The sequence below is a fragment of the Halichoeres trimaculatus genome, unplaced genomic scaffold, assembly GCF_033239565.1.
Source record: "Halichoeres trimaculatus isolate MK-OKI-2021-1 unplaced genomic scaffold, fHalTri1.1 fHalTri1_scaffold_16, whole genome shotgun sequence".
NCBI classification, from domain to species: domain Eukaryota; kingdom Metazoa; phylum Chordata; class Actinopteri; order Labriformes; family Labridae; genus Halichoeres; species Halichoeres trimaculatus.
In genome coordinates, this window is record NW_027437194.1 from 8,545,793 (window position 1) to 8,786,557 (window position 240,765).

The 240,765-nt window shown below is 40.7% G+C and overlaps 6 protein-coding genes across 8 annotated transcripts; 2 read left to right on the forward strand and 4 right to left on the reverse strand.

Annotated features, from left to right (window-relative positions):
- Positions 1 to 13,637: 13,637 nt before the first annotated feature.
- ap3b1a (adaptor related protein complex 3 subunit beta 1a) lies at positions 13,638 to 91,896 on the reverse strand. The gene is made up of 27 exons (XM_074691021.1): positions 91,601 to 91,896; positions 84,131 to 84,206; positions 83,967 to 84,041; positions 77,723 to 77,818; positions 77,475 to 77,635; positions 75,503 to 75,569; positions 68,147 to 68,329; positions 67,897 to 68,052; positions 65,208 to 65,305; positions 65,064 to 65,118; positions 64,915 to 64,986; positions 64,610 to 64,672; positions 64,386 to 64,518; positions 64,195 to 64,304; positions 62,363 to 62,539; positions 61,602 to 61,788; positions 60,583 to 60,713; positions 58,779 to 58,932; positions 58,502 to 58,676; positions 54,318 to 54,474; positions 52,096 to 52,144; positions 50,319 to 50,422; positions 38,381 to 38,609; positions 34,051 to 34,135; positions 33,403 to 33,500; positions 31,182 to 31,320; positions 13,638 to 14,414 (listed from the first exon to the last, which is right to left on the reverse strand). The coding sequence occupies exons 1-27, from the start codon at positions 91,726 to 91,728 to the stop codon at positions 14,261 to 14,263; spliced, it is 3,312 nt and encodes a 1,103-aa protein (XP_074547122.1). The 5' UTR covers positions 91,729 to 91,896; the 3' UTR covers positions 13,638 to 14,260.
- An 806-nt stretch (positions 91,897 to 92,702) lies between these two features.
- Positions 92,703 to 107,301, forward strand: polq (polymerase (DNA directed), theta). The gene is made up of 35 exons (XM_074690655.1): positions 92,703 to 93,005; positions 93,104 to 93,203; positions 93,278 to 93,678; positions 93,764 to 93,981; positions 94,075 to 94,251; positions 94,337 to 94,467; positions 94,549 to 94,705; positions 94,786 to 94,897; positions 95,001 to 95,202; positions 95,294 to 95,435; positions 95,572 to 95,718; positions 95,813 to 96,025; positions 96,119 to 96,261; positions 96,353 to 96,542; positions 96,741 to 96,883; positions 97,011 to 97,204; positions 98,281 to 98,405; positions 98,647 to 98,890; positions 99,048 to 100,449; positions 100,533 to 102,060; positions 102,568 to 102,708; positions 102,797 to 102,999; positions 103,119 to 103,326; positions 103,495 to 103,688; positions 103,769 to 103,897; positions 103,972 to 104,146; positions 104,235 to 104,343; positions 104,996 to 105,093; positions 105,189 to 105,271; positions 105,354 to 105,455; positions 105,541 to 105,652; positions 105,739 to 105,863; positions 105,970 to 106,105; positions 106,430 to 106,527; positions 106,638 to 107,301. The coding sequence occupies exons 1-35, from the start codon at positions 92,938 to 92,940 to the stop codon at positions 106,749 to 106,751; spliced, it is 8,064 nt and encodes a 2,687-aa protein (XP_074546756.1). The 5' UTR covers positions 92,703 to 92,937; the 3' UTR covers positions 106,752 to 107,301.
- A 644-nt stretch (positions 107,302 to 107,945) lies between these two features.
- Positions 107,946 to 122,653, forward strand: LOC141805210 (secretory carrier-associated membrane protein 1-like). Of its 2 annotated transcripts, none has more exons than XM_074690087.1 (9): positions 107,946 to 108,208; positions 113,822 to 113,899; positions 116,232 to 116,339; positions 116,673 to 116,784; positions 117,088 to 117,216; positions 118,624 to 118,783; positions 118,880 to 118,981; positions 119,473 to 119,590; positions 119,728 to 122,653. In XM_074690087.1, exons 1-9 carry the CDS (start codon positions 108,152 to 108,154, stop codon positions 119,875 to 119,877), a joined length of 1,014 nt encoding a protein of 337 aa, XP_074546188.1. In that variant the 5' UTR covers positions 107,946 to 108,151; the 3' UTR covers positions 119,878 to 122,653. The 2 variants fall into 2 exon arrangements, with proteins under 2 accessions (XP_074546188.1, XP_074546189.1); XM_074690088.1 differs by lacking the exon at positions 107,946 to 108,208 and adding an exon at positions 112,996 to 113,130.
- Positions 122,654 to 125,853: 3,200 nt separating this feature from the next.
- On the reverse strand, positions 125,854 to 184,023 carry lhfpl2a (LHFPL tetraspan subfamily member 2a). 2 transcript variants are annotated; one of them, XM_074690089.1, is made up of 4 exons: positions 183,750 to 184,023; positions 159,375 to 159,451; positions 137,937 to 138,728; positions 125,854 to 126,811 (listed from the first exon to the last, which is right to left on the reverse strand). In XM_074690089.1, the coding sequence occupies exons 3-4, from the start codon at positions 138,355 to 138,357 to the stop codon at positions 126,555 to 126,557; spliced, it is 678 nt and encodes a 225-aa protein (XP_074546190.1). In that variant the 5' UTR covers positions 138,358 to 138,728; positions 159,375 to 159,451; positions 183,750 to 184,023; the 3' UTR covers positions 125,854 to 126,554. The 2 variants fall into 2 exon arrangements, with proteins under 2 accessions (XP_074546190.1, XP_074546192.1); XM_074690091.1 differs by lacking the exons at positions 159,375 to 159,451; positions 183,750 to 184,023 and adding an exon at positions 146,231 to 146,338.
- Positions 184,024 to 192,185: 8,162 nt separating this feature from the next.
- On the reverse strand, positions 192,186 to 218,406 carry arsb (arylsulfatase B). Its single transcript, XM_074690777.1, has 8 exons — positions 217,888 to 218,406; positions 210,812 to 210,998; positions 210,532 to 210,722; positions 210,253 to 210,460; positions 205,307 to 205,550; positions 202,573 to 202,643; positions 193,314 to 193,445; positions 192,186 to 193,162 (listed from the first exon to the last, which is right to left on the reverse strand). Exons 1-8 carry the CDS (start codon positions 218,146 to 218,148, stop codon positions 192,897 to 192,899), a joined length of 1,560 nt encoding a protein of 519 aa, XP_074546878.1. The 5' UTR covers positions 218,149 to 218,406; the 3' UTR covers positions 192,186 to 192,896.
- Positions 218,407 to 219,504: 1,098 nt separating this feature from the next.
- dmgdh (dimethylglycine dehydrogenase) lies at positions 219,505 to 239,445 on the reverse strand. Its single transcript, XM_074691117.1, has 16 exons — positions 239,173 to 239,445; positions 238,747 to 238,915; positions 236,559 to 236,657; positions 236,309 to 236,473; positions 234,385 to 234,589; positions 228,314 to 228,562; positions 227,511 to 227,709; positions 227,266 to 227,435; positions 227,018 to 227,171; positions 224,824 to 224,989; positions 224,582 to 224,712; positions 222,202 to 222,419; positions 221,957 to 222,114; positions 221,551 to 221,610; positions 219,965 to 220,099; positions 219,505 to 219,876 (listed from the first exon to the last, which is right to left on the reverse strand). The coding sequence occupies exons 1-16, from the start codon at positions 239,292 to 239,294 to the stop codon at positions 219,664 to 219,666; spliced, it is 2,613 nt and encodes an 870-aa protein (XP_074547218.1). The 5' UTR covers positions 239,295 to 239,445; the 3' UTR covers positions 219,505 to 219,663.
- Positions 239,446 to 240,765: the final 1,320 nt, after the last annotated feature.

Genomic DNA, 240,765 nt, shown 5'->3' on the forward strand with positions numbered 1-240,765 from the left:
AACAAAGTGTCTCAGACAGAGGCTTCAAATAAAAGTTTTCCTCAGCACCAGGGGAAGAAAAATTGTTGTTTTTTTGTTTGTTTGAACTGTAAATCATGTAAAGATAGTACAGGGGCACCAGAGGGACAGAATACAGACTAAAAAAAACAGGAAACCCCATCTTTGATACTTATAAATTTCTTATAAACATAAATTATATAAAAACAATATAATATGAGCTTTAATTATTAGAAACTTGGACTCTGTTTCATTGCTCCACTACGTTTTGCCACAGCACAGTGTACAGCCAGTCAGTGCAGTAAACAAGCACGTCCCAGTATGTCGCTTTGATGGTGCTATATGGCTCTGACAACTGCCTAAAACTGTCGTAAAATTGGTCGAGAAAATGTGTCATATTAACTTAAATCCTAAAGGCTATTAATATTGTCAAAAACTATAACCAAGGACATTTTTTTTAAATAATTTTAGTTAGTTTCAGTTAGTTTTGTGAACACAAGATACAGTTTTTGTTTACTTATCGTTTTTGTTTTCTTTTCTAGTTTTTATTAGTTTGAGTTAACTGCAATGTATTTTCAATTTTAGTTTTTGCTTTTAGTTTCGTTTTAGTTAACTATTTTAACCTTGGTCTGAGAGGCAGAAATCTAATGTCCACATATTTGGACCCCCGGTCTTAAAAGGTTAAACCTCCTGTGAGGAACTTTTGTTTGTGTTGATTTTGGCGCCCCCTGTGGACACATACCTCTTTGATGATTTGCGGTACGAAGTGTATTTATGTCTTATATTTAAATTTGATTGCTTAAAAATGATTTTCCCTTCCATAAACATCAGTTATCTGTAGAAACCTTATCTGAACTTCTACAGAGCTTTAATAGTATGTAGGACTTCAATCTTTAGTGTTTCAGGAAAATTTCAAAACTAATGATTTTATTTACTTTCCAGGTTCATAAACTCTGGGACTGAACAGTCTTGGTCTTTGTTGGGATTTAAGTAGTTTTATAGAAGCTTTGCTGTCAGTCTGCCACATTAATCCAGACACAATTATATGTCAGCGCTGCTGTTCTTACTTTGATGATAGCCTTGGGCCGAGCACGGCGGAGAGCGCCCTAATCAGGAGAGTAAACTCCGCTATATTTCAATTTGGGAGGGCGCTCTTCCGCTCCGAGGGGCTGTGGCACTGGTGATAAATAAAACGCCCATTTACTCCCCCCCTTTGCTCGCCTACCTCAGACATCCACACTGCACTCGCCACCGGGCTCATAATCATGGCCGCAGTTAGACGGAGAACATAAATCACACAATTGGAAACGCCATGATTAGGGATGCCAAACTCAAACAAATGCAGCGTGTAACCTTGTCAGGCTGCGAGCTGATCTGAAATCATCCTCAATGAGAGATGAAACTAAATGGAACCATTGACACCCATCCAGATATTCTCAAAGCTGCAGCATCAGGACCAGATCGTGGGTTGATCCAGATCAGCGCCTCGTTTGGTGAAAACCCAAAGGTGGGAAACACGAGTTGACCTGGGTTGGATCAATTCCACATGCACGCTTAGAGATTAAATTTTAGGGGGGGTTGCAGCACTTTTAGCTCACCTTTTTAATCTAAAAGCATCCATTTATACCACTCGAACCAAGTCAAATGATATCCTTCCGAGTAGTATGTCACTATAAAAAACAAATATTGGAGCATTTCCTAAGAATTAAAACAGTCATCCATGTTTTTTTGAATCTATGCTTCTAATGCTACATTCTTTTAGACGTGATCGAGTGTAAACAAACTGCTGCCTCCACATTAATGCGCAAATCCAAATCCTCTGACACTTGTCCAAATATCCTAAAAGCAACTCGAAAAAAGGCCTCAAACATCACGCCCAGATCACACAGTTGTAATCTTAACCTAACAAGATTAGCGCCTCCTCTGGTGTAATCCCTCAGTATTATGACACATCTGTTATTAACAAAGGTGACAAAGGTCTCGGCACAAGTGGGCCCGGCTCAAAACTCCTTTCAAATGTTAACCAGCATGTTCCCGAAGCCGCTTAGAGTGTTAATTGGCTGATTGAGTCCATTTATCTAATCCCTGAGTTTCAGTGCTGCCCTCAAACCCTCCAAACCGCCGGTGGATTTGGGTGAAGTGCTGCGCGCCGTCTCTATTCAAATATTTCCATATGACAACTGCTCACAGAGCGCCGCAATTAAAGGCCAGTCACTTTCTATTTAAGTCGCCTCAAAAGATCGCCGCCGTGTGCGTGGAGCAAACAAAAGGATCCTTCCAAAGCATTTAACTCCTCAAAAGTGACTCAGGGGGGCCGACCCGGATCCACCCCCTTTGGGGCCATCTCAGGGGATTAGATGTGGGATTTGGGAGGAGAATTGAGGTTGCAACACTCCTTTCTCTTTGCTAAAGAGGGGCCTGCATGTGCGTGTTCACCACCGTGGAAATGAGATGCGCATTTAAAATCTGAGAGCAGCGTCCGCCGCCTGTGGCCGCGCGCTGCCAGGAAGCCTCCCTGCACCCGCCCCGCCGGCCGGCCCGGAGGTTAATTAAGCAGCCTTCAGAGAAGAAGAGGCCAGGTTTGATGCTCTCTACATCTGTGATTTCTAGCAAATTCATCCAGCCCCCCCCCCATCAGAGCTGCAAGGGAGGATTTTTAAACAGTGAATTAGCATTCAGATGAGAGAGCAGAGCGATGTGGAGCCGACCTGCAGAGCGCGACCGAGCTAAAGATGAGACTGTTGGTACATTTTTAAATCTATAGAAGGAAACAGATCACAATCTGCATTGAGAGCCAAAGAAAATAAAGGACTGCAGTCACAACACCATCATTACTGTCTGTTCAGAGCTTCCCTTAAGACACTTTTTGAAATCAGGACAGAATGTAAAAGCTTTTCTCCGTGTGGAGGGGCCTGAATCAACCATTAGGCCATCCTCTGAGCTCAAGGGTTTCAAGTAATACCATCAATTCTTTGTTATTGCTTAAGTTAGACAAATATCACAAAAATCCAACGTTGGTGTGAAAACTGCTTGCAAGATTCCAGCTACCATAAAGAAATTTACCAAGGACTTTCTTCTAGGTGCCTCATTCTTATCAAGACATCCCCAAACCTCTGCAAAATAATCTGCCTGTAACTCCTCTACAATTAGCTACCTAACTGTGCAGTAAAGTAGGGAAACTTTGTAGCTTTTAAAACCTAGAAATGAAAATATAATTCTACAATCTGTCAGTCAATAATTGACAAAAAAATACAAACTTTGACAGCCCAAAAGATGGAGAAACCACTTAAATGAAAGGGTTAAGGTTAAGAAGGTCAAAGAAACAATGAATACCCAAGTTTGGTCCATTCTGTAAAAGTTCCAAAAATTGTCTTCAATGTTCACAAGCATAGTAAAAATTGTTGAATGTATGAATACCTGTTTGGTGCTGTAAATCTAGCTTCAACCGCCGTAAACAGCTAACTCTTTATATCTCTTGCGTCTGCTCAGAATGTGAGTGGTTGTTACTAACTGAGCTGTTTGAGCGCTTTTCTGCACAACACTTAATAGTCATTGAGTCTGAGCACCAGCAAATCAAATTCTTCCAGAAGATTAGAAAAAATCAAAAACCTGAAACTTGCTTCCAACATATTAAAAAAAAGACACTGGCCCTTTATTTATTAAACGTGCATATAACCAAAAAAATGGATAAACACTCATTTCTAGGCAAAGATCACTGTACAGCTGGTTCAGGCTTGAGTCTGACTGCTGCTAGACCTGAACAGGTATGAGAGTCATTTAATCAATTAGTCATACGATAAATGAAAAGAACTCGTTAATTTTTACAGACTTAATATATTGCCATGTGCATGAGAGTTTGTTTTCCTCATCTCTTGCCTCAAAACAGGCTGGATCTCAAGAGAGTAAAAAAAGTGAAGTTCACTGCATCACAAAAGAAATGCTGCCCTTTAGTACAGTTTATTTATTTAACTGCAATTTTTGACTGAGAGCCTATTTTAATTTTGTTGAAAGGGTTTACTGCATTGTTATGTATGTTATATTTATATTAATGGTTAATTTGGTCCCAAAATAATATTGTGAATAGTATCATTTATCCTCAGTATTTGTGGGACGATATATCGTCCAGCAAAATTTTTTTATCTGCCCAGGCCTAACTGCAGCATCTTTTCAGAGCTACACATTTTTAACAGCAACATTTTCACATTTCTGAACCTATATGTAAATAATGCATATTATAAGGGCTTCTAATAGTTCAATATTACAGAATAATTAAAGTAAAAAAAGAAATATTCAAAATTCTTCTGCAGTGTGGTTTGTCGCATCCACACTTCCGATCTCCTCACAGACTGACTCTGTTTAACGCCACTTTTCAGGCCGTCAACCAATGTCATATATTCCATGAGTCAGACCAGCTGAACCTTGAATATTTAGGGGTGTGTTATCTAAAGTACGATTGTTTTTATCATTTCCTTATCAGGCATACGCTGGGATTGGCCAGGCAACCACGTTTTCATAAATCACATGTGACCGTTGCCATAAGCTCGTTTCTACACCCAAATCTGCGCCAGCTCTCATGCAAGATTGATGGTGATTGTGGTGATCAAAGTTTCTCAGAGCCTTATTGCAGCAAAAAATGAGAGTTTGAAAAGTTGAAATAAGATTTCTTAAAATAAAGAAAAAGCTGTCAGAAGACGTGGAACAAGATGTATGAAAATACCTTAAATTTGCTTCACTGATCAAAGGAAACTAAAGACTTCAGACCCAGAGTTTCTTTAGCCCTTAATATGACTTCCCATTTTCAATTTTCAAAAGTTCACAGAACATTCAAGATACAGAAAAGCAGGAAACAACATAAAAAACGAAACCAGCTAGAGAAAGATGATGAAATACATCCCAGAGAGTTTTGTTTGATAATATGGAAGATAAAGGATAGCAAATTTGAAAATTCAAGGAGCTGAATCAGAATATATTCAGAATTGTTGTTTGAAGTTTGACCAAAACAAAGATGTCAATCAACTTGTTGCTCCTCTAGTTTTCAGAAAAAAGCAGCTGCAGCCTTCAAGCAGTTTCAAGTTTCTAAAAGCCAGAAACATTCAGTGAAACCAGAAACACACAAACACAGAAGCTCTCTTGTGATTTCAGAACGAGCTCTGGCTTTTATGATCAGCGAGGATGGAGGCTGACGGAGGCTGGAGGAGGCTGATGCAGAGCGGCTCCAGCACTCTGCTTTATTGTTTGCTCTCTGTCACATACAGGTCTTCATTAGGAGTGACTACAGACTCTCTGAGCGGCCTTTTGTGTGTGAATCACACTGCTTTATGTGTCTTTTACGCCGCTAATACGCCACTATGTCAGGCGGAGGCTGTTTTATGGGGGCAAATTGGCAGCGGATGGGAGAGCGGAGCACTTTAGCAGCACTCACCTCCTCCTCACCCCTTTTAACTTATTAACTTATATTAACTCGCTCTAAGCTGTCAACAGCTCTGCATGTGCAGCACAATAACTCACAGGAGGAGTGTGTGGAGTGTGTGGAGCGTGTTCACCTCGCTGTGCCTTTTACCTCCCGCCTGTCTCCGCCTCATCCTGACTCTGATCTCTCTTTAATGCAGCTGAGTGTTTTTAAAGTGCAATCAGACGCTAATTAAAGGCTGCTGCTCTGAGCGTACCGGCTCTTTTTCTGCGCCGTCCTCCGTGTGCGCTTTTTGCTATGAGCATGAGACGATTGTTAAATGCACCTGGAAGACAGCGCTCAGGGCAGAGCGAGTCTTTGTAAACAATGTCAGGGAAGCTTTTCAGGGGATCTGTGGTGATGAGTTTCTCCTTGATGTGTGAGTGACAGCACAGAGGAGATCAGTGTTTGAAGCCTCAGAGCTGCAGAGCACCTTTAATGCTTTAATATACAACAATATGAGTCATGTTTGGAGGTCGTTTGGTTAAAATATTTCTTATTATGATGTTTAAAGGAGAGGATTGGGAAGATAAAATTCAGAGATCTAAAAGTAACAATCAGAAGTTGAGTTGTACTTTTACCTGCCCTCAATTTCAATCTTATTCTGCTTCTCATATTTATTTTTCTACAAATTAAACCTGCTTATTTGTAGCCTTATAAAAAACACTCAAGTCCAGTCAGATACTGGCCACCAAATCTAAAAACAGACTAAAAAGGACTGAGACACTAACTTTATCTGATGTGTACATTAGACTACCTATGGTCACATATTGCTGTGTTTCCCAATTTAATCGGCCTCCACTCATACCATCATTATTCTGTTATCTACTTTGGGAACCTTTGCATTATCACATTTATTACCATTCATTCATTGGCGCTGCCTGTTGTGGCTGCCTTTTACAACAGCTCTCTCTTCCTAGTCCATTTCTTGTAATTTTTTCGTCTCTTTCTCATTATTTTTGCCTAGAAGTGGATCATTACTTTGTATGGTTCATTTGTTGGTCATGGACACCAAACTGGTTTTGTCTTTGGTGATATTTTAACTATTTTCGCTCCTATGTTTGTCTGGAGGTCCTACATGTAACCATGGCTGCATTGTTTACAAGTGAAATCAGCTGTTAGCAGCCTTCAGCATGTCAGTGCTAACTGGTGCAAGGCCTAGTGTTTCCCACAAGGTGAGGAGAAGGAGGTGAGGACGATGTGCTGGTTCTGAGATGTGAGCTAAGAAGTGATGACATCGACCTGTCTTTCCATCCATTGTCACTGGGAACGTGAGATCTTTCTACAAAAAGATGGACGAGCTAGCCATGCCAACTCAGCAACAGAGAGAATACCAGAAGGCGGAGTAGCATCATGCTAATCACAGACATGGCCGACAGAGCTAACACCAGACACCAACACCTCATTGGAAGAGCTTCACCTGCAGTGAGCAGAGACTGAACAGACTGCTGAAGAAGCTCAGTCCTGGACCCTGTGGAGGTGGAGGCTGGCTGAACTGGACAATGATTGACAAGCTGTCATCATCTATTTTGTTATGGACCTTTTTTGCACTTTCTTACTTTGGGTTTTCTTGATTGCTGCTGTGACTCCTCCTGAATTTTCCCTTGGGGATAAATAGAGTATTTTCCATTCTATTCTATTCTGTTATGTTCTATTCTACCAGTAGATATATAAAAAAGCTGACACAAAATGTTAATTTTTATGTGACCTTTGCAAAAACAAACACACTGATGGAAAACTGTTAAAGAACTTCTTAGAAAAGCATGCACCTAATCCAGGAGAAGTACTTTTGTTGGAATCAGCTCCTACTTTTCATTTCTGTCTAATTTCATCAGGGTTATATGTATCCTCACAGATGCTCACTCTGTTTAGAACTCATGGGGCTCTTTGCTGCTGCTCTCCCTGCTTTTAATGTATGAACATGAAAGAGAGGGAAAGGAGGTGTGCTCTCCCTACTGCATACTTTTTCATTCCACGTCAGCACATGGAAAGAGCAGGGAGCTCCTGGATCAGAGCCATACTACAAAATTTCATTTATTGTACGCAGATATTTAATTATTTGGGTTAAATTAGTTTTTGTCCTTTGTATTTTTTTTCCGACCAGTTACAGGAAATAAAGCTGAATCCTTGTTAAAACTGTTTTGTTTGACACTTCCCCCTCAATCAACCAGTAATAAAAAATTGAGTGCTCTCCTAATGAATGAAAAGTTTGAAAGAAACGTTTTACTGCTTCAGGTTTTGGCATTTCACGTGTGCAGGTGGAACGGCAGGAAGCTCCAATATGGCCCTAATTTGATCCTGACTGAACATGAGTTTCAAAATGGTCTATTTCCACAGCTTAAAATAAACAGTCCACTCACTTCAGTTTAAAAAAAAATCAAAATCAAAAGTAAGAAATTTCCCTTCATCAGAACAAATCTCCAACATTACACCCTCAAAACAATATGTCAGGTCTCCTCTAATATCAGATATAAAAATGTTCCTGTGCGTGCTCTCTTTAACCTGACAGGATCCTCTCCCTCCTCGTCTCCTCTGGACGACAGATTGATAAATGTAGGACACCAAAAAGGAAAGTGAAAAATCAAATCAGCAGAGCTGAATGTGTCTGTCCCCGTAATGAGGCGCTGATTGAACATTTCAGAGGGGAAACATGTAGTCATTAGTCTCCATGCTCCAAAGAAGCATTTAAAAGAAACTTCAGTCGAGGAAAAAAGTGAATCTAATTACAATACAGAGGAAATAGAAATAGCTGTGAAGCATCAATTTAAGCATAATCACCACAATTACTGATCCCATGGGTCTGCGGCAGCTCTGAGCTGATTGTTTTTGGGCCAGAAAATGTGTTTCTGAGCATGTGACACCTTTTTCCTCGGGTCGTCTTCTTTGTGTCATCAGTGAGGTTTCAGCAAGGAGTGGGTGAGACGATGGAGGATCTGCTGTTAGCTGAGGAAATGAATGTGTTTGTGATGAGAAATGATGAATCTGTTCCCCCTGCTCTGTTAAATACTTAATGCTGATTGGTTAAAAACCCCATCACAAGGATAATTACGTTTCATAGCAATGATGGGAGGACAGGATGGCACACAAACACACAGTTAGAGCACTTCTCAAGGACTGTTGAAAATTTTACCAAAGACTGTGCAGTAAAACAATGATATTTTTTAGTGTAAAAAAAGAGGAACTTTTTCAGCAATTTTTTTTTTTGTATAATACGTTGAACTTAGTGGTAAGGCTCTCTTCTGGGAGGTCCATGCCCTAACACGTGCTTATTTGTAATGCCAGAGCCTGAGGCAGGGATAGCCCACCTCCTTTTCCCTCTTTTTAATGTGCATGTTGGGAAAGAGAGGCAGGGAGAGCATCAGCAAAGATGGTTGCACCATGCTGAAATTAAATTAAATCAAATTTTGTACGTTCCCTTAAAAGAATAAACAAACACAGTTGCACAAATCTCAGCCTGTACCTCGGTAAAATAAGACACAGAAGAAGAATAAGGAGCTGGGATGGATGCTCTGTAAGCAGAGCTTGGTTTGAGGGCCTAAAGTTCAGCACTTACAGTGGTTAAGAAATTATCATTAAGCTGGATGTCATTTCTTAAGTTTTAGCTTCTGATTCTGCTTGTAGTGCTTCATTACCTCTTTGTTTGGTAAAGGTTAAATGAAATAAAAATTATCCTTTTCATTACTTCACAGTGGGATTTTAAAGCTCCTGTGAGAAACTTTAATGTTGAGTTGATTGTGGTCCCCCCTCTTAGATTTCTTAGCTGACTTTTTCTGAACATGTGAGTTTTAAGTGCAAGTATAAGTCATTAGTCGTTAGAACTAACAGCGTTACTTTTTCCAGTAACGGTTAATCTAATTAATTACTGTTTTAAACGTTATAATGCTGTTACCATTACCCGACAGTGAAATGAGGTGTGCTACTATTTATCCGACCTGGCTCACTCGGCAGTAAATAAAATGTGGGGAAAAGCGGCAGACACACAAGTAATGATGAGAACAATCATGTTGACAAGTCTTAAACAAAGAGCTGATGCTAAAGTTAACTTTTCAGCAACAAATATCACACAGCTACCTGTGTGCGTCTGTGTAACCTGCAGTCAGAGAGGACCTCATACAGTGTCTTTAGATCAAACCATCCCAAGGGAGAGGGGTGGATGCTCTTTGAGGTTTGAGTGTAAGACACAAGTAGCCGATCTGTTTTGACTTGAAAAAATATAAGAGATGACATGACCATACTTAAAAATAAGAAGTGAATCGGAAGAAATTACAAGTCAGTAGTTGAGCGAGAGACAGGTTTAAAAGCGGGAGAATCCCTCCTTTGCAGATCTATCTGACCTGGCTCGCTCAGCCAGACACAGGACAGGAGCTGCAGATTTAATATGCCCTAGTCTGGATCAGTCTGTGGGGTTAAAACTGGCGTTTTCAGGATGGGAGTTAACAGACACCACTTCAATGTCACAGATGTAAAAGGCAAAAACATACATGTAAACATAATGCCCCATAGCAAAACCTGCTCAAAAACGGAATTCTTTTTCAAAATTGAAGGCTTTGCAAAAAAGAAAGGCAACATTACTTTTCCTAATAACTAATTACATTTATGAAAGAGTAATTCAATTACTTTTTTGAGAAAGTAACAACTATAATTAATTACTTTTATCAAGTAATTTACCAAACACTGAGTATAAGTACTTTTAATACTCCAACACATCACGCATTAATAATCTTTAAAACTTAGACATAAGTTGGTTGTTTTGACTGATACCTACCCCCTGTAGCTGAGGATTCAGACGATAAAAACAGCCGTGTAAAGGCAGTTCCTCTTTCTGCTGATGGTCCTCTTTGCTTTTTAAGTCTTAAAGAAACCTTTGCCAAAGTTTCAGCCTGTTTCATCACTTCCTTAAAACTTGTCACAGGAACTTTAAGGAGTTGTTTTCTCGAGTTTGTGTTGATGTGTGGACGTCAGGACGTTCATAGAAGCTAATGACGATCCTACTGAAGAGTACAGAGTGACGTTCATTGAGAAGAATGTTTCCAGGAAACTTCTTCTTCCTCAACGTAATACATTTCTATTCTCTTTATTTTTATTACCCATTCTATTTTAGAATAACTGTACCATATGAACATTGTAAGTGTACGTACTGTACGCTAAGAGCTGTATTTATTCTTAAAGCATATTTTTGAGCTCCATTTCCCTTGACATGCTTTAGCTTCTTTTCATTTCTATTTTGGTTTCTTCTGCGATGATTCATTTTGAAACAATCCTCTGATTATCTTTTTTCTTGTGCTGCACTACACTTGAGTCTCTCCTATAGAGATCTGGCTGATGTTGCAGTTTTGTTAAAGGATATATCATGTGGCTGATTTGTTCACAATCAAGAGACACAGACTTAAAGAAACTTGAGTATAGATGGAAGCACTCTGTTCTTCAGAAATTAAAGGAGCAGAAATTTAAGGACAAGTCTGGCCATCAAAATTAAATTTGCAGAAGCTATGACGACACCATTTGCCGTCTCGTCTCTGGTTTTGTGTTTTATCTCCTCCTGAGCATCCAATACTCCCATCAGACGACGGACCGGCTGATCAGAGACACGCTGCTTAATGAGAAGTTGCTCTCAGCTGTAAGGTCAGACAGGCGTTTCCTCTGCAGAGATCCTCAGCCTCTCCCCCGTAACTTCCCCGCCATCTCCTCTCTGCTCTCCTCAAACACTCACACACACATGCACACACACACACAGAGCATGATAAGACCATCTGAGCAGCCCATCATGTCACTGTGCTGCAGCCCAGAGAGGACAGAAATCAAGCTGTCACTGTGGAGCTGTGCTGAGGGGAAAGAGAGGCAGCCCCCTGTTCCCTCATTCCCTCCCCAGAGTCCATTATAGCAGGTGCCAACACCAGGAGATGGATCACGCAAACACACACACACATGCTGACACACACACACACACACTGTGCATCTATCAGTATGAGCGCAGGCATTCCCTTTAAAAACTCTTCTCTGAGACCTGATTTGAAGTCTTACCTTAATCTAAACTTCACACGGACGTCAAAGTGAAAACTGCTCTCTAATATTTTCTGCTCAGGATGGAACAAAACTAGATGCAGCCCCAAATGCTAATACAACGCTAACATGCTCCAGATATGAGAGAAATTTGGATGCCTAAACATTTACGAACATACCTACCTAAATACCTTTAAGCTTTTCATGAAGCCTCTCAGATACTGTCTACTATTTCTAACATCCTGATAACACTTATACGCACTTCTTCATATCTATACCCAGAAAGCTATTGTATAACCTTTTGTTTGTCCTTCAAAGAGTCAGACATCATCCCCAGAAATCTTCCCTTTTCTCAGGAACTACTTAAATTTTTTTCTTGCCCAAATAGTTGAAGAATTACGGTAAAGAGAGCAGCTTGCATCATTTATTACCTGTGATTGAAATGTTGTTACAGTACTGTAATGTCCCTGGTATCACCGTAAAGCTAATACTTGAAGGGTTACGGTAATTCAAAGAGCACTTGTAAAATGGAAGCTTACCTGCTGCGGCAATTTCTAAAAAGTCAAAGGCTTCAGTCTGTTTTTTTTTAATCCTTTTATGAAGTTTGTAAATCTTTAAGTCATCTATTTATGCAGAAACAACAGGGTTTTAAGGTGTTTTTCTACTGGTGCTGTTCATGTGTAACAACTCCTGAAAATGTTCAGAATTTTCAAGATTCACCACAATATTTTCAACCTGACTATGTTTTTTTATCCAGACCATCAGCATGAGCATGCAAACATGACTGACATAACATAAGATCAATTTGCTTCTTTAATGTGAAAGTCTTTAACAGCAGAACTCGAACTTTGGATGCAGACCTGTGATTAAGTATCAGATGATTTTGAAGCTTCTGTAATGAGTTGTTCACTTGTTTTTAAAGATAGTGGATGGCAAAGCTGCACAGGGTCATGTGTTTGCCCAATGAGCCCACACTTTAACCTTAAATCAACCCTATTTATATCATTTCTACTGAAAGATGCTTGCAGCTAAATGCTTAACCCAAAGGGAGTGACATGTTTTATTTTCCAAGTTGTTATGGTTTCCTTTTTTTGCAAGTGATATGCTAACTGTTGATGTTTTTAACTTGTAAATAATAATTTATAGCTTGTTACAAAGTCTTTCAGCTCCATTTTATTGAATAATATCTAATTAAATTAGTTTTTTTTTGGTTAAGTTTTGCCTGGTTTCAAAAAAGTGTAACTCAAGCACTGACCAATCCTTGAAGAAACTGTAAAAACTCCCATCAGCTTCGTCTCGTTTGGAGCCAATCTCAGGAGGCTATCAGGCTAGCTTCGAATAATGCTAAGATATGCTGAAAGTGAGCTATTTAGCATACTTTTAACCTAACTAAAGTAGTTTGGTGTGCTTTTATGTCGGAAATGTCTGAAATGTTTGTTTACGAAGTGTTTATCTGTCAGTTTGTGAGTTTAACAGAAACACAAGTATCAGCGTCTTAAAAAGAATGAATGTGTGATATAATAATCCTTTAAGTGAGGGAGCTGTTTGACTCTCTTCCATGTGGCAGTGAATATGTATGATGTGTGTGAGTATCTGGCAGGCCTGACACAGCTCCTGTGTGTATGTGTGTGTGTGTGTGTGTGTGTGTGTGTGTGTAATGGGAACAGCTGGCTGAGGGAATGAGTACAGAGGGAGAGGTGATGGATGCGAGTGGAGCTCCTGTGACAGATGAGCTAACAGGTGTTCACCACAGCCCTCAGAGAGACACTATTTATGAGCCGGAAAAGACAGCCAGACGCAGAGCTCGCCACGCCACCGGCCTGCGCTGCGCTTTAACACATCACGTACATCTGCACGACTTCACTCCACACACACGAGGAGTCTGAAAGCTGTGGATGTAACACCTCTGGATTACTGAAAGCAGTTTTTAGACTTAAACCCTCAACTTCTTTTAACTTCCATTACTCTTATTCAACATTTTTCATCCAGTGAAATGTTTGAAATCATCCAAAAATATGTTCATCAAGTAGAAACATCAGAAAGAAAGTATTCGAGCAGCTTTCTTCATTCACAACACTGTGTTTGAGCCACGCTCGAGTAGAGGACCACAAACCGTCGGAGATGTTGGGATCACAGTCAGAGGAAAAGTAAAGAAGAAGGTTTTCACTTAAATTTACTTTATTATTCAGCACGAGGCGATACATTTAAAAAGACCTGTTTGATTTAAGTCTGGTGTGTGTTTGGGTTTCTAAAGAACATTATTTTCTCTTGGTGAAGGCACTTTGAGAGATTCAGGGAGGGGGTGGGAAGGCTGGAATGTAAAGCTACAACAGGGGCAGAAACTGGGTGGGGTAGACAAGTCAAAATAAAACAGAAATCCTGTTATTTTCTCTTTTCTTTTTCAACTTAAAAAGTTTTGGATTTTAAGGCTGATAAAATATACTTGAACACTGAAGCTTCAGGCAACTAAGTGTAGGTTGAAAGATTAACTGAACTCTCACAACGTGTGACCCATTCGTCATGTTTGGGTTCAGCCTCAAAGAAGTTAAATCTCTTATCACTTCCAAAAGTCTATCAGTGTGTTTGAAACAGAGGATCAACACTTTAATGAGCACTTTCACAGAATTATTCCTGCAGCTTAGGATGATCTCGCTCAGGCAGAAAATAAAAAGAAGTGCTGTGTTTTTCATTTCTTAGCTGCAGGAATAAAATCTGTAAAATCTCAAATGTAGTGCTGCTTCTTTTTACCTGAACTACAGGATGAAGGGATGAGGAGGAGGAGGAGGAAGGGAGGGAGAGAGGGTGGGAGTGGGTCTATGCCTGTGCGAGCGCCTGTTTGAGGTCTCGCAGCAACATGGACGCCATGACGCTCTTCTCTGTGTTGATGGTGAGCAGAGCGCTGGATGACTCCTTCAGCTCCAATGAGACCAAAACCAGAGCGCTGCTGCTGATGGTTCGTCCGGCAAATCTACAGAGGAGACAGAGAGAGAGGAGTTTGGGTCAGAGTCAGTTCTCCATTGGGATGCTGAGTGATGATGCACTGTGGAAGGAAGAAACTACATCCAAACTATGACTGTTCTGAGAGGAGCTGACATATTGAATATCAATAGCTTGTGCTCTATCTCTCTCCTGTTTATCTTTCTTCTGCTCTTCTGTCCTTTTTCTGTCTGACAGTTAGGCTCCAGTGTCCACCATCGCTACAAAATTAGTCATATAAATCGTTTTTTGGCAGAGAAAAACACAGATATCTGTGTTTTATCTCTTCTCACTTCTAAACTTGATCAGCCAGCTAAATTGGCGCTGATAATCTCATTTTAAAGTGTGGATTACAGTCTGGCAAATATCTAGAAGGGAGCTTTTTCAAGACCACTTTCAAACTTCTCACAGCCCCTTTAAGCAATAACTAGAGTTAGAATTGACTCTCAGATCAAAGCTGGAACTCTTTTTCACTTCAAAAAGTTCAGAAATTAAAATAAAAATTGAGACTTTTTCCTCCAGAGATCTGACTTTTATCAAATACATCCACAAATCAGCCCAGAATTCAGAGACAAAAGTTGGAATAATTCAGTTCAGAGAGGTAAACCAAACTTATCTTTACTTTTTATCGCTAACATGTTATAGTTTTAACAACTTTTTCCAAAAAAATGTTACCCTTCAAATAGATCACATTTACTTTAAACCTGTGGATTAAGTTGTATTTTTGACACTAATTACCAGCTCATGACTGTCTCGTGACCACAGGTCCTCACCCTAATCCCACATTTCTTCTGAGCTCATAAACGGTCGTGTTATAAAACACCTCACACCTTGTAATCACTCTTAATGAGAGGGAGAGACAAAGAGGGGAGAAGATGTGAGAGGAAACACAGTGAGCAGAGGAACAGACAGTCTATTATCCTGAGGTCTAAAGATCTATTAAGGCTGGGACACGCCCCCCGTGCCAGTCACACAGAGTTTGGCCTGTTTTTATGGACTCTGGGTGTCTATGAGGGTGTGGGAGCCTCTGGATGCCCTCTCCCACCAGCTCCCTCAGGACCACTGTCTCCTTGGATACCGTCCCTGCAGACCTGGGGCCAAACTTGGGCCCACATGGTCCCCTTTGAGAGTGCTAACAAGAGGCAGACAGGGGCTGTGACCCAGCGTGACCCTCTTTGAGGGGCGACGGAGCCTCCTCTGCAGCTCTCGTGGCTAACTCCCTGCCATCTGCCTCCATTTAGCACTACATCCCCGCAACAAAGACCCCCCATGGCAGCCTGCTTAGGCCTGACAAACAGCCCACAAAGAGCCCCACTTAGGCCTGACTGAAGCCGGTGAAGAGCCCCCGCAGGACGGCCTGTGGACAGGAGATGTCACAGAGCTGCAGCGGCAGCAAGTGTGGCTGGCACATCCACCAATTAGCATGCACACGTTAAAGACCAGGCAAAGGGGGGCACGTATACACAATGGAACAGCCCTGGCTCACAAACAGCAGAGTGTCTGGGGGAGTCTCCGGGGAGCTGCTAAATTATCATCAACAGAGGAGAGGGAGTTTATCAGGCAGCTCTCAGGGAGGACAGAGAGAGTCCTCCTCAGGCTTAATTAAAATATTAGCCTCTTCAGCAGGAAACACAAACCATTCATTCCCCCAGAAACAACAAGCTCTTTACTCCACACACACTTCTTTACATAATTCAGAGGATGCATAACTGATGTAGGAATCCAGAGATGTGCTCTCTCTGTCTCTATCTGCTCCACTTTGTTAAAGAAAAACACTTAATGTTACTTTAAATCTTTATTTATAGCAGCTTCTACAGAGCGGAAGTGTTTCAAAGTGCTACAAAATAAAGAAGAAACATCAAAAAACAACAAGAGAAGACAACAAGAAGAACATGCAGGAGGAGAAGAAACTAAATCAACAGCTTATTCATAAATAATGTGATTGTGTTAAGGCTGCTAAGTATCTCAGAGCATGAGTAAAAACAAAGTCTATGTAGTAAGGTCTCTTAACTCCATCTGGACTGTGCACAGACTGCTGGTATAAAGATAAAGCTCTGTACATTCTGCAGAAACTCACAACTCTTAAAGCTGATGCTTTTAGACAAATAGAATAGAATAGAAAAGAATAAATAAGATTTTTTTTTTTTTTTTAGAAAATGTGAGTTCAGAAAACACATCATAGGATATAAAACAAGGTATGGGTAGTGGTAAGATTGATTGATTTCACTTATCCATCTACTTTTATGATGATTCCATTATCAATTCCTCCCGTGAATTTTCTCTAAACAAAATTAGCCATTACAGGTTTTCGGTGTCAAAACATTTTTTTGAGTTTATAAGTAAGTAATTAGGAAATTAGTTAGTAGAGCTGAAAATCTCTGGACATAATTCGATAAAATAAGTAAAAATTGAGTGACTTTGGTGTACTGTTTTGTTGTTATTGACTGAAATAGGCCATTCAGTGTCTTGAAATGGTTATAGCAATGATTTATTTGTTTGAACACTGAGCTTGCCGTAGTTATTCTGAAGTCAGCCATGAAGTCAGTGTTTTTACATTCAGAGTTCTCAGTATCGTTTATATGAAAGTTAAAATTTTGTTTTAAAGCAAAAGTTATATGGATGTATGCTAACTGCTAGTATACAAAATCATAGACTGTATATAGAGTGGACAGTGTGGCTCCGCCATTTATCATTGTACGTTTTTGAAGCCAAATACCGCTGTCACAGGCACAGCCATTGAGCAGTTGTGCAGCCAGATTCTGCGCAGTAGAGACAATGAGGGATTCTGGGAGAATCTGAGTGGAGCTGGGTGACAAATATATATATATATATATATATATATATATATATATATATATATATATATATATATATATATATATATATATTATATATTATATAGTCTAATTACTTCTTGACTCTACCTCTTGACATATTTTACAATCCCCGAAAAAAACACATGAGTACGGCAGCTGTCAGTCATCATTAAATGTTATATACAGCCTCGTTTTTAACCTCGTATAACTACTGAAAACGAAACTTTTCAGAAAAAAAGAGGACTTGAGTACAAGGCAGCTAAATGAAAACTTCAAATCACCACAACAGTTGAACGTGACCACAGCCCATCTGGAATGGCTGGAAAGCTGGATTTTTTAACCTATACTGCAGCCAGCCACCAGGGGGAGCAGTTTTTGTGGAGACCTCACTTCGAGCCAAGCAAGTTGACGTCCATTTTTTTTACAGTCTATGATACCAATGCAATTCCCATATAAGTTAGCACCAAGCTAGTGCTAGGTTTTCCATATAGTTTTTGGTACATTAGGAGATGTATAACATGCTGAATTTATTGAAGAGAAATCTTGTACGATACAGAGATTTTATTTCTTTGCGTGTTCAGTTCTTCAGTAAAACTTTAAGTAGAAGATCTTGAATCTGTCATGGTTTGGGTTTTTGGTTTCTGTTTTTCTTGTGTTTTTGCCCTTGTGTTTCTTTGTATTCTGTTCTGGTTCTGTGTCACCTGTGTTAGTCTTGTGGAATGTCTGTGTCTCTTGTCTTTAGTTTGTGCTTCTTGTGGTTTTGATTTGCTTCTTGTCATGTGTTTGTCTTCTTGTGATCATTATTTCTAGTGTTCTGGTGTCTTATGTATTTAGTAGCTGTCTTGAGTTTCCCTGTGTTTGGTTTGGTTCTCCTAGTGTTTCCCTCCTTGTTGATTGCTCCTCATGTGTTTCACCTGTGTCTTGTTTCACACCTGTGCCAATCACTCCCTGTCTATATAGTCTCTGTGTTCAGTATGTTTCTTGTGGGTTCATTGTATGCTGTCCTTGTTTGCTGTTCCTGTCGCCGTGTCTTCGTGCCTCCTGTGTCTCCAGTGCTTTTTGTGAGTTCCTTAGTGTTTTTGGTTTTTGTTTCTTTTGTTGGAGTTTCATGTTTGGTTTAAGTTTTTGAGTTCAGTTTAAATAAAGTTTCATTTCCATCTGCATTTGGGTCCTCCACCTTTTTGGTTTTTTTCCCTCTGGACTTTTCCTGACAGAATGAACCCACCCAAAGAGGACCCAGCAGATTTTTTACTTTCTATGGACTTTTGTTCTAGAATTTCTTATTTTCAATCTTTTTTTCGTGGTCCTGAATGGATTAAGGAGGGCCAGAGTCAGTCTCCCTGGAGGGGAACCAGACTGGCCATTTTTCCTGGCACCCGGGGAGGCCGCCACAAGAGGCGTGGTGGTCCCCCACAGCCAGTCAGGACTACCAACCCTACCCTGCAACCAACAGGGCACCACCCACTCCCTGCTCCTGAGGACCTGCAGAGCAAAGCTCTTCTTTATGGGGTCCTTCCCAGCCCTGCTCCTTGCCCGGGGGTCCTGCCGAGCACCGTTCCTCGCCCGGAGGTCCTGCCGAGCACCGTTCCTCGCCCGGAGGTCCTGCCGAGCACCGTTCCTCGCCTGGAGGTCCTGCCGAGCACCAGTCCTCGCCCGGAGGTCCTGCCGAGCACCAGTCCTCGCCCGGAGGTCCTGCCGAGCACCAGTCCTCGCCCGGAGGTCCTGCCGAGCACCCTTCCACGCCCGGGGGTCCTGCCGAGCACCCTTCCTCGCCCGGAGGTCCTGCCAAGCACCAGTCCTCGCTCAGAGGTCCTGCCAAGCACCATTCCTCGCTTGGAGGTCCTGCCAAGCACCCTTCCTGGCTCGGAGGGCAAGACCCTGGTGGCTCTCGCAGCTCTCAGGTCGTCCCCAGTGACTCTCTCGGTTCAATGGCCGTCCCCAGTGACTCGCCCGGCCGTCCCAAGGCCGACTCCTGCTCCTCGCTCGGCCGTCCCCAGGCCGACACCTGTGCCTCGCTCGGCCGTCCCCAGGCCGACACCTGTGCCTCGCTCGGCCGTCCCCAGGCCGACACCTGTGCCTCGCTCGGCCGTCCCCAGGCCGACACCTGTGCCTCGCTCGGCCGTCCCCAGGCCGACACCTGTGCCTCGCTCGGCCGTCCCCAGGCCGACACCTCTTCCTCCCTCTCCTCCCAGGCCGACCCCAGTGCCTCGCTCGGCCGTCTCCAGGCCGACCCCTGCTCCTCGCCCGGCCGTTCCCAGGCCTACTCCTGCTCCTCGCCCGGCCGTCCCCAGGCCGACACCTGCGCCTCGCTCGGCCGTCCCCAGGCCGACACCTGCGCCTCGCTCGGCCGTCCCCAGGCCGACACCTGCGCCTCTCTCGGCCGTCCCCAGGCCGACACCTGCGCCTCGCTCGGTCGTCCCCAGGCCGACACCAGTGCCCCGCTCGGCTCCCAGGCCGACACCAGTGCCCCGCTCGGCTCCCAGGCCGACACCAGTGCCTTGCTCGGCTCCCAGGCCGACACCAGTGCCCCGCTCGGCTCCCAGGCCGACACCAGTGCCCCGCTCGGCTCCCAGGCCGACACCAGTGCCCCGCTCGGCTCCCAGGCCGACACCAGTGCCCCGCTCGGCTCCCAGGCCGACACCAGTGCCCCGCTCGGCTCCCAGGCCGACACCAGTGCCCCGCTCGGCTCCCAGGCCGATACCTGTGCCCCGCTCGGCTGCCCCCAGGCCGACACCTGTGCCTGGCTTAGCTCCCCGGCAGACACCTGCTCCTGGCTTGGCTTCCATGCTGACACCTTCTCCTGTTGCTTTTCGTTGCCAGCCAGCTGGCCTGCCCCCTGAACAGTCTCCTTCGTGTGGCCTGCCACCTGGCCGGCTCCCTGAACAGTCCCCTTCGTGTGGCCCGTCACCTGGCCGGCCTCCTGTACAGCCTCCTTCTTGTGGCCCGCCACCTGGCTGGCTCCCTGAACAGTCTCCTGCGTGTGGCCCGTCACCTGGCCGGCCTCCTGAACATTCTCCCTCGTTTGGCCGGCCTCCTGAACATTCTCCCTCGTGTGGCTGGCCACCTGGCCGGCCTCCTGAACATTCTCCTTTGCGTGGCTCGGCACCTGGCCGGCCTTTTGAACTTTGCCTTTTGTGCGGCCCACTACCTGGCCGGCCTCCGTGACTTTTTGTGTACTGTGTCCCTCCGGCCTTGCCCCCTCCACCCGCCCGAGTTGGGCCTTCAGAGATTTTTGTTTTTTCTTTTTTTGGACATCTGGTATCTGTCCTTTGAGGGGGGGTACTGTCATGGTTTGGGTTTTTGGTTTCTGTTTTTCTTGTGTTTTTGCCCTTGTGTTTCTTTGTATTCTGTTCTGGTTCTGTGTCACCTGTGTTAGTCTTGTGGAATGTCTGTGTCTCTTGTCTTTAGTTTGTGCTTCTTGTGGTTTTGATTTGCTTCTTGTCATGTGTTTGTCTTCTTGTGATCATTATTTCTAGTGTTCTGGTGTCTTATGTATTTAGTAGCTGTCTTGAGTTTCCCTGTGTTTGGTTTGGTTCTCCTAGTGTTTCCCTCCTTGTTGATTGCTCCTCATGTGTTTCACCTGTGTCTTGTTTCACACCTGTGCCAATCACTCCCTGTCTATATAGTCTCTGTGTTCAGTAGGTTTCTTGTGGGTTCATTGTATGCTGTCCTTGTTTGCTGTTCCTGTCGCCGTGTCTTCGTGCCTCCTGTGTCTCCAGTGCTTTTTGTGAGTTCCTTAGTGTTTTTGGTTTTTGTTTCTTTTGTTGGAGTTTCATGTTTGGTTTAAGTTTTTGAGTTCAGTTTAAATAAAGTTTCATTTCCATCTGCATTTGGGTCCTCCACCTTTTTGGTTTTTTTCCCTCTGGACTTTTCCTGACAGAATCAGACTTTTCTTGGAAAACTGTGATCCAACTGCTTTTTAAAAACCCCCATAAATTTTTGAGAATGTTGGAGGGTCTTTTATGTTACATATCATAAATCATGGGATATGAGACAGTGTTGTATTGAAAAAGTGTTGAAGGCTGCTTTGCTTTTGTCATTTTTTTTCTGTAAAAAGGCACTGTGTTGTGCTATGAATATGTGTTTAGAGTGATGTCTTTTTCAAACATAGATAAAAATGAATATTGGAAAAAAGATAGCTACAGGGAATAGTTAACGTAAGGTTCGGCTGCTCCGATGTAACGTAAAGAATAGACAAGGAGTCCTTAAGCATGAAGGCTAATGATGTAAATGGATTGAACTATTTCTTATCGATTCTTTACAGGAACCGGTTATTGATACCCATTCCGACACAAGACTAGATTTAAGTTATGAAATGGAGCAGAAAAGGCAAAAAAAATACTCTCTTTAATGGATAAAAATGTTGTTTTCAGGTCAGGATAGTCAGAATATAAAAAACAACCTTAATAAAATCCAAATCCTGATCCAAAAAAATCCTGTCATATATTCCACGTATCGCCCCCGAATGGAGAAGACACTGCAGAAAACTGGGCACTGATGGCACAAGGATGTTTGACCTGTGGCCTGATCTGTTGAAGCGTTAGGTTAAAAAAAAAAAAAAGGTCTGATTTGCAGTTGAAATTCACATGAAGAGACCGAAATGAGTTCATTTATGCTTAAACATGTCATCTCCTGTGTTGGATTAAAGTAAAAATATGAATACGAAACACTGTGAGCAGATCCTGTGTCCTCTTCTGCCCCCCTGTCAGCAGCCTGAGGTGTCTCTCTGCTCCCTGTGGCTTTGCTAATGGATTTAGGATATAAATCTATCATTTACTCGGCCAGTTAACACTACCCTCAGGCTGCTTCACGTCCCCTCAGGAGGAGCTGCTGCTGCAGCTTTTGTCCACATGTGGAAGAAAAAAACAACAGCATGTTAAATATCCTGCAGTCTGCCTCACATCCAGATCTAACTCAACATCAAGGCTTTTAGGGTCGTAGAAAAGGAAGACTAAAGGACAAGCAGGGCCTTAAATGGGTCATTGGTATTCTCCGTGCTCTCCACATAGCGGGCTAAACACTGGATTAATTGCAGTGTATGGAAAGAAAAGCAAAGCATAACCCCTGGACTTAGAGCGGGAGGATTGGCATCGATCGGCGGGGCTGCAGCTAAGCATCGCTCTCCAATTATCTGTGATTCTCCTCAGTGTGGAGAGCCTGTGTGCCATCTGCCTCCCCTCCACCCTGCCACTGTGAACACAAAGCGGGCTTCACCTTTACATTCAACCTCATGCAGAGAGGACAATGATTCTGAGACAGAGAGGCAGAGACTTAACCCTGAGCAGGAACAAGAAGCCTCAGCAGCCTGAGATGGTCCAGCGAGAGGAGATTCAGACAGGGCTGCAGAGATGAGAGCCTCTACATTAGAGCTTCGACAAAGATCTGGATGAGAAAAGCTTTAACAGAGCACAGCACAGGGGAAGAAGCACGCAAAGTTTGCTGATAAGCAGCACCGACTTGTTTCCAAAGCTATAAATGCAACACCAAAAAGTGGGTCCAGTGTTTGCTTGTTGCAGCTCTTGCAGAAATATCAACAGCCTGAACCAAGCTCCTGCAGTTAAAGGCAGACGACAAACAATCAGTATAGGAAGAGTGACAAATATGGATTGGTATGCTGTTAAAATCAAAAATAAGCTCTTAACCTGTTAAAATGTGTAGTTTGCAATTCTGTTGGTATCATAGTATTTTATCTGACATTTCCACCATTTTTAACAGATTAAAGATTCAGTACCATTGAATTGTTGAATGGTGTAACCACAAAAACATGACAAGTATAAATAATTATGAAGTTATGGAAGCAGACTGATGAAATAAGTTATTGTTATGAAATATAACCTCAAAGTTTATTTTAAATATTTCATTATTAAACTTTTTAATATGGGTTTTGTTGTACTGAGCAAGTTAGTATGCCATAGACATCAATGTTTTCTCTCTTCTGTCAGTGGGTTTAAATTTTCATTTTTTTACAGTGTAGCAGACTGATAAAATCATAGCTATTATTTTGCGCAATATCAGCTTTTTTATGAGAAACACGGGAAACATTGCACCAACTGACATTTGTTTTACCCCTAAATTGCTGAACCTCACTCATCCTGCAAAGGAAACTGACCCTATGTGTGAACAGCAGAAAAGCTGACCCTAAGTCCACAACCATGCCTCGATTTAACCCAACATCAAGAAAGTTTCAGGAATCATCAAGACAACATTTACAAAATGGGTAGCAAACGGATTCCTTTAAAATTTATTTCTTATTAAAATTTTATCTAAAACAAACTTTTTTTCTTTTTTTTTATATCAAAATCAAGACGTTTGATTAAATTTAAGTTCTTAGAAGCTTTAAAATGATTTTTGGTGTTCTTTCTATTTGTCTTATTGCTGGACATTGTATACACAGTAGTAAATATGGAAAATGTTCAATGTGAAATATTTGAGTCAATGAGAAATGCCTGATGGAACATTAAGCCTAACGTATGATATTGTACCATATCTGCCCAAATTGGATTCAGATTGATATCAGAATATTTTGTATTGTATATGAAATAAGGCACTGTATAGTATCAAGGTCAAAGGTTCAAGGTGACTTAATTTCAAGATGATCAGATAAGATGAAATGATGAGATAAGATGAGTCAGATATATACTTTTGGATAGATTTAGTTTGCAGTGAATGAGTTGCCTTCTATTAACAAAACCTAAGAACCTGCATGAGACAAGACATGATGACTACTAAACAATGAAAAGCCCATAAAAACAAAAAATAAGTCATTGATAATAACAAGATAAAAATAAAAAAGGTAAGGAATATATCAGATCTTTCGTTGGTCAATAAAAATGATTTTGATAAAACAATTTTAAGAACGCAGTCGGTAAAGACAAAATAAAATGATCCATTAACAGATAATACATAGAATATATGTATTGAGCCACATTTTTTCCACCTCTGACGTTTGTACCCTACTTTGTAGCCATTTACAACTTTTTTCTAATCCGACCCTGAATCTAAACTCGATGCAAAAATTCAACCAGAAATCTGGAGCTTTGAATTTTGAGGCTGTTTCTGGGTATCAAAGCTCCATCCTGTTTCTTCTTGGGCAGCTGGATGAGTGTCCTTCAACAGAGTGGTCAGCAAGCCAGGCCAGACTCTCTGAGCCGGCTCAGACCAGGCAGATGGCCACAGCTATTAGCCCCAATTAGAAGCAGGAAGCCTCCATGCATCTGCAGAGCTGGAGCATACGGCCGAGGCAGACGACAGAGGAAGAGTAGAAAATGTGAAGAACATGCAAATAGATCATACGCCACACTGCCTGCTAAAGCCATCCATAACACAAGGAGCAGACATTTAATTAGCAGGGATATAAATGATCGTCAATTAAGATTTTAATAGGAACAAGAATTCAACTTCACAGGATTCAGTGTAATCTAATGAAATCAAAGTGTAAGGTAAAGAGAAAGTAGAGCTTATAAATCACCCGCCTCACTTTCCCCTTCTCTTTTTTCTTTTTGGAAAATTAGTCTCTAAGCAGACAGATTGGCAATGCATGCAAAATTCGATCAAATTTGCTTTCAAACGGACTGAAAAATAGAGCACATTTATTCTATTCCGCCTGTTTAGACATAAACAAGAACAGCGTTTTCTACATTTGCTTTCCTGCTTGATTTATTGCCATCCTCCTTTCCAGCAATCAATTTCTTGTGTTTCAGTGGCGTCCACACACCACCCCCCCTCGGCTCCAGCTCAGCGCCTATTTGGAAAAAGCAGTGCTGCACCCTGCTGGTCGACCCAGGGAGCACAGGGTAGACAGTTGCTTTGTCAAACAGAGTGTGTGTGTGTGTTAGTTTCTGAGTGTTTCTGCTGTTTCATTCAGGGGCTTCATTTTTAAATCCTGTTTCCACACCAAACTCAAACTGTGGCTCCTCCAGGGGGCAGGTAGTCTGTGTGATCTTACCCAGATTAGAGACTCTTTCTCTGGGGAGCACAGAGGAGAAGAGAGGGCCCTACGTGGAGGTCACCTCACACATCACAGTTAATGCAGAGTGACCTCCACAATAAGCTCTCAGTGGATGTATCTGATCAGATCAATTAATCCGCTGCGTGTGTGTGATAGAAAGAGAGAGAGGATGTGTGTGTGTGTGTGTGTGTGTGTGTGTGTGTGTGTGTGTGTGTGTGTGTGTGTGTGTGTGTGTGTTACTCAAAGTATCGAGGGCACAAAAACGCCAAGAGTGGAACCATCACTTGAGAAAGGATGAGCTGAAATCTAATCAACGATTTTGATGTCTTGTTGATGTTTTCGAGCTTCAGTTCAGAAAAAAGCTTCAAAGTGCAAAAATATATTTTCTTTTCCCCCTTTTCTGTTAAAAATGTAATAATTCAGACTGTTTTTTCCCCATTTAATGGCCTTGTATTGGTTGGTTCAAGTAGGAGGAGGATGCAGCCTAAAGAAATACGCCAAATGTGTTTTACTGCATGTTGCTGTACCAAACACCGTTTTATTCTTGAACTCTCTTTAAAAAGCTCTCATAATGATGGTTGCTGCAAATGCTCTCGAGTAAAAAGTGAGAAAGAAATCATGACAGAGGCTGAAACTCCTGCACGATGTGTGATAACAGAGTCATGTCAGGGTAATCCTCTCAAAAAGAACTGTACTACTGTCTTCAACACCACCAAATTATGCTCATTCATATCCTTTTTAAGCCAGATTTATGTTGTAAGCTGCTCTTGTTGAAGTATTTCTATATTCAATGATAAAGTATAAGCATATTTATGCTGTTTATATTTCATCCTTTAGCTCAGGCTTGCATTGGCCAGTTAATCAATCAATGTACTCCAAGATGACTCTGAAACCCTCTAGAAACTTGATTCAAGAACTCCTGAAATGCTAAAAAATGTCTAATAGTTAATTTTTTTTACCCTCTACCATGTAGCTCAACCCTTTGGTAGAGCACTTTTTGAGTAGTTATATCCCATTGGAAATTTGTTGAACCGAGTAAAACCTGGTTGTCTCTACAAAAAAAAAATATGTTTTTCTTGGATGGAATGTTACAGGGTCAAAATCATACAGACTTCACATCCCTTGCATTTAAAAAGTGAAAGTTAAAAGGGTTAAAAACCAAGCTTACTGAGGCGCAGGTTTAGCAAGAAGCAGGTTGGAAGCTACGATTCCAACCTGCTTCCCCTTTCCTGTCTGTTCAATCCACAGTCCTACCTTCTCGGACTAAAGGCATAAAAGCCCAGAATGTAACTTGTAAAAGAATAAAATCATGGTTATGTTAAAATACAGTTGTGTTGTGGCCAAAATGATGAGAGCACCTGACAGACCTGAAACCTTTTTTGCCTCCAAATCCTGATCCTGAAACATGCAGATGGTTTTGCTGAACATTGTTTTTACCTACTTTGAACCCGAATATTTGGTTTGACCACTTTTTGCAGCAATTACAGCAGCACATGTCTCCGGCATACTGCCACTATGAGAGCTTGAATGCCAATGCTATCACATGACTTCTGCAGCTTGAAACAAAGGCTTCATTCAAAGGTTCAACTGATTCATCTGCTCTATTTTCTAACTTGCAAAAGTTTGCTTGATGAGGTTTAAGTCTGGACTTGAGGGAGCCAGTCCATCATATTCATGTTGTTTCTGTTAGTTGTTTGATAAGGAAAACGACCTAAATCTCCCCATGATGGCTCTATTTCATGGTAACTAAAGCATAAAGATGACTTTATAGATATTTTATTCATCTTATTTGTTTTCATTTGTATTTAACAGCCAATTAAACAAAACAACTGAAACAACTTCAGTAAGGATTGTGTACTATTAATTTTTTACTACCACTGTATAAAAATTGGTTGAGGCTTCTTCTGGTGGATAATTTTCTAGATTAAATGAGCCTTAAATATCTGAGCAAGTCAGGTCTTTGTGTTGCTCCTTGAACAAATAGTACCATTTTAAAGGAAGCTAACGCTAAAGCTAGCTATTCTGCAACCAAAGAGTCTTCAAGAGGACTTCTGGTGTTTTTGAACCTGGGTGAAGGTTCTACTGACATATTAGGGGGTCTTGGATGTTTTTAAGAATCAAAGGAGGAAATAAAGAGAAAGAAAAAAGCTCAATGTTCCTGTGTATACTCATTGCAAATAGAGTCAAATGGCGATCTCGATGTTAATGTTTAGGATGTTTTTGTATGACTGAAAGTCTTGAATCCAAAGAGGTTAAATTTTATCTGAGAGTTGAGTGCTAAAAACAAGAAATGATCACATATTTAGAGATTCAAGATGTCTATATAAATATAACATTTCATCAATTCAGTAGTTGGACAAAGATAAATTTCACCTTTCATCTTAAAAATGTTGATCAGTCCAAAATGATAAGAACATCAGAGATCAATTGATATCTTAATTTTAACACATAAAAGAGTTAAATTAGCATCAAAAGTTGTTAAAAAGACCAAAAAGTGAGCCAGAACAAGCATATCAAATGAAACCTTCAACAACAAGCAAACAGTAAATGTGGAAAAAGAAGGGAGATGGTGCTTGTTCATATTCTACTATTCAGAAACTATAAAACAAACAGGCATCCTGTGTCAGGACTTGATATTAAATTTGAGAGCCTGTGCAGTCTGTGGCACCAAATGCAAAACCTGAATGAACATATCTGGAGGAACAATATGCATAAATGAAACATAAATTTGTTTTTTAGGATGTCTTAGGACCCCATGACACAGAGCCAGTCCTCTTAGACTCCAGAGTGAACAGAGAGTCTTCGTTATGATAAGAGTGAGGGGGAACATCTTCCTCTGCAGCCGTCACACAGACACACACAGATTGATAGCATGGACTCATTTCAGCTATCAGTTATTCTGAATGAGGTGTGGGCTTATTGGATGCAGGCCTCGCATTGATTTCCTCTCACTCCCTCAGCTCGCCATGCCCTCGCGCTGCTCTAACTGTCCCGTACTCATCCTCTGTCTCCTCCATTTTTACACTGCCGGATCCTGGAACTACAAAGACCTACAGGAGCATCACGCAGAGACGAGGAGACGGGCAGGACGGGGTGCAGCGCGGAGGGACAAAGAGGAAGTGAAAGAGAGACAGATGGAGGCGCAGAGATGAAGGGAGAAAGAGACAGAGCAGGAAACAGAGGGAGAGAGGGAGGTGTAATTATCTATCAGGTGTTCGGGTGTGCGTGACAGAGGAGGAAGCTCATTAGCACACTCTGTGTACACCAATTACACAGCCAGGCTTCTCAGGGCATTCCCCTGGCGTGTGTGTGTGTGTGTTTGTGTGTGTGGCAGCACACCTTTATTCCACGATACTCCACATACAGTATCTCAACAGTCTTGAAGCATCTCAGATGGTGAGGTGTTGTTGTCAAAGATAATGTCCCACACCAGGTAATCTCAAACTATCAGAGTCTATCATGTCTTTCTGGGGCTCTTGCAGGAAAGAGAAATGTTTTGAGGCCTGGCGTTAATTCCTGTATGAAATCAACACTGTACATTAGGTTCTCCCAGATACAACACATAAGCGTAAACACACAGTCTGACATGCACCTGTTTTAAAATGTAACTTTATCTTGAAATGATGCAGAATGCAAGCTGCCCTGTGATTGGTCCACTGGGCAGCATGGTTATAACACTTCCTGAATCACCGTTTATTGGCTGCGCATTTAATCTCTGCTGACCTCTTCTATCAATTTCCTCTTCAAAGTAATTTTTACTGATCAAGGCAACATTTATCATCTCCAATTTAACAGAATACACCCACAGTCACCAAAGTTCCCTGTGGATAAAACAGGAAACATTGAAGGGATTTTACAAGCACAGAAATCACAGCGCCTACAAGTGTTTAGGAGTAGTATTGCAAAGCGATGTGGATACAATAGCATACAGTAATGCATTGCTCAAGACCAGCATTGGCTAGGGGTCATAAAATGCCTTTGAAAATCAAAACCTATTTACAAGTGCATATTTTCTCAATTATTCTAAAAACTATAAACAAAATATGCAGGTTAAATTTTATATAAAAGAATGCAAGTGAAATGTTTGATTTATTTTCCCCACATTTCTTTGTTAAAGACCCAGAGGTGACTAAACCAGGATAATGACAGTATCAGGAGGGGGATGAATTTAAGACTTTTTTATTGGTTTTTGTCTATTTTAGGATTAATTATTAGTGCAGGGAGTCACCAGTCTATGGCACAGATATTTTGGGGGCTGTAGGCTGGAAAGTTTTGGAGCCCCTGCTATAGTGTAGGGCCAATGCAGAAGTATAAACCACCGTTAAAGTCTCACGCTAATGTTTTGTTTATCATATAAAAAAAGAAAGGCAGTATTTCAGTCTGCAAGGACTTGTTCTGAAAACCAGAAGGTTGCTGGTTCATTTGTACACTAGGACTTGAGTATGCTTGAGAGGTGCTGGTTCACTTCCTGGATGCTGAAAGACCAGGAATTTTCAAAGTTGGAAACTTCCCATGGGAATTCATAATAAGTAAATATAGCAAGGGTTATTATAATGTAGCATAATTTTGGCTGAAATAACCAGATTTAATGCAAGTTTACTTGAATATCTACCTTCTGTTACTTCATATATGTCTACTGCTGCTACTTTTTCTCACTTGCCACCACAACTACACTACTGCCACTACTACCATGTTTTTCTTTTGATTGCACCTTACCATCACCTACTGCACCATTGGACCCCGTTACTTTTGTACCTTAATACTACTTTTTGCATTTTATCTCTATACTGAAAAACAGTGGCCACTACAAACGGAATTTTTTCCTGTACACGCCTGCTACACACAGAGTGATAATAAAGTCTGTCCAAGTCTTATCTTAAACCACATAGCAGCACTTTGCTGACTGCAGGGCTGTTGAGGCCATGCTCCCTTTATGCACTGTGCATGATGCTCTCAGCACAAGATCTTTAAAGGCACCACCTGATACAGTCACATGAGTTTTGACAAAAAAAAATAAAAAATAAAAAAAAAAACAATCCAGAACATTTACAAATTTCCCAAGCTTAACTTCGCATGGAAGTTTCTGGAAATTTTCCACTCCTTTGCAACCGTACTGAAGACCAACTCAGCAGCTGCTTGCACTACCATTGTTGAACCAAGACATGCAAACACTGAAAAAAATTAAATCAAAGCAAGTGTTTTTGTCTTATTTTTAGCAAAATTGTCTTATTAAGACTTAATATTAGCCACGTTTACATGACCCGCCCAGAAAAAAAATATTTTAAGAGACTGAGCAGATTTTTTGTCAGGTTTCTTGAAATAAGATTAATGTCCCAATACAAGAAACAACACACGTATAGCCTTTTCCCCAAATTGGCAGATCATTTTCACTCCCAACAAGAATTTAGGGGTCATTTTTGTCTTACAATATGTTGAAATAAGACATTGTAAGGTGAATGTGGCTCATATTAAATCTAATAAGACAATTTATACTAAAAATCGAACAAAGGCACTTGTTTGATTTCAGTTTTTGCAAAAAACAAGTGGTCTCACTGTACTGACCAACCAAAACATATTAAACTCTCAGGTGGAGGAAGAGATTCACATGTTAATTTGAAGCAAATATATGTGGCTCTGACTGTTTATGCTGGACTCTGCAGATACAGAATAGAACGCTGAAGGAGCCACGTTTCACAAATAAAAGGATAATATACACTTAGCTCTAAAGAGGTCAGAGGTCAGAGGAAAGATGTGGAAAGTTAAGCTTCAGTGTCAACAAGGTGAGACGGTAAAGTTTGTCTTTTCATTAAGTGTGACAGCATCTGTCAAAGACTTTGGTTGATTTGTGACAAAACAAGCGAGAAGAAAAACAGATGAAGAATAAAGAGCAAACGTGTGAGGCAGCCTCATGTTGTTTCTGTAAATAAGCTGGAGAGAGATTTTCTGCCTGTGTGGGAAGAAAAGGACACAGAAATATGAAATCTGGACTCTTTACCTGTGCATGTTGTTCTGACTGGATGAAACCACCCCAACGTTGGCCACGGACAGCACCTGCTTGTTGATGGCCTGGCTGGGGGTGTTTGCCGTTGCCATAGTGATGGTTGCAGAGGTCTCGTTCATGCCAAGGAGTTTACCTGAGGAGAGAGGAGACAACACGGTTACAAACAGCTGAGGAAACATGCATCTGATTCTGTTTAGACTGTAAATACAAGGGTCTGTCATCTTAAAGTGGCAAACATCACAAATGTACATCAATTGTCTTTAGAGTGAGCGTTTTTAAGAGCTGGTTTCAGTACAAAAGAAGAAAATAAAACAGATTTAAAGCTGACTTAAATGGAGGAAGCTTCACAAAAGAAGAGGAGTTTTATTTTTACTATTTAAAAAGACATTAAGGTTGAAAAAACCTCCAAACTTCAGGCAAAGAGCCAGTTCATGAACATTTAGTAATGAGCATAAAACAGAAAGAAACGCCGGAGATAAAAACTCTCGGGTTAGATTTGAAATAAAGAGGTCTTAAAGGCAAATCTAATGAAAAGACGTTAACTGAAAGGATGAATTAACTTCACTCGATTTGTGCAAAGCAGAAATTTGCAAAGAGAGAAAAGCAACCGGTGCGACTCTTTTCATCCTTTATCTCAGGCGGAGAGCGCGCTGCATTCAGAGGAGCTTCGAATGTGCTGCATGAAGATTAATTAAAGCAGAAGCAGCATTAAGGAGGCACTTAAGAGCACGCTGATGGCTGAGAGACGAGCACATACTCAGCTCCCTCAGTCTGCAGACCTACAGGTGTGTGTATGTGTGCAGGAAACAGCATTAAGTGCTCCATGAAAGGAGAGCATTTTACTTTAATGATGAGAGTTAGAGGATGTTTATGAGGGTTTAATTCTACTTTATACATCATTTAAAGACACAGCAAAAAACACTCTTTGCTTCACCTTCATCCATACGTCTTTAAATTAAACCCTTATAAGGTCTGTGAAATGAGTTTAAGATGTTCACAACTCAATCTGCGTTTTATTTATCATCTTTAAAGTGATTTTTCCAGACAGAAAATAACATTACATGATCAAATTAATGACTGTTATTAGTTTATCAAGAGCCAAACGTAACACAAATTGTTCATGTCCCGCATGGAGTAAAATGAAGTTTATACTTAGTTCAGTCAGGAAAGCTCTTGTAAAAGATTTGTACCATTTATTGCCAAAAGGAACTACAGTTACAGTTGGCATTATAGCTCTACTTTCAGAGCTCTCCCTGGGTTAGCCAAGCAGTAGGAGGAGGCTGAGGTGAAGGAGGTAATACTTCAAGACAGCAGCAAAGTGTGGTTAGCATTGGAGTAGCAGTAATAGGTGAAAGGGTGAAAATAAAGACTACACTCTGCGCTTTTTGATAAAGACAAAGTCAGGAGTTTTTATTTTTTATTATAGACCCAGCTGTCGTCATGAAGCATCAAAGTCTCAATATGCTAAGATGTGTGATAATACAAATTGAGCACAGATCTTAAATGTACTCTAAGCTTAATTATGACCATCTTCACCCATTAACTATCACCCTCACCATGTTTCAGTCTAAATATTCTGTAAAAAAAAAACAACAAAAAAAAAAAAAAGAGGAGGTTTTAAATCAGCTCTAAATGCTTCTTTGTTGTTTCTAAATCTAAATAAGCTCCTTCTAAGCCCACCCTGTTAAAGTCTGCATGATGTGTAAATATGTTGTGCTAATATAAGTTGGTTCAGAGGGTACAGGAACATTCAGTACCTGCTAACCCCTCCTGAAGTAACTAAACCAAGTCCATCACAGCTGGGGTCATCTTATTATGAATGGAAGGAGGGGGGTACAAAGACACAGTGGGTCCAATAAGAAAGGTTCAACTTGCAGGCCCTGCCTCCCAAAGTTCCTGATCCTTTGGAAATAGGTACTACCTCTAAGGGCAGGAACTTAGTTCTTGTTATCTAATGTACAAAAGGCTCCCAGTTTTTGGTGAAAGTTCCTGCAGTTGAAAAGCACCTTTAGTCAGCAGCTTGGGGCTGCATTACTTGTTTCATTATATTTCCTAAGACAACCAAAGGAAGAACTGAGCGAGCTTATTGCACATTTTGCACTTAATACACCAGAATTCCAAGTACATGAGCAAAAACCATAAGAGGTGTTTTTTTTCCTCTTGATACATCTCTGAGTAACAAGAGTGTTTTACACTTTGATAAAATCAAACTCACCTTGCTCTTTGCAGAAATCTTGCTCATTCAGACTGCTGGGCATCAACAGCTCTCCTACGGCAGGCTGGATGGACACACTGAACTGGTCCTCTTTTGTACTTTGAGGGGAAAAAACAAGAAGAAAAATAAAGAAGAGAGACTTTTAATCTTTCATTCAATGACCCAGACCTTTAAAACCACTCTGCTCTGTATTCTGTATTGCGTCTCCTCTTAAACAGATTAGACGATGACATTTGTGTTGCACTCTCTTTGTTTGTGTATTAAATGTTTCTCCTCTTGTTGCTTTGCAAACCAACGCTCTGTGAATGGCATTTTGGGCCCGATTGATTCCCCCGTCCTGAACAGATTTTCTGATCAGGGTATTGATCAGCTGAGAAGTGGTGCCACTGGCATTCAGGCAGGCTGATTTGGACCGGGGGCTGATTACTGGAAGAATAATTGTTATCCCAGTGAACTGGGGATCAATCCCGGCTGATGTCTCACCTGGGAGCGCCGGCACAGAGCAGGGTGAGAAAAAGAGAATTAACAATGAAGAAACGAGAGGAGGGGAAAGGTAAGATGAAGGAGAGAGATGAAGAGGAGGAAAAAGTATTGGAGTGATGAAAAAACACGCCTGACTTGATATGAGTGGGTGTCAGCTCGTCTTACCACAACTGGAAGTTGGCTGCTTGTGTCGAGTCGCTAAAGTCAATACCCATGGAAACCGTCACCGAGGCCTCCTGCTCCAGCCGCTCTGAGAGGGGGGAGGAAAGACGAGAGGAGAAAAGGAAGAGTGAGTGACAAGGGCACAGTGTGCAGCATGAGGAAGAATGGAGCAAAGGGAGAGACGAGGAGGAAGAGGAGGAGGAGGGGGCAGCAGCAGAGTGGAACAGACAGGCATCCACACCACTTGTGTTTTCTACTTGGCAAAGCAAGGCCACCGTGTGTGAGAAATCTATCCTTCAATCTCATCCCCCCAACACCTCCAGCCTCAGGGAGAAAGAGGGGAAAAAAACAGATGAAGGACTAGCATATTTCCAAAACAACAGGCTTGTCAAAAAGAGCATCAAGAGAGACGAGGCAGAGAGGTAAGTAAAGGCTGGAGAGGACGGCTGGATGAGAGGAGGAAGACAGAAACATCCTCCACGCTCCTGCGGTCAGTCAAGGATGCTTCACTATAAAAGTCTTTAAACAGACAGAGAGGAGGAGGAAGAAGACTCTGGAGGAAAACATCTCCAAACAGAGTGATCATGGACTCACAGAAAAACACAGAGGAACACGCACATCGAGGTTTTAATCCCTCTTTGGTTTTGCAAATACCAAACAAACTAAAGGTGCTGATTTCTGATCTTTTAAGCAGGGTTTAAGAATTGTTGTTGAATGGATTTATCTATGCTGATATTAAATGTTAAAAAGATAGTTTTAAGATCGTGACAGACCAGATATTAAGTCCAGCCAGACACTCACAGACCTAAAGACAGGTTTTAACCTGAAAATCCTTTGAACAAATACTTAACGACTCCATTAGACTGCTACCCCACACGCAACGATTCGGGCAGTGTTGCCCAACAACCAGTCGACCTGTTGGTCTCAGACTGATACCATGTCATTCACAACAAACTGGAAAAAAACTTTCCCCATCTACTAACGTGGCATCATTTGGTGTGTTAGCATCAACGTAGTTTTCGTTGTTGGCTGCCTGTTTCATTTGGGCGCCACTATTTGTAAGTAGCCTGGCGACTCAGAGTCAACCTGGTGTAGCACTAGTGTGATTGCAAGGAGACAAATGTCCATCATTCAGTTAGCCAGAGTCTTTTTCACAGCATGAACATGGCAGGGAGGGTTGTCTTGAACTCACAGTCCATCTGCCTCATCTGCAAAGCAAGCGTGGCCTCACCCAAGAAGGGGAACATGCAGCGCCCAGCCAAAACAGCTCTACATAGCCAGAAAGTGTGTGAGCTTAAGAGCCGGTTAGATGTAGTTAGATGGATCTACCTACTTTTGTTAGTCTGCCTTCTCTCATATGCACATCATTATGTCAAAGTATAGATCTACAATGACTGATGAGTGCCTTGTAGCTTGCCTACTGCCCTGCTTATGAAAAGTTAGCCTCTTTCTAGTGCCAGAGATCCCACTAAGGTAGACACACATATTTTGCCTTTCTAACTTATAAAATTACTCCATATTTGACCTTTATGTGGTTTACTTCAGTTTCTGTTGTGTTTATAACATTGAGAAAAGGATACTACAGTGGACCAGAACCTCTGTGTTTTTTTTTTTATATAACTGTTGTAGACCTCGGTGCACTGACAACTTAAAAAGTAGATCTTGGTTTAGAAAAGGCTGGACACCCGGGTTCAGGACAACAATTCTATGGGCATGAGATCTCACAGAATCTCACTTGATTGAGCAAAATATCAAGAGGCAAAAAAGAAAATACAACTTTTGTAAAAATGGTCTTATTAGTCCATACTCACCTGACAAATCCAGTCAAATGTCGTGTTTCAAGATATTTAAAAGACATATCTTTATTATCTACCTGTTTGGTTTCTTGAAATAACAATGTCTTAATCAAAACAAAAAAAAGTACTTTTATTTTTTTACTCCAGAGGCAGATTTTTTCTTCTTTGCAAGCAATTCAGCAGCAGTATCGACATCCAAAAGCAGCCTTTCATATTACACTAGTATAGCGGCACAATGGTTAATGCCAGTCCTTGTAGTTTATCCCAGTTCCTGTAACAGTGGCAGCTAGTCTTTGACAGCTGGTAGTGCTCCCTTGGTGGTTATGTTGAACTCTACAGTGAATATCTTTCCTGTCTTTACTATTAATGTGAGCACAACATGGCATCAATATCAAATATATTTGATATTTTATTTTAAGTCATCTCTACCTGCTTGACTGAGATAGCTCACTCACCACTAGGCCAATGGTGACTACAAACTACCCTTTTAGGCTAATATTATTTTCACCTTAAACTCTTTTCTGTAGTTTTGAGGAGATTCTGACATCTCCAAAGTTTTCTCACCTGGTCAAAGAAGCAACATGTATTATTTTCCTTCAAATACAAACCCTGTTGTGTATTATTACTGGAGGAACACACACTGAAACAGAAGTCCATAAAGCTTTGTCTGTTTTCATCCTCTCCAACTTCTCCAAACCCTCTGCAGCCGGCTGCTCAGTGGCCGAGCTGGATCGATCTGAATTACCCACTGTTTGGCTGCTTGAGTTCCTTCAATGCCCAATCAATCCCCTGCAATTGACAGTTTTAACATGCTCCAGTGCACACCACCTCCCTCTCTCCTTCTCTGTATGCATCTGTGTGCATGAAAAAAGAAAGTCTTGAGGGACCTCTGCTCTCACTCTCACATTATCTTGAGCGAAGCGATCATACAGGAAGAAATATGGAGATGGTGCATGTTTGTAGGTCTGATCGATACTAATGAACGGGGATTAGCTGGAGTCATATCGACTGTTTTCATGTTGGGGGGAATGGGACGGGGATATTTGCTGAGCTGGTAGCAAACAGGCTTAAAGGTTTCAGACATAATGATCATTTTATACCTGTTTGAAGTGACAATAATATTACAGGTGGTACTGCAGAAGCCATTGAGATTGACTGGAATAAAATCAATGTGGGGCTTGCATTAAGGAGACTCATATACCAAACTTTTTCCAAGGACATACATCAAAAACAGCAGACTTCTTTCTGGAGAAAAAAAAAACAGATAAAAATCATACAGAAGAGTATGTAAAATATATTATTATGTACTTTAAAAGGTACCAACCACATTCTATCAAAAGTACCGGGTACTGATTCTCGTAAACCATACCACCAACCAAAAAAGGTACCATGTTTAGATACCTAAACACATCCTTGTGACTGTGAGGGAGTGGAAGAGTGGGTGATTTTCCACGTTGGGAATGAACAAAGCATTGCAAGGTTATATTTTGAAGAAAAATATGTTAAATTGATTTTTTTTTTTATTCTATTATTAAACAAATTGATATTTTTTTGACCACAAACACAAAATTGGTACCGTTAAGTACCGAGACCGACTGCCAGATACCGGGCATCGGTACTGTATCGTTTCAAATGTGAAAGGTACCCATCCCTAGTCACACATCAACTTCAAACACAAGCATCAAGCTCAGGAGGTAGGAGCGATGAAGGAGGGTTCAGTTAGTTTTAGAGTAAGCATTATATTTAGGAGTGAAACTAAGTGTATATTTATATTTTGTATTTTTATTTAAGTAGCATTATGTATAGAAATATATATGTAAAAATATTCTACAGATTGGTAATATTATGTGTATATGTGTACATAAGTTGCTATATGTATGGAAATATATATGCAAAGAAATCAAGTTTTATAAAGTGGACATAGGTTTGTATTTGCATTTGTACACAGGTAACTATGTTTATGACACAGTTGTAATGTGCATAGAAGTGTATAGTTTTGTATATAAGCAGCTTAATATATTTCATATTTTATTTTTTGAGAGGAGCATTCATTGATACTGAAAGGGGTAGGGTTAAATAAGTCTCTACTTCACATCCTTCTCGAGAACGTAAACTTACAGCACATTCAGGATACGTTAGTTAGTTTGCCTTCTTTGTTTTGTCTTTGTAGAAGCATGTGATGTCTTTTATGCAATGACTTTTTATGGTTTTTTTTTTAATATTTCTTTTTATTGCATGTTCAAAGTAACATTTTCAATTCAAATTCAGAGTTATGGTGATAAAATGATTGGTTTATTTTGCAGGACGACAACTGAGCTACATTGTGGATCTGATGTAGTCCAAACACCTCTGAGGATCAATTCCCTTATCTTACTTTGTGGCATTAGAAAGTCATAAATGATGAAGAAATACTGGACATAACATCTTGTGAGTTCATCTTATGTAGAAGTTTCTACTGCAAACAAACACAGCCAGTGATTTGCTGAGACTTGTGTTCTCACTGTGCAGTGACATCTACAGTGGAGGGTTTTACTCACCGACTGTGTTAAAACAGTGGATGTTGAGGCCGGCTGGGCTTCGGTCTCCTATGTGGATCTCCTCCAGGCTGTGGTCTGAGCTGTTGGTCAGTGTGACCTGTACTGACACCATACTGGGCTCATACAAACAGGGCTGTCTGGGGAAATGGTACTTGGCTGACAGGCCTTTTCCTGTCATATGGTGGAGCAGGTCGTAGGATTTCACTGGGCCGAAGGATGGAGTGGTGACCTGGAAGGACCAAACAAACACTTGATTCAGTAAAATGGTTCAGTAAAGAGAAATAATCTGCAGTATGGACTGGACTGATTCACAAACAGCAAAGTGATCCTGAAAACAAAAGGCTGAAAGCAAATGCAGAGCAGGAGAAGAAAACAGTCCATGCAAGCATAAAGCTCCCACATCAACATAATATCCAGCAGCATCTCGTACATTACAGCACAAATGCACCCACACGAGAGGACAGATTAATACAAGAATCTCCGGTCTCCACATAAACCTATATTTATCCAATTCACCGCGTCCAATCAGCAGCTCCTCTGAGCGCAGAGGGACCAAAGGCCTGGCTGATAACTCCCCACCAAGCCTTCCTTCATTAACTCTGTAGGGTAAAGAGGAACCCATTTAAGAAATGTCCTCAATCAGCCCAGTTAGAGGGAAATGGGCTGGATGCTCGGTCAAACCCTGCTGAATAAAAACAACCTCTAATGAATGGAAACACAAGTGCCTGCAAGGGCCAAAGCTGCCGCTCACTGCTGCTCGCAGCCCCAATAAGTGAGGCTTTTACCTTTTCAAAGACAGGAAATTGTATTATCTGTTTGAGAGAGCCAGAAAAAGGGCTCTCCTTCCTATAATTAACATCTTTGTGCTTGGATACAGGTTGTTCACACTTGGTGGCTTTCAGTGGTTTTTAATGTGATGGTGGCAGCTTTGAATAGAGGGATAAGATGGGTCTGACGGCAAAGTCAAGAATGAAGTACATCCTGTCTCTGAAGGTGAAGACAGGACATTAAAGCATTTATTGGCCAGATTCCTGCATTTTTTTTGTAAGTTCAGAGTTACAAGTCACTAAAAAAGCCTCTTGAAAAACACAAACAACAACAACAACAACAACAACAACAAATCAATAATAACAATCTTGTCTTAAGGGCTCTTTAGGACTCCTTTTTTAAGAATCCTCTGTAAGGGTTAGATACCATCTCTACTTTAACAGCAAGCTTTAAACCTTCCACTTTTGACCTCAGACTTGTTTTGGACCAGCCTTTTTATCTGCTGTTAAATGCTTAAACCAGACAAGAGGACTTGAGTCTACAGCTCTCTCCTCTCGCTCTTTATTTGCATCTATTTCCAATCACAGCTTGCTATTACAAGTCTTAGTGCTTTCTCATCATGTGGGTTCTTTTTGTTATATTTATGTTATTGCTGAAACTGGTCATTGTCAATGTATTTTGTCAATGATTAATAATTTTTATGCTTTTATTTTGAAATTCTCATGGAAAACCAGAAAAGTTAGATTAAAGCCTGGTCTTTACTGCTTTATTGACACTACATCGTAAGCACGCCATTGTGTATACTACTTGTGCATCGTCCAACCAGTTTCATTCCAGACATGATCATGGGGGCAGCAGTCTAAGCTAGTCCACCCAGATGTCCCTCTTTCCGTGCAAAATTTTCAAGCTCCTACTGGAGGGTGATCACTCCACCAAGATCTGGGTCTGCCTAGGGGTCTCCTCCATGATAGAAGTGATCAACACACCACCAGAGGGAGGCATCCTTACCAGATGCCTAAAGCACCTCGACAGCTCATGACCAAAAGTGAGGGTTGGAATAGATTGACTGATAAACAGAGCTTTGCCAACTGCAATACTTCCGTGAAACACTAGATGGTGGTGCAAATCTATAGCTCCGTTTCCACCTACCAGTCTGGATGGATGGATCAGTACAGTTTGGAATGGGTCAGATTGGAAAAGCCTGATCCTGTTTGCGAACCCACAGCCAATCATGCCCCCTAGGTGGGTGGCATGTAAGCAGGATGCCGATAGCTGTGTCAGCTACATAATAGCATGACACAGTGTAATAGACCAACAAATCCAACAAAGAAGAAAAACACGACATATTTTACCTTTTTCAAACAAAAAGTGAGTTATCTCCACAAAGTCGACTGGTTGGCTTTAAACATTGCAGAGTTATATGTTGTTCTTTAACACCGCTGTCACACAGGGAGTGACAATTCTTTCGACCAATCAATGGACTAAAGTGTTTCTAGTTCCACCTTCTGGCGCCCCAACAGAAGGGAACCAAGAAGTGGGACGGTATGGCATTTCGGGACCTGTCCCAATAGAAACGCCATGAAATGCTTGACATATCGAGAAACCGGACCAAACCATTTGGTGAAAACGGTGGAAATGGTAAATGGACCAATACTCATATAGCGCTTTTCTAGTCCTTTGGACCACTCAAAGCACTTTACACTACTAGTCTTGTTCACCCATCCTCATACTGATGACGGGTTTTTCTATTACAAGAACCATCAGCTTTTCTATCACGTTTACATGAATACACCACTGACCAACAGTGGGAGCAATTCAGGGTTCAGTGTCTTGCTCAAGGACTGGAATCAAACCCCCAACCTTTCGACTGAAAAGCAACGACTATGCCCGCTGCTGCAGACATTTTTGGCATCAACTAAAAATGTAATCAGAGGGACTGTTTTTCTCAAATGAAACATTTCATCCATGTTTTCAGTCTCACTTTCAAGTACTTTTGATCTGCTTTTGCCTTCTTTGAGGGAGTTTTCTATTCATTGCTGTCGCCAAGTTTTCTCTAATTAACGGATCGATTAAGTCCCTGAATAGATAATGTAAGACATGTTGCTTTTATGTCAAGCATTATTACATTTGTTAGTTGTTATGTTGTTCTGAATAAATACTGGATTGATAGACATCAAAACACAAACAACTGCAGCTAATGTACATAAGCGCGCTAACTATGAGAAGTTTTGTCTTCAATGAAACTGTAACTCACTTGGTCTGTCTTGTGTGACAGCGCTAATTATTGATGGGGATGGATACAGAAGATTCACAGCTCTGAAAGAGTTAGCTTCTGAACACACGTGTGAAAAATAAACAAATCTGATTTTCAAACACGTTGAAGAGTGACAAGAAGGAGGGCAGAAATAGTGGGTGTGAGAATTTAGAGAAAAACAAGAGGCAATGGAAGAAAACAGATTCAGAGAGCTAAATGAGATAATTAGAGCTGACTGGAGGAGTGAGGGAGGGAGACAAGCGGCTCACAGCGTGGAGTCGTGTCAGTGCGCATTGTTTTATCCAAGCTGGAAGCTCTGCTGGCGTGAGGATGAAGAATCAGTTTGACGTACAACAGGAGAGCTGTTGAGAGGAGTTTTAATGTGTTCACTTTGCAGAGTGAAAACAGTTAATGTGGTGAAGCAGGAAGTAACAAAATAAGCAACAGGTTTGATCAGAAAAGGGACTCAAGGGTTAGGCATCTTGTTTCTCACATATCTATAAACTAAAATTGATGGAAATTTTCTCTTTAGAGGCATGTTCGTTTTCTTCTGCAATCATGTTGACAGATGAAATGTTTATTAACATTTCTTCGATAGAGCGGTGTTACATGTTTAAGAAACCTGACGATAAAACAAGTTTAAAAGACAGGTTCTAGTAAAGAAAACCACTGGGAAGAAGAAGAGTGATTTTAAATTGATGAAGTTTTAAGTCATATAAATGCTCTATAAAAAGTTCTAATAAATTAAATTTAATTTGAATTAACACTTGGAGGGAAACAAAGAGGATTCAAGTAAAAAAAGAAACTGCACCGGGAGCTGACAGACACACTCTCACACTTTCAGGCTCAAAGGAGACCATTGTAAAGGAGGTACTAAACCAAGTCCATCACAGCTTGGGGTCATCTAATTGTGAAAAGAGGGTGGTGGAAATAAAAACACTGTGGAAATGCCAAGCACTGTAGGCCCAGCTCCCAAAAGTTCTGGGGCCTTTTAAAAGTACTATCCCCAATGGCAGGCACTTTTAAGGAAGGAGATAAACTGCCCAGGAACCAAATCAAGCTCCTTGTTATTACTATCAAAATACAGTTCCAAAAAGGTCCCCAAGTTCTGGTGAAAGCTCCTGCAGTAGATAAACACCTTTAGCTGAGAAGCTCAGGGCTACATTACATCATTCACAGTTCTGATTGGTTGAGAGGTCAGCTGGTGCTTCAAAATGGCCATATTATTTACAGTTCTACAGTTTCATTTAGCAGATGCTTTTGTCCAAAGTGACATACAACACAAGTAAGAATTTAGACAGAGGGGAAAACCTAGTTAGTGCGACAAAAGTGCTACAAGTTATTTGGCTGCAGGTGCTGCCATCAAGTGCAAGATTTATTTTTAAATGATGTAGAATAATCTAGCCAACTAACCACAATTAATTGCTGCAACATTATACTTCAATAACAGTCAGTAATTGGTGCTGAAAATTCACTAAGAGCTGGGTCTTGGACCCTCTGACTCATTCTACCCTGGAGGACAAAGAGAAGGCTCAGATTACGAGCTTAGGTGTTCCCTGAACAGATGAGTCTTCAGACATCTCTTAAAAGTAGGAAGGGACTCTGTGGATTGTGTGGAGTTAGGTAAATCATTCCACTATTTTGGCACAATAGAGGAGAACCGTCTGGCTAGAGATTTAGAGCTGCGCTGGGCTGGGAGCACCAGGCGTCTTTCACAAACAGAGCATAGTGGGCGAGAAGGAGTGTAGACCTGGATAAGGGACCCCAGGGAGTCAGGAGCCGTTCTTGCCGCTGTTTTGTAAGCCAGAAAAAGAGCTTTGAATTTGATTTGAGCTGCCACTGGGAGCCAATGGCACATGCTGTTTTGGGCTGGTTGAAGACCAGATGTGCTGCTGCATTCTGGGTAATCTGCAGAGGTTTAAATGTACACACAGGGAGACCTGCTTGAAGAGAGTTGCAGCCGTTGATGTGTGAAATCACAAGGACTATTTAAGCTTTGCTGTTTAAAAATATCTTTTTGAAGCTTTTCCCTTGGTGTCCCTACATGTAAGTTAAAATAAGAGACCGTGTTCGGTTTACAAACATCCTATTCTTCCACAGAGGTAAATACACTCTGGCGGTGTCATAGTTCAGCTGTCACATTGGCACCGTTATAAAACACACAGAAACAATAACCTGCCAAATAAGACAGAGGATGAGCTGTCTGAACATAGCACCATCTCTCAGTCCCCTTGACAAAGCAGCTCTCGTGCCCAAAGCGCTAGAGCCCCTGCGAGGGAGGTCAAACAAACATTTGTCGCTGTGCCGAAACGCCGCTGCGCCCTCACAAGCGCCCGTCACGCCACCACCTCCTACAAATTTATTGGGCCACTTTTGGATGTGTCAGAGCAGTCGCTGTCGATAAAGCTGGGCCATAATGTTTGCCACCCCATCACAACAGAGATTTACCTCCCTGACAGACACATCCTGCTTCAAGGTCCTGTCTGTCGCCTCAGGAGGGAGGAACGCAGACAGGACACGGGCTTCAAAACGCTTATTATCACCAATTTGACACAGTGGACAGTTAAAGCCTGACACCAGCGCCCACACGAGCCTCTCCAATTGCACATCCATTGTTGTCTTGTTCCGCAGCACAAGCCCATAACACCTGAAGTGTAAATAAGAGAAGAAGAGGGATGTAACCTTGACTTCTCTGTCAGTCCGTCTTTTTTCTCTCTGGGCTTTGGCTCGCGTTCTCCTCTCTGGACGGAAAGGAGGGAGGTGACACTGAGGGAGGAAGTTGATTGAGAGGCTCTATTATGCATCAACTTAAAGGAAGCTCCCGTGATGGATGACACAGACAGCAGTCACCTTCAGAGCCCGGACGCCACGCTCCCAGCATCCTCTCTGGCAAATGACCTGAAAATCCCGCTGACATATTCAAAAAAGGCGAGCTAACCAGAGCCGGGCAGCCTTGTGCCGCGCAGAGAAGAAGAAGAAGGCCAATTTAAAGGAAAGTGGTGAGGGGAGAGCAGAGATGTATGGGCGTATATTGAAAATCCATTTGTGTTTTCAGACAGCAGGAACAGGATTTCATTATGCCCGACAGGAGTTGTGAGAATTAAGGTAAGGGACATGTGTTTGACTTTAGAGCCTAATTGTTCCCCTCAGTCAGAAGATGACAATTAATTGAGGGACGTCACAAAGACCTTGAGTGCAAATTGAATTAAACAAATGTTACTACAGCCATCTTAAACTACTTCCACGTAACAAGAAGTCTCTCCAGCGTACGCAGACAGAGGTTACTTCATTTATGCCAATTTGTCCCTAAATTAGATATTCTGAAATAATTGATTTTAAATTTTTCATTAAAGGACATTAGCATCAATACAGGAGTGTTTTTCAGAAACTGTAATGTCCTTCATTCAGCTTTGTGAGGATTGTTAATAAAGCACCAACAGTTTCTGTGTGAAAGCGTGAAATCTAATAAAACTAGAGCTGCAGCTCAAGATTATTTTCATTACTAGTTAATCTGCTAGTTAAATTCTCAATTAATCGGTTAATATCCTCGTTCAGTATTTCCCAGAAAGAGGCCTCAGTAGATGTATAGGGTACTCTAGAATAATGCAGGAGGCACTGCATTTTATTAGGTTAAAACCAGTTTGATATTATTCTTTTAACAGTTATTTTTTAAAAGGACATTCAATAAATTTACTCCAAGTTGAACCACCAAATAAAAGACTGTTTTTATTGAACTCAAAAGCCATTCTAAATACATTTTTACTGCAGAGAGCTGTCAACTGTGGCATCAATTCATTTCTTTATAAAATATGTTTTTTGCTCTGAGCACAAAGCATCATTACCTAATGTACTGCAGAGATAAGCATCCTATTATAATGTATCTTATCTTATTGTTTCATGTTGTAACATAAAAGAACGCAGAGAAACCCATCCCAATGTGATGTAACACATCTTATCAAATGATATCTTAATGTTTCAAATATTGTGTTGAATTTCTATAAATAACTGTTTTATATCTTATCACATCTGACGGTAAAGCAATCAATCATTATTTAAGGTACCACAGCATGACCCAACATATCGTAACATGCCTTAAAGGAACACATCACATGAACTAGACCCCTCTCAGTCAGCCTGACCCTAAAGGATATTTAGTAAAGGGTTACTTGGAAAAACCTTCTCCACTATGTGATGAACTAGCTAAAAAAATAGGAAAACAGTGACATCGCTGAGAGGATACAAGAGCAAGAAAAAGTTTTGTTTGCCTTTCTGTCCGACTGTCTAGGTTTGTCCATAGTTGTGTTGTGTGCTGTATCTTTTGATCAAATCCAGCAAGATAGCTGCAATTAATCTGGTCTCCTTGTCATTTATATATCTGTGTTTGCATCTGGGAAATCATTCCAGTTGTGCAACAAAACTTGGCGCAATGCAACATGACACAACAAAACACAACATGACCTACTCCAACATGATCTTTTTCAACACAATACAGCATAACACGACACACAGACATAAAGTAATGCAGCACAACGTAAGACAACACAACATAACGCAAGACAACGTAACGTAACACAACGTAACGTAACACAACGTAACGTAACACAACGTAACGTAACGGAACACAACGTAACGGAACACAACGTAACGGAACACAACGTAACGGAACACAACGTAACGGAACACAACGTAACGGAACACAACGTAACGGAACACAACGTAACGGAACACAACGTAACGGAACACAACGTAACGGAACACAACGTAACGGAACACAACGTAACGGAACACAAAATAATGGTACACAACCAACGGAAAACAACGTAACAGAACACAACGTAATAGAACACAATGTAACCGAACACAATGTAACCAAACACAACACGCATTGTAACAATGCCCATAACACAACACAATATAAATTGTAGGACCTAAAGCGTTGGGACACAGTAGTGTGATGTTAAGTGATCCAATATTAAGCAAAACGACTTAAAGCAACACAACATAGAGTAACAAACAAGTAATGCACTGCAAAGTACCGTATCACAAAGTAATGCTACTTCAAGACAAATGATGTGAAGTATGCAATGAAGAGTGAAGTGTTGAAAAATAATGTGTCAAAAAGTACAACCAATCATTGTTTCCAAATGTGACTTTATGTGACTTTAAACATAGTATTATATTGTGGTGTATTGTTTTTCTCCATTGTGTTGTCCTTTTGTATTACACTGTTATGTATTGTTTCACAGATGTTAAAAATACACATCACTCAAATTTTTAAGAACAGATCTGATCACCTCTGACATCACAGACATCCATCAGTAGAAAAAATCTGACACAAACTAGAAATGCTTTTACATGGAGACCAAAAAAAAACCCCAAACAGCTATAAAGGGGAAAAACGCTCTCACACCTGCATTAAAACATTTCCCGCTCTGTCCACTCCCTGTGCAGGCCACTGCTCTGACTGGCTGTTTCTGTGTGGGCATTTATTCCTATTTAAGAGGCAATCTCAGCAGTTTGAGTGGCAGCGGGAGGTTTGCAGGGCAGGGGCTGCTATATTCGTGGCTCTCAGGGTCCTTCTGCTGATTCATAATTAGACGTGAACCCAGAGCGCCCACTATGGGGAGGTCAGAGGGGTGAGGAGGGAGACAGGGGAGGACGAGGGGGAGAGCTGGCGCCCGCCTGATGGACACCAAATGAACAAATTATGATGGCCCCCTCTGGGCGTGATGGGGTCAAACGCCCTGCGCCCCGCCGCTGACAGTTCAATTTCCCCCCAACGCAGCCCCATTCGCCGGCTGCTAATTATGAATGAAAAGTTATCAGGCTCAGCCGGCCCGCCGCACACACGGACAGCGGTCGGAAGAGGTTTGGGGCGGGTTGGGGGGGATTTAAGAGGCATTTGTGAGAGATCCTAATGTCAAAATGTTATTAGAGAGAGCGGTAGCATGCAGAAAGTGAGGAGGGGAGGAGGAGACAGGAGAGGAGGTGGGTCAAAGACAGTGACCGGGGTTAATCTAAATGCCTTTGATAACCATGCAGTAATTCTCTAAAAGGGCCCGAGCGCTCAGCTGAGACAGACTCGCTGCCTCTGTGGGCAGATTGCTGAGAAATAGAAATGACACCAGGGCCAGTGTGTGTGTGTGTCTGTGAGTGTGTGTGCTCATATGTAAGTGTGTGCATGCACAGGGAGGGGCGTGTGTGAATAAAGGTGAGCTTATTTACCCTTGTCTATGAATCCCGATGCCCATCATGTATTTATGCATAGAATTGACTCTAAATCAGATGTTGATGTGCGAAAAGTTCCCTGTTCTAATCTGCATTTCTATTCTCTATTACTCCATGGCCTTCACCTGAGGAGGAGGGAGGAGGGAGACTAACAAGACTGCATAAACGCTGGCCTGAGAGCAGCTGTCAATCATCCTGACTGACAGGCGGGCAGACTCTGAATATAGAGTAACTCACCACAGAGATAGAGCAACAGTAAGTCTGTACAGTGTGGAGGCTGTTTCTGCTCCCAGAGGGTGAGTTAAACAAAACAAGTTAACAAAGAAAAGAGGAAGTCACTTCTAACAAAACTTTAACAGAAACTGGGCAAGCTTTGATTCATGACCCTGCTCATCTCTAAACTTTAGGTTATATGTTAAGCCTGTGCGGATGCATTTTGTCCACCCTTTGATGCAGGCACTGGCAAAATTATACAACATTCAATACATTTTTAAAGGTCAAAGTCATCTGCAGCAGAAAGTTACTCCAAGCAAACTCTGTAATATACCACGCTCCCTTTTTTCAGCCTTCAATTAACTGAATCTTGGGTCACTGCATGTTTTCAAAGAGTTTGTAAGTGACTGGGTGAAAACATGATAAACCTTAATACCCTGTGTTTCTGTAAATCTATCTTTCCATCTCTGTTTGTCGCCCTTGCCATTAAAAAAATAGGGGAATAAAGGGAGGTAGGGCAATCAGCCTCTGTTGACTCTGCCGTCTTTGTCCCATCTTAACATCTCTTTTCAAGCTCCTGTCTCTTTTTTGGTCTCCTATCAGACTCAAAAAAACAAAACAAAACTTAAGAGTGGGAGGAGGTAGAGCATACAGACAAACTTGCCAAGACTGATTCGTTTAGGCTCCAACTTTTCTAGCCTCTTTCAAACATCTCCCTTTTCAGTCGTCTCTCTTTTCTCATGTCTTCCCTTTAAAAATGTATTTGTAGGAGGTAGAGTATACAGCACAACCTGGCAAAGAAAAGCTCTACCACAAACCAGCTGCTCACTCTGACTCTACCTTCTTTGTCCCATGTTCAGTACATTATTGCAGGCTCTAGTGTTTTCGTTCTCTATTTCCCTTCAAAAAAGGCAAAGTAGGAGGAGGTAGAGCATCCAGACTGGCATACTAGGGTGAAACTAGAAAGAGCTCCAAACTGGCTCTGACCTTCTTGTCCTCTTTCTAACATCTCGCTGTAGAAACTTTCTTTTTCCATCCTTAACTTTAGAAAAAATATACGGGTAATAGGAGAGGTAGAGCATACAGCCTAACCTAGCAAATCTCTCTGGCTGTCCTTCCTGTCCTCATTCTAACACTTCTCTGTGGACTAATTTCTCCTTCTCTTCCTTCATAAAATTTTGGTAAAGTACTAGGAGGCAGAGCATACAGCCCAACTTGGAAGGGTTGCACTCTAGAGCTTGATTGAGCTCGAAACTGGCTCTGTGCTTCCTGTTCACTTTCAAACAACTTCCTGTATGACCTTTTTTTCTGTTTTTCTTCTCTCAATCTTTCAAAAAATGTAAGGAAAATTTAGAGGTAGAGCATACAGCTTAACCTGGCAGATTGAGCTTGGTGGCTTTTTTAATTCCTGTCCTCTGCCTGACACCTCCCTGTTAACTCTTTTACTCTGGTATCACCCTCTTTTGCTTTATCCAATTGGATGAGAAGGGGGTGGTTGAGCATACAGCCTAACCTGGTCAGGGAAGTGTTCACCAAAACAGGCTTTTTAACCTGGCTCTGCATCCTTTATCTTTTTCTTTCCGACAGCTGTCTTTTCTCTTTTTTCTTGCACTTTCTCCTACTTTGAAATAAAAAACATCTCTGGGTACTCTGTTTAAACCAAGTTTAATTCAGTAAGAAGACAAAAAAAGGTGATCAGGTTTTGCAAAATTGAGTTATTGCATCCTTGTGTTCGACATTTTCAGCCTTAAATTTTTACATTATAAATAATTAAATCTTAGTTGGATTCCATAAAAGATGTATTTACAACATAAATGTCAAACCCTGACATCTATGAACCCTGAACATATTAAAGACAAGGTTTCAGCGTGTATTAAATCTCCTCAAACAACAGATTTCAACACGTGGCTGTGAGACACAAAATAGACACAGCAGCAGCAGAAAGAATAGTCCGGACATTTCCTCCCCAGGGAGAAAGACAAGATACAAAACACACAGACATCCAGAGCGGCTCACACAGCCAGGAGAGAAAGGAGCCGTCACACCAGGAAAGGTCAACCATCAGACATACACAACGCCGAGACACGAGGGACACAACATCTGACTGAGAGAGATGGAAGGTGACAGAGAGGGGGAGAGGGATAAGAGAGAGACTTCTAGATGAGACAAAGAAATAGAGTTCAAGGGTGTGGAAGAGCAAAAGACAGCCAGGGAGGGAGAGACAGACTATAAGAGATACAGGAAACAGGCCGAGCAGTGCTGCCTTCCTGACTGGCTATAAATATAAGAAGGCAGAAAAGGTCAATAGTCAGCGTCTGAGGCAGAAATGTTCCACGAGGGAGAGAGGCTCATTTCACCACCTCATAGTCAGTGTCAGACTCACAGGAACGATCGGCTCCCAACACACGCTGATGGAGGAAATGTCACCCTGTGTGTGTTTTTAATACAAGCACACACACAAACGTATGTACTGACCTGCATGGTGGAGGAGACATTGGATAGAGAGAGGCCCTCAAGGTCGGACAGCAGGCTGGAGGAGATGACTGAAGACATTGGTGCATTTGTTGGAGCTGGAGAGACTGGAGAAGGACCAAGACAGTGTAAACAGGCTTGTTAGGGTTTGAGTTAGTTCTTTACATTTGCTTCACAGTAGCTTTAAAGAGGGGGTTTGCGCTTTTTACAAATATACCCTCCGTTTTAGCTGCTGTCTCTTTAAGAATTTCCCACCACCACCACCCATCCTCTGATTGGTCAGCCCTGTGGAGGCTTGCTGAGGTTAGAGCTATGTGCAGACTTTGGTGTTTAAGGCCCGCACCCTCAATGTGTCATGAAAGAGTGAAGAGAGTCTTATGTGATGAACTCGTCATTTAAAGTCTTGTGAAGACCTTGCATTTAATTTTTAGAATAGAGTGTTCGGATCAGTTTACAGACAGATTCAGGGAATTTCTGCAACATATAAAAATGTAAAGGTCTGAAAATCTAGCACGTGTTCTTTATGTCCATGGTTAAAATATGAGAAAGCACAGTATCCCCTCTTTTAAGATACACTTTTTGAAATGTTCTTTCAATACATAAGAGTATGAGGAAACTGATATTTTCCTCCGCCATGGAGGTTATGTTTTTGGGAGAGTTTGTCTGTTTGTTTGTCTGTAAACAACATAACTCAAAAAGTAACGAACAGACCTGGATGAAATTTTCAGGAAATGTCCAAAATGGGATAAAGAAGAAGTGATTAAATTTTTGAGGTGATCCAGATCACCGTCTGGATCCAGGACTTTTTTAGAGGATCCTTCATCATTGTGAGATAGTGTTGTTTTCACCATATGTGTATATAACTCCACGATAAATAATCGGATTGATTTGCAAAACAGTACAAGACAAGGTCACAATCATTTCTTTCAGATGTAAAAGTATGACCCAGATCCTGGCAAGATTCTGGATACTAAGATTTGGAATATGAAATATGTACTGGGCCATCATAATTTTCAACACTGTCAGATAACAAATTATCATACAACCTGCAACTAACACCAAATTGTAGCGTACAGTCTGTTGAAAGGGAGTATAACATTAAAGTAGGACTTAAGTGTTGTCTGACAATCACAATATGCTTGCGCTCTCTGAGTACTTTTCTAGTTTTTATTTTTTTTTAAGTAGGTAAGTTATAAATAGAGAAACTTAAATCAAAGAATTCTGAAATTTTTCTCCGTCCAAAAGTTGAAAAACTACCAGTCACGCATGCAAATACAGATACTTTTCACAGTTATGTTAAAAAATGTAAAAAAAAAAAAAAAAGAAAAGAAAGAAAAAAAGAAAAAACAAGTCAGAGACAGAGCACCAAAATCTTAGACAATTATTTTTCGTATGAAAATAATGACATGACTAGTCTTTCTGGACCTTAAACTGACATCTTAGATTTAGATTCAAATATTGAGGATGGATGTGCAAGAGATCAAAACAGCTGCAGAAAATGGGTTGTGCATGATTTTGGTGAGTTTCATTTGGGCTACAGGTTGCTCTTTACCTTTTCCTGCTTATAAAGTTAATGCTCAGAAAGAGGTGCACATCTAAACTAATAAACTCCATTCTGCTGTTATAATTCTTCTGTTTGCTTTCCAGGAGTTTGGCAGGTGGAATGAATTCGGTATCTGAGCTTTTGGAGACTAATGATCAAAAATTACGGGTTTACATGAGTAGAATTTGAACAAACACAAAAAGCTAAAACAGAGGAAAGCTTAAAGTGCAAACTTACAATCATCCAGATCCAGTAAGGAGACTTCTTTTTTCGTCTTCACTTCCACCTGAGAAAACACATAAACACTGATATGACGATACATTCAGGAGAAGGATAGGCAGGAAAAGAAAGTTCTGACTCTGCGGAATCGACACATCCATCACAAACACCGACACACTGCATCTTCAGTAACATTTGTCTGGGGAATATCCCGGTCATGCACACAACACATCACCCTCTGTAACTCAGGATTGTTTTCAGGTGTTGATTTGTGGGAATTACAACACGAGCCTCCTCCTCGCACCACAACAAACCCATAAAACGCCTCTCTCTACACATGCCACATAAAGAAGCATAAAATCCCACTCTGCATACTTCATACTGAGAAACATGAGAGGAGCCAGAGAGCGAACAAACAATAAAGTTAGAGTCCGTATCTTATCACACCTGCAGGTGTTTGTAATAGAGATGGAAACCTTGTTAGCAAATGGAGATCTGCAGCAGCAACAGCAAGAAGACAGAGATGCATAATTCATAGGCCATGTCCAGATGACAAAGTGTATGAAATGAGAATTTCATCGTGCAGAAAAGGAGAGCATGGAGGGAGGAATAATGGGATGAGGAGGACAGATGAAAGAGGTGAGAAGAAGAAATAAAGCTTGAAACAGAGGAGCAGAATTAGATCACAGGACGCAAACTGTGATTTTGAAGCATGGGAAGACAAATCCCTGGAGAGATACCAAGTTTATACTGAGAGGATTTCAATTCTCAGTTTGGATTTTTTATATTCTACACCAGTTTCACAGTTTCCATCACAAAAAGTATCACATTCTGGTTGTCTTCTTTCATGTGATTGTGTTTTCTGTGATGAGTGTTGTTACATATGGGGAGAAGAATATATAATTGGACAATCTACAACATTTTTAGTCTTCAATAAAAAGACCATTGAAAGAAGGACGTTTAATCTTGACACAGTCTCGAGAGCACTGTTTGTCCAAGAAAGAGTGTAAAAGAAAGGTGAAAAGCTCAAAAATATCACTATGAAAAGTGCACTGAGACTGTACTGAGAAAAAGAGAAATCAGGAAGCCACGCTTATCACCACAGAAGTCCCAAAAAGAAACAAGCTGATTGAATCTGTGCATCATAAGTGAAACTGAAATCAGGTACACTTGGTGTGCCGGGGCAATAATCCTTTCTGCAGCACCCACTCCTATGACTCCCGAATTCAACCATGAACTTTATACCTTGTTTTATACCCATAAGTACAAACCATCATGAAAAGGCTTAATTGCTGCATTTCATCCTTTACTTTCCGCTGTCCACTTTACCTCTCTTTCTCCGGTTGTCCTGTCCCATAAAGTCATAAAAACAAGTTGTCTGAAACAAATTCAGACTACATAATGTTGTTAACCAGACTGTATTAATACAGGAGAATCCTATCCTGGACATTTTATGAGGTGGAGAAAAGCTCATTTGTGTTAATCTTAAATCTACAAACTCTTTTGTTACCTGTGTTTTATGGATGAGTTGTTTTCATTGAACCCTTTAATAACAATTTAAAAAATCAAAAGTTCATGTGACTATTGATTTACCTTAAAATGTGTAAAGTAATTAAACCAACAGATGTTTTTTTTGGCATCTAAAGCTGCTTTTGCCATCAAATGACAAAAAAACTTTAACATCTCAAGATTATAAAAAGAATTTTTAACAACAAAAACTCACTCCACTTCTATATGTATAAAAACAAATGGGGAAGAGAAGGAGACCATTAGATAACACAAGAAGAATGATAATGTTGATGTGAATCCCAATAGAGAAGCACCAACTATTTGATGAGGTCACATCAAAACAGACCCGTTTTACAAGAGAAAAACCTAAACGCAGGAGAGACTAAGGAGGCCTGAAGGCGGGCCACTGGTATATACTTTGTGAATGTCCAAAAACAAGCAAATTTTTGGACAGAGGTTCATAAAACACTGGAAAAACAAATTTACAATGAAGATGCTTAAACAATTTAAAAAAGTTGTTTCCTGGGCAAAACAGAAATGTAAATAATAAATAAATATTTAAAATATTGACATCTGCAGTAAATAAAAAAAAAAAAAAAAACAGACAATTACTGCACTCTGATCCACCCACAGGAGAAGATACAGACAAACAAATCTACTAGAAGCTGATTAGAAATCTTTTTTCTTAGATTTGAATCCACTTTTTTTAAACAGGTGGACATTATCCTCACCTTAGGTTTGGGTTTGGCATCACTCTTCTTCTTCTGTGGTACGGCAGAGTCTGAGTCAGACTCATCCTCAATGTCGGACTCTGAGCCGGAGGACGAGCTTTCAGAAGACGAGCTGCTGGCCTGAGGTACGGGGCCGTTACCGTTTTCATCTGAGTCACTGAAAAACGCAAGAGAGGAGAGACGTGTTATATGAAACAGGAATGCTCAGAAGAGAGCTGAACATTGACTTTGACATCACAGGAGACACACAAAAAGTAAAAACTAATGCATGTAAACTTAAATCTGGAGGAGATAATCTATTGTGGAAACTTTTTTTGTGATATATTTCATGACAGTCCTTCACAGGACAGTAAGAAGTTGTCTGATTGGACGATGCCTCCGTCAAGCCTCTACCTGCTCAGACGCAAAGACTACAGTCTCTAAGGTCTCGTGCGTAGCTAGACGTCATTATTCAAACATCATTCTAACATCTAGACAAACCCTGCTCGTGCAAAGTGAAACAGGCAAACTTTTATCAGTATCCAAACGGAAAGCTTCAGGTCACAACAACACCAATCAGTCGGCTTTTCTTTGTAAAATTAATTCAATGTTGCTTTCAGTCAAAAGAAGATTTTCTCCATCTTTCTCGCCTCTCTTCCACTCTCTCCTCGTCCCTCTTCAATTTGTCCTGATAATGAGTGTTTACTCCGCCTGCCCGGGATTTTCAGCCGTTAAATTAATGAGGGGAATTGTGACGGTAACTGGCTTTTTAACTTGTGCGATGATGAAAAGCCAGTATTAATTTGGCCTACAGATTTCATTTGCTGCGAACAGGAAAAAGTGATATAAATCACTGTGGGCCTGATTAGGCCCTGCCTGAAATGACTGGGCCGTAATGAGGGCATTATGCTGTGTTTGTTGTGGAAGCACTGGGGTGAGCTGCTCTAATTACTGTGTGTATGTGTGTGTGTGCGTGTTTGTGCGTGTTTGAGCACTGGGGTGAGTTGCTCTAATTATTCTCTCTAATGGAGAGAACAGGGTCAGCCGGCGGCCTGTCACACACAGAAATCAGGTACGCTGTGTGTGTGAGTGTGTGTGTTTGAGCCAGTGAGGAAGAGTGCAGAAGAAAGTAAATGTGCCGGTGTGTTAGAGGCAGAGTGTGTGAGCATATTCTGTAGTAATGACTCAAATCTCATTCATTGGTAACACCAGGCTGCTAAATGACCAATCAAAAGTCATTATCCATTAGCCATGTAAATGTGGGTTACGCTACAGGAGGAAAATTCTCCTTGATTAGATTGTTAATGGAACTCACACTAACGATATTCCAGCAGCTCTGCTGGACGGATGTGTGTGAGTGTGTGTGCACGTCTGTGTGTGTGTGTGTGTGAGACAGAGAGTCAGGAGAGAAAGAGGTGTAGCTGTAGAAGAATCATCTGAGCTTTAACCAGGTTTCAAATCGGAGGGTTGACTTTTGTTTTATTTGTGCTTCTTGGAGAAAAAGTTCAGCTCTTTCAGCTTTTCTGCACAATTAATTAGAATCTAGCTGTAATTAGAAAATGAGTACTTGTTATTATCTTGTGACAGGCGCTACTGGTCACCCCAAACATCACAACCCCCCCTTGAGGGATTCATCCCATACTCTTGTTTTATCTTTATTTTGCAGGAATTTGTATCATGAGAGCTGCACTCCTGATTTGCAGAGCTTACTAACCATACTGGTTGATTAACTGGTTGGAATAGGGAGGTGAGATGAAATATCAAATAACTGACGGTTAAGAATGAGCTCAATCATGTAGTTCTAGTTTCATATTGCATCATGTAGATATGCAGTCTCATATTATGCCCCTCCCTGTCAACTTTCTCTGTAAAAGCAAAAACTAGCATTAATACCTCTGATTCTCTGAGCAGCTTTAAAATCAAACCGAAAGTCTACAATAAGAAACCCAAAACTGCAGACACCCTTTTTTGTGTGTTTGTGTGTTTAACAATGTGATGCTTTCATTTTGACCTGCTAAGGGACTGCAGACCCTGCTACAATGGTAACATTTATGTTCACTACTGTTTACAAATGAATAAAAACTTTACATTCAGTTTTGAAGGTGGATGTTATGAATTTAAAGCATGTTTTAATGCGAACTAAGCGGCCTAAGATTTTGCTCAGGGTGAAGATGCTAAGCCTGGAGCTGCAGAAAAGACTTTGTGAGCCCCCCTTTTTTTAAGGGGCAGGGATTTCATAACAGCAGAATCTACAGTCACATAGGGTGTGAACTTTTTGCAAGATGTTTCTCTGTCATCGGATATAGAGCTTGACACACTGGATTTCCCAAAGTTGTTTCGCTGATATGTCTGTAGACCTGCAACTTCAGCGCCCTCTGAGCATATTGTTTCTGCCAACCTGACCCAGTTTTGCTTAAACATGCTTATATTTTTAAATAAGAACAAGAATAGTTCTCTCTTCTGTTTTCTTTCTGCTCCTCTTAACAATCATTTTAAACAACAGTAGGGGTGTTAGAGGGCTGTGTCAGACCAAAACAACTTAACATAAGTCAAAAATCACAAAAATTTGCAGCAGTTCTCTCTCTGTCTCGTTGTGCTGACTCTGATGAGATCGCACATCGAAGCAGGCGCTTCACGATGACGTAGGCAGGCCATGCACTTGTGTGATACTTGCCAAAGTCTGGTTCATATTGGAGTGGTGTGACCACTGGCCATACTCCAGGGGGGAAAGGCTCTGCAGGGGCCAATTGTGCTCGAGTATGGTTGGGTTTGGATGGCCAGTATGACCACGCCCTTTGACATGTTGTATGCCTCTATATCAGGGGTCAGCAACCTGAGGCTCTGGAGCCTCATGCGGCCCTTTCACTCTTAATGTTTTGCCTAACTAATTATGCATTACTTCTTGCATAATGCTCTCAAATTATTTTCTTTAGTTTTTGCCATTTTTGGCCATTTTTTTAAATTGAGAAAAAAAAATACTGTTTTTTTTTTGAAGATTTTCCAACTTTTTGAAACTTTTGTAAATTTTAAAATTTTTGGAACTTCTGCAAATTTTTGCAATTAAGTTATAATTATTATTCTTTTTTTATTAAATTGCAAATATTTGATTTTTTTTACAATTTAAAAAATAGCAAGTTTTTAAAGTTAGTTTTTTTTATTTTTTGCCCATTTTTGAAACTAACAAAAAAACTGAAACTTTATGATGTTTTGCAAATATTTGATATATATAGAATAATTTTTTTTCTTTTAAAAAAGATTTGCAAATTTAAAAAAAAAAAAAATAAGACATCATATGTACAATTTTATGAACACAAAAAAACTTCTCGCTTTGCTAATTGCTCACTAGATTTTTACTATGTTTGGATTTTTATACACCTATTTTGTCTTATTTGTGAAGATAAAGTAGATTTTGAGGCTCAAGAACAAATTTTAATCCAGGTGAGCTGAGGGAAGATGGCTCTTATGAAAGTAAAGGTTGCAGACCCCTGCTCTATATGATCTGTAGTCATGTAATTCCAAAAGAAATAAACTTGAGGTTACTGGGGGCAAACTGTTTCAGAGAGAAAATGCATTTGGTTTCATTTTTGTCACAGGAAAAATAAACATTTTTCAAAGCATAATTGTTGTTAACATTTCCAAAGATTGTTGAAAGAGAGAACAGGAAATGAAATTTGCAGATAAATAATATATTTTGATAAAAGTGATGACAAAGCCTGGTGAAAAAAGTAAAAAGATAATCTGCATAAACTGCAGGCAGTCACGTCAGTGCTGCGGTTTTATTAAAAAACTAAAGCTTTAGAAAGCTGAAGAAACACAAACAAAAGAGAAAACCCCGCTGTTGAAGCCAAAAATGTAAAAGTTATCAGGTTTAGGAAAAAAATCATCATAAATTCAAGAATTTTCTGCATTAAGTGGAAACCACAGTGAGTTTCCAGGAGGAAGGTTTAAACTGAACAGAAGGAGGGACAGAGCCAGCAGGTGTGTTGTCATATAGATGATAAAAGTGTCTAAAGTAGTGAACAGATGGGACTTAGAGCCTATTCAAGCAGCACAGCTCTCATCGCATTTGTTGTTGATGACGACTCTGCAGCCTCTCACAAACACACACCTGCTCCATTAGCTAAATGAGGAATAGAAGAAGAGGAAGAAACAGGAAACATCTGGACAGAGAAACTTCTCAGAGTCTAATGATCTGAAGGGATTACCTCTCCTCTGCTGTGGGTTTACTCTTCTTCTGTGGTGCCTTCTTGGTCTTTTTCTTCTTCTTCTGCTCGGACTCAGACTCACTGGAGCTCTTTTCAGATCCACTCGAGCTCTGTCCAGAGTCACCAGAGGTCTTTCCAGATTCCGAGCTGCTTTCCTCACTCTCACTGGCCGACTCTGAACAGAGATGCTAAAGTTAGTGAAATATTTCAAACAGAATTTATAAATCATTTGAAGCAAAAACATGTTACCTACTCAAACACATGGACAAAAACGTACCTTCACTACTACTACCGCTGCTGCTGCTACTGCTGTCCTCGCTGCCGCTGCTCTCTGATCCTTCCTCTTCTTTCTCCTCTTCATCGTCTGAGTAAAACTTTTCATCAGATTTGGTTTTCTTGGCCTTCCCGACCGTCGGAGCCCACTCTTTAATCTGTGCAGAGAGATTAGAGGTAACATTAATCACAGTGTTTTAGAATTAAGATAAGACATTCAATGCCATTGGCACAGGAACGGGAGTGTAAAGGTACTTTGGAATTTTGCACAATTTTTGAGGATTGGCCTCATAGAAAATGTGATATTAAAATGAGCGCAGTACAAAAGATAAAAGAGCAGAATATAGATGCGTCTGTTTTTCAGAGATTTTTCACAGATGTTTTTTCCCCATTGCAGTTCTGAACTACTTTCCTGATTGTCATTGGTGCAAACTGTCTGTAGGAAAAAGAGCTGTCAGGCTCAGACTCAAAAATACTCAAACCTTTCAGTGCTGGCCTGAGAATAACTTGGGCAGAAAACAGTGATTACTGAATTGCATGTGCTAAAAAACTTGAAATCATTACATACTATTGTCGCACTATTGTTTTTATTCCACACTTTCATTGTTTCCTAAAGTAGCTGTTGCACATTGCTGCAAGTTGTTGTTGTTGAACTTTGTTCGGGGATGAATAAAGTATATTTTATCTTTATCTTTTTATCTTTATATTCTTTTTAAGATCTGTAATGCCACACTTTGTAATAACGCCCAAATATGTAATGATGTAATAAATGTTCACTTCATTTGTAATAATAATGATAATCTGCAGCATTTTGTAATACAATTCTTGAACACAATATGTTGTAAACTTTGCCATATTATGTAATAAGTTCTCACATATTGCATCCCTTACTCCAAAATGTGGGTTCCTGCATTTCATTTGTAATAACAGCGTTATTACAAATAAAGCGAAAATTTATTACACTATTACGTATTGGGACGTTATTACATAATGTGACGTTACAAGGTCCATATCCTGCCTATATTCTGATAAATACTGAGATGCTTGCTTTTGTGCTACACTGTGTAATTTTTGTCTTGTTGAACATGCACAGAAGTAAAAAAGAACTTTTAGAGTAGCTTACTTAAAGCATTTTTGAAGAACACATTTACATGACCCAATATATGGGTTGGTACAAGTATATGCCAGGGGTCTTATCCAGGTTTTTAATGATTGGAAAGTGAGCTTTTTTCAAGGTGCTAAACATGTGAAAAACAAATCAATTCACCAGTAAGTTCAGTCATTATAAGTCTGTAGAGAACACCTTTTTGTTTCTTAAATAAGATGCAGTTCAATAATTCAACAAACCAAAACAAAACTTAATCCAATCACCTCTGCTGACATTTGTTTTCTCCTCAGGTTCTAAATTTACTTTATATGTTTTCTGTTGGACTCTCAATATGATTAAACCTAGAAATTAAGTTTGATGATATAACTTCTGCTCTTTTCGTGCTTTGTTGTTTTTTTTGTTTGATTAGGTTTCTTTATTAGCTGAAGAGAAGTAACACTGATGAAGCTGTGAGTGGGTTTTAAGAGCCCTAAACTCAAAACTTAAGATCCTCATTATTTTGTTCTTTTACTTACAACAAGGTACAAAAGTTCACGTCTAACTGAGCCTCTGAGAGCAGAAGAATGAAGGTTTGTGAAACTAAACTGTGAGTGTTCTCGGTTTTATCAACAACACACAAACAGAAATCTGTGGGTTGATAATCTGGTAGTTTGAATTATGCGTATTAGAAGTGAAAATATGATAAAGAGTGTGTCCTTACTGGCTCAATGACCTCCACGTTCCTCACAGACTGATCTGGAGCAACCTCTGGCCAGTCTGAGAGCTCCTGGTATCCTGTGGCTTTAGTGTTCAGGCTGTGGGAGAGAGTGCCCAGCTGGAAACGGTCTCGATCTGAAATAAGAGAGAAGGCTGTGACTGTTTGGGTAGAAAAATACAGAAAAATGATAAAATGAATCAAAACTAAGAGCATTTGCTGAAAAACTACTCCAGCACAAATTGTGTTGGTTTATTTCTTGCACTACTTTACTTTCACTCCACTGCATTCATCTATTGTGAATATTCCTTCCATCCTTGCAGAGGTCAAAGGCAGAAACATTCAGGTAGCAGTGCAGAATAAGAGTGATATTTTACAGCAGGAGAATGTTTTTTGATGAGAGACCCAGGAGATAATCTCACCGTATATATTAAAACACTTTTAATTTAAGCACTCGACGTCCTGTTCCTCCTCTCGATGCTTTTAATAACACTTTTCATTTCCAGTTTTCCTCTCACACACAGAGATAATCAGTATGTGTGTGTCGGGGGAGGTGTGCTCCAAAAACTGCGCTATGCTAGCTGAAAAAAAGGTGAATATTAAGAATGACAGGGGTGGTTAACACTCTCCATAAACATCCAGTAAGTGCAAACTGCCTCTGAATTTTAATGCTGCTGGAGGCCGATTCTGTCGCTTCTGTCAGGGGGAGACAGAAAGGAGAGGCAGCTAAATGAGGGTGAGTTTTTCTCCCTCTGAGTGTCTGAAAAAGGTTAGCATTAGCTCAATTATTTACCCATCTCATTAGTCCAAGGTAAAGGGGTCTGACCTAACTGCCCTTCACAGAGACAGAGGCAGATGAATAATAAAACCTCTTTGCATACTTCTTCAAACGGAGCCACCAGATGAGAGAGAAATAGACGAATTACCTGAGAGGAATGGCTTCCAATCTCAGACGCTGAGTCGATTTAGAGGCGTTAACACTTTCAAACTAAAGACTAGAGGTGATTTCTGAATGTGTGAAGTACCTTTGAAGGCAGACTCCAGCACCGGGGCGGGTTTTGGGGCCAGCAGGATACGTCGAGCGTACTTGTTGAGGGCCCCGCTCTTCTCGTTGGGGACGATCAGCTGTCGTATGAAGCGAGTTCGGTCTCTGATGTCGTAGTTCTGGTCATATTTACCGAGGTTGAGGATGTACTGAGTAAGCAGCTTTGTCTGGGAGAGAAAGAGAGGAAGAAGATGTGGAGTAAAATACAGGAACTTTATAACTATCAAACCTTCAGAAATAAAACTATAGAAGATTGTCTTCCTTTGTAGCGTCATTTTCTTCAAGATAAAACAAATACAAAGCTACAGAAGCTACGCTAACTAGCGTCTGGGCTCATAAACTCAGCTCACTGAATGAGTCTGTATTCACCGAGCAGTGATCACAGAGGCCCCATTACATTAAAAACACTTCAGTCACGCCATCTTTGTTGAAACTGGACTCTTCATTATCTAAAAAAAAATTTAAAGCACAGAAAACAAGAAAAAAACGGGGTCCTACAGCTTAAGGCAAGTTACATTCAAGGCTTTTTACTTTTTGACGCCATTTAATATTAATTTGAGACCAACTTCACAATAAACACAAATGGAAAAAACAGCACATTAAGTACATAGGGTTAGGGACAAAAGAGTCCCAGCTGCAACCACATCAATGCTTGTTGGTTCCACTATCGTGTTACCACAAGAGTCACTCAGTAAATCTTTCCTGTAACTGAATGAATCTCAAGGTATTAAAATCTGGTACCTGTTTGGAGTTGGTGAGGTAAAGTTTGGCTGCCAGGTTGACCGTCTGCAGCTTCACGATGTCCTCCTCCGCTGTGAACGACTTCGCCATCTTACGAAGAACGTCGGGGGCGATTTTAGGAACCCTCTCACAGTACTCACCCATCAGCCACAGGATGCTGGCTCGGGCCATCGGGACCTGGAGGAAACAAGTTCATATAGATATTTACAGAAGTTATTAATTTATTCAACTGCAGGCAGTGGATGTAAACATTGGGTTTGCAAAGCGTAGCCAAGAAGCGAATAAAACTTGTACTGTCTCCAGTGGCCAGCAGGGGGCAACTTTGAGGGGTGTGTAGATATCCATGAGAAATAGACACTTCTTCTAATGGTAAAAGGGCGATTACAACAAACAATTTGGGGGTAAGACTAGTGAAGTGAAAAATAAGCCTGTCAAATAAAACAAGCCTGGATTTTACCCAGAATTCTTAAAATATATACACATATATATATATATATATATATATATATATATATATATATATATATATATATATATATATATATATATATATATATATATATAAACAAAGCTGAAAGTAAAAACAACAGAAAATATCAGAAATTAAATTTTATTCCTATTAGCATCACTCTGTCTAGACTGTGCCTAATTCAAATCAGATGTTTGTAAAGTCAATAGTCTGAACAAGCAAGTCTCAATCCTGAGAGAAAGAATTTTTACCTTTTTGAGAGTTTTCTGAGTATCATCAGAGATTTTAAATGTTTTTTTTCCCTGGAAGTTCTAACATTAAAGTTAAGATTTGATTGTTTTATTTTTATTTTTTTTTACTTTTTCCAGTCTGTCCTCCTAAAAAAAGTTATTGTGATCCTCTTTTCTTTCTAAACTGATAAGTTTATAGAGTAAACAAAAAGTTTAAAGCCTTCTCCAGTGGAGAAAGTTATTTATTCTGTAAATTCTACTTCAGTTTATAGTGAAATACACCAAGAGGTTACCCTTTGGGGCATGTTTACCTTAAAAAAGTCACAAATAAAACTAAATAATGAAACCAAATGACACAAATATATTGCCATGGTCTGTATGATACTTGCAGAAGTCAGTTTTTACACTTTGCAGGGAAAATACTGTTTGACAATAAATTTGGTTGGAGTTATTTTTCTATTTCTTCTTCTTCTTCTTCTTCTTCTTCTTCTTCTTCTTCTTATTATTATTATTATTATTATTATTAATTTTATTTTATTATTATTAATTTTATTTTATTATTACTATTTTAATTTATTTTATTATTAATATTTTAATTTATTTTATTTTATTTTATTTATTTAAATTTTTATTTATTGATTTTTTATTATCTTTTTGGGTTTTTTTTCTCTTTCTCTTTTCCCCTCTTCTTAGACTCTGATTTGGATATGTCATTTGCTGATGTATCGCAGTATTATTCTATCATGGGTTAAAGGGTTATATTCAGGGAGGTTTGAATTCATTCAAAGCTTGTAGAGTTGAAAGTGAAACTTGCCCCGTATCACTGTTCTGATTAATCTATACAGATCCCCTTTTGATATAATTCCTTTGCTTTGCTTCTTCATAAAATGGAAAGGGAAAGCACTGTTGTACTAATGTGTAATTATATTCCTGCCCTTTTCTAAAGAAAAATAAAATATAAAAAAAAAAAAATTGGTTGGAGTTGGATCCAGAACTGTTACATCACAGGATATAGCTTCTGCACTTTGTGTGTAGTCTAACTCCTAAAGTAAACTGGCGTCTAAGACTCTATGACTTTTATTGCGGGTAAATAAAATTAAACTCACAGAAACAGAGTCAATAAGGAATCCTACCGTGATGTTGTCGAAGAGTTTGGCCATGTGTTTGATGATCTCACAGTGCTGTGTGGGCTGAGTCTGAAGCAGCTTCTTGATCACCACCACACTCTCAGCCACAACTGTCTCTGCAGAGGAAAAGAGGGCGGAATCAAATAGAGGACAACTCAAACGCTGCAGGTATCAGGATCAATGTGAAGGTTTTTTACCGTCTCTGTTAGAAAGCAGGAGCACCAGCCCGTTCAGACACGTGTCGGTCACCTCTGAGATGTTTGTAGCACACCTGCCGATGGCCTGGATGGTGGCAGCTGCAAACGCTTTATCCTGGCTCTTTACATAGGTCTGATGACACCACACCAGGGTTATAACCAAAATCTTAAAGGTGATGCAAACCCTTGGAAGCTGCTTTGAGATTTTAAAGGAAAGAACAAACCTGGAATTCCCTCAGGATGGTGGAGATGTTCGCTTCATTGGCCAGATTGGTCAGGATCTCGAGCTGAAACAAGATAAGGGAGAGGTTGGTGTAAGTTTAAGCTCATTTAAGAGGAGAAAAGAAGGTCGAGCTGGCTTTGGTTGTACTTTGTTACACGCTTAATAAAAGTATGATACTGCTACAAGAATATGAAACTAGTTTCCTCACAGATTCCTGTTTTTTAAGCAGTTTGTGTAAAATGGGGCATGGATGTTCAACTATTCCTTGATGTAGAGTCACAAACTGAGATTTAAATGTGCAGTTACCTTGAGTGTTTTGATGTGTGTTGCGTCTGTTGATCTCACGTAGAAGCTCTTCATGAATGGCTCAAACATCCCCTGATTTCAGACAAGTTATGTTAGTAAAAATCTCGTACAAACTGTATATCGTTGAGCTGTGTGTGTGCAGACTTTACCTTCCTCTGGATGGACATGGTGGCAATATTCTGCAGGACTATGTACTGAACCTCTCTGTGCAAAAAGAGGAAAACATCAGGAAACAATACGAGCACAGGTGAAATGTTTATATGAAGAATGGAAAGTCTTCAGATTTGCTGTACCTGTGGCTCCTCAGCAGCCGAACCAGAGACTTTGTGACAACACTGACTTCATGTTTCGGCGCCAAGTGCCAGTAGAGCTGAGCGACTGACATCACCACCTAGAAAAGAAGAAAATCAAACATTCAATTGCTTCATTTTCTTTTTTCTTTGATTTGATGAGTTTCATTTTGAACACAAACATATGTTAATCATAAGACCCCCTGCTGTGTTTTTGCTTCTGATCTAAAAACATCCACCTGCATTTCTCTCCTCACGCCATAAAGGTAATTCTTCAGCAGAGCTTTAAATAGCAGGCGGACGTGTGTCCGTCGTTGCCAGCAGAACGCAGTTCTTCAGGCGTCTATGAAGATGGAGGATGTCACCGCCTTGTCGCGTGCAAAGGCACAGCATGTCACATTTTAATCAACACTTTCATTTAGGAGCATTTTTCCTCCTGTGGCGGCACAGCGACAGAGACCTTGAGGCTGCCGGTGATGGAGATCTGCTCTCACAAGGTCTTTTTTTTAAGTAGCAGGGAGGGTGCACTATGGCAGGTCTGTGAGCATGTTCTGATAGCCACTTTGTTTTATGTGTGTTAAGGTGTGAAGCTTTATTTGTGAGAGAAGGGAAGTGGGTTTTTGTGAACCTGTACTCCTGAGACAGTTGTGCATGAAACAAGCAGAGTCTGCGATTAAAAGCTTCAATCAATGATGTAGTTCAGTAACTTTTCAAGTTTTTCCGGGAGTTAAGGGTCCAAATGAAGTTCTTAGAACATAAATCTACCCCACATGAAAAGTCCTTAATCGGAGGGTGAATAGAAGTGTTTTTGTCTCTTCCTGTTATGGCGTCCACCTAAGCTGCAGCGAGATTTTGTGCTCCAATCGTTTGGACCCTAATTTGCATTTCCACTATTAGGGGCTGTTTACACAACAACAGTTTTAGAGTGACATGCAAGAGTATTGTTGCATTTCGGCCTTTTGTTTACACGCAAAAAGTGTTTCAGCTGACCTAAAATGCAAACTTTTGAAAACGGCCTCCAGAGTGAAATTTCTCTGAAACGCCGCCGCCACCACTGCCGTGTTAACAGTAAGCCTGTGTTTTCAGTGGACACTGACGTCACGCTTGGACTACCATGTTGTGCTTGTGCTGCTTAAGCTGCTGAATCTGCTGACTGTCTCTCAACAAAATGAGTATCTGTTGCTCCACTTCTGCTCTTAGTATTCCCCAATACTCCAGGTTATCAGCCTAACTCCACTTTGGTGGAGAGCTACCAAAAGCCGCTTCTGGACAAGACAGTTATAGTGCCAACTACAGGCCTGGCATGCCTCCTACAATGTTTTTAGTCTACGTAAACAGATTTTTTTCTGCGTTCTAACATTTTAGGATGAAACATTGTTTAAACAGGGCCTGAAATAGTGTCACCCAATGGATCACTCTAACCCAAGGGTAGCTATTGCTTCACCTTACTATCTAAAAATGCCTGGCGAGCCTAAATATAAACCGAAGAAGACTTGAGGAGATCAGGCCACCGACCCAAGCACGGACTTGTTGATCTCGCTAAGTTGGTGAGTTGGTGGGAGAAGCCAATGCTAGAGGCAAAGCTGGTGTAAAGGGTAACATCACTGCAGCCATACACTCACTGAGAGCCGACTTCTCATTTTAACTCTGTGAAGTTATGTACTCCAAGGACGACATGTCTTCTCTCGCTAACAAAGAAACTTCCCTTTTGGAAAAATCCTAGTGAGCTCACACTGAAACTGAACAGACACCAACGTTGGTTGGTTTTATTCAGTTGGTGGAGGGGAACTTTTTTTTATACTTTTAACAATATTAGTGCAGTGATTTGCCTTAGTTTCATTAAAAAATACACCACCCAGTGTTTGATCCAGACCTGATGATATCCGTGCAGCAGAAGCTACCATCTTGGTTTTTTACTTAGGGGAAGACGCTGTGTTCCTATGTCATCATCTAGCAAAGCACGACCCTGTTTCTAAACAACTGTCTCTGATTGGTCCATCAAGGGAGCTGCATATCGATGCGGTGGTTAGCACTCTTGCCCCATAGAAAGAAGGTTCCTGGGTTGGTGCTTGTTCCTGGTCAAACAGGAGCTTTTTCTCCTGCTTCCTTCTCCTCCTAAAACATGCTTATCAGGTCAATTTCTCACTCTTAAAGGCCCATAAGTGATGTTAGTGCTGTGAAAGACTGTGACCTGCCTTGTGCCCAAAGACAGCTAGGATAGGCCCCAGTCTCTTTTGTGAAAAAGGAAAAGTTGGAAAAATAATGACTGGGTAATCTGTTATGTCAGAGATTGGAGGAAAATACTTTGAACGAAGGCCGTTTCTGTCTCATCTGTCATTGAAAAATGAATATTAGCTTTCTGATGGATCTGCTGATGCCACGCTAGGTGTTCTTGGTTTTTGTTTACTGGACTTTGACTAATGAGTGGTGCATTATAAGACACTGTTTGATATGGATTGGTGATTGAGCTCAGGCCAATGTCTACGCCACATTTTCTCAATGAAAACTGGTAAATGATGAAGTAAAATAGTTCACCAAATAAACACTCTGGCAAACCTACAATTTGACATTGACAAGAGGTCATTTGGTCTCATAAGTATTTTCCTGTGATTTAGTCTTGAAAAGGAGGAGGCTGTCCTTTTTTAAAGTTAGTGCAGATACATGTGTGTGTTTCTGAGTCTTGATAACTCACAGCTGTGTTCCTGCTCTGTAGCAGAGGTTTGGTGTTCCTGAGCAGCAGTCTGTGATCTGGGTCCATGACGTACGGTTTGGCCTCCTGCTCGTCTTTCTTCTCCTCGGTGTCAGAGTCATAAAACGTCTTATCGTTGTTCTCATCAAATGTGGCGCCCTAAAGAGAAATAATCAAACAAATCACAGGTACAGATTAGAGGTGTTTTTCCATCTGATGTTAAAGATTCAAGAACGTTGGGGGAATTGTTCACCTCCTTCCAGGGACTTGTAAACTGCGTCCTGGCGTAGCGCGTCAGCATGGAGATGATGACCACCTGTCCCCACTCCTCCACATCCACCAGCAGGTTACACAGCTTCCTGAAGTTCTTATGGATCAGAACGATACGATCCGGGCACACTTCCTCAAAAGCCATCACCACGCTGCCGGCTACCAGCTGGAGGTAGAAACGAAAGAAAGAAAGAAAGAAAAAGAGGAGACTCATAAGAGAAATGCAAACATTAAAGTTAATTGAAGATTTAAAGATGTTATATAAATGAACTTTTTCTTGATAAAAACAGAATCTACACACTCAAGGGAAATAAAACACTTGTTAACTTTCAGAACATCCTGTAATTCCACTTAAACAAGCACAACACCAATTTACACTCTGATTATAAAACACAGCTCATTGTTTAAGTAGCAGTTTGACAATTAGAAGGAAAATGCTCTTGTTTTAACTTTTAACTCACTGATCTTACACAAGCCTGAGACTCAGATCAATCACTGAGAGTGTTCCTGTTGTAAATTATATTATTTCTCAGGTACAAAACTCATTTTAGGTTCAATTTACAGAGAAAAGAGGACAGGAAGGAGGCGGCCGCAGCTGAAGGAGCCGATAATCAAGCGCGTTTTATTGGTAGGAGGAAAAAACCCATTTGGCTGTTGCATGCTCCGTCCTCAACCCCCCCTCCCACAAACCGCACTGCCTGCTGTCTGACAGACGGATGGAGAGACTGAGTGAGTGACATGGTGGTGTATTAATATGCAAACAGCATTATCACGGGCAGGCGAGGGTGAAGAAGATGAAGAGGAGGGGAGCAGAATCTGGTCTTCTCAATTAAAGCCTTCTGGCCCCTGGTGGCCCTGTGGGAACCGGCTGCATTTACCCATCAGCATTGTCATGAGCCTGCATTGATTGTGAGTGAGAGCGTGTGTAGAGGTGTGTGCGTGTGTGTGTGCGTTTGAGTGTGTGTCTTTAGATTCTGACAGAAAAACTGGAGTTTAAAATCAAGCTTTCCTGACATTCGCAGACTAACACTGATGAGTAGATTACTGGAGGGTCATGTGAGTACATTTTATGGTATCAAACCAGCAAAATGAAGTCACATCAACTCAGTGCCTCAAACAGAAATTGTGTACACACATGAGAGCAGAAGCAAGGAAGCTGTTAAAGAAGGATGCAAAAGCTGTCAATTAAGAGAGTCGCTTTTTACACTGAAACACCAGTTGATCCCTTGACTGATATTCACCTATCAAAGCCATATGAAAAAGCCCTTTGACTGGCTTTGTCACTTGTGGTTTTCAGTTTCTGATCCTTCTTGTAGAAACTGTTTTTTAACATTACTGCCATTGTTAATACCTCAAACTTCATCCGTGGCTAGCAGTCTGGTTTGTTTGAATAAGGTAATGGCAACTGATTTCAACCCATGTAGTAGTAACAGCAAACATTCATAGTTACACAATGTAGCATTTGAAGCTCACATGCTGTTCGGGCGTGCTTACAATGCTCTGTCATTTTTCCCTGACCAACCAATCAAAACCACAAAGAGGCAAGAATTATACCAACTTTGTCAACAACAATGGTGCAGGATAGGCAGATCTTTTTCAAAACTATTTCAAATCAAAGTGTTAGCCATGAGTTAAACCTTTAGACACCAGTCACTCCTTCAGCCTTCTCCTTTCATGTACTTTAAGGAAAAGTATCCAGGCCCAGAGTTGCTGATACCAGACATGATAGTGATAGTCTACAGCATTTGTGGCATCTTTGTTTATTGTTATTCAATAAAAGAAACAATACATGATTTATTTTTGACACATGAAATCTCACGTTCACATCTCGACCTGTGATCTGCTATCTCGCAGGTCTGTGTATGGGACATTTATCTGTCTGCTCTGGCTGCAGCTGGGAGGGACTGCTACTCAAGTGAGGAGGACCTGTGAGTGGTTTGGAATGAGGGAGGGCCCCATGGCACTTTTCTGAGAAAGGGTCACTGAGGGGTCTGAAAAGTTGCTCAATCTAGCAACTAAAGCTCTGTTTTCACAAAGCGGTTCAGTTTCGTTTGTCTTGATGCAGCACGCATTTTATGGCGTTTCCTTTGACTAAAACCATGACAGGTCCCCAAATTACTGACCAGTACTGTCCCACTTCTTGGTACCCTTCTATCGGGGTGCCAGATACCAATACAGCCCTAGAAGCTAGAAACACTCTGACACACAAGCCACAAAGCCATTCATAAGCCTTTTGAAACATATGCTGCATGTGGACCCAGAAAGACAAACCAACCCATCCGAAGGACCAAGACACCATTTCATCACCATGAAACGCTTAGATGGAGACCTTGACATGAACAGTTTTGCGTTCATGAAAAATGTCAACCAGCAACTATCTGTTAAATGAGAAATATATTACACCTGGTAAAGGGGCTAATTTCACTTTAACTCCCATTTATTGCTTAGACAACAAAATTTTCAAATGTGGGGTTTTCTCTGAGTGTTAAAGTTTCTCCCAGATGCAGAAATTACATTGAAAGCTATGATGACAACACAAATAATCAGTTTAAGTGTTGTTACTTTCAAGGTAGCTGATCAGGAGAGCAACCAGTTTTCATAACATTTTTTTGCACAGCTATCAAGCAGAGACCTCCAAAAAAGTTGTCTAAAATCTCCCCGTAAGGCACAGCTGAAGAACTTTTTGATCTTTTTCAGTCGGTTCTTCCTCTTTCTCTGGAGCAGCTTCTCTAGGTAAACCAATTGAGCCCCACCTTGGTTTCCTCCTCAGCTTGAGCTTTTCTATCTGAGCCACAGCTCTAGCTCCATCAACAATATTTGCATTGTTGACAACTTTGTCTTCCGACATATCCCCACAGTCTGAGGTTTTAAGTGCTCTGGAGTACGTTTTCATCTAGGATGTCTCTGTAAATTGCTGCATTCATCTCTCTTTCAATCCTGACTACTAGTCTCCCAGTTCCTGCTAAAAAACTTCCCCACAGCGTGATGCTGCCACCACCATGCTTCACTGTAAGGATGGTATTGTCCAGGTGATTAGCGGTGCCTGGCTTTAGATCATCTCATCAGATCAGAGCATCTTCTTTCTCATGGTCTGAGAGTCCTTCAGGTGCTTTTTGGCAACCTCCAGGCAAGCTGCCATGTGCTTTTTACTAAGGAGTGGCTTCCATCTGGCCACATGTTCACATGGCCACATTATAACTGGCCAAACCAGGAAAACAACTGTGGAGGCAGCTTAACTGAAGTAACACAGAAATATGTGGCCATAGAAAGTCTAATTTTATACAGATCAGTTAAATGAAGTATCTTAGGCCTGATTTTGTCTGTTTTTGGACTGGCCTATAGGTGTTTCCCACAGCAGGGGATCACTGATTTCTGGAACTGATATTTTGGGGACCTTTTGGCTCATTTGCACAAGTTTTTCTTGGTGCAAAAGCTTGGCCCCCAGACTTTGATACACTTCAAAGATATTCCAATAAACACAGCACAAATAGACTTTTATAATCATACAGTCTGAGTTAAACAGCCTCATAGCAGGCCGCTCAGTAAACACCTCAGAAAACACATCACACCTGCTCAGAGAGGTCAATTAGACATATATCTGCAGCATTTATTGATGTGTATTTTTGCACCGCTCTCCCCTGGTGTTCTTCCTGTCGCTCTCCCCTGTCTCCAAGGCTATTACAGGCGGCACTGAGTCTGAGCGTGTGGATCCTTTCAGCAAGGCTTTGTGCATTCTCCACCAACTTCCCCCATTAGACACACGCTCCAAGGTAAACTACATGCACCATCAACAAAACTGACACCCCAATCTATGGAGTTCATCCCCCTCCTCCCCCTCCTCGACCATATTATCTACCCTGCGTGACAAGCCGGTAATGGAAAAATCACACTAAGCAAATGGTTCTTCTAATAACAATAAATTTCCTATAAAATTATGAAGGGCCCAAACCGTTTCCTTGCATCTATTTTGCTATGAATTCTAATTAGGGTGCCAGAGAGGCAGAGAGTGCTGGGTCATCACGCCAGAGACAACGTGCGCCTTTTTGATTGATGGCCCGATGTGGGGTCGGCCTATCCTCCCTTCTCCCGCTCCTCTTTCCTCCTCCCTTTTTCTTCTCTTAAATTAATGGGCATCTCACCTAGCCCCTAATCATAGTCCTCCCTCCCTCCCTCTTCTCCCTGCCCCGCCTCTCTGTTCTCATTTCAATTTTGCAGAAGGTGCAGGGGGAGGGAGGATGGGAGGGATCGATCATTTATCTTGTAATGGCTGGATAATAGATCCATCACGGTAAAACAGCTGCACAAACTCCTATGTTGTCTCTGTCATCAGGCCTTCCCATTTTCTCTTTAAACCATCTCGCCTATAAGCCACCCCCCCTCCCGTCCCAATGAGTGTCACAGCCGTTTAACCAAACAGGCACATCTGTAAAGGTAAACGTCAGGAGCGGCCTGGACACAGAACCAAATGTTTCCTTCCTCTAGCAGCATGGTGACATCACCTAAGCAGCTTTAAACTGAATGAGTTTGAGTTTAATTGGTTCAATAACATCATTACAAAGATGTAAAAAGGCAGGCTGCCTATAAGCCAAAATAAAACACTTAAATAAAGTGAGAACAGGGTTTAAATTACAGGCACAGTGTGTATAAAAGGGGAGTATAGGAATATCTAGCAGTCAGATTCTGTTTTAAAACACTTCTTTGCTCACCCTTCCAGTTGGTGAAGTTACAGTGTCTTTTGAGGACACTTATGTAATGCAATGACAAACATGCTTCTAGGTTTGTCCAACCTGTGCTACAGAAGAAACATGCTGGTTTGAGCTTTCATAAAGCTCAGGGTTTCTAGCTGTAAAAACTGAAGACACTTTGCAAAATTCCCTCCTATTACCAACATCTTATTAAAATTCACTTGCCAGAAACAGCCAGCTAACAGGCTAGCCTTGATTACAAAATTAATGTATCTGCATCATTGCAAAGATCAAAATTCTATGATAAGCTGAGAAAAAAAGTAATAGTTACATTATTACCTCCACCAAGGTGGTTATGTTTTTGGGAGAGTTTGTCTGTCAACAACATAACTCAAAAAGTAACAGACGGATCTTGATGAAATTTTCAGGAAATGTTCAAAATGGGATAAGAAAGAATTGATTGAATTTTGGAGGTGATCTGGATCACCATCTGGATCCAGGATTTTTTTTTGAAGGATTCTTTATCATTGTGAGATAGGGCTGTTTTCACCATAAGTGTATATAACTCCACCATAAATGGTCGGATTGCTTGGCAAAACAATACAAGACAAGGTCACAATAATTTCTGACAGGTGAAAAAGCACGATCCAGATCTTGGCAATATTCTGGATCCCAAGATCCGGAATATGAAATATGTACTGAGTCATCATACTTTTCAACACTGTCAGGTAACAAATTATTCAGTCTGCTGAAAGGGAGTATAACATTAAAGTAGGACTCAAGTGTTGCATAAGAATCAAAATATCCTTGGCAGAGGTATGTGCTCTTTGAGTGCTCTTCTAGCTGTATAATATTATAGTTTTTAAATTTAACACTTATTTTAACTTATTTCTCAAGAATATTATAGCACATTTCTACCAAGTCTGTTCTACTATATGTTACAAAATATTACACACTGCACCTCCAAGTCCCAATTTTAGACATGATTTCATGCAAGACGAGACAAGGTGTGAAAGTCATATATACATCCACTCAGTGTGGGTTTTGTCAACAGGTTAAGTCGCAAGCCCATGTAGCAGGTGTCCCAGGTTGAGGCCCTTTTTTTCGGTATGTGATTCTTTCACCCTTTTGCCCTGTTGCTGTCTTTTTTCAAGTGTCCTCTCCAAATAAAGGTGTAAAATCTCAAAATATAACTTAGAAACAAAGTGAACAAAAAAAACAAATCTAGATGAATTGCTTAAAGTTGATGCACGAATGTATTGGTCAAAAACAGATTTCATTAAAGATGGATAATGGGGCCACTTCGAAAAGTAAAGCCAAAACATTTGCATTTGCATCAGCATAATATTCACATCCATGTTTGTGATGAGTGTTAGAGAATCAAAAGGTAATGTTAACTTGTTTAAGCCTATGGCTATTGTGTATCTTAATGAGAATATTCCTCATTAATATTATATTCCTATACAATACAGGATAAATAATAATACAAAACAACTATTTTACAATCCAGCCTGCTCTCACTCTACTCTCAATTGGACAACAACTGGAAAATCACACCTCTTTGACATTTGTATTAAAGACAAGATGTAAATGTCAGGGGTGGGAATACCATGTCTTGAATTTTCAGTGTGAAAAGACATTAAAAATGAAAACCATCATTCAAACTGTAGTTTTTTTTACAACAAACAAACTATAACCCAAAGCTAAAATAAAACTCATGAGACAAGGAGGTTATCTTCTCTGACTGGTAAACAAACTTTTAGGAGAAGCAGAGGACTACTTAAACCCTTCCTTTACTTAAACCCCATAACAACACACTAAGAGCCTCTGACAGCACATATACAACCCCTTCCTCACATTGTTTCCCTATAAAACAGCAACAACAGCAGCCATCATTTCAGGAGCTCTAAGTGCTCCACCGTACCGTCCCGCTACATAAAAATGCACAGCTCGGTTGACGTTAAGTGTCCGCTATGTTTGTGCCTTCCACCATTCATCAGCGACCGATAGTGCTGGTGTGTCTGTGTGATGATAGTGCCCTCTCTCTTCGTCCCCAGCCTCACAATGCGAGCTCCAAACGGGGGAGAAGTCATCTGTCTTCGTTAGCGTCTGGGGCTAAATATGCTATGCATCTGGTACTGGGCTCTCCATCCCCCCCTTGGCCTGAGCTGCTTTGTTTTGTTTGTATAACCAAAAGGTACACGCTATGAATACATAATCCAAACAAAGTGTGCACACGCAAACACAGCACACTCTGCATTCTGCAAACAACGTCTAAATATTTGAAATTGCCATTTAAGCGCCTTTAGTATTCACTGTGACCTCTTCAAATTAATGTGCTGCCTGCTGACTCCTAATGCACCGCCTGCATTGTGTCTGTGCCCGCTCCAAACACAGAGTTTGAGAGTCCAACTCATTTACGGAGCATTTTAAGAGGAAAAAAAGAGAAGAAGTTGGCCTTTGAGAAAATTAGGCTGACACTAGCATCAGTGCGAAAATTCCTTCCAAATGGACACTTAACAAGGAGCATCTGAAGATGTGTGGGTTTAAGTGGGTGTTAACAAACCGTGGCATTGCCGAATGAGCTGTGGGATGGAGAGGAGAAGGGGGAAGTGTTTGACTAGGGCGCCCTCCAGTGGTCAGGATGTACTTACAGTGCTTCTGTCTTTTAATAGCTTCTCTATGACTTCGATCAGCTGCTCCTTCTGGTCTGGATCCAGGCTGAAGAGAACACAGGGACGGACAGAGACATGAGGATGGGATAATTCAAAGAACATGAAAACGTGATGGATTCACTCATGCCAATCATTCAGGCAGTAAAAACATCAGCTGATGACAAAAAATGCAGTGCTTAATCATGAAAAATGTATCCCTTATTGCAGCACAATGTTTGAACCTTAAGGGTTTGGAAACTGGACTGAAAGCTACTGTTGGGAACTTTCACACTCTGTCAATTTTGGCACCCCTTGCGGACGAAATCTACATTTCTTCCAACCTACTAATAGATTTTTCAAAGTTGCTGCTCCTTTAGAGGTGAAAAATAAAAACTTGTCTCTTGACTGATCTTTTCCTGCACCTTTCAAATTGGTTTAAGGTTTTAACAGCAATGGTCTTTAAAGTTCATCTTTTAGATTTTGGCACTTGACATAACTTTGAACATTTCTGCGTAGCTATACAGCTCTTTTGTTACACATATTGTGTAATCCTTTTCCTTTACAGTACCCTGGGAGTAGAATAACTGATGTTGTATGCTTCCTCCTTTAACATTCTGCCTCTTTGTATATTTTTTTGCATCAAAATACATTTGTTTATTGAGTTAACCTTCACAGAAATAAACTTGAGTTTGATAACCAATAGCAAGACTGGATATCTAGGGGATTTACTCAGTTGGTCATTCCCAAGAAAGAGCAGATATAAACTTTGTAAATTGCTCACTCTTAACTCACGTCAAATACAATCGTTTTTAAAGAGTAAATCATGTAAATATAGAGAAATTTTGCTCATTTTCAGGCTTTACATTTTCCCTCTGTTGTGACAAGTGTGTGTGTGTGCGCTATAGGTGATGAGCAGTGATTGGATCCTCAAGGGTGATTGCTGAGTCAGGGTTGGAGGAGCTGGCGACATCACCCTTTTTAAGGCCCTCTCTTTCACCTTTGAAGCTTTTTGTTTTGAAGTTCAATAAAAATCACCTTCTTTGTTTAATTGCTTGTAGGTAAGTTTGGGATTAAGGGATGTATTTGTCTCTTATTTTAGGAACTGCTCTCGTCAGGCTAGCTTGTGATACTGTGCTCACTGGCTTTTCTTGGGTGTGGGAAGATTGGAGAGTGCACAACATGTAGTGTCCTTTGTTCACCTTGATGGGGGATTTAACACCTGACAGCTCTGTAGTAGCTTCATGAGACTTACAGCTCAAAAAACTCTCTATTAACCTCAGGATGGTGCTTTTTAAAACCCTCATTTTAGCTACTGTCTCTTTAAGGAACTTAAAAGCACTTTGGAACCCAGCACTCTGGAGGCTAACTCCAGTATTTCCATGTATCTGAGTCAGCAGAAAAAAAAACAAGACAAAAACAAAACCTTTTCCATTTGTTGAGTTAAGATTCACAGATTAGTGATGTCACAAATTGAGCCAGTCTTGTGTCCTTTTTGCTTTATTCTCATGTGGCCTCTTGATCAAAGCGCCCGGAGCAGCCTGCATCCAACACACTTGGGCTTGGGGGTGAGAAACTTCTTCCACATTCAGAAGCAGTTGCCAATATTTCAACTTGATATTTGTTTTTAAGTTTGAAAAGAATACTATCTCTTTAAGGTTTTTACTGCCTGATTGGGTGCAAAACACTTAAATAAAATGCTAAATTGTATGCAATGGAGCAAAAAAATAAGTGCACTTTGTCATTATTATGCCAATACTTCAAACCTAGTCTTAAAAAAGAATTATCTCTTGGTATCTGCTGTTCAATGAAATGTGAAACTGAACTCTTCATTGTAAATTTTTCTCATGAGGACTTCTTTATTTTTTTTTTGTCACTTTTAAAGATTAAGAGAAGATAACAGAGCCTCTTAGCTCCTGACCCAGTGACATCAGAGCTACTGCACTAAAACTTCCCCTGATGTAAAGAGTTTTACCTGTAAAGCTTCTGGATAGCATGAGCTGATGTCTTCCTGACGTACGGGGAAAGATCAGCGGCTGCCTCTTTAATAGCCAGCATCATGATGGGGACGATTATAGGCACCCGAATGCTGGACAGAACTCTGAGAGCGCTCGCCCTGATAAACTGGTTTGGATCCTGCAGCAGGGAGAGAACAAAAACTGTTGTAACTTTCTAAAGAAATGTTTTTAAAATAAAGATTGATGTATGTGAAGTTAGGATTACCTTCAGGGCTCGCTGGAAAGTGCTGATGGACAGCAAAGCTAAGTCCTGCTGCTCCTCTGCGTACCTCACCAGGTACACATACACCAGCTTCTTAAGCTGCAAAGGACAATTACACCAAACAATCAATCCAAACAGCTGTGGAGGAAAATTAATGCAGCACATGGGGAGAACAATCTGTGAAAGCAGCTGTGATCTGAAACTTTAAAGCGACAGGACGTGCTGCATGTTTTTACCTCTACATGGAAGGAAAAAAAGGAGTGCAGCTTTAAAGAGAACAAAACCAACAATATTGAATAAAACAACAGGGAGAGTCTGCTCACAGTCTAGTGTTTTTCTGCAGGATGTTGAAGTTTATTATTCCTAGGGGTGAAAAAAGTTGGAGTAGAAAGTTTTTCCTGCTATCACCAGCTGCAGACTCTGTGTCGTGTTGTTTCAGGCGCAGAACAAGGTTATGGTTTTTTATTCTTTCAGAAATTGCCATTGAATTTTTTTCACCCCCCTCTTGTCTCCTGTTCTGGCTCCTAACTTCTTCTTTTCTCACAGGAAAGCCTGACATAATATTTGTCTTGCTTTCTGACAAATTTAACTGGAGGTCAAAGGCTGCAAAAGCTTTTTAAATCAAGAATTATCACAGTCCATCATCTCCTATAAGACTGTAGACTCAAAAATAATGAATCTGGTGATAAGAAATAATGACAACCTTTAAAAACTTTTTATAAATGCATTTTAGAGATGATTTGAGGCTGAGGTCAGGTCACATTTTAGGTCCAATCATTGAATTAGTAATCAGCAGCACACCTTCTAATGCAGTCAGTATTGACCTGCAGCAGAGCTCCTCAATTCTCCATCATCATTCTGCTCATTACTGCGGGAATTAACAGCATTACTCACCATAAAAGGAGCAGGAGACACCTCCCACTCTCTAAAGACCGTTAAAGGAGAACTATGGTACTCTCTGGACTCTTTTCCACCATGTTTAAAGGTTTAAATGACCAGATATGAAGATATGACTGACAACAGCTACTAAACAGGCTGACTTTAAAAGAAACCCTGCAGGAGAAAGTGTCAGGATTTGCCACAAAAGAAAAATTCCTCATCTACATCTGCCTCTGTAGATGGTTTGTGAACATCACAGTGTCCTTTTTTCTTAACTAGGTGACTTTAAACATCTGCTGAGCCAGCATCTGAGACTGAAACAGAAGCTAAAGGTCATCCCTGTAAATGTTGGCACCGGCAAAATGGAAAAGCACTGTATGAGACAGTGTTTGTGAAGATCAGGCTGTTTGTTTACAAGTCTCGTCTCTCATGCTGCTATAACGCCATAATGCTGTGTTAAATCACAAACTGGAACACCTGTAGTAAGAGCGTCAGTTCACAACAGGGTTTTTGTTTTAAGCTGGCGGTGCCCACAACCATAATTTCAGTGTCTTGTTGATGCCATAAAATTTTGGATTTCAGTAACAACAAGTATGGGTCTTCACACTTCAGCTGGACTGTCCAATCAGAGAAAATCAAAGACTCACCCTTTGCATTCATGGTTCATTCCCAAGCAACCAGTTCCTGGCAAATATTATTAATTTTATGGTTATCGACCCAGAGTCGCACACACTGTCGTGAAGACGTGACTCTTAGGTGATTTTTTTTTAAGGAAATGAATGGAAATCAGATCTTTTTAACTCTCCTTTGTTTAAGACAACTTTTTACTGGATACGACGCAGCGAGGTAAGGTATTTCCTAACAGTTAGGTAGAGCTACGGTTTGAAATGTGACAACAAGCAAACTTTGTCCGTTTTTCCCGGGTATATTTCGCACTACTCACAGCCTGGTGCTCTGAGATGTGTCTGTAATGTGTAATGTTTGTGAATCCTGGTTATGTTCTGCCAGCGCTCATCTACCAACTCCAGTCTCACCAAGCAGAGCTAACGTAACCTCACTCTTCATTTTATTGACTGACTCTCAAGACCACCGCAGAATAACTGCTGCATGTGAGTTGGAATTAACATTATCACAAACAGCTTAGCCCTTTTAGCCTTTAGCTCATCCTCTATCACTCTTTAGATCAGCTTTCTTCTGCTCTTCTGTCCTTTTTCTGACAGTTAGGCTCCAGTGTCCACCATTACTACAAAGTACATCACAGAAAACGTTTTCAGGTGAGAAAAACACAGGTCTAGAAACAGTCTATATCAGTAAACATAATCTTATTTTAAGCTGTGCATTATGATCAAGTATACACGTAAAAGGTAGACTTTTTCGAGATCACTTTAGATGGTCCTCACAGGGACATTAATTTTAGCTTGATTTTATTTTATATCCCTTTCAGTTTGCTTTATTCACAAAAATGGTTCAATGTGCTTTTTTTATTTATGACTCTGTCTCTTTGTGGGGAAAACAACTGTTTGAAAAAAGTAAATTGTTGAAAATAGCATGTTATAGCTCCAGATGGGAGCTAAACTATTTCTACTGCTCAGAAATTCACCCACAAGTTCCAAATAAATATCTGAACTCCTTAGCCCCGCCCCTTTTTGGTACCAATAATGACTGAGAGGTGAGCTTGACGAGCACAGATGTTTTTCAAAAAGTTTAACTGCTCCAAACTGAGAGGAAACACCTGCAGATGAAAGTGTTCTTGCAATCTGGACACTTGTGAAATGCTTAACTGAACTGGTTACGCACTGAAAACAGGCACTGCAAATGCAGAAGCACTGAAAGGTGAATCTGAATCATTACAAGTTTGAGTCTGTCAGTGTTTTTCAACACAGGGTGACACAAACTAACCATTTAAGGCATTGTTAGCTGTGCAAAAACCTCATTTATTCACTCATTCAATCACTCACTCGGTGTGGTAGCTTTAAGAGAGCAAAGTACACTGCAAAAAGCTGGAATGTTATCAAGTGTTTCCTGCATATTTAAGTAAAATTGTCTCATCAGACTGGATTTAAACTACATTTGACTTATCAGTCCAGAAAAAGTCTTGTTTCAAGTTTTTTTAAGACAAAAATGAGGTCTAAATTGCTTGCAACAAGTAAAAATACTGCCAAAGGAACAAGAAAAATTTGCTAGAAAATTAGCTTGAAACTAGAGTACTAATACAAGTATGTATTCTCTTGTTCCATTAACAAATGCTTTTACTTGTTATAAGCAATTCAGACCTCCTTTTTGCCTTTAATAACTTGAAATAAGACATTTTTCTGGGCTAGTCATGTGAATGTGGCCCATCTTAAGTCTAAAAAGACATTTTCAACTGAAAATTAGACAAAAACACTCGATAAGATTTCAGTTTTTTGCAGTGAAACACCTGTTTTCAAAAAGCATCTTATGCTTAAACATGGAGTTCAGTCTTAGCAGAGATCCATCTGGGATGTTAAATCTAAGAGCAAAGAAAGGCTCTCATCCACTGGTCAATTAGACTCCAAAATGTATAAAACTGGGGACAAGTCAAAAAAACTCGATAACCTAGAAATATCTAGTCTTACTGTCCATGAAGCACTTTTATATAGACCTGATCAGCCTTAACAAGCTGGACAACTTTCCTTGAATCTAATAAGGTTGATCAAGCTGCACAGAAAAGCACAGAGATGCCAATACACACACTTATACACACGTAGAGTAGAGTTAAAATAACGTCAAGCAGCAGATATAAGTAAATAAAGTCCACTGACATTAAATCACGCAGCGCTGTCAATAACCTTCTCTGTTCGAATTAGACAGGATCAATGGTGGCCATTTTTAGTGCTTTATGCCGTCAGTGAGGGAAATGTTGGAGCGCTGGGACAAAAAGCCAAGAGAGAAGCAGTCTCTACCTTAGCAGCTGGTGTATCTGAGGCAGCAGAGAGGAGACGTGACTCTGGACTCTGTGCCGCCAATTACCTCCACCCACCTGCTCCCTTACCCCGCCATGAGCTGCTTGGGCTGCATGCCTCACACACAGCGGCCGGCTTCAGGCCCCCCGCCTGCATGCTGCCCCTCACGCTACCTGATTATTCTGCTGCTGATGATCAATATTCACAGGCTCCGAGAACGGGAACCCTCTGAAGCTGCTGCTTAGTGTTCAGGCAGTCAGAGCAGCACAAGTCTGTCACCGCTCACACATATAACATGATTTAGGGGTGTAGCTTTTACACGCAGACTCTGTTTGACTGCTCTGTCCTTTAACAGCATGCAACAAGAATAATCCGGCCCTACTTAACGATAGAGGAGCTGTTTACAGGGAAGCGCTAAATGCAAACATCTGTGGTTTGATTTCAGCAGGGCACAGGGTTCAGGTGCTTTATTCGTGGGTTCTTTCCATCAGCCAGCAGGGGGCGACACTAGTGATTGCAAAATATGTCTGTCTGTGGACTCCATGAAAAATTAACCTTCTTCTCACATGATTTAAGAGTTACAAAAGTGAATCCCTGATCAGTTTATAGTCTCTGCTTTTAGCCTCAAGCCTTTGTGAGTGAAGCAGATAATTAACTTAGGATTTTATGCTCATTTTAAAGCTAAATTAAATTTTACTACAGTTATCATGCACTAAAACTCCACAGCTTTTCCTTTTCCTGCTCCAACATTATCATAATTCATAACTTCAGAACACCAAAAAAATGCAGCTGTGAAAAGGCAAAGCTCCAGTCCACGAGCTAACAGTGGTTGTATTCACTTTTGGTGTAGCATCTCAGCTCCTCTAATGGTCACTTGGCAGGTAGACATGGGTCAAGGTGGACCTCATAAAAATGCTTTTCAAACTCATTTAACTTTGTTTCTGATTACTTTTCTACTCCTGCTGCTTACATATTGTGTCTTAAAGTTGTGTTTCTGTTTTAATGTTTAGACTTGTTTTTGAAGATGCTTTTGAAATGAACACAATGGTACAAGTCGGTAAGAAACTGTATTTTTTTTCACTCAGTGTGTTTACTTGCAGTTTAAGAAATCTGACTATGAGTTAAGTCAGCATGAGGGTGGTCTATCAAAATGCATGTTAACAGCTTAGACAGACTGAGAACAGACTTAGCATAGCTCTATTAACACACCTCAATGATGTGATTGCAATCGGACTGCGGTTGGGTTTGGTAGGACATGGCATGTCAGGAAGAGGAAGTAGATGACCATGATAAATGTGGTAGCTGCGCTCCAACTCAACAAATAAACACCATGTCATGTAACGAAAACACAGAATGTAAGAAACATAAGGGGTCACAGCTTCTCATCAGATTCTTTTTTCTGCATACAAACGCAGAAAAGAACAGATCATCTTCTGTGACTTTACGATCAGGCTATGACTGCTGTGTGCATGTTAACATTTTGACTGTATCAGCATATAAGACTGGAAAATGACAATAAAGAGAATTCTTGGCTCTTCAACTATTTTACTGTTGTACCTCTCTATTTCTCCTCTTTGGTATTTAATAAATATATTTTTCATTTTAAAGAGCCCAAAAACAGAAAACAGAATTAAAATTTTTGAATGAACAATTGTCTGACCCATAAGCTTGAAATAATTGCAGTGCATAATATGGGATCTTGTGCTAGTACCTGCTGCCAGTACCTACAGTATACCCCTGCCAATCTGGACCAGGACCCTCTTGAAAATGCTATTTGTAATCTCCAAAAGTTATTTCCAAGTTAAATTAAAAAGATTCTAGAATAATATATATATGACATCACCCATTTGTTTTTTGATACAGAGTTTTAAAACCCATCGTCGTCAGAGGTCATGTGCAGTGTGCTGATAGAGAGGTGAGCTATTTATTCCAAAATTGTTTTTTGAAACCAGGCAGCAACTATGTTTAGTTTTGGTGTAAAGATCACCTTTTTTGCATGTTTGTGTATGTGGTTTCTGGTGTTTCTGCAGCCAGCCTCTAGTGGACACTAAAAGAACTGCAGTTTTTAACTCTTCTGCATCAGTTAAGACCAGAAGTTGCTGCTTAGTTATCATGTTTTGAGAACAATACTCATGAATATCATCTTCAAAATGAAGGTGCGTGAAATATTTCAAATTTTTTCCAAAATTTTGGTAATTTTTTTTTTCCCTTTTATGATTTTTTCTGACTGTTTGATACTAAACAAACCTAATAAAACAAATAAACTCTAACTCAATAAAGCAAGAAAGCTTTCATGTGAAGCCAAACCACATGACTTCCATATTGTTTTGTGAGAGGGAGTTCCCATCACATGCTGTGGTAGTGAGCTCTAATTAAATGACTCATAGAAACACGGCAAACATGACGATTCAGCTGCTGTGTGTGATTCACTTTAAATGTCATACCTCGATGTTCTTACTCGCAACGTTCTTCACCACAGCAGGAAACAGCTCGGAGGCATTTTTCCCTTTGGCAATCAGCTGGAAACAGATCAACAAAGAGACAGAGTGAGCTACAAACTGTTTCATTCATAATAGAATGAGAGATTTACAATGAATAATGCACTCACTCCAACGACTCTCTTCATGGCCTCCAGTTTGAGCGACTCCTTGTTGCTTTCCAGCATCTCTTTAAGGTCTTCATTCCTGAGTGAAGAAAAAAACAGTCTTATTTTTACAGCATATATGAGACACACTAGAGTGAGCACCGCTGACGAATCAGTTTGAGGAGTTAAAGCTTGACCAAAGGTGGTGTGAAAGCTGCATGTATGCAACATATGTGTCTGCTTCACAGGTCACAGGATACACATGCAGTGGTCACTCCGGCGCCTATAGAGCAAACACTTAAATCCTGTATGAGCCAGAGTTAACCTCTTCAATCAACAGCAACTAAACAGCAAGAAAGTTAACTTTACCCAAAATGAACAGGAGCACCAGTTTCTCCTAAATCTGCCTTCACATGACATGACAACGCTCATTCCACAGCTAATGCAAACACACGTTGCCATTGTGAGACTGCACCAGCTGTTTGTCTCACACAGGGGCTCAATGTTTGGAGCGATAATGCAAAAAACGAAACAAAATGATGCAACTTGCAGGATTTTTGGGACAATAGCGGACAGCTGTGTAGCAGACACTTGGTCTACAGCCTCGTTTTGATGAATGAAATTAATTTATCACTATGTTAAATGTGTGTTTTCGTTGATAGAGTGTAACATCAATTGTAAAACCCTTTCTGTTACTTAAAGTCAGCTGCGTCCTACACACCTGTCCTACGTCCTGCAACCAAAATACCGCCGTTTTATAACATTCTCTATCCACACCTTACATCTACAACTGCTAGCAGTTAGCTATCGTACAAGTAGCTTGCAGGATAGCGGGAAAAATGACATGAGCAAGAGCTTCACAGCTGCACGGAAACTGCACATTTCTGACTGTTCATGCATGAAAACTTTAATGGCACTCCAGACAGTTAACACCTTTTTCCTTACGAGACATCCCAAAAACTGACCACGTCCAATACACTAGTGTGACGTATATTCTGGATTTTATCAATTCTAATAAAAACATAGTTTTCCTGGGGTGTGTGACTTACTTTTTAACGAGATACGTCATGCTACAAGGTTACAGAACAATTAGATATCAATTTAAAGTTTTACAACATCTATTGAACAGACCTAAATTTCACATTTTAAGCATATTAAGCATTAAGTTCAGCCTGTCAGGAGACAGTCTAAAGTTGAGTATCCCCATGATAAGAAAACAACAAACACATGTCAAAAAGCAAAACAATCAAAGTTTAGTGGTGTGTAAGTATCCTATCATTCAGAGTGCAGTGTGTGGTCTGGCTACAGTACAGTACCCTGTTTTCTGAGCCTCCTTGGGGCTGTTTTTGTTCAGCGTGAGGGCCTGTTCCTCCTGACTGATCCCGCTCCTCAAACTGAGCTGTAAGTTCTCAGCAGACACCAGTGCCGTCCTCATGGCTCCCACCGCGTCCGAGCGCAGAGAAGCCAAACCAGCATCCATACCGCACAGCTGTCCAAAAACACACTCCTCCTCTCAGTGAGCTGTCCAACCAGTCCACAAACCAAACTGTCTGTTTTTCAAGCAACTCTGGAGTGAAGTGAGGCTGTAGTAATTACTTTCCTCCAGGCTGTGTGTCTCTCGCCTTTATTTACAGTTGTCTTCTCTTCTTGTTCATAACCGTCAGATCTGGAGAGAGTGGGGAAAACCGCACACGCTCTGCTGGCGTTGTGCCTGTCATTCACTTCTTTCTTCCTCTTCTCTGGAGCTTAAAAAAGTCACAAGATGCCCCGTCAGCTCTCTAACAAGTCACAGTCATGCCTGAGAGTCGTGCCGGCTCACTTAGGTAAGACTTCTCCTGTCATCCATGTTTCTTCTGTAACTTCCTGCCGGTCAGCTGAGGTCGTATCTTTACGCCTTTGTCTCACCTGCTCTCTAACTCTGTAAGGGGCTCAATGTGGGACTCTGTGTCTTTCTGTGTGACTGTGGTCACTTCCCTCTAGGGGAAAAAGGAGGGCCTTATCAACACTGGTGGGTAAACACGGTTCTACTTTTCATCACCTCCTCTGTGACTACACAATAATCCACTTAAGCTTGACTGAGCTGGGAGCAAATATGCTGCCAAGTTGGGCTGACTGGACAGACCCACATCAAAGATAACAATACTGAGCTCAATGTCAGGAAATAGCCTTTAAAATATGTGTACAGGAGGCTTTTCAAAGAGCATTATGTACTTTCTATTGGAGGATAAGACTGACCTCACCACGGGTTTCCATCATGTATGACATTAATGTGCAATAACACAGGAAAAATTGGCTCTGACTCTTGAATATCTATTAATATCAAGTTCTTCCACTTGTCAGTAAATTGCAGTTGGAGGTGGTAACAAGAGTGTAAATGAGTGGTTGATGTTGGAACTGACACAATGAGCTACTACCACTTCTGCTACGCCATGATGCAATGTGAAATTACACACTAGGACAGCAGTATTGCGCTGCTGCAGAATTGCAGCGCACAAGCAGCTAGTGTGTAAGGATGGGCATCAATAACCGTTTCCTGTTATGAATCAATTAGAAATGGTTTGATCCATCGATATCTTTAGCATTTATGCTTAAAGATTCCTTTGTTGATTCTTCAGGTTATGCAAGAAGGGGTTGGACCTTCCATCAACATCATGTGACGTGCCAGACATCAATCACACTTGTCAGTCAATAAGCAGCAGAATTTCCAAGACAGTGGCGGAGGGGTCCTAACAGTCAAAAGCTTGGCTTCACTTTACCAAAAAGGATGCTAACGACTAGGGTTGTAACGGTACATGTATCCGCTCCATAAGGCCGTTTGGTTCGGTACAGTGCTGTATTCAAATGAGTACAGTAAGTTTATATTAGCCGCTGCACATGGCTCTTTAATATTCATGTGAGTACCCGTCTATGATTGGCTGAGCAGGGAAGGCGTTTTAATATTCATAAGGAAAGTGGTCTGTGATTCGTGCTTTGCGATCATGTGCATATCATGTGGACGTGACATCTCACGGTGAGGCAATCAGAAGATGAATATCAAAGAGCTTCCATAGTCACAGGGGCTTGTGTCTGAATTGTGCATCATGGCTGCTGCCAACGACCAACTGGAGCTTGAAGAGCCTCCCCCCTCGCTGTATAATGGCAAGTTTTTGGTTTAATAAACATGCTAAACAAGCAAATGGTTTTGTGTTGTTCCATACTGTACTGAAAATGTACCGAACCGTGACCCTAAAACCAAGGTACGTACCGAACCGTGATTTTTGTGTGCCGTTACACCCCTACACAAAGTGCAATTTCTGCAGTGCCAGTGTTGTGATGGCTAAAAACAAAAAGTAGGCTAGCTTATAAATGTAGTTCATAACAAACAAAATGAGCTAGTTCACGTTCCATGGTGCAACTTCGAAATTTTTGAACTTATTTTATGATTTTAAAAAAATTAACTAATTACCTTCAAATTTACCTCCAATTTTTTTTTCAGCAGAGTAAACTTTGCTTTAAACTCTATCCCTAAAGCCAATTCCCAAAAGAAATGAATCCCTTCATGCCATTGTGGGAACAGTACAAGCCTCTGTGTTCATGATCTGTTCATAAAACTCCAGCAAACGTTTATGCTGAATTCACGGAGAGTGCTGTAGTGGATCAGACTTCTTTTGACATATAACAGTGCTCAGCATCTCCCAGCACCTCCCCTCATCTCTCGGTACCTTTTGACACCTAATGGATTGTGAGTGACTGTTTACTGCCCCAAGAGTGAACTTCACCCATGTTAATGAGTTATAGACTGAACCATTCAGCTTACTGTTCATAAAAACATGAGCATGTTCAATGACTTGGGGCGTTGAAAAATGCCATATCTATGTCATATTTATTTACTAATCAACTCAATAAAACGTTGGCTCAGAAAAACTGTAAGGCAGACTTTTGTTATACAGAAACTCCAGAGGAGGAACGGATATGGGAATCGATAAAGAACCAGATCGATAATCAGAAACAATAACAGCATACCCATCCCTACTAATGTGACATCTAGGCAATCCGTTTGCCGAGTTTTGCTAAAGCTAGCAGAATTAGCACCAGCAGCAGCAGGTTAACGACCTTGTACCTGTGCCGGTTTCTCATTGCTCATGTTTAGTGATTAAATGCTAAACATCTTTGTCTACATTTTCGAGATAAAAAATACTTAGGAATTCACTCCAATACAAGATCTGACTGCTGTAATTGTTTACATCCAGGTAGTAAAGCATTACAGCCCTTACCTGAAGTTTTAGTCCTGCACTATAGCTTTGAAACAATATAAGATGTGTAATTCAGGTTTAAAACACAAACAATAACATGTAGAATCATATTTTTTAGCCATAAATAGAGTTTGGACCAGTTAGTTATTGGGCACATGAAGGTCCACAAACAAGGATTTCTTTCAGAAAAAGAAGGTAAAATAATCCTTAATAATCCTTAATTCTTAATATTATTTTTTATTGTCTGGTATCCGATGGCAAAAGTGTGATTGTTATGTTTGATTATCAAGCCGACTGAGAGTGCAAATCCATTGTTAGGGCTGCAAACAATCATCTATTTAGTTTTAGAGATAACAATGACCAGCTTTTTTGATCATGCACATATACGTTTCAGATAGAAATATCTCTTTCTGGCCGTTCTCTTAATTTTTTTTTACATTAAACATGCTATCAAGCTGAAACCATTTCTTTCTTGCCCAGAACTGATTGTACTTTTCCAGCATTTTCAACATTGAAAAGAAATCAGGATTTCTGTAGAATTAATGAACAGATTTTCCTCTTCACGGGTTGAAATGTGACTGATTTTTCTGTAAAGAATCAAAGAGTGCCTTGATTTATAGACCAATATAAAACAGGCCAATGACAGCCAGCAAAAATTATATTTAAGATCAGAATCCAAACTTTCATGCAGCTCAAACCGCACTACAAATCCATACAACCCAACCACTCAGCCACTGTGAAATACCTCTTCAGTCACAGATAACAAATTAGTCACATGTTTCCAGGCCTGAGCTCAGACAGAGCTCTCAGTCAGCAAGAAGATGACTGCTGGAGGATTAAAACACAGCAGGAATGTCACAAAAACACAACTTCATTCATCAGGAGCAGCTCAATATGCAGCCTCAGGCTATGTTTTAATTTCGCAAATATGCAAAAAATATGTGCTAGGATGCACGAGCCCTGATTTTGTGAACTGTGACAGACAGAAGCATCTTTCATGCTCTTTTATTTTCTTTCTGGACTCCTAGTTTGGCCTACTGAAGTAACCAGGCATCATGACCTCGCCTTCCTCACTTAGTAGATGGTCATGTGAGGGAGATTATCAAGTCACTTTGGCATACTGAGCAACACAAACAAGGTCATAAATATGTAGATTCTGTCTGCAGATCAAAACTAAACACAGAGAGAAGCTGCAGTGCAACCTCAAAACCCAGAAAATCCAGTGACAGAGCATTTGTTAATGGGATTTATGAGCACACAAGAGGCAGTACTGGGCAAAAACCAAGCAGCTCAAATCTGATTAGTCATCACTAGCTGTACATGAGCTTGTGTGGTTTGTGCAGCTTAATATCACAAACCCAGAGCGTGAAACCAGAGTCCAGTAAGCTGCATAAACACTGATTTTGCAAGATATTACTAAAAGAGGAAAGACAGTCTTTTATGATTTGCTGCCCTCTTGTGGCAGGTTTGTAAACTGAGCCTGAAACATATACAAAACATACTGACATACAGTTTCAAGAGCTCAGAGAGCAATAAAATAAAGCTCTGAAAATGTTATTTCACATATGAATCTGTGATTTGATCTCAGTGTTTCATTTCACAACAAGAATGACTTCCTAGTAGCTTACACTGGTAATTTGTATGATACAGGTCGCTCACAGATTAATCAAAAGTTACATGCAGGAGCATCTGTATGCAATCCAAATCTCAACCAGAAAAATAGCTGCTAACAAAGATGCAACTTGGAGATTTGCTTGTAAATAATAACAGGCCCCAAAAGACCAAAATAAGACAACCCCCTGAAGTTTATAATGTACTTTTTCAGCGTTCCAAGTGTAGATGTGCAGAATTTTAACCTCTCTGAAGAAAGAACTAAGAAGCTAAACACATTTATTTGACTTAATGGCATCCCTTGGCTTGTTTAACATGTAGCTGATACTGCTGCTGATCTTTGAGGTTTACTGGTTGTTAGTAGTTGCTATATGGTAAAAATGAGACCTAAGCAATGCTGTTTCTCACTTATGCCTTGTAAACTCACTGATTCAAATTGAAAAATTGATTTCTCAAGATGGTGACATGCATAGGACTACACCATGTAGGTCCTTTAAAACTCCTGTGAGGCCTTTTCAAGTAACGATGAGACAAATGGAAGTAAATATTCATGTCTTTTAAAAGACTAAAGAAGCAAAACAGAGCATAAGTGAGAAGTTTGACTGTTGTTACACTATTATTATGGATAACTCACAAGTGATGCTGCAGAGTAGATGTCAGGCAAAGGGGTGAACTGCAAGCAGCACCATATTTTTTCACATTTCCAATGACACAAGATCTTATGAAGTGATGTAAGTTGTTTAAAAAAAACAGCAGAATGAATTGAGATTATGTCAGTTTTGACACTCTGTGAAAGCAACTAAAAGTTCCTTACAGGAGCATTAGTGTGATTCAAAAAATATAAGCGTTAAGGCTGGCCAATCTTTTCCAAATACTTTTTTTTTTTTTTTTTTTTTTGAAATTTTTATTTCAAACATGAGGTCAAAGTGAACTCTCTATCAAAGACAGAAAAAAATACAAAACAAACAGACATTATCTAATCATATATTCAAAAAAGAGCAGGATGAAGTATAAACTTATTAATCCCCACCCCTTAACCAAACAATTATTTATAAACAAACAGCACTTACTGTACATAAACACATAGACAACTATATCCACGCACCCTTGTTTCATGCTTGGACATCGCAACATACTTAAGGCATTATATGAACAAATAACCTATTTACAATTATATTAGCCAAGTTTTTCATTACTTCACATAACTTGAGGTTTTGCTGACCTGAACTTAACAACTAAACAAATAAAGACTCACTTTCGCTTTAAATGATATCTGTCTTCATGACAAACGCAGTAAAACAGATAATAACAAACTTTAATCTGGATACAGCAGCTGTCAAAACCCACTTTCTCTTTTGAGCATGCGATGTCAACACAAACACACAAAAACACGGGGATAAAATACAAGAAAGCGACCGAAAAGACACCAAAGATGATCTTAAAGTAAACCAACTTTCATATTGACGATACATCTTTAAGCTGCTACCAGTCGCCATCACTTTCTAGCTTGTTGATGATGCAGGGACTTGATATCCTCTTATCAAGTCGGCTACATTGGAAGTTAGCTGCAGAATTTTCATCATAGCCTTCGTCCATAGATAACTTCAAGGTAAAATAAGGAGTTAAAAGAACATGTGCAACACTAACTTACTTCTTAAAGTCTGCGCTGAAGAGGCCAAAGGCAGCTCCGGTGCTGGAGGAGGTCGGGGTGTTCTCCTGACCCGCTTCGACGCCAGCCTCCGCTCCTCCTTGGTCGTTGTACAGCACGGTTGACGACATGCTTCGAATTTAAAATAAGTACTCGATAAGTTAAATTACACTTCCAAACTGTTCATTAAGTTTACTCTTTCAGCTGTAACGTAGCGTGTGAATTTCCTGCAGAGACCAAACTTTTCCGAGATTTCAACCAACTTTTTTCCACGCAGAAGCGGAAGTGTGAGCTGGACAAGTTGGTGTCACATGACAGGGCTTCAGAGTCAGATGGGATAAAGATCTGTGACTTCTAGAGCAGAGAGCCGTTACCGACCTACAATGACTCCTTTCCCTCTGTTGTGGATCTTTGTTCAGAACGCCTCCAGCCGCTGTGTTGCCAGGGTAACAACGGAACTGTGGTTCATGACATAGGGAGAAAGTGAAGAATAAGTATTTACTCTTTACTTTAGTCTTTGAAAAAGCTTGACTTAATTTCACAAAAAATGTTTAAAGATTTGTATTTTAGGTGGTTGCTCCTGTATTTAAGTGGTCAAATAAAACTGCTTTTGTCACTTGTATATATAAATAAAACAAATGGATCGTTACTCACAACTGCAGGTCTACTTTTTTTTTTTAGTAAAAAAGCTATTGCTTTTTAGGAACTGATATTAATATCGTTATAAAACTTTTAGCAGGGAAATAAAAAACAGCTACATTAAGGACGGTCAGGGGACAAAAGTATAATCTGTTTTTTATGTAAAAAGGCTCCATTTTCGTTTTTTCTGTTCATTGGTATTGACAGAAAAGCGGATTATACTTTTGTCCCCTGACCCGGTCAGGTTGCCGTTCATAGAGTGACATATTTTCACTTAAATGCACAGCATGAGTAAATTGGTTTGCGTTTACGTCAATGATAAGATTTCCTAGACTTAATTATAATCATTTGCTCTTTTTTCGTGTTGAATATAAAGTGCGATAACTTAATTCATAAACTTTTATACAATTTGAATTATTTATGAACTGAAACCGTGCAAGGGTCAGAGGAACCTTTGTATTGCAGCTTTCGATTTCGCCGGACTGTTTTTCCTGGAGCACTGTGGCGGCGATCCGGCGGCTTTTTTGATTTTCAAAATGTTTACAGTTTTTTAGGCAAACTGTTTTCAGTTGTTGGTGTTTGTTTGTATTTCATTTTCTTTGAAACTTATTTTTTAAAGAGTTTATAAACTTGTGTTCAGAACGAAACTGATGTCATGATAAATAAAATTCACCTCCGGACGGGTTTGACACTTTTGCGATATGAGCACCACGGGTCCTCTCAAGAAGAAAAGCTACATGGGGCAACACCAGATCAAGAAGAAAAGAAGGTAGGTTTGGATTCATTTCATGTTGAATCTGGGTCAGTATGGAAAAATTATGCCAAATCTGCTACTGTTGCCAAGAAACCTTTCCTTTCTGAGCACAGCTTTCAAGCTCCAGATGAGCCACCAGACAGGGACAGACCGCAGCAAGAAAAATCTCACCCCACATTCAAAACAGACGGAACGGAGAACAGGGGGCCCATGGTGAGTGTGACACAGTTGTCTCAAACATCTCTTTCATTCTATTTCATGGATGACATTTCTTATTTCATTGACAGGCCAGAAGACCTGTCTCTTTGCTGGGAGAATCCACTTTAGCTCTTGATGAAGAGATGCTGCAGGTGCTAGACTCTGTTGACCCAGTGAAGCCTGCAGCTTTTCCAGCAACAGTTAGCAGGGATGAACAGGAAAAGCCAGAAACATCATCTGTCTTTGCCCAAACACGACCTCTTGCATCACTTACAGACAACTCAAAGAATGGTGGCAGAGGACCTGAGCCCACAGTATCCCACAGGGATTGCAGTAAACAGGAGGTTGTCTGTAAGCGTAGTGGGAACAGCAAAAGACCAGGATGGAGAGATGACTGCACAGATCTTGCTCAGAGGCTTCTCTTCAGCGAGGACTCCAGAGAAACCCATCAAGAAATAAAAAATGACCCACAGGAAGTCATCCACTCCAAGTAAATCTTCATCATCACAGTAACTCTCATTTTAATCATGGTTATCATTCTGTTAACCCATTCCTTTCTTCATGTCATTTGATAGGCAGAATGTGACAACCATCTCTCCTCGTGAGACGAACACAAATGCAGATCCATCTCCGAATGCATCCAGGGAGTACATCTTGTTCAGCCCCACCCGTCTCGCAGCAGCTATGAAGAAGGCCAAACTCCAGCAGTCAATGCAGAATCAATCTGCCTCTGTTCTCACAGTCCCCAGTGGGCTCGACCTCAGCAGTCTGAATGACACAGTACATCAGCCAGGTGAGGGAGTCAATTGCAGTCATACAACTTGTTACAAGACTGAAGTTTTAATTTTGATGGGATTTTGGATTTAATTTCTTTTCTTTTCTCTAGGTCTTGCCTTGCATGCTCCTGCGGGACAAGCCGAGAAGCTGCTCCTCTCCAGCTGGGGTTTACCAAAACCTGTCCTTGAGCGCTATAAAAAACACAAAGTGACCCATATGTTTGAATGGCAGGCTCAGTGCCTCACTGTGGGAGATGTTCTACAGGGAGGGAACCTGGTGTACTCAGGTAAAAAACTTAGCATCTCTCAACACCACAATTTCAATTATCAGTCAGTCTTTCTTTATTATTTCACATCTTAATATCTCTAAAGCGCCGACAAGTGCTGGAAAAACTCTAGTGTCAGAGCTGCTGATGCTGAAGCGAGTGTTGGAGACGAAAAGAAAAGCTCTCTTCATTCTCCCGTTTGTGTCTGTTGCCAAAGAGAAGATGCACTACCTCCAGGTGAGAGATTAGTAGCATCTTTGAATCCTCATATTGTGTTATCTTTGTTGGACTAGCAGGCTTGTATCTCTGATCTTGTAGAGCGTGTTTGAAGAGGCAGGAGTCTGTGTGGAGGGATACATGGGCAGCACGTCAGCTGCAGGAGGATTCAAAGCTCTGGATGTGGCCGTTTGCACCATAGAAAAGGCAAATTCCTTAATTAATAGACTCATTGAAGAGGACAGCATGGGTCTACTAGGTAAAATACTAGTAATAACTGTCTTCTATTATGTGTAATGCATATTATACTGTTTTTAAGCATATAACTGGTCTTCTTAGGTATGGTGGTGGTTGATGAATTACACATGGTGGGAGACTCTGGGAGGGGATATCTTCTGGAGCTGCTCTTGACTAAGATCCGCTTTATTGCAAAGAAGCAGAACACCACAGGGTTTGTGTCCATTACTCTACTCTTATCTTGTGTCTCGTTTTTAATTCAATCCTTTGTCCCATGCTACAGGTACAAGCAAACATCTCTACAACTGTCTCTGCAGGTCTCTTTCTGAGGGTGTACAGATCATAGGTATGAGTGCCACCCTGCCCAACCTGTCCCTACTGGCCAGCTGGTTGGGTGCAGAGCTTTACCAGACTGACTACAGACCCGTACCCCTTCAGGAGCACCTCAAGGTGGGCTGCAACATCTATGACAAGAGCCTTTCTGTGGTCAGGCAGTTCACTCCTGCGCTTCGCGTTAAGGTGAGTGCATTTAGTTCAGAAGGGATTCTAAGTTACTTTGACTCCCTCAAGAGCATTTAAATGTGTTGTTTTAATTTGCACTTTGATTTAGGGCGATGATGACCACATAGTGAGCCTGTGCTATGAGACTGTGAGAGAAGGACGCTCTGTCTTGCTGTTCTGTCCCTCAAAGAACTGGTGTGAGAAACTGTGTGACAGTATCGCTAGAGAATTCTACAACCTCAGACACACTGGTACTTTGGATTTATATATACTATCATTTAACCTTTGTGCATGCTATATTTAACTGTGAGCAAGCATACTGTCACTGTAGCATGAAGTGATATAAGATTTATTCTTCAGTTCTGGATTCTGGTCTCATTCTTTAAGAGCGTCAGGGTGAAGCAGAGCCTGAGCCGGTGAGTCTGGACCAGGATGGACTGGTGGACGTTATTGCCCAGTTGAGACGAACTCCAGCTGGTCTAGACCACATTCTGCAGAGAACTGTGCCCTGGGGAGTGGCCTTCCACCACGCAGGTGACTGCGCTCAAACCTCCTCTTACCCACACAAACTGCAGCAGAGAGAAAACTGTCTTTGAGTATATAAATGAGATGAAGTTTGTGTGTGCAGGTTTGACTTTCGATGAGCGAGATGTCTTGGAGGGAGCCTTTCGTCAGGGCATGCTCAGAGTCCTTGCTGCCACCTCCACCCTCTCGTCAGGGGTTAATCTCCCAGCTCGTAGAGTCATCATTCGAACACCTACCTTTAACGGACACCTGCTGGATCCTCTCACTTACAAACAGATGTCTGGACGAGCAGGAAGAAAAGGAGTGGACACCACAGGTAAGTTGGGAGGATTGGGAAAGCTTGATAATGACTCGAAGTTTATAAAAAAAAAAAGCTTTAATTTTACAACTCCTTGGTTGCCTCTTTCAGGTGAGAGCGTGTTAGTGTGTAAGGAGGCAGAGCGGCAGAAAGGTGTGTCTCTCCTGAAGGGTTCACTTCGACCAATCAGCAGCTGCTTGGTGAAAAGAGAAGGAGAGGGTGTCACCACCAGCATGCTGAGAGCTATCCTGGAGGTAAACTGCTAACTGAATTGACTGAGAACCTCAGACTGAAATGTGACATAAAACATCAAAATGAACTCCTAAAGAATTTCCACTTCCACAGATTATTGTTGGGGGTGTTGCTAGCACTCCTCAGGATGTGAGGTTGTACGCTTCCTGCTCTCTGCTGGCTGCCAGCATGAAATGTGACAGAAAGAATGAATCGAATGAAGAAGCGAACAAAGGAGCTATTGAAGCCTGTGTGGAATGGCTGATGGAGAATGAATTTATCAGTATCCAGGGAGAGGTGGAAGGTACTTTAATCTTCAACCAGCCTTTTTTTTTTTTTTACAGAAAACTTTTAATTTAAAATAATTTTAACCACTGAGATGAAGTTTTCTTGCTTGATTAAGGATCCGAGAAACAGGAAACGTATTTATTTATTTATTTTAAAGTCAACCTCTTTTGAGTGTACAAACCAGAGATTTACTCTGATGTCTTTGCTTGCGCAGGAGAGCGGTATTGTCCGACCCAGCTGGGTGCTGCCACCCTGTCATCGTCCCTTTCCCCCCCTGAGGCTCTGGGAATATTTGCAGATCTGCAGCGAGCCATGAAGGGCTTCGTTCTGGAAAATGACTTGCACATTCTTTATCTGGTACCCTAATCTTTGATGAATTCTTGTTAAAAAGTTTTCCTCTTTGTTCATTCACTCCTTATATCACCCCATCATCATTCTTTAAAGACTATTTAAAACACAGAATCTGAATCTAAATGCTCCTCAGATCACACCGCTGTACGCAGAGTGGACCACCATCGACTGGTATCAGTTCTTCTGTCTCTGGGAACAGCTATCATCATCCATGAAGAGGGTTGCTGAGCTGGTTGGCATCCAGGAGGGTTTTCTTGCACGATCGGTCAGTGGAAAAATGGTTGCTAAGACTGAGAAGCAGCGAAGACAGATGGCTGTTCATAAAAGGTAGTGCTTATGTTTCTACACTCTAAATACATGCGCATAGTACCATTCATGTCATGTTTTGTTGCTGAACTCAGTCGCGATGGACAATTAATAAAGAAGGATAGGATAGGATAGAACTTTATTGTCATTGTAACAAGTGCAACGAAATTAAAGTCACAGCAGCAATCAAGAAAACAAAAGTAAGAAAGTGTATGGAAAGTGCAAAAAGCTCCATAAGAAAATAGATGCTGACAGCTTGTCCACCATTCTTCAGTTCAGCCAGCCTCCACCTCCACAGGGTCCAGGACTGAGCTTCTTCCGTCATGCTCCATCTCTGTCTCCTAGATCCTGTCTGCTCACAGCAGGCAAAGCTCTTCCAATGTGGCGTTGGTGTCTGATGTTAGCTCCGTTAGCTATGTCTGTGAAAAGCATGATGCTACTCTGCCTTCTGGTATTCCCTCTGTTGCTGGGTTAGCACAACTAGCTCGTCCATCTTAGTGGAGATAGATCTTACGTTCTCAATAACGATGGATGGAAGGACAGGTCCATGTCGTCACTTCTTAGCTCACACCTGAGAACCAGCACGTCGTCCTCCCCTCCTTCTCCTCACCTTGTGGGAAGACATCAGGCCTTACATCAGTTAGCATTGACATGCTACAGGCTGCTAACAGCTGAGTTCACATGTAAACAATGCAGCCATGGTTACAAGTAGGATCTCCAGACAAACACAGGAGAAAAAGTAGTAAAAATATCACTGAAGCCACAAAAAGTTTGGCGTCCACGACCAACAAATGAGCCATACAAAGTCATGATCCACTCCAAATACAAAGATTATGAAAAGAGATGAAAAAGTTACAAGAAACAGACAAAGAAGAGAGAACTGCTGCAAAAGGCAGCCATAGCCAATAGGGTGGTGCCTAGAAGTCCCAGATAATATAAGTTTTAGTTGATGTATGAAACTTTTATTTATTTAAGTGGTGTTTTTTTTTTCTGTGTCTTATTCCTTGAAACACATTGCCACCCAACATTTTCGATCTTCCTGGATCAAAAAGCTGTCTTTTGCCTCAATTGTACCCTTTCATTATTTCCTGTCATAGGTTTTTCACCACCCTCGTCCTCCAGGACCTGGTTAATGAGGTTCCTTTAGCTGCAGTGGCATCTAAATACAACTGCAATCGTGGGCAGCTGCAGTCTCTCCAGCAATCTGCCTCCACATATGCAGGTAGGTTTTATGTTACAGTTTGGGATATATAGAAGACAGGACTTTACATTGAATGGAGAAGCCAGTTGCTGGTATAGTAACGTAATGCTGAAAGGAGAGGCACTTAAAGCTGAAAGTCTCAGTTCATTCATGCGTCAACATACATTGAGAGGGCTTATAAGAGCTGTCTTTCTGTCTTTTTGTGGGTCTGACTTAATCATATTTTGCAGCTGACAGAAACACTCTCTTCCCGTCCCTTCAGGTATGGTAACAGTGTTCTGCAAGCGCCTTGGCTGGCACAATATGGAGCTGCTTCTGTCTCAGTACCAGACCCGGCTGAGCTTTGGAGTCCAGAGGGAGCTGGTCGACCTTGTCAGAGTCTCTCTCCTGAATGCAACAAGAGCCAGAACACTTTACGCTCAAGGCCTGTGCACGGTGGCTGAACTAGCCAGAGCTACTATTGCTGACGTAGAGAAAGCCTTGAGAAACTCTGTGCCATTTAAGAGGTAGATCGTTTTAACGCTAGCTATTACCATTCTTATACAATTAATTATTTCATATGAATAGAAAAAAAAAACCAAAAGCCAGTGTACCATAAATACAAGAAAAGCAGCAGATCTCTAAGATATATGTACTCAATCTAATAGTTTGTGTGTTCCTCAGCTCTAAGCGAGCAGTGGATGAGAGCGAGATGGAGGCAGCTGAGAGACGAGGCCTCCGTTGCGTGTGGGTCACTGGCGGTCGAGCCTTGACGGAGCAGGAAGCAGCAATGGAGATAGTAGCTGAAGCAAGGCTCCTCCTCCAGGAAGACCTGGCACAGCTGGGGATCCAATGGGACCCGGCAACACTTCCTCCAGAAGCTGCGACTGGAAACGGCTCACAGGGCAGCAGGGACTCGAACACATCATCTGTATCCAGTATCAGCCCACATCAAGCACATACAGATAACTGTGGTGGGGAACAGGCCAAAACAAGTGAGAGCAAAGATGTTGAAAGACATGAAGAGGAGAGTAGGAAGGAAAAGAAATCTGAGAGTGAAAGAGAGAAAGAGGAGGAGAAGCCCGAAGAAGAACAGGTGGAAAAGACAGCAGCAGAAAACAAACAGACAGACAATAAAGACCAAGTTGAAAGAAGGAAAGCTTCAGAAGAAAATAAGACCACTGAACATATTTTAAAGTCAAATGATAAAAAGAGTACTGGCACAAAAACAGAAAAACAAAAGCAAACAGGTGAAAAAGAAGAGGAGTCAAATCACAAAATCAACCAAACCCAAAGAAATTCCCCTGTTTCTGAAAGAGGCCTGACTCAGGAACTGGCTGAGATTTTATCCAGCCCTCTACTCCAACTTACACCACGTCCTCAGCCCTCTCATTCTCCAATGCCCCCACCTCGGTTTAGAGCTCCAGTTTCTCGCTTAGGAGAACAACACAGAGTGACGTCGAAAGAAGACGACACCACAGAGATCACTGTATCACCTGTGCAGCCGGGCAGACTGAAACACTCAAGAGCTTTAAGCAAAGTGCTCCACTCCATACAGATGGACAAAAGCCTTCAAGATAATATTGAAGCTGCACAGACATCGCATTCGACACCCACTGTAGGCCAAAACTTAGAGCCTGCAGGCCAAGTACCAACTACTGTACCCAGTGTTTCTACACCAGTTAACACAGATATGATCGTGTCCCCTCTGTCAGCCTCTCCCTCCTCGGTTCCCTTATTCTCTCCTGAAGCCAAGCGAAGAAGAATTCACAGCACAGAGGTGGATAAGTTCTCCTCCCCTGAGCTGTATGCAGGAAACGAGGGAGAGGAGCAAACTGACGGAGTTAAAAAAGTAGAGGACAGCTTTGGAGAAAGTTTTGAATTGGACACTCAGACTGAAAGAATCATCGTTCAGCAGGCGGAGCAGCTTGGAGATGGACAGGATAAAGCTTTAAGAGAGGAGGAAACAATAGAAGAAGCTGTAGAGATAGAAGAGAACACGAGTGACAGGAGGGGTGACGGCCCAAGATTTAATATTTCTCTCACAGACAGCCAGATGGAGCTCATCCTCAACACAAGTCAACAAGTGAGTGGCATGAATAATCCTAAAGGAGTGTAAGAATTAGTTTGCTTCTGAAAAAATCCTAATCTGTGACATTGTTTTGACAGATTTCTCCTGAGCACGAAGCTGAAGATAGAGATGAAGTTACAGATGATAATAACGTCCTTCTTGCAGATCAGGCTGCTTCTGAGAGTGCTAACAGGAGCAGCAGCTTCCTCTTTGACAGCTTGGACAGCAGCTCCCTGCTGGCCGGTCTAAGTCCGTCTCAGATCCCCAACCAATCAGAAGAGGAGGAAGAGGAAGAGGAGGAATCAGTTGGTCAGGAGATCAGGGACGAGTTCCCTCTTCAATCAACTCAAGAGAGAAGACGCAGCGAGCTCTTGGCCAATCAGGAAGCAGAAGAGCAGGAGGCGATTCAGTGGGGTGAGTCCTCCTTCAACCTGTCTGAGTGGGGGGACTCACTCTTCGTTGGAGAACACTTCCTGGAGAGGCGGAGCTCGCACAGACAGACCCCAAGAGTTCAAAAAGAGCAGGAAGAAAGTCATCAAAATGCAGACCGCGTGTGGCATGAGGGACAGGTGTCAGGATCACAAACCAGACCTTGTTCCAAAGAAGCACAACCTATCTCTACAGCTCAAACAAGGGATGATGACAGCAATACATCCAAAATCACTTTGCCTGACAACGCACAGGATTGTCATGAAGCAGACATCAGAGAGGGAATGACACATGGAGAAGGGGGAAACGCAGGGCAGGTAGAAAACAGAGTACAAGAAGTTCAGATTGCACCTGAAAGCGCTTTATATTGCAGCCCTGGTCTTCAGGATATCTTTGACCGCTGGCCCAGTATGTCTGACCAGCCCTGCAGCAACACAGACGGCCACAAAGCCAGTAACACACCAACTACAGCAGATGTGCTTGAGGTGGACAGAGAAAGGAGGAAGCCAAATATGCAGGTAGCTGCTGCTGACTGTAACCCCATGGAGGACAAAAACTCCAAACATGATGCAGCACACACAACAGAGAGACTAAGTGCTGCTGCTGATCTCATCCCCCCGACTCAGGAGACACCACCTGTCACTCCCAGAGTCAAACTGACCACCTCATCGGTCCAGTCGCCTCTGATCACTCGCCCACTGAACCAGTCCACCCCCTCAGTGAGGAAACTAGCAACCACACAAGGTCTTCAGTCATGTGCTGGAAACAGAGACAGTCTATCCATTGTGGATTTCAAACAGCCGATCAACAAATCTGATGAAAGACAGAAACAAGAAACAAACCTTAAGGCTGTTTCACTCTTGAATTCAAAGACAAACCTGCCCCTACACTCAAATCAGAACCCCAGCCCTCCACCAAACCCTGCCTCTCCATCCTCCCCCGTACCGAGGCTTCCTTCTGATGCAGAATCACCCGTGATTGATAAAGGCTTTACCCTCCAGCTGTCCCAGGATGCTTCACTCTGTTCCAGCAACTCCGGCTCCTTCTCTATCATTGATGTGGCGAGTGACAGGCGCCTCTTTGAGACTTTCATTACTGAGTGGAAAACAAAGGAGCGCTTCTCTCTGGCCTTGGCCTGTGAGAAGGGAGAGCACAGAGGGCAGCCTGAGGCAGGGATTGGAGGGAAACACAAGAGAGGTAACATAAGATGTGAAGAAGTGACAATAACTTGAAGTTATGTTTGTTTTGCTTCCAGGTGCAGGGAGGTTGTTTTTCTTATACATTTGTAGAGTTACGATAAATTAAAGAGGGTTTATTGTGCTTTTGAAGGCTTTATTCTGACCCTCTGGCACCCCCATAGTAGCTTTGCATCATATAAAGCTGGAAAAGACCTTCTCAGCTTTCTCGCACTGGTATTTATTTTCACCTCTGTCTGAATTGTGTTGTGAGCTGCTGTCTCTTTAAGGCACAACTGCTCCACAAAGCCCCTTCCCTCTGATTGGCCACGAGAGAAAAAACTGCAAACCTCTACAAGAATTTCACTGGCTAGATTTGATGCAAAGCAGTGATTTTTGTTTAAAAAGGAGTGGGAGGAAGTAGACGTACATGAAGAGGCGTTTACAAATTCACTGTTTCCCTGTTTATGTTGCATTGTATTGTACCTGTGATGCATGAACTCTTATCCATGCAACTTTTTTTATGCAGCATCAGCAGCCCTTCAGAAACCCGACAATCTCCAAGGGTTTCCAGTAAGAGACAGTGATGGACTGGTGCTGGTTGGACTGTCTGTCTGCTGGGGAGCCAGGGATGCATACTACATATCTCTGCAGCAGGAGCAGAGCAAGGGTAAAAACGTGTGCACTTTGTGCTTTTGTAAAGTGTAAGCATGAATCCCAAAGTTTTCTCTCAGTTAAACCTCTTTGCTCCACCCCAGGTTTGAGCGCCAGTCTGGCTCCCCCTCCGCTGGATGATGATTTGTCAGTTAGCGAGAGAATGGAGAGAGTGAAAGAGTGTTTGAGCAGGCCGTCTGCAGGATGTAGAGGTGGTGTGGTTGTCATGTATGACATCATCCAGGTGTACAAGAGGCTGGTGCTGAGCTGTGGCGTTAGTTTGGAGGGAAACTGTGAAGACCCCAAGGTAAAAGAAATCATACATCACTTTTTTTAACACGTCTTTTCTCTTCAAACTAAATCTTGACCACATTTGGAATTTTGAATGGGATTCATACATATCTCTGTTACAAATGTACATCAAAGGTTGCGAGCTGGCTGGTGGACCCTGGCAGTGAGGAGAGGACTCTGCCCAACATGGTGACTGTTTACTGTCCGGAAGAACTTCCTCTGCTGGTGGGACTTGGAAATCCACACTCACACTGTCCTCGTGTTAGAGCAGCCACTAAGAGTGTGCTCGTATATGCTGTCATGAACCATCTCACTGGTCTGCTGGAGAAGGACGGCATGCTTGGTAAAAAAAAACTCACACTTACTGCACATTAATCAATCGATCTCTATTTATGTCGCACTGAATAAAAAACATTATCTCAATCTCTAGACCGGATTGGACTGAACCAGAGAGACATCTGCCTCTAAAACAATATTAGAATAAAGAATTGTTTTTATTTGCTTATGACAGATGTGTTCAGGGGCGTTGAGATGCCGTCCCAGGTGTGTTTGGCCCTGCTGGAACTGAACGGCGTCGGCTTCAGTGTGGAAGAGTGTGAAAGACAAAAGCATGTGATGCAGGCTAAGCTCACAGCACTAGAGTCTCGGGCGTACAGCCTGGCTGGACACACGTTCTCCCTCACCAGCATTGACGACATCGCTCAGGTCTGACCGTACTTCGTCAACCCTGACACTGAAACACTTTCTTAAACTGCTCAAATAAAAATTCAAGTGTTGCGTTGCAGGTGCTGTTTTTGGAGCTCCACCTTCCTCCAAACGGTGACATAAACGGACCAAAAAATAAGAAGACTCTCGGCTACACCAGGAGAGGAGCTGGCAGAGTTCGACTTGGAAAGCAGTTCAGCACTACAAAGGTGAGACGCTTTGTGGTGAGTTAGAGGATTCTGTAGTAATAAGCTGCTGTAGTAATGTGAATTGATGATGGCAGGATGTCCTGGAGAAGCTTCGCCCTCTGCACCAGTTACCGGGTGTGATTCTGGAGTGGAGGCGGATCACCAACGCTCTGACTAAGGTGGTGTTTCCCCTGCAGCGAGAGAAGCAACACCATCCTGCTCTGAACATGGACAGAATATACCCCATCGCCCAGACACACACAGCCACAGGTACGACACACAGGGTCTACTGTATGATCATAAGTGTATCACTGTGAATGTAAGCATCTTGTAGTGACCCAGTTATATCTGTTCTAAGGTAGGGTGAGCTTCACTGAACCCAACATACAGAACGTCCCCAAAGACTTCGAGATCCACATGGCCACAGAGGTCGGGGAGAGCCCCCCTTCACAGGACACCAAACCAGGGTAGGTTCAGTGGGGTCAGGGGTACCATAGGGGCGTCACATCTTTTGGAACTGGTTAAAGCTGAAGATGCTGAATGAAAATCATTATATTCTAAATCTTGAAATGTTCTAGTTTTGAGCCATCAGGTCTAATTTACAATCATTTGCTTTACATTTTCATGATGTGAAGTCAGTGTTATTTTTTTAGAGATAATTTATGGTTTTTTTAGTGTTCTGATTGGTTAGAGTATAAGGCAGCTATTTATGGTTTTTTTGTTGTTGTTGTTTTTTGTTTTGTTTTTTTTTGTTTTTTTTTGTGGGGCTTTTCTATGATAATATAAACAGACTATATCAAATGTACACTATAGAGTGTAACGGCAAATAAAAATTGATTATACCACCTGACTGCATGTTTACTTTGACAAATAATGGAAATAAAATTAAGATCCAGATCATTTTCAGACAGTATCAAAAAATAAAATCTAATCATTCATTTCAGAAAAAAAACACAACAAATTAAATGAATAAATAAATAAATAAAATAAAATAAAATAAAATAAAATAAAATAAAATAAAATAAAATAAAATAAAATGAAAAGAAATGACTTAAAATAAAATAAACAATAATAATAATAATTGGGAGCCTTTTTTCCTTCTTTTGTGTTTTCTTACAGGAAGAAAAGACGTTCTGTGGCTCCCTCAGCAGCTGGAGGATCAGAACAAGGACCAGCCTTCTCCGTCAGCATGCGACATGCCTTTGTACCCTTTCCAGGTGAATATGATGAAACAATTTCCACTTTCTATTCTTTTAACCTGATCTTAAACTGTTTTACAAGCTGAGTCTTCCTGCACTGTGTTGATCTGTAGGTGGGATGATATTGGCAGCTGATTATTCTCAGCTGGAGTTGAGGGTGTTGGCTCACCTCTCCAAGGATCAGCGCCTCCTCCAGGTCAGTGTTTTGGATGCACAGCTTATGATAAGGAAACATGAACCCAAAAGTTTATAAAAACAAAAAAGTGGTGTTGTTTCAGGTGCTGAATGGGGGAGCAGATGTGTTTCGCTGCATCGCTGCAGAGTGGAAAAGTGTTGATCCAGAGTCTGTGAATGACAATCTTAGACAGCAGGCCAAACAGGTACAACTCAGCCATGATAGAGCATGCACACAAGCATGCATCCTGTCTGTTAAACTCATTTGTGTGCATGCATTGGTCTTTGCAGATTTGTTATGGCATTATCTATGGGATGGGAGCCAAGTCTTTGGGTGAGCAAATGGGAGTAGAAGAGAATGATGCAGCCTGCTACATCGAGAGCTTCAAGGCCAGATACAAAGGTATATAACGTCTGCATGAAAATGTTAAAGCAAGTTTCACACACAAAAATGTATGTAATGTGTGTTTTGTGTTTGTTGTTTTTCAGGAATCAATGCTTTTCTACGAGAAACTGTAAAGAACTGTCTAAAGAAGGGCTATGTTCAGACTCTGATGGGCCGCAGGAGATACTTACCTGGGATCACAAACACTAACACACACATCAAAGCTCATGTAAGCTCCTCAGGTTTCAATTCAAGTGGTCAAATGTCAGCTGTACATGTGATTCTATTCTCACATTACTTATCCTCCTTTTTGTTTTTCTGTTCCTCTGATTTAGGCGGAGCGTCAGGCAGTGAACACGACTGTTCAGGGATCAGCAGCAGACATCGTTAAACTGGCCACAGTCAACATACAGAAACGACTGAGAAAAATGTACCCTGCTGCTCCACTCTCTCATCAGCACACACACTCAGGTGACATGACCCTCTCATTTTTTCATACTTTGCAAAACACTACACAAACTGAGACATCTGTATCATTTAGGGTATGTAATGAAACATACTGATTAGCCATAACATCTTGACCACCGGCTTAATTTGGTTCTCATCAAAGTGACCCACATCTTTCCATTTTTACACTTGTCCTGCTTCCTACACATCTCATTGAGGATAAAATGCTCTCTAGCTGTTCAACATACAGTATCCCACACAGAAAAGCTATTTTTAAGAGAAAATCTATAAGACTGGCGTTCCCTGGTGTAATGACTGATGGTTTATGGTCATGTCTAATGTTTACAGCACGCAGTCTGCGCAGAGGTCAGATCAGAGGAGCCTACTTTGTGCTTCAGCTGCACGATGAGCTCATTTTCGAAACAGCAGAGGAAGACCTCATACAGGTACAAAAGGTTTTTTTGATTTTCAAAGTTACATTTCTGGACACACGTTTCAGAAAAGCATGTATATAAAGATATTCCTCTGTGTTTCCACCGAATCTTGTTTCTGTCAGGTTGCTCAGATTGTGAAGAGGGAGATGGAGACGTCTGTGAAGCTGTATGTGAAGCTTAAAGCTAAAGTCAAGGTGGGACCCAGCTGGGGCAACCTGCAGGATGTGGATATTTAATCTAAATTTGACATGTGGTATCAGAGTGTGATACCATGCACAGTGTGTGAGATTATTTAAGGAATGTTAACATATTTATATATATAACATATATTTTCAAAAACACTATTTGCAATGAGATGTGAAACCTAAATGAACTCTACAACATATTTATCTTGTTTTCCATAGCACTGTATCAGAAATTCAACTTTTGTGAAAAATTTAGTTGTACATAATGATACGAACATCCTGATGCATGTGATGAAATTTTGTGCTTTGTTGATTATGTCCTGTACATGAGCAAATGTAATTTTCTGTCACAAAATAAATAAAATCTAGTATTCCTTAACTGTAAATGTCAGATATTGAATTAACTAATCTGGCTAGAAAAAATAACAAGAACAGGATAAAAAATACCTGTATCTTCTGATGGATGCTGTCTTTTGCTTTTTGTTAAACAGAGGCATTGGTGTCTGTTTCAATTTTTATCATCCAAACAGTTTATATAATGTCCAATTCAATATGCTGGAGCACAAAGTCAAATGTGCTCATATTGTTCCATAAAGTCTAAAATGACCAGATGCTGTTTAAAATGATAAAAATCTCTGAAAATACATGTTTGTGGAGTTTTTGTTGTTGTTGTTGTTGTTGTAAGAATCCGAACAAAGATAGCAAAAATAAGCTTACAGTGTATGTTGTATTTCATTACAGCTTATTTTTAATTAAAAAATATAGAATATACTTTGTAAATTAGAGCAGGTGTAACTTAATAAAAAATGTAAAAGAATGTCAAAGAAAGTTAAGAAGTAGAGCATAGGTGAAAAAATAATACCTGATACAAATGAGGAGGATTTCATCAACATTTAACTATAGTCCGAAGGTTTTTTTTTTGTTTGTTTTGTTTTTTTTTTTTTTTTTAAATTACGTCTGTTACAATTAATGGTATCAATTAAGAAGTTATTTCGCAATCATGTATGCCAAAAGTTAAGAAAGAAACTAAATTAAAGATTTTCAGAAATATGTATATATATAAATATAAGAGTATGAAATCAGCAAACCAGATCATTAAGGTATTTACACATACAAGTTGCGTTAAGTTTTTAGGAATGCTAAATAGTTTTAATGCGTGTTTTGTGTTACCTATTTAAAATAAAGTTAGAAAGCTCTTTCTTTTCACGTCTTGGGTGCGTCGTTGTTTTACTTCCAGTGTATCCGGTTGTGACGCCTTCGATCAGCTGCTGGTGACCAATTTTCGCCTCGATAGAATCTCTGGACAGTCAACACTTGATCTCACCTCACAGTGACATCTCCAGCGGTTACCTCACAGGCAGTCCCTTTTCCTTTAAACTGTAACTTTAATACTTCTAGTGTTGGTTTTGAGAGAAACGCTTCACGAAGAGGAAAGTCATCCTTTAAGGAGAATGTCCGATTTCGACAGCAACCCGTTCGCGGACCCGGAGCTACACAACCCGTTTCAGGTAACCGCAGCTAGCTGCGTTAGCCACATTAGCTTAGCTTCTGCTATATAGTGTTTACAGGAGACGTACAGATACTACTAGTTAGGTTTAAAGGACATTTTATTGAACTATTTAGAGTTTAATGGTATTAGATATAGCTGCTGAACACGTTCATTTATTTGTCTATCATCTAGTGTCGGTACACTGTGCCTCAGTGGTGTGACATAACATTTAAAGGTAACCAGGCTGTGGTGTATTAGCCAGCTCAGTGTTTTTGTACAGCCTTTCTCAGGCACAGAAGGTGTTATTCATTAATGTAGACAGCAACAGGGTGTCTACATTATATGTAAGGTGTTATTAGTAAACTCTGTTGTTTATCACATGGTACACTTTGTGTATTTAGCAGTTATATCCTCCACCTTTCTGATCCTCTCGACTTTGTTGACCTGTGAAGTGGACATGTGTGTTTGTTTTACTTTACACCTTGGTGTCCTTTTAAGTTTCAAGCATTTCCTTTTCACTGGAACAATGTCTAATCTATAAATATTCATTTGTAGGAGACAGATAATATCAAAGATTTTTTTTTTCTCAAACACAACAAAGAAAGTGAAATCATACATCTCGCCATCGTTTGCTCATTCAAAACAAATACCTATATAACAATCAAGAAGTAAATTCAACCTGAGGTGTAGAATTATTAGAAGATCTCATGATGGAACACTTGAATAACTCACGGAAAGATATCATTGAAAAATAATGTGTTTTTGTGTCAAAAAAGTCAAAGTTAATATTGGGGAAAGTGGAAACCCAGGTGTCTATATTTGATATTACATTCAAATTAAAGACACTACACATTAATTTGGTCTCGAGTTAAGCTCTGCTTTCATTTGAACACTGCCAGGAATAAAATGTGTCCTTCTGTCTGGCTAAAGAAAGGTGAAACGTAAGGTTGTCTTAGTGTTTTGGGGAAAAACAATGAACACAGAGGTCAAAGAGAAGGAAAATGAGGTAGTTCATCCTTCTGTCATGTAATGTCATCAGAACTGAGCTTGTTTCTAATGTTTAATCTTAGTTTTATGTTTTATCAAGCAGTTTTCTCATTTGATACTTCACAGAAACTTGGGTCCTGCAGGGTCCTTATGCGGACTAAAAAGAGTCTTCTGTCCAATAAATACACTTGAGTCTATCTCAGAGATTCTCCAAAGCAACTTATATTTTAGTAATATAACCAGAAACTTAAGACTGTTGCTTGGCGAGTATACTATGCATGAGACAACACTCAGGAAGCTGCCAAAATCCAACACATTATAGATAAAGGATCTCACAGCTAGTACCACATTTCAGGTCCACATACCTGTGCTGGTTTAACTTCAGCTGAGTAATTATATCCCAGTTTAACCAGGCAAAGCCTATAACCCACTGCAACTTAATTTACTAGATCAAAACACTGACAAGCACGCCTTGCTAGGACATGCTTCCTATCATGTGTGCTTGTTTACATCTGAATCAGAGACTGTTAGAGCATTATGGCTTGTAATTGTTAACCAAAGCAACAGCTGCACCCTTTTTTGAATTGCTGTGCCACAAACTAGATACGTCATATGTTCTTCATTTCAGGTCATTGCTCAATATTCATAAGGAGTTAGCTGTTTGGCTTTTTTTCTGTGGAGGTCAATGACAGCTTAATCAGACTGAGCCTAGATAGTGAACTGAGAAGCGATGAGAAAACTGTTTCTATTTTTAACTCATGACATAGGGTGATGAAATGTTGATATTGCTCAATCGGTTGATATTGTATGATTCGGAAGTCACATGAAGTAGAGTAGAGCAGAACATCCTGTATGGTTGTAGTTCTACGGTTTCTTGCTCATGCCACCACGACCTTGTGATAACCGTCCAGTCATCATGAAAGCATGTTCGATCATGTGCAGCTCAGCTCATCAGATCACAGTACGGCTGCTGTGGGGTTTTCTTCTCTGGCTCCTCATATCAGGTGTACTGAGCATGGGCGCCAGAGCAGTGGCTGATTAGCATTTTCACCTGAGCTGAAAAGATTATCTGGCTCTCTGATAGGCCGGACAACATTCAGGGTTTTACAACTATTTAGATAACAGTCGAATGATTGACTCATAACAGTTGCCGTCCCAATTATCATGGTATTTTTTATGTCGTAATTGTACTATTTTGTTTATTGGCTGTCAAACTGAGAGAACAATCTGTACTGGGAATAATAATCCTTTTGTTGTAAAGTTTTTCCTCTCAGCTTTTCAAGTATCATCCATCACGCTGTAAATCATCCTGAGAAAGTCATCCCACTTCTTTTCTCACTTTGTGTTTGTGTTTGTGTGGCATTTGAAGAAGCTGACAGCACAGTTTGACCACGCAGACGCATAAAAAAGTGAGTTATTCATGGAGCCACAGTAACATACTGACATGTGGAGTGTGCCTCCTGCTGTCCCCTTCATTTGTTGGCTCACACTGTTTTGGCCGGAGGAGAAATGGAGCTTTGTTCCTTTCTCTGAGCCCTATCCTTCAATACTTTATGAAATCATATGGTGCCGTCATGGGGACATGTGGTGTGTGAGTCCCTCTGGCACATTTTTCTTCTGAATTTCAGTTCTCCCAGTCGTGCGTCACGTTGCTCATTCTGTTTTGGCCTACTTCTGGAGATGTAGGCTAATTGAAAAAATGTCTGATATTAAAAACCTATGAGGAAGCTCGATGTCACATCAGGTTGTAGAAGTTGCTCAGTCATGTGGAGGAAGACATGTGCCTACTCTAGATTTTTGGGATATTCAGGGATAACTGTGAGAAACTTTGCACATGTTTGGATAAATCAAATGACTTCTTCCACTGCAGAAGTAAATCCCTCAACAGCTGATCAGTTGTGCACACACACCTCTGCTGAGGAAAGTGCATGTCTTTATCAAAAGTGAAATATTCTTAAGAAAAGGAAATTATGAATAAATAATATCAGAATAGCTTGAGTTATTCAGATGTTGTTTGCTGCTCAGCTTGCAGCCCTGACGTACACCACCATCAGGTGGTTGAGAGACACTGATTTTGTTTGTTATTGATCAGTTTTAGCATTGTATGGATCAATTCTCATAATTCTCAAGGGTCCAAAATCTAGCACAAAATTGCCTATGTTTGCAGCTGCTCAGCTTGCAGACCCCATTTTTGGGCAGACATCGATTTATAATCATAAATATTATAATTTGACATCCTGTGAGCAAGACTGACCCGCTGAGCAGGTAGAAACAAATTATGATGTCAGCAGCAGCTCAGCTTGCAGCCCCCTGCAAGGACATACAATAAGTTTATGAAGGACATTGATTTTTGAAGTAGTAGTTCATTTATAGTTCCAACATTTATTTGTGTTTGGGATAATATGAAACCCCATGTTAAAGATTTAGCAAGCTGAGCACTTAAAGTCAAACTAATGTTAGTAGCAGCTCAGCTTGCAGCCCGTGGACCTCATTTGTTAGCCTTGATATCAGTAATTAATAGATTTTCAGTGTGAATCGGCTTTGTTCTGCTGCGCTGTATTGAAATGTGACTGGCTGATTAACGTCTCTGTTTTTTAAGTTCTTTTTGTTTTCTTATTCCTTTAATTGGAGAGGAGGACAGGGTGGTGGATACAGCAGAGAGTGACATGTGGAAAAGGTGCTACCTAGACAGCTAGGCTATACCTTTGCTACCAAAATCATGTCTAAGGTCCCCTGTCTCCATATCCTCTCTTTTTCTTGGAGCATTATGTCTGACCACAAAATCTGTCAAGTGAGGGGTGCTGTATTTTCCACCTGTTGAGTGCAAGCTGTCATGCAGCTGCAAGTGCAAGAGAGGAGCTACGTAGGACTGCCGAAGAGAGGAGAAGTGTGTGTTAGTTAAGTAGAGGGGCAGAGTAGGCTTTAGAAGCAGTTTCATATGAGCTAATTAGGCTAAGCTAAACAGTTCATCTCTCCAAATGTAGAAGCCTAAATCAAAGAGGAATACAAATGTAAAGACAAGCTTCGCAATTGTTAGCAGCAGCTCAGCTTGCAGCCTCTCTCAGGGTGTTCTATGGGCAAAGGTGTTTAAGAGACACTCATATTAAGGGTTTAATGTGTTTCATTTGTTATAATAACCTTTTAGGTAGGTTTTTAACAATATAATACCTTAATAACTTGCTGAGCACATAGAAAAATTCTTAATATGCCAGCAGAAGCTCAGCCTGCAGCCTCTTTTGATATACACTTTTTTATTTTTAGATAAAGGTAGATTTTATGCTGCTGTTTGCTCATTTTTTCCAAGTACTAGTATTTTTGCTCTGCTATACAGCCTTGAAAATATGCCACAGAGAAAATTAGCCTATGTTCATCATATACAGACTCAAGTTTTGTGTTTGAATTCTGTCTTTTTAAGGCTTACTTTATGTAATCTAGAAAAATAATACATGATTTTTTTTTTGCCATATTGCACAATAAATAAATGTGGAGGTCTTGCTGAAGTGTCACTCAGTCCAGACTTATGCAACCATGTAGCAGATGGTCATTTATCTTAATGTCTTTAACCAGGAAATTAGTTTTCCCTCCTTCGTGGTGCAGGCTGTTAACACACACAGCTTTTTCCTTCTGTAACCCTAGAATCCAAAATGAAAACCAGGTGAATATGTATGCGTTTGTTTGGCTCTGCAATGGGAGACATAAAACTTTAAACACAACATACCCTGAAATATTCATGACCCCGGTCTGGTGACAAGTCGCAGCCCTCGCGCATGTGTGTGTGTGTGTGTGACTTGGTGAGTGTGTGGTGGTGGAAGAGATGCTCTGAAACTTAAGAGTCTGCAAAGAGACGAGGAGAGAGCTGCACTGAGGCTGGATGAGGAGAGCACGGCAGGATTGGATTTTAATCTCAGGCTGCAGATTTGAATGAAAGAGGAGTGTGACTGACAGCTGCTGATGGTAAGATTATAAAAATCATAAAACGGTAGCTTCACCGATGTCTGCTGGAGGAGGAATTTAACATGCAAATATTAGCAGGCGGCACTTAAAGTTTGCAGGAGGAACACACGCCATATGTCAACATAGTTGAAGCCGGTGTCGTGCTTAAAATAGGCAGCTGCATTCTTCACAGGAGCTGAACAATGAAGGATTTTCTGTGACAGCTAGACTTTTTTTTAAAATTCACTCTGTTGACATAAAGTGATGGAAAAACCATCATTCAGGTGTTTGAGAACAGTTTGCTTGTCCTGCATATCTAAAAGGAGCTTTAAGTGCTTTGATTTTGTGCCGAGTGCAGCGCTCTTCAAAAACAAAGTCTCCTTTTTTATTTCTGTCTCTGGCAGCCAGAAGCTTTCCCTCCCCCTGCCTCCTCAAGCTCACAGATATGGCTATTAATAGACGTCTTCCCGTGGAAATTATTGGAATCATCCCATCTTTGCCAGTATTAATTATAGGCCTGTTTCCTTTTGAATGCAGAGCGCTGTTTAGTCTTGATGTGGCAGAGTAATGGAGGGTTTTTACTCTCCTTATCTTGGTTATTACTGGAGGGCAAACATATCCAAGCTGTAGTGCTCTCATAGTAAAAAGCGCAGTATTCGAGTTATTTCCCTTTTTTGTTGAGCTTTTTCTTACTTTTAAATCTGTTTTTCAGGATCCATCAGTGACACAAGTGAGACAAGCAGCTCCTCCAGGGTTGGAAGAGTACAATCCCTTCACAGATGCCAAACAAGTAGGTACCTTTAGACCTCTAATATTAAAATCGTAGCAAAAACAAATAGTTGCAGCATTTCTCCAGTCACTTACAAGCTATAAATTAACTTTTAATACGTTTTTCTAAAATCTAGTGGTAAAAGCTGTGAGAGGCTTATCATTCTCTTTTGTCATTTAAATATTGTGTTAAATGGAGTGTATGACAAGTTCCTGAGCACAATGAAGTATATTTCTTTGTGCTCACAACTCCTACGTACCATCAGAGGATTCACACGCATCCAGGAAGTATAACTCCCAAAGGCTTTATATCTATTTTGGTATTTGTAGCAGAAATTAACTAGATATGAAGACTCTGAAAACTCAATTAAGTCCTGGATTATTTTTCAGTTTGTCGGTTACAGCAAGAACATATTTTTACTACAATAAGATTAGCTGTTGAGAAAATAAGAATTTATCAAAGTACAGATTTAGTGATTCACATTTTATATTTTTGTTCCGAGAGTCGTCAATTTTTTTCTAACATTTATGTCAGAACTTTTCGAAGAAGTCTCAAGACCAGTTTTCAGAGATACAAGATCACTAAAAGAAAAAAACAATCAGCTGCTTCTGGGGAAGATTCTCACTTAAGCTTTTTAAATGCAGAGTAATCTGTAAATGTAAGTTTAGAAAGAAAGACAATTATTGGCCTGGCTGATTTTTGTGGGTTGATTTTCAGCATTAAACCAATTTTCTGTATCAGTTGTTTTATTTTATCCATTGCCAATACAGCTGATGACTTAAAAAGAGGGCATAGTCTCACCACCTGTCCTGTGAACAAACAATACTCCTTGTATTTAAAATCTGAGCACTGCTAGTTTTTAATTGTTAAGAAATAAGATCTTACATTTACTGCTGCTGTTTTTATTTATCAATGCAGTAGCCCAGTTTACTGGAAAAAAATGAAATCTTATCAAGTGTTTCTGTCTTATTTGAAGTAAAATTGTTCTTGTTATACTCAATATGAGCCACATTTGACTGATCAGTCCAGAAGAATGTCTTGTTTTAAGTTATTTAGAGACAAAAATGAGGTCTAAATTGCTTGTAACAAGTAAAAAAAAACATCTGCCAATAGAAAAAGAAAAAATTGCTCAAAATTTTGCTTGAAACTAAAATAATGTAATTGTCAGAATTTTTTTTTACTAATTCCAAGCCATTTAGACTTCATTTTTATCTTTAAATAACTTGAAATAAGACATTTTCCTGGACTGGTCAGGTGAATGTGGTGAATTTCAAGTCTAAAAAAAACATTTTCTACTGAAAACAAGACAAAAAACCCTTGACAAGATTTCAGTTTTTGCAGTGTTTTTTGGGTGACCGGCCCTCATGCTGAACTTAAACAGAAAGATTTTCATTTTTAGGATTTAAAAAGCATATTACTTATAGCCCATGATGTGTGTTCTGTAGGGGTGGGAGAAAAATCAGTTCACATAAGTATCTGGATTTTTTGCTTTTAAGATTTTTAAGTTGCATTTTTTTCTTCTTCTTTTTTTTAATTTAAATCTTTCATTTTAGTCTTTGTTTATGATGTGGTATGGGAAAAATGTCACAGCTCACAGCTTTTTTTGAGCAGAGGGTGAAATGTTGTTCTTCGACTATCTCATAACGTGATGTCAGATCCCCTGGATAAATCCTGAAACTGACTCACATGTGAAGTGCATTTTTGCACTTTTGTGCTTTTTTTCATTATCATCATCATCATTTAACTTTTTCACATGATCTGCTGTTAAAAAAAACAACTGAAAATCAGAAACATCAAAGAACCGCTGCTTAAATCGAATCAGCACCCCAAGAATCGTAAAACAGTCAAGTCAGGAGAAAAGCACGTCATCCCGGCCCCAATAGACAGATGATAATTGCGTTAGATTGTTATAAACAGTGAGAATAGTGTGCACGATAGATAAAATGAATTTAAGTTGTAAAGTGGTCACACAGTATGATTATTTCCAATTCCTTAGTTTCCTTCTTTTAATTTATTATTATTTAATTTAAATACTTTTTATTTTCTCTATTGGTATAGACTTGTACATGTTTGGGTATTTTCATATTTGGGTTGGAATGAAATCCTTATCTGACTCTCACTTTAACTGAATTAAAAGCAAGAAGAAATACCTTATTGTATTAACGTGTCCAAGTTTTCTGATTCTTCTTCCCACTCTTCAAAGCAGGTTAACAAGAGACTTGATGCACCTCCTTAGAGGAAAAAAACAAACTTCATTCTCATTTTGCAGGATCTCTGTCTCTGTATCCTGTGTTTCTGAGCTGCACTAACATCAGGGTTTGACTCCAACTCGTGCATTTTTTCCTCTCCGTAGACGCCTGCAGCTATGGCCCCCAAAACTACAGCCCCCACCATCAACACACAGCCCGCCATCATGAAACCTACAGAGGAACCTCCAGCCTACTCACAGTCTCAGGCTCAGGTACTGTCTTTTAACTGGCTCTGTATGAATTAGTCTGTCAGAGATTGAGGGAGAAAGTAGAAAACACATGAACATGGCAGCTGCTGTCGTGCTGAGTATGTGGACTGAAAGTCGCTCAGCGGGAGGCTCTTTCTGTCCAGAGAAACCCAGACAGCCAGAGGAAATCACTTGTGATGGTGGCAGCCTCCTGGGACTGTGTTGTTGTGATGTCTCCCCTCTGGCTGCTGCTGCACCTGTTGAGAGAATTTCCTTTTTCTCTGAGAATCATCAGCAAAACAGTCTTACCTGCATTCCTGTGTTGACATCTGTGTTACTTGTATTTGATATGTGTAGGATCAGTCCAGAGGAGCTGCTGAGCTGCTGAGGAGACAGGAGGAGCTGGAGAGGAAGGCGGCAGAGCTGGACCGACGGGAGAGGGAGATGCAGTCGCTGAGTGCTTCAGGAGGTCAGGATCAAACACAGCTGATCAATTCAGCATCGAGCTGGAAGAATAACTTTATTTCCCCACATATCTAAGCTCTTCCTCTTAATTCAGCCTCCCTACAGAGCTCAAAACATACGGCTTAGGTTTCTATTTTCAAGCTCATTAGGGACAAACGTCTCCTTTGCATCTCACGCCAACCATCTGGTGGGTTTATTAAGAGGTGTGAAAGGCAGGAAGTCATTTATATCTGAGCATACAGTTAGTGTCTAACTTTCTTCCTCTCCTCTATCTGATCAGTCACTTACTGTATCTTTTTATCTCCAGGCAGGAAAAACAACTGGCCCCCTCTCCCTGAAAACCTCCCAGTGGGTCCATGTTTCTACCACGACATCACTGTGGACATCCCTGTAGAGTTTCAGAAGACCGTTAAGATCATGTATTACCTCTGGATGTGTGAGTAACTAATAAACCACCAGCAGGACTGTCAGGAGTCACTCAAAAGCATCATTCAAAGTTTGTCTCCTCCTCCTCATCATCATCATCATCTGCTTTTTTGTGACAGTGTTCGGTTGTGTTAACACAGTGCTACATGAGACTTCTTTGTTGTTCTCTCACTCATGTGGGTCAGTTCAGGGTCACAACCAGTTCACATGAATTTGATATGAAGCAGGAAGACTCACAGAGTGAAAGTAGTCCATATTGTGTTTATTTCAGAATCAGAATCAATTTTTTTTTGCCAAGTACATTTGCACATACAAGGAATTTGTCATGGTGTGTTGGTGCAACAATTAACAAGAAAATAATGAAAATGCAAGATAGAATATAGAAAAAGTTAAGATATAAAATATACAAATATACAAAAAATAGATATAGGGAAGCAAAAAATAATAATAATAAAAAAATGATATAATAAAGTAATAATAATAATAATAATAATAATAATAATTATAATAGAATAAAATTACATTAAAAAAAATTGGAATAAACAAAGGGTCCAAGGTACAAGATAGAATAAAATTACATTAAAAAAAATAAAATAAAAAATTGGAATAAACAAAGGGTACAAGGCGCAACTGGAGCATAAAGAGAAAGGCTGGTCGGTGGAAACCAAATCATTATTTAACTAACCCCAAGTCCTCTGTATTAAAAAGATGCTAAACATTCCTCTGCCCCTCTACAGCTCACTCCTTGCTGAGTCTAAAATGATATTCTGCTCTGAGATCAGCTCTCTATGGCATTCGGCAGCCACATGACGGGAGCACGTGGTGCAGTCATATGGTCTTGGTCAGATGATTGCTTAAAGGTTGGTTTGGATGCAGACTGCTGAAAAACGTAACCGACACATTTAAGGCACATTTTCCCCTCTGATTAAGTTTTTATATTCCCTAAAAGAACATCAGATTAGACTTCCTATTTGATTTTTAGTTTTAGATCCCTCTTCTTTAGCTTATATGGTGTTTTTTGCAGCTTTTGCAAATGTATTTAATTTATTTAGCACAAGAAACACTGTTAATTTCTCCCTTTTCTTGCACTCAGCCTCACCTCAGCAGCTCCCTCTGTCAATCACCAGCCAGCTGCTCTGTCAGCCAGCAGCCTGATGTCATATTTCACACTTTTGTGTAAAATCCTCTCCCCTCTTTTCACCGAGCAGGCACTGTTAGGACCCTAAGAACAAACAGTGGAGATGAATAATAAATGTGTGTGTGTTCTGCTTTCGGTGCTCACTGTGTTGAAATATTAAGCGTCAGTGTTTCCTTGTTGGTGCAGGGCACTTGACACGGCCACTCAAACCAGACACACAGGCTTAAAAACACCATGAAAGCTGAATCAGATTCTTATTAGTGTTTATCTTCTCCTCAGTCCACACCGGGACGCTGCTCGCCAACTTGATCGGCTGCCTGGCCTGGTTTTTTGTGGACGCAAGTCGAGGTGCGGACTTTGGTTTGTCCATCCTCTGGTTCTTGCTCTTCACGCCTTGTTCATTTGTCTGCTGGTACAGACCGCTCTACGGAGCATTCAGGTAAACAAAACAAACCTCCTCACTGATCTGATTTAAACATATATACACTCAAATGATTTTTTTTTATAACCTGTTTTCATTTCTCTCCTTCCGTAGGAGTGACAGCTCATTCAGATTCTTCGTCTTCTTCTTTGTCTACATCTGTCAGTTTGGGATCTACGTCATCCAGTGCATCGGCATCAGCGGTTGGGGCGCAAGGTGAGAGAGCATTCAGGATTTTTTGGCAATAAATGTGTCTCAAAGCTCTGAGGATGAAATCTTTTAATCATCACTTCGGTTCAGTGCAAACCAAAGGGCAAGTATTGACGTCTACTTTCTCCTTCTAAAAGTTTCTCACTAAAATACCTTGCTCAGGGGGCGCAGATGGCCTAGTGGTCTAGGTTGCGCCTCATGATGTTCGCCCTCAAGCAGGTGGCCTGGGTTCAAGTCTAGCCTACGGCCTGTTTCCCACGTTATTCCCCTATTCCCCTATTCCTTCTATCCACAAATTTATCCACTTTTATTTTCACAAATCAAGGTTAAATAATCAAAACACTGGATAAGGAGTCTTAATTTAGTTTCCTGAATTTGTTTAGGTACATTTTCAGCTGTTGAGTCTTAAAATTCTCCAGTTGGGAATGATTTGCGACTCTTAGAGTTAAAAAAAAGTAAACATTTTCTTGTTCTTAAAATGACGTTCTCGTCCTTAGCGGATGGATCTCAGCTCTGACCGCCCTGAATAAGAGCATCCCAGTGGGCATCATCATGATCTTGGTTGCGGCGCTCTTCACCTCGCTGGCTGTCATGTCGCTCATCATGTTCAAAAAGGTAAACACAAAATATGCTGAGAGAGAGATCTGGGAATAAAATCACAATTTTGGAAGAGAAAAAAAAGAGTTGTAAATTCAGAAATGAATGAGAAAAGTTCAGAAGATTAAATAATCTCCCCTCCTCTTCCTCCTCAGGTCCACGCCATGTACAGAACCACAGGCGCCAGCTTTGAGCGAGCCCAGCAGGAGTTTGCCACAGGCGTCATGGCCAACAAGACGGTCCAGACGGCAGCTGCCCGGGCTGCACAGGGTGCCGCACAGGGAGCCTTCAAGGAACAGATCTAATTGGTTTAGAGGACTTGCTCACTCTCCGTCTAACCCTCAGCCTTCCTCATCATCATCATCATCATCATCACCGATATCTTGTTTGAACACGTGGAGATACCCCGACCTTCTCACAAGGATTCAGTGAGAACAATCAAACAGGACTTCACGTCTTTGAGACTCATCACAGACTCTGGATCACCTCGTCGTGCGCGCTGCGCTCCTTTAACCAGCGTGCTTCACTTACCTTCTGTGTGTGAGTTTTTATGTGTGTGTGTGAGATTGTGTGTGTGTGTGTGGCCAGTTAAATCCTTGTCTGTGTGCCTCTTTAAATATCCCCTCTGCTGATTGATTCTTGTGTGGCTGAACCAAGTCTATGTTCCTAAACATTAACGGGCATTTTCCCCGTCATCAGCGGTCTGCGTGTCTGGGCCTTTAGATAAACCAATCAGACTGATTTAGATTAGGAACTAACTTATAATGAACTAGTAGGCGTAAAGCACTCTTTAGCTGTTCACAATGAAAGCTGCAACCCTCTTATTTCTTCATGCTGATGCCATGAGTACAAACCCAAACACTGCTGCCCTCTAGTGGAGTGACTGTGTTGTTGAAGATGAATGCTGTGCATTCAGCTCTCTGCCTTCTTCTGCTTTCTTCTGCTTTTCATCAAACTTTCTTAACCTAAAATCTTCTCTAAGAGTCAAACCCTTCCTCCTGTAGATGTTGATAGTTTTTAGGATTCATTTATTCAAAACAACTTTGGAAAATGCTGCAAATAAGCAAATCTTAGAGAAAGGAAAAGGGATTGAAATCTCTCAGTCAGTCAATCACTTGAGTCCATATCCCAACATGTTTAGCACCATGGACTGTATAATAAAAGGATGTAGTCTCTGTGACATCACCCACCTGTTTCTAATGTAGACTTTTAAAGCCTAACGTTGCCTGTGATCGTTTTAGAAATGCTAAATTCAAGACGCAGATTTTTAGCATCCTCACAAAAAGCTACAGGGTGCCCACCTGTCAGTCACTTGAGCTTCGCCTCTGATTGGGCAAATTCTTAAACATAATATCTTCCAAATTACAGAGTTAAAGGAAAATTCCACCACCTTACTGTAAAAACTGTCATTCCTGAATGGGTGCTTATGTGATTTTTGGTGCTTCTGCAGCCAGCCTCTAGTGGACATTTTGGGAACTGCAGTATATATATATTTTTTTTTGCACTTCCCGAATCAGCTTCATGTCTCTTGGCGGGAGGTTGCAGCATGATTTTGCTTTTATTGCCATGAAAGTTTGTTAAAAATAAACCCCCAGTGGAGGAATCCTAATGATTGGAAACAGCTGATGGCACTTAAAACCCAACTTCGACTCTTAAATTTCGATTGAGTTCCAGTAAAGGATGCACCAAACTGACGCTCTTACACCAGTATTAGCAGGTATTTGCTCTGTTGACAGACATCAGCACATTGGCAAATAATGTATCATTCATCGATGTAAGTAGCTGAAGTTTATCTATTGTGCTGCATCAAAAATAATGCTAGCAAGCATGAAATTATCCAACTTAACTAAGTGACTGATGAGTTAAAAAGCTTATAGTGGTGTTTTGTTGTACTGTTGTGACAGACATACATTAAGATGCAGATTTTTCCATCCAACTTCTTGAATCAACAAACTCTTCAACAACTTACCTGCTTCCTTCCATGATTATCCCAAATTGCACTTTAAGTCTCGCCTTTCCTTGGAGCAAACATCTGAACACTAAAGACAGCAGCCTTCTCCTTCTTACCGTCGACATCCACCAGCTGAAGCCTCTCTTAAAGAAGTCCCTCCAAACGATCACTCTAACATCCACTCGTCTGTAAATACATCTGCATGTTTGACCTGAAGAGGACGGTTTAACTCGTCTCCAGCTCCTCTCTGAGAGACTTACCTCAGATTTTACTCAGGATCTTCTCTTCACATGCATGATTCAAACTGAGATATTTAAGATTGTATGAAATAAACACTGACTGGCTCTGCTGTTTTTTAAAATGTGTGCTTTAAATGGATTTATCGGCCAGTGTTTGAGTTATTTCTGCCTGCGTATTGTGGATTGACGATCACTGAATCCAGCAGCACTGTCAGAAGCATCGACTCTTAATCTGCTGATCACACCTTTGAATGTTGTCTCATGTTAAAGCCAGTGAAGCCTTTTTCTGTGTGTGTGTGAGTGAGTGAGTGAGTGAGTGTGAGAAAGAGGAAATCAGCCTTTAAAAGTCTTAAGTCTGACTCTGGGCCTTTGGATCCATCTTTGAAACGTCCCTGCCTTACTTTGCTCCCGTTTCCTTTCCCTCCTCTCTGATCGGACCAGTGCATGTGTATTTATGAGTACATGTATGTGCAAAGCGTCATGAGATTATTCCGTGCACAGAATCCGACTGGAGTGGCTCGTGCTGTTATTTTCCACTCCTTTAATCAAAAGAAGACGTGGGACTGCGTCTCGATGTGAGCTGTGTGCTGTGCTGTAGATGGACCGTGGCTTTAAGCTTCATAATCAACGTGGTTTGTGGTAGAAAACACTGGGAGTAAATTAAAGATATGGAAGCCGTTCTAACTGAAGGATCAAAGTGATATCACGCAGGGAGAAGACGAGGAGTTTGGGATGTTTGTATATTTTGTTCAGTTCACAGACGCTCGCCTCGTTGCTCTAAATTTGGCTGTGATTTTAAGATGCACTCTGGTTTCACCTTCAGCTGCATGTTGAGTAGTTTGAGTTTTGTATATTTATTGTATTAACACTAAATAAAAATCTTCTTCTGTATCTGCTGTCCTAATTTGTCTTGATTTATTTTTAAACAACTGTTAGAGCCAGATTATTAATCTGAAATCCTCATGTGGAGAGGGCTGCACCTGCAGAAAATGGCCAGCAGAGGTCAGTAGTTCACAAGGAACACATGCTGCTCAAAGCACTGCTTCAGGTGTGATGAAGTTGGAATCAGTTTTGAAATGTGTTAAAATGATGACAAAATATTTAGGAATTTTTATTTTAATTATTTTAATTTACGATATAATAGGTTAAAATAGCATCCAGTAACCAGGATAAATAATAAATTTACTTTATGGTTGGAATAACAGAGTGACTGCACTGATTACATTTTTTTTACTACTTTCAGATGCCTTAAATAATGAAATTGTTCAGTGGTTTAGTTTTTGATCTTTTTCACTGTTGAAAAGTGTTTATTGCTGCAATAATGTGTTCCTTCGGTGACCCAAGTTTCTGAGTTGAGAAGCTGTTCTTTGGTATTTAGTGTTTTTTGTTATTTTAATCCAGAAAGTTAGATTATCTGAGTGATTTATGGAGATGGTTAATGACTAGCAGTGTGCTGGTTCAGCCTAGTGGCCTAGCTTGCATGTCCTGTGTGGAAAAGCCTTTCTAAATAAAGGAGTTAATGAGAAGAAGAATTAGACCAATGCCAGAAGAATAAAACATTACAAGGTCAAAGGTATAAGATCCTCCCTGAGATAAAAAATAAAAGCAGCCTCTTTCATTTTTAAAATAATAAAAACTGTAAATTAGTAGGTTTTTTTTTTTTTTTATGCTTCACTTTACTACTTTACTACTACTACTGCATATTGTGGTTGTCAGGCAACACTTAAGTCTTACTTTAATGTTATACTCCCTTTCAGCAGACTGTCTGCTACAATTAGGTGTTAGTTGCAGGTTTGTACGATAATTTGTTACCTGACAGTTTTAAAAATTATGATGACCCAGTACATATTTCATATTCCAGATCTTACTATCCAGAATATTGCCAGGATCTGGATTGTACTCTTACATCTGTCAGAAATTATGGTGACCTTGTCTTTTATTGTTTTGCAAAACAATTGTGGAGTTATATACACATATGGTGAAAATGGCCACATCTCACAATGATAAAGAACCCTTTAAAAAACATCCTGGATCTAGGCGGTGATCCAGATCACCTCCAAAATTTAACCACTCCTTCCTTATCCCATTTTGAACATTTCCTGAAAATTCCACCAAGATCTGTTCGATAGTTTTTGAGTTATGTTGTTCACAGACAAACAAACAAACAAACAAACAAACAAACAAACAAACAGACAGACAGACAAACAAACAAACAAACAGACAGACAAACTCTCCAAAAAAACATAACCTCCTTGGCAGAGGTAATAATTACCATAAAAACTACATTTACCACTGCAAACTACATACTAACTGATGTTTTGCATTCAGTAATGATAACTAATTCTAGTTTCCAACCGCTGTCTTCAATAAGGCTTTCAGAATGTTAAAAAAAAAAAGCACAAATGGTACAAAGATTATTGATTCAATAACAACTTTGTAAAAAATCTATATGAAGACTAGGAGGTAAATGTGTATGTTACACTTCATAATATTACTACAAATGTTACAGATCATTTGAAATATTTTAGACGTGCTCATCTCTTGTCTTGTTTTTCCTTTGTTGGATTTTCAGCAAGAACTGACCTCTGGTTTTGGAGATGCACTTGTCACATTTCAGTCCTTATTAAAGCTGCTCACATCCATACAGATGCACACTTTTCCTGCTCCCTCCACATCAACTACTGCAGGAAAAAATGTTTAATTAAGTGACCCGACAGGTGATGTAGCAATAATCCAATCAATAGATACATTCATGTATTCATCAGTTTGTGTTTGAGGCAGATGATAGTCATGCAATAGTATAAACTTCAATCATAGACTGTGTTGACTATCTTAAACTTTAAAGAAACTAAAGCTGTTAGGTCAAAGCAGTGGAGTTAAATATTTTCCTCTAATGTGAAGAATTTTAGGGACATACTTCTGTAAAGTAACAAACATTTGACCTGAAGCACTGAATTTACTTTCTCCTGAGTTTGACTCACTCTTAAAACACTTTGTATGCTGAGCACTGAGTCCTTCAGACAGACGTGTGTGAAATAAACCAGAGCAGTGGTCTCACAGAGGAGGAAGCTGTTAGTGGAGCAGAGTGACGGCCAACAGGAAGAGGCTCAGAGGAGGAAGGACTCCTTTTCTTTAATGACCTTCATACAGTACAGCAGAAACACTCTACTGTACACAGCTTCTCCACCTGCTCAGCTCGCAGCTCAATCTGTCGTAGCTTTCACTTATCGGCGTGTGCATTGTGCAGCCAGTATCAGTGAATCTACGCTTTTTACACAGATCTGCCTCTCTCCTCTCTGATGAAGGAAAAGTGAAAGCCTGAAGCCTCTGGTCCTGGCTCGGCCTGAGTTTCTGCTTCAGGTTGCTCCATTTGTCATGTGTCTGATCTGGAAGTCATCAGGCGCTGTGTTTAGTTTGAGAGCAGCTCAAGTGGAGGAAAAAGGAGCCACAGGGTTGTTCCAGAAGCTTCTCTGCTGTCCACATGGAGGAGGGACGTCCTGGTGATCCCACAAACACACACACGGTGAAGGATTTTGGTTGTAAGAAAGAGGAGAGAGGATGGAGGAGGGCTGGGTTGATTGAAAGCTGCTAAATAAAGAACTGTGGCTCCATGCATTTAACTGCAACTTTTCTGTTTGAAGCTTTGTTTTTAAGATGCTAATGAAATATTATTTAGCTTTTTTTTAAGCTTATAGAGTAATCAAAAAATGTACAATTTTACTTCATAGGAGTAGTTTGAAACAATTTCTTCTTTAAAAAACATTTTTGGTATGTTAACCAGAAACTCTAGCTGAAAACTCTCATAATAGAGCAGAAATATAAATATGCATTAACAGAAATACTTTATTAAGCTTCAAGTGTCTAGAAAGGGAAGTGAAAGTAGGCACGTGTGCAGAGAAACACTTACAGTTCAGTTCTGCATCAGTGGAAAATCTGATCACCCGCTGGCTGGAAAACATACCCACCCCCACCTCGAGGGCCAAACCGAGGTCTCAAGCTGGCTGCTCCACTTGCTGCATCTCCTCCTCCTCCTCTTCTTCTTCCTCCTCCTCCGCAGAAAAACTCTCAAACCAAAGCGTATTTTTTCCCTTTTCTTTATTCATTTGGCAGAAACAAACGGGAACAGATAGAACACTATCTACGACTCGACGCGCTCCCTGAAACCAGACGTTACTAACAACAGCAATACTTCATGTGCGAGTCCTCATCGGTCAGTCCGTCTGCTGCGTGAGAACTGGACCCTTCACAGGTCAGCTTCAGGAAGGAGTCAGGACAGTAACGCTCATCCTTGTGCAGTCCGTGTTAAAATAAATCCCATCCATACATTTCAAAGGTCTACAGACACAAAAATCATTCATTAACAGTACATTCTGGAAGCTTCTGAAAGGACATCCACTCTGACGCTGCGAGTAGTTTATTCTGGCTGAGTAGTGGTTCCCTTGTTGAGTTTTTCACACTCACTCCTGGCTAAAAGATCCAGGTTTCCTGGTCGTGTCTTTAAGGCTAGAGAGACACCATCAGCACCAGCCTGGATCAAGCTGACTAATCATTTCAAGATATTTACAAAATATATATAATCACACGTATTTACACAGGATGTGGAGCCGCTCTGAGCGTCCACACGGAGACAAACACAGCACCTCTAGTGGCAGAAAGACGGAGACAGAGAAAAACTTGGCACTTGATTTCTCCCACACTCAAAGAGACGAAGAAGAGTCAGTATTAGTGGTAAACATCACCGGGCCTCAGTTTGGTGAATGCTTCAGGCCGCTTCTGGAACAGTCTCTGAGTTTCAAAGAAGGCAGATGAGGCTCTTCCCCTCCTCAATCTCCTCCTGGACCTTGTCGCTGGACGTGGCGATCTCAGCTTGTGCGGAGAAGACGGCGCACACGAAGGTGAGCACGGTGCAGCCCATGGCGGTGTAGAAGGCCCAGCCCATGGAGCAGAGCCCAGCTCGGTAGGGAGCTGCATCGTGGCCGCAGTACAGCTGGACCTTATCTGAACCCCAGCCAGCAGGGTACAGCATCAGACCCAGGATCAGGAACAGACCTGCAGAGGAGACACAGAGGAGAGAGGGATTGATACAGTTTATATTTAAGAGGCGTTTATGTGTTGCATCTGCAGAAAATGTGCTGTATCCTCACATTTTATCACCTGATAACAGAAGTACAAGGGATCAAACTTGCTCTACTTTCTCAGGAATCTGTAAGTGATAGCAGCAAAACCATCTGAGTAACCCTGTCATCACATGACACAAAAACATTTCCTGCCAAAGTGCCATCACTGCACCCAGAGCATCCCCATCAGGACAAAAAAATGTTACACCAGCGAGAAACAATTTCCTGAAACGTGCCAGAAGATCATCACTGATAGACTCTCAGGAAAGAGAGACCCAGACCTGAGTCTTTACACAGAAATTGTCTGGTCAGCGTGTGACACAGAGAGAAAAACAACAGGAAAAGGTAGCTGGAGGGCTTTCCCCCCTGCTCCAGTCACTTACTGACCCTCAGGCGTCCTGCATCTCAGGGCAAGGACAGGGTCACTTCCTGTGTTACCGTGACCCACTTTTACTGCCGCTTTGTGCAGACTTGGCTTCGAGATCTTAAAACAATTCCTGACAAACACTGCTATTCTTGTAGATACAGGAGATCATCTAAACACACGTTGGTCTGAAACTCCAGAGCAGGATTTGGTCTTCTGGGTCAGAGTGGAAGAGGAACTGTCAACTGAAAGCTGTAACTTTCCATAAAATACTCATCGTTTTTCAGGTCATATCAAAACTGTTAGCTACATCATTGAACCAAATCCAGTAAGGTTTGAAGGTGGCTGGAGTTAGTTTAGCTAATGTTAGCAGCTTAGCCCTTTAAAAAAGTGCTGCTAAAAACACAAATTTCAACTGATAACTCAACTTCAGCTAAAGCATTTATCTGCTATGTTTGTCTTCACAAGTTAAGAAAATCCATCTCCGTGTGAAAAAACTTATAAACAATGATCGACAGTAAAAGAGTCTGACTCTAAAAAAAAAAAACAAGCTAAGCACCAAATAACTAGCAGCTATTTTTAAAAACTATTTTTAGGCTGTGTGTTAAGTGTCCATGTGGTAAAAGCTTGTGAAAAGACTCAATGTTTAGTTCATCAAACTGGCTGACTGCTGCTGAGTTAGCATGCCCCGCTAACATCCCTCATTCGACAGAGCAGGTTCTTGGAGCAACACTGATCATTTTTCTGTTTTTCAAAGAAGTGGAGACCTATGAGATAGCTCTAATAACACACAAAAAAAAACAAGAAACAGTGAATAATGTGTTGCAAAAACAAGCTAAGCACCAGATAAACAAGCATAGCAATGACTAGCCCTTTGCTAGCATGTCAGAGACATATGGATTTTGCATAAATTTGACATCATTGCACTTAAGCTCTTGGTAAAATCTTGTTAACACCTTGTTCTTAGTGTATCAGGATTTAAACTTAAGCTAATCATTGGTAAACAAGCTAGCTGTAGTTCCAACCATTAAATGTGCTGTAGTGTCAAAAGGAGAGGGCTAAAAAACGCAGGTTTTTCACATAAAACTGATTTTCTGTTGACGAGTAGGACACCAATGTGGGAATAAATGTAAGGTAAAACTGATCTAAAGTGAAGCTCATCGCTATCAAATTAGCTAGTTGAAGCTCTTGAAGCAGACCCTTCTCATGGGCTTGAGTTTGACAGGAAAAAAGGAATATGAAAACTTGTTTTAAAGATATGAAAAGGATTAAATTAGTGATAAAACCACTTTAAACAAGTAGTTAAGTTTGTTTTGAAGAATGTTGCATTTATGTTTTGGATCAAAAATAAAAAAAATCTAGACCACAAAAGAAAATAAGTTCTGTTAAACATGCTAATTGTAGCAGACTTTCCCATCGGCTTCAGTTTGATCATAAAGAGGGTTAAAAAACAGAAGTTATTACTGTATAATGATGTATTTAGTGATAAACCCACTTAAAGCAAGTAGTACAGTTTGTTTTGAGTGTTAAATTGAAGAAACCTTGATCTTAAATCAAGCTAATCACTGTCAAAACAAGCTAGCTGCCCGTCCTAACTTCCCATTCTCAGCAAAGGCTAAAAATACAGAATAAAGCAATTTAAGGATGAAATTTAGAGTTATTACTGGTTTTAAATAGTTGTAATTATCTTCAGAATAATAAGCTTTGACATAATCTCTCATAAACACTGAAGTTTGAAAGCATCCTAGCTTTAAAAAATGAGCTAATTAAAGTCAGACATCATGAAAACACTCATGAAACTGCTATATTCAGACATTTTAGCCACAATAAATCAGACTTTGTCGACAAAAGCTGGAAAAATGTTGCAACACTGAAGATTCATTTGAGTCTCAGTTTGTAAAGTCAACAACTTTTCAAGGTGCTTCTCTTGTATCTATAATTTACAGCAGCGAGGTGTTAAATTTGGTTTTATTTAATGGATAATTCAAAGAGTCTGCTCTTTTAGGGTTGTTGTTCGTCATGTTGACTTCAGCTTTTGCTCTTTGCTCCATCTGAGGATCAATCACATGTCCACATGAAGGGTTAACGACCAATCAGAGCGCAGGAGGAAACATTAACAGTAATATAATTACAGCTAATAAACCCACCAGACACCAGATAAGAATGGCAGCCGCCCTACAAGCCGTCTCGCCGTCTATGCTTTGTAGGAAAACAAGTGTGTAGGTTAAACCGTCTCCCCCTCTTTCTTTCATTCTCTCCTAATCTCTCCCTCCCTCTTTCTGCTTCCTCTCCTTCTTTCTTTCTCCTGCTCGTTCTTTCACTCTCAAAGCGCCCAATATCGTATTAAACAAGGAAATGAAAACTAGGTCATAAATTCTTTCCACATGTTGCTGCATTGCCCTGACATCCAGACCGGCTCCAGTGATGGATTGAAGGTATGGTTTTAATTCTCAACTCCACCCGTCCTAAGACCCCCTCCTCCTCCCCTCACTCCATACACACTCACACACACACACACACACACAAAATCCCCCCGTACAAGCTGGACCTCCTAACCTAATATCCCGCACCGCTCCACCCATCCAGCCTCACGATCTCCTCAGTACTGGCTCTTTTCTCTGTTAACTTCCAAACTGTCAATTCTTCATCCCTCCATTTCTGATCACCACCTCCCAACCGCCTCCTCCTCCCCCCTCCTTTCTTTAACCTCTGCTCCCACAGCCTCCACCCTGTAATACAGCACAGCAGGTCTGCTCCCAGAAATCTGGCCTCTTTTCTCCTTTCCAGGAAAAATCTGCTGGGATCCACAGCGGGAGGAAATCTGAGAGGACAGGGAGAGGGCAAGAGGAAATACTGGCAATCTGTCAGCTCTTTGGCTGTTTATTTACAAGTGATTGTTTTGTAAAATTATAAGCAATCTTTAATTTTCAGGGCCACTCTCCTCAAAGGGATTAAAAAAGCTAAATTTTGCAGTATGAATCTGTTGTGGGAGCTTCCTGCCCTTCCAGGTGCCTATGTGGGACGTCAAAGCCTGAACAGAGCAAGAATCAGTGACAACATGAAAAGCCATGGCAGGGAGAGCAGCAGCAAAGATCCAAAACAGAAGTGAAAATACACGTTATTAATAAAATCAGATACACTATAAAAGGAGGAGCCCCACTTCTTTTCTCATAAGCACCTGGAAGGGCAGGGAGAGAAAGAGAAACGCCAATGCCTGATGAAGGAGGAGCACACCTCTTCTCTGTTTCACACATGATAAAAGTCAAGGCAGGGAGAGCAGCAGCACAGACTCAGAGCAGAGCGAGCATCAGTTAGAATACTCATGACATGGATAACATCCTTTACTTTCCACATAAGCACATGGAGCGGCAGGGAGTGAAAGTTCTTAAACCAGACATAAAGGCTGGTTCAAGAAAACCTTGTCTCAACTTAAGCTGTGCTCACTTGTTTCAACTATTATGTTTCAACAATAACAAAGCACCAAAAAGGAAAAGAAAGGAAATACCGAAAAGCCAGCAGCTGCTTTTTTTTCATTATTGTTTAGTCTTAAAAGTGAACAATGTGTTTTTGTTTCACAGTTATAAACAAAACATGTTCAATCACTTTTTATATTGAGGCAAGGACAAAGAAGCTGCTGGCATTAAGTGTGTCAAGGGCTGGGGAAAGTGGGACGTGATTACAGGGTTTCTGAAAGTTATCTTAAAGCGATAACCACTTAGATCGAAAGAAAAAGGCAAATCAATAATCAGCAAAGGCCTAAATTCACCGCTGCCAAGGTCATAGGAGACTCTTTGTTTAAAAAACATGTAAAGGTGGTGAGCAAAGCACCGTAGTCAACAACATTTTGACTATTTTTGAAGCAGAAGAGTCAACAATCAGACCTCAAACTTGAGAGTTTTCTGCTTTTCCTTTCAATATGACTGACTTACGGACTGAATGCTTTATTTCAAACATGAGAACACAATAGAGAGAGAGAAAAAAAAGAAAATCAACGGGGAAAAGAACAAATGAAAACACAAAAAAAAAACTGAGAAAGAAATACAAAAAAAAAAAAGCAACCAGGGAAAACAAAACAACAGTAAATGATGAGTCTTTAAGTTTTGGACAAAAGATGTTGATTAAAGATGTTGCTTTTGGCTATTAAAGATGAAACAAGGGTCTTCTTTTCCTTTTTCAACATTTAATTAACTTGAAAGTGTAATCTATTGATTGGACTGTTGGTTGGACTGCACCTACTAACTAAAAATGCATTTTCTGGCTCTGAAAATGGATTTTATTTTCATGTTTTTAACATTTTGTTGCCTCAAAGATGAGTATACTGACTGGACAGATAACTATTAAAAAGAAAAATATGAATCTGTTGAGCTGTTTATCATATAACACTTCATAAATGACTGCAGCAGTAATTTAATAACCTGATACACTCCTCACAGGAGCTTTAAGGTCATCATGTAACAGCCATACCTCTGTGTAACATAAATTCCCAGTGAAGACATTTCATGAAGGGAAATATTTCTTATCAGTACCAGGAAAAGTTCTTCTTTGATTCCTGTAAGTTGTTTGGTTTGACTCATGGTCAATGGTCAAACTACTGACGCGTTCTGTGACTCACGCTGAAAGGAAAGTTTATGGGAGGTTATATAAGCATTTGTCACCAAACACAGGAACTGTAGACAGTTTTACGGCCAGGTTTGTTTGGAGTTTCTCTCTAATGTAAGTAAGCTAAAGTTTGACACGAGTGAGGAAAGTTTCGGGTAGAAATCACTCACTGGTTGAAGGACTGGTGCACTGGGGCCTCGAATGTGCAGCACAAAGAGTACCTGTCTGTTTTCACCATCTGATTACGTAAAAGGAAGGGAACGATCCACCTTCAGCTCAAATCTCAAAACCACCTGAGCTCAAACTGACCGTCACTTCAATGGAATCTGCGAAAGTGTGTCACCGGGGACGAGAAAGCAAAGAGTAAGAGTGACATCAGCGAAGACTGGGTCAGCGAGCACTGGGGCCGCTCCAGAGAAATGACGTGACCATCTCTGGAAACGGCTTCACAATCTTCCCATCTGAGGTCAATCACTTCCCCAAACATCTGCCGTCTGGCTCCAGTTTCCTCATTACCGAAGGGCCGGCAGGACGAGTGGAAAGAGTGATCAGGAGTGAGTCGGTGTGGTAGTATCTGTTTGAGTAATATCAATAGAAGCAGCGACTGACACATGGAGGGTTGTATCTCTTCCTGAGGTTATCAGTGTTTAGCTCCACAGGCCTGAAGGAAACTCTGCCTCCCCCCTCAGCTCTTTGAAGCTCCTCTTCTCTCCTCTCACCCCCTTTCCTCTTCCTCTTCCTTATCCTCATCCTCTCCACAATAAGGGGATCTCCAGACTTTAACAATGACACATCTCCTTTAAAAGATGTCATCAGGCAAAGCTATAATTCTTGATACGACTTACGGTTTTTGACGATGATTTTTAAACAATTCAAGCTTCAGGTTTCTTACCAGTCTGAACTAGACTTCACAGTAAATTACTGGCTGTTATTTGCATTACATTCATGGGAATTTCAACCGAAATATACTGTTGATATTTTACAGTTATTGTCTGTACATAAGTAATTTGCACAGAAAAGTACTTAACTGTAAAATACAGCTGTAAATACAGCTTAGCCCCTGTTTTAGCCTTTAGCTCAGGCTGTATCACTCCTTTTTCTGTCTGACAGTTAGTCTCCAGTGTCCACCATCACGACAAAGTTAGTCACAGAAATTGTTTTCAGCAGAGAGAAAGAGACAGATCTCTCTTCTCACTACTAAACTTTGTCAGCCAGCGCAGTGTTGTCATGGGGCCTTAGATGTGCCATAAATCAATCCGGTCCTGTCCGACCCAATCAGGAAGCTAAGAAATAGCATTAAGTAATGACCTATATCGGCACTGATAATCTCATTTCAAAATATAGTTAACAATCGGGCATCTAGAAGGGACTTAGATGACTTGAAAAGTCCTCATAGTTCCTTTAAGAAGTTATTTTAAGCCGCGTTTCCACCAAGCAGTCCTGTTTGGTTCAGTACGCTTCAGTACAGTTTGGTACAGTTAAGCCTGATCCTGTTTGTGTTTCCACAGCAAACTGTGCCCTCTCGTGGTGGGAGGCGCATAAGCCGGATGCCTAAAGCTGCAGCTATTAAACAATAGTGTGACGCCGTAGCAGCGCGACACCGTTTACCCCGCTAATAAATCCAATGTAGAAGGAAAACGCGACACAGTAAACAAAGAGCATAGATGGAAGACATGCAGCATTTCGTCCTCTCTGTGATTGGCATGTAGCCCTTTGATACAAAGTGCAATCAAGCTTTGTTTCAGAGAGGTCTGTGCGCCGCCAGGAGAAATGCAGCCTCTGTCGAGGTAAGTGACGATTCTTTTGACCAATCAACGGTCTACAGTGTTGTAGCTCCACCTTCCGAGAGCGGATCGGTTCAGTCTGGCACCCATACTTAAGGGTCCCAAAAAGTGGGACGGCTTGTCTCAGTTATTAGGGGATCTGTCCCAGGATAAGTCAGTGGAAACGCCACTAAATGTGCGCCGTACCGAGACGAACCAAAACGGTCTGCTTGGTGGAAAACAGGGCCTAAGTCTCCAGTGTTCACTATCACCACAAAGTTAGTCACAGAAATTGTTTTCAGCAGAGAGAAAGAGACAGATCTCTCTTCTCACTACTAAACTTTGTCAGCCAGCGCGGTGTTGTCATGGGGACTTAGATGTGCCATAAATCAATCCGGTCCTGTCCGACCCAATCAGGAAGCTAAGACTGATGACCTCTATCAGCACTGATTGTCTCATTTCAATACGTGGATAACAATCAGGTATCTAGAAGGGAGACTTAGATGACTTGAAAAGTCCTCATAGTTCCTTTAAGAAGTTATATTAGTTCACAGCCGCGGGTTAATGGAGGCACAAGATTTTTATACCTTTCAGTGTTTATGCAGATTAATTTGGAGTATCTTTGTGGCCTCTTTTTGGAGTTTCAATGGGTTTTATGTTGGGCTGCTTAATGACAATAACATTTTGTAACTAAAATAACTTGTATTAATTACTTTTAAAAGGTTAAAAAACACATTTTCAAGAATGTGATTGAACACATGCAGTTTGGAGGGCTTCAGTGATTTGTAAATGTATCAGGGTATTGATATTTTCTTTATTCCTTTCTTTCAGCTCTTTGGGTGTGCTGACTCTGTTCATGGATAGAAAAAGAAACATTTTCAATAAAACTTTGTGAATCACCTGTGTGAGAGTGAAGTCACCCAACAAATGGGTATTCTACGATACAATGCTTGTTTGTCAAGCTACATGCAATCTGGTTTTGACACAGTCTGTTTTTTTTTGAAAGCCACTGGGTAGTTTTGGTCTGATTAGAGAGCTGCAGGAGCCTCACTGGTCAACAGAGCTGTCAATCAATCACCAAATGAAAACTAAACTTGTATTAAAAATACAAATGGACTTAAATCAGTATGATGGAAACTGACAATCAACAAGTTTCAGAAGCATTTGTTTGATGTTAATTGGAATTTTCTAGTTTGCCCAAGTTTCATCTGTTAAGATGGAGTAAGTGGGCCTTAAGTTGTCTATCTTACTTAGTCAAATTTTTTAACTGAGGATTAAAATCCCTCTTAAGGATTTGTGAAACACTTACTCTTAGGGCAGTTTTACGACTTGACCTTCTCTTGAATAAGTGTTTTTATTGTGAAATATTTAACTGTATAAGTGATTAATTATATCTCCCCAGACTGTTTGTGATATTTTGTGGTTTTGCTAAACCTCTGACCTTATTAAGTTTTGGATATGAGTAATGTGACATTGAGATGATGCAACTGAAAACTGTTTTGAAGTCGTGAAACTCATTAAATTGCCACAACACCCACAAGTTTCTTAATACACCAGCGAGACAAAATTAAAGAAGGGGTTATTTACGTCTTCTATGTTCATGCTCGAGAACATATCGATATCTGAGGTCAGCAAATCTGCAGCTCTGTGTTTACAGCTCACACACACACCTCAGCTCTGTTTTGGCATGCACCAAACAAACAACTGCGGGGGAGGATAATCAGCACAGAGCTCAGGGCTTCTGTCTGTGGAGACAGAGCCTGACCTCATGGCCTCCTCCCTCCATGATTCACCCACAGACACAGACACAGGATACACACACACACACACACACAGATACACATGTGTGTTAGGCTCCTCTGAAGCGTCAGAAAGCTGCAGCTGACCGATCAAACTGTGAATTTATCGCTCTAAGAGAACAAACTTCCAAGTGTTCAAACTTCTGCCCGCTTTCAGCACCAAGTCACAAAAGGCGCCACGAGAATCAAACACGACTCTCAGAGTAGGAGTTGTGGCGACTGTAATGAGTGTGTTTAACTGAAAGCAAAACTTTTCGTCTACCTTGATGAACGGTGGACGCCACAGGAATGAGAGCAACAATAAAACGAAGGTGGACTAATTTGGGTTTAAAGCTGTGCAGGATATAAACACGGGCTTCTGGATTAGGTGTGTGCAGAAAACTGAGAGAGTACGAAGCAGTAATGATGTTGTTTTCTGCCTCCTCTGGAGGTGGGTTCTGCTAGAAAACGACCAGCTTGTGTTGCTGCATGAGGTCACAAATCACTGAGATGTTTACAGACAGAAAAATCATTTAAGTAAAGGGCTGCCGGCTTATTGCTAGACACTACTCCTAAAAGACATTCAGTCTAATGTTGTGTCAAAAATGACGCCAGTGTTTGCATAAAGACGGGAAAAACAGAGCCAGCAGCATCCTTTATAAACCCTTTTTATGGCTGCTGATTCAGACATTAGTCACCGTCTTTATCTCCTTGACTTACAGCTCTTACCTCACGGGGCAGGCCCTCAAAGCAACAATATCACAGCCTGTATACTCATTAGTAGCTTCAATATGAATCTCTCAACTCTGAAAATACTGCGGATAACACTTTAAAATCATTGCAAAGTCAGGAAGACACAGCAGAGGGACAATGGAGATGTTTGATGAGAGACTTTCAAACCTGGGACAAAGAGGAGGAACTAATTTAAGCTTTGAGGCAATGTGAGGCCACCTATGGCCAGATTCAGTAGTGTTTGGCTTTTACCAAGGTGTACATTTGTTAACCTTTTAACACAACTTTCTGCTGTTCAAAGCAACTTTTCCCAGGATGGGAAGTAGGGATGGGTACCTTTCACATTTGAAACAACATGGTAGGACGATGCCCAGTACCTGGCAATCGGTATCGGTACTCAATGGTACCAATTTTGACACTTTTGTGGGTTTCTGTGGTAATATATTTAGTAATTTAATTTGAAATGAAATTCCAAAGTTTTTTAATTTAACATTCCTCAATATGCAATGCTGTGTTCAGGTCCAGCATGGAAAATCAGCTACTCTTTCACTCTCTCACAGTCACAAGGTTAAGATTAGGTACCTAAACATCTAAACATGGTACCTTTTCATTTTAAGTGAATTGGTACTTTTTACTTTAGACAGAATTCTGTCGGTATCTATAAAAGTATCTAATTCGGTACCCATCCCTAATCCAAAGCGGCAAGTAATGTATTTATTTGTAGTCTGAAAGGTGACACCGATCAAACTTTGTACACTCAGTTGGTAGTTCAGTGTCCAGATGGTGAGCGGACTATTTGTTTAGTGCTCCTCGCTGGTGCTCTGAGACATGTCAGTAATGTTAGTGAATCCTGATTATGTCCTACCAATTCCAACCTCACCTAATGTAACCTGACTCTTCATTTTATGGATAGACTAAAAAATTTAAAAACAATAATCCATCAAAAGAAGTCTAGAATTTTTGCTTAAAGACAGAAAGAGAACACCAATCTCATGACAAGACATCAACAACATCTGGGTAGGTGTACCCTCTTGGGATCATGAATGTCTGTACCAAATTTTGCAGTATTAAACCTTTGAGCTTTCACTAAAAAGATAATAGTAAATCTCATGAAGGCATAACAATATAAGTTCTAGAGCTATGGGTATCTGGAAGTTGTAATTTCTGGTGACCATGAAAATTTGTTTCAAAAGTTCAGGTAATTGGTTAAAGAATATCAACCCTTGTCATTTTTGTGAGTAAGTGTCTTACATATATTCACAGAGAAACAAAAAGTTAAGGTTAACTGAAATATTTGGTAGTAATCCTGCGGTGACCATGAATAATTTGCCGAATTTAGCTGCAATCCACTGAAATACTGTCAACACTCGTCACTTGGAACTAGTGAGTGTCTTCTGGATGGTTATTAAACCACAAAAAGTCAAGATTTATTAAATTCTGTTGGATTCATCCTCAGGAGACCATGAATATTTGTTGAATTCAGCTGCAATCCATTGAAATACTGTCAACACTTGGAATTAGTGTGTCTCTTACTTGATTACAAAATGATAAAAAGACTGAATTCTGTCAGATAAATCCCTATGGGGACTATGAGTATCTATACAAGATGTAGTGGTATTCCATGCAATATCTGTCAGAAATCAAAAATGTCAACGTCATGTTTGTTCAAAGTTCTGTGACCTCTGTACTCTAGAGGAAATATTTTCCTGGGACCGTGAATATCAGCACCAAACTTTCATGGTAATCTGATAAAACACTCTCCACACTCATCTTTAAAAGTATAACATGCATCAAATAATCTAATCATCTGTCGTGTCTCACCTGCGATCCCTTGCAGCAGTCCACACACGTTGAAGATGCTCTTTTTCATGATGCTCTGGAAGCACATAGTGAAGACTGAGATGAACGCCACGGCACACAGCAGCAGGATTCCCGCCGCCAGGAAGATAGACGTTGCCTGCCAGAACCCGCTGGCTATCTCCCCAAAGTGAATGGCGTACGGTCCGCAGAGTATTCCACGCTGCAGGTGAGGCAGTTTTATGCAGCGGCCGTAGATGCCTAAAGTGGGTCTGTAGGCCTCTCCGGCAGTGGTGGACCCATGAGGGCCAAAGACGGCGTCCGGTGTGCGTGGGAATCCGACCAGCCAGTCAGTGCTCATGAAGGCGATGAGCTCTCCGAACGCTGCCACGATGCTCAGCAGAGTCCACATCATGGAGCGGCAGGTGACGATCACATGGCACATGCTGACAGCGGCTGGAGGCTCACAGCGCTGAGAGGTGAAAAGGTGGAGGTCTTTAAAAGACCGAGGAGCTCAGGTTGTGATCCTGCTGCGGCGTCGAGGTGAGAGCAAATGAAGAGTTGGAGGGAAGGAGCGGGTGACAGCGCTGTAAACACACGGTTCAGGTCAATGATTCACAGCCTGCTGCTTCCCTCTTCTCCTTCTTTCACTTCTTATCTCCTGTCCTCTCTGCACAGCTGTTGATCCTCCTCCTCGGACTCTCCCTCCTTCCGTTGGCTCAGCGTTCAGACTCTTATTCAGTCTGGTTTTTGGTGTCTACATCGTATTGAAGTTGTGTTCCCTGAGCCAGCCCGCTGGCGTCACATCAGACACACCTAAGACATAAAACAGAGAGCAGAACAACAGGGTGAGCGCTTTAATTACACACACACACAACAAGCACCAAGATGGGCCATAACTCCTGTTTTATTTGGAGAAACAGCTCTGCTGTGTCTTATTTTGGAGAGTGTAGATAAAGAGGAGTGTGTGTGGGAGGTGTGTGCTGTGGAGGAAAGGATTTAATGACGTGTGTTCATTTGAAGTGGGCCTCTTCTGTTTTCAGAGTGTTTATGTTAAAGGATTTGTGATCAGCGCCCTCGTCATGTTCCTCACTCCCTGTGGGTCTCCATGACCGAGGCTGCAGAGATGAAAACTACACAAACATTATGCAAGTCTCCCTCAGAGAGTGTGTGTGTGTGAGTCAGTGTGTAAGTGTGTGTGTGTGGAGGTTGCAGGGTTAAAATAGACGTGGAAACTGCAGAGTGAGAAGCGGATGCAGACAGAGAGAAAAACAAGCCAGGGGCCTCTCACAGCTGACCCGGGGTCAGTCGACAGTTGATAACACAATGGTCGTCCGGTTGTCACATGACCGGTGATAACCTCGGTGACATCAACGCTGCTGCTCTGCTGAGTCAGTGACATGATGCTAAGGAGGCTGCAAACTGTGTCAGGTCAATATCAGGACACATCACCACCAAACTGACCCGAAGAATCAGAAGAGCATCTGTCTGAGCACAAACACTGGATGACTACAACCTCTGAATAAAAGCAAACTGTGATCCAGTTCAACATTTTCTAGAAACAAACAGAAACTTACTGTGCAGTGAATCCTCTTGGGAACACTGATATCTGTACAAAACCTCATGTTTACACGTTATAACAGATAAAAAATCAGAAAACTTGGTCTGATTTTCCCTCTGATGACTATTATCAAGTAAACCCACTACTATGACAACATTTCTGTCCAGATGTATGACACTCACAACAAGGTGCATCATCTCGGGACCTGTCCATAAAAAGACACAAGTGTCGACCTCTTGGCAGCATTAAGATAAAAGTCCAGAAATCTTGAAATAGTGACCTCTGGAGACTATAAATATTAACACCTTAATGTCAGGTTATCTGTTAAACAACTGTCAACACTCCTCACATTGTCACGTTGTTGTTCCATTCAAACACCTTCAACATATAGCTTTAAAGAAACGTCATCTTTATGGTGGAACAACAGTCAAAGATCTGAAACTACTTTATCTGCAAGAGGACTCTTCTTTGGACCAAGAATACCTTAGAATACAGCTGAAATCCACTAAGATTCTATTAATACTTGTCATTTAAAAACTAGTGAGAGTTTTCCCCATCAATACAATTTGTAATTTGTAGGATACATGTGTAGGATACATCCTCTGGGAACATGAGTATCTGCACCAAATGTTGCAGAATTCAATCAAGTATTGGTCAAAACTTGTAGCTCAAAAAAACTGAAATGTTGACCTGGTGTTGGCTCAACAGTTTAGGTTTGAGGATTGGACTCTGTATGGTTCATTCTCTGGAGACTAGAGATGGGTACCATCCACATTTGAAATGATGCCCAGTACCTGGTAGTACTCAATGGTACCAACTTTTGGTACTCTTGTGTGTTTATATAGTAATTTGTTTCTAAGTAAAATCTCTTTTTTTCAAAATTTTACATATTTATTCCTTATTGTTTAAACTTGTGATGCTGTGTTCATGTCCAGCATGGAAAATTGCCGACTCTTCCATTGTCTCACAGTTACAAGGATGCATTTAGGTACCTGAACAAGGTACCTTTTGATTTTACATGAATCGATACCCGGTACTACACATGTAATTCAGTTGGTACCTATATAAGTTTCCAATTCGGTACCCATCCCTACCGGGGAGACAATAAATATTTGCACCAAACTTTCATGGTTATCTTAAATTTATGTATTTACATTTGACACTTGTCACTAAAAGCCAAAACTATTCATTCTCATAGTGGTGTATTACAGTAATGGTAAGGTTTACTTAAAATCTTTAGGATTAATCCTCTGGGGACCATGAAAATATGTCTGATAATAAAGTTAACCCTTGTAACTTAAAGTAGTGAGTGTCTTACACATGGTTAAAAAACAACAAAAGGTAAGAATCTGTTGGATTTATCCTTTGGGGACCATGAATATCTAAATGTCGCTGTTCAATTAAATAACTGTTAACAATCATATTTTAAAGATGATTGATTAAAAGTTAATGGCAACTGGACTCTAGAGGACATATTTTCTAGGGATCATGAATTGCACCAAACTTACTACAAGTGAAGGGGTTTTTATCATCCCGTTGGCATATTTTTTAAATATTTGGGATAACTAGAAATTTAAAAAGTTAATCCCCCGGGGACCATGAATATTTGTCAGATACTGCTGCAATACACCAAACACTTTGCTATCTGTGAATCAGAACATTTTCTCTTATGTTAAACTTTAGTTTTTAACCAAGTCAAACTTTTTTTATCACTAAAACTAGATGAAATTTTGCTCCTCCTAACCGAGAAGCAAATCGATTTATTTCATGAATGCAGAAAGTGTTTCCAAACTCAATCTCCGACCTGGTGAGAAGTTTCTGAAGTGATTGGTTTGAAGTTTTTCTTAACTTCAAGTCTCTGATTTCTGGAAACAGACAACTCAGTCGGAGAATAAAAACACTCTTCAGTATCGCGGCGTCTGTGTCTGAAGCCCTCAGGACATCAGGAAGATCTGACGAGATTAGAGCGCCAAACACTAAATCTATTTACGCTGATCTATGGGGGACATTAACAAATTTGCGCAGAGCACAGAAGTTGGCATGCCAGAGAAGATTAAACGATGCTTACACTGTGCAGGCCTTTGTGCTCATGTTATAAATACAGCTCGGAGCCAAAGCTGACAGTTGTTTCTTTTCTTTTGAGTCTTTCAGTTTTTTTCTGCCCTGCTTTTCCTGCTGCCTCCTGGGAGTCTGTTAGTCATTCTCTGACCAGGGTCTGGCAGGGGGGAGCAGAGGAGGCCGGGGGCTGCTGTTGACACGTGTGCCGCCCAAACCTCGAGGTTTCCATCCCGCGGTGTGCCCTTACAGCGAGGGTCAACACAGCCACGGGCGTCCCTTGTGGTCCAGGCCCATGAGGGAGCCTCAGTGTGTGTTTGTGTGTGAGTACGAGCATTACACAAACTTTGATCTTTGTCATACTGCAGAGATATCAACAACAGTCTCTCTTTTCCCTCCCTTCTTTTTCCAGTGGAGAAAATGACCCAGATCTGCGGTCTCTTGCAGGGTGGTGTGTGTATGCGCTAACGTCGAGTATGTTTGGACTGTGTAAAACAGATGAGATCATAAGAACAGGCACAGACAGCCGCCCCTGTGGATTTGGACTTAAATTAATTTTATGAATCACAAGCGTTCTCTTTGCGTCACCGTGAACAGATGCAGGAACAGATGCAGACTCGCAATCTCTGACTGAACTTCTTGGAAATGGCTCATCTTGAGAGTTCGTTGACGTTTGGAGGGGGTGCAGAGTCCCAGGGGGTTCCTTGACGAGGCTGATGTTTGACGTTTGGATTGAAGACAAACGGGCAGGCCTGAGTTTTAGGGTCAAACATTTGCCGGCCAGTTGCGAAGACTAATTCCTCTCTGACAGGAATATTGTTAGAAAACACTTTGGAGCAGAAAACAATCCGAACCAGCTGGAGAGTTACGGAGCTTTGAAGACCAGGACACTTAACCTTTGACCCTGTGTTTGCATCCCTTGCCCACTAGTCGGTCTAAGTTTTTCTTCCTTCAAAGTGAGTTAGAGTAGCTACAACAAGTCCAGGCAAGTCTGCCTCTATTAATGAACCTGGTATTTGTCACATCTGATACTCAGACATCTGCTCACTGTTCCCAGACGCACAGATTTGAGAGGTTTCCGAAGATAGACTGAAGCATGGCAGTCCATCCAGGCCAGAGGAGGATTTATGATGTCTTTTACACTCCCTGAGCAACCAGCAGGGAGACGAAGGATTATTTGAGGCTCGGTTTACATGGACAGAGGAGTTTACAGCCTCATACTACACCCTCCATCTCACTGACCCCCAACACTAATCCTCCTGCTCACACACACTGACAAGACTCCCTGCTAACTCACACACTCACTCCCCTAAAGTGTCAGGGTGAAGTGTGAACAGTCAGACTTAAGTTTCCTGAAGTCTTTACTCCTGCAAAGCCAGAGGATCACCAAAGTTACAAAAGCTCAACCTCATGCTCAAAAATATTCTCCTGTAAGCAGTTTTACTAAAGAACGGTTAGGGGATGAACACAAGTTCCAAATGTACTCCAATCCATCCTTTGCATGTAGAGATAAAGAAAGTAGTTCTATTAATTTCTTTTTGGTGCAACCTCTTGGAACAATGAATATCTTTTCCATCAAATATCAAATTCTAAAGTATTCAGCCACTTAACTCCCAATGCTTGTCACTGAAAAAACAAAAATGTTAACCTCATAAGAGACTACAATTAAGGTACCAGAACTGGGAAAATCCTAAAGTTGTATCCTCCAGAAACCAAGAATATTTGCACAGAAAGTTCAGGTAATCTGTCAAAAATTCTTGACACTACTCAACTATTGTCTTCCTCTTGGTGTCAGAATAATATCAAGTTAGGACAGATTAAAACCTGTAGGATTCATCCTCTGGGGATTGTGAGTATATGTATCAAATGTAGGGATGGGTAAAAATATTGATGAATCAATGCATCAAATTTATTTGCCTAATTCAATATCAAATCAGCAAATCCTCTGAATCAATTCACCTCCTGGAAAGTGGGGGGTTGCTGTGCCTGTTATTTGTATGGATGAGAGCCACACTAGACCCATCAACAACGAACTGGCAACCAAAGCAGCATAAAGCCAGCTCCTTCACCTTTAAAGTCTGACGTTTGGGTTGTTTTATTGCTCCAAAACGTGAGGTGACATGGTACATATGTTCACATGGGCATGAAAATCGAAAAACAAAGCATTTAAGCATATTGAAGTGCAACCTGGGGAATCGAATCAGAACCTTAGGAATCAAAACGAATCGCCCAGCCCTACCCAAATGTCACAGTTAAGATGACTCTTCTGGGAGTCATGAATATTTGTCAAATACATCTGCAATCCACTCAAGTACTGCGAAAAATTTTCACTAAAAATTAGTCTGCGTCGCCCAAATGACTACAAAACCTCAAGTCAAGATTTATTTGAATCTGAAGGACTTATCCCCTAGGGACAAAAGATATCCGTATGAAATGTCACATTAGTCCCTTAATTAATGTCAACACTTTAAAACAGAAATCTTTAGGATGTATCATCTAGGGATGGGAATTGAAAAGATTTTATCAATACCAATCCTGTTAATGATCCTGCTAATCTATCCAATTCTTTAACGACTCCCTTATCGATTCCAGCAAATTTTGCATGAGGGCAAATGGTCTGATTTTCAGTGGCAACAATGCCAAACACACATCCCAGTATAGATAAATGCACTCACTTAAGGTTGTGCAGTAGGTGTAACAAAAATTAAGCCACCATTATGACGCTTCTGAACCCTGTCAATTGAATGGAATTGATAAGGGAATTGATTAGCAAAAAGATTAAAGATATCAATTCTTTGATGGAACTGTTAATGATTCTCAACTGGAATTGGTTTTTGATTTCCATCCCTAGTATCGTCATAAAATGTTGTAAGTCATTTAAAACATGTCAACACTTGTGACTGAATTCTACTATATCTTGCCCTAATGATGGCATAATAGTTAAAAAAATCAGGTATTACTAGAAATATGCAGAATGAATCATCTTTATGTCAGCGTCTCTACATAGGCTACCTATAAAATCTTGAATAGAGTGAAAAACCCTCCTTTAAAACAGCTCTGAATGGCATTGGACCATCCTATCTTAAAGAGTTCATCCTTCCGTATTATTACAATCCACTCATTACTGTCAACATTGGTCACTTAAAGCCAACTATTTTCTTCTCTTATAGTTACAAAACAGTAAAAAGTAACTATTCAAGAATGGGTGTAGGGGTTATCTCCTGGGGACCATACATATCTGGATCTAATGTCACAGTATTCCAAGAAATAATAGTCAACACTTATAAAACAGGTATATTGACCTCACAACAGTTAAAGGGTACTTAAATCTCTAAGATATATCCCCTGGGGATCATGAATATTAACACCTAGCCTTCATGGTAATCTGATAAAATACTTTTGACTGTCTGCTAGTCATGATGTTGCAAGGGACATTGAATGCTTATAAACTAAAAAGAAAATATGAACCTTGTGGTTGCACAATAGATAAGTCATGAGGGGAACATGAGTATTTACATCAATCTGTCATTGTAATCTTATAAATTCAATTTTTCATACTCATAGTTGCATATCAGTAGGTTGTAAGGGATTGTTTGAAAGCTACTAGATTAATCCACATACATGTCAAATATCGTTGCAATCCACTTAAATACTTTCAGCAGTTGTCAGTTAAATTAAAAGATAATAACCTCTTGGTGACCTTAAAGCATCACATGAAAATTCTGGAAGAGTACCAAAAGGTTGGGTGGTTTCAGCCTCTGGGGACAATGAATACTAGGCTTACAATAGTTGTAGAGAGATTTCAAAGGGGATCAAAGTGCTGGATCCACTCAAAAATCCATCAGTTTCGTCATCTTCATACCAATGGTACTACTTCATGCTGAAGTGCAAAACTCTGAGTCAGAGTGTCCACTCAGCCTTTCTCTTATCAGGGCGACAAAACAGCAGGAAACGCCTTTCCACGCTGCTGCTGACAGGAAACAATCTACATATGTATGGACATGCCATGAGCAGAGGAACGCGTCACTATGGAAACTGTTTGTTTAGAGCTGGACGGGGTTTAGGGGGAGTTTACGGTGCGTTTGCATGCTGAGCAGAGGGAGAATGGATGTATGGAGGAGCTTCTCCAACCTGACAGGAGTGAATTTCATCCTTTACTTTACACCTCTTTAGCCTTACGTGACCTACCAGAGAAAAATAAGTTTCAAACACAGGGAGACAAGCTGTTTGAATAAAAAGAGCCTGCAGCTAACTTAAAGGGGGTGCTGATCGTCCAGGTCCAAAAATGCCTCCAATGACCCTAAAGGGATCTGAAACTGCTCAGTGAACTGTCAAAGCGCAGGTTTGTAGTTCGCTCTCTGGCTTTGCATCATTTCAAGCATCAGTGCAGGCAAATGAAGACAGCGAAGTCTTGGCATTGCAGACATTATTTAAGGAAAATTGCACACTCTAATAGTAATAATAGCAGCTCACAACAAAAGAGACCCAGGTCAGGTTTTCCACTGTGAGAGGAGCCAGCGTTTCCAAACACTTCTGCACATCTGTTCAGCATCCAGGAGCTCTGAGGCGCCAGCAAACCTCTGATTCAGACCTGAATATCACATTTAGATCTCATTACATCCAAAAGAAATTAGCTGTTAGCGAAGAGACGATAAAGCAGACTCTAGAAGTCAACAAAGAGGAAGTAAGACAATAGTCTAACCTGTCTCCATTGGTCTGAGTGTAGTCCAGCTCTCCTGGAGATGTGGCTCCTCTGCCCTGTCTCTCCTCCTCTGCTCACACACTTTAACGTCTCCCTCTCTCACTCTCTTCCTCTGACTCCCAAACTCCTCCCCACCTCCCGTCGCTCCTCCTCTAAGGACCCGCTATGTCTCCCCTGATTGGCTGGAGCTAACATTTAGAGCCACACGTCTTGAGAGAGTCCACATGGTGGCCATATTTCGGAGCAGAATCTGGGTTAAAATAACAAGAGCTGGAGCTGCAGAGGGTCTCTCCTCCTCCTCCTCTTCCTCTTCTCTCTGTTTCAGTTTCTCTCACCTTCTCTTTCTCTGACTCCTTCAGCCAAAACAAACAGCTTATTATCAGCATAAATGCATTTTCACTTCCTTTACAGAAAACAATTAGGAGCACTTACTCTGTTAATAAACTGCTAAAAAATGTAAGTGTATTTTTATTTAGACTATTCAAATATCTGTTTAGTCTAACCTTGACTATTAGTGCATAAAAACTTAAAAAAAATAATAATAAAAAAAAAAAAACTGTTTTTCATTTTTTTTTAGTTTTTTCTTACTGTTGTTACAGTAGTTTTTATTTTTTCTGTAGATAAAAATCTGGGAATTTACTCCAGCATCAGTCTAAAGAGAACTTGTAATGGCTGTTTCTGTGTTGTTTTGGCTATAAGGTAAACTTTAAAGCTCCTGTGAAGATTTTTTTACTAGTTTTGAAACAGACTGGTTATAAACAGTGACCCTTTTTAATGACATATCAAGGCGAACTAGACCCTAAGCAAAAAGAAACACAGCTCCTATACTGTAATTTACATGTGTAATATGATGTGAGGAGGTAGCAGACGGGAAGATTAGAAGCGTGTTAAAGAAAGCACATTTTAATGTTTTTCAGCATCAAATATTTAAATGACTTCAATAAAGGAAATAAAAAAGAATACAAACATTAATGGGATAAGATGGGCAGAGTTCTTAGAGGTGTCACTTTGTCCACAAGGGGCGCCAAAAGTGTCTCACAGAAGCTTTAAGTAAACCCGGACAGAAAATTCTGATTCACACCAAGTAGCAACCCTCAGGTCCATGCAGAGGGGCAAACAAGTTACAGTTCCTGAAGTGTCCACTTGAGGCTGGCTGCAAACTGTTCCTCTAGTTTTTTACTCTTCATTTTTACAATCCAGAAAAAGTAGCCCTCTTCTATAATCAGCCCATCTTAATTCTTATGTAGCGCCAAAAGAATCTCAAGAAGCTTTCCATAACATTCACAGGTCTTAACCAGTTCCTGGTTTAAAATGGGGCAAAGGAATCTCCATTAGACCTGATGTTTGGTGTTTTGTCTCTTTTGATCTGGTCTGATTAGGCTAATACTGGAATGTAAGGGTGATTTTTTGTTGATGCTGTCAATTTGACTTTATTAAGGGTTAATGTTAGGGATGCACCGATCCAAATTTTATGGTTCTGATACCAATACCTATACCTATACCTGGGCTTTGGGTATTGGCCTATATTAATACTGATCTGTTACCAGTGTTAAATAATAACCTGCATGCCCTTCTGTAGGATAAGACTGGAAAGTTTTTAGGTAAAAGGCAAAAAATGAGTATATGGAGTTACTGAAGTTAATATTTATCTAAACTATAAAATATCTAAATGTCTACCAGCAGTTTGGTAAAAACCATGCTTCAGAATGTGCAAAAATTCAATTCTAACATTTCTTTTAACCTGTAGACTGATAAATTAGCAAAACAAAGAAAGTGCATCAGAGGTAACATTCCAAATCAAGAATCCAAGACCACCAGTAAAAAAAGTAAAGGGGGAAAGCACCGTAGATTAGCCCCTTTACACCGATACCGATCCAGCTTTGAGGGGCACTGATCCACTGATACCTGATACCTGGATCAGTATCGGTGCATCCCTGGTTAAAGCTAGGCATAAAATTACATAATAACCCTTTATCACCTAAATGCCATACAGGCCACCTGGACTTATTTTTGTTATAGTCCCTGAAAGCTGTTTCAGGAACTGTTTGATTTTCTTCTCTTGCCACTATAGCTGAAGAGTTACGGTAATAAGAACAGAGCATCAATCATTGCCTGTGATTGTAACACCGCTGCACATGGATTCCTGTGAAGTACCGTAACACCCTGGATATCCCTGTCTATTTTTTTTAAGGCGCCTTTGAGTTGCTTGCCCAAATGGTCCAAGAGTTACGGTAATTTAAAGAGCACATGTAAAAAAGGAGCACCAGCACTCAGATGGGTTTTTAAGTGATGGACGGCCTGACTGAATTGACAGTCAGGCTCACCTCAATTCTTGCTCTACACTTGTTTCAAAGTTGTGAAAAAGTTAGGTTGTTTGGCTTAGTTCAAGGTTAAAATCTTGATCTCCTTCTTGTATATTGGATTAGAAGTTTGGACACACCATACTGTGTTACTTTTAACATTTCCAGCCCCCAAAGTTTCTCTAAGTACAGTTAAAGTGATGTTTTTGCACTTAAACCAAGCATATTCTTCCTACAGTGAAGCAGGCCTTGTTCCTCCCACTATAAAACCACTACATGGATCAGATCACACACAGATTGTCTTACACCCCTCCTCAGTTAACAGCCGCTCTCTGACTGCCAGATGAGATAGCTGCTGGATGCCCGGTTAACTGCCTGATGGAGCAGATGGTTTACTGTCGGACTAATGGATTACCTCTGTGGCTGCTGGGAGCAAAGTGTCCCAGGGTTGCTTACAGCAGCAGCAGCAGCGGCGGGTGCATTCGTCCAAACTCTGCAGTCAGCTCCAGCGTTTGTCTGACTCTTGTGTTTGCTCGCAGACAAATGAGTTCCATATGAAGACGGAGAGATGGGGGCCGACTGAAACAGGAAGAGATGCTGATAGACCAGCCAGATATTTAAAGGCAGCGTGGAAAGCCAAGAGGAAGAGGCCGGTCTTATCAGTCCGAATGGAAGTTCAAAAGTAGGTCCCCTTAACCCAGAAGCTTTTACCCTGGAGCTAATAAACCTTCTCCTTTGACCCGTTTCTAATAAACCCTGGTGACTCATCCACACCCTGTGGTTTTCAGCTGGATGGGAAGAGGTTAATTGGCCATTTTAAAGCCACACAAGGTCTCCTTAAATTTCTGCAATATCTGGAAAAGAGCTCTTTCTCTGCAAAACAACAAGAGCTGCTAGCTCAGCCTTAATCCCTCAGATATTTTTTCCTTGTTGTTCACCAATCCTAAAGTTTACAACCCAAATGAATGAGTTTTCATACGACTGTAGCTTTTGCTGAGTTTAATAAATGAGTTATCTGTTAGAGGCAGCTGGCTCTAAATGGACTCTTTGTAACAGCTGATGTTTCTGATTTAGAGATATAGATACAGATCACACAGACACTGACCACAGATCATGTTACAGCCGTCTGTGAGATTTCTCCTGGCAGCCTCAGGAGCTCAGACACATCGCAGACCCTCACATCAAAGACCGGAGGATCAGACAAAAACAGCCGGCACAGATCCTCTGCACTCACGATTGTTGCAGCACGTTTAACTGAACCATCATTCAAGCTAGTTCGACAGAAAGTCCGGCTGGTGCTTCATCTCTCTGTGTCAAACTCTGATCAATAGGATCTCACAGATCAGAGGAAAGCTGGTGAGTGTGAAGGAAAACAGAGTGGAAACTGATAACAGCCAGATAACAGGTGGGGTGGAAGAAATCCACTCGACAGCTCAGCTCAGACATGAATGAAGGGCAGCTTTTGTTAAGTGACTGAAAACATGAAAATCTGTTTTTATTTTACCAATGAACTTGTTTCAACCACAAAATACCATAAACACTCATTTTATATTTGGACCTAAAAGACAGATATCTCTAATGACTTCTCGTTCAAGCATCCAAACATGAAACAGAAACAATTAACTTTTCACTTCACATAAAATCTGGCAACCATTTTTTAAAATAATTAATTAGACAACAGCTTTTCTTCATTCAGTGTTTAGGGAATAGAATGTTACAAATAATAAGTTCATTTTATAGAAACTTGTTGAATATTTAAATGTCTTATGCGTCCAATATTTGTTAAAGAATGCAGTCCCCTTACAAAATGATAGGATAGAATATAGTACGATATTATCCAATATGACACAGTACAAAGTTTTCGATGAGATACAGTAGGATACAATACAGAATGGTATTATATGATACAGTACGTAACAATTTAATGAGATTCTTCAGAAACAATACCGTCGATACAATACAAGACTTTAAGATACAGTAAATTAAGATATAATGCTATAAGGTACAATATGAAACAGTACAATAGGCTACAATACAATCCAGTATGACAAGATAGAGTGAGGTATAGGGACAATACTATCCTAGAAGATCGGAAACCATAATACAGGGACACAAAACGTATGGTGCATTTATGATATGTTTCAACATGATATGTCACGGCATGATTCGTCACCACATGATACATCAAATCACACCACAATACGTTATGATGCAATACGTTAATTCACGATAAGTTTTGTTACGTCACAGTGTGTCACATTACATTGCCATAAAATATGCCATGTCATGTTTTGATACAGTATGATAAGAGAGACTGTAAAAAAAAAATGGATGTAATCTTGCTTGGCTTGAGGTGAAGTTGCCACAGTAACTCCTCCCCCTGGTGGCAATATAGGTAAAAAAATCCATCTCCCCAGCCATTCTAGATGGGCTGTGGTCAAGCTTTAAAAAATTAATACACCTCATAGAAATGTTTCTCACATCCGTTTGTTGTGGCGAAATGAAGATGATATTAGGCTGCCTTATATTCAAGTCCTCTTCATTTCTAACAAGTTTTGTTTTCATTAGTTATACAAGGTTAAAAACAAGCCTTTACGTCACATTCAACAATAATTGGCAGCTGCCATTCTTATGTATTTTTATTTGGAATTGTAGAATATGTCAGGAGGGAGAGCCAAGAAGAGATTAGACTCTAAAAAAAAAAAAATTATAATGTTTGTCACCCTCACGGCTCCACTGAGATTCTCTGAGTCCCTCATAGCCTCTACTGCACAGACTCTGGCTGCCAATGGCAGCGCCTGTGATGGGGGTACTTTGGCTTTAAAGCCATACAATGGTACAATGGCAGTGCTACGCTGTCCACTCTATTATAAAGTCAGTGGTTAAGATTCCATACAATTTAACATGATGAGACAAGACTTGAGAAAACACAACACATCTGCATACAATAGTCCCAAAAGATGGCATTTTCACGATTTATTTAAAAGGTATCAAGGGACCAAATTCAACGTGTAAGCTATAGAGACAACATTAAGTCATTAAATTTTTATTTGAGAGGGTTAAATTTTGCCTTCTTCCTGCTCTACACCTGGGTTACTTTATTTACTGTTCAATAAGTAACATGCTTTTTGAAATGAAGGAACCTGAGATTTAACCCTAACAGGGAACACACTGGATGATATACAAGGCGTAGGTCTTTCTGTATAAACACTTTTCTTGTTGAGATAAAGTAAAGTTATAAACTTAGAGATAAACAGTTAACTGTGTGTATGTGCAGTTGTTTCATGTTACCTCAGGTGTGTGCAGAGGCCTTGGCTCAATAAAGCCGTAAAGTCTGAAGCAGGAAGGAAGTGATTTCATTTTACACAAACCAAATGTCTGATTTTGGCTCGTGTTGACCCACATTGTTTCCGGACGTGCCTCGGATATCTGAATGAGAGTTTTATCTCCACCTGTTTCCAGTCTGAGCTGCATGAACCTGTTACATCATTCTGTTATCAAACCAGCCTGAAGACGGTTCATCTGCATGGTTCCCTTTTTAAAGCCGAGTGGTGAGGGAAGACACGACAGCCCAGAGATGAACAGATGGAATATTTGGCTCGGAGAAGTTTCCAGTTGTGGTGGATTATAATGACAGCTCACTGTGTGGTGAAGTCAGATGTGGATTACAAGAAAAACTCTGTCCAGAGCAAAACAAACGGCAGAGCTGATGTTTGCATTCAAACCGTACACCCTTTTCTTTTTAACTTTGAGAAATGTCAGGTATGTGAAGTCACCGAAGAATAAGTTAAGCATTAAACAGATAGACAAACACAGAGGAGTTGTCACTGCTCAGTTCCTTCTCGTGCAGTCAGAGAAACCTGAGCTGAGGCTGAACGCCACAGAGGGAGCAGCTACGACCATCTGGCCACTTCAAGGCTCCAGCTGCATTTAGGGCCCATCAGTAGGCATGAGGAGGCAGATGTTTAACATCCAGCTCATGGCCTGAGGAGGGCTGGGTGGGGCCTCAAACTTATACATTAACTCCTGGTTCTTACAAGTAACTTTTTGGTCAATGACTTTCTGAAAAATAATCATCTTAATTCATAAATATCTGTCTTGAACAAGGAAGAAACTTTCTTGAGAAACTCAAGTTTTCCTTTGTCATCTAAACATAAGCCTCCTCCGAAGCTCTTAACTAGATGAAGTTTCAACAAAGTTTATATTTTTGTTCGTCTCATACTCTTACACCTTGTGTCAATATGGCTCTGGTATTACAAGTTTAATCACTAACTGTTCCTGCTGGATATGAATGGAAACAGTCAATTCAAGAAAGTGTGACAATTTAAAGAAACTATGGCGCAAACTTTTGGAGATTATTGGAGGCTTGTGCATATAGAAACACTTTTAATAACCTTTAATTATCTAAAAAGTTGATTACAACTTAAATACTGGTCCTATATACTGTTACTAATTGATCAGGGTGGTATTTTATGAAGTCATGAAGTCATAATGATGCATTAAAAAAAAAGATAGTACGCAACAAAGAAACTAGACGTTTTAGAAGGCTGGTTTAGTTAAGACTCCCCAGTGTTGAAACTTTTAGAAATGATGAAAAAACCATCTGGAGATTAATGGAGGCTTTAAGATGAAAGGTACTCTTTATACCTTTATTTATCTAAAAAGTTGGCTCCATCCAAAATACCGGTCCAAATACTGCGACTACATAGGTATGGAGGTGGCAGAAGAGGACGGCACTATAAGAATCATGCAGCGACTACTTTAATCCAACAGGGCCACTTGCGGCCATTTCTAACAGCTTTTCCCTTTCATCAGGTTAAATTGTGCAATTCAAGAAAACTTTGTTAAACTTTAAAGAAAAAAAACTTTCAGAAAGTTTGTTTGAATTATTAAAAAGACTCCTACACAACAAGTGACCTGAGAAGACTGGGGACAAGTCCAGGTCAACTGGCATTGTTGCACCCCACACTGTATAAGCTTAAGTCACTTGAATTTCTACTGTCAAAGGATGGTAAAGATACCAAAAATAAGTAGTGGCTGAAAGTTGTAAAAATGGATAAACACAAACCTAAGATTGACCTCTTTTTGTGATAAACAGCTGCCAAACACAAAAAAGAAGAAATGCTAAAATAACTCTAGCCCACAGAAGTAAAATCAGACTCTGCTGCGCCAGAAATGGACAAATATAGTAGAAACACACCATATTTATCGCTGACTGAAACTGAAACTGGTCCCTGATGTACAACAGCACAGCCATTTTACATTAGGTATTAGAAGACACGATCGTATACTTCACAAAAACATGGATGACACCTCTCCACCTCCTCTCACTGCAAAAAAGTGAAAGAAAAGTTCCCTCCACAGCCATCGCCGTGCTGCATGAAGTGTTTTCTACTGTTCCATATCCACTGACAACGTTTACACCAACTTCATAAAACAACAGCTGAGGTCTGGACACAGATACTCTCCCCTCCTCAAGTCATGCCACATCATTTTTTACCATCACGCTCACGTCAACGCTGCCTCCACTGCAGCACATCTCGGTGTGGGAGAGTTATCTCCGAGGCTTATTTTGCTAATTTATGAACTTGGTGGGGAGTGCAGCTGGAGCATAAACACACGGATGTGTTGAAGGTGAGGAAATCCCAACACTGAGCTCCGGGGGAAGCGGGACGGGAGCGTGGGAAAGAGAGAAGCAGGGAAAAGAGGGATAATGGTGCAGAGAGCTGAGTGTTAAACAGATCCCATAGCTTTAAATCTGAGGGGAGTTCACCTGCAAGAGGTGTGGAGCGAACATGTCCAGGAGTTATAACACCTCAGGAGAAGATCGGGGAGTCCATAAGAGCCTTATGAGGAAAAAGAAAACACTTCCATTCATCCCAGGAGTCTTATTTGAGTCTGAACACATACATGGAGCATAATAAAAACACAGCAGAGCAATGAACACATGAACACATGTGGAGCCGGGCACACTAAACATGCACACCTCCATTTGATCGCAGCGCGAGTGGTCAGCTGTTCCCCGTGGAAACATCTGTTCATACACTCGGAGCGGCTGGGTGTCAGCGGCTGTGAGCTGTGAGGTGGAGGTGACGGGATAATTCTCCAGCAGAGCCTCCGAGGAGGAGGAAGGCGGAGGTCAACAGACCCTCGTCTCCTCGTGTTGACCATAACAGCCCTCGTATGGCGGGCCCGCGGCACCAGGGTTAAGAGGGTGATGGAAAACAAAGAGAGTGTGACGTTTCACAGGCCGGGCTCAAAGTGGGTGGCCGAGTGGACCAGAACAGACAAGTGAGGCGAGGTGGGGGCGGAGGATAGCTGTGAAAAGATTGTTCTCTGCTGCTGGTGCTGCATTAACTCTGGATGTCATTTCTGAGCAGTCACACATCAGCCGAGCTGAGGATTAAAGAGAGATAACACACACAGGGTGATAAAAAACAGTCCAAATGCTTGTTGTGTGAAAACAGAAAGAGAGGCGCGTCTTGCTTGACCACAAACAGGCACTTTAGACATTTATCTGGTGCAGAATTTATCTTCATTTGGAGAGAAAAACAAAGAGGAGTTATACTCTGTTTAATACTTGAACGCTCTTAGTCTTATTTTATTTTGAGCCACACTGGCAGCTTTTGGTCCAAGAAGACACAAACCAAAACTACCTCATTAGACCAAATAAAAGCCTCTCAAGTAAAGCAAAGTAAAAGAAGAAAAACAGGTCAATAGATGAAATATAAGATGCATACAAGTGCAAAAAACAAAGCAAAGACACCACTCATGCTGGGCTTACAGTCAAGGAAGGAGAAACCACGGTATTTTGGGGTAATAAACCCATTAACTAACAACTAGATGATGGAGCATATTAGCTACTTGAGCACACTATACTTAAAAGTTAGAAAAGGATGATCTACAATTTCTCATATTAGCACGTCAATGTTGTTTTTTAGTGTGTTTACTGACATCAAACTAACTGTCTGAACTGTAACTTGTAGGCATCAACATGTTAGCGGGAGTATGTTAGCATGCGGACAATTAGGGATGGATACCGAATTAGAAACTTTTATAGGTACTGACCTAATTCCCGGAACCAATTCACGTAAAATCAAAAGGTACCATGTTTAGGTACCTAAATGCATCCTGGTGACTGTGAGGAGGTGGAAAAGTAGGTGATTTTCCATGCTGGACATGAACACAGCATTGCAAGGTTATATTGAAGAATAAATACATTAAATTGAAAAAATGTAATATTTTATTATCAAGCACATTTATATTATTTACCACATAAACACAGAAAAGTACTGAAAAATGGTACCGTTGAGTACCGGTACCAATTGCCAGGTACCAGGTATCGGTACCATATCGTTTCAAATGTGAAAGATACCCATCCCTACCAACAATAAAATGTAGCTTCACTGATGCTAGATGCTAACATGTATACAAAGTGTTCCTCTTCCACTGGCATCTAAAAACAATCAGGCAGCATGTCAACAACAAATCTTATATCATTGTTGATATGTTTGAACGTCCTAAAAGAGAAAAAATATAAACATGCTAGTGTTGAGATTTTTTGCAGTTATCTCAGAATCTTAAACATTTTATTACCGAGGGAAAATTGGGTCAGTTTAGCGACCATCAATCACAATAATCTAAGGACAGTAAAGTATTAATAGAAAGTAGATAAGTATAATGACTTTAGCTTAAGGCAAAATACACAATATGCAGCATTAGAAGTGTTAGCATGGCTGTAGATACATTTTCCCATTAAGGCAGCCTTAAGCACTAAGCATTAAGGGATGCTACAAGTGGGTAAACTAGTCTAAAAGTGAGGAAATCCTTAGACAAAAGTCTAAATTTAGCACAACGTATGTGGCCAAACACAGGACTGAAGAGTCTGAAGGTAAATAATGTTAAACTTGTTTGCAAAGTGTAGCCAACACTAGCAGAGTTAGCACCGTTTAAGTCTTCCTCACAGGTTAACATCCACATGTCTATGCTGGATGAGTGGTTATCAGATTAAGCAGACAGCCTACATACAAAGCCACAAAAATGAAGATTTTGAACAAAGTGTCATGAAATATTTATATTTTCCCTCCTATTGTCCTCTGACAGCTGCCTGAGGAGCTCCAGCACCTCTCTGTAGTCTCCCACTAAGCCCTGAGTCCAAACACAGTCTCCATAATACTTAAACCTTTCCAGCCCCACCTTCACCCTGCAAACAGCCCCGGGGCCATAAACATAGGGGGGTAACAGCAGAGAAGTCCCTCTACTCCAAACCCCTCAAACTTCTCCAGACTCAGGAAATCCATCACTCTGCTGAGCTGGTTGGGACGGTATTTGGCCCTCTCCTCTGGGGGGTTAACAGCATTGTTCTCACTGTGTTTTGTGCTCTGGATGAGAGCAGTTTAATCCCAACTTCCCTGCGGCTGTGACACGGACTCCCCCCCTGCAAACCGAGACCTGGCTGGTTGCTTTATCTGAACACCCCTGGGGGGCAGAGACGTGGCCGGTGTGGGCAAACGGAGATAAAACCTGATACTCTGCTGAAAATCTAACGTAAGCACCGTCCAGGAAAGCTGGCACCGGAGCCCTCTAGGGTTTCAGATAATAAAAGTATCCAGTAAAATCATCTGTCTTGCCAAAATCCTGTTAACGGCTTGTGTAGGCGGAAAAGACACGAGCAATGGAGACAAATGACAAGTGAAAAGGAGACGCTGAGGACAAAACAAAGAGGTGGAAAGCTGAGAAATGAAGAAGTGTGTTGCTTTTGTCTGGATGGTTTTGGGGGAGGAAAGTGAGATGTGAAACTCCTTTCTCTCAGGGACAAAAAGAGGAGTGTTTTTCTTGTGAGAGATCTCACAAATCCTGTCAGAAATCCTGCAGAGACAGAGGGAAAATCTGTCTGGATAAGAGCTGACATGGCAGGGCGGATGAAAACACTGAAGTCATATTTCAGGCATGGGTGAGACATCTCTGGAGATCAAAACAGAAGCTTTTAAAGAGTGTTTGAACATTAAAGATGAAATTGACAGATTAAAGCTCAGCTGGATGTCTGTTTCCGTTGTCAAATCTCGACAAAAACAAGAATGAGATAACAGGAAGCTGACACCAACAGAGTCTCTGTATTTATACAGGACAGTGACAAATGATCATGCTGTTTGTTCACTCAGCAGGGGTGGGTTTCCACTTTGAAATGACCTTCACAGGTGGTCCCTGCTCATTATTTCACAGCCCATTGTCTCTCTACATATTGGAAAAACACGCAACCTCCGACCTCAGTCTTCATCCAGATGTAAACAAAGTGTGCAGCCTGCAGGAGTCAGCATGCATGGCAGATAATGGCAATACAGGATGAGAGTAGAGGTGCTCAGGATGCTGAGTAACTTTCAGGTTACTACAGGTTAAAGGAGATTGACAGAAACTGAGGAGGACAGGGACTACTGAGCGGTTGTAGGGTCACAATGTTCATCAAATATCAAACATATCTAACTCCAACCTGACTTTGTCCAGACTCTTCCTGCTGACCCCTTTGTAGTGTTTTTAGTGTTTTTTCCAGCTCAACTTTACAGAAGCAACCTTTATATCCAAACTTTCCTCATTTTGAACCTGCAAGAGGGTCAAAACAAGCCGACCCAGGCGCTGAGTGATGTGAGATAACACCTGGCCGGAACAATGGGCGCCAAAGCCTCAGCTTGTGTTTCCACTCATAACAAACAGGTGACAGGAAGTGAAATAATATCACCACAAGAAAAGCAGGAAACTGTGTTAGTGTTTGTTGTTGGTCCACACAAAAACCAAAGAGTCTCACATCTTCTGAAGGAAGAGAGTGAGGCGGAAGTGAAGCCTGGTTTCAGTTTGAACAAAGACTTCATCTCTAGCCGTTTGGGAAAAATCACGAAGTGGGTCTGCTGACTTCTACTTCTTCTTCTATTCTACTGAGAGGTGTGTTAATCTCGGAATAATGGCCCTCTGTGTTAAATATTAAAAAAAAAAAAAAACTCACCATTATCAGCAGTTTGAAAGATGTTGAGAAAATAATACCATGCTTTTATTTTGAAGGGGATTTTTTATGATTGGGAATGACATCTATTCACACACTCATACACAGTGAAACCCAATTACAACAAAGATAAACCTGCTGAGTACTTTTGACGATTTCAGGACCTGAGGATGTCATAAAAGTGTCTTCATTTGAATATATCCCTTGATTTCAGTCTTTAATAAAGGATGATGGTGGATCCTGAAACCAGACCAGCTCTGGCATCTGGTAAAAATAAGACGCTTGTGTGGCTGATGCATCAAAAACTGACTTGCCGGAGACGCAGCAAGATCATAACAGGGCCTATCCAGTGGGAGTTGACACAATTACTTGAATAGAAGCCTATCGGATCTGGAGTCGTCACATGACAGAGCAGAGTTCGACATAAGACGCATCTGGTGTATTTTTGCCGTTAAAAACTGTAATGACTCTGTAGTGGAAGTCACCATACTGGCCCAAAATCATCAAATCACATCTAAAAAACACTCTTTGTGAACTCATTCAGTCATTTGATCCTCAAATGCAGGCTCAAACTGAACCATGCAAAGAGTAAACTAAATAAAAACACGATCAAGAAGTTCTTTGTGACTTTAAATGTCAAAAATTTCACATTTGGTTTTTGAAACACATTGCAAAGCACCCAGACCCACAAGAAACTGCACTCAAAACTCCAAAAACGCAGTGTTGAATGATACTTACAGAGCTTCAAGTGTCTTAAAATTAATGAAATTTCCTTAAAAAAGTATGAGTGCATCAAAGTGTGAGTGAGGAAAGTGTAAGGGAAGAGGAAGTGAAGGAACTCAAATTAACCGACCTTTCGTGTGGAATGTCGTGGCAGTTGCTGTGATGAACCCTCAGCTGGATCTAAATGATGTCAGAGTCTTCTCCAACCTGCAGGTAGAGCAGAAACAATGCAGCCATGAGTCCAAATCACAAAACCACACCATCTCCAGAGAGCTCCACTTCAGTCAGAGACGGCTCTGCAGATAAACGAGCGACTCTTCCTCCCCTCGCTGGTATTTTCCATCCAAACCTGAGACACATGTACGTATGTGAGCATGTGTGCACCTGGAGAAAACCTTTAAACTGTTTCACGTGTTCATAAAAAAAGAAGGAAAAACAGAGACGCTGATGTCTGCAGTCCTCGTTTGACAGGCATGACGTGGGTCTCTGTGGCTGAGTTACATAATGATCAGAACAAACAACAACACTCATTCAGATTGTATTTAAAGTCAGTCAGACGGATAAGTCATGAGCTCTGTGTGAAAGAGGCTTTAAAGACCACAATGAGTGCACGCTCATTTTCCCATGTCCTTATAATCTCTGTGTTTCTGAATTTCTACTCCTGACAATCAGAAAACTTTGAATCTTAAACTCCCTTTCTGAGAAACTCTGGCACAAACTTTCTTCTTTGCAATAACAGCAGCAAGGTCGAATGCTGCCCAACTTTTTTAGGCTCCATCTTGAGTATATTAAGCTGAGATTGTCAAGACATCAATCAGTAGGGCTTAGGCGATATGCTATTTTAGGGTGCTGATTCAATTTGAATTGCAATTCTTTGATATTTACGATTATCGCAATTTTTAGTTTGCTTTTTAAAACAAAGTCCATATGAAAAAGTTAACTGATGATCATTATTTCCACAGACTATATCAGGAGCCATATTTTCCCATAAAATGCACATTACATGAGTCGGAGAGAAACATTTCACCTTCTGCTGAAGAAAATTGGTAATTTTTTTCCAATCCAGTTTATAAACAAAGACTGAAATGACATTGTCTAACAAAAAAATCCATATATATCAGATGTTGATTTTTTTCTTCCAACCATATCAATCAGAGAACGTAGCAGAACTTTAACATGGAAGCACGACTAGCATAGAAATCACACTGCCAACTAGAGTTTAGGGGGAGTACTGCAGAGCGACACTCCAATACGTTAAAATGTAACCCTCAGGATGGAGTCTCCACAGATGTTGAACGCTGAGTTCAACTCTTCTGATGAAGATGAAGGCCACATTAATGTATCACAATATTTTTGTTTGGGTGGAAAATCTTAATTGTGACCTTTATTACTAGTAAAAGTTTGTCAAATGTTGGTTAATGGTTGCTGACTTTCTGTACCAGAAAATATCCATCCATTATCTCTACCATTTGTCTTATTCAAGGTCTGGCTGGAGCCTATCACAGGGCTAACATTTAAATACAAATATTCATGTGTTTTGTGGAGTTTCCTTTCCCCGAATTACAGATGTGTATCATAAATTTTTGGTACCCTTCTGTTGAGCACCGCAGTCTTCTGCACTTCCAGTAGGAAGTGATAAAAACACACAGCTTGATTGTTATTTATAACAAAGAGCCACATGGCAATCACAAAGACGATGAATTGCTCGATGTCGTCCATCGTTGCTCTGTTTTACAGAGTTGGGTGTTCCTTCTTTGTTGGATATATTAGCAGAGTACGGTGTATTGCACTGCTTACAGGCTGCCTATTAAGAAGGGCACGGTTCAAAGCCTTGGGGGGCAGTGACATGGTCGGCAGGAGATGTTTCTTGTGGTGGTTTTCCAGCTCTCTGTCCACTACACAAAATGTGCTCGTCAGTGTGTGTAAATGCGCACACCTGTCTGTGTGTCTTAAAAAGCGCTGGGGTGGAACTTGCTGTGTGCGAAAGAGCAAGGACAAATGTGATCCCGCTGATGTAAAAATGACATCCTGTCATGTAAATTAGATAAATAATGTAAGGCTCTTTAGTCAGTTAAATAAAAAAAAAAAACAAGGTATAAAGCTGATTTATGACAGAGGTAACTCAATATTACTTCTGTTGTGATCTGGCGCTATATGGAAACTGCAATTAACTGAACTTCCAGAGGGAGCTGAGACGTCCCCCAAGTATAATAGTAGGGGAAACGCTGCAGTTGGATGTGGAACTGCAAACAGGATCAAACTTTACCAATCTAACAGCTATCAAACTGTTCTGATCCATACACGACCACTTGGTGGAAATGAGGCTTAAGTCACCGCTTGCACGCTAGTTTACATCTCAGCTTTATAGTAAGTATTCTGATATTTGTTGATGAATTTGTCCAAACATGCTAGTAAAAAACAACTTTTAATACTTTAATATGCTGTATTATGAGGCAGTCTCCTTCCCCTGCTGATTGAAAGTATGAAACAAGAGCAAGCCTTGTAAGGAGCATCCATAAATACTCTTTCTTACATATTCCTGGTGTCAGCCGCAGACCGAGGTACCTCCACCTTCAAACCAATGACACTTAAACATCAGGCTGTAGATAATTAACTAATGGCTGACTCTCTCCTCTTTTACAGGCTCTATTTAAGCTTTTAAATCCAGTATCTGTGCAGGGAGAGGGGAGCACTCAGCTCAGTTAACAGTCAGGTCAATAGTTTGACTTCCATAGTCAATACATTAACTGGATTGCAGGGCTTTCCAGGAAAAGTGCATGAAATGTCAAAGACTGAGTAAATAGATTAGATTCCTTATCCAACACAGAGATGTTTGAAAGAAACGGAGAGTTAAATCTATCATGACAGCAGCCTCAAGGGACATTAAGTGCTTTTTCAACAGCAGTGAAACACAGAGAGACTTAAAGCATGTTAGTTTAACGGATCCAGCTACTGATTTGAACAATAAGATTTTATAGTTTGTTCTTGTTCAGATTGAAAAGATGCCCAGTGAGTATCTCCTCATCCGCATGTTAGCAGGACTTCTATATTTTAAGTTAGAAACAGGATTCAGATTTGCATAACCACCTGTTCACTAAATATGTCCTCCAACACAGGAAACCAAACAATGTACTGAATCTGTCAAACACCCACAAACTGATTCTGCTCCTGACCTCTCCTTCAGCAGCAGGTGTAGCTTGAAATCTCTTTGAGAAAACACTCAGAGTGTGTACTTTATTCTTGCGTGAAGAGATGCTTCGATAAGGAAATGTAGCATAACCAAAAAAAGGTTTCATCACCACCTTCATCAGGTTTACAGACGGTGGAAAAACAAGCAGCAATTCAAGGATAATACTTCAAGATAAGCTTGGGATAATACACAATCTCCACAGGAGCCACTGCACCAACAAACAGCACCAAACACACAGTAGAGCTCCAAATCAACATTTTTTCATTTATTATCATTAGCATTTGTTTTCTTTCTTTGATTCAGTTTTATTCTGTTCTTATGATACTTACATGAAAAACTGAGTATGAAACTGAGTGTTTTCTTCTCACGCTGTGATCCAATCTGTGACCTGATGAAGCTCAGGAAGCTAAATTTCACACATCAGTCCCATGAAATTCACAATAACATTGATAACTGCAGCACTCACGAAGCTGTAACTCCCGAAAGAAGAATCAAAATCAGTACATTTCTGTTTGTAGAGCAGTTTGACCTCAGAGGAACCTCTGCAGTGTGAATTCTTGTCATGCATTTCCCAATTAAAGCCCAAGAGACACAGATTGAATGATTTTCCTGTTAAAGGCAACAATCCAGCGTCTATTCTGTCTCTTTAAAGTGAAGCCAAAATGCCCTAAAATCGGGCATACCTCTCAGTTAGACTAGAGCTGATCTGTTGAACCCTTCCACAGCTGGGGGCAGGCTATTATGTGGGGACTGGGGGGGATGTCTGCAGCTCAAGCCCACCACAAAAGGCTCTTTCTTAGAGTATTTAAGACCTTTGGGAACAGTGGAGCTGGACTGCGGGGAAGTATGTGGGTTTGACGCTTGTTAGCTTTCTTTCTGGGAGTTAGATGAAAAGTTGACATCAGTTCTTACTTGTTAAGGTTCAATAAGCCCAGGAGCACATCTGGAAGAAACAGTCAACATGCTCTGTCAAATCTACTCTATAATTGCTCCTAATTTTGCACACATGTGGGGGGTAAAACTCTCAGGATTTGGGATAGCACTTTATTGAGGTACCAGGAACTTCTCTTTAGGTAACTAAATGGTTCCTGTGATCCTTGTTGTTTATGTAGACTAAGTTAACCAGGCCAGTGAAGTAAGGAGAAGCATTAAAAGTAGCTGTACTACATCATCAAACCAGTTGATGATGACAGCGATGACAAAAGCTGTTGTTCACTCCCGGAACTAGATGGTTCTTGTGGCCCTTTGTTTCACCATGGACCAAAGATCCAGGTAGAAAATGCAAAACAGCACCAGACCAGTAGAGAGGAGTAGGACAACAACAAAGGCCATCAGCAAAAATGACACCATAGAAGGAGACAGACGAGCTGTGTAGCACTGCAGTTAGCCTGTTAGCATGGAGAATATTCAAACTGCGCTGGTTTTGATGGTGCTTCATTTCACTGCAGTTGGGTTTTTAAAAAATTTTAAAATTTGTCAAAAGCCTTTCGAAGCCGGTGGAAGCCATTTCTAGAAAGCCTCAAACAGCTTCTAGCAGAGACACAGCAGACTGACCGCTCCCCCATCCAAAGCACAAAGACAACAGAGATGGAGCCATGTTTGAGCTTCAGAGTGAGCCTGTTGATTGGGGACTTTGAGCGGGTTGCAAACAGCTCAAACAGCGTTAGATCATCATTAAATACTGATCTGAGGAGAAGATTATATACAAACATATATCAAACTACACCAGAGTGACTTCCTGCGGACTTCTTCTGTGTTTAAGTAGCTGTTGTACACTGGATATCCACTGACATGTTAAGCTGAAGGTCTCCACTCTATAGGGTCACTTGTAAAACTGGAACACCGGGAGCTGACAGAGACACATTCACACTATCAGTCCCTGGACCTTTGGAAGGTAGAGCTGTTTTCAGGGGTAAATTTATTCCCAGAACTAAATTTCTAACCTTGTTCATATTGCTGAAACACAGTTAGACCCTATTAACTAAACTAGAATAAAGGCATGGTGGTAGATCCTGAACTTTTCAAAAGTAGTACTCCAGAGCAGGAACTTCTAAAAAGGTAGCTCAACTAACCTGGAACAAAATCTAGACCCTGGTACCTAAACCTTTTCTGATCAAAACACAAAAAATTCCTGAAAAATTTTCCAGGGAAAATTCCTTTAGACAATTCAAGCCTGTTGCTGACAAAAACAAGAACCAAAAATTTGCACATTTGCCCAAAACAATTTTTTTATTACTAAAACAAACACATGTATTAGGGGTGCACCGATCATAATACCGATACTGATTTTTACTTTTAATGTCTTTACTGACAACATATACCTTCAATTTTCCAATCTAATTTTATTAAGGATCATTGAACAATACCTGTGAAACAATAAAATCTTTAAGTTTCAACTAAAAGAATAAATAAAGTGTCCTGAGTTTTAGGTCTCAGAGCAAAAAAACAACAAAAGCTGGCTGTCAGACCTTCCTTGGGGCATGTAAGATCAGTTTCATATGTAACGATGGACTGATCACCGGTCCCTGATCTCTGATCACTGATCACCGATCCCCCAAGATTAAAAAAAAAAAAAAACCCGATAGATCGGCCAGCTGATTGATCAGTACCTGTCTAATATGTATCTATGATGCATAGCACTGTGGGCACCACCCCAAAGTTCCTGGACCTTTTGACAGTGCTTACCCTGAGCAGGACGTTTTCAGGAGGGAGATCATCTACCTTGGAGTTAGATTAAGACCCAAGCCCCTGCTGTTGAAATGCAAAAAGTTCCTTAAAAGTCCCTCATTCCCAGGAAAAGTTACTGCAGTTGAAAAGCACCTTTACTTTCCAAAAAGAGTTGCATTAGCTCAAGGTTAGCAGCTGCAAACCATGCAACACCGAGAAAGAATTAGATGCATCTTCCATAAGTGGCTGCATGTGTTTAACCTTCATTCCTCCAATCATCTCTTCTTCTCTGTGCCGTAATGAGAGTCATGTGAGGCTTAGCAGAGCACTCTCATTAAAACAGCAGCTCTGCAGCTCCGCAGCTCCCATCCCTCAGGCTAACACACACACACACTCAAACACAGGTGTGAGGAAGCAGCCAAAACACATTTTACTCCCCTTAAAGTAATCACTGTGAGATGCACTGCTTCTGCAAAGTGTGCAACAAGCTGTTAAGAGCAGTTCCTGAAGAAGCTGTGGGTAAATATTTAAAGTGGAATCGGAGGGATCTCAAGAGGAGAAGCAGATGTTTTCTGAGCTGGAAGGTGTGACTCACCTGATAGGTCTTAAAGGTCAAACACAACATGTTTATCTTAAAAGTGTGTGAACAAAAACACTGGATGTGCTGTTGGTAACCACACGGGTACATCTGTTTCTGGCATTTACAGAAAGACAATACATATTGGACGTTTGAGCGGGTTATGAAAGCCCTGAGAATCTTAAAATGGAAGTGAACGGGTTTGCAGCTGCTGTCATACAATACAAAACAGACTTCACTAACAATTACCTCATCACTCTGTGTGTGTGAGTGTGTGTGTGTACTTTTTGTCTGTGTCACTGGAACATTTTTATAGGAGCAGAAAACTGTTGCTGCATCAGCACCACAGAAACCGCTCGCTGGATTCACTATCACTCACGTGGGACTGTTTTTCCAATATCGCTGAATAAATACGAGCATCAGCTTAAACAGGACTCCACTTTGTTATGTGTAATCTGTGGAATGCATGAAAAGAAAAAAGCGTAAACTAAAGTAGTTCCTGTTCTGGAGAATAATAAGTATTGTGTGCTTGTGCTCAGCTGGGCAGCTGTGTTGTATTTACTGCACGTTATTTAAGGAGCCGGAGCAGAGACAGAGAGGCTTTGAAAGCTGTGCCAGGAGCTCTTCAAAGAGAAAAAAAGGAAAAGCCGTGGAGGTTCTGGTGCCTGTGGAGTTTCCGCTTTGGGTCTGGGTGCGAGCTCGGACCTCTGATGGAGACCAGGGGGCAGAAACAATGCTGTTCTCACTCAGAACGAGACTCATAAAGACGTCAAAACAAGCAGAGAGAGAAAGAAGGGCTGCATTCAGAGGTGTTTTACTCTCTTTGTTCTGAAACTCAAACAACCTGATCATACCTTAAAGCTCTGGCACCCTCTCTTTGCCCGCCTTCTGATTTTGATATGTATTTCAACTGCAGGTCTTACTACTCAAATCTGAGTTGTTGTTTAGCTGTTAAAATTCATGTTTAAATGTGGCTTTTCTGCAGACATGCTCAGTTGAACATACATGAAGTCACACACAGAAGGGTCTTACAGAAACCAACATGGCGGCAGCTAGCAGTCTCATTTACTGTCTTATGGTGTGGCAGACGGCAAATTTGTGAGGTGGTTATGTTAAAATGGACTTTAAGCATGAATCCCGCCTCCATTTTGGTCTACTGCACAGACCTTCTACTTTTTCTTCTTCTTCAAGGTTTGTTGGCGATTGGCAAGCCGACTTATTGGAGCATCACTGCCACCAGCTGGACTGGAGTGTGGAACAAGAGACTGGGTACAAGGGATGGGTACCTTTAGCCGCGTTTCCACCAAGCAGACCGGTTCGGTTCGTCTCGGTACAGCAAGCAATTTGTGGCATTTCCACCAAGTTATCCCGGGACAGATCCCCAAATAACCGACACGAGCCGTCCCACTTTTTGGGACCCTTTCGTATGGGTGCCAGACTGAACCAATCCGCTTTCGGAAGGTGGTGCAGCACACTGCAGACCGTTGATTGGTCAAAAGAATCGTCACTTACCCCGACAGGGGCTGCATTTCTCCTGGCAGCGCACAGACTTCTCTGCAACAAAGCTGGATTGCACTTTGTATCAAAGAGTTACATGCTTATCACAGAGAAGATGAAATGCTGCATGTCTTCCATTTGAGGTCTTTGTTTACTGTGTCACGTTTTTTTCTTCATTGGATTTATTAGCGGGGTAAGCTGTGTCGCTACGGCGTCACGCTATCGTTTAACACCTGCAGCTTTTGGCATCCGGCTTATACGGCCCCTACCAAGAAAGGGCACAGTGCTGCTGTGGAAACGCAAACGGAGCAGGCTTAACTGTACCAAACCGTGCCAAACCGTACTGAACCAAGCTGGACTGCTTGGTGGAAACACGGCTCTTCGCATCTGAAACACTACAGTACCTATTCCTGGTACCTGGCAATCAGTATTGGTACTCAACTCAAGGGTACCAATTTTGGGTACTTTTGTATTTGTGTATGTGGTAATCAATATTAATTTGTTAAATAATAAAATCTCAAAGTTGTTCAATTTTACAGTTTTATTCTTTACTATATAACCATGCAGTGTTGTGTTCATGTCCAGCATGGAAAATTGCCTTCTCTTCTACTCCTTTACAGTCACAAGGATGCGTTTAGGTACCTGAACATTTTCAGTCGATCAGTACTCAGTAATACAGACAGACTTCAGTTGGTACCTATAAAAGTACCTAATTCGGTACCCATCCCTACTAGGTATCACGCAGAACTGTGCAGTGTGTCTTTCCAGAATGACACATTAAATGCGCCCTAGCTTTTCAGAGCATGGTCACCTTCAAAAAATCAGATATGTATTCAATTAGAGCCACATTTGACATTTCTCAAAGTGTCCTGACTCGAAAATGTCAGTTTCAGCATGACTTGTGCTGTTCACACTGTCAGAAACCAAGCAGATAATGAGCCACATCTGAGCGAAAGAATCAGATTCAGGTCACTTTTCACTGCAATGAGAGCATAGCCTGGTGTGGAGTTGTAGGAGAAAGCAAAGGAGAGCAGAGAGCATACTGATAAGTGGCGCCAACAATGCTGGATATATGTAAACAGCCATCACCTCAGTGTGAAAGGTCTTGAGGTGTGAGTTAGTTTTTTTTTTTTCATGTTTTGTATACAATATTTTGAATGTGGGCTGCTGGCCTGCCTCGAGAACTCTGTACATGGGATGCATGATAAAACCTGTACACCAATTTAGTGCCGCATACATAATTGATTTTAACGCCTTTACACATCAAAGCAGAGACTCTTGAAAAGCTTTTAGAGTTCTTCACAGAGTAAGACAGTCAGTGAATGTACACGCTGAACATCAGACTGTCAATTTTCCTTTCATCAGTGAGTTTGAGACACCAAGGATCAGCATCTTTCCCTCCTGAAACAATTATCTGCTCATGAAGATCGATCCTACGCCTCTCCTCGGTGACATCACATCCCTAAAGTCCAGCTCTACCTCGTCAGTCAGCGCCTAATTCCCTCTGACACAAACACACACTCCTTCCACTTCCACAAATAACACTTAACACTGCAGCTCAGGCCATTACAACCAGGGATGAAGTAAAAACACAAGGTGTGCTTTCCTCCCTCAGGCTCACGCTGATTACACACTCTGCACTAATGCAATGATTATCCTCACTCCATCCAATTTCCTACACCGTGTGTGTATGTGTGTATCCATACATGCATCTGTGTGTGCCTGTAAACCGCAGACCGCACACAGCACACACAGATGACATCACCTCGCAGTGATTAGCCAGTTAGCTCAACGTTAAGCACAGCAGATGGCTGAATGATTCCTGGAGGTGGGGTAATAATTCTTTGTAAGGCTTAAACTCTTTCAAAGAAGGAGCTGAGGATGTGAAATCAAAGAGAGGAAGATTAAAAATTAAAGATCTTAATGTTTAGATGAGGTGAAGTCATGTTTGAGGTCTCTGCGATAAAAGACAGGTGTATTAAGAGTACTCTAATGTGACTGGGAGGGTAATTTCTCTGGATTGGATGTAAGCCAGTTTTCCCCCAGACATGATGACAGACATAATGGGAAAAGAGGTTTCCCGTGAGCTCACACACACACACACACATACACAAACACACACACACACACACTCCTCCTCCTTTCTGTGTGTGCTGCAGCCTCGGTAATGTCAGCCAAATTGTGTTATCCAAAGACAGAGAGGCATCATCTTTCCTGTCTGGCCTCTGAACCCGTGAACCTGCAGTGATAATGAATCCCGCTCAGTGTCATGGGCTGCTGGCCCCCAGGAATTTAATGGCTCTGCAGTAATGAGGCCATAACAGCTTCTTTAAGCGCCCTGAGAAGTGGATAAGATCATGGAAGTGTTTACAAGAAGTGGAGGCTGCATGCATGCCGTTAAAGAGCCTAAACGTAGCTGTAAGCACCAAAGGAGATCAACTTCTGTCTACAACATCTTACAGTGAAAGTAAACTAAAATCATTGTTGGGCAGCATTTTGAAATTTAAATATCACAAAAAAAGTTTTCTCCAATAACTACAATTAAATTTGGTCAGCTCCTACCAAAGATAAGTGTAGAAAAAATGGACTCCAATGCAAGGGGGTTTCACTTAAATCGAAGAAAACATACGTGATGCAGTGTTATTGTATATGTCCCCCTCCTGGTGGAGAAAACAAAGCCAGGAGTCTGTTGTAGTGGAGAAAATGTGACGTAAATAGTTTTGTTCAAGTAAAAAAAATAATGTTGTGGGCTATCCCCAAAATTCCAGTAGAGAAAATCAAGTACAGATAAAAAAGGCTGACATTAGTGGAGAAAATGTTCATCATAAGATATCATAGTCCTAGCACTTTAAGTACAGTTCCCTAAAACAGAGGCTATGGTCTTTGTGGCAAAGGTTGCTGGTTTTGACTCCCCTTTCTACTCCTAATTTTACCCACTTCTCTTCAGTTGTCCTGTTCCCCCAGCGCCTTTCGACATAACAAACAGGAGGGGAAAACAGAAGAGTTCACTAAAAATGTCAAAAATGCAATCTAGTGCTATTTTGGATGACCCTCAAGAGGTGAAAACATGATAACAAGTCTATCTTTGATGCCATTTCAGCCACTAAAATGTTCTGTTATATTTTTTGGACATGATCTAGTGGAGAAAACGGACACAGTGTGCTAAAGAGTTTCCTAAAAGTTTTGCATGCCATCAAAAACTTTCTTCCATTAAAGTGACCATGCAATGTTCTCTGCATGAGAAATTACGGGGCAATGTGCAAGGACTCCTCAAAACGAAAAAAAAAAAAATACAAGGAAATGCCAGTGGAGAAAACATGATGCAATGACATTAGGTACTCCGAGTTGACACGATATACCTTTTACGTAAGTAAACATATGATGTTGTTGAATGTGGAGGAAAGATTAGGCAGGTATCTGGGAATATACAAGAAAAGCAAAACACTATTGGAGAAAACACAAGGTAGTGCCCTCTGGACTACTCTTCAAGTCAAGAAAATCTGACGCAGTACACCTCAGGGTTCCTTCATTAGAAAAGTAATGCTGTTTACTACACTTCATATGTGGTGTATCGAAGAGAAGACTCCCCTTGGTTGAAAAAACAAAGCAAGTTTTTTGATAGGAGTCTTTTCATGGGAGAAAACAGGATGCAGCGCTCTCAAGGGTTTCTCTTAGAAGTACTAATACAAATGTACAATGCAGTTTATGATGACGATGCTCTTTTGGTAGAGTAACTGAGCCCAAAGTTGTGTCAAATGAAGGAAAACGTGATTCAGCCCCTTTCAACACTGCACTTCTAGTGGAGAAAACAGAATGCCTTGCAGTTCAGAGTTCCTTTAATCTGGACAAAGTGATACTATGCTGAGTTTGATGGCCTGTCATTGAGAATACGTGAAGAGCACTGAAAATTCAATCTTTATGTGCTATTGAGGTTGATATCTAGAGGCAAAAACAATGACGCAAACTTAATGGAGGGACCTAAAATGTTACTTAAATGGAAAAATGAACTTATAAACTCTTTTAGATGAAAAATGAGGCAGTGCAGCTAAGGGTTCCTCAAAAATAGAGACAACAGAATTCTGGGATGCAATTCTCCTGGTGAAAACCTGTTGCAGTGCCTTATATGGTACCACTTAAACTCAGCAAACACAATGCAGATCCCTCTGAAATGCCTTTCCAGAGGATAAACAAAGAGCGGTCCATAATATGCATGAGAATACTTTGTTAACCATTAACGTATGTAACTTTCTGCCCCACCATATGTTACTGGTGCCTCTCTGCTGCCATAGACCCCCCTTCACTGAGCCTCTGTCCCTGACTACCCTCATACAGGGAACAGTTGGGCACTTTCACATGTATCCACTCTGAGACCGTTTACCAGAATCTGTCTGTTCAGAGATCAAAAATGTCAGCTCAGTGTTGATAGAAAGTCAAATCAGAGGAAAAAACGGTGCTTTCAAAATAATATCAGTGAGGACAGAATGATGGATGAAGGTCAGAGGTAGCTATTAAAGAAGTGGAACCCCTCCGAGTGAGTGATCTCTGGGGTGGGGAGACTTGTCAAAGGGAAGTCACGACTCTGGAAGAGGGGGTAGAGAGGGATGGAGGAGGAAAGAGGAGGGAGAGGGTGAAAAGGCAGCTCCAGACGGCTGCCCCTGGGAGATGGATCACAGATGTCTGACCTACGGCTGCTCCACTAAAACAAAAAGCTTACCTTCTCGCTTTTATTTCTTCATCTCTTTCTTTTTTCAACCTGAATCTTGTTTCTTTTTGTGCCTGCGTTTTGTCTCTCTACACTATCATCACCACCCTCTATGACTCACTTTCTTTGAGCCAGTGTTTACTCCACACTGTCCTTGTAAAGAAGGACAGTGTAATCTCTGCCTTGAGATGACAAATACCTCTGTTAGCTGCTGAAGCCGCCCTAAATGACAGTAGCAAACAAAGCTTCATTCCCTGAATTCTTCTTTGTCTCTGAAAGCAGACATGCATATTTGATGAAGCCTTTGAAGAGTCAAAACACAAGTCCAGGTCTAATTTGAGAGAAATATGACAAAGTTGTGTTGCAAATTGGTTGAAAACAAAAACACAGATAGCATCAGAGACATGAAAACTTCAGTAAACTGTTGTTCCCATGGATGCTGTTCAGAGTAGATAAATTTAATTTAGCTAGCAGAGGTTAGGAGGTCAACATTAAAGCATTTCTCTAACTGGAACGATGACGGCTCCGATTGTACCTGACATCGAAACAAACAAGAAGCATCTGCTTCCGAGCCTGTGCCTGGGAAATCTATCCCAGCAAATTACTCTTTAATTCAGTTAAGCCGGCTCATATCTCCGAATAAAACTCTGGAGCTCTGGGGTCAGCTGTTTGATGTCTTTTAATACCTGAGAGTAAGGCTGCACTATCTGTTCTTGGACGAAGCGTCTTTTAAATTTCCCATGAAAAAGTAGGAAATGTTCCCAAAGCATGCTGAGCTTTTGACTTTGAGGCTTGTGTGTGTGTGTGTGTGTGTGTGTGTGTGTGTGTGTGTGTGTGTGTGTGTGTGTGTGTGTGTGTGTGTGTGTGTGTGTGTGTGTGTGTGTGTTTGTGTGGTCCCACAGGTGTTTGTAACATTACCCTGTCTCAGTCTCCTGGAGCAGTCACCCTCACCTGGAGTCCTTACCCTACAAATCACTTCACAGCTGCACAGACCATTAGACACAGCTCTGCTCAGCGACCAGAAGAAACACGAGTGATGACAGTCTGTCAGAAGATTTCACAAAGTTTGAAGACAAATGTTTCCAGAATCAAACTCAAAGTCTGTTATTGCCAGAAATAAATGTCAGTATCTAATAACCTGTAAAACGATTCTTGTCTTGGTTGTTTTGGACTTCTTTACAGCTCTTCTCAGTGAGACTGCAGCTCAATCATGGCACATTTCAACTTTTACAGTCAACACAACAACATGGGGTCACTGGTGCATCAGTGAACACTTTAACATTGTGGTGTAGCTTTGTGGGAACTACTTCATCCCATTCCACTTAATTCTGTTATATCTTTTCTACTTTATTCTATTCTTTTCTATGTCAATCCATTCTACTTTTTTCCTCTTCATAACATTCTATTCTAAGAAGTAATATTTTACTTCCTTGCACTTATTTCCATTTCATTCAATACTACTCAAATTTATTCCACTGCATTCTACTTTTTTATTCCATCTACTTCATTCTATTGTTCTTTATTTTACTCTATTTCATTTCTTCACATTCTTTTCTGCTTTCTTCTACTCCATTAACTGGACTTCATTCCACTTTATCAACAAAATCGAGATCATTAAGTCCTACTTTATTCCAATACATTCTATGTCATTCAGTTCTACTTAATTCATCCTCTCCATTCCCCTCTATGTCATTACATTTAACTTTATTCTGCTTAATTCCATTTCATTCTAATTTGTTCCACTTCGTACTACCCATTATCCTTCCATTCTAGAGCATTCTATTCTACTTCGTTCTATTCCCCTTGTTCCATTCTACTTTTTTGTTTTCAACTCATTTAATTTCACATTTTCCATTCTGTTCTACACCATTAGATTCTACTTTTTTCTGCTTCATTCAGTTCCATTCCTTTCTGCTTCATAACATTCTACTTCGCTCGACTCAGTTTCATTCCACTTTGTGCAGTCCATTCATTCCACTTTGTTCAGTTCTACTTTAGGCTATTTTATCCAGTGTCATTCATTTCTATTTAACTTAAATATTTTCCACTTCATTGTACTCTACTTTTTATATTCCATTCTAAATCATTATACTGAATTTATTTTTACTTCATGCCTTTCTATCATTTCTTATTCCACTGTACTTAATTACACTTCATACCATTCTACTTCATTTGTTCCCTGCATTCCATTTTATTCTACTTTATTCCATGTCACTCAGCTAGTCTTTATTCTACTCCACTTGCTTCATTATATTTGATCTTGCTCCATTCTATTCAATCTCATTCCATCCAAGCTTTTGTTTAGGATCTAATTCTATTTTCCCATTTCATTCTACTCCATTCTACCCTCTTATACGTTCACATACAGTCTCTGTTGAACCTCCTCGATGTGCCAGTCCAGCTCACTCAGTCTGTCTGGTCTGAAGTCGTTCTGCTAAAGTGACAAAGAGACATTTATTCATAACTGGAAATCTCCTGGAACCAAACTTTAAAGCCTCATTATTCACTGAGCTAATATTAGCTTAAATAGGAAGCTGGCTTCAACTCGTTATATTAGCTGATAAAAGCTAAATGCTGGAATAATAACAGTCATTTCTGGACGGGCATGAGAAACTTTTCTAACAAAGTCCTGGTTTAAATCAATATTATGATTGTAAACTGCACACTCAGGGAGAGGAAGGCCTGAGAGGCAGAGCAGCAGCTACAAACAGGGGCAAACGTTCAACTACTGTGAATACACTTAGTAATGTGAGCAGGATTAGGTCACAGCACTGACCTGCTTTTTATTTTAGCATGAGTCACCTCCATTAAAACCGCTTCAGCTCAGGCAGGATGCAGAGAAAAACAGAACGAGCGTTATACCGATGGCTCCTGCTGCTGCGCTCCGGCTGCTGGGCTGCAGCGGTGATAATGACCGGTGACAGACCGCCAGTCCAAACAAAAATAGGGTTTCTATGGAGCTGCTGAAACCTGGACCCAAATACTGGGATTTAGACCTGTGGTTTAGAGCAACATGGGATTGACCAGCCGGAGGGTTTCTCTGTTGTTCTGAGATTTTACAGTAAATGTGAGGAAGAAAGGAGCTTAGCGTAACTAGCTTTGTGGAAGTAGTTTTCAATAAATGGCTTTCAGCTCAAAGTGAAGCTAGAGCAACCGGATTACATATTACTGGAATATGTTGGTAGTTTCATTAATTAAATCTTAAGAGATTGGCATACAGGTTAATGTCACTTTAACTTAGCTAAAGGGTGATAACAACACAAGAAGAGCCAGAGTCTTTCAGAGAATAACTCAAGCTTGAAACTTGAGCTTCGTATTTTATATACTGTGAGGATTTAGTACAATGTTTAAATCAGTTAGTGTTGTCTGCGCTGGTACAGGTCCCTCATTCACAACATGTCTCAATATAGAACATTAATGAACAATTTAACACTTAAAGACACTACATACAAACACTACATCAAAATAACACCACTTATTCAAACAGATATCCTTGCAGAATTGAGGAATGAAGCCAATGTGGAAGTGCCACATCTGCAGTTCCTTGAGAGTCCACTAGAGGCTGTCCAAAAAGTCCTAGAAACCACACACACCCATTTGGAGGAGCTGATCTTTACAACAAAATTAAACATGTTTACAGCCTGGTTTAAAAAGTGGTTTTAGTCTGAAAAGCTCCTTCAGAGGCAAAGCTGGCTTCACTTACAGACGGACACCGTGTAGCTGTGGCTGCAACAGAAAGGCTTAAGGCCGCCTTGACAGGCCTCTGTGCTTCTTCAACCCAAAGTTAGGGTTAAAATGAACATTTCTGATATGGTAACTGCTAGCAACAGGCGTCAAATCTCAGCTTCAGACAGGTAATGTAAGAAACTGCATCCATGAATTATACTGTCTATGCTATTAGCATACTAAAAACAGTTTCTGGAAGCAACTTTTGTAAGGCTAGGACACACCCAATTCGTACAAGGATCTATTTTCTTCATCCATCCATCCATCCATCTACCACCCAACTCCCTATGTGATGGGTGGGATGAACCCAAAGGACCCATTCTGGCAGGCGCCCACCTGCAGACCTCAACCCTAGGCCTAGTTCCAGGGCGGGGCTCCAGTGACTCTCAGCCAGGGTGAACTGATTCTTGCTCTTATTCTTCATATTTTGTCTATGACCACACTTGTCTGGCCCCTCACCTAGGACCAGTTTGTCCTGGGAGACCCTACCAGGGGCTACTCCCTCCAACGACATAGCTCCTAGGATCAATGAGGCACTCAAACCCCTCTACCATTCTAAGGTAGCAGCTACAGAAGGGTTTTTCCTTAAATAATAATAATAATTTAAAGAATTTATATAATTCTTGTTCATTTTGTGCTTTCCTAAGTACTCATTTGACATATTGAGCAAGACAGGTAACAGAGGGAGGAGAAGTCACTAATCTTAGGTAGGTAGATTTTGAGTCGCTGTTTAAAGAAGTAAGTGAATCTGAGTTGGGGATGTTTGGAGGGACAAAGTTTAGTCAGTTTGGGCAGCAGTGACAAAAGCTCTGCTCCCCAAGGTGTGGTACTTAGATGGAGAGTATGAGAGTATGCTAGACTAACTTACTGCTTCCGGCTTCATGATATGAATGCTGACATCTCATGAGCATATTTTACAAAACATTTATTTTAACAACCTTCAATTTAGCATAACAATGGTCAGGATCCTGTCTCTTTTGGAGCTTTTGTTTTCTTTTTCTAAACTGAAACTGAAGCCATGTTTTCACTGGAGGTCCAAACTCTATAATCTGGTCTGATCTCCTTTTCTTTGACCTGAACATATGAAACCGCCTTATCACACTTTACACACAGACCGCCTATTGTATCAGGTCAGGACCTTTCACTGTTAGCATACAGCTGAGTCCTCATCTGACTCCAGGCCAGGTTTCATCAGGATTTATCAAACGATAGCTAGTAAAATAAAACAGGATATTTGTCGGGTAGGGAAACAGAAGGCTCAGCAGAGACGTGAAGAGAAGTGAATGTTGAACACAAGCGGCAGAGTTTAATGAGCCCGCAGCTGCTCAGGGACTAGATTAAGTGCTGGAGGCCACGCAGCTGCAAAACCCACCATCCGTCTGCCGTGCATTCCCCTGAGACTGACCCCCCGCTCGCCACAAAGGAACAAAACCCACTGCAGATTCTTTCTCCTCATTTCACCCGACAGGAGGTCCACCCCCCTCTCCATCCTCCACGAGTCATTCACCTCTTTCTCTCTTCACTCCACTCAGCCTTCAATCCACAGAGGGGACAAGTGTAGGCACAGGGCTTTGTTATTGTGAGGAGGGCCCCACCCTGCTGGTTTCCTGGTAAACAGCAGGCTGCAGAGCTGCAGGAGGTCGATGTACCCCCAGGAGAGGCTCATCTCAGGGCGCCACAGGGGGGGCCTCAAGGACAGGGAGAGTCAGGGAATGAAAGAGTGAACATGAAGACAAGAATAGCGGGGGAGAGGAGAGAGAAGGGTGATTAGCTCCGTGCTGCCTAACCTAATCAGCGTGCATGACTGCTTTAGAGCGTAGCACCAAGGAACACAGAGGAGAAGAGATCGGCAAGTGTCTCTCAGAGAGCTCCAGCATAGAAACACCTCTGACTGTGTCACATTTCACATGTATGTGAGATGTTTTCAGCTCTTCTGCTGCCTGACAACTCAGAAAACAGCAGGAGACCACTGCAAGCGCAACGAAGAATCACAGAAGTTAACTAGACATGAGGAAAACTGCAGACCGTGTTTGTAAAAAGAAACTCTGTCTAATGTCCGGGTTTACCTCTGTGTTTACTCTATCCCGTAGTCGCTCATGCTTATGAGACCAAACTCAGCAAAAGCTCCTAACCCGTTTTTTCAAAGATACTGCCCCGACCAAATATCATCCATGGGACGGGGCAAAGCTGCAACCTCCAGCCACGAGAATAAAGCCTTAACCAATAAACAAAAAATAATAATTTATGGGACACATAAACAATTTGAAAGACACAAAATATGTAATAAAAATTTGGAGAAAAATTTTGCGTTTCGTGGATTTTTTTTGTCTTTTTAAATGCAACTAATTTTTGGTAAATATTGAAAGTTTTGATGAGATTTTTAAGTTGCATGAAATATTTCAACATTTTCAAAAAATTCTATTGAAATTTTTTAAATACTTTTTAATTTTATGATAAATTTTTTTTTTTCCTCAATGATTTGAAATGCTTTCATTTTTCTTAGACAATCTTATTTGAACTTTTTTGTTTGTTCAATGAAATTCTTCAACATTTTGAAAAATAACACATTTACTCTGATTTTTTTGTGTTTTCCACATTACACTTTATGATATATTTTACAGTTTTCTAAAAAAAAAAAACACTATCAAATATTTGCATTACTAATACATATATTTCACATAGAGACAAGTGTTCAAAACTGCAGTTCCTCCAATGGCCACTTGGGGCTATCTTCAAAAGCTGCAGAAACCACATACACACCCCATTCAAAAAGCCAATATTAGATGGATAGGATTATGTTAAACAGTCTTGAAGTGTCAGATTATAGTCAGGGAGGAAACTTATCATTGCTGCTTTAGATTATTTTCTATCTTTTTTTTGTTGTTGTTGTTGTTGTTTTTTTTTTATGTTTTTTTAAAAGTGTTTGTATCTCTGTGCTTGAACACACTCTGCCACTTGACTGTCACTGAAGTCTTAGTCTGACAAGTGAAATAACACTGCTGCCTCTGCAAGGACACTTTGTGTCTTGTTTACAAATGTAATGTCATGGTAACAATATAATTGAAGGCTGTTTTTGTCAAAAATCTAAAAAAAAAAACCTTTAGTATCTGTTGAGCCAGATTTTTCCCATTAGGCAAAACTTGTGTCAAGACCAATGTCATCCCTAACTTAATTTCAGCATTGGAGAGTTAAGAAACTAAAACCCTAAGTTCCACTGCTAATCTTAATGGTAAGTTTGGGATAAATTACCTTTTCTTAAACTTGTTAAATGTTCCCTTTCTCTGAGGAAGTGAGACTCCTACTTTTAACGTCTGAGAACAAAACTTCCTAACACCTTTCTTCTCCTCTGAGACACATACTTTCCCGTCCATCTCATCTCCATGAAACAGAGGCTGACTCGGACACAGTGCTGCTTTTAATTCACTCAGAAACACTGCTTTTAGGAGCTTGGAATGGAAACCTTATAACGTAATGTGACCCACTTTGAGTTTTAGGACTCGTCCTCGCATTACATCAATTTTACAGCCAAATAAACAATCTGAAGAGCAACAAGCATAAAAAACTTCTCCTTTGGTTTCAGCGATGCTCCTGTTGAAGCTTTTATTGACTGCGCCCAGAGAGAATATTCTGAGTGGAAATTATGACCTTAAAAAAAGTCAGAAACAGATGTTTGTGTTGTTGCTCTGTGTGTAATGTAACATGAGAGTAAACCAGGCTTGTTATCAGAGTCGTAGCTCCTCTGTCACAAACTGTATTCCAGCTGGTAGTCTTCTGGGCTGACCTCTGACCCCGGAGCAACCTTTCATTTAGTGGATTTCACACTCTGGTCATGCTGATACCACAATCCTGGCTCAGGTTTCAGACACACACGGATAATGTTCAGGTCTTATTTCCATCACTAGGTGAGACTTGAAATCATAAAAGTAAGTGCTAGTTTAGAAACCGAACACATGTAAATCAAATCCTGCACCAAGAATAGTGTAGCCAACATCCTGGATTAAAGACAAAAGTGACAAAGGAAGCAAATGATGTGGTCTGCTTTATTTTCTGTATCGTGCATTAAAAGCATCATCATCTACATGAGGCAAAGAGAAGCCGCGTTCAATTGTTTCCATGCTTTGAAAGTTTGACTCTTAGGGGGAAAAAGGAGCATAAAAGAAGTTTTCCATAGCATCTGTGCGGCCAGGCTGCCGACAAACACACCAACGCATGGATTTTTCTTTTTTTGTGGCAGAAGCAGAGGAAAAAGTGTTCTGCAGAGATCTAATGAATGAACCCCGGGCCGAACACGGAGCCCTGAGGGACCACGTGCACTCCCTGGCATACACGCTCAAACCAACCAGCAATTCTCTGACCGATGCAACCGACCGCCAACTTTTATGCAAGTCACATTTTCTGAGATGACCTAAGCGTCATTAAACATCAGAGGCTCCAACACACGCCTTCAAATAAAGACAAATTGCAACGAAACGGTCCAGGCTAATTACAGAATATAGACTCATGACTGAGACCACACAGAGGCAGCAGCTCTGCAGATGGTTTAGCAACTACAATACATTTAATACCAGTAGTGCGACAAATCCTGCAGACTGCGCTTGATGTTAGGAAGCATTAATGTCCAGTTTCTTTCAGAAGAGATGCAGGAGGACTCCAACAGTGATGATGATGATCTAACAGACAAGATGGTTCACCGATAAAAGAAGCTCTGAAAGCAGCAAGTAAACCAGTCAATGCACAACCAGTGAGCAAGTGTCGCTGAAACAGTGTTTTACGCTCAAAATCACTGTATCAATGAAAGTTTTTAAGCGTCTTTTTCAACTTTAAGTCACAAGTACGATCAGCTTCTTCATATCATACATCCACACTCGCACTGATGCCAATTCTGAGTTTGTATTTCATAATTAAAGCTGCCAAGTGACCAAAAGTGAACAGATGTGCATCAACGAAACATTAAGCAGGGTCTGCAATTGAGTCCAGCCCCCATCACCAATACTTGTTCAGGGGGGAAGTTGTTTCTGAGCATGCTCAGTCGAATGGTCAAACTGCTTCCTCCAAAATGTCTCTGAACCTTCTTGTTGACAGGAGGTCAACCACCACTGGGATACAAATTTGGAGAAATGCTGTCTGAACACTCATCTTCTCATCCTTGGAGTGCTAAAACAGATCATTTATTCAAACATTGAGACTCAAATCGCAGCCACTGTGTTTCTTCATCAGGGCATTGCCGCCTCACTTTTACCCTGATGAAGTCCACAATCAGAAACACACTGGTCTGAAATTAAGTTGTACTTTTTATTACAAGTGCTCCTGGAGTTTTGACCCTTTTCATAGACTTATTTTTCCTCTCCACACACATTGGAAGTCGATGAAGTTGTACCAAAACCTTCTGCTTTGACATGTTAAGACAAAACTGTGTTTGGAGACACATAAATGTTACAGTTGTAGTTTATTGGTTTCTTTTTTTGTGTATTGTTTGAAAAATGTATGCCATGAAGTCTCTAAAATGAACTTCTACAAAAAAGAAAACAGAAAAAGAAACTTTGTATCAAAGTTTGCAGGTAAAACTAGACCGATTTCTATTCATCGTGATAATGCCTGAGCTGATAACAAATTCTGCTATTAACCCACAATTACTGATGACAAACGGCATTATTGACAATATTACTTTGAGACCAAATTAACCTCTAGTATTAAAATAATATATCATTATTAGACAATGCTCTCGATACACCCTCTCAAATGCCACAAAATGTTATTTCTCATGAGTTTCTTTTTACTAATACCAATATTTCAATATCAATATTTTTGTTGCTGCACACTGGCTCGTCCGTGTTGATGGGCTCACCTTGCTCATTCAGTTTGAAGCCCAAATATTTCTACTCTGGGGCTGTGGTATTTCACCTTACAATCATCTTTTTTCTTTCTATTTCTACAAGGTTTATCTGCGTTGCCTCTGATGAGCTCACAAGGCTCACTTGCTGTGCACTGTGTTTACGCTAACCTGATGCTAGCAGCCCCACCTCCACCCAGAGACAAAGATTCTGAATGACTGACAAGAGGGTTCACTCTGTTTATTCCTCTACCAAACAAATGCGCCCAGGTTCTGAGAGGGATGCACAGAGTGAACTCTCCTGACTTCCAGCCTGTTTGGAGATGAGTGCACATGGCGATATATTGAGGCCGGCAAAATTATTGAGTTCATTTCATCGTACGATTAATTCAGACCAATCATCACCTTTTATCCAACATTGGGCCTGTTCATACACTGTTAACTGCACTTTTCTACAACAACCAAGCAACCAACAAACAGTCACGACGTCTGCATGTGATGTGGAGCACTCTGAAACGTCTATCACTGGAGCGTTTAATAAACTTAATGTAGTTTATGATGCATACCTAAGGACTGGCTGCTAAAGTTCAGGCACATTCCTGTTACAAAGTACGCTCCCAATTAGGAGGACAAATACCCAGTCTCTGTGCTTACACTTTCAGTCTCAACACCTCCCAGCTTCCACCTGCAGGATCATGCTATAGAGTTTTAGATGTGGTGTCCTTTCATTTTTGCTAGTTAAATGATGATGTCCAGACGCCGAATACGAACAACGTTTTGCCGCTGCAACAATGTTTCAGTCAGTTCACAGCCAGCTGATGGGCTGAAATCATACCATAGATTGGATTTCTGTAGGAGTTAAAATCCTTCAATCTGCATCTAAAGACCAAACAAAAGCTATTGTAGCCCATCATTCGTGTATTAGAGAGCGAACATCGTCCACATGGAAAAACAGTCCATATGGGTGTGATCTTTCCAGCCACAATGAATCAGTGGCTGAGGTTTGGAACAACAACACTACATCCCTCATGAACACTGTTTCTATTCTAACGCTGCAATAAAGAGCATCAGTCACGGAAAAAAGATCCATGTTTGGAGGAAAAAGTAATGCAGAGTCAGACTTTCTCAGTCCTAACTTTGGTTAAAACACAGCGCGGACAGACTCTAAATGGGAATCCTCTGCCCTCAGGGGACAAAAACACAGGTTCACAGGTGGGACCAGTTCTCAGGTTTACTGTTGAAACACAAAACAAGACAAGGATCTGTGTCACGCTTTGTTAAGACCACGGATGGACTTTCTCTCAAAGGGACAAAAGATAGAGGTGCTTTGTGTCCCAAAGAGAGATAAACCAGAGTTAGGATCAGGTGTTCAGGGTTAATGATGCTTTTAAAGGAACTATCAGGGGCAATAAAACCTGACTGGTGCTTTGCTTGTTAATTGATTTACCCATTAGCAGACAAACTCAAGCAAAAAAAAGGACATTTTCTGACAATGAACTTCAAAGATCTGCTTTTTCTGATGGCATGTTTGAGGAAAAATGGCTTTTACAAACACTATCGCGAACTTTTGAGGAATTCTGATGGATATTTTGCACCTTTTTTCAACCAAACTTGAGATTTGATGTCTGATATTTGAGATTTTTCAACCTCCAATAACACTGAAGTTAATGAAGGCTGCAAAAAGTCTAAATAGAATGAAAGGGAAGAGGTATTTTAACTTGGATTTTGCTTCAACATTGTACAGAAAGTTATGTTTGACTTAATCAAAGCCAGAAAGTTTGGTCGATTAATCGATTAGCCAGTGAAGCAACAGCTTTACACACTAATTTCAGCCTTATAGAATATGTAAAAGCTCTTGTCATTGGACTGTCTACCTTTCTTTTCTTCGGAAATCAAATATATTCATTTTAGTCTGCTTCCAGTCCGATGAAACCCCCCAATGTTTACTTTTCACAACTGTCAGTAAGATTCAAGAGGCAAAACGAACTTCCTGGAGTTCAAACTGCAACAAAAGATGAATTAAGTGAGAAATAATCCCTGATAAGTGTCGTATTTTCTGCTTTTCTTGGGTCATTTCGTGCTGCTGCTCCGCCTGGCACAGCATCTGTCTGCTCGGCTTTCCTGCCACGAGTTTCCCCTCTCAGCCCCGGGAGAAAATACCACAGATACATGTGGAAAAACTTAAATCAAAGTCCCCACAACGAGTGGCTGAAATCCTTTAACTCAAAGCTTTCTCTCAGGAGATTAACCCTTCAGCTTTTTGTAGAAAAGACGCTTTTACAGAAGAAGACTTTCTGTGGCATCGCTGCTACTTACGTGAAAAGTTGCTGGCTGCGCGATTTTCAAACCACGTCTCTGAAAAGCTTCAAAGTTGAAGTATCTTCCTCTCCTTCTGTGGAGTTAAAAGTTTTTTTTGTGTTCCTCCTGTTCTTCCTCAGTGTCTCCTCTTCATCCTCCACTTTTGTCGCGGACCACAGAGGAAGAATGAATGGCTCCGTCCTGCCCTGCTGCCCGGACAGACTCCAGTGAGGATGGGAGTGACTGCTCCGTGAGCTCCCTCCCCCCAGCCACCAATCACTGCTGCTGCTGCTCAGCCTGCACTCACAGCAGACTGCTGACTGCCTATTATTTATTTAATGTGTAAAAAGGCCACATGCTGGGTTCTTAGAGAGTGTGCAGTAAAGTAGACAAAGGATGTGTAAAAGCGACTTATTTATTCACCCAAATCCAGCATTAAAGCTCCTGTAAGGGATTTTTCACTAGTTATAAAAAAGACTGAAATTAATATTAATGAAACAAAAGCAGACAAAGCATTCAATAAAAACACTGATGATATACTCAAGGTTACTCTAAAGTCTGTAGTTGTAGCTTCTTCATTTCAAATATTCACGAGTGATAAAAGTGGCTATAAAAATAAAGAAAACACTTCTGTCTAATCTTTAAGGCTGTGTTATGCTTTCTGTGCAAACATGTTGTGCAAAATCCACACAAGATAATGCTTTTACGCTTTTCAACACCCCGCACAGCGTCCATTGGTGTCCATTCCCAAACTGCAGGGGGCGGTGTATCACAAATGTACGTCTACCAGAGTACTAAACGATAGTCCAAGAAGTTTGCCTTTGTTTACAAAACATTTACACATCTGTCCTGGAGATTTTTCCAGGTTCTTTAACAGATTCCTCTTCTCTGCCGAGAGTGGCCGCAATTTCGCGCCATTAATTATTTACCACTTGGTTATCATGTGATCTCTGCGTAAAGAGTCATACAGATGCCTGTATTTCTGCACTTCAGCCACTATGAGATCCTGTTCTTCCGTGCGTCTCCATCTGGCAGGTTAGAAGTTTTAGAGTGTGCGGAAATTTTCCCCATGAAAAGGACCGCCCGAGAGGACGTAGGTACGAAAATGATGTTTTTCATACGCACAAAGCTGCGAACAATATCTAAAAGGGGTTTACAAGTCTCTTTCTACACACAGGAGGGCACCAAAATCAACATCCCTTATAGAAGCTTTATGTTACATTGTTGTTGTTGTTTTTTATCATCATTATTTTCAACTTAACTTCATATCAAAGACAGATGATGATTTCACCCCACACATAGGGTTTCTGTGAACCTGTGCTTGATCACTTCTCCTCACAGATGCAGACGAGGTAATGATCGTGCCACTCTGAACTGATATTAATTTTTTTCATTTGTGAATTTAAGGACTACAGAGAGTTGAATTTTCAATTGTTTTCCATACAACTTCAAAACAAGTTCAGTTTTAAATAATTTGATTCATTTTCTAATCATTTTTAAGTATAATGGGGGCGGCAGTAGCTCAGTCTGTAGGGACTTGGCTTAGGGATCGGAGGGTCGTTGGTTCAAGCTCAGGTGCAGACCAAGATTGGAATTGGGCTGATACCTGGAGAGGTGTTGGCTAACATTCCTGAGCACTGTCGGGTGCACTTGAGCAAGGCACCAAAACCCTCAACTGCTCAGGTGCGCGCTGAAGGTGCAGCACCATTACTCTGACCTCGATCAGTGCATGTTTCTATGCAAAAGTGCTGTTTGTGCATGTGTGTGTATATATAGCATGTTCAGAGGGAATTAATAAAAAAGTGAATCTTAAATCTTAATAGAATAATTCAAATTCAGTTTCTAGAGGCACAAATCTCAGCCCATCCACACAGGCCATATCAGATTTATTAATCGTCAGAAAGGAGCATTTCATCCCTACGTGTTGACACTGTGGCAAAAAACACTTAGTTTAAAATCAGGGTGCTACTCGTCGCATTTTCCCCTTGTTTTTGGTCTCCTCCACCTCTTGACGGAAACATTTTTGCTTTTTAAATCCTTTTTCATTTTTTATTAGTTTGCTGATGCCTCTATCATTCTCCTGTTTGGTGTTGAGCAGGTTGTTTGCAGTGGAAACAGACACTGGCTGCAGCTGAAAAACATCCCTCATGAAGGCAAAGAACCCAAACAGTGACATTACAGGCACAAAAACACAAACAAGGAGCAGAAAAAATAAGTATTTTATTCCTTCAACTTTTTGTCTAAGCTTTAAACAAAGAAGAATTTATTCTTTTCTTCCCTTTTAAGGGATTTAAACTAAATTTTTTGAATTTTTTTGTACAAAAGAAAAAAGACATCTTTTGGACTTAAGGATTTTCATGCTTCATCAATTCATATGTTTTTAAGGGAACATAATGAGACTATTGTTTTATAGTTGAGATTAGTTGAGACATTTATAGATTGACTGCAAACTATATTTTCAAAGCCTGTATTATTTCCTTCCTCCATCAGCCACTGCAAACTCTGATTTTATCTCTGATTGTATGAACATATTTAACAGCTGAGGCAGAGCATGTTGTCGTCTCACTAAAGCAGTTGTCGTCTGTAATTCCCCTACTCTGTAAAGACAATATTCTCACAGTATTACATGAACATTACAGCCGTCTACATGTCACATTCTCTCTAAATCTGTGTCTTAACCTTTCCCGAGAGGCGAACAGCTGAGCCCAAGACTCCCGGCTCACAGCAGCCGATGCAGATAGCTGACATTCTGAAGGCTTCATCTATTCAGGTCCAACATATCAGTCTATAGGCTGAGCCACAGACGGCTTTACTTAGCATTATTTCCAGACATGTGTCGATACATGCAACAGCTCCACTTCACAGTCTGAAATCTTCTCCTGCTGCAAAACTCTGCAGAAAGAAATGCTCATGGACAGCAGCAGGAAAAGTGCAAAACAACAACTTTTGTGCTTTCATTCAAGCTTTGCACGAACACACACAAAGCATGAATGGACTATTTTGGGCCTGTTGTGACTGGGATCGGACACAGTGGTGCCAAGACCTCGGTGCCCTCTTATTTGAGCTCCTTGTCGGTCAGACGGTCAGATGAACGGAGTGAAAATAAGGGAAGTCTCATGACTCAGGCCGGGGGTTTCTGACCAAACAGCTCCACAGTCATTGTCAATAATAACAGCTCAGATGTTATCGAGCGCTTCCTGGGATGGTGGCGCTGAGTGACTTTCAGCTGTAGAGAAACAGAACAGGACAAATACTTCCTTAATAAACAACCACTTCCTTCACTAAATGCAGAGTTAGTTTCCTTTCCTGACTTCTGAATGAACTCATGAAATCCTCTACAGCGTGATTTTCCTGTTTACATTCTGACATCAATAAACTAATCAAGAGCCGTTTGGATGATTTGGTTTGTATCTGAAGTCCAGCTCTTTCTACAAATAATGTGGTTAGTTCATGGTTCCTCCAGGACGAATCCCTCTGACCTAATATTTGGGTATGTTGTCTTGTCATTAATTCCTAAACGGTTCCTTCAACACTAACAGCAGGACTTAGCTCACACCCAAACGTCAGATGAAAGTGAGCGTGTGCTGCATATGCTCACATGGGACTTTGGATGAATCCTACTGACCTACTTCTCTAGCATGCTGCTACCAAGGAGGATAAAGTCACAGCCTTCATTATAATAAATCGTACTCTCAATAATATCATGCAAAAACAGATATCTGCTTCATTTGCTGACATAAAATTTGGGTTCACTCATAGTCACAAGACACCGTTGGCCTCTGGTATCATTTTTACTGCAAGCAATGAGGCGGCATTTCCAATCTTAATTGAATTCTTACACATGAGACAAAATGAAAAGGAAGGTTGTACAAATATTTGGAATAAAAAGAGGATAAACCCTCAGCACTTCTTCTACAACACCAACAGCAGGGTGATATGCTGCTAAAAATGTGGCTTTAGTTTACTATTGTCCTGCCATTCATGGTACCAAGAGGATCAACTCTGGAAAGTTTGGCCATCCCCAAACTTTTCCTGTGAAACTAACAGCAGTTCAAAACCAAGTTAAGTCCCAATATGCTAAAATTTAGAAAATTAATTAATTAATTAAAAGAAAAAATAAATTATTATTATTATTATTATTATTATTATTATTATTATTATTATTATTATTATTATTATTATTATTATATGCTGCTGAAATTGAGAAAATAAATAAATTAATTTATGAATTAAAAGAAAAAATAAATTATTGTTATTATTATTATTATTATTATTATTATTATTATTATTATTAATAATAATAATAATAATAATAATAATAAATAAAGAGGTCTATTAATAGAATTATTGTATTGATGGTTATCTGCCGATAGATAAGATAAACTTGTAACTTTGGTTACTCCTTAACTTTTTCTTTAACAGATCAAAGCTTACACGTTAGCATCATAAATTTCTTCATGGTTCCTTAAGGATGGATCCTGCTGCCTGCCTATATTGACAATTATCAAGTCGGTCAGGTTTACAGTTTAGTTTGTCTGTTTCTCAGCAGGATACCTGGAAACCTACTGGTTCCATTTTAATGAAACTTAGTGGGAGGACAAAGACAGAGCAGGGGATGAACCACTTACATTTTGGACTTCATTTGACCTAAGAATGAGCAACAGTAAGAAAGAGGAACTCCTTCAGTTTTGGAACTAAATCTGAACATAAATGATGGTTGTTTTTGAAGATTTGCAAATGAGTGAAAGAAGTTTGTGATTTACAAGAGCAGTTCCTTTTTTAGTCTGCCAAAAGAACTTTTCAGCCAATTATGACTACATTTGTACTCCATATGTGAGAATTGCTAACGCAGAATGTGGACTAAGAGTTTTTAGACCCTCTCTCTGGTGGTCTTCTTGAGAGCTTTAAGCCTTTGCCTTATTGTACTTTTCTGTCTTTGTTAGGTGTGATGAGCTGCTGGATTCTCCCTCTTTAAGGTTGAAGGTTCAACACATTCTTGCTGCAGCAGTCAGGATGATTTTAATCTGTTTTCACAGCCAGCCAGCACCGACAGACACAATCTCGTTTGGAATTTCTGCCTCACTTCACTCTGAGAGTCTTCAAAGTGTCCTCGAGGACATACCAAAGAGGAACGAGGATGGCAGACATTTCTTTTATGTGTCCTACATGTGCTCAGCATTAAAACATGTGAGCCTGTCATATCTGTCAGGGTCATCTCACCGGAGGCTCTCTGATGGCACACACCTCTGTCACAGCTGAGAAAACAGAAGAGGGGGACATCACAGCCGGCCAATCAGACAAATCAGAGCTAGAGTGTGTTCGTCACTCTGCGAGGCGGACTTCACAGAGCTGAGGATTAAGTGTGAAAGACACACCAAAACCCACTTTGAAAAGTCTGAGGAGGAGACGAGCCGTGACACCACCGAGGAGGTCGACTCCTTGTAATGACAAGAGGGGGTGAAGATGGAGGATCCTAACAGGAGGGGCAGCATATGAGAAGTGCTAAAGTGGTCTGAGAAAGACTTCAGCTCAGCAGCAACATCTAATTAAATCAGCCAGCTGAAACGCAGAGTTTGGATTGTAGAGTAAACTAACAGAACACCAAAGTGACAAATTTACAGCCTCGGCGTTGAAAGAAGAGCTTTCTCAGAAACATCAAATCATCATGTGGGATTCTGGGAGGCTGCCATAACCAAAATCTCAGCTTAGATTTCATCTAACAGCCACTTTGGTAAAAATATATGATTTTTTAAGCACGTATACATTCCAGCATGTGTGTTTACAGCCACGTGCTTTAAAAGGAGAAACACTTTCTTATCTAAAACTAAGAAAAATGTGCATCTCTTTCACAAAAATATGAAGCTTGGGCGTTTAAAATTGAAACATGTGAATGGCAGCACATCATCGCTTGAAGCAGACCATATGTAGGGACTGCCTGTGGATTAATAATTTAGTAAATATGACCCACATTCTCCAAATCCCTTATTAATGTGTTATCAAAGTTCATTCCAGGAGACAAAGTTTGTCAAACAACAGATCCTAAGTCCTCTCAAACTCCTCATCCAATGCTTTTATTGTACCACACCCTCCTGAGAAGATATCAAGACTCTAAGAAGATCTGTACAAAGTTAGATGTCTGCACTAAACCTCAGGAAAGTTTGAAACATGAGACGCACAGATGTTGGCATTTCTTTCATTTGGCTGCAGTTTTTAACCGAGGTGGCTCTGGCTCTTATCAGAAATTATCTCAACTTCCTTTAAGTAAATTTAGACCTGGAAATGTTATTTTTATGCTGCAGGTGTTACTGTGTTGGATTATTTTCTGGCAGGAGGTGGTGAGCGTCTGGATCTATGTTTCTCTAACTGTAAGTGAGTCAGTCAGTATGTCAATGAGGCAGGCATTCGTGCTAGTTTTTCCAATTTTTGAGTCTTTATGTGAACTGTGCAGACTGTTTTAGGCCTTGGATTGTGATAAAAAAAAAACCTTGTTGAGGAAGAGAACCACATATTAAGTCCTCAATATTCATCACAGCAGCAGTTAAAGCTCTTGTAAAGGGCTTTTAAAGTGAGTCAGCTTTGGCGCCCCCTGTGGACAAAGTGTTCTTATCTTTTCTGGTCCTCAATAGACACAGAAAGTGTCTATATATTCTTTTTTTAAGTTACTTTTCAGGGGGTTATTTGTATTTATTTATAGATGATGTAGCAGTGGGTGGAGCAGGAAACCATGTGATAAAGCGGGGGACCAAAGCTGTAACCACTTGGCCAAACTGGTGCCCTCTTAAATGCTGATTTTTCAAATTAAAGCTCATCCTCCTGACTTTAAGAGTTAAATGTATGATTTACTGTGAACATCTCATGTAGAAAATGTAAACTGAGGAGGATGGTGTTGTATGCTTTGGTATGGGCCCTGCTACAGTGGTTGGTAGGTGTTTGCTCCAAGAATCTGTCTAGGGCCTTGTACACACTTGGGGTGAGAAAAGGAAAAAATCAAATCACATATGTATATAGATTTTATTTTATCAGAATTCTTTGTTATTATTATTATTATTATTATTATTTTTTCAAATTTAAATCCCTAGTTTCAGTCTTTGTTTATAAGCTGGGTTGCAAAAAGAGTTACCACTTTTCTCCAGCGGGGGGCAAAATATTTCTCCCTGACTCACGTGACATGCTTTATTTTGGATAATCTGGCTCTGGATATAGTTAGACGTTATCTTTATCATTCAACTTTGTCACGTGGTCTAGTGTAAAAAAAAAAAAAAGCAAACTAAAATTAGCAAAAATCAGAAAAATTGGAGATCCACAATTTCAACCAAATCGGCCCGCCAGAAAATTGTAAAAGAATCAAAAATCGCTAGAACAGCATATTGTCCGAGCCCTAGAACACGTTTATTTTGACAAATACTTTCGCCCACATGTAACCAGGCAAATCTGGCATTACGTGCAGCTTGAAGCATGCCAAACCCATATATGGTGGTGTCTTTGAAAACCATGTCAGCCAATCAGAATGAACTACCATCATTCAGCTGTGACGTTTGAGATCCAAAAACTCAGTTTCCTGTCGTATACATAAAACAATGAAACAGCTAGTTTCAGAAAACATTTTGTGATGTAAAACTGTGCTTTTGTGTGAATGATGTACACAAATGTATGGTGGTTTCCCAGGTACCCAGCTATATGTGGACATGGCCTAAGATTTATGACCAAGAAATTACTTACTGTTTATGCTACATTAATCTCATTGTCAGTGTTTCCTGACCAACAATCAACTCTTTACATAAGCTTTAAGCTTACTTATATTCTAATTTAACCATTCAAATCTATTCTGTTACACTGTACAAAGAGCTGCCAGAAAAACAACGCTGCTCTGGCCTTTGAGGTGAAATGCTCTAAAAGTCAAACATCTCCTCAGTCTCCTCTGTTTTCCACAGTAGCCTGTATTGTTGTTACCTCGCTCTGCTGCCAATCAACTCACATGGCAGGTCAAAGGTCAGAGCCCACATTAGGACCGGCCCGCCCACTCTCTGCAGGGAGCATTTCCTGAGCTAGTCTGCATGCTGCTGTAAGTGGGAGGTCAATCACACGGGGGTCAAAGGTCAAAGAGGGGTAGATGTAGTGAGGAAATTAGTTTCTGCTGGTTTAGATTCCTTACATGTAAATCATCTCTATGGGAGGATTTTATATTTAGGATTCTGACGGCTTTCAATGTTCAAATCTCAAATATCACCACAGCTTCAAATCTAAATCAGTCAGTGAGAGCAGAGCTGGCATGTGGGAACTGTGATTCTAGACAAAACATTATGGATACCTGAAGTGCTCAAGAAATTCCTCACATTTTTAACCCTTAAAAAGAAAAATATGAAAACTTTTTCAGCACGGACACCATCAAGGAAACAAGAGAGAAGAAAATAACGAACAAGAACTGCATCCAGAATCCAAATTTAGAGTCTGTTTAATAAACAGTCACAGTATTTTGGCCTCTTGATGGTAGATTACTCAAACAAAACTCCCTTTAAAAGCCTGTTTTGGAAGTCAGCAACAAAACTCTTGGTTTTCTGCAAAAATAATGCAACAACACAAACATAGAATTGGAATAAAATCAAGTTTGCAAACACTTCACTGTTTAAACATTCAGAAAAAATTAAGCAACTAATGCACTTGTTTGTATTCAATTATTGAAAGAAAAACTCAGTAAAGTTAAGGTTTGTTGTCAAAAGTAACAGCGTATAAATACAACCAAAAAAGCCTCCAAAAATGTACTTCCTTCCTTTGTATAATCTCTTATAAAAAGGCTTATATTAAAAAAAAGAGTCTATGTAAGATTACTCCCAAGTCAGTTCTCTGCAGCTTTGTGTTTGACACATAGAAGCTACCTGAGGCAGACAAATAAAGTGCAAATACCAGAACTACGATGGATTTTACAGAGCAGTAACATGTCACACACAGAGCAGAAACACAGAGATCAACAATAACAGCATCTGTTCATTAATAACAGATTTCCTTCGCTTACTGCTGAAACTGTTTACCCAGCCACGGATAGAAATATAGAATAAATATTTTCTCTAAATCAAATTAGAAGAGTCTTGTTTTGATCATCACAAAGCAAAAATATGTCTCAACTTCATATAAGAGCTTCTAAAAAGGGCAACAACCCTCCTCTGATGTCTACATCCAGGGTCCCCAGGCTCCTCCAGGGCCCGGGTCACACCTGGGGTCGTCATCAGGGTAGTTTATGGGCACCGAGCTGTCGTGATAATGCTTCAGCCGGCTGAGGAGATAATCCACCACCGTGGGGTAGAGAAGGGACACGTCCTTCCTCTCCTCTGGATCCTTTTCAATGTCATACAGCTTCACAAGACTTGGAGGATCATCCCCGGGTGTAGCCGTGCCAGAGACGTTTCCCTCCGGCTTGGGGAACCAGACGTCACATCCTGGAGAGAACAAAGTTTTTCAAGATCTACTGTTTCTATCTACTCTGTTTATAGAGATAAGACACCAACATGCGGCTGTGCAGAAGTCTGTTTGATTTTCTGCTCCCCACTTAGACTAAACATGCCGTTACAGGTGAGAGGGGATACTGACCTGGGTATCCAGTCAGCAGCTTCCAGTTGGAGGATCGGATGGCAGCGTGAATGGACACATTGAAGCCGGACTTGGACCAGGAGCCTCCCTGCAACCCCTGAGCCAAGGCTAACTGACGCCATCTGCCAGGACCTGCAGAGAGCAGCGAGCACAGAGCAGATCATGGAGGTTCTTTATTTCTGTTTAAACTGCTGATGAAGCCGATATCAAACTACAGCTGGATACAAGACGCCCTCTGTGAACACATGTGAGGAGACAGACTGGATCCAAATATAAGTGCATACCTGGGAATCACAGTCGGTATCAAGTGAAGGTGTGAAAATAAATACACCAATAGGAGAGAGCCTTTTCGTTCTGCAAAATCAACAGTGACACAGCAAGAAGTGAACAATCCTCCCTTTAAAAACAGAAATTATTGTAAGAAGGGTTTTTTAGGGGAGGAATGTGACCGATAAGGTGGAAATGTCCTCGTGTTAGCATCAGTCTTCTTTTCCTGCTGAGCATCATGAATACTTTTCATTTCTGCAGAATTTTTATACTCTGAAGAAGGAACAAGCAATACATGAATAAATTGATACTGTTCTTGTAAATAAAAGTGAGCAAACACGCATTTGCTGTTGCGGTTTACAGTAATATATGCTCTGTGGTGTCCCCCAAGGCTCAATTCTCGGTCTTTCACTTTTTGTTCCCAGTACACTTAACTTAGGCCAGATATCATGATTTGTTTTACATATATAACTTTATAGAGATGACTCAAATCTTAATGTATAAGTTGCCTATACTCAGACTTCATGGGTAAAGGTGGGTTTGTACTTGTGACTTTTGTGTTGACACTACGCCACAGTGGCTGATGCCATCATGAAAACTAAACGTCTTGTTGTTCCTGTCTTTTCCTGCAGATTCAGAGAGGACAGGACAGTGGTCAAAGCAGGAAACTGTGAGAGTGCAAAGTGACATTTGGGGAAGGGGCCACATGCCATCTTGTAGGGCAAACGACAAACTGCAAGGCCATACCAGCCTGGCCCAGTACCTGCACATTTCTGGCTCTGTTATAGTCCACCTAAATCAAGAGTAAGAGTAAGCGTAAACTGCATTGTCCCCTTGGGGAAATTTGTTGTGGACTCAGTGCTTACATCATACTGCCTTCATTAATAATAATAAATAAATAAGAGCCTGTAACATATACACAATGGTTCATGCACACATACAGTTCAACACATTGCACGATGCCCATGAGGCACAAACCCGCTGACATAAAAAGAACAAAATAACACATACTACTGCACACTCTCTACAGCTTCCCTCCCAAATGAGTTTTTGAAATGGTTCAAGTCACACACAAGTGATCGTACCGGGGCAGTGCCACCGGAAGTGACCTTGCTATGGTCACTGTTTTTATAGAAAACAATAGAAACTTTGAGCGTATCCAAGGTTATTATTATGTTAAAATTAGAGCCAACAAATCTTGAGCAGTAGCTGATCATATTGCAAATATTGCGGAGACGTAGGAAGGAGGTGGACATTGCGGTGATGTTGACTTATAGCAGGTCCACATCAGTCGGCATGTTAAACCTCTGCATAAGCACAAGGCTGCGTTATGAAAACTAAAATCAAAGCTATAAATTCTAGACTCAACATGATGCTTGTGCATTAACATTAGGACCGGAAATTGAGCCTTAGGGAGCACCACACAACAAAGGAACTGGTCCATTTACACTGCAAAACCTGAAATCTGAGTAAGCGTAAATATCTTATTTTTGGTAAAGTTGTCTTTTTAGACTTCAGGAAAATGTTGCTCATACTAAGCCTAACACACCATCTGGCATAAAAAAAAAGATATACACTAGTTAGATTTCAAATTTTTGCTGCGTAGATGGACCTGTTCATCTGTTGTGTGGTGTTCCTCAAGGCTCTATTTTCGGTCAACTAATAATGTTAATGTCTAACGTAACGCAGACAACTTACTTCTCTTCACAATGCAACAAAAGCTCCATATTGGGTCTAGAACTGATTTTAACTTTTCCTTGCCAACAACATAAACTTGGGGGTGATATCTGACCTTTAAACTCCTCACAGGAGCTTAAACTGAGTTATTTAGTTGTTACTTTCATGTTTGTTCTTTGTTTTCTGCAGCCTCCTGCATCAAGTTATTTTTCTGCCTTCCCTCAAAATGCCTCCCAGAAGCTTTCTGAAGACTTTTTTTTGAAGAGAAGTCTGGCCTTGAGACTCTTCTCAGGTTCATGCCATGTGTGACCCCGGCAACATGTTCCTGATTAGGCCGATTTGCAAGTAATTTGGACGTCCTAACACTGTCAAACACAAGCATTTCCTCACATTCTCTGGGTATAGACAAATCCACACCCACACGAATCCCATGCTCCCATCAGAGCTTGTTTTAATAGAGTGGATTCAACCACAGCGACATGACTGGAGAATTAAAACATTTCCGATCTCAGCGATTTTGCGACCACATGATAAAAGCTCTGACATTGAATTCTCCACTGATAGTTGCGCAAATGACATGCGGGCATCTTAATTGTTCTCACATGGGTTGCTCAATGTGGAACAAAGTTAACACAGATCTGTGGAGACAAACTAACATCTGGGGCTCTGACATCCTGCTGGATTCAGGTCTCCATGCGGTTATGTAAGCAGGTGATTTATTTCTGACTCTTCTTTATTTTTGTATCTCCTCGGAAAGAGGCCTCACACCCAACACTGAGAGATCATCTGAATTCACAGCAGGAGAATCCAGAGTCGACTTAGAGAAAAGGAGGGGAAGCACAGTGGGAAGAGACCCTGAGAGAGCTTGGAGGAGGAAATTTGGGGGTGATTTAAGGCTTGGGTCAATTCCAGTTTCTCCCTCACCACAAGCGAGAAGTTCAGGGACCCCTCTGTGACCCATTTAGTCGGGATCCCTCTTCTCACACAGCGGAGCGGGAGAATAAATGAGAGGGATTTAGAAAAAGCACGCTGAAAAGAGAAAGTATGTAGGAGAGGAACAAGGGCTTTTCATGAGCTTCAGAGAGAAACTGAAAGGAGACTGAAGAGAGGGCTGAGAGAAAGGGAGAGGGAACGTAGAGGAGATGGACAAGAACAAGAGACAGGGGCAAAGAGGAATCTCAGGCTGGAAGAGTGAGCTGTTTGAAGACAAAGACATGAAAACTTCTTTTTTTTCCCATTTTCCCTTCAGAGCTGCCTTCATTATTCACAGCATTGATTAAACAAGCTGCTGGAAACATCTCTCAGAGATTTTGCTCCATATTGACACGATAGCATCACACAGCGTTATCCTGCTGTAAATCTCCTCTAGAAGATGGGCACACTGTGCTCTGCATAGATGGACATGGTCTGCAACAATACTCAGGTAGGCTGTAAACCATGCTCAGGTGGTACTAAGGGGTCCAAAATGTAACAAGAAAATCCCCCACACACCATTACACCAGCAGCCGGCTGAAGGGTTGATGGTGAACCTGTGCGGTCTTTTGCTGACTTTGGTTAGGGATTTTCTTATCAATTTTTTTTTGGCCCTAATACTGCTTTTTTTAGTATTCAATATCTGTCGGTACAGTCATTATTCAATACTTGGGTTTGCAGAGATAAACTTTGCCAAAGATGTAAGAAAGTGAAGCTGCACACTTCTTTGCATTAACAATAATGAAAAGTAAAAACTAACAGCAATAAAGCACCCTAAAATCCGAGGCTACCCTGAACACAACTCTCCTGTGATGGTGCAAGCCTATGAACATAAATATTTTGAACTAACGCCATGTTTTCTCCTTTCATTGAAATGTTCATTACAACTTAAACTGACCTGTATCATCCCAAACTATCAGATCGGTATCGGCAAAGCATACCATGGAAAATCAGGTGGGATCAGAAGTCCAAAAATATCCCAGTTCTACTCAGAGGTTTTTGGATGCTCTCTCTCTGTAGATATTAATCTGTTCTACTAAATTCTAGAAACAGCAGAACAGCTTTTCCTCTGTCAGTGAAATACCCTACATGTTGTTTTAGGATGTTTTGGTTGTGTTGAACGTGTCATGAGAACATTGCAGAGCAAAAATGTATCCACATGTGGCTGTTGGACTGCTTTAGATTGATGTATTTCCACACTGTTCACATTCAAGCCATGAAGTTGCTAATGCTAAGCTAACAGACAGTCTCCTGTATGTTTGTTCCAACTTTTCAAACGGTATGTCCCTGGAGAGTTACCGTAGGTGAGGTTGGATGACCACAGGGAGCTCAGTTAAAATGATGCATCAGTGTTCAGAAGCAAATTACTCTCAGTGACAGCTAGGTATGGGTAGCTTTCACATTTGGAATGATACAGTACTGATGCCCAGTACCTGGAAATTGGTATCGGTACTCAACGGTACCAACTTTTGGTACTACTGTATATGTTTATGTAGTAATAAATATTAGTTTGATTAATAACAAAATCTAAAAGTTTTTTAATTTTGAATTTATAAACTTGCGATGCTGTGTTCATGTCCGGCATGGAAAATTACCTTCTCTTCCACTCCCTCAACATCACAAGGATGAGTTTGGGTTTTGAAACATGGTACCATTTGATTTTATGTGTATCAGCACTTGGTTCTACAGATGGAATTCAGTCGGTACCTATGAAAGTACCTAATTCGGTACCCATCCCAAGTGATGGCTAACGTGAAAGATTCGATGAGAAAGCTAGCCATTAATTAGAAAATGCCAAAATTGACCTGATCCGGACTAGAACACCCCTACCTGTAAAGATTTGAGTTCCTGTTGTCTTTCTGTCATCTCCATTGACAGTCTGTCCATTCTCCTCTGTCCTCTCACTGAAAAGTTTCTCTTTTTGGACTATTCTCCGTAAACCCTAGAGTTAGCTGTGTGTGAAAATCCAAGTAGATCACTACTTGGTCTTGAAGTCTCCTAAACTACCTTTCTCTTTCATTCTGATAATCAGGTTGAACTTCAGCAGCTCGTCTTCACTGTGTGTCTAAAAGCTCTGAGTTGCTGCCGTGTGATTGTAGATTACAGCACAGACTCTATTAAAGAGTGTCTGGTGGTTGTGATCTTCAGAAACCTTTTAAGGTTAAACACTGTAACAAAAAGCACTGTTTCACTTTGAATTTGTCGGAAACTCCTTTCAAAACTTCTGCATCAGGTTACCAAATGATACTACAGTGCAGCATACGGTAGTAATCAGTTATAATTAGTCCTGTGCTGTTTCTACTTCATGTTTAAAGAGAAGCAAACCACGCTGCTGTTAGAGGACACAGGATACACCTTTACAGTACATCAAAGAGGGAGAATCTGCTCTCATGTCAGCCCGTTTTACTACATCTGTGAAACATTTCAGGACAGAAACGTCCTCCGACTATTTCTGAACGTGAAACCAAGGTGCAGCATTCTCAGAAGCAGTACCACCTAATATTAAGTGGTTTAGACAAGAATGAGAGCAATCCAGTGTGTCTGACAGCCAGAGAAAAGGGCAGTCACAAGACCCGTTTCCTGGAAACTTCTCTACAATCACAGAGTGGGAGCACACACACTAACACACACACACACACACACATAGAGGGGCACACACACCCTGCCCTCAAACGTCAACTATCTCAGATTACAGCGCTGTTGACTGCTCACAGTTTCTATCAGCATTCCCCAGATGAAAACAGAATAATAAATATGGCTTCAGGAGGTGAGAAACAGAGAGATTTAAGGATAAGGTGAGACTTTATGGGCAGTGATGGAAAGACGTGCATCATCTGCATATAAAGATACCTCTGGGCTTAAAATTAAACAAATGAAGAGGTTTAAGGTATTTTAATATATAGATTTAATTTACAAGCATAAATGTTCAACTAAATTCCTTCTCCTAATAACAATCCAGGCAGAAACGGTACAACTCACCTCCAGCCAGATCCTCCATAATCTCTTAATCCACTCAAATAAATGTCAAACACTCATAACAAACAGAAAGTGGGTTTCTAATACCCTAAAGTGAGTTTGGACAAATGTTATATAACCTAATATTCCAAGGCCCCATTCAGTCTGCTTCAACTTGAGCTAATTGGATTGGAGATGTCTGGTTTTTGAGAAAAGCAACTCAAACAATGAGAGTCTTTTCTCGTAGCGTTTATGGGAAGAGAGACAAAAACAGCAGGATTACAAGATTAGAAACAAAAAGATAAAGAAATGACGAACAGAACCCACACAGAGGGAGAGGTAACATGAGGTCAGCATGCTTTATGACAATATCAAAATGGCTACAAATCATGAAACCTGACAAAAGTCTGAGGAACTACCGACTGATCTACAACCTTCTATCTGTAGTAAAACCTTGGAAAGAGCAGTGGCAACCCAGCTTTGTCAACACCTGTCCAACCGTGAAGTATGCGCTCTACAAACCTCCTCAGTCAGACAACTGACAACATCCCAGCACACAGACCACCCTTCAGCCAACCAAGGCGTACCTCAAGGCTCTGTGCTTGGTCCCCTCCTTTTCACCATCTACATGCTTCCCCGGCACTTTGGTCTTAATTTCCACCTCTATGCCGATGACAGTCAACTCTATTTTAGCACCGCACTAACAGTAAAAAGACTGAGCCCATGGTTGTGACTCAAGGCACTGCTATTGAAGACTGGGGATCTCCTCCTGTTCCACCTTTCTGTCTCCTGAGGTCTGCAACCTAAATGGCTCCCTCGACTCTAGTCCCTCGTTCTAGACACTCTCCAAACCAGTCACCAATCTACCATCTACCACCTCAAGAACATCCCATACCATCACTGCTGCTCTTGTTCTTGTTCTGAAATCTCCCTCTTTAAATCCACAGCACCCCCCAACCCTGAACACTTTTAAAACAACCTTCAAAATGCAACTTTTCACCAAGGTTTTCCCCTGTTAGCTAGTCAGGGGCCATTCACGCAACAACAGTTTTAGAATGAAATACAAAGGTATTGCCACGTTTTGGCTTCTTATGTGGGAACTTCACATTTTAGCTGACGGTAACTTAAAAGGGTAACTTTAAAATATGGCCCCCAGAGTTGAATTTTTTGGAAACGCAACGGCCACCATTGCCGTGTTTTTAGTGAAAACAGTGACGTCATGCTTCCCTTTGTGTATTACACTTTTATTGTGACAACTTGAAATGCCATGCACGAACTCTACTTCATCGTTTGTCCAGATAAATCTTTCGAGTCTTGCATGATTATGTTAATGTTCCGTTTCTTTTCTTACTTTCTCCTCTATTTTGTTTTATTCGCAGTTAGCTAGACAACTTCTGGTCTTTGGAGTAACGGGTGTGGTGTGTCTCTACGGTTATATCGCCAACTACAGGCCCTACATGCATACTACAGGGCTTTCAGTCTGCGTTTCCATAAAAATGCATAATTTTTCACTGCATTTTTGCATTTTTGGATGAAACACTGTCATGGAAACAACCCTTTAGTCTTCCCCTAACCCCGTCCCTGCAAAGCGACCTTGGTTTTCTTGAAAGGCGCTGTACAATTTGAGTTGAAATGAGACACATCTTCCCCAGAAAGAGTGATCATGCTCATGGGTAATTAAGTCATCAGCCCAGAAAAACAGATTTCAGACAGAGGTGGCACCAGAATCAATCCAACACAAAAACTTCTCAACAGATCCATCAGAGGTGTAACAAGTCAGGGAAAAAGTTTCAAGAGGCTGAAACACCTGTTTAACTCTACGTCATGCATTATATGTATTATATAACCAGTAGTCCTCTAATATCAGCCTTACATCTGAGTTTTCTTTGACTGGATGACTGGAAGCCTTTTCCAAATTTCCACCACAGCTCAGAATCTCTCCAAGAAACACAGGAGACGTGGAGGAGCACGAGTTTTAAATAAAACAGATGCAAATGTTAAGGTTTTTTTTTTCCACATTTACATGAAGAAGCGAAATGATCTCAGCCGGTTGGAAGGATTAATGACTCCATGTTCGTCTTTCAGCTCAATGTTTTATTTCACAAGGTTATAACTCGATATCTCTTTTAGGATCTTTGAGTCCATTGAGTCTGGATGGGAGCAAAACCTTCACATTTAACACATGCACAGACGTCCAGAACGTGGGAACTGAAGGTCAGCTGTGAAATAATAAAAACCCTGCTGGAGGTCTTTACCTTATGTAGCCTTTATGAATATGAATCACAGTTAACACAGAACACTGTAGACGTTTTTTTGTTCCTTTACCTCGAGTGCAGGTCAAGGATCAATGAGGAGAATAAGCACACGTCTCACTGCTGCTGTCAGCTCTGTTTCTTCATGGGAATCTTTTAAAATGCTGTCTTGGTGTTAACCTTATTAGACAACACGTTTTGTCTCCTGAAGTCACAGTCAGTGACACCTGTGGCCAGAATTGGTAGTGTTTCTCTAGGAAAAAGACTCTCTTGCTGAATTTTATGTGAAATCATGGATTATCAACAGGTAAATACAAAAATGTGAAACTATTTGCTATTATAGTTGCTAGCCGCCCAGTTGGTTGTGGCTGCCTGTTGCAGAAGCTCTCATCTTTGTCTGTTTCTTGTAATTTTTTCGTCTCTTTTTTGTAATCTTTGTATTTGGAGTGGGTCATTACTTGCATGGTTCATTTGTTGGTCATGGACACCAAACTTTATGTATCTTCAGTGATATTTTTTACCATTTTTCTCCTGTGTTTGTCTGGAGGTCCTACATGTAACCATGGCTGCATCGTTTACATGTGAAATCAGCTGTTAGCAGCCTGTAGCATGTCATTGCTAACTGGTGCAAGGCCTGATGTTTCCCCATGAGGTGAGGAGAAAGAGGTGAGGACACCGTGCTGGTTCTCAAGTGTGAGCCAAGAAGTGACGACATGGACCTGTCCTTCCATCCATCGTTATTAGGAACGTAAGATCTATCTCCAATAAGAAGGACAAGCTAGCAACAGAAGGAATACCAGAAGGCAGAGTAGCATCATGCTGTTTACAGACATGGCTAACAGAGCTAACACCAGACACCAACGCCACACTGGTAGGCTGCTGAAGAAGCTCAGTCCTAGACCCTGTGGAGGTGGAGGCTGGCTGAACTGGAGAATTATGGACAAACTGTCATCATCTATTTTCTTATGGACATTTTTTATACACTTTCTTAATTTTGTTTTTTTGATTGCTGCTGTGACTCCTGAATTTCCCAACCCAGAGGATAAATAAAGTATTTTCTACTCTATTCTATTTCAACATCACTTAAAATATAAGTTATAAGTTCTTACAGATAAATAAAGTAGTTGTTTACTTACATGGAGCAATGTCGACATAACGAGGGTCAATGTTGTGCAGCAGCTCCAGTCTCGGGGAAGCAAACCCTTTGCTGGAAGATAAAAAGCAGTTTAACTCTTTAACATATGGATACACAACCCACACATACACACACATATACACACACAGAGTGCTGTCTGACTCATGCACTGTAAAATCCAGCAGGGTCTGTAAATCTAAAGCAGCTGGCCGTCGTTCACCAGGCAGTCATATGCTCTGACCACACTCCACCACAGAGAAAACACTCTGCTCTCTCTGACCGCAGCGTCTGATAACACCACTAAAATAACTCTCTCCTCCTGCCTTCTGTTCCAAACCTGCAGTCGCAGGTCGAGCTGTTGAGTTGCTGTTTTCTAAAACACGCAAGCTAATTAAAAACAAAATAACACCTCTAAAAAAGACGAATAACAACAGTTTGTTGTGTGGCTCTCACGGAAACTGCAGTAGCTCGGCCAGCGGTCAGCTGACGTGAGGCAGCCAATCCAGTCAAACGGAGGCAGCGAGTAGTAGTTTGTGGTCCGTGCTAAGCCTGGATTTTCTGCTGCAGCCCTCAATTTCACCTTCTTCACCGTGTCCACATTTAGTTTACAAATAGAAAGTGTCAGTCAAAAGAGACGCGATGACAGCCAGGGTGATGACCTGAGCTCAGAGCAACATGAAGGCTGCAGACACATTAAAACTGACATGCAAATGTGCAAAAGACTTGAATCACTGATAGTTTTGTTCTTCTGTCTTTACAGTCCAGTTTCTTTAAACACAATCAACAACTGAAGCAGTTCCTTTTTTCCTCTTAACAGTACAACTTTTTCTTTTGAGGCTTTAATCTTGCAAGGAACATGACAACTTTAATCTTGGGACATTAAAACCATATTTTTGTATCACTGTGACAAAATTACAGTTTTTTTCTCATGACATGAGACTTTTGATCTTAAAAATTCTAATTTCTTTTGCCTACAATTTCAGCTTGATTATTGAAAAGTAGTACCTTTTTCCCTCTTATTATTACATTTTTTTGTTGTGATATGTTTGCTTTCAATTTTGTATTCAAACTTTTTAAGTTTCTCTTTTGGGGGGCTAGAGTACCTTTAATGAGAAAGGAGAGGATAGTGGATAGAAGAGGAAAAGGGGTGAGAGTAGGTAGCAAAGTGGGAAAAAGGCCACTGACTAGATCTGAACCCAGGCCATCTAATGAACCTCATGGGGTGGGACTTAGACCCCTAGGCCATCTGCGCCCCTATTTTCCCTAAAATTACAACTTTAATCTCAGGAAATGGAAACTTGTTTTCATTTTGTTTTAAGAATATGACTTTCGTGGGCCATGACCTCTTTAATCTTGTAATGTAACACATTTGTTGTATTATAACAGGTTTTATGCAACATTAAAACCATATTCTCACAAAAAGGCCTAATTTTTCCTCTTAAGAATTTAAATACTTCTCAAAAAATATGTTTGTTTTTTTTTAGACAAAGAGTGAGAGGATAATTACAGTCACAGGGAAAAAACACTGGAGACAATCAGAATCTTTTTTTCCTTTTCATATAAGTTTTTTTCCTCTTGAAAGACTTAAACTCTTTTACTTGTAAGATAAGTTTTTCTTGTGAGACTACAACTTCTTTCCAGTTACATTAAAATTGATGCTTTACGCATTAGGGTGGGGAAAAAACAGTTCTGGAGTTTTCCTTTTACCATTTTGAAATCAAAATTTTTTGCTCAAAAGTATACATACATTTTTTAAATTAAAATCCTTCATTTTAGCCTTTTTTATGGGTTGGAAAAAAATTATCACTTTTCTCCAACAGAGGGCGAGTTTTTCTTGTAATGTGATGTCAGATCCCTTGAATAAATCCTAAAAACCGACTCAAATGTGATGTTAAATTTTTTTAAAAACTAGGGCCCTGACATAGTCTGTAGACATCATGATCATCATTTAGAGGTCTGATGGACTGATGTTAAAAAAGCAAACTTAAAATTGCAGAAATCAGACATATTAAAGCATCACAATTCAAATCAAATCGGCACACCAAAAATCCAAATAGAATCAAACCATCAACCACAAAAGCACATCATCCCAGCCCTAATGTGCAGATAGCCAACCGTTCATATCATTATTCGATGAGCTCTAGCTTGGTGTATGCACCTAAAAGAAAATTTAAAGATAGCTGCTCAAGGCTGCACAGAAACTGAGGCTGAGTGGTGATTGGCCCCAGACCTTGGCCCTGTCGTATTTGGGGTAAGAGTAATAACAAAACAGTGGAAGCTTGAACACATGACAGGGTGTGACCTCTGTATTTGCATCTTAAGACTTTACATTAGGTTATCAGAAAGACTTGGATAGTTTCATGGTGGTTAAGGAAACTCGTGTGCAAAACTAATGAGCTCATCCTCCCGGTGGCTTTAGGTGAAGCTGTAGAGAGGATCAGGGTGAAAAAGGAAGAAGAGGAGGCGGAGGGCTGGAGGAACTATAGATCTGTGTGAGAATGACTGATGGAATTTCCTTCTCTTTGAGCTCCCCATTGCCAAAGTAACAAAGAGCTTATTGAAGGAGCAGAGGCTCCTACAAGAAAGAGACGCTGGGTCAGAGAGACAGGAGGAGAGCGCTTTGGGGGGGATGGTTCAGAGAGGCACAAAGACAGGCACAGGCTGTCAGATTCAAGAGTAAACTCAAAGCTTCAGGCTGACACACACTTTTACTTCAGCGAAGAACCAAAGCTCACCTGATTGTGTTCCACACGTTGAATCCATCCAGAGGTTGTGTCCCGTTGAGTTTCCCTCCAGCCAAGCTGACAAGCGTTGGCAGCCAATCAGAGATGTGGATGAGCTCGCGGCTGACGGTTCCGTGTTGTTTCAGTAGTGGGCTGGAAACAAACCCGACTCCCCGGATCCCTCCTTCCCACAGAGACCACTTCCTCCCTCGCAAGGGCCAGTTGCTGCCTCCAGACAGTGTCTGACCTCCGTTATCTGTCCAACGACCACAGGAACAAAACGGCATGAAGAGAAGAGACAGAGATCAACATGGGAGAATGTACATAACAGGTTCTACCAGAGGAAAAATGATAGACTTTCTCTCATGATATGAAAGCTTTTTTTATCCGTAAGATAACAACTTTATTCTACTAAAAACACACCTGAATTCTCCTAAAATAGTGACTTTATTTTTCTTATAAGGCTAAATTTATTCTCTCGTGACATGCCAGCTCTAATCTTGAACCATAACAACTTGCTCTTCCAAAAGTTAACGTTTTCATAACATTACGACTCAATTCTTGCAAAAAAGCAGTTATTCTTCCTTGTGTTGAAGACTTTTTTCTCATAACTTTGGCTTTGATCTTGTAACATTACTACTTTTTTCCTCCAAAAGTTAGAAAGTTGATTTTCCTAACATTACAACTTAATTCTCAGAAAATATAAACTTTTCTCTTATAAGATCACATTTTTTTTTTACCTGACATGTCGGCACTGATGTTGCATCATACTACAACTTAGTTCTTGCAAAATAGTGACCTTTGCGTTATGACAGCTTACGTCTTGTAATATTGCAACTGTTTCTTCTTTTGAAGATTATGATTTTTTCATACGACCAGACAGCTTGAACCATGATGCATCACACCTTTTGTTGCTGTAACTTAACAGCTTTGTTTCTGTAAGATTACAACATAATTATTGCAAAAAAGTGACTTTTTTATCTTCTTCAAATTACAACTTGTTCTAGTTACATGATTGCATTTTACTCATAACATTACAACTTTTATTTCTCTTAAGATAAAAGTCTTTCTCTTGTGACATTATGACTTTTTTTCCAGTACAGTAACAAATTCATTTTGTAACATCCCAACTTAATTCTTGTAACTCTAAAACTTTTTCACACGACATGTAGACTCTAAACTTCTTGCATAAATAGATCAATTTTTGAAAGGTTTTTCTATTATTATGTTTTTCTTATCATTATTACACCAAATTCTCAAAGATAATTAACCTCTTTTATCTCTTAAGACTACAACTTTTTCACGTGATCAGCTGTGATCTTTAAAAATTACAACTTTTTTTTACCCACAACTAAAATTTGCTTTTGCATCATAACAACTTAGTTCTCAAAGTTTTTCCATAATATTTTTTTTCCTCTATGGCATCACAACTTTTGCCTGAAACAATGAGTCAGAGGATAACCACAGTCATGTGGGTATAACCACAGGAGACGATGAGCGTCAGTAACGTCATATGATTACCACCAATCAGTTCATAAAGCCAATAACCGAAAAACCCAATAGAAGTGCAATAGAAGTAAATGTTAGAGGATTGCCAAAGTATGGAGGATGTATCCTCTTTGGATCATTAATATCTGCAGTGTTTTTTGAGGACTTGTAAAATAGTTTTGCAGCAATGAAACAAAAAGCAGAAAACACCACGCCAAAGATGGCTTCATTGGAAACTTCAGGGGGTTTCCTAAGTCATGAGGATGTATCCTCTGGGGATCAGGAATAGCACTCCACACTTAACAAAAATCCATCCACAGGCTGTTGATCTGTTCGAGTCCAGCCCAAACGAGTGCTCAGCTAACGTTGCAATGAATAAAACCCACACCAGGACCCATCGTCGACCCTATATTACTCCTGCACATGTTCCAAACGTTGCACAAGTGCACACAGCCAAATACACACGCACACACACCAATAGACACACAGGCTGTTACACTAGCTGTCATCATCCCAATAAGTCTCTCCAGTATAAACACACTTCACCAATCACTTCCAGGCAGGCTCTCCTTTCAGCAGCACAGTGACATGCACGTCCAGGAAGTGGACTGCTGGCGATTCCCGAGCTGTTGTGGAAGAGTCTGTCTGCTCCTTAATGCCTTTTCAAGCTGCCTCGGCTCTCTGAAGGCCAATCCTCCTTCTCCCAGTTTCCCCCTGAAGCTTTTGAGCTCATTTACTCTTACAGTAAAGTCCCTAAGAGGCAGAAAATATCATCTTAAAGGAATTTCAAGGTTCGGGCTCATCTAGTTCTTCAACAAATGTGGGTCAGTGAAAAGCCTGGACATGATAACATTCACCACGGCTCCTCTGCATTTGAAATCACACCTTAAGAAGCAGAAGTCGGATCATTTTGGCACAGAAACAGGAAGTGTTTGGAGTTTCTACACATCAGCAGAGTCGGTGTCTGCCCGGCATATGGCTGGCTGAGCCCCTTCAAGTCAGAGCCAACCAAATGTGCTGGAAGAACAATGAAACAGGCCACCTACACGGGCGTTTAAAACTCCTCACACTTTACTTTCACAGCATTGTTCCTGTCCTCTAATTACCCTTTAAAACCCCAACCCCCCTAAAAATAACCCTCAAAGGAGTTACCTACTTCAGATGCAATTCATTAAAAGTTCCACATGTGGAAACAGAGGACCAAGAGCCGGGAGCGGGCAGATGTTTGGAAGAGGCGACACGCCCACATGTTGATCATAGTATAGTCTCCAAATAAACTTCTTTATGTAGAAGGATGAGCAAAAGAAAGGCATACACATACAAACACTGCCCTCTAGTGGAAATCTCAGGTACTACAGGAGGCCGGAGCCATAATCCCTCTACAACTTTTGTTTGAAATCTGATCTTCTGCCATTCAGGATCAGCTTTTTTGAGACAAATTTCTGATGCAAGCCTTAGATTTGGTTAAGTGCGAGTTAGGTGAGAAAAATTTGCTCATCAAGTTTGTCAGAAGTACATTTTTTCTGGCCAGTATGCAGTTTTTTTTTTACTCTTCTGAAGCAGTTCAGATGTAGTTTTTGCCTTTTAATATCTTTAAATAAGACTTCTTCTGCTTTCTTTCAGGTGAATGTGACTCAAATTAATCCCAACCTGCTAGTTTTACTAAAAATAAGACATAAACACATGCTTAGATTCCTGTTTTTTCTGTGTATTCTTGGGCTTTGATTTGCATCATAATCAAAAACTTGTATCTAGTTTCTTTTTTCTCTTGGATCACCAATTTCTATCCAACTGAAAACCTTATTTAGATCATTAAACCTTTATATAAACTACTCACTTAGACATGCAAATAAATCTCTTTTAATGTCCATATTCCTCAGCCTTGTTGTGTAATTAAAGCATGATCTAACCCGCTGATGGTTACAGCCAATAAACCTGTCACCAGGATGTCACCAGGATGTCACCTGAACCTCTTCTAAATATGAAAATTTGACGTTAATCCAAAGAGCAAAACGGCTTTTAGTCTGAGAACATAAAATGCTAGCGCTCTTTACTTAGCACTGCTTTTGTTTCCATCCTGGAACACTATAAAGTCGAAGCAGTGGAAACTCAATAAGGACTCCCAGCTGAGTTTACCTGATTACCCTCTCTGTGGTCTTTGAGTTACATAATACAAACTTTAAAAGTGAGGTCTAATGAAGTATCAGGATTTAGTGCTTTAGCTGCCAGCAGCATTGTTTTAACCCTTACTGCATCAGTGTTATGTCTGTAACACTCATCCTCTCCTTCATGACCTTCAGACTGGAGAGCATACTTTACAGTGTTTCCTCTACTGACCTCTAAAAACCACAACATGCATCGCACAAACTCACAAATGATCTAGTTTGGTTTCTTTAGCTCTTACAAGCCATTCAGGCCTCATTTTTCTCTTTAACATCTTGAAGTAAGACACTTTTCTGGACTTGTCAGGTAAATGTGGCTCATACCAAGTCCATTAAGACATTTTCTTTCTATAAATAAGACATAAAAACTTGCATAGCTTTCTGTTTTTGCTGTGTTTTTGTGTTCTCATAGAGCACCAAATCCACTTTAAGATCCTCCTCATCACCTTAAGATCCCTCAGTAACCTCACCCTCTTGTACCTGATCACCTTCTCAAAGGTCTGTTTATCCATATCAACTATTTATTCTTGTTTTGCACACTGTGTTAACACTCATCAAGTTATATTACTTTTAATAAATGATGTGAGCAAACAGCAGACTGGCTGCTGGAACAAAGGCTGGCGCCCGTTTTTTAGCGATAAAGTCGATCTTTATGAGCTTTTGTCTCCAAAGGATTTTTGGGAACTGGATATGTTTCTGTATTTTTCTCATTTATTGTCCTAAATGAGCTCATTTCATATAAGAAATCATAACCCTACATGCTTCTCCATCCTCTACCACCCACCAGCGCAAAACGATATAAGGGCATTTGAAGAATGATAATTTTGAGCTTGGATTTCTCGAAATCTTGCAACTGTCACGTTGTTTCACTTCTGCTTTTTGCAGAGTATAGGATGTGCTCTGAAACTGATTCTGAAAAGTCAAATCACCCGTCAAAACAACATTGTTTCTGCCTTAAGTCTTAATTTCTAACTTTAATAGATTGTTTTCAACATATTCCTAAACAATAACAGCCTGATTAAGGAATTTTTAACTTTTCAAAATGTTTTAAGTGACTGGAGATTAACCAAACATTAACTAAAACTTCGCCTGTAGTGCCACCTTGTGGTCAAAAACACTTTTGCCTTGTAAAGTAGCATCTGTAAGCAGCATTGCTTAAATATTCATTATCATATCTTTATTTACAATCATTTTCTGTTCTCAAAAATGGAAACTTAAGAGATTTGTTAGATATAAGAAAAACTCCCAGTGATTAAAAGGATGTAAATAAGTTTAAAGCCACTGTTCCTCCAAAGCCTCAGGACGTACCTGTGGAGAAAACCAGCACCGTGTTGTTCCAAACTCCTTTCTCCTTCAGAGCTCGAGTTATGTTTCCTACCGCCTCGTCCATGGCTGACACCATTCCTGCATAAATCCTGCGGCTGTGGTCCTTGATGTGGCTGTAGGGATCCAGGTAGCGTTGTGGCACCTGGAGAGGACTGTGGACTGCTTGAAATGCCATATAGAGGAAGAACGGCTGAAGGATGGACAGAGAACAAGGTGAGGAAACAAATTTTGTCATGACATGTTCCAGTTTATTTCTCTCACCTTTTCAGAGTTCTGGTTTCTAATGATGTTGACGGCTTTCTGGCTGAACAGCTCAGTGGAATAAAAATCTTTGTATTCTCTGGCAACCTCTTCACTGTTTCGCAGGTCCAACGCACAGCGGCTCAGATTCTTAGCGTGAATATCTACACAGCGGATGTGACTGTTGTAATCGGAGCTGCCTGTCAGGTAGCCTGAGGGGCACAGTGGAGAGAAAAGTCAAAATACTTGGCGTGAGAAATAACAAGTCACTTAACTGTCAGAAATCAGCGTTAAGATTTACCAAAGAAGGTGTCGAAGCCTCTCCGTGTGGGCAGGCAGGCCTTCTCATACATGCCCAGGTGCCACTTTCCCACCATATGTGTGCTGTAGCCCGCCTCCTTCATCAGCTCAGGCAGCAACGTCTCATTCAGAGGAACACAGTACGGCTGACAGGGCCAGATGATCTGGTGCTGCATGCCAGTGTGAATCTGACCAGGACAAGAATAGAAAACACAAATTTTTACTTTTCAGTTAGTATTCTGCTCCTCTGGTGCCCCCTGTAGTATCTTCACCTGATTCATAGCTCGAAAAATGAATTTTTTTCTCCACCTGGTGTTTTACAAAAACCCTCATATCAGCTTCTGTCCGAAACACTTGGTTTTAGCTGCTGTCTCTTTAAGGCTCCCCATTCTACAAACCCCCTTCAACTCTGATTGGCTGGCCTTCTGGAGGCCTATTGAAGGATGGAGCTTAAAGCAGACCTTGGTGTTTGAGGCCCATCCCTCCAACTTCTGTGTCATAAACTAGTTAGTTGATATTTATGTGATGACATCAGGTTTGTCCAAGATGGCGCCGCGGACGGCCGCCTCGGTACTGCGCTCTCTAGTACTGTGTTTGTTTTTGTGTATTTTCTGTGTGTTTGCGCTATCAAACCGCATCACTTATTGCAGAGATGAGTTGCTAAGCATAAGGCAGCTCTCTTCCGACTTTTTTCCCACTTTCTACGAGAACCAAGAAAGTTTTTCTGAACTTCTTGTCGGCGGTGCTGCAGCTCTCTGTGGTATATGGAGGAGACGCAGACGGGGAAAGCGAGCCGGCGCGCTCGTGAAGCTGAGACAACGGGGCTTCCGCACTGCGCTCCCGGCGATCCACCTCGCCAACGTCCGCTCTCTTCCTAATAAGATGGACGAGCTGCTTCTCCTAAACAGGACAAATAGAGACTTTGGACATTCTGCGGCTCTTTGTTTCTCGGAAACCTGGCTCAATGACTCTATCCCGGACAGCGGACTTTACCTGCCAGGGTTCCAGCTGCTGCGCGCGGACCGCATCACAGAGCTGACTGGAAAGTCAAAGGGCGGTGGAATATGCTTCTACATCAACGAAGGTTGGTGTACGGATGTCACAGTGATAAATAGACACTGTAACTCAAATTTAGAGTCCCTCGCTATAAACTGTAAGCCTTTTTATTCACCGCGGGAGTTTTCCTCTTTTATTCTCGTCGGTGTTTACATCCCACCTCAGGCCAACGTGAGCGAGGCTGTGCAGCTGCTGGCTGAGCAGATCACACGTTTAGAGCGAGAACACACGGACTCTCTGCTTATTATTCTGGGGGATTTTAACAGAGCAAAACTCGACCACGAACTGCCAAAATACAGACAATGTATTAACTGTCCCACCAGGGACAAAAACACTCTGGACCACTGCTACACAATTTTAAAGGACGCTTATCGCTCTGTACCCCGGGCAGCTTTAGGGCACTCTGACCACTGTCTGGTCCATCTGATCCCAGCTTATAGGCAAAAACTAAAAGCTGCCAAACCAGTGGTCAAGACAGTGAAGAAGTGGACAAGTGAGGCAAAGCAGGACCTTCAAGACTGTTTTGACTCCACTGACTGGAGTGTTTTTGAAGCTGCAGCCACCAACATAGACGAACTGGCAGACACTGTGACATCGTACATCAGCTTTTGTGAGGATGTTTGTGTGACTACAAAGACCTTCAGGACATACAACAACAATAAACCCTGGTTTACACCTAAACTCAGCCACCTTCGTCGTGCCAAGGAGGACGCCCACAGAAGTGGAGACAGGGCCCTTTACCGGCAGGCCAGAAACACACTGACCAAAGAGATCAGAGTGGCAAAGAGGAGCTACTCTGAAAAGCTGAAAAACAGGTTTTCAGCCAACGACCCATCGTCAGTGTGGAAAGGCCTGCAGGAGATCACCAACTACAGGAGACGCCCAGCCCCCACTGCTGCAGACAACAAAGCCCTGGCTGACGACCTCAACTCCTTCTACTGCAGATTCGAAAGGGACCACTTCACACCTGCCCCTCTCCTCTCTGCAGTCACTCTGCCACCACCCACTGACTCTGAGCCCCTCATCTCAACTCCACCTCACCCCCGGGGCTCCAGCACACCCACCCCCCAGACCCTCCAAGTGAGCGAGGAGGAAGTGACCCGGCTGCTGCAGGGACAAAAAAAACAGAAAAGCTCCAGGCCCTGACGGGGTTTCCCCCTCCTGTCTGCGAGCCTGTGCAGACCAGCTAGCTCCTGTCTTCACCCAGCTCTTCAACCGGTCCCTGGAGCTGGGTGTGGTCCCCTCCTGCTTCAAGCGCTCCACCATCATCCCCGTCCCCAAGAAACCCACCATCTCTGGACTGAATGACTACAGGCCTATCGCGCTGACATCTGTGGTCATGAAGACCTTTGAGCGGCTGGTGTTGGCTCACCTGAAGACCCTCACAAAGGACCTGCTGGACCCCCTGCAGTTTGCCTACCGTGCAAACAGATCAGTGGACGACGCTGTCAACTTGGGGCTGCATTACATCCTGCAGCACCTGGATCGTCCTGGGACCTATGCACGTGTCCTTTTTGTGGACTTCAGCTCGGCCTTCAACACTGTGGTCCCCCCCTCCCTCTGCTCCAAACTGGCCCAGCTCACTGTGCCTCCTGCACTCTGTCAGTGGATCTACAGCTTTCTGACTGACAGAAGTCAGCAGGTGAGGCTGGGGCAGGCCACCTCGGACATTCGGACCACCAGCACAGGGACTCCCCAAGGATGTGTCCTTTCTCCACTTCTCTTCTCCCTCTACACCAATGACTGCACCTCCACAGACGCCTCTGTGAAGCTGCTGAAGTTCGCAGACGACACCACCATCATCGGTCTCATCCAGGACGGTGATGAGACTGCTTACAGACAGCAAGTGGATCAGCTGGTGCTCGGGTGTAGTCAGAACAACCTGGAGCTGAACACGCTCAAGTCGGTGGAGATGATAGTGGACTTTAGGAGACATCCCCCCGCCCGGTCCCCCCTCACAGTCCTCAACAACCCGGTGTCCATTGTGGAGAGCTTCAGATTCCTGGGCACAATCATCACGCAGGATCTGAAGTGGGAGCAGAACATCAGCTCCATCCTCAAGAAGGCTCAGCAGCGGATGTACTTCCTGCGCCTCCTGAGGAGACATGGACTGCCCCCTGAGCTGCTGCTGCAGTTCTACACTGCAGTCATCGAGTCCGTTCTGTGCTCCTCCATCACTGTGTGGTTTGGAGCTGCCACCAGGCAGGACCGATTCAGACTGCAGCGCACTGTGAGGACTGCTGAGCGCATCATTGGAGTCCCATTGCCCTCCATCCAGGACCTCTACTGCTCTAGGACTCAGAGGAGAGCAGGAAACATTGTGAGGGACTCCACTCACCCTGCTCACGGACTCTTTGAACTGCTCCCATCCGGCAAGCGCCTCAGAGCTCTGCGGACCAGGACAAGCCGGCACAGGAGTAGTTTCTACCCGTCTGCAGTCTCCATATTAAATAATAATAAACTCTAATTAACACTGGCACCTTTTAAAACAGCTTACAGCTGCACTATGGACCGCACAGTTGCACTTTTTCACCTTGAATTGTAAATATCCCATTACTCTGTAAATATTTCTGATGCACATTTTATCCCAGCCCTTTTCTACATCCACATCTTTATTTATCTATTTTTTTTTATTGTCATGTCTATGTGTCATGTTTGTGTCCACTCTTGTACTAGAGAAAACAACTGCCGGAGTCAAATTCCTTGTATGTGCTGCATACTTGGCAATAAAAACCGATTCTGATTCTGATTCTGATTCTGATCATACCAGGAAGTCTGGTGAAGATCTGATTCTATTCTTACACTGCAAAAAAACTGAAATCTTATCAGGTGTTTTTGTCTTTTTTTTTAGTAGAAAATGTCTTTTTAGACTTAATATGAGCCACATATACCTGACCAGTCCAGAAAAATGTCTTGATTCAAGTTATTTAAAGACAAAAATGAGGTTTGAATTGCTTGTAACAAGTTGAAAATAATCTGCCAGTGGGACAAGAGAAAGTAACTTGTATTAAGATAGATTTTCTTCACTCGTTACAAGCGATTCAAACCTCTTTTTTGTCTTTAAATACCTTAAAACAACATTTTCTGGACTGATCAGGTGAATCCTGCTCATATCCAGTACAATGATACAATTTTTACTCAAACTAAGACAAAAACACTCAATAGGATTTCATTTTTTTTTTTTGCAGTGTAGAAGGAAGCATTTGGAAGAGTTAACAGACAGATTCAGCTATTTCTACAACAAATGGATACGTAGGTTTAAAAATCTGCATGTTTAGTCTGAACATCCAGCATTGGTACTTTACATCCATGTTTACAATATGGAAGGCAGAATACCTCCTCTTTGAAGAGAAATGTGTTGAGAAAATAAAAAAACAGAACTTAAACCTTACATCCTGGAATAACAAACACTTTAGGTCTTGTTTTAATCCCTGATTGTTTCCAAAGTAGAATTTCTTTCCCCTAAAAGTTCTTCCAAAAGAATAAATATAAACTTTCCTAAAGTCACGCCCTGGAGTTTGGAAGTCATCATGATACATCATGTGGCAGCTGCTTGGGGTAAAGTGTTGTAAGAGGAAGCATATGGTAAGAATACTGTCAGACAATTCTGAATTAAAGGTTAGCAGATTCTTAAATCAATAAATCCTGTTACACTACAAATTAATCCGGAAATTCCCAGAGCCTGGTATAGGGTATCTGTCCAATCCAGCTCCTCAAAGCTGGATTGAGTATCCATGGAAAGGAACTGATTCATTGCTACCAGCTCTATGCCCTTTTTTTAACTGGAGCTCTTTGCTAGTTGATTTGGAATGTTACCTCTGATTCACTCTGTTTGTTTGTTTTTTTTGCTCCATCATCAGTCTACAAGGTATAAAATTTAACAATTGAATAGTAATTTCTGTATGTTCTGAAGCTTTGTTTTCACAGATCTGCTAGTAAACATTTAAATTCTTTACCGTTTAAATAAATATTAACTTCAGTAATCGAATAAACTCATTTTTTGCCTTTTACCCAAAACATTACCAGTCTTATTCTACAGTAGGACATGCAGGTTATTATTTAACACAGGTTTTGGATTGGTGTTAGTACCGGTTGATACCCAAAGCCCAGGTATCAGTGTCGGTATCAAAACCAGAATAGTTGGATGGTTGGATCATTGCTGTCCCCAACAGAAATCATCCACTTTATTTGTTAAATGAGGAACATTGTTTCATAACAGGACATTAACATTGTGGCTGTCAGTCCCTCTGTCAGTGAGAAGGTAAACAGTGTTTGTATGTTTAACTCCTGCTTGAATAGTGAGCATGTGATTTAATTTTGATGCCGAATGTAAGAGTGAACAAGCTCCAACAACATGCAGCACGTCAAAGGAGAGCAGCGTGACACCTCTGAGAAAGTTTCATCTTTTTTAATGTGGTGAGGTAGACTGAAAAAGGTTGATATTTTTTTGCCAACTTGGTCTTTAATAATCCCACTTCCCTCTGGAATTTGTTGAGTGTACATCTTTTCTCCTCACCATCAAAGTAGTTGTGTTGATCATCATGCTTACACTGCATAAGTGATGAATCCTTTTATGTCCTGAATCTCTGATGCCATCATACCATCATTTCCTTTTATAACTATTGACACCTAAAGTTATTACTAATTGAAGCCTTTGTATATTATATAATTAACATGTGGTCTTAAAAATATCTCTTTCAGATATTTCTATTTTTAATAGCATCAATTTTATCTTGCTTTTTCTTTCTTTGTTACTTCACCGGTGACGGTTCATTACCAGTTTATGCTCTCATATTTTCTCTTTTTGTCAGAGGCTGTAAATGAATTTAACCGAAGGCATCACATACCCTTCCTCTCTTCTCATTGTCCATTTTTTTTACTAATAACTTGGATCTGAATAGTTATGAAAGAAAACATTTTTTGGTAGAAGATGGAAATATTAAAACTAAGTGCTGAAACTTCAGATTTGTACAGAAGAGGATGATAACCAGCGAAAAAAATATTTTAGAAGTTGGAAAAATTTGAAAAGAAATTCTCAGAGTTTTGACTTTAATTTCAAAAGAATAATAAAAAAAAATCAATAATAATTTGGAAAAAACATGGACTTCATTTGGATCACTTAAAGTAATTTCAGTTCCAAGACAGAATTAATTAATCATTTTACTTTGACACAGGTTTTTGGAAAAAGGTCCCAAAACAAATCAACCAATCCAAATCAACTCAGACTTTTTTAGATATTTCAGCTCAGGAACTTATTGACAAACAGAAGAATTTTTTTTTATAAAAATACAAACAGATAACAGGAAAAAGGGGGTTGTTTGTCAGTTTATCAGACTTTCCAGAAGTTAGGTGGGAAACAGTGATGACTACAGACATATCACAAGATTAATGGGAGGAAAGATGCTCCAAAGCACATCTTGTCACCAATCCAAATACATGGAGGGGATTAACGTGACAGGGTGTGACAGATGTTTTCATGACACCAGAAATAGATGCCAGAATTCAGTAAACATTCTGAGTCTACCTGTTTAAGACTCTTAAAAAAGTATTTTATCAAGACCTCTCATCTGATGGTTGCATTATTGGGTGAAACACCAAGAGGAATTGGTGGGAGAGGGAAAAAAAACACCTGTAACAGACATTTCTTAAATCTACAGTTAAATGCATTGGTTAAAACCTGAACCTTGTCACTTAGCATGAGGGCTGATCCCTGAAAACTAGTCTGGTGAGAAAATAACTTTGAGATTGCAGGGTGATGTGTTTGTTGAAAGGTTGCCAGTTTACTTAATTTGATTCATATCTTTTCATTTATTATTCTATTGGTGACATATCACTCATTGTGAATTTCATGACAACAGATACAGCAAAATGTATAAATGACTATTTAAGCTGCATAAACAAAAATGAAAACTAAGCTAAGAAAATATATCTAGTCATAGTTTTGTTTTTCTTACTCTGATCCCTTCCTGTAAGGATTTAAATGAATGTTACAGTTACCCTGCAGCAACATGTGGATCTCACCTGGTACCTGCCGGTCATGAGCTGGCTCCTGGAGGGGCTACACAGGGGCTGAACGTAGTAGTTCTCCAGGCGGACTCCCGTAGCGGACAGTTGGTCCAGGTTTGGAGTCTGAATCTCGGATTTGTGATATCCGACATCATGCCAGCCGAAGTCATCCGCCAACACGAACACGATGTTGGGCTGTTTTGCCGCTAACACAGCGGGGAAACTCAGTAGGAACACGGCGAAAGCTAAGGAACACACCGAGCGAGTTTGGTCCATGTTGAGCTCTGAAGTCTGGATCCTCTTGGGAGGAGGTTTTCAGAGTAAACACGGAAGCCCGTGAGAAGGAGGGACCGGTCAAACGGAGGAAAACATGACTTAAACAAAGCTCCCTCAACCTACAGTCTGGGAGACGTCTCTGAATGGAAACAAAACACTTACAGAGCAACTTTAATAGCAACAGATATACAAACTAGGTGTGAGTTCCGGGTTTGAAAACCAAACGCTGCCGCAGCTGCAGCAGCCAATCAGATCACTGGAACGACAGTTAGTCATGTGACAGTACGGCGGCTCGAGAAGGTTAAACTAAATGCTTAAAAAAAACACCAAAAAGGAAATAGTTAAAAGAACATTAGATAAAATTGCAGATTTCAAAGTTTGTATTAGAAATTTAGTTGTTGTATTTTTATTAAAATTTTAAAGAATAACTTGTTCCATCAGGAAAACCACATGACTTACTTTCAGATTACTCAGCAAATGACAGGAGAGCTCAAGTAAACAACTGAAAACTATTCATCATTCTAACTTTGATTGAATATGAAATAGATATGTATGAATGCTTAGGCCTTTAGGCTACTGAGGAAACACCAAGGCTCTGCTATTCACATATATACACATATGTAGCTAAATTTATTTTTAATTAACTTAATATCTTTATTTAATGCTTTCTTTCTTTCATTAACTTATTTTAAGGCATCCTTCATTAATAGACAGCAGACTGCATCAAATTGGGCTCATTTTCAGCTGTCTGTGCCTCATTCCAGCTTTTATAATACATTCTACACAATTTAAGAAATCATGTGATATATATTTTGTTGGCTACATTTCTTAGCACACTATATCATAGCCCTTACAACTGATTTATTGATCCTCATCCATAAAGTCTCTAAACAGATAAAAAGTCAGCTATTGTTCCTCATTACACCTAAGTCAGCAAAAGAAAGACTTGAGGAAAACAGAAAAAGAATACAAGACAGTGAGTGCTTTGCTTTAATTATCAAACTATCCATGTAAACCGATTTCATCACATTTTAGTAATACAAAAGGATTTATAAAACAATCTCTGTACAAGTTTGTAAGCGTCCAGTTTCCTTTAGTTACTGATGTTTTTGTGCTTTTGTAACATTTATCGCATGACGATGTAAACTGTAGCACCGTCTGTTTAAAAGATTTATATGAACATAAAAGGCACTTCTGTTTCAAGAATCAAGCTCATTTGACCCATAAAGCATTAACATCCATCATGGAATTATGGACAGTCAATTAATCTTCAAACACTGTAAGACTTTGAGCTGCAAGAACATCAAGTTTTTCTTCCTTTGTTGCTCCAAAACACAAAAAGACACATTTCTCTCCGTCACATGCTAATCATGTTTCTTACACTTCCTCCTTCTTAACAGACAAACAGGAAAGGAAGTTGTGGTGCCACAAACAGTTCAGTCCATGGACCACAAGCGTTACAAAGTAAGACTTCACTTCATACATCACAGTGATATTCAGTAGCTGTGTGTTTTTTTATGCTTTGCTCTTTGCTTTCTTCTGCAGCCGGGTTCGTGTGGGCTCGGTGAGGACTAACGGCTCCTGGACAACCATGGCGGGATATTTCCTCCCAAGCAGCTCGACCTCTACTTTCTGACCGACGGAGCAGAGATCCAGGGGAAGGTATGCGAATGCCAGGCTCTGCTCGGTGCTGTAACTGTACGCTCCAGATGTCGTGTTTCCGACGACCTGATGAGGAGACACAGAAGACATCAGTGAAGCCAGAATAACCAAAGAATAAACATGAGATGTGAGGTCTAAATAAAGACTTGTTTACCTTTCCGTTGTGCCAGACGGTTTCATTGCCTTCAGGGTCGATATCATCTGTGTCCAGAGTGATGTAGGAAAGTTTCCTCCTCAGGCCCTTTGCTTTGATCTCCTGAAGAGCTGCTTTGCCGATGAAGTCTCCTGGCTGGACACAGAAATGAAGTTTAGAAATATTCAGCACTTCCAATGGGGCTGTGGTATGAACAATATCAGCTTCATCTTGACATAGCAACAAGTCATAAGCATCCTCAGTTGTCGGTATGGATGTGATACAACTCTCAACTCAACTCAACCCTTATTTATAAATCATGTTTAAAACAACTGGAGTTGACCAAAGTGCTGTACAGATCAAAAGCAGCACAAATGATAAGATACAAGACTAAGATACATAAAAATCCATGCAAAATAAGAGAATGAAATAGGCTAAAATCTAATAAAGATTTCACTTGATTTACATTCAACCTTATTTAAAAAATAGGAGAAGTAGGTGCATTTTGAGAGACAATTTAAAAACCTCAACTGATCCTGTAGAGTGGATATGCCAGGGCAGGTTGTTCCAGAGCCGAGTGGCAGCTGCCATAACTTTGTTACCTGTATTATATCTATTCTAAAAGCAACCAGAGCCAGCACAGCAAAGCTAAAACAATTACAGTTACAATTACAGTTACAATAAAAGCATGGATCCCAGTTTTGAGATCTCTATATGGCAGGTTCCCCTTTACTTGGATAAGAGCTGTTTTTAACAACTGAGCAAACCTGGCGATCAAATTTTCATCCTGTCATCAAATATTACACCAAGATTCTTTACAGATGACCAGATGTTTGGTGTGAAGGGACCCAGAAAACCAGCTGGAAAATCTGCTGGACAACATCCAAACATTATGACTTCTGTCAGTTTCACTATTGGTGTCTTCATCACTACAACACTGAGCTACTGACTGTTTACCTAGATCTCAAGCAATATGAGTATATAAGGGCAAGCTGCTCCAATGAAAAACATACAAACCACAACAAATAACATTAATGTTTTGGGTTGTTTCCACTTATCAGACATGAACCACTGAAGGGAAACACCTCTATATAAACAACCCCTGAATTACCTGATTGAAATACAGTTGCATACATACACATATAAACACATATCTATGTCTGTGTCTCTGTTCAGCACTCATCATTTCAGTATCTGAATGTTGCGCATCAAACCTGTTTTTTGCTCACACTTTCACAACTCATCACTTTGACACTTAAGGAGAAAAACCTCAAAGAAATCAGGAATAAATAGTATTTTTAAGAGAACATCTCTGTCCTGATTACACTTTATACCTGATTGCAAAGACACTACTTCATTGAGTGGCTCTGTAAGTGTTTTAGCATCTTTGTCCAACTACATGGACAGTAATAAGGGACTCACATAGATTTGAACACTGAAACTTGATGATAATATCCATAGAACATACTATTTCATTTTAAGGAGGAGCTATAAAGCGTTTTATGGAAATTACCAAAGCTTTAAGTGTGATGAAGTTTTTGTACTTTCTGTATGAAACTGGTGTTCTAATGTGAGACTTCACTGATGCAAGGTTACAGGTGTGTTACCTTGTTCAGTTTGATGAAATAGTCCAATCCAGCTTCCAGAGGGTTGGTGTCACAGTTCATCTGCAAAGAAAAAAAAAGGCATCTCATTGGCAAAAAGTCAGATAGGGTTACTCTAACAATCATTTTTGAAGTTGGCAGAGGTCGACAGGAAAGACGGACACTGTTATGTTTGTGCAGCAGATATTTAACCTCAGTTAGCTTAGCCATTGGCAAAAATTAAAACAGGAAGACGTGACCAGGCTGGCTCTGTTTGAAGGTAACAATTCCAGCTGCCACAACCTCTTTTTTTAAGCTCTATTCCCTCAGACTCACATGAGAGTGGTTTCAATCTTCTGAATCTCTTTGAAGTGAGGAAAGGGGAGTACAGCTCTTTAAATAAAGACCTACTCCACGGAGGTGCACTCACCTCAGCTCCCCAGCCTCTGAAGCCCTTCTCCAGCCTGAGAGAGTTCATGGCATATGTCCCAAAGTTGTCGATTCCCTCATTTTGCCCTGCCTCCATGATGGCCTGGTACACAGGGGCCATGTTCTTCTGGTCGATGTACAACTCCCAGCCAAGCTCACCTGAACACAGCACAACAGAATCATCATGTGACGTCTGATTAAATACGAGTAACACAGGCACTAACATCTGCATGAAAGAAACAGTACCTGTGTAGGAGATCCTGATGGCCCGCACAGGAAGACCAGCCAGCTGGATGGACTTGCAGTGGAGGAATTTGAACCCTGCATCACTCATATCTGCATCTGTCAGTTTCTGAAGAACAGCGCGAGAGTTTGGGCCCGCAACACCCAGCACTCCAATACCGTCTGTAACATTTGTGATGTCCACGTCATATCCACCATTTGCAGCTTCATCCTCAATCCACCTGAGATCAAACCCACAGAAGAAGAATGTCAGGATGCAGAAGCTACACTGGGTACCCTGGCATTTCTGTGCTGCTAAAATATGCTCCTTTCCTCTCCACTAGAGGCTGTCACACAGCAGGAAAGAGTCCTGTACTGGAGGAATGAGCTGGTTTACACTGAGAGGTATAATGTGCTGCTTCCTGATTGGAGCACGCCGAGGGGAGTTTTGTTGACAGCTGCTGTGAGGTTTTAGGTTTCTGCAGTATAAAACAGACTGTGAGAGAGTTAAATCAGCACAGCTTGAGTCTCAACTTCAGCAGAGTGTGAATGAAGGAGAACTCCAAGAAACCAATCATCAAAACTGACAATTCTTAGAACATAGCTCTATGTTTTTAGCACTTTATAACATGACTGATATCAGTGTATTGTCTATTTTTTTTCACTTGATCAAAAGAACTCTGCTGCTTTAAAATTTCAAGCAAATGTAGTCAAATGCACCAAAATGGGACAAAGCTGGCTCTTTAAAAAGGAGATGGCCATTTTCCAATGATTTTGGGGAAATGTCAACTAGTGACAGTTTTTGTAAAAAAATAAACATGCTCACATGTTCAGCAAAGAGCAACCAACACCTTGGACGGCTAGGCTCAGGTGTTGTATCACATGGTAGAAAATACTTGGTTGTTGTATCATTGTTTCATGCCATATCTTGCCATAGAATATACTTGTGCATTGTATCACATCAAAATGTAACAAAGCATATTATATCTAGATGTATTGTTTTGCTTCCTGTTAAATCATATTGCAGTGTGTAAAAAAGTTGGTCTAATATTTGTACTGTACTGTTGTTGCTGTTTTATTGTTCGTACCATCTTATATCATGTCATCATTGTATGGTATGCTCATTGTATCCTTTCAACATTGTATTGTACCTTACCATTACTGTTTTGTCACTGTATTGTCATAGCATTGTATGATATCATATCAACATCCCATCTTGTCTACCTATATATCTGTAGCGACATTTTATTGTATCTTATTCTTACTGTATTGTCATTGTATCATCATTCTATAGTATTGTGATTGTTTCGTATCATAGCCTCATTTTATCATTCCTTATTGTTACTGTATGTATGTATAGGGCCAGCCTGTTGGTTGTGGCTGCCTGTTGCAGCAGCTCTGTCTTCTTTGTCTGTTTCTTGTAATTTTTTGTCTCTTTTTCGTAATCTGTGCTATTCACTGATATTTTTGCTACTTTTGCTCCTGTGTCTGTCTAAAGATCCAGTCTAGGGCATTGTTTACATGTGAACTCAGCTGTTAGCAGCCTGTAGCATGTCAATGCTAACTGGTGTAAGGCCTAATGTTTCCCACAAGGTGAGGAGAAGGAGGTAGGGACGACGGGCTGTTTCCAGGTGTGAGCTTAGAAGTCCGTCCATCGATCGGTATTGGGAACATAAGATCTATCTACAATGACATGGGCCAGCTAGCTGTGCTAACCCAGCAACAGAGGGAATAGCAGAGGACAGAGTAGCATGATGCTATTCACAGACATAGCTAACGGAACTAGACACCAACGCCACTTTGGAGGAACTTAACCTGCTGTGAGCAGACAGGATACAGAAGACAGAGACTGAACAGACTGCTGAAGAAGCTCAGTCCTGGACCCTGTGGAGGTGGAGGCTGGCTGACTGGACAATGATGGACAAGCATCTATTTTGTTTCTTACTTTTGTTTTCTTGATTGCTGCTGCAACTCCTCCTAAATTTCCCCTTGGGGATGAATATATCTCAATGCCATTGTATTATTTAGTCATTTTATTGTATTGGTAGCATATTGTACAATTCTGTATCATATCTTAATCTGCAATAAAATTTGGTCATGCATTTTATCAAATGTTATCTTATGGTGAAATATGATTGGCTATTTTAGCATATTTCAAAACATATATTTCGCCGTAGCATACATCTTTTTCCAAATCCTTCGCAATGTTTTCTTTAAATTAATGTACTTGGGTATTGTGTTGTACTGTAGTTTTTCACATAGAATTTTACTGTATCAAATCATGCTGTGGTTATTGTATAGTACTGTATCCTTTAATATACCTGATTGTTGTATCATATGGTGTTGTGTTGTGTTGTACACTAATTAACTTAAGGTGAGATCGAGCATGTGGTCTGAGTTTTACCTGAGGTCATGGCGCTCTGACCCTGAGCCTGTGATGAGCAGGAACTCTCCTGGTGCCAGCTGGGTGATCGTTACCTCAGCAAAGACTCTTCCAGAGGGCGTCAACATGTGGCTGATGTTGGTCAGACCCACCTGCAGACACACAGGTCAAAGGTCACTGAGCCAGGGGCACAGATGAAGCACTTTCAGAGAGTGATGCTGTTTCTCACCGCTGCAGCCGCTAACAGTCATTTTGTGCTCTACCTTGGGCATGGTGTTGGCAAACAGGCGGTCCAGCAGTTTGTGTGAGTCCTTCCCCTTCACTATAAACTTGCCGAAAGGTGTCAGGTCGATCACTCCCACCTTCTCCATCACCAGCTTGCACTCTCTGCCAACCGGCCTGAACCAGTTGGTGCGTCTGAAACTGGGCCTGAACACAAAAACAAACACAATGCTCTCTTTATTTCTCCGTCTGGTGTGATAATTGAGATAAACTTTTCCCAGCACCAAATCTTAACAAGACATTTTTATTTTCTCCATTGTGTAAGGTGAAACTAACATGAATGTGAATATTATTCAAACCAAGACGGGGGGGGGGGGGGGGGGGGGGGGGGTTTAAGTAGTCATTTTTTGGGCTTTTTATGCCCAAAGTCAGTGGACAGGACTGCGTATAGATCAGGAAACAGGGTGAGAGAGAGAAGTGACATGCAGAAAGGCTGGATATGTACTTAAACTAATCTCACTGGGTGTGACGGCTAGGCCACATCTGCACACCAAAAATATCTAGAGTTTGCAACCTTATCATAGCTTAATATCAAATTATATGTTTATACCAACTATAAACTTCAAACCATGAGATATTCAAATGATGCACAAGTGCAATAAAAAAAAACTGCAATACTTCAATTGTCCTCTAGAGGGGGCATTCCCAGACTTTTCAGCCTGAGGCCCTCAAAATTGGTGATGCTCAGGGGGAAGGTGACTCCCTGCTGTGGGATATACTGAAATGCTAATCCAACTAGAAAAGCACTCAGAGAGCACAGACCTCTGCCAAGCATATTGTGATTGTCATGCAACACTTAAGTCTTGCTTTAATGTTATACTCCCTTTAAGCAGTGTTGGCTACAATTTGGTGTTAGATGCAGGTTTGTACCATAATTTGTTACCTGACAGTGTTGAAAATTATGATGAGCCAGTACAAATTTAATATTCTAGATCTGGATTGTATTTATACATCTGTCAGAAATTATTGTGACCTTGTTTTGTATTGTTTTGCGAAGCAATCCGAGCATTTATCGTGGAGTTATACACATATGGTGAAAAAGGCCCTATCTCACAATGATAAAGAAACCTTAAAAAAGAATCCTTGATCCAGACAGTGATCTGGATCACCTCCAAAATTTAATCACTTCTTCTTTATCTTATTTTGAATATTTCCTGAAAATTTCATCCAGATCTGATTGTTACTTTTTGCGTTATGTTGTTCACAGACAAACGAACAGACAGACAAACTCTCCTAAAAACATAACCTCCTAGAGCGAAAAAATAGGTGATTAGTATAAAATCAGTCTACTAATGGTCAAATATTTTTGTACTTATTTTATATTGTAAGGGGTCATTCAAATAAAATATATAACTGATTATTAAAACTAAATTTCTGTGTTTCCTAAATGAATCTGCCCCCGCTGATGCTAATACTGACAACACAATGTGCAAAACAGATCAAATATTTTCTGTTTGTATGTTTGTTTATTTATGCTTTTTATTTATGCTTCTATCAAAATTAGTTTCCTAATTTCACAGACTTTAACTATCTATGCAAACACTGACAGGCCTGACCATATCCATCACTTCAGTCTGGGAAAACCCCAACACATACAGCGTTCCCTCGAGTCTTCAGTGGCTGCGTGGGTGTTTTAAAGATTTCATGGAGTGTATCTGGTAATCAAATCCTGCACATGGTCTCTGACAGTCCTCTACATGTGTTGTTAGCAGCTGTCCTGTTCTTTCAGGGTATCTAAATGCATCCCTTGTGTTGCTGTGCTTGGAGCTACAGGAGAAATGATCTGCGGTGAGCAAGTCTCTGCACGAAGCTCTAACGAGAACATTTGTTTGGAAACATGGCACATTAACCAGGGAACTCTATGACCTCAGAGATTTACTCTGACACAGTTTTCTATACATGCTGGTATGTGCTGGCTGATCTTTAACTCCGCTGTCCTCCTGACCCTGCTGTAATGACAGCTTCTCTGATATACCGGGTGTGGCACAGCGAGTTGGAGCTATTACACCGAAAGCAAAACAAAAGCTTCAGCAGCAGTTAGTGTTTTAATGAGCTCTGTTTGAATGTCTGTAACCGCTCACTCTTGAGACTCCTGCAGTTGGACCTTTGTGATGACACAAGAAAGAAAAAAAAATAGAGATCAAAAATAATTTTTGTGTTCAAGAAAAGCTTTACTTGTATCCCGTGTCATCTCCAGGTTTGTAGAACCAGTGCGGTTGTTCCCATCCGGTATGGAAGCCCATGGAGCATTTGCCCCTCAGTAGCTCATAAACACCGCTCGTTCTGATGGTTGGTCGACCTTCAAAACGCTCCTCTTTGGGGTAACCAACTGGTAGAAGCACCAAGAAGAGACAGCAAAGAATTAAGTTGCAGTGAAAGAGAGAAGACTACTCATTTCGTGAGATGAATGTGCTTCTTCTTACCCACGTTGTTGAAACCGTAGGATTCTCGAGCTTTAGCGCACATGTAGGGGATGTCCGCCCATTTGCCGTAACGGTTCGGGTCACACTCAACCAGATCGTACGGCGGCTCTCCATTCCTGATCCAGTCACTCAGGAACTTACCAATACCACCAGCATGGATGACTCCATACCTGAGGGAAGTGTTGAAATCAGCCTCCACCTAAATATAAAATGAGGAAATGCCCCAAAAAGGTGAGAACACGTACCCGAAACCGATAGCACACCAGTAGTTCCTGGCTCCCTGGTGTGGTCCAACCATCGGCAGCAGGTCAGGGGTGTATGTGATTGGTCCAGACACAATGTTGATGATGTCAGCTTTCTTTAGCACAGGGACCATCTCCATTGCCATTTCAACATGCTCCATGATCCTGTCGAGGTCCGACTCAAAGAGCTCTTTACCAAAACCTGCAACAGGCGAACAAATCAAATTCACCGAATCAAAACAAATCTGATTTCTATTTTTACCTCCGCCAAGGAAGTTATGATTTTGGGAGAGTTTGTTTGTGAATGACTTAACTCAAAAAGTAACAAACAGATCTTGATGAAATTTTCAGGAAATGTTCAAAATGGGATAAGGAAGAAGTGATTTAATTTAGGAGGTGATCCAGATCACCGTCTGGATCTAGGACTCTTTTAAAGGATTCTTTATCATTGTGAGATAGGGCCGTTTTCACCATATCTGTATAAAACTCCACCATAAATGGTTGGATTACTTTGCCAAACGATACAAGACAAGGTCACCATAATTTCTCACAGATGTAAAAGTAAAATCCAGATCCTGGCAATATTCTGGATACAAAGATCGGCATTATGAAATGTGTACTGGGTCATCATAATTTTTAACACTGTCTAACAGTGCAACTAACACCGAATTGTAGCAGACAGTCTGCTGAAAGGGAGTATAACATTAAAGTAGGACTAAAGTGTTGGTGACAATCTTAATATGATTGGTGGAGGTCTGTGCTCTCTGAGTGCTTTTCTAGTTTTTTTTACTTTAAACAGGACATACCTGGAGGCACTCCCTCTCTGACCCAAGAGTCTTGCAGCACCATCTTCTCCATCTTTTCATATGGACCAAACAGCAGACCGTCTCTTTCCTGACGCAGGTAGTAGGAACCCTCCAAGTCTCTGATGACAGCCAGCTCCTTCTTCAGAGCCTTCACCTCTGGGACTGTGGCAGTCACCACATACTGGTGATGCACTGGGATGGTTGGATGGTCAAAACCAATCATGTTGCCGACCTCTCGGGCCCAGAAACCTTAAAAAAATAAACAAAAATGAGGTTTAATGTTTGCAAACTTTTCTCATACCTATGTGACGTATTCCTCAGTCCCCCCTGCTCCTCTGTACCAGTCTTGTGGCAGATTTGGCTGTTACAGTTTGTTCTCCATCACCTCCATGTTTTATTGGGCTAGTTACACACTTAATGTCTCCTGGTGGGCACATGAGGTTTGATGAATGATTTTGTTTGTAAGTGAGAAGTTACTCCCCCTGCAACGCCCCTCTTTTACTATTTGGCAGGAGCAGTGAATCATTTTTTCCTCATGCACAGAAAGTGCTGAATGTGGTGGGCTTTTTTTACCTGGTGTTCGATACAGGACACTCTGTACCCCGACTGACCATCAGAGTTTATGAAAGCTTTGAAAATGTACTTTAAAGGCTTAAAAATGGCCAAAAACAAACAATAATGTGGGCGGAATCCATGAGAAACATCAGCTGAGTTGACTCTTTGAAAAAGATTTAAATTTTAAAGGGTAAACTCTCTTAATGAGGAGATTTTTACCTGAAAATGATGTAATGCATGCACATAACCACCCTTTAAACTTTAAAAATCCTGCGTCCTGCGTTCTCCTTCATGCACATTGAAATAGGCTGAAAAATGGACACTCTGTACCCAGACGTGGAAAAATGTTTGCATTGAGAAAATCTGCACTCATGATTTAGTGCCCACCACAAAGCTACCAGAACAATCTATTAATACCATGACCAGCAAAAGCTGCACAGATATCATGTTGCATAAAGAAAAAGAAGTCTTTAAAGAACATTATGTAGAGATAAATGAAAAGTTGAATGAGTGCACACGTTTTATGTCGATCAGATCGGCTCAAACAGTCACATCCCTTTCTGTCTCGCTGCCTGGAGCCACACCGTCATGTGACACCTGACGCGTCTGTGAGAACACAGGGTAATATTTTGCTTTATAGCAACAGTGTGCCTCAGGGATGCACAGTAATGTTGGTTATGTAACTGCAGTCATTTTTCACTGCATGGTCCTCAGAGGGTTTTTTTCTCATCTATAGTGTTGCAGCCTCATGTTTCCAGCCATTAATTGCAGGTTGGAGTAGAAAATAAATTACTTAAACATGAGTCTGCAGTTTTCTTTTGCAGCTACAAGAGTCAAACAGGAAGTCTGGAGATACACTACACACTACACCCTAATTTTTACAGCTTTTTATTGAAAATGATGCACTTTAATGTCTCACTGCACTCTTAAATGAAGGAAAAGATCAAATAATCTGATGAGATGGCAGAAGTTCCTCTAAATGTTAGGCATTTGACGGTTTCTTTGCTTTCACTCTTCAGTCCAGTTCATCTCAAAGTAGCTCCACAGGGTTTAAGTCTGCAGACTGAGACTGTGCTGGCAGTGCTCTTCATGTTTCCGACCTAACTACCTTCTTTATTCTTCAAGTGGTTCTGGCCAAGCTTGGACTGATGTTTGGGCTCAGTATCTTGCTGTAGGATGAACTCCTGACCAAAGTGGTTCATTCCAGAGGGTGCTACAGAATACTATGGGTGCTATTTTGGTTCAGGGTGTCTCTCACTCTGCGCAAGTCCCAGATCCTGGATCCAGCAAAACAGCCCCAAACTATCATGCTTCCTCTTCTGTGTTTACATTAACCTACTCCATGTACAGGGTACAAAAGTCTTGATGATGGAGCAAAGATTTTGAATTTTGGTTCATTAGTCCATATTTCCATCTTTCCAGTCTTCAGTAGTCCATTGGTGATGTTTGATGGTCCAGTCATCCTCTTTTTTTTTTCTTCTGACTCTGTCTTAGTGATGGATGTCTTTCTTTCTGCAGTCTGACCTGCCAAAGCTGCATCTCAAAGTCTTCTCTTCACAGTAACTGAAACTAAGAACCTCTTTGAAGCTGTGAAGCTTCTCAGAAGCTGGTCTTCTGATTTTGGTTTGGCTTTGGCTCTTCAGACCTCTTCCTGTCAGAGTTTCCAGTCCCAGTTTCTGAGTGTCTTTGAATGCCCAAGAAAAATCTGCTCACTAAGCTCACCTTGATTTTCTTGACTTTAATCCTCTGGAGGAAAGACCTATCTCTGTAAATTTTCTGATTCTCTGTCTCTTATTATGACTTACCTTTCTGCTCATTTTAAGAGCATTGCATGACTTTCTGGTTGGAAGGAATCAAGAAAACTTGGCACACCAACTTTCATGGCTTGAGCAATCTCCATTACTGCAGAACAGCCTCGAGTTAGAGGGCCTTGTTGGACCATTTTGTACAATTTAAAGCTCTACCTAATCAAGAAAAAAATTTCAGCTTTATATAATGCCACATAGTTTGAACTATAATTGGGGTTAAAGACAGTAACAAGCGTCACACAACAAACATCCCATAAGTAGGTCGTGTCAACTTCACAAAGATCAATGTGGGACTTGTGTCAACTCAGCTGCTGTGACCTGAAACGTTTGGCCAGGGCCTGCTGAAGACCTTTTGATCTCACTGCTATCTTCAGCTCCAAGTTACAAGAGTAAGTCTCATAAACACTTCTGTAAAACTTAAACCTTAATTTACACAAATCTCCACCTTGAATTTCTTGTAGTGTTAATGTGTTGAACTAAGTGCAAGTTTGCAGCCAATTCTCTTAGCAGAGTCTATTTTTATTCTGTACGTGCTCCATATGTGAACTATTTCCAGTGGTGAGAAGGGGGGGCGGTGCATGCACACAGCATCCAGATAAGACTCTAGGCAGTTTAGACAGGAGCTGGGCAGCAGTTTGTTTTCCCCGATGTCTGCACAAAGGTCCAATTCACTGAACTGCCCAGAGGTAGAAATGACCGGAGTCAACAAGTTTACAGAAATAACACATCTTAAAACGACCACATCAGCTGGGCACAGGGCTCTATAAGCTGCTACTGTAAGCATTGGGATATAAAACACTCAGGCTGGTATACGTTTGAGGGCACATTGAGATTTACAACGAGGGCTACATCAGCAGTAATGACAGTAAATTAAACATTTAAGAGATAGTTGATCTATTTGTTTTATGTAGTGAAGAAACAGCTGACAAAGCAAGCTTAAACTGATGGATTAATATTTGAAAAACAGCACAAATTATGGATTAGCTGTTGAAAAGCTTGCTGTAGCAAGCACTAAAGTGTAGTGTTGCAAAAACAATCTAACAGCAAAATAAAATGAGCTAAAATACTTTTGTAAAAAGTTGAAACTATTAGCAAGGAAAATAACTGAAACAGTAAAAACTAATGGCTAACCTAATACCTAACTTTGAAAAAATGCCAGCTTGTAGCCACTAATTAGCTGTTAGCTAAAATGACCTATGGTCAGGATGCTAAACAGTTACCGCATAAATAGGTGAAATAGAAATGTGTTAGCTTGAGCTGATGGCTAAATGGTTAATTTTGTTCAAAGCTTTTAAGATGTCTACTAAAATTTAATAGAAAGCTAATAGCATTAAACGAATAAACGTTCAAACTGTTTATTGAGACAGTTAGCTCAAATCAGACAAAAGCTGAAAGGCTAGCTGGAATAGTTAGCCCAAATTATGCAAGTACGCCAACACTATTTAAATGGTGTGTAATAAGTAATTTTTAAGTCAAATAAAAAAATTGAAGGAATGATGAAGCTAGCTAAGGTAGCATTGTGTGTGTCCCGCAGTCCTATAATAATAATAATAATAATAAATTATTATTATCATTATTATTATTATCATATCATCATTTTAATATTGTAAAAAGCTGGTTATTAGGAAGAATTAGCAAAAAGCAATGCATCAAGTAAAACATTTATACAAAAGAAAAAAATGAAATAGTTCAAAAAGTAAGCTGATAAGCATTTGAACCAGTTGTAAATAAAATTAAACAGCCTGCCTTAAGCTCCGAATTATGTTTTCTTTTTACTTAAAGGTTCATTTAATTGTTTACTTTAACAACAGAAAGTGGATGCATTGCCATTAAGCTTTATATTTTTAGTCAAGGTTCTAGGATTTCAATCTTGTGACTGTTCATGGTGATTCTGTCCAGCCTCTGTAGAGCTCTGAGGAGTTTGCTTCTCCTAAATGTGGCCCAGATGAACCCATCTTAGAGTCTTTTATGCTGTTTTCCATCTATTAGTTGTGGTTGAAATATTTGGTCTTAACAGTAAACTGGAAGTTAGACAGAAACAGTCTGAAGAGAAAGTTTCACAGTGATGTTTTCAACACATCCTGTCTAAAGAGTAGTTTAAGCGCAGATGGGACAAAACAAATAAGTGCTGCACAAGGTAGAATTATGATGCAAATGGTGGGTAACAGAATCCTATGGGAATCACTGGATTCACAAATATGTTTAACATTTAATTAGTTCTAAGTTTCAACAGTCCATGGTCAAACACTCCTTTTCTTCTTCTGGTCTAAAGTCCGCAAAAAGTGATCCTGTGGGTTGTTACATTCCAGTGTGCATGACCTCTGACCTTGATTTGGGCTCTTTTCTCGGTGGGGAAATTTATTGTGCGAGGGCCTTCGTTGAAGTTTTAACAATGACAGGCTTAACTTTTGAAAAAATGGGATCTGGAAAGAGCTGAGAAGGCTCTGGATGAGGTTTGAGGGGGCGTCATAAAAGATTGAGAGAGACAAAGTATGCAGGAAAAGAGGGTCCAGAAAGAGCAGAGAGTTGAACCAGAGATAGCCAGAGTTATGTAAGCCTGGCACCACAGCTGCCTGTGGTCAATGGGTTAAGAGAACAACTTGGACTCGATGCAATCTCTAAAAAAAGAATAATGTGATGTGTAGGCAGTTTTCTCTCTTTTCAATGCAGGAAAGGGTTATTCCTGCAGCCCGCAAAGAAGCAGTGGCTTTAAATCATATTGGCAACCTCCACACAGAGAATAGAAGCAGGGTGGTGGTTGCATGTGTACGTGTACAAGTCCACATATAGGAGCAGAAAGTTATAATATATCTCTGTGGGGGATGATTCCTGCAAAAAAGCATAAAGTGTGATAACTTAAAGATGCAAAAAACAGCAGAGGAACTGTGTCAGGAGGTGTGCATGTGCTGCTGCATCAAGATTGGATGAAATGTGAACTGCTGGCCTGTTTGGATTGGCTGCAGGACATTGAGAAGGCAAAGGGCCAACATATCCCATGATAACACTGGTCTGGGCTGGAAAGCAGAGTTTAGGAAGAAAATGAAAAGAAGGAGGATGTGGACGAGGCTTTGGAAGATTTGTTCTGCAAAGTTCTGGAGATACTTTCCACATTTTAGCGCTTATGGGTCTGCTTTAACATCTGAGGGGACTTTTTTTTCCTTTGCAGAAACAGTCAGAGCATTATTTTCTACATGCATTTGCAGAAATTTTAAGGGTTGTCCAGACGATGCATCTTCGCAGTTGGTTTAACTTTGACTGAGTTTTTACTCCAAAGAAAAGATGACAAAGGAATTAGAAGCATGACCCATAAATTACTGTACGTTACACAACATCCGCTACACAGAGACTGGGAAGCGACCTCTGTAAATTCTTGAACCTTTGCCAGCCAAACAAGCAAAAGCAGCAGGGGTAAAAAGGATCGTCAGCCAACAAAATCCTCCCAGAACTGGAATGACCCAGTTCAAGCCAAGAACTTGTCCTACACTCAGTGGTCTGTATGTGCAAAGGTCTCCGGAGTGCCCCCTGATAAGGTGACCAGAGGATGAGCCTGCTTTTTATCTGGGATCAACAGAAATTATGTGGAGAACTGCAACGGAGCCACATTTAAGCTGTTTTACACAGCCTGGGTTCTTTACTTCAGGGAAGAACTAATAACACATATTACTGTACAGGTTGGAGGTTGATGTTGTGATTGTTAGAGTGACAGACCTGATGCGTTGACAATACGATTTGCCCTGATGGTCCCATGAGGAGTCTGGACGTCCCACTTCCCATCAGAGGTTGGGTTCAGGCCAGTAACTGGGGCTGGGTTGTAAATTTGAGCTCCGTACATTCGAGCACCAGCTGCCAGAGCCATGGTCAGAGAGTATGGGTCGATGTGGCCGTCTCCTGGGGTGTATAGACCGGCTAACACCTGAAATCATGTTTAAAAACATTCATTAAATAATAGAAAAAAAAGAAAAGCCAACTCAATTTTACACTGATTATTTTTGCGGTAAATCCTCTGGGGAGCATTAGGCATGTAAAGTCCAAACTAGAGAGTGCTTGTGTTTTCCCTTGATAGTGACTTAGCCTCTTGGGATCATGAACATTTATGGTAAAATTATGAGTATTTCTGTGTTAAAATGTTGGTGCAAAGAAAGTCCAGACTGATTAAAGCCAATCCACACCAACAAACGCCTTCCTCAGAGGAGCATGACCATCTGACTTTGCAAGTACATTTAACAGAATTTGTTCAATATGGGTAGAAAAACTTTTTGCCATGAAGGGTAGCTCTTGCGTTAAGGTTTTGCAAATCAAAAGAAAAATATTGCAGAAGAATAATCCTCTATGGATGAGGAATCAAAGGAGTAAAATGCTGCACAATTGGCAAAATATCTGAAGATTTTACCTGAAGTTCAGTTTGAGAAAAATTATGTCTTGGAGAGTACCAAGAGTTTAAAGAACCAGGTTAGAAATTGTTTTCCTCTGAGGAGCAGAATTACCACAATTTGAAAAAATAAAATCTTTACAGAAATTTACTCATTAGCTTTGGAGACAAAGGGTTACTTCTGTTTTGTAATTATTCTTGAAAGTATCCTCTGATGATCATGAATATTTCAGGTTTTTTTTTCACTTTTCCCACTTTAGATGAGCTGCATGGGAGAAATCTCCCCCTCTGAGGAGCAGGAAAGTATGCATAGGCAGCCTCTGTTTTCTTAATTCTACTATACCCGGTCGATTTCAAAGGTTTCTTCTGCCCTGTGAAATTCCTTATTTCAGGATGTCTGGGAAAGTTCAGAGAGGGATGCAAGAGTGCTCCTCTGAGGAGTATGAAGGCTTGAATGTTCATGAATCAACTCTGAAACATCCCATTTCATTGGGGATTTTTTATGAGTAGTTTGTGGTTAGTTCCCACCTTGTGTTGGTGAAAAAGAAAAAAAAACAAGTTGATGAACTTTCCTCTGGGGATCATGAATACTTAAGGCATAATTTCACAAAATTCATAGAAAAGTTTGAAGAGATTTCGGTTCAAAATAATGTGATATTCTGATGAAGATGCAAGAGCTACAAAGTCCAAATGGGACGACGCTCTTCCTCTGGGGAGAATGAATTTCTGAATAGACAAGAACCATAATTTACATTCTGATATTTATGCTTCAGAGGATATATCATGCTCTGTGGTTGCTCCATTTTAGAAACCAAAGTATTTTCAGGGTATCAGGAAAATTTGTGTTAACATTCCTCATGAGCAAGAAAACAAAGGCTCGCAGGGACAGTGTTGTAGTTTTGAATACACATTTTTCCCTAAACAAAAAAATAAACCATGGCACCTTCTGGGAGGGTAAAAGAAAAGCAGAAATTACACCATGACAGAGGGTTTGGTTGCCAAATTATTCTGCCTAAGATGATAAGGATTAGAGATAGACCGATGTGTTTTTTCAGGTCCGACACTGATACCGATTATCAGTAGTCAAGGTAGCCAATAACTGACATTTTGGGGCCAATGGTCAGTTGCAGTAAAAGTGAAAATATTGGCATCAAAATTTGGGATAATACAAACTTAAACACTTTGTTTAAACGCCTTAATTAAATCACTCCCAGGCTAAGCAGCTGCTATCCTAACTGGTGAGCTGACGTGGTTTATACAGACCTTGTTGATATCCAGCAGAGGGAAATATTCCTGAACTTTCTCTGGTCCAATGAGGTATTGCGGCGTCACATGCCAGTGTGTGCGTGTCATCTGGTACTTCATTTCGTCCACTCGAGCTGGAGTTGAAGCGATACGAACGCTACCGGGCTGATGGAAACCTACAGCCTGTGGAAGTCAACACAATGATTCACATGTGACTGTAAAAGCAGAATACATGTGTAGATGAAAACAGACTAATGAAGGATCTCACCTGTCCCGTTTCAGCCTCCAGGGTCTCGTAGAGTTTGATACTGTCATAGTGGACTTTTTTCAGGTTGATGCCTGGATGGTAGTATGTCGTCAAACCAGCCTGGAAAACACAGAACAGATGAGACGAGTGCAGACATTTTCCTGCTTAAATGAGCTTCTTTGGGTCAGTAATGACGGATTCTGGGCATTTTTCGAAGGGGCACAATAATTACTTTATTTATTTATTTATTCATTTGTTCCATACATGAAAACTGACAACTAAATCCATACACAGGTGCACATTACACCCTAAACAAACACATTCATGATAGGAAAGGAGCAGCGTGAAGAGAAATGTCTCTTATATTTGTCTGCCCCTTCTTTAACAACTAATGATATTTCAAAATACAAAGCAAAATACAAAAAACGATATTCCATGGTTTCATGTTTTCACTGGGAAACAAAGCTTTTAATTTTCAAACATCACAACTGAATGACGTGGGCTAATCCTGATTGGCTGGTTTTATGTCTGGAAAACCCTGCCACGTATTGGCATGCTTTGGGCCACACTCATCAGCAATTAGATTCAATTAGGGCTCTGTTTTCATCCTCTTTATGAATGTACATCCAATATTTACTCTCCTGTTGACCTCTTTTTCCTCTGACAACCATTTTTTCATCTAAAAGCTTCCCTTTATGCACAGGTGCTGTTAATTCTCCACCTTTAATGTCTGCAACTGGTGCAGTTGCAAGGAGCAATGAGAAGCTGAAAACAACGATCACAAAAATCAATGGACTCTAGGATGCTAAATCTTTAAGAGCATAGAGGAGCTGCAGAGTGAGTTGGCGATCCTTCAGTGGAGGTGTTTTGACCATTTTAACATGTTTTCCTCTTTTTTTCACTGTATTTTTTCTGTTTTGCTGACAATAAGCCACAAAAGCTCCAAAAACAAACACTGCAGCATCCAACACAACAACATAGTGGGTGTCTTCTATCTCTGAGCTCTCCAGTTAAGCATGGGATTTCTTCCAGGTGCTTCACCTTCCTCCCACATCCAAAAAAACACATGCACCAGAGATTTCAACACATGTGCATGACCAGAGTCCACGCTACCCCTCTCCTATGGCATGCTGGGATACCCTGCAGCCCCCTCCCCAACAGTAACTGAATAAGAGCAGGCCCCCCCTTCTGCTGTGTCAAACATGTATTTATAGACATACAGAGAGGTGCTTGTGTGAGAATGAGGGAAAGGAAAGTGGGTCAGGACCTTAGATGCCTTTAAACCAATAACAACTGCCATCCATGTATACAATTGCAAAAGCAGAGCTGAACACTTTTGCCAAATGAGACTGTCGAGGAAAAACAACCTCACTTTAACCAATAACTTCTTATGAATTTATATTGTTGGATCATCTTTAAGACCAATGTATGAGAAAATGTACCAAATAAAACCAATTCACGTGTTTCTTTTCACTGTAGATTTATATTGCAACCCAAATAAAAGCTTTTTTAAGGACTCAAAATGCTAAATTTTCACCTCATCAAGCCTTGACATTGAACTATTTCACCTTCTTTCCTTCTCTTTAATGAAATTTATCAAGATATAATTTAGTTTTAGGCTTTTCGTCAAACATAAAAAGCTTTAATGCTTGCGTTTTATTCTTACTTTGACAGAAAAAGTAAACAGAGGTCACATAAAAGCTGCAGATTATACAAATGTAAATGAATGTAAGCTTCTGCGTCGGTCTTGTGTGACACTAACCTAAATATTTCTGGATTTTGGACTCTTGCTTAAACAGAGCAAACAACCTGGTGACATAACTTTTACCTTTGGTCAATGGCAATTTGTAGAATTTGCTCACGTTCATTAAACCAACGTATTTTAAGAAGAAAATATTTCAGTATGCAAGAGTAAAATAAGGTTTCTTGTATTAAAAAGAGAGAAATTCGACTTTTTTTCTTAGAATTCATATTTTAAAATAAGAAACTTACAAAAAAATGTCAAATTTAAGTTTGATTTTTTACCTTTTTTTCGGTCTTGACCTCAAAAAAGTCAGTAATCTGTGTTGTCTCTCTGTATGTTTTATCAAAATGTGTTTAATCTGTTTTTAAAGACATAAATTGCTGCAGATAGACCCTAACAGTTGGATGTTTTGCAGGCCCAGGATCTGTCTCTACATGAATAAAAAAGATGTTTGTTCACACATACAGCGTGCCAGGTGGACCCAGCAGTCAGCTCAGACTTCTCCAGCAGCACCACATCCTTCATGCCCCCTTTAGCCAGGTGATAGGCCAAGCTGACACCAACACATCCCCCTCCAATGATGACGGTGTCTGCTGTGTCTTTCCATCTTTTTCCCAGGACTGTGGATGCATCGCTTCAGGAGAGGAGAACAGAAAGAGCAGGTGAGAAAACTCTCAGCTTAAGAGTTAATTTCAGCTGAGTGTTCACGACCCCAACATGTGAAACCTAAGAAGAGGTCTCCATGTTGTGCATGTGTGAGCTTCTGCAAAGCTTGAGTTGTGCCTACTTCTTTTTTTGCATGTGGTTAAACGAAAATAAGACGCACTTAAAGGAAGAAATTAGTGTTTCATCAAAATCTCAGGGCAGGGGGAACAAAGTTGCACTCCTCACCCTTCCTCTGCGCGTTTTCTGGAGGTGCAGCTGATCGTCCTCAAAGGAACCCGCGCAAAGCCTCGACGAGCAGACAAATCCCTCCGCAGATGACTGCAGACTAATGTTAATATCCGCGACATATCTCAGGTTCAAAACTACAAACTAACTACACAACTGTTTCCAAGCATAGCCTGCCCCCCTTTCACTTGAACCCTGCTCTGCTGTGTGTAGATACAAATATCCCTCTTTACTCTGACAGCAGCGTGGGTCCGCCCCCAGGTCGAGGACCGAGTCAGGACGAAACTTTACCCAGATCGACACTCAGACAGGTTAACGCTTTGTGTGCCAAGACCCCAAATGTAGGTCACACAGACCCACAAAAATACCTCAGTCAGTGCATTTACCTTTCAGTTTTATAAACCTGTCTGAGTTTTATTAAAGGACCCATGAAACCAAGAGTAATTTTATCATTCTGTGAGATTTATGCTTTAGTTTCCTAACAAGAACGACAATCAATAATTAATAGAGATTTTATATTTAGCTTAAACTTTCTACTTGAAGACTGACATGAATGCAGTGTGTCACCCAAAAGGCGAACCCCAATCTTTAAGTATAAAGACCATACGTAAATGCTAAAATCTGCAGTTCCTCAAGTGTCCACTAGAGGATGACTGAAGAAACACTGCTACATGGCAATGTATCATCCGAAAACGCTAAAACGCAGTGAAAAAAATTCAGTGATTTAGCACTGAGCGACGGCAAGGCCTGTAATGGGCGTCATAACTGTCTTGTCCAGAAGCCGCTTTTGGTAGATCTCCACTGAACTAGAGTTGGTTCATCTGGCATAATGGTGACTACTAAGTGCAGAAATGGAGCAACAGATGCACATTTTGTTAAAAGACAGTCAGCAGATTTAGCAGATTAAGCAACACAAGCATAACATGATAGTCCGTAATGATCGTTATCAATGGTACCGTTGTATGGTTGTGTGCGCTTACGCAAAGTGGAGCTTGACGTCAGCATTACGATCCTAATTTACTGTTTACATGGCAATGGTGGTGGCAGCATTTCGGAAAAATTCCACTCTTGAGGCCGTTTTCAAAGGTTTGCATTTTAGGTTGGCCAAAATGTCATTTCCGCGTAAACAGGAGCCCGAAATGCAACAACGCTCTTGCATTTCACCCTAAAACTGTTGTTGTGTGAACGGCCCCTAGAGACCCACATCTTTACCCCAACCCCAAAATTTAGGGCCTTTTTCCAAACCACCTGCTTTCATCTGTAGTAGGTAGTTGAACATCTACTGCTTTTGATTGTAGTATGTAGTCTGACTGTTCTGTCTGGTCTGTTTTTAGAATTCTACACTAGTTTTCAGTTTTGGAAAGTTTTGGAGTATAGCTGCTGGAAAAACAGCTCCTGTATTAGCCATGCATAGTTAAAAAAAAAAGTTAATAGGTGGTTTGAAAGGGCTTAAATGATCTTTGTAGAAGTAAGCAACTTCATCGCCCAGGGGAATTGAAGTATTTTACAGAGTGGAGTTGTTGGCCCCCATGTCTGACCCCCCAACCTGGGGTCAATACCATCTGGAAGTCAAAGCATCACAGCTTGAAAACC

Coding starts and splice junctions, on each gene's coding strand:
- dmgdh (XM_074691117.1), bottom strand. CDS start 239,294: ATGTCGCGGATATTAACATTAGTCTGCAGTCATCTGCGGAGGGATTTG. Junction 236,474..236,558: donor TGGAGGCTGAAACGGGACAG/GTGAGATCCTTC, acceptor TGACTTCCACAG/GCTGTAGGTTTCCATCAGCC. Junction 227,436..227,510: donor TGGTGTGCTATCGGTTTCGG/GTACGTGTTCTC, acceptor CACTTCCCTCAG/GTATGGAGTCATCCATGCTG.
- arsb (XM_074690777.1), bottom strand. CDS start 218,148: ATGGACCAAACTCGCTCGGTGTGTTCCTTAGCTTTCGCCGTGTTCCTA. Junction 205,551..210,252: donor GGTGCTGGTTTTCTCCACAG/GTACGTCCTGAG, acceptor GTCGTTGGACAG/ATAACGGAGGTCAGACACTG. Junction 202,644..205,306: donor AACGTGTGGAACACAATCAG/GTGAGCTTTGGT, acceptor TTTATCTTCCAG/CAAAGGGTTTGCTTCCCCGA.
- lhfpl2a (XM_074690089.1), bottom strand. CDS start 138,357: ATGTGCCATGTGATCGTCACCTGCCGCTCCATGATGTGGACTCTGCTG. Junction 126,812..137,936: donor ACTGCTGCAAGGGATCGCAG/GTGAGACACGAC, acceptor TCTCCTCTGCAG/GTCTGTTCCTGATCCTGGGT.
- polq (XM_074690655.1), top strand. CDS start 92,938: ATGAGCACCACGGGTCCTCTCAAGAAGAAAAGCTACATGGGGCAACAC. Junction 97,205..98,280: donor CAGATGGCTGTTCATAAAAG/GTAGTGCTTATG, acceptor TTCCTGTCATAG/GTTTTTCACCACCCTCGTCC. Junction 103,327..103,494: donor GGAGAAGGACGGCATGCTTG/GTAAAAAAAAAC, acceptor TGCTTATGACAG/ATGTGTTCAGGGGCGTTGAG.
- LOC141805210 (XM_074690087.1), top strand. CDS start 108,152: ATGTCCGATTTCGACAGCAACCCGTTCGCGGACCCGGAGCTACACAAC. Junction 113,900..116,231: donor CCTTCACAGATGCCAAACAA/GTAGGTACCTTT, acceptor TCCTCTCCGTAG/ACGCCTGCAGCTATGGCCCC. Junction 119,591..119,727: donor CGCTCATCATGTTCAAAAAG/GTAAACACAAAA, acceptor CTTCCTCCTCAG/GTCCACGCCATGTACAGAAC.
- ap3b1a (XM_074691021.1), bottom strand. CDS start 91,728: ATGTCGTCAACCGTGCTGTACAACGACCAAGGAGGAGCGGAGGCTGGC. Junction 84,207..91,600: donor TTCAGCGCAGACTTTAAGAA/GTAAGTTAGTGT, acceptor TTCTTCACTCAG/GAATGAAGACCTTAAAGAGA. Junction 31,321..33,402: donor AGATTTCTGCAAAGAGCAAG/GTGAGTTTGATT, acceptor CTCTCTCCTCAG/GTAAACTCCTTGGCATGAAC.